Source organism: Macrotis lagotis, chromosome 2 (assembly GCF_037893015.1).
Source record: "Macrotis lagotis isolate mMagLag1 chromosome 2, bilby.v1.9.chrom.fasta, whole genome shotgun sequence".
Lineage (NCBI taxonomy): Eukaryota > Metazoa > Chordata > Mammalia > Peramelemorphia > Peramelidae > Macrotis > Macrotis lagotis.
The window spans coordinates 305,292,391-305,580,748 of record NC_133659.1 but is presented as its reverse complement, the minus strand read 5'-3'; the positions used below and the strand labels follow the sequence as shown (position 1 = coordinate 305,580,748).

Below are 288,358 nucleotides of genomic sequence, written 5' to 3'. Positions count from 1 at the left end.
ATTGGAGAAGGAAATAACAAAACACTCCAGTATCTTTGCCAAGAAAATTCCAAAGGGGATCACAGAATGTCATTCACCACTGAAAACAACTCAACCACAACAAGGTGCTAAGGAGGTGGAAAGCAAAGGGGAAATATGAATAATATAGCCAAAAATAAAAAGAGAAGGAAAAAAGAGAAAATCATTGAGGTATCTTTTAAAAATGCAAATAAAACAGAAGATGTGTCGTATAAGGAAAACATCTTTAAAAGCTATAGAGTAAATTTATAATATACTAAAACAGAAAAGTAAGTTGTATATAATTGAGTATACAATTCATTTTGGTAGCTTGTTTGACTATGGTTGTGATTCTTAGTTTTTAAGTTTATAATTTAAAAAATAGAAAACCAAACAAAAGTTTCCTACAAGAGGACTCAGTCTTTTCATGCCTTGCTTGCATTGAGTTATTTTTTCATTTGTTCAGTTATGTCTAAATTTTCGTGATGCCAGAGACCAAGGCTTGCCTTTCTATTCTCTACTTTCTCTCAAAAACTTTCCATGACACTATCTATTAATCTCTTTCCCAATATCAGGGCCTTGTCCAATGAATCCCATCTCCTCATTATGTAGCCAAAGTAGTTTAACTTCATCTTCAGTATTTGACCTTCCAATAAATAACTTGAATTAATTTAAGTATTGCTGATATGATCTTGCTATCCAAGGATCTCTCAAAAATCCCCTCCAGCACCACAATTTGAAAGCATTGAATTTCTTAATAAAATGTATTTCTAGTGGTCATACGTTGCTACTAGGAAAACCATAGTTTTGATCATATGGACCATTGTTGGTAAAAGTGATGTCTCTGTTTTTTTAATTTGCCTTCCAGCTTTGCCGTAGCTGTCCTTCCGAAGAGCAAGCTTCTTTCAATTTCATCAATGCATTTGCCATCAGCAGTGATCTTTCAGGCCAAGAATATAAAATCTGACACTGATTTGAGGTAACAATTGCACTTCCATGTGGGAAGAATGGAAGTGACCTACTCTTCTCAGCAAAATTGACCTAGTCAGTAATCCATAAACATTTATTAAGTAATGACTAGAGCACTGGCCCTGGAGTCAGGAGGATGGAGGTTCAAGTCCAGCCTCAGACACCTGCCAGTTATGTGTTGTGTGACCTTGGGCAAGTTACTTATCCCGGATTGCCTCACAAACAGGACCATCTCCTATCATCCTGATCTTTATCTGGACACTGGACCCAGCTCCAGAGGAGAAAGTAAGCCCCCCCCCCACTCAAATCCAATTCATTTACTTGTCATGGTACCACCTCCCTGATATCATGATCCTCTTTAAAGGAAGGACAAACAGCAACAACAGCAAGAACATTAAGCATCTACTAAGAATCAGCTACTATATTAAATTCTAAGATTCAAATAAGAAAAAGAAAGACAATCCCTGCTTCAAAGAATTTAACAGTATGATAGGAAAAAGCACACAAAGCTGGGAAGAAATGGGGACCACTAGAGGACACTCAATACAAAATCTGATCTCTAATGGAATATAATAAATCAAATAATCTAGAAATTATAGCCTGAAATAGAGTAAGAAGTTTAATGGATAAAGTAGGGAACTATACTTTTTATTAAAATAGATATAGATTATTCAAAAGCAGTAACAATAAGAAAGCTATAATATAATGAATATATAGTATAGAATAAGAGAAATTGATCAAAAACTTCAGAAAAAAAATCATTAATTAACTGACTAGGAAAATAAAACTGGAACTATCACAAAGCAATTTTTCTGATTATCTGATAATGATCTTTTATCATTCCATCTTTCTCTCCTTTTATGCCTTACAGTCTCTTATTCATTATTCTCCATTCTCAAGGCCTCTTAGTTTTTTTTCCCCCAGACTATTATTTCTGCATTGGAGACTCTTTCCTCCCTTTCTTATTTCAACTCTAATTAATCTTATGTTAACCCCTACTCTTGAATTCCTTGTTCTCTATTCTTATCTCCAGTTACACCTTGGAAAAACACAGCTGGGTTACTCCCACCATAGACCTCCTTCATTCCTATTTATATACTACTTAAAGGAGCTGGAGAAAATCAGAAAATCATATTGAATAGGTCTACTATGAATTCATGTTTAATCTCAACTTGTCTTCACTGTAGTGAAGGCAAATATTCTATTCCTCCTTAATATATCAGCCTTTCTCCTCCCCATAACAGCTGTTCCAAACATTTTCTTTTTCCTATAAGCCTCTCCTCAAGCTATCATCTCTTCCCCCAATCCTCTCAACCAAAGACCTTGTTTCATACTTCACAGAAAAAATCAAGGTCATCATTCTTTTCTCTTCATCTCATATCCGTCAGATAACCTTTAGAATACAAAGAAGCTTAAAATAAAGAACAATATATGGTATATCAATCTTATAAAAATGAATAACTTTAAAGACCTATAAATCTATGAAGAATGAAATGAGAACAAGGAGAATACAATAAAAACAAAAATGTTTTTGGAACCTGAAAATTATGACCAATAAAATGACCATGATTTCAGAGGACCAATGAAACATACTATTATCAGAGGTAATGGCTATAGGTTGTAGAATAAGACATAGATAGATAGATGAATAGATAAATAGAGAAGCAGATACATATCACATATCATATATAAAAAATTTCCCCAATAACTATATACATATAAAATGTATATATCTATGCATATATAAGATACATAATAACATTACATAATATATATACATTATCATCTTTGTATGCATAGATGTATACAATTAATGAGTGAATTTCTTTTGCTTAACTATGCATATTTGTTATAAACAAATTTAGTTTTCTTTTCTTTTTTCCAATGGGATGAGGATAAGGAGGAAGAAAAAGATTTCTGCTCACTTTTTTAAAAACAAAGAGGAAAGAGGGTGCTATAGTTGTGAAATATTTTATGCAATTTCAGATAAGATTATTAGTTTTACTTATATATTTTGCTTTTCATAAGAGACCTCACAGGAAATGAGTAATTAGTACATGCTGGTAATGTAAAAACAAAACCCATCGATAAAACTTTTAAAAAATGCAAAATAAAATAATCAGAAAGTCAGAAAACCTAAACATCTAAACATTACATAATATATTAGTATTATTAATCAACATGAAAAATCAAAAGATGTCCACCTAAATGGAGAATTAAAAAATGACTTCTAGAGTAATGTTTGGATTAAAGATAAAATTGTATAAGCAAAAAATCCATATCTGGAAGCAAGCTCTGTGCCCAATGATTGGGGAATACCAAATAAATTATGGAAATAACTATAATGGAATAATATTATACAGAATGATGAATACAGAGAGTATGAGGGAATATGATATGACTTGTGTAAATTAATGTAGCATAGCAAAGTAGGATTTCCCAAAATCCATTGACTATAAATATGCAAATGAAGACAAATTAAACATCCGCAGAGCTCCTATAAGAATAGATGACATTGCTATAATCTTTGAAAAATTAATGAACACAGCCTTCATTTTTTAAAACGATTAGTAAAAAGCCAGAAGTGAACAATTACATATCTAATCATTCACAACCTCTTGGTTGTTTTGCTTAATTATTTCCAGAGGAGGTAAGAGAGTTTATGTTGTTTGTTCTTGTTTCTGATTTTGCTGGTGTTGTCTTTCTTTTGTTCTTTTTCACATGTTTGAATACTTACTTGCACATATCAGTGGCAGATGCCCCATAATTTATGAAGAAAAATTAAATAAGATCATATTAAATATAATTACAATATAAAGATAACTTCCAACTCATGGGTATAGGTTAAGAAATTCTCAGAGGCAAATTTATATCCCTGAGCAAGAATCAAAAAAAAAAGAAAGAATATTAATAAATTATCTGCAGTTAAAATTTCAAAAACTGACCAAAAAAAATAAAGCCAGCACAGGGATAAAACCAGAAATCACTAGAATTGAATGAGAAATGAAGAAAACAGCCAACAAGAGGACAATTAAAGTAATAAATTAAATAAAAAATTGATTCTCTGCAAAGACTAGTAATTTTGATAAGCCATGGGCAAATTTAATTTAAAAAATGATGATGGGGACATGAGGGGCAATTAGATGGTTAAATGGATAGAGTACCAGCCCTGGAGTCTGGAGGACCTGAATTCAAATCCTGCCTCAGACATTTAATAATTACTTAGCCGTGTGACCTTGGGTAAATCACTTAATCCCATTGCTTTAAATAAATAAATTTTTTTTAAAAGGGGGAGATGAAAATCACATCACCAAAATTTTAAAAATGAGACCTGAAGGAACACGACGAATGGAGAAGTAAAGAAAACATCCAGAGGTGATCGAATGTAACCATGTCATAACAAAACTGAGAATACAAAGCAAATGGATAAATATGGAAAAATACGAAAGATCTAAATTGCCAAGACGAAGAAAAAATAATCTAAATAAATCAATATAAAAAATAGAAATTGAATAGGTCAGTAACAAGTGGACAAATAGGTAGACATGAGTGAGGACCAGATGGATTCACAAAACAATTCTATCAAATATTCAAAAGTAAATTAATTCCCATACTACATGAAATACTTTTAAAAAATCAGAACTCTGCCCTACTTAACTCTTCTATGAAGCAAGCATTTGCATATTCTCTAAACCAAAAATAAAGGAGAAAAAAAGAGAACTAAAGACTGATTTCTTTGCTGAATATGCCGATTCTAAACTTTCTATGACTTAATAGATAAGCTCTGCCACTTGTGATCGGTGTGACATTGGGCAAATGACTTAATTTCTCTTGTACTCAGTTTCCTTAAATGTAAAATGAATATCAGCTAGCTCTAAATTTGTGATATTTTGTGAGCTACCTGAGCCACATGGTGGCCCAGGATCACACAGTTGTTGTTTCTACTTGTCCTCTGTTCTTGAAGAAGACCAAGACTTCAGGAAGGTGATATCATGACTTACAAGTGAACTGGATTTAAGTGACAGTTCTGTATATACAGTTACGAGCTTCACTCTCTCCTTCACAGTCATCTGGGTCCAGTGACAAATTATGAATCAAGAGACCTTTTGCTTTAAAAGAGACCTTTTTAAGCCAATGTCTTTTCCAAGTCTCAGGTTGACTGAGATAACACCCATTCAGGGATTAAGAAATGAATAAGAAATGAGAAAAAGAATGATCTTTTTTATTTAGCTAAAAAAAGTCAGTCTGAGAGAGGAAGACCCTAGGATTTTCTGACCAAAACAGAAACAGTTGCTACTTACATTCACTTTGAGACACCCAGCTATTAATGATAATAATAATGATGATGATGATGGTGGAGATGGAGATGGAGGAGATGATAGCTAATAGTTATATTTGTGATGTGCCAGCATGATGTACTTACAAATGATATCTCACAGATGTGTGACCTTGGGCAAGTCACTTAATTTGCAAAGAAAATAACCCCAAAGTTGTCTCAGATGATCCTCACAACAACTGGAGGAGGTAGGTGCTCTTGTTTTCTGTTGTACAGATGAAGAAACTGAAGCAAACAGATTAAGTGATTTTCCTAGGAGGTTACAGAGGTCAGATTTGACCTGAAACCTTCCAGTCTCCAACTCAGCACTCTATCCACTGCACCACCTAGCTACTCCTTTCAAATCTGAGTTTTGCACTCAGAACTTCCTTGACTCTAATCTCAGTTCTCTACTATGCCATCTTGCCTCTCTATCATGAATGAATATTGATACACATAAGATGAATGATAAAATCTTCAAGGATTTATGCCAGTGTGAAAGGATATATTGGAAATAGTACAAAATCATGTCTTCATGTTAACATGTACAAAAAGCCTTTGATAAAATATAATAGAGAGAAGAGGTTATTTTCAAGATGAGTGAGCATTGGAATGAATTCTGCAACTTACCAATGGGTTTTATGTGAAAAGAGAAACCAAGCAAGTAGCAAATATGACTTACTTTCTTAGTCAATAACTCCTTCCATATTTGCTTTGGAATTGGAAATAATATATTTCTGATCCTCAACAGTGACATAAAATAACACCCCCAACATTGAACAGTTTTCTTCTCATCACTCAAGCACTACCTTAATCTTTTCTATTTTCTACTTAGAAATAAAAATCATAGCTGTCAAAATAGGTTTCTTGGGGATTTTAAATGGGAAAGGGTATCTAGTTTGACATCTGGAAATGAAAAAGGCAGCAATTCCAAAAGAGTTCCCAATATATTTTATTTTATTTTGTTTTATTTTTTTTATTTTGGACCTTCTATTTCATTTGACTCTTCTTTTAGGGAAGATGACTCACAAAAATCTACACTCATCCACACCCCCATGTACCCACACCATCACCATATGGTGAAATTTGAACATGTTCATGTTTTAGACAGAGTAATAATTGTTCAAGAATACGCTATATGAAGAGAAATGTGAGTTTAGAGCCATGGATAATGACACTTTAGATGGAACTTATAGGAAAACAGGGAGGCGGATCGTTGCTGCTACTGCTTTGAAAGGACTACTCTACCAACTCTGGTTGCCCACGGGACCTTTGATGAAACCTCTGAACTTTCTGAACTCACAAAGCACTGATTGGACATGTCTACTTCAGAGTACTCAATGAAGAATAAATGGGGGAAACTAGCTGGCACAGTGGATGAAGCACCAGCCCTGGAGTCAGGAGGACCTGAGTTCAAATCCAGACTCAGACACTTAATAATTACTTAGCTGGGTGACCTTGGGCAAGTCATTTAACCCCATTGCCTAGCAAAAACAAAAAAAAAATAAATGAATAAATGAAAAAAAGACTGAGGAAATTATGTGTTCACAACTACCATTGGCTAGATTTTGGAGGGGGACTAGGCAGCTACTCCTCTCTCTTTTTCTCATCCTTCATCCTCCTTGCCTCCACCTGGAGGTCAGAGCAGCCCAAAGCACTCTGGTCTCTTCTCAGCCATAAATAAAAAGGTAGAGATGGGCTTTTGTATGTGTATTCGGTTCAGGCTTAGCAGCAACTGGTCATCAGCTAATACAATTCTACAATCAATAATGAGATTTTGTATTACTATACCATATTAACTCCCTGGAGGACAAGAATTAACTCTCCAAAGGATTTGGTTATAGGGAGGCAGTCATTCCTAAACTTTTTTTGTGTTCTGAACATTTATGAGCAGTTTGGGGCAGTCAATGAACATCTTTTAAAATAACATTTTTAAATTCATAAAATAAAATCCATATGATTACAAAGGAAACAAATGATATTGAACTATAGTTGTCATAAAGTTTAAATAATGGATCCCAAGTTAAGAACTTCTGCCCCTTATACTAAGGATTTAAACCAACCGGGGAATATCTGCACATTTTTCAAGCATCCTTACCCTTCCTCTTCATTGGTTGGTTCAATCCATTATTCAGATACAAGATACATACAATGTAGATATAAGGGGCAACCATAGCAGAAGGCTTGGGTAGCTGGAAGGATCAAGAAAAGTATCTTGTAAAAGTTGGGTTTTGGGAAGCCAGGGGATACTAAAATTCGAAGGAGAGTCAGGAGAACATTTGGGGCATGGGAGACAACTACAAGAGCACCATGGTGTTATATTATATGAAGCATTATAAGTGGAGAACAAAAAGTGAATGGAAAAGACATTAGATGCCCAGAAAGATAGTAGAGGACCAGGTTATAAAGTTCTATGAATACCAAAAAGAGGAGGTTATATTTTGATCCTAGAGATATTAGGGAACCATAAAAGTTTGGGGATGATGACATGGTCAGTAGGCTTTAGGAAAATCATTTGGCAACTATGTGTGTTGGGTTAGCAAAGATAACTCATGCACATTTAAGTGTATGTAGGACCATTTTGGCACAAAAAGTAGAATGTATATTGTTCAAATGTTGAATTGTTCTGTGCTTTGTATAGGAAAGAAAAGATTGACACACTTAAGGGAGGTGTTAAGCAAGCATCCCAGGGAATTGGAAATGACTAGTTGGATATGAGAAGATTTTGATGAGTTTGTTTTCAACATGAAACAAAAGGATGAAGCCACTAGTTAGCAAAGGAAGACTGGGAGGCAGAGATTAGAGTTAAGAGTGTCCCAATCAATCATGGGATGAAAGCAAGAGCTCTAGCCAGTTTGATTGCTGTGTGATAGATACTCTTGAAGTGGTCATTAATATGCCTATACCTATCTATTTTCAGTCTTGAAACCTTTCCATCACTCTTGAGCCAACTCCAGGGGAAGTTGGATTCTTCTTAACTTTTCTCTGAAATCTTTATGATGACTGCACTGAAAAGAGTATTGGATATTAAGTCAGAAGACCAGGGTTCAAGTCTTGGTTCTTCCATTTAGTATCTTTATATGAACTTGGGTAAATTACTTCTCTGAGGTTCAGTTTGCTCACGTGTCAAATGATGGGATTACTAGATGACCTCTGAGGTCTCTTCTAGCTCTAAGTTCATGATCCTGTGACCTGATCCTCTGAAATACAGAATCCACTGCAGAAAGTACCTGGCTTCCCCGTCCCCTTCTCTGTCATGAATTCTACGATGCAGTTGTCCCTTAGCCCTAAGATTTCAGTCATTTCTAATAACACAAACTGGCTCCTCATGTTGATCAGCATCATGTCTAAAATAGCATTTCCCCTATTGCTTCCTCCATCCTTCTCGTACAAAATGATCATTTTAAAGAGGCATTGTGACATAGTAAAAAAAAAATGTGGACTAGAGTCAGGAAGACATGGATTTGAATTCTGCCATCAACATTCTTTAATTGTGTGCTCTTGAGAAAGACATACTCCGTGGGTCTCATTCTTCTCATTTGTAAAATGAGAGAATTATATTGGATGACTTATTAGGTTCTCTCCAATTTTAAATCCATGATTCTTTGATGGTTAAATGCACTATAGGATAGTAATATGATACTATAAAGACACAACGAGATGAAGGATGTCATGAGACAAGTGAAGGGGAAAAAAGATTCCAAAGGCTTAGGCTTTGTAGGAAACATTTCTCTTTCCCTCTGACCCACCATTACCAAGTAGAAAGTTATTCAGAAGGTCCAGAGGCATGTTTGGAGGCATGTGGTCTTAGTGTACAACTCTATATACTCCTATGAGTAGGAGCATTCATTACAGAAGTAGAATTTGGCATTGCAGGAAAAAAGAGAGGAGAGAGAAAGATTAGGTTAAAGAAGGGGGGCATGAATCAGGACCTTGAATCAGGACCTATTTATTATCCCTTCTGTTCTCAGCCCTTACCATCTTTCCTGAATTGTTGATGCTAAGCTTGGCTGGATATGGTGGGTAGGGTCATTGACATTGAGCAGGCTTGACTCAGGTTAAAAACTGAGTAATGGTTTGTTTAGACATTTGTTGGATATTCCAAGGCAACTCTATCCCTACAGAGAAACACAGAAGAAAGAATCTAGGGCTTGTCCTTCTCTTGATCCAAAGGGCAACGGGGGATAATGGAGAGAGTGCTGGGCTTGGGCTCAGAAGAACAGGATTTAGAAATTATCTTGAACAGAGTTTCTCCTTAAATGTTTTTTAAAAAAATTTTTAACACCTATTTCATTATAATTATCTTTTATAATCTTTTACATTTTTAATGCATGTTAAAATATGATTCTGACAAAGGGTCCATAGGCTTCACTGAGATTCCCAATTGGTCTAGGACTTAAAGAAAGGTGAAAACTCCTGCTGTAGAAAAAGGAAAAAAAAAACATTATTTTGCAGATAAAGACATTGAAGCCCAGAGAAATGAAGTGACTCATCAAATGTAACAGATGTAGGGGCAGTTAGTGGCTCAACGAATAGAGCACCAGCCCTGGAGTCAGGAGGACCTGAGTTCAAATTCAGACTCAGACACTTAATAATTACCTAGCTGTGACCTTGGGTCACTTAATAACCCTGTTGCCTTGCAAAAAAAAAGTAACAGATGTAGGACTGTAGAAGCATGGGTATTGAAAAGGAGGTCATTAGAGGTCATTTTACAGATGAGTAAACTGAGGCTAAAAGAGAATAAGTGACTTGCTTAAGGTACATTTGAAACCAATTCTGAATTCTTTGAATCCACATTCAGTGCTCTTTCCATTATTCAACAACCGCAAGTCAAGATTTGAACCTAGGTCTTCTGACTCCAAATTCAAGACCCATTACACTAGGTCATGTAAGTATATATCCTCACTTGACTATTTTATAATGTAGAGTATAAGAATTTGGAGTCAAAAACATCTGCATGTCAGTCAAATTTATAAGAAAACAAGTTATTTTAATTGATAAATGGTCAAAGATATGGAAAGGCTATTATCAGATACAGAAAATAAAGCTATTTATAGCCATATAAAATTTGTTCTAAATCATTATTGATTAGTGAAATGAAAATTTAAATAACTTTGAGGTATCATCTCACACCTATCAGATTGGCCAATATGAATGAAAAGGAAAATAATCAATGTTGGAGGGGATATGGAAAAAACTGAGACATTAATGTAATGGTGGAGTTGTAAACTGCTCCAACCTTTCTAGAGAACAATTTAGAAATTTAGTCAAAGGGCATTAAAACTGTGCGTGCCTTTGATCCAGCAATATTGCTACTAGGTCTATATTCCAAAGAGATAAAAAAAATCCCACATGTACAAAAATATTCATTGCAGCCCTTTTTTGTAGTGGCAAAGACTGAGGAGATGCCCATCAATTAGGAAAGGGCTGAATAAATTGTAGTATATGTATGTGATGGAGCACTATTGTTCTATAAGAAATCATGAAGCTTTATGAAAAAACCAATAAACAGATAAACTTTGGTTAATTTAATTGAAAAAAAGAAAGAAGAAAACCAAATTACTAGTATCAAAAAATGAAAAAAGGTAAACTCACCACCAATGAGGAGGAAATTAAAGTAATAATTAAGAACTATTTTGCCCAAATGTATACCAATAAATTTGATAATCTAAGTGAAATGAATGAATATTTACAAAAATATAAGTTACCCAGCTTAAATGAAGAGGAAATTAAGTATATAAATAACCCCATCTCAGAAAAAGAAATTCAACAAGCCATCAATCAACTCCCTAAGAAAAAACTCTCCAGGGCCAGATGGATTCACAAATGAATTCTATTAAACATTTAAGGAAAAATTGGTTCCATTTCTATATAAACTCTTTGGAAAAATAGGTGAGGATTGGATACCACCTAATTCCTTCTATGATACCAAAATGGTGCTGATACAAAGTCAAAACAGAGAAAGAAAATTATAGACCAATTTCCCTAATGAATATGGATGCAAAAATCTTAAAATCTTAGCAAAACAATTACAGCAAGTTATTAGGAAAATACACTATGACCAAGCAGGATTTATTCCAGGAATTCAGAGTTGGTTCAATTTTTTTAAATGTTATTTATTTAAGGCAATGGAGTTAAATGACTTGCCCAAGTTTACAGATAGGCAATTTTGATTACATTAAATTAAAAAGCTTTTGCACAAACAAGACCACTATAACCAAAATCAAAAGAAACATAGTAAATTGGGAAACAATTTTTACAACTAGTGTTTCTGACAAAGGACTCATTTCTAAAAAAGGACATACTCTAAAATATGTAGAAAACTGAGTCAAATTTTTATAAAAAAAAAAGCCATTCCCCATTTTGACAAATAGTCAAAGGATATGCAAAGGCAATCTGCAGATGAGGAAATCAAAGCTATCTATAGTCATATAAAAATTTGCTCTAAATCATTACTGATTAGAGAAATACAAATTAAAGCATCTTTGAGCACCCTCACACCTCTCAGATTGTTCAATATGACCTGAAAAGACAAGATAAATGTTGGAAAGGATGTGGGACACTAAGGCATTGTCGGTGAAGCTATGAACTGATAAAACCTTTCTGGAGAGCAATTTGGAATTATGCCCAAAGGGCAATGAAAATGTGATCCAGCAATACTACTACTGGGTCTATATCCTGAAGACTTCATGAAAAATGATGAAAATATCACTTGTACAAAAATATTCATAGCACTTCTAATTTAGCAAGGAATTGGAAATAGAGGGTATGTCCATCAATTGGGGAGTAGCTAAACAAATTGTGGTATATGTCCGTTATGGAACACTATTGTTCTATTAGAAATCAGGAGGGATGGGATTTCAGAGAAGCCTGGAAAGACTTGCATGAACTGATGCTGAGGGAGACGAGAAGAACCAGAAGAACATTGTACACCCTAAAAGCAACATGGGGGTGATGGTCAAACTTAATGGACTTGCTCATTTCATCAGTGCAATAAGCAGGAACAATTTTAGGGTATCTACAATGGAGAATACTGTCTGTATCCAGAGAAAAATACTGGAATTTGAACAAAGACCAGTCTATTACCTTCAAGTTTTTTTTAAATGTCTTCTGTACTACAAAATTTTGCTAATATTTTATTTCTTCCTCAAGGATATGATTTTCCTCTCAACACATTCAACTTTGATCAATGCATAGCATGGAAACAAGGTAAAGATTATCAGATTGCCTTCTGTGGGGTGGGGGAAGGGAGAGGGAAGAGAGGGTGGAGGAAAAGTTGTAAAATTGGAAACTTTTCAAAAATAGGTAGAAACTACTATTGTATATAACTGGAAAACAAATAAGATATTTGTATAATAAAAAATAATAAGGAAACTAAAATAAAAAAAAAGAAAAAGAAATATTGAGGGACCTCAGAAAAGCCTGGAAAGATTTGAACTGATGCTGAGTGAAATGACAGAACCAGAAGAACATTGCATACAATAACAGCACCATTGGGTGATGATCAAGTATGATGAACTTGTTCATTTCAATAGCACAGTAATCAAAGACAATTCTTTTTTTTTAGGTTTTTTTTCCAAGTCAATGGGGTTAAGTGACTTGCCCAAGACCACACAGCTAGGTAATTATTAAATGTCTGAGGCCAGATTTGAACTCAGGTACTCCTGACTCCAGGGCTGGTGCTCTATACACTGCACCACCTAGCTGCCCCAATCAAAGACAATTCTAAAAGACTTCTGAGAAAAATACCATCCATATCCAGAGAGGGAACTGGAAAACTTAAATGAAGACCAAAGCATACTATTTTCAATTTTAAAAATTTGTCTTAAGTATTATATCATTTTTTTCTCTTTAATGTTTTTCTTGTGCTTGGATTTGATTCTTCTTTTACAATATGAGTAATATGGATCTATGTTTAGCATAATTACACATGTAGATTGTTTTCTGTCTGGGGGAGGGAGGAGAAAAGGAAGGGAGGAAGAAAACTGTAAAACTCAAAACCTTACAAAAAAATGATTGTTGAAAACCTTGTTTCAAGTTGTTGGAAAAACCAATGAATAAGATGTTTTAAAAAAATGTTTAATTTAAGGCAATGGGGTTAAGTGATTTGTCCAAGGTCACACAACTAGGCAATTATTAAGTGTCTGAGTTCAAATTTGAACTCAGGTCCTCCTGACTCCAGGGCTGGTGCTCTATTCACTATACCACCTAGCTGCCCTAGATATTTTTTGAAAAATAATATCTGAGTTCAGATTCTGCTCCAGATATTTAAACTATCTCAGCCTCAGATTTCTCATCCATAAAATAACAATATGAGAACGCTTCTACCTGGGTAACTAGGCACAATGGATAGGGCACCAGACTTGGAGTCATAAAGACTCATCCTTGTGAGTTCAAATCCAACCTCATATATTTACTAGTTGTCTGACCTATGGCAAGTCACTTCACCTCCTTTGCCTTAGTTTCTTCATGTGTAAAATGAGGGGCAGCTAGGTGGCCCTGAAGTCAGGAGCACCTGAGTTCAAATCCGGCCTCAGACACTTAATAATTACCTAGCTGTGTGGCCTTGGGCAAGCCACTTAACCCCATTTGCCTTGCAAAAACCTAAAAAAAATGAAATATGTAAAACGAGCTGGAGAAGGAAATGACAAACCACTCCAATATCTTTGACAGATACGACTGAAAAATGACTGAACAGCAAGCATCTACTTCACAGGATTGTTATAAAGTTGAAATGAAATAGTATATATGTAATATAATATGTAAGGTAAGTGATAAAAAACATTTGTAAATCTTAAAATCCTATGAAAATATTTATGGTTGTGAAATGATGATGATGATGATGATGATGATGATGATGATGATGATAATGTCAGTGCTCAAAGATCTCATGTGTCTCTATTTCAAAGCTGGAAGCTAGAAGACCAAGATTTCTCTTCTCCCAAGCTCTCTCCATTTCCATTGCTCACAATGGTACAGAATATTGAGTAATCAAACTCTACCAATGAGAAGTTTTGTGCAAATGAACTTCAATTCCCTGGTTAAAGTTATTATTACTAGTTATATATATATATATATATATATATATATATATATATATATATAAAATCTATATTTATGTCTATAGTTATATCTATAGATATTTATATCTATCTATATATCTATATCTATATCTAGATATAGATATATATAGTTTCAGTTTCCTCTATAAAAATGGTGATAATGATACCAATAAATTTTCCTTCACAGAACTATTGGGAAGATGAAATGAGATCATTTATTTAAAGACTTTATAATCCTTTAAACACTATATTCAAGGGTTTTCATTAAACAAAGTTGCTATTATTAAAATAAGGAGAAAAAGACTGAGGTTCTTGTCAGCTCCCAATACTGTCATCTTAAGGAAGTGACAAATAGAAATAGAAAAAAAATCTCCTTTTCAAACCACTTGCAGTTGACATCTCTCTTACAAGCACACTAGTGTATTCACATGGTCACTTTAATTCATTTCATCACCATTTGAAATTCTCACTCACAAGATTTTTTTCCATTCTCCGCTGTGGATGGTACAGGTTTTGACTCAGAGTCTAGAATAATTTTTCTCCTACTAAAAAATAAAGCTTATGATTACTGAGGATGGGAGAAGGGAGGATCAAATTATGCAAACATATACAAAATTCTTTAGGCAAGCTTGTATAGAAGTGCTAATGTATTAACTGGGAGCTTCATGTAATTTCCAGGCAGCTTTCAACAATTAATTCATGATTCCTCTTGGCACCTTCAAGGAACATCTAGAGTCATTGCCTATTTCCTTTCTCTGGACAGAGATAAAATATCTTTTGGCTTCTTTTAAAATGGTGTAAAACATTTTTCTAATTATCATTATCTTTAGTGATGCATTTTTCCTTCTCTTCTGGGATTTAGTTTATTTATCTGTGAGAGACTGGGACAAATCACCTCTAATATCCCCCTTTCAGGGAAGAAAGGTGGGGGGGGGGAAGCAAAGAAAGGGAGATTTACTTAAGCAAGAATAGGTTTTTCAACAAAAACAGTTATTGAGGATACAAGAAAAGGCTATTCAACAAAGATAGACATTAAGTTCATTTGGAGTTGTTTCAGTAAAGAGAAGTTTCCCTTCTCTGAGTTGTTCAATATTTTCTACTAGCCAGGGCCAGAGAACAGTTTCCTGTAACTGCTTTTTTACTTAGGTGACTAGAAAGGAACTAGTCTCCTGAGTCAATTAAGTGTCAAGAATGGCCTCAATATCTTTTAAAGTAAAAGCCAACCTCGGATTACTCCTATCACACCTTGCCATGAGCTGAATTCAGATATCTAAACACATTTAATTACAGCATGGTTCCTCTCCTTTCCCAACATATGGTCAACCAATAAGATTGGCATCTAATGACCAACTATTTAGTGTGAGTTTAGGGAATGTAAATTAATTTTATTATTAATCAAGGAAGAAATGTAGACAAGTAATTCAAGGTGGGAAGAAACTCACCCTCTAGGATATATATACTAAACTCAAATAATAAAGATTTTGGGCTGCACTACTACTCCCCTTCCCTAAGGCATGTCCTAAAATTCCTTACTTTCAAGCATCTATGAGTCAATTATCTCACTGATAAGGACACTTTTTCCCACTGTTGAAGATCATTATCCATCTCCATAGGATTATCCTTTGTGGTTCTCTTCCCACAGATCTTTCTTTGGGGAACTCATCAAAGTGTTGGAGGCCTTGCTGTGGGTTGTTCACTATTGTAGAACTATTAGTACATAAGTTAAATAGGGATGTAAGCTATAACAGTAGAAATTCAAAGCAAAGCTCTGTCCAGCCCTTCTTTCAAAACTGCTAAAAGATTCCTCCAGGCTTACCAAAACTTCAAAGTCACTTATATGATCCCCAGAACCAGGAGCTGAAAGGAATTTGTTCATTTCGATTTGAGAATCTATGGATTTTAATCAAATTTTTGCTGGCATGGGCAGTTTATATAGGAAAAGCTTTTGATCGACATATAAGGGATCTTTTTGAATTGCTGTGAGTCTAACTTGAAATAAGATTGGCAAATGTTTTGATTGGTTTCAGGCTTGGTGGCCAGCCATCCAACACAAATTCTGAAACAGTCCTTCTGAGAAAGAAGTCTAGAATTTTATTTCCTCTAGCTGGCAATAGCAACTCAATTCAGAAGAAGCTCTAGGAGCAGATCAGAGTCCTAGGAAACGACAGATCAATAGAAAAACAAAAATGGCAGCCACACATAGTTGAAGAGCTGTCACTTGTTGAGAAACAGAGATGCATGAGGTATGGTGAAACCCTAGAAAATTTAAGTTGTCCAAGAAGTGATAGTATCAGCTCTTAGGGATTCATTTTTTTCTCTCTCTCGGCAGTTTATTTTCAGATCTATATATCCATCTCTAGTCCTTTTGCTGAACAATAGTTTCTCATCACCAACTGTCTTTTAGCCATCTTAAATGAGACATCCTGGGCAGCTAGGTGGCGTAGTGGATAAAGCACCAGCCCTGGAGTCAGGAGTACCTGGGTTCAAATCCAGTCTCAGACAATTAATAATTACCTAGCTGTGTGGCCTTGGGCAAGCCACTTAACCCCGTTTGCCTTGCAAAAACCTAAAAAAAAAAAAAAAAAGAAAGAAAGAAAACTAGACAACCTTCAGACATTTTAATCTGGGCTTCTCAAGCACTATATATCCCAGAAAGAACTCATTATCTTTCCTTCCAACTTCTTCCCTCTTCTGAAATCCTATTACTATTATGGCCACTGTAGTTGTGGCATCTCCTATCCCCATCACTCAATAAAACTTGAGTATTCCCCATACTTCCTAAAGTCCCCTGTTGGCATTCAAAGTTCTTCACAACCTCACCCCTTCCTATCTTTTCAGTCTTCTTATACTTTACACCACCCCATACCCAATGATGCAGCTGTTCATGCCTGTGCCTTCCCCCATCCCTCTCCTCACTGCAGATCTTGCACTTCTGTCATTGCCTTCCCTTCTCACATCACCTTCCATCACCTTCCATCTGCTTCTACAGAGTTGTTTGCAAGTTGTCTTCTCCATCAGTCTGTGAGCTTCTTGAGGACAAGAACTGTTTTGATCTTTCTTGGACAGCTATATGGCACAGTGGATGGAGAGCTGAAACTGAAGTCAAGAAGACTCATATTCCTGAGTTTCCATTCAGACACTTTCTGGTGTGTGATCCTTGGCAAGTCACTTTACCCTGTTTGCCTTATTTTCTTCATCAGCAACATGACCTGGGGAAGGCAATGGTATATCACTTCCATGTCTGTCCTTTTTAAATGTTATACAGAAGTAAATTTTGCTTTCAGCTGAAGGTAACAGGGAAGACTCCAAGAAGGATGCAACCTAAGTCTGACTTTGAAGAATGGGTAGAATTTTGATGAGTGAAGATAGAAACAGCCCCAGAGCATTGGATTATATGATAGCAGATCTAGAGCTAGAAGGAAACCTTTAGTTTACCCCTCTCTCTTTTTAGAGTTGAGGGAACTGGCCCAGAAAGGAAAAAAAGTACTTTTCCCAAGGCCACACAGGTAGTGTATGACAACAACATTCAGACCCAGGTTCCAGAATCAATGATTTTGTTCACCACTGCATCATGCCAGAGGACATTCCCAGTAGAGAGAATATTTTTTTTAAAGGCATAGAAACACAAGATGTGTTTAGTGAAGGCAGAATAGTTCAATTTGATTGAAATGAATGTTGTGGAATCTAAGGAATAGAAACTATAAGAATGAAAGATTGGTTAAAGCCAGATCATGAAGGACCTCGTTAAAGAGTTAAATTTTATTTTGTTAAAGAAAGAGTACTCTTGGGAAACTTTAGCTGTTTCCAAGGTCATTAATCATTTGAAAATTTGCAGATGGAAAGCATCAATCTCCATCATAGTCATATAATCAACAAATTAGTTCCCAGGAGAGGTGATCTTCACCATGAATATTTGGACAGCATGGTGTTTACTCAAACTTACTCCTCAAAACATCCTAGGACAGGAATTTCAAAATTCTGTCTTCATGGGACCCTTTTGATTTCAAGCTAGATTTCATCTTGTGTATACATTTTCTTTCATGTATTACATTTGGGGGCTCCATCTTTGGCAAAAATAAGATCCTTTTTTTTTTACATGAAAGTGATGTTCCTGCTTTATCATTAGAGATAAAACTTAAATTGCATTTTCAGTAGAAGTAATCATTGTAGAATGTCAAAAGAGAACTGATTGAAGTCCATATTCAGTCTCTGATGCTTGCTTATGACCTATGGAACTGTAAGTCACCTAACCACTGGGTGTTTTAATTTTCCCATTTACCAAATGAAAATTTGGGATAGAAGGTCTCTATAGCAGCTTCTGTTTCTAAATCCATGTTCCAATGATTCATAATTTACTTTCTCCTAATTAGATAAATAAGGGATAGTTAGGTGGCACAGTGGACAGAGTACCAGTCCTAGAGTCAAAAGGACTCATCTTCATGAATTCAAATCCAGATTCACACATTTACCAGCTGTATGACCCTGAGCAAGTCACTTAACCTTGTATTCCTCAGTTTCCTCATTTGTAAAATGAGCTGAAGAAGAGCTCATTCTAGTATTGATGATTGATGATTTGATGATTGATGATTGATTGATTATTGATTGGATGTATAAAAGCAAAATAGTAATCTTTCAAGTTTCTTCCTTTCAGGGTTATAAAATGAAAAGACTAAAACTTTCTCTTGAGAGAAGAATGAGGGAAAAGGCAATTGTCCTCTCCCACATGACCTCCTTGTGGACCTGAGTACATGATCACCCCTGACTCCTTAGGTTTATTCTTTTCTGGTTTGAAGCTAAAGACTCTCCTATGGCAAACATGGCCAGACTTGGGGAGACTTTATAAATTTGAAAAGCCCAAAGGATGAGTCAATGGGAACAATGGCATCATCCCTAATACCACCACCACCACCACCCCAGAATCTAAGAAAGGTAGAAAGAGCAATCAGAAAACCAGAAACTGTATCATGATCCTCCTTGATGTTGGAAAATTTATTAGCTGACCAATAAGTGAGCTATTACAAAAATTAGATGGTCCAAAACTGAATCTAGTCCATTAATTAATTATAGCAAAAACATAGATGAGGCAAATACTAGATAGGTGGACTGTGATCTGCACTGGGGATAGAGTTCTCATGCTGGGGCACTGACAAAATCCCAGACCCTTTATATCCAGAAATATAATGGAAGAAAAAACTAAAACAGGTGGAATTTAAATGATTTTTTAGGATTCAACTTTTTTTCTTTTGCTTAGTAGGTATTGAGAGCCAATAAATGAGTATAGATATTATAGGGTTACTTTTCAGAACTCACCTGAATTCAAATTTTACTAATGTACCAAGAAAAGTACTGAAATGGAAATCAGATTGACACAAACATTTGCCAAAAGGAAAACCTCCTTAAACTCAAAATGTTCAGTTTCTAACGACAGGAAAATAATGTTTCAGTTCTCCCTGAACTACTAGGTAGCTGTGAGACCTTGGGGAAATCACTTAACCTCTCCATTTCTCAGTTTCTTTATATATGAAATGAGGAATGTGGTCTTGATTAAGCAAGAATGAAGCAAGGAACAAGCATCAGTTAAGGGTTTTATATATATATATATATACATACATATATATATATACATCTTCTATGAGATAGGCATCTAGGAATTGGGGGCTTTAGAGGACATCCCCAGCCCCTAATCTAGGGCCTGTAGGGTCCTCTAAAGCACCCAATTCCTAGATGCCCATCTCATCAAAGACTTTTTTTTTTGGTGATCTGAATGGAAGTCTTCCATGATAAGAACCTTCTGAAATGCAAGACAGAATTTCTTTTCACAGTACAGATGTATAACCTTTTATCTTTCTGTTTCCTGAAGCATTTCTTGTAAAATGTCAATGATAATACAGATGAGCCATAAAATTAGCAGTTACTCCTTACAGGAGTCCAGACTTTACCACCATCAAGTTTCAAATGGTGTAACATTTTCATCAAGATTTCTTAAGCAGACACTGAATTAAACCACTCAATGGAACATGCAGGGAATAATGGCTTTCTAAGACTTTAATATCAGAAAGGAGGTAGGCAGGAATACTTAGTGTTTAGGTAAGGAAAACAGAGCATCATAATCTAATCTCCCTTAATTCAGCAAAGATGTTTGCATCTGGGGCATCTAGGTGGTGCAGTGAATAGAGCACCGGTCCTGGAATTCAAATGTGGTCTCAGACACTTACTAATCACCTAGCTGTGTGACCTTAGGCAAGTCACTTTAACCCCATTGCCTTGCAAAAACCTAAGAAAAAGATGTTTGCATCAAATCCCTCTGCTCTCACTTCCACCACCTAGGCAAACTTTCACTGACTTGGGTCAAATTTGCCTGAAGGTCTAACCTGTGTCTGCCTCAAACATTTCCTTCTTCCATTTTGCTCACCATCATAAAGTCAGCTCAATCCAATAAGGTATTCATTAATAATGTTAGGCACCCTTGAAAAGCATTTTCCACATCCAGTGACATCATATTCTCCTCCAAAATACTAATTTGAAGAGAAGGGATTGGTCAGGGGCAAGTTCAAATGTCCAGAGGAATATCATTTGGGAGACATAACTAAGGGACTAGATTAGACACCTTCCCTGACCCAGGACCCCCACTGGGGGACCAATAACCAATAGTTATTTTAAAAAAAGCCATCCTCCAATTTATTTTTCCAGATTGGACAGTACCTCTCATTCCAACCCTTGCAGGAAGGAACCTAGAACCCCCTAACCCACTTGGACCTTCCTTGATTCCCAGTAATGGTAGGTTGGGTGCCTCCAAACCCAGCCCAGAGCAACATGACTGCTCACACCATTTGGTTGAGCTGGGAGTCACCAGCTACAATTTTTGACTTGAATGGAGGACTACTAGGTCTTATCATCTGCCTTGTTGGTGTATCCTAAGACTCTCCAGGCTCCCCAGCTGCTCTACCCTACAAACCCCTGGGCTCTACCTTTAGACCCTAATGATCCCTGGTTGGGCATTACCATTGTTCCTGCCTTTAAATCCTTAGGATTTATAGACTTTATTTCTCCTTTATATGTACTATCTTCCTTATTTAAAGTATGAGCTCTCTGAAAGTAGAGACTATCTTGTTTTTCCTATTTGTGTCCTCAAGTGAAGAAGGGCTTTGTTACTCATATGTACTCATTCATTCATTCATTGACTTACCAACAAACAAGAAAGGCTAGGAGAGGAATATGGGCTGAATTATGAAAGAATATTGGGATTCTAAAGCATGTAGAAAAGAAAAATGCATGCAAAGCATACAGGATGATCTATAAAAATCCACAAAGGGGGTAAATGGGAGTTATTTATCTTTCTATTTATTTATCTATTTATTTATTTATTACCATTTTTTTGCAGCTCTTAAATTACATGCTTATCACCTATCCCCTAAAACACTTAAATTGGTCTCCCTCAACACCTTACTATACTAGGAAGACAAAGAAAATAATATCTGACAGAGGGGAAACCCCCCAGAGAAATTAATTGACTTGCCCAAAGTAACAGAGCTATGTATTGATTAGGCTAAAACTATAAACCAAGACTTCCTGACTCTCATTTTAAAGTCCTCTATGGAGTGAAAAGGAAAGGGAATTTCAAAGGCATCCCCCAAAATATGATGGTTTATTTTTGTATTATTTTCACAAATTACTAAGCAATATTAAATGTGCTCATTGCAAAATGAGCACATTTAATATTGCTTGCCCAGGCACTAAAAATGCTACTTGCATTGCTACCCCTCTGGAGATAGAATGTTATTGGGTCATAGACTAAAGTCTGTCAATTAGCCATTGTTAAATGAGAGTAGCTAATAGCTAACTAGCATTTGCAAAATATTTTACATTATCTCATTTGATCCTCACAACAACCCTGTGATGAAATACAGATATTAATCCCATTTGTAGATGAAGAAACTGAGGCAGAGAAAGCTCCAAAGTATCTGAGGAAAGACTGGAGCTCAGGTCTTGCTGATTCCAAGTCCCAAAATGCTATGTAACACCAACCAGTGGACACACCCTGGTAAGCCATCTCCCAGAGTGAGGATAACAAATAGGTGACAAATCCATCAGTCTACCCCAAGCATGTGAAGACTTTCCTTTGAAATGGACTGATGAGAACCAACTGTTCCAACAGCCATGAAAGTGGCTTATAGAGAGACACACAGACATTGAGGACATCCACTGTTTCCAAGCCTATCACCAATGTCTTGACTTTTTTGTTTTTCCATTGAATGTCAATAAATTGAAGAGAGAATATGACTGATGACTTTTTATAAGTCTGTCTCACTTCGGTCATCAGCAGTGATATGACTGGTTCTTTTCAAAAATGAAGTACAAAAGATGACCTAAGGAGATCAGCAGATGGGGACCCAAGAGAAAAAGTACTCAAAAAGAAAAATAGAAACCAAAGCAGAAACAGATGTGTCAAAAATACAAATTCAGTCTTTGAAAAAGATTACTTCATTTTTCTGTCACCTAATTTGTGGATAAAATGATGCAACTTAAATAAAGAGCCCTGTGAAATTCCCTAGGATTCTCCTTTAGTTGAGATAGGTTTGATATTAAACAGACTGGATGGTTCCAATTTTTCTTGTCTGAGTATTAAATAAACCAGAGTTACTTTTTGATTGTTTATAAAAGAATAAAAAGAGCTGCCAAGACCCAGTTAATAATATTTCGTATGTTTGAATTTAAGTCATGGAGAAACTCTTAGCATTCTCTTGCATGGCTTCTTGTTTTTGTCAGTCAAATAATTTGCTGAATTTCTTATTCTTAAAACTGTTCATGATATATTCAGGTGGCCAAAAACTGGACCATCCAAGGAGTGCTGCCTATTCATCCACCAGAACCAAGTTGGTTTTTTCTCCTCTAAGTGATAATTAACCATTGTCACATTACCCTTAAGCATAATAATCCAATCACTTGTTATATTGAAGTAGAAAAAGGTTAAAGATGACAAAATTTATCAAGCATAGTTTATATAGAACTCAACAATGAAGACAAACATAATATCAGGAGGTTATCCAAGAAGATGAAAAGACAGGAATCAAACTGGAACCCCCTAGAATCAAGAGATGGAGATCAAGGATTGAAAAGAAAACCTAAGATAAAGGCTCATGCATTCAAAATTAGAATATTGGAAACTAAAGAGGAAGTCATACTAAGGTTCCAGCTCTTATAGTCCTATTCTAGGGTTTGGCCAGAGATTACTTAGAGATTATTGTTGCCAGAATTGTGTTGGAACAAACTTGTGAGAGTCAATTATTAAATTCTCAGTGTGAGCATTTCATGGGAATTAGCAAGTGCTTGGAATTTGATTTATTGTTTTACAAATTTTCTCAACTTAAGAAATTGATGGGAAAAATGTTGATAATGCAGATTTAACCTCCCTCCCCTAATGCACAGAGTCAGTTGTTAAATAGTTACCATCACACTTCTGGTTATGTGACTCAAATGACAATGGAGAGATTCTTGGTATGTATCAGTACAGGGTTACATAATACTGATGATGAATTGACTACCAGGAATGGCAACAATTCTATTATCAAAGAGATGAAAGACCAAAAATAAAGTTGGATCCATCACAAAGAAAAAGCCAAGGAAAACTAACGAAGGTCCTTTGTGTTTCATGGGTACCCATGTAGTGAAAATCAATAAATATTCTAGGTACCTATATAAAATCAAGAATGTAGAGGAACGTCTCCATCACTTTGATTTATGGGAAAATATAGTCCCTAGTGATATGGGAGGAGGAGCCATGAATCATGGGAATTATATCAAAAAGACCTCAGATCTGAAATTCCTTGAATGATCCATTCTAGAGGAACCTGAGAGAGGAAATCAAGCTAGGACTTACCCAAATAGGACACAGATGTTTGTCCTTCATTCTTGAAGACCATGACATTGCAGAGGTGATACCATGACAAGTAAGTGAATTGGATCTGAGGTGGAGGGGGCAGGGGTGCTGTGCTTAGTCACCAGTCTCATTTTCTCCTCCAGAGTCACCTGCGTCCAGTGGTCAGATTATGAATCAGGACAGTTTAGGGAGCAAGAAGTCCCTGCCCACAAGGAGTTTACAATCTAATGAAACCATATGCAAAGAAATATATGTAAAGAAGCTAAACATAGGAAACAATTGACAAAAGGAAGGCAATGGAAGCAAGAGGGATTGAGGAAGACTTCCTTTAGAGTGAGCTTTTAGTTGATACTTAAAGAAAAAAAGGAACTTGGAAAAAAAAGAATATTCTAGGCATGGGGAGAGCCAGATCTTACATCACAATATTATTTTTCACATCTCCATCTCATTCTCTTCTTACTTAGATTTGGAACTCTTCTAACAATACCCACCTAAGCCAGAGCATTAGCAGAGATGCCTGAGCATACTCTGCAGTGCCTTCTTCATTTCTTCAACTGACTGGGTGCCTTAAAAAAAAACGGATAGGGGCGTCTAGGTGGCATACTGGATAAAGCACCGGCCAGTCAGGAGTACCTGGGTTCAAATCTGGTCTCAGACACTTAATAATTACCTAGCTGTGTGGCCTTGGGCAAGCCACTTAATCCTGTTTGCCTTGCAAAAACCTAAAAAAAAAAAAAAACGGATAGAAGAGAGATTAGAAAATGAAAAGAGACTAGAAGGATTTTGATTCCTATGCTCCTTGTCCCTCCTCCACATTTTTTCCCCTTTTACCCACACCCCCAGGACTATAAGTGGTAATTCTAACACCTGAAATAAATAAAATTGAATGGGTAGAGAAAAGAGTTAAGTTGTGATTCCAGAAAGCAATGGGCTCCCTCTGGGTTAGTGCTCATCCAGCTCATCTAGCTGCTTAGCCACTCTAAGGATTAATGTTAAAGCTAATTTCAAAGACTCTGAAGCAACATATACTGCTTATATAGAATCCCCAGAGTTTCTGATACATTTAGAGGTAGGTGATGGGAATTTTATTTCAAACTCTCTTTACAGGAAGTTTTAGGACAGAGTTAATATGGAATAATTGATTTGGTTTTGGTTTTTGCTGATGGTGGTGGTGATGTAATGATTATATTATAACTATTCAACATTGCAATTCCATATATTTTATTTTATGCATTTAAAACATAATTCTGAGGAAGGATTCATAGGTTTCTCTAGATGACCAAAGAATCACAAAAGTTTAGGAAACCCATGATCTAGGGGATGTTTTTAGTGGATTGTAAATTGCTAAGCATCAAGTCAGGGATGACCTTGAATCACGGAATTATGGAATAGTAGAGTCAGAGGGTCCCCTAAACATCTAGTCCGGTATTTAATAAATATAACAATATTAGGAATATAAGTATAATGTAATATTTTGGAAGTTCTCTGAAAGCAAAAATTTGACTTTCATAATTTACTTCCTTATTCCAAGTGACGTGTCAATTAAGTTTGTGTAATCTAAGTAAAGAATGTAGGTTTCCAAAATTTTTCACAAATTCCAGGGTTCAAGTTAATTTCTTATAGGTACTCTTCAGTGACTGAAGACTTGCGCATTCTTTTCCACTCATTTCATCTGAGATAGAGATCAGGTTTCTCCATTTTTTTCTGATGAGAAATGAATAGTCATGCTAAAATAGCATGGTCTGTTGCATTAAGATGTTAGATCTCACCACCTTCTATAGTTTATATACCTGGATACACAGAGTAAGATAAATAACATTATGAGATTTAGAGATTTAGAGCTGAAAGACATTTAAAGTTCATTTGGTCCAATCCTCTTATAGTGAGCAATCTGAAAAGCCTGTTGATCAGGTAACTTGCCCAAGATCCCAATGGAGTAAACAGCAAAGCCAGGGTTTGAACCCTAGTTTTCTAACTAGAAATTTGATATAAATTATCCACTGACTCCCATTATGCCAGGTGATAGACCTGGGTATAACCAGGACTGGAGGAAGGAACAGGAAAAAATTTCACAAAATTTCTACTGCTCATTCTCTCATCCAGGGAAATCCTGAAAAATTGGTATTTGGGCTTATTTTTCTCTCACAAAAGTTCTCACTTCCTGCTAAAAGTATTTAAGCTAACAAAATATGAAATATAGGGTAGATTTTAATTAAAGTAGACCAAGCTTATACTTAAACCCTTCCATCATAAGAATGTCATTCCAGACTTTCCTGGCAGCATCAGGTATCATTGCCTTTCTACAAGTCTCACCTTGCTTTAAACAAGACTATGGGATTCACAGTAGCAACAAAGAGAGGTCTAGATTTTTCCTTAGTATACATTTCCCTGGTTTACCAATATGACTAATATCCAGAGAATTTGTTCCTCCCTGTCATGATTCTTTCTTCCACATGATTCTGTCTACTACCAAATGCTCATCCTATGTGATTTCCCTATAGGGGGTATATAGATGTGTGTTTCACTTTCCAGATCTGTATGTATTGCGGCATTTCTGCTTCTTCCAACCTTATAGAGACAAGTTGCTAGACAGGTAAATATCATCCTATAAATATAGTCTATTTAATTTTCAATAAAGCACTTGACAAAGTTTTTCATGTTATTTTTGTGGATACCATGGAGAAAAATGGAGTATAAAAATTATAGTTTTGGATGGATTTCAAACTGATTTGACCACTAGAGGAGCAACTGGGATGAATAGTACCTCCACCTAGGTCTCAGACTGATTTCTCTCTCCTGGGTCCTTGGTTAATCAAGATGTTCCTTTTAGGAGGGAGATGGTAATATTGCACTCTGTTATGGTCAGTTTACCTCTGAGGTATTGTGTTTACTTTTGGGTTCCATATTTGAGGAAAGTCTTTGACAAATTAGAAAGCATACTGGGGAAGATGACTCGACAAGATAAATTATTTAAGGCAAAATACATCATTTGGTTCTCCCCCAATTATATAACTGAGAACAACTGGCTATCACCCCACCTAGATACCAATATTCCAAGAATGTATTTAAAGGCATTCAGAGAAGTTCCGCCAGTCAGTCCATCAACCAATCAGCAAGCATTTTTTTAAACTTGTTCTATGTGCCAAAAACTAAGAGTTGGAGATCCTAGTACAAAGAATTAAGCAATCCCTATTTGCAAGGATTGTTAAGGAGAATCCTGTCAAAAAGTAAATGAGATTAGTCCTATCCTTGATGAAACCATGCTGGTCCTTTGAAATAACTGTATCCCTATCTTGATGTTCAACAATCTTATCTTTAATCATTTGTTCTAGAATTTTTTTCAGTAACCTACATCATGTTCGCTGGCCTATAGTTTGCACATTGTATTCACTTCTCCTTTTCTAAAATTAAGAAAACATTTGCCCTCTTACAGTCTTGTAGAATCTCTCTCGTTTTCCATGATCTTTCTGATGTCACTCACAATCACAACTGCCAATTCTTTCAGGGACATGAGGAGGTAATTCATTTTTGTTAGGCAACTTAAATCCATCAAAATCACCTAAAAGCTCTCTTACTATATATTTTATTGGATCTCAGCTACATATTAATAATTCTGTTCTCTAATTTTCACTGGCAAGTTTGTTCTCTTTTTGCATAAAAGAACATAGATAAAACTTGAGAATCTTCACCTTCTTTCTGTTGTCAGTTATCAATGTCCCATCAACCCCCAAGTAAAAGCTCTATGCCTGCTTTCATTCACTTCTTTCTCTCAATTTAACTATTAACTATTTAACTATTGTTCATTGTCTTTAGTTATTCTTGCCAACCTCAACTCATTCTGAGATTTAGCATTCCTAAAGCTATTTTTACTAGCACCATGTCATACACATAATTATTCTGTTAGTTTTCCTTGTGTTGATCTTCAGATTTTTTTTTAATAAACTCTAAATTGATTTCTGAGTTCCCTATACATTCACATTGGTTTCTTCAGATAAATTACATTTTTCTTCTTCACTAAAATTGCTTTCGTTTGACAAGTCCTTTTCAGTGCCAAAGACAAAGCATTTGTTTAAATGACTCTCTTAAGAAGTGAAATAAGAGATTCATGTTTGGGATAGTGATATTACATATGTATTGAGAACTGATTGACCTGAATCGACTATTCTGGGGGATGTATTCTGTGAACTTTCCTGAAAACTTTCAGGGACACCCAGAATTCATCTTTTGGCTCTCTTGGGGATGATAAAATTCCTGCCTGCTTCCAGCCATGTGTTGACTCAGATTTGAAAGGATTTTATGTATTGATTTGAAAAGATTTTATGTATTGATTTGAAAGGATTTTATGTATCAGATTTGAAAGGATTTTATGTATTGAAATAATGTAACAAACTCAATCCTGTGAGAGGGGCAGAAAAAGCTAGGTACTACACTAATACAGAAGAAAGAAGAGCTAGATAGTTCTGTCTTAGTTTCTATTATCTGGGTTTTATCATGTCACTCCAATAATGGGTAGAAAAAAGATTGGTCCTTTTCTATCCTGACATCATGATGTCTCCCATGTGGCATCTAACAAAAGTTGGTCAGAACTAGGCAAGGTCCCCAGCTACCTTCATCTCTTTTGCATTTGTTTGGTTCTGATCTTTGGTCAAAGACTATCTCATGGCAGATAGGTTTGATTTGTGAGTTGGAGAGATCCAAAGATCCCTGGTCCATTTAAAGAAGAATAGCTTATTGAAACAGATGCAGGAGATAAGTTAACAACTAAAACTAAAATTCAGAGATGTTCAGGTTTGGAGTAGACCCACAACACAAAGCCAAGGTGCACTGATTGCTGTATGTTGTCTTGAAGCTAAAGGATCACCCGCCCAATAAGACTATCTTTATTTCAGGACTATCTTTGTTTCAGGATTCCACAAGGATGTGGAATACCATAAAATAGAGTCACTAGATATCTACTGAAGGGAACTAATCATGACGACATGTAGACATGGAAACAAGTCTACTAGCTAGAATTGGTGAGCACTTCAAACTAGTATTGCGGAAAGCAGGGTGAGTTTTAATAGGGTTTTTAGTGGGATCAAGTCATTGTTGGGAAGAAGTGGGTACCCTGCCATTGATGGAAAGAACTGTCCAAAACTGAAAGGGCTTCCTTGGGAAATAGTGCAGTCCTCCTCACTGATGGGGTCTTCAAGCACAAGCTGGATATCACTTGTTTGGGATGTTGTGAATGCATTCTTGCTCCAGTATGGGGTTTTACTTGATGGTCTCTGAGATGCCTGGTATACAGGAAAAATTCTGAGCTGGTGCTGATTAATGCTCGGAGCAATATCCGGAGAATTGTTGTTTTACTGATAGTCAGAGTCCCCTGATCAGGGAAAGGGGGGCTTTTGGCAGTTGCCAAAAAGCTTTTGACAGAGAGGATTTGGTGGCTTCTTTTTTGCTGATAGAGAAAGAGAGGGGAGGGAGTGATGTTTGCTATCGAAAACAAGATTCTATCAATAGTGATAAAATAAGTTCAAGGATCCTGTTTTATTAATGTGTGATTTTGAGGTTTTTACTCTTTTGTGAGCATTGGAATCAATTACCTGTTCCAGATTTAGATTCTTTTCTATTACCCCCTTTGCTGTAACTCCTAAACTTTAAGCAGTCTTTCTCTGGGTGGGGATTTAACAATAGATTTGTGAAAAGAGAGCCCCCTCCATTAACCAGAAACCAAATTCCCACAACAAAACAATGGGAACCTTCCCCCTGGAATCAGAACAAGGTGGTATCTCACTCCAACTCAAGTGGGTCAAGGCTAAAGAGACATAATATTCCCAGATTTTGTCAGAAAACTTGGAAAGTGCATAAAGTTCTAAAGGAACTGGTGATTTCCACATATTGCATTTTATGTAGCCTCTAAATCATTTCAGTTGCATCAGAGTTTAGATTTTATAGGTAGTATTAGACAATTGTTTTGGAGCAACAAAAAAGCCCCAATAAAAACCCATATGTATTGCTATTTCTGTAAGCAAGAAAAACCAACAATTGTTTGGAGGAAATTAACTCATTCAACACAGTGCAGAGACAGAAACACTCCATATAAACTGTCCAAAAATGAAAGGGTTTCTTCAGGAAATAGTGCATTCTTCCTCACTGATGGGAATCTTCAAGCAAAAGCTAGTGATCACTTGTTGGGTTTGTTGTGAGTACATGGTCAAGTATGGGTTTGACTTGATGGTCTCTGAGGTCTCTTCCATCTCTGGAATTTTGAGTCTCCTTGGTTGGTTTAAAGTTGCTTTTCAGTACTAAGATTTATGTAGCTTAGTTCACTCATAAGGGGAAAAACGTCCTCTTGTTGACTACATCAGACAAACAAGGAAAGAAACACATATCATTTATGATTTATTTCTTTTTCTTTTAATTTTAATTAACATTTATTTTTCTTTCTCCTTTTTTCCTAATAAAATAAAGGAAAGAAGGGAAGAAAAATGGGGAGAAAAAAGGAAGGGAAGAAGACAGAAAGAAAGAAGGAACGAAGGAAGGAAAGGAAAAAAAAGAAAATTAAAATACATATAGTCAAGTATATATCATCATTGGCCATGGCTGAAAATATGTCTTATGCATTTTTCATGCTTCATCTTACTATCAAGGGTTAGCTAGCATCTTTCATATTTAGCCTTCTGGAATCATGGTTTGCTATGGTATCATTCAGAATTCTAAAGTCTTTCCATGATTTTTTTTTATATTGTATTGTTACTGTATAAATTATTCTGATTCTGATGACTTCATTTTGCATCAGTTCAGGTCTTCTCAGTTTTCTCTGAAACTAAATAATTTATTTCTAAATGATTTGGGATTTTAAAAAAGCACTTATAAAATCTACTTAAAAGAAAACAAGAAAAGAAAAAGAAATTTCCAATAAGGTGACAGGATGAAAGGCAATAGTGGTGACAGTTTAATTCATCCCTTTCTCATATGAAGAGATTAAAAAAATCCACCCAGAGAAATGAGTAAATAAAGAGAAGATAAAACAAGAGCACTAACAAAAATCTTGAATTAGAATAGTCTCTCAGATAAGGAATATGAATATGAAGCGGGAAAAGAAAAACCAATTTCTTACAGGATGAACAAAGTTATGAATTAGAAGATCCTGAAGAAAAGTCATCAGAAACTAAAATATCTAATTAACTTCAGCAATAGCCCAAGAATTAAGGCTCTGCCTAACACAAGACGTACCAATTAGATAGCAAACACTTTACAGGAAATTAAAAGCAATCCAGTATTGATAGGGGAAAATGTGGCCTTTGTAATGAGAGACAATTTTTAAAATCAATTAAAAAGAAAACAAGGTTGTTTAAAAACCTTGAAGAACAGCGAAAAATTTGAAAAAAAGGGGATAGAATTAATGAGAAATAGAATTTTCAATCTGGACAATCAATTAGCTGAAGCAGCAGGAGAAAAGAATTCAATTTAAAAATGCTCAAACAATTTAAAAGCAAAGGTAAAAAAGCATAAGACAAAACTTAGATAATCTAAGAATCATAAATGTATAGAAAGGTTTTAATCTTCATTTTTTTAGGATATTGCTCAAGAAAATGTCAACTAACTTAGGAGGATTAAGACAGAATACAGATTATTTTACATTATAAAATTCACCTGACTTACTTGTAGTAGCTGGGTGGAGAGGTGGCTAAGGTGCTAGACCTCATGTCAAAAAGACCCCTCTTCCTGAGTTCCAATCCAACCTCAAATACTTACTTAGCTGGGTGACTCTGGAAAAGTCACTTGCCTCTATTTGCCTCAGTTCCTCATCCATAAAATGAGCTATAGAAAGAAATGAAAAATCACTTCAGTATCTTTGCCAAGAAAACTTTAAATGGGGTCATGAAAATTCAGAAATGACTAAACAGAAAAAAGAATAAGAAAGAAAAACATCATTTAGCAAGTTAGCCCAATTCTAATCATACAAGATTATTAGCCACCATGGAAAAACAGAGAAAATGCTGCTACATGAGCAAAAGTCAAAGGAAATTAGGTAATATCCTCAGAAACCTCTATCTAAGCCTAAATTAGGAAAAAATACAAATTTTAAAATTTTATTTTTGGTTGTACTACTCTATCTTAATGAAGTTATATTGGTTTCCTCGTTCCACTTATTTCATGTTGCACCAGTTCATATGTCTTCTCATTCCTCTACATAGTCCTTATATTCATGGTTTCTTATAGCACAGTAATTTTCCTTTAATTAATGTTCCTCACTTTGTTTACCCATTTTCTGACCAATGGACATCTACTCTGTTTCTAATTCTCTACTACTACTACTACTACTACTACTACTACTACTACTACAAAAAAAAAAAAAAAAAAGATTGCATATATGAGACCTTTCTGTCTTTTTTTTTTTATCTTTGGGGTATTGACCCAGCAATGGGATCTTTGAAACAATGGTACGGACATTTTAATCACTTTATTTGAATAATTCATTTTTTCATCATGAATCAAAATCCACTTTCTCTCCCTTCCATCTCTTGCTGAAAAGGAAAGAAAAACAAAACTTTGGCAATGACAATAAATGACAATGAAAATTCTGTTCTGCTGGGAGATGGCAGTAAAACTGAGGGATTTATGTGTCCACCAATATGTTGTCTCAGGATCAGAGAGAGTATGGGTGGACAGATGGGATTTTTTTCAGAAAAGAGGAAACCTGCAACAACCTCAAATGACATAAGAAGAAAAGAATTTATACATCCAGACCCTGTTCATTGTAAGAACTAAAAATGCAGCCACACTATATGAGCTGGGAGAGTGTAAGTGTGGACTGTTATCAGCATTCTTTTCTCTTGGTCCTAAGCAGTGGATAACTTCAGGAACGGAAGTCTTGAGATGTCTAAGATGACATCAATTAATTCCAAACTGTTGGTACAGGTGGGATAGTAGGTCCCTGAGCTTTTCAACCTAAGTTCTTCATTGTGAGTCGAACATTACCGTCTACCATCTGGCATGCCTCTCTCTAACCCTCATTTCTACTTCTGTCATATTTGAGTTGCCAGGAACTCTGGATAGATGAATATCTTTTGGTCTTAGGTCATTTTGATCCTACCTTAGGTGACTTTAACTGAATAATTGAATGATTTCTTGCCCCACTAATTTGGGGTGAATGCACACTGCAGCACAAATGAGCTGAATCTGTCTTTTTTTAAACCTCATTAACTTGAAAACTCTTATGTCCCTGGAAATTCCTTTGAGTAAACTCTGTAGGAATCTTGGGGGAAAAATAAGCAAAACAAATTCCCACATTGGTCATGTAAGAAATAAAAGTATTCTCTTTCAACAATTCCAAATTGCTCTTCAGAACAGTTGGGCTAATTGGCAGCTCCATCAACAGCCTATCGATACACTTGTCTTTCTATAACCATTCCAACACTGACTATTCCTCTCTTGTCATCTTTGGTGACTGGTTAAGCATGAAGTAAAATCTCAAGCGTGTTTTGATTTTATTTCTCTTATAATTAGTGATTTAGATCAATCTCATATATGATTGGTAAGTTTAGAGTTTTCTTTCAGGGAAGAAAATTTTATTTATCTTATTCATTGATTACTTTTCCATTAGGGAAAATAATTTGACTATAATTTATTTGTGTTAGGAGTTTATATTTGTCTGGGGAATGGAACCTATTGTATAAAATCACTCTGCAAATTATTACAAACTAATATTAATATTTTGATATGTTAATATTAATACAGTAATAATAATATTAATGATAAAATTCTGTAGTAAGTAGCAATTTGATCCAAGGTCTTCTGACCTCAAAATTAGGGCTTTGTGCACTATAGAATACAGAGTTGGTATTATGAGGACCAAGTCAAGGACTTTTGCAGCTTCTATTTTATTTATTTATTTTATTTTATTTATTTATTTATTTATTTTAAGCAATGGTTTATTTGTGCCAAATGTGGGCTGGATGTGATTCTGAGGGACAGCTCTGGTGTGAACAGTCCTTACTGTCGGCAAAAAGTCAGTGTGTTACTTGATTACCCAAAGAGAGAGTGCAATAATTTTGTTTTCCTATGAGCAGTTGGTGGCCCAGTGAAAATAACACTGATTCTGGAGTCAGGAAGACCTGAGTTCAAATCTAACTTCATACTAGATATAGACCAACTGTGGGACCCTGGGCACGTCACTTAACCCTGTTTCCCTCAATGTGCTCAGTTGTCAAATGAGCTGGAAAAGGAAATGGCAAACCATTCCAGTATCTTTGCCAAAGAAACCTCCAAACGTTTCATGAAGAGTTGGATGCCACTGAAAAATGAATGAACAACCACCACCAAGAGAATTGAACCACTGAACCTCAGTTTCATCACCTGTATGATATGGTCAACTCTTAGTCAATGATTCTATAATCCTGTCTGCACTTATTTGGCTGCTTTGAGAAATAACTATCTTAAATCCTACAGTATCTTAAAAGCTCACCAGAGGATCAGCAGCCTCATCACCACACAGTGTGGCTTCTCACAGTGGAGCTAGTGGCTTCTCAATTTAAGCAAAGTGAATGATATTAAATATGGCTTATAAGCTTAAATATGGAAATTGCTGTTCTACCACCCCCACCTCTCATTTCAATTGTCTACCCCTAATCAATGAATGATCCTTCCCTCCCATCCCTTTATAAGACACAGTTAATTTACCATAATTTAGTTTAAAAATAGTGAAAAAGAAAGAAAAATTGCCAAGCAAAGTTCTCTTCTCGATGGCCTCCTAAATGACAGATTTTATTTTTTGGGTTGCTAGAGGAAGGAAGGAAGGAAGGAAGGAAGGAAGGAAGGAAGGAAGGAAGGAAGGAAGGATTGATATAGCACCTACTATTTTTTTAATAATCCACAGAAACTTCTAAGTGCATATCTGTATACTGTTGTCTAGTCATTTTTTGGTCAAGTCCAATTCTTCATGAACCCATTTTGGACTTTTTTTGGCAAAGATTACTGGAGGGGGTGGTTTGCCATTTCCTTCTCTAGCTCATTTGACAGATGAGGAGACTGAGGCAAAGAGTGAAGTAACTTACCCAGGGTCACATAGCTGATAATTTCCTTGACCTATTTTGGACTCTTCCTGCCTCCAGTTCCAGTGTTTCATCCATTGTGCCGATTAAGTGTCCTACATACAAAGGCATATGCACATATGTGTTCACATGTATGTATATAGACATAAATGTATATGATAGGTGTGCAAATTCATATTCACTCAAAGGAATATATATATATAATTCATATACCTATATATACAAATTTAACACATGTATGTTTATACATATAATACCTCTTCAAATACACATTATATATAAATATATGTGTATATTATATATATGTATATATATATATATATGTGATATATATGCAGGTGCCTTTGAGAATCAATTTTGTTTCTTGGTTTCAGAGCAAGGCTCAGAGCCAGGAAGTCCTGGGTTTATGTGTCTCCTCTGATGTTCATAGACTTTGACAGAGTGCAGAGGAGTCTCCCACCTACATTGGGAAGCCAGGTTTCTCACTAGCAGCAACTTCCTATGGTTTAAGAATGTGTCAAAACACATAACCTCTGCCTCTAAACAAGGATGTTTTTAGTCACATAGTTACCCCAAGACTTAGAAAATATCATGATATAGTATGAAAATAATTGTTTTTTTGGGGGGGGTTCTGTTTTCTTGAGCTTTCACTGAATACTTTGCTGTGTTATCCAGTAATAAAAAAAGCACTTTAGTGATCTAGTTTTCATAAAACCCCAGGAGATGCCATAAAAGTATGAAGTCAGAGGACATGGATTCAAATCCTCCCTAAATATTTGCAACCTTAGATCCTTAGTTTCCTCATCTTTAAAATGAGGGGGAAGTAGGCTAGTTGGTATCAGAAAGTCCTTCCAGTTCCAAAATCCATGAACTCATGAGAGAAGGGAGCCCAGTGCATAGAACTGGGGAACACCAACAGTTAGGAGATGAAATGCAGATGAACCTCCCCCCAAAAAGAAAAACTTGTCCAACATGTTAAAAGAAGAAAGAAGGTTTCCAGGAGGTGGTTTTGGATGCAGAGAGATTAAGAAGGATGAGGTCTGACAAGGGGCCATTGGATGGCAGTTAGAAGATCATGAATAACCTTGCTTGGAGTCTTTTCAGTGGAATGATGAATTTAAAAGCCCCAGACTGCAAAGGGATTGAGGAGATAAGGGAGTAGAAACAGGGAATGTATTCAAGGAATGTTCTTGGCTTTTTCTAGTTTGTTTATGAAAGGGGAAAGGTTCCATGTGCTACAACAATCTGTTGCAGATCTAAGTGAAGTTGTTTGGAGGATAGGGGAGACTTGGATATGATTGTAGGTAGCAGTGAACAGAGATCACCCACATTCACATCTATTATTTTATTCTGAGAACAACAGTGTGCTATATTTGATATACTTTATAATCAATCAAAAATATTTATTTAGCATCTACTACATGTCAGCTAAAATGAAATAGCCCCTATCCTCAAGAAGAGGACATTGATGAGAGGAGAGAGCCTGCATATCAATCGATCAATTAGTCAATATTTATTAAGCTCTTTCTATGTTATAGGTGATATATTAAATTCTGGAAATACCCAAAGAGGCAAAAGTCAGGCCCTACCCTCAAGTAACTGTGACATCTAAAAAAGTTCAAGAGACACAGTTTCTGGATATTTAATCATTTTATTAATTATATTAGTAGATAATTAATAAAAGGGTCAATGGCATTCTGAATGCCAAAGAGCCCTCATGGAATATGTGTTCCTGAGGATGGCAATCTACTCTGATTGGTTAAAAGTAATAAAAGAAGAATGAATATGATAACGAGAAGCGAGCCTATTCTAATTAGGGACTGGGGGAATATGACTTTGTCTTACTACAACATAATGGACCAAACATCACCCAGATTAGGTTGAATTCTTTGTTCCTGTGTTAAATGGGCTCTCCCACCCAGAACTGAAAAGCATATACCCTGGGGATTGGGCTATTTCAATCATCAACAATGTCTTTTAGTTCTATGTAGTTCAATAATTTATATACAAGAAAAACAATTTTTCTCATTGCTCACAATCTCATGGGGGGGAGAAACTATGAAAACAATTACATATTAACAAACTCTATACAAGGAAAAACAGGGAATAATTGACAGAGGGAAGGTACTAAAATTAAGAGGGGTTGAGGAAGGTTTCCAGTCAAAGAAGGGATTTTTAAATTAGGATATGCAAAATAAGTAAAGGCAATTTAGTTGCTAAGGGGAAGGCACTAGCAGCTCCAGGAAATCAGAACAGGGTCTCAATGTGTAAAGTGATTCCTTGGACTGAACTTTAGAGGAAGTTGGCTATTTCTAGAGGCAAAGGTGAGGGGGAGTTGCATTCCACACATGGTGGGGCAGCCCCGGCAAAGGCATGAAGATGAGAACTTTCAAGCAATAACAACCTTACGAAGGAGTTAGGTTCAGAGGATTCCCCCACATTTTACAGATCTTGAAATGGAGACATAAACTCATGTCAGTGGCTCACCTAGAGTCACAGAATGACTGTTGGCCCAACCAGGACCAGATATCATCCTTAGTACTGAAGCAGTCTCTTAAGCCATCTCTCCAAGTTTTCTGAAAGCTCTTTATCTGGAAAGTTGTTCATTTTGAGAGTTCAGTGAACTGGGAAATTTATTACAGTATAGTGTTTAAAAACTGACAGACTGGGCCAGGGGTCCTCAGAGACCTAAAGTCTTGCTTTCTAAAAACTATCCCTTTCTTGGCTCACTTTATTCCCCATCATGGGCACCTACCCAGTCAATTCCTGGACCAACTGTTTCAATTCCTGGACCAACTGTTTCCCACCCTGTGTTTGCATCATTCATCTGATCCAGATGCAGATACTTTGGGTCCAACCCAAATGATTTTTGATGGGCTATCTGTTACATGTTTTATTCTCTGACTAGCATATGATGGGAGCATGTTTTCATCAATGGAGCATTTTGTCATGACCACCCATTATTTGAACTTGGCTAACATGTTTGCTTAGGATTATAATACTTTACCATGACAAAGGCTGATTCCTACAGAACTATACTTTTGCTAACTCACACTATAAGAAAATACATAAAAACCTACACATTTGGCCACCCTTTTTATCATCTTTCTTTGGACTGTGATGTGTTGAGGCCAGAAAGGAATCCTGATGATCAGGAATCAATCAGCAGGAGTTACTTTCTCCTTTAGAGCCATCTGTGTCCAGTGACCAGATATGGATCCGAATGATGGAGATAGCCCTGGATGAGAGAGACAGAGTTAAGTGACTTGAACAAGGTCATACAGCTAATAAGTGTCTGAAACCAGATTTGAACTCCCTCACTCTAGGGTCAGTGTTCTATCCATTGCATCATCTAGTTTCCCTTATGCCGGTCATTGCACTTGGGAGGAACCAGGAATATAAACTTAAAGTAAAACTAGTCCCTACTCTCAAAAAAACTTGTATTCTTACAAGATTCATTGATATATGAGAATATAGCAATCGAGTGTTTACTAATGTTTATCAAATCAATATCAATTTAAATAATTAATTATATAATAAATTAATTAATTAAATTAATTTAAGCATTTACTAATGTTATAGTGCCAGGCCTGGCGTCAGGAGGACTTGAAATGAAATCTGGTCTCAGACACTAGCTCTGTGACTTTAAAAAGTCAAGATCTCCCACTGCATCCAGTACCATCCCCAGTTGTCCTGATCCATATCTGGCCACTGGACCCATGTGACTTAGGAATTTCCCCAACCCCAACTTAAATCCAACTAACTTGCATGTTATGGCAGCACTTCCCTAATGCCATGGTCTTCTTCAAGAATGAAGGACAAATAACAACAATGACCTTGAGCAAGTCATTTAACCCTGTTTGCCTCAGTTTCCTCATCTGTAAACTAAGCTAAGGAAGGCAGTATCTCTGCCAAAAAACTCCAAATGGGGTCATGAAGTGTTGGATACAACTTTAAAAGACTGAGCAAGGTGTTATGCTAGTCTCTGGGGATATAAATACAAAGAATAAAACATTATTTAATCACAAGAAGTTTACTGTACTCTAATTGGTGGGGAGGAAGAAGGAAACCAATGTATGTATGTATATATATATATATATATATATATATATATATATAACAAAATTAAATATAAATATTCACAAAGTTGTTAAATATTAGATAACACTCATCTGTCACTTTAAGTAAATTGGGAAGAAGCGTACTAGAGATTGAGGTAATTCTGTGTTCTATATACAGAATAGATTCAAAATGAATTCAAGATAATTTGGGGATGGAAGTCCCTAGAATCTAGGGTCACCAGGGGAAGTTTCATGGAGAAGGTGATCCTTGACCTGAATCTTGAAGAAAACCAAAGATTATCCATTTAGTCACCATTACATGAAAGGCTTTTAACTCCCATCCAAAGCAAATGCCTTATTGTGATGCTGTTCAGTCATTTTCAGTCTTTTTTTTTTTTTTTTTTTAGTTTTTGCAAGGCAATGGGGTTAAGTGGCTTGCCCAAGGCCACACGGCTAGGTAATTATTAAGTGTCTGAGGCTGGATTTGAACTCAGGTACTCCTGACTCCAGGGCCAGTGCTCTACCCACTGCGCCACCTAGATGCCCCATTTTCAGTCTTCCTGACCCAATTTAAGGTTTTCTTGGCAAAGACAATGGAGTGGTTTGCCATTTCCTTCTCTAGCTCATTTTACAGATGAGGAAACTGAGGCAAACAAGGTCAAGTGACTTGCTATTTCTTTCTCAATTCACTTTACACATGAGGAAACTGAGGCAAACAGGGTTAAGCAACATGCTCAAGGTTCCACAGCTAGGAAATGTTTGAGGCCAGATTTGATCTTGGGAAGATGAGTCTTCCTGATTTTAGACCCTGGACTATCTAGCTGCCCCTACCGTGACATATCTCGATGTTCTGAGATTTCTGGGAGATAAGATGACTAAGTACTAGAGACATACTCCTATTTATCAAATAGATCAGCTATCCAAAACCTGAATGATTGACCAAATGAACTTCACAGGTCTATATGACTGGATTAGAAGCCATTGAACTTATGTTTTAGTCTCAGTTCTTACTGAGGCACATTCTTGAGGAAGTTACTGACTACTAGATTTCTCTCTTCGCTCAAGTCTTCATCAGTAAAATGGGATTCTAATGTGCCATTAGAGATTATTACTTCTTTCTCACCTTTCCAAGGAACAGAATTCCCTGAGAGACAATTCACCCATCCCTACTTCACTATTAGGTTGGGCTGGTAGCCTAATTTAAATAATTCCACCCAGTCATTTTATTTCACCATTTGGGAATATTAGGCATTATTTGAAATTTAAAAGGATATTTAGAGAGAAACTCAAATACTTTTGTCAACTTCTCAACAGGTGGAAGAATACTTCCTTGGGAGGGAAAATAGCCTGATTAAGGGAGAATGGGCATCAAGGTTGGTAGCCAAGAGACTGGAACTCTTCTGAAGACAGAAAGATGGTGGTGGTATCTTTGTTCCTTACTCAAGCTGCAGTGTGGTACTGACTCTGAAGTGAGAGGGTATGAATTCAAATATTGCCCACCAATGTGGACCAGTAATCCATCTTCCTTGAGCCTCAGTTTCTTCATCACATGTAAAATGAAGAGTTTGAACTCAGAAGGCTCTGGCATCCCTTCTATTCTAGAACTATGTTCCTAAGGTCAGTAGCATACCTACTCTGGGTTACACACCATGCTAAGTGCTGAGAGTACAAAGGTCATTATTTATTAAAAGTTATGAGGAACTAAAGGAAGACCCACAATAGAAGAAAATGTTCATGCTGCCTTCTCTAAGAACCTAATGGACTTACAGGAGGAGCTAGGGTTGGTTGTGATGTCCAACACAAGATGAAGGTGTTAAGAAAACATAGGAGAACATGCCTGTTGCTGGGCCTTTTCTTATTATGACTGTTAACTATAAATGTTAACTCTAAAATTCTGGGAAGGGGTTACTCAGCTAAAAGTGACTATTTGCAATAGTGCCATTTTTTCCATTTCCTTTTTAATATAATATTCCCTTCTGGTACTATGAATCATGTGTTTGTGAGCAGGGTGCCATGAATCTGTTATTCCACATTTTCTGGGTCAGACCTATGAGGCAGGAGGGTGAGAAAACCCACCAAAATATACAACTCTGTCTTTTGGTCAGGAGAGTATCCAACTCAACAGTAACATATCACTTCACTGACATGTTGGGAGAATAAGAGGAGATTATGTGTGTGAGCACAGTTTAAAAAAAAAACAGCTTCTATGAATGCAAAGGATTATTATTACATTTGAGTCCTTATAGAAAGAAACTAAGTCACAGTAATATGACAAAATGAAGTGTTGCCAGTTCCTGATACATAAATATTAAAGGTTTGTTGACTTCTTGATTTGATTTGAAAGCCCTAATAAGCACACATTCAAAGCTAGTCAGGATTCTGATGATGTCTTTGGATAACTTTTCACTCCTACATCTATGGAGAATCATGTTTCTTCCATTCAACCAACCAATGTATCAATCATTCCGTAATCATGGGAATAACACTGTGTTTATCGTAGGAACTATGACTATGTCATCTCACCCCCTTGGGTGCATGTCATGATCATGTCATGATATCACTTCCTTGATTCTAGGAGATCAAAGGACAATTTACTGACAATTTACTTCCACAATTATTTTCTTAAGTACTATTTTCTGGGCACCATACTGAGTACGGGAGATGCAAAGACAAAAGTGAAGCAGTACCCTCCCCTCAGAGAGCTTCCATTCTGTCTGGAGAAATGTATATCCTCATACATATCAATTGGGTAAATTTGTTTTTTTCAGTGGGATACTGTTCATTTCTAGGAGAATCAGAAAGGCTCTTTAATTGAGCTTTGAAGCTAATTACCAACTTTCAGAGGCAGCAGAGAAAAATGAGTGCTTTCTAAGGATGGAAGATTGCCTAGTCAAAGACAAAAAAAGAAATGTGAGGAGGAAAAGCAAGAAAGGCAATTTGATTTAGATGATAGAATTCTTGAAAGTGAGTAGTGTGTACCAAGACTGAAAAGGTAGGTTTGGAAAGTGGTTGTGAAGCTCTTTAAATGCCAACCAGAAGGGTTTATATTTGATCCTAGAGAAAAATAGGGAACCAGTGGAGTTGATTGAGGAAGGGAATGACCTAATCAAACTGGAACATTAGAAAAATCACTTTGGCAAATGTATGTGGATAGACTGGAGATGAGAGAGACTTGAGGCAAAGAAATCAATTAAGAGACTATTGGCAATAATCCAGGAAGGGAAATAAGGGCCTATTGATCATCTGAGATGTTGGAGGAATAAATTGGTTTAAAAAAAATTGGGATGACTAGCTATATGGTGCGAATGAGATAAAGACTGTTTCTGGGGTTCATTATCTGTTCTTCTCCACCACCCCCCTTTAACTTTCCCTATGTCTATAGCAGTCAGTATACCTATACTTTCGATTCAAGTGAACAACTACTTTTGTTCTAATATGAGGAAGTCTTGGAAAACAAATTATTTATAGACATGCTTTCATATTACTCAACTTGTTGGACACATTATAATATTAAATAACCTCATTTTTTTCCAATTTTGCTTCCTTCAAGTTGCTTCTTCTCAATTCTTCCTCCTGGGGGGGGGTCACTATCTTTTCTTAATAATTCACCTGACTTCCTCACATTCCCAATGCACATGAAAAATTATAGACTATCTATTAAGCTCTCTGGCCTCAGGGAAAAATTTCCCATTTGATACCATCTTAATTTCCAATCTAGTTGGTACAATCTTTGCCCCAAGCTCTCAGAAAGTCCATGATTATCTTTCCCTTGGTTGTAGGTACTGGGGAGATAGGTATACACACAGATGTGTCCAGTTGAACCTCTCATTTCCATTAGCCCATTTACACATTGACTTAAAACAAAAGAAGCCCCCTATGTCCACTGTTGTGACCAGCCCCAGAGCTCTTTCCCCATCCCAATGTAATTATCACAGATGTCTGTAGCCATGCCTATATCTTCTTTTGATAGCTATGTACTATATTGAAAATTGGTGAAATTATCTATTTCCCTTTGTAACCACAGTGTCTGAGTTTATATAAATTGGATTTAAATCTAGTCACTCAGTGACATATACCTATTTCCATTATTTTCTCCTGCAATCATCAAAATTCACATCTTTTTGCCTCTACCCTGAATCTCCTCTGGGGGAATTGCAGCATATACACTAAAGTTAGGTGTCTACAGACATATGCACCAGGGACTTCAACTTCTAAACAAGTGCTTAGGTTAATAATATAGATTGACCCATGAGAAGAACACAAAACACTACAGAGAATTCATAAAAATGGACAAAGAGAAAGGAATAATTCTCCATTTTCCAGAGTCCTGCAGTCCCCACGCCTTCTTCTAAGTCTGACCTAATGAATCCTATAAGCACAAAATGTTTGAGACTCTCTAGGAATGGAATCTAACTTATCCTTAGAAAAGGATGATTGACTAGGAAATCCCTCCTCTTGTGGATATAAGAACTCTTACCATGCTATTATGGCTTCTTATCATTGCTATCTCTCTGAAGCCAAAAAGTCCCTTTCTTTTTTATAGCCACATGTTTTTGTCCTCTAGGAATGCCTTCTCTGCTCTATTTTGCTGACTTTGCAAATTCCCATGTCTGCTTTGCAGACTTTCCATGTCTTCTCTATCTGGAACTGAGAAATGGAACAGATGGACAAGATTTATCCTCAAAGGACTTGACCCCACTGTGCCTGTATGTGCTTGCATATGTGTGTGGATATTCAGCTCAACTCAACTTTGCTTTGGTCCTCTCATCCAGTGGAGAACATTATACTCCTTTACCTGTGTCCAAGTCCGGTGGAGAAGTCCAGATCCTCAGTGACAAAAATTCAACCATTCATGGGTATTTTGGCATCTCCTGTAAGATAATGATTTCAAAGGCAGAATGAAGTTCTTATGCTTAAAACTTAATAAGTTTAACCAGGCTACTTACTGACACCCAATCCAAAGTATTAGCATTCATCTCAATGGGGATGTCTATATCTGGTACCTTGAACAAGGAGATAGTTGTCACGTGGCTACTCTAGTACTCAGCAAAGTTTACAGAGTGTATTAAAATGTAAGAATAAAGAGATAAAACCTAGCACAATTTCCTTGGAGTACCTTAGGGAGAAAGATGATCAGTAAATCTAAAAATAAATAATACTGGATTGCTTTAGACCATAGGGACCCTCCTCACCCAGCCACAACTCTCTTATCTCAAATTGAAATGTATGCATCTTTCAAAAGAAATACAAAAGGGAGAAATATTTAAGAATGTAGTACCTTTCCAGAATTCAATTAGAATACAGCTGGGGAGAGATTTTAAATATACTTTCTTGTGTTACAATTTGGTTCCAGCAATAGAAAAATTCAAAATGTGACCCAAACATCAAGTCTTTAGAATGTAATATGACCCATAAAATCATTTCTTTAGAATACTGTTGGTTGGGAGGCTAGGTGGCGCAGTGGATAGAACACCGGCCCTGGAGTCAGGAGTACCTGAGTTCAAATCTGGCCTCAGACACCTAATAATTACCTAGCTGTATGACTTTGGGCAAGCCACTTAACCCCATTGCCTTGCAAAAACTTAAAAAAAAGAGCAAAAAAAAAAAGAGGAATACTGTTGGTTGCCTCTTAGACAAAGAGAAAGTCGAGGTAAGGGATGGTGTCTATGGCAGAAAAAGACATTCTGGATTGCTGTTGTGAAGGTGGGCATGAGGATCTAGAGGTAGAGAAAATATGCCCAGCATGGGGAGTTGAAAGAGGGCGAAAGAGCAATAAAGTATGCACAAATGAAGGTATTTTGTTTTTTTAAATGTCTGAGCTACAGTGATCTGTGCTTGCTACTACTATCTTGATGAAGGGAACTGAGTCATGGGATGCCACAAGGGGCTAAGAGTCTGTTCTTCAAAGTCATGCTTGCCCTTTATGTTTTTAATTAGTACTTCAAAGATGGTTCACGTGGCATAAAAATGGGATTGATCTTAACTCTTCCTGGTTGAGTGATTATTGTAGGGATTCTTAATCTGTGGTCTCCAAACTCGTTTTTGTTGTTGTTGCTTTAATTTGATAATAGAAATTCAATCTATGTGATTTCCTTTGTAATGTATTTTATCTTATACATTATTCGGAGAAGAGCCCATAAATTTCACCAGCTAACCAAAGAGTTCAAAACCAAAAAAAAAAAAAGGTTAAAGAAGGCATCAATTTTTGGTAGAAGAGATACAAAAAGAATTATAGCATTGAATGGCCTGTACCATACACAGAAGGCAATTGTTTTAAAAATAAGGGGAAAGGGGGGCGGCTAGGTGGCGCAGTGAATAAAGCACCGGCCTTGGAGTCAGGAGTACCTGGGTTCAAATCTGATCTCAGACACTTAATAATGACCTAGCTGTGTGGCCTTGGGCAAGTCACTTAACCCCATTTGCCTTGCAAAAACCTAAAAACAAAAATAAGGGGAAAGGGCATGAAATTAGAGTCGTGAGTTCTAGACTTTATTTATCCTGGCTGGGGGTTTGCCTCAAATGAGAAAGAATCTCAGTATTCCTTCACTTATTAATATCTTATATTAATTAATTTCTGATATTAATTAATTTCTGATATTAATTAATATCAGATATTAATTAATTAATGTTCTGAAGCAAAGTAAAACTGCATCTAGGTTCCAGATCCCTGGGAGATCATTGGATCTTCTCAAGGAAGTAAATTTAAAAGGCAGGGGGGAAAAAGTTTCCCTCCAAGGCAGGTTTCTCAGGTAAATTGGCTCCTTTCCTGGTTCTCTCTGAAAGCTGGTCTCTGACAGGGGAAGGGGTATCTAGTAAATAGTTAATCAAATGAAATTTCAGAAAGAAAGGGAAGTTAAGAAATGAACTCGGGGTCTAGCTAAAGTAGGAATGACTGGCTTGCCTTTGATATCAGCTACCTCCAATCCCAACTGCTACAAGTTTCAGAGAGACTTGAGGGAGATTAATTTTGCTTTCCATATCACAATATTTGCCCAAATAAAGGTCAACTGATGTATAAGAAAGAATACATATTGTATTATATAAAAATGAAAGGCAGCAGCTGAGTAATGCAATGGATAGAACACTGGACCTGGAATCAGGAAGACTTGAGTATAAATCTGGCATCAGATAACACTTGAGTGACCCCTAGCACGTCACTTAACCTCTATCTGTCTTCATTTCTTCAAATGAAAAATGGAAATAATAATAGGACCTAACTCACTAATTTGGTGTGAGAATCAAATTAGATAAAGCATACAAAGCAATGACGAATCTTCCATCCATCCCACTGAGGACCCAAGAATCATTAGGATGCTCAGCTCTCCTCCCTATTAGATTGGGGCAGTTGCTTAAAGTCTCTTCCATCTCCAATTCACCCTCATGGCACTTTTTCATTCCAGAAGCTCTGGTGGTTTCCCAGTGTCTTCAGCTTGGCATGACAAGTTCTTCCTGATTTGGATCCTGCCTACCTCCCTAGGTTGAGTGAATCAGCTGTGGCTCCAAGAAACCGTGACATGCATAGTAGCCACCTCCCAGCAGACTGGCTAAATAAACTAGGTTGAGGGGTTGGTGAGTTAGGGATGTTGACAGCAAATATAGGAAAATTTCTGCTGTAAAATGAGAACAATTTGTTCTAATGACGGAAGGTGGCTAAAGTCAGAGAGCACTTAGAGCTTGGTCAGACTTTGAAGATGCCAAGGCCGTCACCAGTCATCTTGACATTTGTCCTGCCACTGGACTTGGATGACTCTGGAAGAAAGAACGAGGCTGAAAATATGACTACTAGGTCTATATCCCAAAGAGATCATAAAGAGGGGAAAAGATCCATATGAACAAAAATATTTAAAGCAGCTTTTTTTGTAATGGCAAAGATTGGAAACTGAAGGGATGCTTATCAATTGGAGAATGGCTAAACAAGCTATGGTATATGAATATTATGGAGAACTATTATTCTGTAAGATATCATGTTCGACTGGACTTGACTCGGCTTGGAAAGACTTTCATGAACCGATGCTGAGTGAAATGAGCAGAACCAGAACATTGTACATTAACATCAACATTGTGAGATTATCAACTATGATGGACGCTCCTCTCAGTAGATCATTGATCAAGGACAATTCTGAGAGATGTTATGGAAAATGTTATCTACATCCAGAAGAAAAGCTATGGAGTCTGAATGCAAAGCAAAATATACTATGTTCACTTTTTAAAACTTCTTTCATGTTTTTTCTTTCTTTTTCATGGTTCCCCCCCAATTCTAATTCTTTCACAGCATGACTAATGTGGAAATATGTTAATCATGACTGTCCATGTACAACCTATATCAGAATGATATCATGTGGAGGGGGAGGGAAGGGAGGTGGTAGAAAAATGTGGAACTCAAAAGCTTACAAAAGTGTAAATGTTGAAAACTGTCTTTGCATTTCATTGAGAAAAAATAATTTTTTAAAAAAGTGAAGCTGAAACCTTTGTTCAACTTTGCCTCACAAATTCCAACTCACATGCAATCAAGACATCACACTCTGCTTTCAATGGCCCTCTTCAAAAATGAAACACAAACAACACTAAAAACAACACCTTTCCAAGCTTGACTTTCATCTACTCTGCCTTCCAGCCAAACTACTACTTGCTATTCCCCATATAGAACATTCCATCTTTTCTTTGTCTGGAAATCCTCCCTCCCCAAGCAAGTGGAGGGTGCCTCCAGGTATTACATTACTGATTATTAATTGCTAATACTAATTATTATAAAAAGAAGAATTTTAAAATCTAAGAGGAATAATCAATTCTTTTTCTTTTTTCCCTAGATGCTCCAAAATAGTGAGATTTTGTAAAAATGATTTAAAGAAAGCTCTTAAGGGATGAAGTAGATAGAGCCTGTAAAAAAAAAAGCAAATAGCATTTTGCAGGTTATAATTGTATGCTTCAGTATTTCAATGGATATCACTGCTATTTTTACTCCTTCCAGACTGCAACCCATTCACACCTCACTCCTTGCAATGCTGGTCCAAATTTTTCCATAAAGCCTCCAGGAGGTTTTACTCAAGAAAAATCTAAAAATTTTGTAGATACAAATTCAACATGTGGGCAATCTATTACTCCTTAATCAAACTACATGGCTGACCCAGACCCCTTTTCCAGTGGACATATCTTTTTTTTTTTTTTAAGATTTTTGCAGGTTAAGTGACTTGCCCAAGGCCACACAGCTAGGTAATTATTAAGTGTCTGAGGCTGCATTTGAACTCAGGTACTCCTGACTCCAGGGCTGGTACTCTTATCTACTGCACCACCTAGCCCCGCCCCCCAGTAGACATATTCTTGTTTGGTTGGGGTTTTTTTAGGTTTTTGCAAGGCAGATGGGGTTAAGTGGTTTGCCCAAGGCCACACAGCTAGGTAATTATTAAGTGTCTGAGACTGGATTTGAACCCAGGTACTCCTGACTCCAGGGCCAGTGCTTTATCCACCGCGCCACCCAGCCACCCAGCCACCCCCAGAATAGACATATTCTTAACAAGGTTTATCCTACTTAAACCATCTTGCATCGTTCCATTGTTCTTTGGGTGGCTTCTTTTCCATGAAGTCATACAGCAATATAATGAGAATATTGAAGATAAAAAATGGACTTTTATGAAAATTGACCAACTTTTGAGCATTGAAAACACAATGATTTCTCAAATTCCTTTCGGTCCAATTACCTTTTCCTATTCAGGTGTTCATCCTTTGTTTACAGCACTGAGATAGAAGTAATGTAGATGGATCTACCCAATGAGCTATCCTTTCGACCATGAATCACCACCTGGACATTATGTTTTCTTGGTTCCCCTGGCTTTTCTACTTTGTGAGTAAACAGACCAATCTTATTACACTAATTATAGATGATAATACCTATGACTGAAAAAAACCTTTTTTCCCCAAAGTATTTAGATTGCACTGAGGAGTGTTTGTAATGTTTTAAGTGCCCCTGGTCTAGTGTGTTTGTGTGTGTGTGTGTGTGTGTGTGTGTGTGTGTAATTCCTGGGAATATCTTTGTTGGTTTTTTAATTAACAAATAATTATAAGGAAATGAGTATTAACAATAATATTTTTGAAAGAAGAAATGTTAGATAATATTAGATGTTATCTAATTATCTAATATTTAGATAATATTAGAAATTAAATAAAATTAGAATGGGAAGCAACAATGGCAAAAAATTTTATAGGAGCCCTTCTACCAAAGATGGAGTGAGGATCCGAGAAATTTCAGAATGTGTGCAACCAAGGAAGTGGAAAGGATAGTTATTCTGTATGATTTAAGAAAGAGTCTTTCAATTGATTTTCTTTTTTAAGAATAGAAATATACTAGGCATCTCTTTGTTCAATGGATAGGTTGAAAAATAAAGTAATATGGTTTAGAGAGTGGAAGCTGCTCAAAAGACCTATAGCTTTACATCAAATTTTTGAAAAATGAAGGATAAAGATGAAAATTGGAGAATCGGAGGACTTATAATAATGTTATATTTAAATCCTAATAACAATAACAACAATAATAGTAATATAATAATAATGATAATAATGATAATGATAATGATAATGATAATAATTTGGAGAATTTAGAGTGAGTCAGCCTCCTTTAGGACAAAACCCTAAAAATGGAAGGGACCAATAATGTTATAAAATAGAAGATGGATTAAGGAGAAATCTTTTCCTCTAGTAAATGAGGCCTTAGCTGATTTATTTTATTGGAGACACTGTCCTTTGTGGATCTGTTCTCTGTGGGATTGAGTTTAACTCAGGCTCTCCAAAGACCTGCTACTGTTCTCTGCTGCCACCTGCTGGCTCTCAGGTGCTATAAGGCTTTCCCTTCTATGCTTCATCACATGGTAGACCCTCCACCTGCCATCTTTTGCCATTCTGTGACCCCCAAGACTATTTCAATTTTTTTTGTGTGATGTCGATGCCGGCTTTTGGTATCCAATCTTTTTCCTAGGAAAGCTAAAGTTTGGGTTTTAAGTTCATCTTTTGAATCAACTTTTTCTTCTCTCACCCATCAGTCATTGATCAAAAGTCTAGGTTTTTTAAGTGTAGGTTGTTTGGTTAACTCCTGAATTACCCAGAAATATTTAATTTTGCTTCATTCCAATAACACACCAAAACTACTGGAATCCAGACTGAGACAAGCTCAATCCACTGCAACCTGCCCTAGAGAAATGTTTGAGGAGAAGAGATGTCAGCACATTCTCCAAATGTGCCATAGCAAGAGTTTTGCATTTTTTAAACAGTCAATTAGCCAAGATGGTGGTGGTGATAGAAGGGAGGAAATGGAGTAAAGAGTAACCAGTTAAGGAGGAATAAATTGTGTTTAAGCACTTACTAAGACTAGGTGCTGTGCTGAGGACTTAACAAAATTATCTCATTTCATCTTCAAAACCATCCTCAGGGGCAGCTAGGTGGCATAGTGGATAAAGCACCAGCCCTGGAGTCAGGAGTACCTGGGTTTAGATCCGGTCTCAGACACTTAATAATTACCTAGCTGTGTAGCCTTGGGCAAGCCACTTAACCCCATTTACCTTGCCAAAAAAAAACACACTAAAAAAACATCCTTGGAGGTAGGGACTGTTATTATTTCAATTTTACAGTAAAGGAAACTGAGGCAGACAGAAATTAAATAGCTTACCCAGGATTGCACAGCTGGGAAGTATCTGAGGTTAGATTTAAATTGTGTTTTATTCAATAAAAAAGGACAAGGAAGAATAATCTTAATCTTAAATGTCAGATTTGAGACCAAAAAGCTGAAAGCCATGAGTGTTTTAAAAAAAGAGAACTAACTGCAGTATTATGAATAGTATAGAAAAGAGGGTGAATCAGGCAAAGGGAGAATAGTTGAAAAGATGAATTCAATGACTTTTTTAATTTAAGTAATTAAAATTCAATCTTTGTGGATTTTTTTTCTTCCACTAAGAAAAGAGACTACATGGGGGTAAGTAACAGAATGGAATTGATATGTCCTCTGGATTCAGAGGGTTAGAGGCAAATCTCACTTTACACTCATTTCTTCAAGTATTAAATGAGGAGATAGGACTAGTTGGTCCCCAAATTCTTTGTCATTTCTCTAAGGCAGAATGTTTAGAGTTGGCTTCAGGAAGACACGGGTTCAACTCCTTTTTTTTCTGACATATACATCACATATGACTATACAGATCTCCATGCCCCAGAGTTAGACTATAAGTTACAGAACAATAGCAGATCTTCTTGGTAGGGAAAATCTGCACTGGAGGTTCCGATATCAACAATGTAAGATCATATTCTAAACTGAAATGAACCATCTCCCCCAACCTCCAATGAGATCCCAGATCAGGACAGAAAAAAAAAGAATTGTAAAATAGGTAAATTGCTATTCAATTGTGTCTAACTATGACCTCATTTGGGATTTTCTTGGCAAAGATACTAGGGAAGTTTGCCATTTCCTCCTCTGGTTCATTTTACAGATGAGGAAACTAAGGGTTAAGGTTACATAGAAAATAAGTGTCTGAGACCAGATTTGAACTCAGGGAGATATCTGACTCCAGAATTCTCTCCACTATGCCACCTAGATAGATGCCTCTAGTAGAGTTGTTTAGTTGATTCGTCTGGTACAACTCTTCATAATCCTATTCGGGATTTTCTTGACAAAGAGACAGGGGTGGATTGCCATTTTCTTCTCCCAACTCATTTTTCAGTAAACTGAGGCAAACTGTGCCTAGGGTCACACAACTAGTATCAGGACTAGATTTGAACTCAGGTCCTCCCGATTCCAAGGCTGGCACTCTATCTACTGTGCCACCTAGCTACCCCCTCCCAACAGATAAGTAGCTTTAGATAATAAAACCTTGCATGAGAATAAAATGAGAAAATAAAAGAAAAAGGTACTTTAAAGTGATACTAACTCTATATGAATGGCAAATGCACAAAGTTGTCACACGCCCTTAATAACTTCATCTGTTAAGACTCAAAAGATAAGATTTTATATTCCTTGGATCAAGTCTTATATAACAGCAGCAATCTGAATTATTTTCCTTTCCATTTGAAAGCACTTAGATCAGCAAAGAATAATGAGAGGAAAGTTTGTCATTTGGTTTACTTTGAAATGCAATGTCCTACGAGACTTTCACCCTTCTTGGCCACCCATTGCTTTCAGAGGAAAATGGCAGCTGGTTGGAAATAAAAATAGTGATAAATGGATCATACTTTGCTGCGATATATTCATGCCCAGATCATGCTGTCTCCTACCATATAAGGTGAATTTAAAACAATAATTTGCAATTTTCCAGTCTCCATGTGTACTCTAGCCATTCTCCTTAAAAGTAAGAAGGACATAGGTACTAGATTTTGAACTGGAATTCATTATTTACCAGCTGAGCAGACCATGGGATTTTGAACTAGAAGAGCTGTATATTAAATTTTGTTCCAAAGGTGAAGTGTAGTGAATGAAAGTTTAATGAGGTGGATTTGCCATTGAGGGTCCAGTGCTTAAAATAGGCTTAGATCTGCCCTTTCTGATGGGTTGCAGAGGGCAGACATTGATAATTTTTCCTACTTGAAAAGTTCCAGAACATGAGAATGGTTGGATGATCCTTTTTTCTAGTCATGTGTGATTCAGGACTTAGTATTGTGTAATGACAAGAAAACCAAAACAAAGCAAAACAAAAAGCATGCTTTTAATTAACTGATAAGCCAGAAAGACACCTATTGTCTCATGAGATGTCCAACTGGAACTGAGTTGATTATTAAAAGGGATGATGGTCCCAATTTCTCATATTTCGCTTTCTATAAGAGTGAAAGAATAGCTGTTCTATCGATTGCACTGCCATTATGTGTCCATGAAGTGTTAACAAGGAAGTCCATAGTATGTCTGTTTATTTTTGTGCTTATCCCAATTGAATGATTATTTTGAAAGGAGCCCCCAGATGGCTTAGTTGATTAGGTCTTACTGAGTTGGTAGCAGAGTCCCCTGGAATTGGTACTAGTGGTTGCTTGAACTATAGTGACCAGTGACAGAGGAAAGCCTTCAGACAGATTGTTGTTTGTTCTTCATTCTAGAAAAGGACCATGACATCAGGTGGATAATGCCATAACATGCAAGTGAATTGGATTTAAGTGGGGGGGGGGGTATGGACTATGAAAAGTCACCAGCTTCACTTTCTCCACCAAAGTCATCTAGCTCCATTGGCCAGATATGGATCAGAATGACCAGGGATGGTTCTGGCAATGGAAGATCTTGACCTTTTTTAAGTTACTTTACCAGGTCTCAGTTTGATGGAAGAAGACAGGCATGTTTGGGGACTATTCATGGCTTTAGAAATTTTGACCCCTCATCTACTCTAATGACTAGAAAAAAGTACCAATCCTTAGAGCCAGCAGAGGATTATAGCTAAGAAAAACCATAAAAATTCTTTAATGGAAGGAAAAAACTTTACTATGTCAAGGATGCATTGTTATACATATATGGATAAATATAAGATATGAGACTTTGAGAATCACCTGTTTAGAGATAACAGTTGCATTCTTCAGAACTGATGAGATCACCAAGAGTGTAGAGGAAAGGAGGAGAGAGCACTGAAGTATACCCATGGCATGGATAATTTACTGCACTGGTATAGTCAGTGCTGGAGTGATTTCTCTGGGTTCTAATCAATTTTTTTTTCTCAGAATTGGACTTTACCTGAGAACCAACTTCAGATATAGTAACTTTTATCTGTCACAACCTCTCAGGGACCTGCTTTCTACAAGGTCACCAATGATCTATTTTTGTTTGTTTTTTATTTTGCTATATCCCTTGACTTTTGCTTACCTCTTTGTACAATTTCTCACTTGACTTCTTTCCAGATATTCTCTACTCCCTGGGGTGTGTGTGTGTGTGTGTGTGTGTGTGTGTGTGTGTGTGTGTGGTTGGGGTGCTGCTCTCTTATGTGTCCCTTCCTACTTCTCAGACTTCCTTTGTGCCCAGCCTAAAGGTACAACTTTGCTTTTTTTTCTTCTCTTCTTTTCCCTTTATACCTCTTGGTGATCTCATTAGCTTTTAGAGTCAATGATCCTTTTCATGGTAATGATGCAGATGTCTCACAAATATGCATGGCAAGCCCTCATCCCTTTCCATAACTCTTGCTTTATATCTCCACCTGCCTCCTTGACATCTCCATTTGGATGTCTTGGACCCCACATTTAACAGAGCCCAAACAGAATTCATTCCCTTTCCACCTTAATCTGCATCTCTTATTTCTGTGGGAGATATTGTCATTCTGCTGTTCTTCACTATTCAAGTCTAATCAGTTGTTAAGTCTCAATGATTTCTTAATTTTTTTTTTTTAGGTTTTTGCAAGGCAAATGGGATTAAGTGGCTTGCCCAAGGCCACTCATCTAGGTAATTATTAAGTATCTGAGGTCAGATTTGAACTCAGGTACTCCTGACTCCAGGGCCGGTGCTCTAACCAATGTGCCACCTAGCCGCCCCAGATTTCTCAATTTCTTAACGCTATCTCTGGCATCTTTCCCCTTCTCTCTAGTTGCTCTACCACCATGCTTAGTTATCCCCTTCAGTTTGGATTATTGCCTTAAGCCTCTTAAGTTAATCTTCCTCAGATCTCTCCCCATTTGATGCATCCACTATACAGCTGTAATGTAATATTCCTAAAGCACAGGGCTGACCATGTCACTCCCCTCCAATAAACTCTCAACATCTCTAAGATTGAAGACAATCTCTCTTGACTTTAAAGCCTTTTATAACCTGGCTCTAACTGACCATTTCATCTAGATTGATCATACACATATATATGTATATATTTATATATAAATATATACATATATATATATATTACCCCCTTATAACAGTATAAGGTCTAGTCATATTCTGCCTTCCATCCCTTCTCCCACCTTTGTGTCTTTTCATAGACTGACACCTGTGCCTGAAATGCCCTCGCCCTTACTCCCTTTGAGACTTGGCATATTCAGGCAGCCAGGTCCCGATGGCTAATAGGCATAGCTATCCAGTGATTTTCTTAATGGTTACTGCCTCAGCCTTCCTAGACTATGTATTGTATACATGGCTTATGTATGCTTCTCCGTTGTCTATAAACTTGCAGATCTGTCACCGCCAGCTCTCATCCTTTTGTGGATAAACTCTGAGAGGACCACCTCATGCCTCTATTTCTTTTCCTCTCATTTTCTTCTTAACTTTCTACAGTTTGGCTCCCAAACTGTATCATTCCAGTGAAACTTCTTTCTCCAAAGATAGTAATGATGTCTTCATGTCCAAATCTAATAACTTCTCTGAAGCCTTTGATTGTCTCTCTTGCTATTCTCTCTTTAGCTAGGTTTTCATGGCATTCCCTTTCTCCTATTTCTCTTTCCTGCCATTTTCTTCTCCATTTCCTTTGTGGTTTCTCTTGCCAATCAATCAGGAGCTCTACCTGGGTCCTATTCTCTCTAGACTATTTCATTCAGTAATGTCATCTACACCTGTGGTTTCATTTATTTCTATGCAGAAGATTCTAAGATCTATAGACATCTTAAACCCAACATGTCCAAAACTGAACTAATTTCTGTAAGTCAAAGACACAACCATTAAACTAAACTCATTATCTCACCCCCAGCCCCTTTTCTAATTTCTCTATTTCTGTTAAGGACATGACCATTTTCTTAATCATCCATGATCTCAACCTATGTTGGTTCCTCCCTCTCATCCCCATTTTCAATCAATTGACAAGTCTTGGTAGTTACGCCTTGATCTCTCTCCTATTCTCTTCTCTGACCCTGTCACCATCCTAGTGAGGGACCTCTATGTAGCCTCTTACCTGGACTTTTGGTATTGCCTCTGTTTGTTTCTCTGCTTCAAGGCAAGTTTATCTATTATAGCTCATCCTTTATTTTGCTGTCATGCCATTCAGTAAATTCCAAAGGCTCCCTATTACATCTGGGGTCAATGGCAAAATCCTGTTTAGACTTTTTGAAGACTTCCATGACTTGGCTCCTTCCTACCTTTCCAGTCTTCTCTTATTCCCCTCATTGATCCCCACCACCTAGTGACACTGGCCTCACATAGGACACCCACCTTTTCACTCCCTGTCTTTTTATCAGCTGTCATCTTTGCCTACAATTCTTTCCGTCTTCATCTCCACCTCCCCACTTCCCTGATACTTCTCAGGTCTCAGGTCAAATCTAACTTTGGGCAAAAAAGCCTTTCCTGATCACTTTTAATGTTACTTTCTAAGATTCCCAGTCATTTATCATGTCTCTATTTTGCTTATACATAGATATTTGGATGTTATCTTCTAAAATGGACTGAGTGCAGGGACTTAATAAATGTTGACTTAACTACCTGCCAAAGACTAGGGAACATAAATATAAATATAGTTGAAATAACCGCTGTCCTCAAAAAGTTTACATTCTGGGGGATACAATGGAAATTATAAATTTGAAGCTAGTAGTCTCATTTCCTAGAGGTGGAAATTGAGTCCCAGGGAGGTTAAGTGATTGTCCAGGGTCATACGTCTAATAAAAGCCAAAAATAAAAGCTGATAAAAGACTAATAAAATTCAAACCCTGGCTTCCCTGACATTGAGTCCAGTTCAATAGCCACTACACCACTCTTCAACAATACTAACAGAGGTACATAATTGCAGGTGGTATAAATCATATAAGGTTGGTAGTTGAGGTTTAACCATTGAGTCAGGAAAGTCACTTGAACCTTGGAAGGGACTAGAGGTTCTAAGAGGGTGAGGTGAAAAGGGAGAGATTGGAAGGGATGGAATAAGCAGGGTGGCTAGAGTGTAGAGGCAGCAACGTGATGTAGAGAAGATGGAGCGCTATCGCTTCTGCATGTTACTGGATAAACTGTGCGGTTAGCTGAGATGAATGAAATATTTACGCATATGGACTTTAACCCTCCCAGAAGGCATGTGGAAATACGGGGGTCAGAAGGAATCATCCCTTAAATTGTGCCAAGTCCACTATGGGAAAGCTGGCATGTGTTTGGGTAGGGAAAGATGAACTTGGGATTCTCAGCCACATTACTTCTAAAAAAAGAGAAGCCCTAGGGATTGTCTCTCACTTCCATAATCCTTCTCCCAGGAACAAGAGACCCTGGGATCCTGGGATCCGGCATTTGACCTAGTTCTTAATTCAAGTTGAGCTGTCAGGCACAAAGCCCTTGCCCTTGTCCTGACTCACAGTTCTTGGGGATTGTGGTACTTATTAGCTATTGGAAGCTGGCCACCTGAACGTTGCCTAAATTTGCAATTTTACAGGTTTGCCTACATTTCAGGTGGAAGGTAGATTTGATAAATCACAATGTGAAACTACATCATTTGGCCTGGACGTGTTCTTGCTGTGTAACTCCAGGCAAGTCACTTATCCTATTTGTCGTGGTTACCCCTTCATAAAATGGGGACAATAGCAGTCACTTTCCAGGGTTGTTGTGATGATCAAATAAGATAATTGTATAGTGCTTGGTACAGCATTGCTTCCTTTTCTTCCTCTTCCTCTTGATTGGGTAGATGGGGAGATATTTGAGGGACTGAAAGGGAAGCAGCAGGGCACCAAAGATAACTCACCTCAAAATATGGTCCCATGTTGGCCATGCCCTGCTCAATGAAATATCAGACCAAAGGGATCTGGCCTTAATCTCCAGACAGGACCTGCTATGTAGAGCAGCTGTTGACTCCTTATAGAGCTTGGAATGTCATCAATAGGTAAGTCTCTTCCAGGTGTGGCAATGAGACATGGGGAGCAACTCAGCCACAAATTAATTCAATCAACATGTGAGAAACAAGAAGATGGAGTGGGCTAACAGTGCTAGCTTCAGGGCCAGGAAGCTCTGGGCTAAAGTCCAGTTTCTGACACATAGTGGCTGTAACCGTGAGCTTGTCTATTGGTGACCCAGGCAGGTAGCAAAGGTGCTGGATCTAAATTGGGAGAGGTTTTTCCTTGAGAGCTTCTTTACACCGGTGACAGGGACAGACATCTGTTGATGAGCAGAGAAGCTAGCACCAAATATGGGAAAGTCTTTAAGTGGTATGTGATCAGCTTAGTGAGAATCAGGGGTATCATGACGTTAAAATGATCACAGGTGAAAGTAGTATTAGAAAACAATATCCATAAAGAACAACCAATTGCAATGGGGCACATTAAAATAAATCTGCCCAGTTTGATTTTAATTGCTTTTAGGTCTTTAGACTTATATGTCTGGTTTAAACAAAGACTGAGGAATGAAAATTAATGTTAGATTCTTAATTGTATATTTGTCATTAAACCCATCATATTTAAAATCTAAGAACTTTGCAGGTTAAGATGACCTTAATGCAGCCTCCAGAACATTCTTACTTTCTGCAATACTTTTAAACAATTTTGACCTGAATTAGTCTTACTTTCTTAGTCTGGTTCTTAAACTGATCCTGGGATGATAGTTTCTGATAATTCCATGGAACACTTCTCACATGGTCACTGTAAACAAAATAACTGCTAAGATTTTTTTGGAAGGTGGGGGGATGTGGTGGGGCTAGAGATGAGAATTTTAAGATACTCTTCAAATACTACATCACTGTTTTTCCTTAAAAGCACAGAGACAAAGATTGTTAAACAATTAATTTAATAATAGAGAGAATATGTAAACACTCTGTAGTATTATATTTTAAAAAAGTATACAGTGTAAAAAAATGACTTCTTTTCTAGGGGATTCCAGGTATTGATGGCTAACAATTTCCACATCTAATTCAAATAAACATTGTTGGATTCAAATACCAGTGATGGTATATTTTATATAGAAGTTTGTTAGAAGTTAAAAAATATTAAAAAATAAATATGACAAATATACGAATTCTTTAAATGTTTAAAAATGAAGTTTAAATTTAGAAACAATCTGTTATCTAAACATAACCCTAAATAAGTCAATCTATTTTTTAGTGTTGCTTAACTGTATTAAATTATGTTTAACACTTTTAAACTTATTTTTCCAATTTTAAAAAGCTAGATACAAAAAAGAATGGAATTAAATATTTAGGAATTTATCCTCATCCACTAGCTTCCAAAAAGATTTAAGTGAAAGAATTATAGGACAAAGCTCCCAATTATGCAACCTATGAAGAAAAGCTATTTAAGAGCAATAACTTCAAATCTTCTTTTAAAAAGCAGAAAAAGAAGGTGACATCAAAGTCACATAGGGACTATCACTGCTGTCCCTGGATAATACCCAGGCAATGTACTTGGTCTTTTAAGTATTAGTTTACTACTTATGGGAATACTCAGACTCTTTTTACTTCTTGGGGTGAAAGGAAGGTGGTAATGAGAATAGTTTTATATCACTCTCACCTTTCCACAAACCTGTGAAAAACTTTCTCTTCTGGCTTTACACAAGCCCTCTTCTTTGAATTCTTGGAGAAATGGCTTTAAGATCACAAACAAACAAACAAACAAACAAAAAAAAACAACCAAAATTGCAACAACAAATCTTAAAATAATCTTTCATTTGAAAAACCTTAAAATTTACTATAATTTTCCAAACAAGGTGTAAAAAAGGAAATAATTTTATATTCACAGCTCCCAAATACTAATAACCATCAAATTTAAAAATTAAAAAAAAATGTGACATACCTCTTTTTTGTAATCAAAATTTTACTGAAATCTTTACTGAAGTGCAACACAATGAGTTATTGTGGAAACACTGCATTATATAGTCTGAGATTAACCAAAGTTTATTAAATGAATATCAAGGTTCTGATATTTTTAAAAATGTTGTGTTTTATAAACCTTTCATTTAGAGAGAGAGGATATAATTTACTAGACTGGATTAAATACCAGATATTTTAAAATAATTTAAATCAAGAATTATTATGTCTTAATTTTATTTTTTCTTTTCCATTAAAAATTCTTATTATTTGGTTGACTTTAATATATACTTTTCATAACTCAAAAATAGTCATAAATGCTCTTTGAAGGCATTTCCCACTTTATAAGCATTGTTTTTTTCTTTTAGCTTCACTTTTTCTCATGGGATTTCATTGGAATCTCCACTTAGAAATTTTTGTGAAGTCTTTTATGACTCATTTTCACCTATGATTACCAATAGACTTCAAATCTCCCTAGATATTAGCACAGAAGGTGAGCTTAGAGACTAAACATCGCTGTCTGAAAGGCTTTAAGTGGTGAGTAAAGGGGGTTTCCTTCAGTGTCTCTAAAATGATTTGCAGTAAATCCTCTATGTACCCAATAAAATTGGGTCACTAGTACAATCCATGCTATAAAACAGTTTATAAAACTGTCCTGAAAAGAACCATGAATTATTTTCTGAAACATTTGATTACAAATTATAAGCCCTATTCAATAACATATTGGAACTTTAGCCTATTCTAAATGAAAACTACCTTTACACAGATTTAAAAAAATTCTTTACAGAAACCTTAACAAAAAAATTAAATTTAAAAAGAAAAAATATTTATTTTTATTTATTCTGAAATACTCATTATTTTTTCCTGGATTTAAAATTCCAAAAAGTTAAAGTTAAAGTTAAAAATGATCACCACATTGATTTTTATGATACTCACAATACTTTTGAAAACAGATGATAACAGATGGATAAAGAAGCATTTTTAGTTAATCCAGCAAAATATATATGAAAAATTAACTCACTGAAGGAGTAGTTTGATTGTCTGAGAAAAGCTTCACATAGAAGGAATGAAACAGATGTATTTATAAACAATGGAAACATTTTAATGAATCAGTAGTCAAAATAAATATTTAATTAAAATGAACAAAAATGGTAAATAGAATTGTAGTGCTTCAAAAGAAACCAGAAGTCATTTTCTTTTCCTCACAAAGAACACTGGCTTTAGTGGCTTAATGTTGAACTGCTCACAAGTATTAACTTAATAAATATCTGTTCAATGAGCATATACTTTTAAAACCAAAAACCTCATTACTTCAAATAACAAGACCAATGACTAATAGGTTCAGTTTTTTTTTTTGTCCAGTTATTTTCAGTTGTGTCTGACTGTGAGCCCATTTGGGGTTTTCTTGGCAAAGATACTGGAGTGGTTTGCCTTTTCCTTCTCCAGCTCATTTTACAGATGAGGAAACTAAGGCACACAGGGTGAAATCACACAGCCAGTGAGATCAGATTTTTAACTCGGGAAGATGTGTCTTCCTTATTTAAGCACTGGGTCTCTATGACATCACCTAGCTGCCCACAGAACAGTTACAAGTTTTTAAATAAAACTAAAGCTATTATGGTCTAAAATGATGCGAGGGAGCTTGACCCAATGGAAGAAGCACCAGCTTTAGAGTACGAGGCCGAGGACCATGCCACCCACCTCTCTACCCCTCCAACATCCAGAACATCTACATCCTCAGACTCCCGGATGAAAAGGAAGTCCCTTCTAGCTCAGACTTAGGACCCTCGGGCCTTGTGAAATGACATGTATTAAAATTTAAGGATTTTTAGGGAGTGAAAGACAAAGGATATTGTAGAGTTAGAACAACTGTATGGGTTACCAGCTGTAGTATATGCTCTCTCAAAAGAAAATGCATCAAAATTCTAAGAATACTACTGGAAAGCTACATGTCAGTTACAGAGGGTTTAAAAACATTCGTTTTGTACAGCGCTAACGGATAATTGTACAATTGTGATAAGAGATACTGAAATAATGTATTTACATCCCACACATAAGTTGATTAAAAAAATTTTTTTGAAAACACACTCAAAAAAAAAAAAGCCAAAAAAAATCCAACCCACATACAAACTAAGCCAGTGTTTTTTCACTGAGGAAAGTTTTTGATTAAACACTAGTGAGGATTAAGTGGTACAAAGAAAAAGTAGTATTTTTAATCTATTGTCAGATTCCAGGGTGAAAACAGACCAAAATCCATAAAAAAAATAGGAAAATAAAAAAGGGTTGCATGGAATAAGGTGGCACATATTGGAATTGTTCTGTGGGATCCCCATCTAGTTCTTGAAATATTTTCCAATTGCCATCAGACTTTTCCTCTAGGCTTTAACAACAGTGACTTCGCCACTTTTGACTTAAATTTTTCTCATATTCAAAACACTCCTACTTTCAACCCAATACAAACAATTTAGTTGAAATATTATTCTCCATAGATCGAGAACAACTTATTATATAGGTTGTCATGTATTCTTTCCACTTTTTCAAAACATCCACTTTGAGCAAATTTTAACTTAAATGCCACAAATTCAAATATTTCCCCATGCCATTGTTATCATGATAAAGAATAAGGCTATTCACCATTTAAAATACGTTCAATCTCCTCTAGTCTTTTTAAAGCAGCAACTCTTTTCTTTTCAATGTCACTGATTTCTTTTGTCGTTTTTTTGTTTTCTTTGTCTATATTTTCTTCTAATTGTGGGTCTGATTTAGATTGACTTTCATTATCATTTTTCACTGTCTGGGTAGATGTTTGTTCACTTTTTGTTTCTTCCAAGTTTTCAAATGAAGGTTTTTTGCTCCCTTCACTACGTGTGGTCCCTGCTGGTGGAAGATATAAGCGTTCCCCGCCACCAGAAGAGGAGATTTTAACTCTCACTATGTTCAAATGACGATGGATGTATTCTTCATGTGGTGCAAGATCGAGGGTCTCAAGCAGGCATTTTTCTGCTTTGATTAAGTCCCCCTCCTCAAAATAAACCACACACAGATTGTGTTTTCCTTGGACATTGTTTGGATCCATTTCTACAATCCTCTCAAAACATTCCTTGGCTCCTGAAATGTCTCTTTTCTGATTCATCAGAATGTCTCCCTTGAGGATGAGCCCCTTGATGTGGTCAGGGTAGTAGCGAAGCAGCTCTTCCAGGACGGGCAGAGCCAGGAGCTCCTTTGAGGACTGGGAATATAGGAGAGCCAAGTTGAACAAGGCGCTTCGGAAGTCTGCCTGCAGCTTGATGGCCTTCTTCATCCACATCTCTGCTTCGCTGCCCTTCTTGTCGTCCATGGCCAGCATCCCCAAGTTGAAGTAGCCGTTTGCATCATGGGGTTCTTGGCTCACATAGTTAAGTAGCCGCTTCTTGGCTTCGGGTCTAACTTTGGCTTCACCTAAGGATTACAAGAGCAAAATCTTGAATCCATATTCACCAATGAGATAATTCATAAGCCTACTTTTTGTTTGGGACTCTTAGATTTTAAGAACCTAGGAAGGCAGTAATCTCCCCCCCGCCCCATGGGTGCTTGGGGCCCAAATGGGTCCACCAGCAGGGTCTGAGAGAGGGGCTGGGGTCCAGAGTGAATCCTTTAAATGTAAAGGAAAATATAAACTTCATTATAATTTTGCCTCAACAATGGCATGAAAAGGGCCACTGCACTGTTAAAAGAGTTATTTGCTCAGACACAACTTTTAGTGTTAGCAGCCAGGTAAGTGGACCCAACAAAAAGCTAAAACAAAACTTTGAGTAACTGCATCCTGAAGATCTCTAGTTGGGGAGATAGAGGGACATTTCACTTTTTCCATAAGAAAGTAAGGTAATGACACAAAATACTCTAATATATTTAAGAAAATCAATTGGGACTGTAGCTGTGTGGTGAAAGGATGGGGCAGGTGGTGAAGTGGAATGGGCTTAATCTGGAGTCAGAGGAGCTGAGTTCAAATCTTGCTTGTGGCACCAATTTCTGGTCCACTTGAGGGTTCCTCTGAGAAGGAGGAGGCTGACACCTGAGCTCCCTCTAACCGACTTTAGAAAGAAACCACACACAAATAGCCTAGAAATAGATTTTCTGGATAAAAGGATAAAATTTTTTAAATCTGCTGAAGTCATTGCTTTTTCTATGGAGGTAAATATTTCATCACATGCCTAATATGGTTTGAAAAGAATTACCCAAAGTAAAGAATATCCCACATGAGGGGGGCAATCCTAATCGGTTATTAAGTAGCATGCTATAATATGAAGAACATTTGGACTGTCTGTCAGCAAACTCTGGTTGTAAGTTTTTGACAAGTCATTAATCCTCTCTCAGCTGAAGTTTCCTCAGCTGAAAAATCAGTGGGCTGGGCTAGATGATATCTACGATTATTTTTTATCTCCAAGGGGCTAATAAAACTTAAAAAGCTATGAATAAAATTTTGAACAAAATTAAATATTTTGCTGTTATCAAAAAATATTGTTTACAATTTATAAATGAAAATATTTACATTCATGGAAAATGAAATCAAAATTAGGCACCACACTGAAATAACTTATACTCCCATAGAGGTTAACTATCTTTTTACCCAACGAGTATTTCAATAAATGTACAAAAGGAAAAATGACAAATTACTAAGTAATGTTCTAAACTAGCAAAATGGATGTTACCAGAAATGATCATTCCTTTTACAAAGTATTAATTAACCTGATAGCTCATCAATGATGTGGACTTCTTGCAGGTTATAACTGGAAAAGTTTTAATAATGGTGCTTAGTGAGATCTAGGTGTATGTGTGAATCAAAGAAGTACAAACTTTTCATCAAATTTGGAGATGCTCATCACAAGGAGGATAGGTGCTAAATGATGACATTTTTGATATCTTTATTTCCATTCTTTGTTATATTTATAAAGGGGGTGGTGATTGGGACAGGAACAGTAATAATTTTTTGAAAATCATCTACTAAGAGAGGGCTGAGGAATTAATCTTATTTATAAATCATAAAGACAATCCAAAGAATGCACCTGCTACTACAGCTTCTAATCCCATCTCTCTCTCTCTCTGGGTTTTGTAGATAGAATAGTTAGCTTTCAGGTAACTATTCAGAATGGGATTCAGGTTCATTATAGATTAGATAGGACATTTGGTGGGGGAGTGGAAAAGGGAATGGAGGAGGGAGGAATAGGATATCAAACCATAATACCTTATATTGGTGTATGAATTTTAAGTATCTTAAAGCTATATAAGTATCTTTCAAATTGTTGAAACATAATATATAGTGTTATTAAGCACTTCCTTTACTATATTAATTTCAATTATGGCTTCAAAAAGTCTAGGTACACATTCTCTTTTCATTAACATATAATTTTTAAAAATTAAAATAAATCTCTTCAAAATAACTGACCAAATCTACTTTAAGCTTCATAATGAGGGAGAAAATTAGCCATCCATCAGTTTAAAAGAATTTAGTAGATTTTGATGAAAAACAATAATTAAAAAAACCGAGGAAAATATTCTCTAACATAAGAATATATATAATTAAAATTAAATTAGAACTAACTATACCACAGAAACTAAAATGAACATTTAATGGTCTTATGAAGTTGAATTAAATAATCTCAAAAGTTTTTTTTCAATTCAGTCTAAGAGTCAGTGATATAGTAATAAAAAATACCCCCCAAAAACCCAAAACCAAAATCAAAAGCCTTATCTTGGATAAATAGTATGTTAGCTACAATGGAAAATTACTGTTCCCTTCCCAATCACCACCCCTTTAAAAATATAACAAAGAATGGAAATAAAGATATCAAGAATATGTGATTTTCCTGGACAAAACATTTAGTCAACAAAAGTCTATTATGCTTAGAGTTCTGTGTTATATGCTGAAGGAATTCAAGATACAATTACAAGATCTTTAAGGAACTTACAATTAAGATGGATAAATGTAATGGAAACACAAAATATGTAAAACTAAAACTAACACTGATCCTAGCATTAGAAATAGAAAGAATAAAAAAATGAAATGAAGCATTGTATAATTATGTTAAACAAGAAGTTTGACCTCAGGAAGAGCTGGAAAAAATGCAAATCTCTTTGAAAAGGTGGGGGTGTACAGATCTAAAATATGTAGCTCAGATTGCCAGATTTTTCTAATATATTGGTTGGTTGGCTCAATTTCCCTTTTCCTTTTTGTTTTACACTTTAAAGGACAGCTTACTGTCTAGGGTGGGAGGAGTATTTTTGGAAATGATGCCAGGTATATTGGCATGTGCCTGTAGTTCAGATCCTGGGGAGCGTGAGGCTGGCAGAACTGGGGAGTTCTGACCCATACTAGAGCACAAGGGGCCCCTGATTGGTCACTGCATTTCCAGATTGGAAGAGATAGGAAGATTTTTTTTTTAATTGGAAAGAAAAAATGTCCAAGAGAGTGCAAACCTCCTTTATTACATGGTAAAATTTGACTGTTGTTTAGTTTTTTCCTTCTCCAGACTTGCCTTGGGTCACACAGTCATAAGTATCTGAAGTAGAATTTGAACTTGGGTCTTCTTGACTCCAAGTCCAACATTTTATCCCAAGTCACTTATAGTTAGACTGTGCAGACTGCATTAAAAACATGTAAAATAAAAACTATCATTATATTTGGGAATAAAAAAGAGATTAACAGACTGTTCCTTGGTATTGATTCAACTTTTAAATTAAAATTCAATTTAAAAAAATTTTACATTGCTACCTTTATTTCCAAATATATCCCTCTCTCCTCCTCAAAGAGCTTTTAATAAAGAACAAAAAAGAAAAAAAAGGAAATCCAAACCAACAGAAAAAACAGCCTGACAGCACAGACAATACTCTTCAAAGCCCTCCCCACTTCCAAAGAAGGGAGGTGTACTTTCTCAGCTCTTTTCCAGGGTCAAACTTGGTCACATAATTCTACATGGGTGAGGGCCCCCCCGCCCCCCATGCTGGAGTACTTCTGTGCAGTCTTCTTGGCTCTGGTTATTTCAGAGTATATCAGTTCACACAAAACTTTTATGCTTCTTGGGAATTGTCTGGGTCAAAGGATATGGATGCTTTTTTTGTATTTTCTTAGCATAATTTCAAATTATTTTCCAAAATAAGTATATCAATTCAAGCTGCTCCAATAGCGTACTAATGTATGCATCTTAAGGAGGCCTCTTCAGCCTCCAGTAGTTCTATTTCTGTCAACTTTGTAATTGTTTGGGAAGGGGTGAAACTGCAGTTGTTTTCACTGCATTTCCCTTATTGGCATTTTGAAGCAATTGTTTATACGGTTGTTAATAGTTTGCCATTAAAATTTAGAAAACATAACCTCTGACCACTGGGTGTAATGTATCTGTTAGTTCCTGGTGTATTCCAGGAGCAGACTGATGCGCTGTCCCCCAGCACAGCAGGCAGGCTCTCCTATGCCCGGAGCCCTTCCCGCCCCACCAAGTGACGGGCACATTCTGTCCGTCCACGGTCCTGCTGCAGCCATCTTCCCTGTTGGTTTAGCCACCAGGCTTTGCCGTCTGACTGTTCACTGACTTCTTTATGTGGTGGCTTCCATAGTTAGGACAGGAGCTCTTTGAGAGATGGAATTCTTTGAGAGAGGGAATCTTGTTTTTCTATTGTTTCTGCTGCATTTAGCAGTGTTTGGCTCATAATAAATTATTTTCACAAATGATCTTATGTTCCACTTTGGATAGCAATTATCTAAGATACTTGAGAAGAAATTGTTTACAAACGGTAACTCTTCTTATTCTAGCTAACTGTTCAGCTCATATAAAAATTTTATAATTTCATGCAATCAAAAGTGTGTTTTTTTAAAAAAAAATCTTACAATTACTTCTATTCTTTGGTTTAGAACTGTCCTCCACAACATTATGTGTGAAAGGCTTTTATTTAATATTGCTCTCAATTTTTTTATGCCATGACTTTGAATCTTCAGGTCATTTTTTTTGAGTTTTTTATGTTACATGACAGAAGACCTAAAAAAAAAAATCATCTCATTTTTCAGACTGCTTTCTGATTTTCCTAGTAATTCTCTTCAAATAAGAAATTTAGAGTTCTCAACTTCATCAAGCACTGAAAAACTTAATACTTGATTCTTCCTAGACTCATCTAATTATCTACTTTTCTATTTTTAAACAATACCAATTAGTTTTGATAATTACAGTTTTATAATATAATTTAAAGTCTGGAGGTGCTACTCTCCTATATTCCTATTTTCCCCTCATTATTTCTCATGAGATTCTAGTCCCCGCCCCCCCAATTAAAAGTCTCTTAGTAGACTGATTCCTAATGAATTTTGCAGTTATTTTGAATGGAATTTCCCTTTCAAAATAATCATGGATTTAAACAATCCTGTAGTAGGCACCTACTGAGACAGGTCTTGAGGGTGGGTATTATTCCTAAGATAAAAGTAATTCTCTCTCATGTTTATAGGCAGGTGATGGAAGGGTGAGGCTGAGAACTGGGAAAGGACACAAGTAACTAGAATAAACATTAAATGAAAAAAATTATGAAGGACTAGAAAATCTAACCCTATTCTAACATACATAAATGATTTATATTTAATATAATACTGCATTTAAATTTTGATGATACTAGAAGTGTCAAGTTTTTAAAAAATTCATTCACTTTTTTTTTTAGATTTTGGCTAGGCAAATGGGGTTAAGTTATTCACTCTATTCTTATAATTCCATTTAAATCTCTGATTTGAAGTAGATGTGAAGTTAGTTAAAAGGGTAAATACTAGTCAGATTTTTGAATTATGACAAATTCCAAACATCATTATTAATAAGCCTTTGGTGGGAGGGAATGCCTGGTTTAACTAGAAATACCCTTTAGATAAGCCACCATACCTGACTCTTGCATAAGCAGGGCAGAGTTGAACAGCGCTAGTTTATGATTAGGATTCATCTTCAAAGCCCGCTCAAAGTTTCGAAGGGCTTCAGTTGATTCTTTAAGTTCAATATTAACAATTGCCAGGTTGTACCAAAGGTCTGCATTGCTTCTGTCAAGGTCCAAAGCCCTGAGATAGGATTCCTTTGCTTTCAGTGGTTTGTTCATTTTTAAAAGTAATTCTCCTCTGTGGAAGAAGCAAATCAAATCTTCAGTTTATAGTACCACATTTATCCTTGCAATTTAAAATAAAAAGGTTTAACAAGTTAATTTTTACTAGGCACTCTACCTCCTTTCAATTTTTTTTCTCAAAAATAACTTAAATCTCAGTTGGAGATTATGGCAGGGTCTGTATTTCTATATTTAACATGCATCTTACTTTGTTAGATAAGGCATAAAATAAAAACAGAAAAAATGCATCTTGGCTTCTTTAAGATGTTAGTTGAATAGAGAAAAAAAGAAAAGGAAGGAGGAAAGGAAGCTAGTAAGAGGGAGAAAGGATTTGCTCTGATATTTTAAGGGAGGGTTTAACCAATAAGTCAAAATAAATATAATTAAACATAGCAATGATTCTTGAACTATATATGCCAAGGTTTTATCATAAGGGGAAAAAAACCACATTGATGAAGATGCCATAAACAGACCCCCAAGAATACTATGGAGGTAGATTTATGAGTATGAAGTTTTTGAAGGCAAAGATTTGAATCCAAAATGGGTATGGCAGGACAGAAGACCATGATTCAGATTCAGTATTGAGATAGCGTGGGTTGAGAGTTTATAGGTTCAGATGGGAAGAAAGAATAGTAAAGGTAGAAGTACAAAGTGAAAGGGAAATTTCAACTTGGGATTGTCAGAAACACAATTCTTTCAAACTTTGGTGGTACAGGAATTCTTAACAGGATTTGATGAACATAAGGGTAGGCTCTAAAAGTTCTGACTAGTTATGTCTTAAAATTGCATGAAAAAATAAACTTCTATAAGTCAAATTATTTCCAAGAATTTTGAAAAACTGGGGGGAGGTGACAAACAGAGAATTAGGAGGCACACAGCTCGTTCATAATTAAGGACCTACCACCTATGAAATGAATCTTAACAGGTTTTTCTTTTTTTCCTGAACTTGTAGATTACTGAAAAAAAAACCCTTCTAATTCAATCAAAATTATATTCAAAAATACAATAGACAATCTTATATGAGAATAGTGTGAAATTAAAAGCAATACCTGCTAATATAGGCCTGTTTGAAATCTGGTCGCATGCTAATAGCTTGTCGATACAACTGATCTGCTTCTTCAAGTCGAGACTCATTTGCGCGAATTAAGTTAGCAAGATTGATATAAACATTTAGATGGTTGGGAGCAATTCGTGCAGCATATTTTTTACCTGGAATGATCTGGTTAAAAAAAGATGTTTTTAAAATTCATCCAAGTATGGCAAAAGAAACTAAGTCAGAAAAAAGGCATTCACATCAGGGAACTAAATTAAAGATAATTTTGATAAGAATGGCATTAATACAACATACAAAATCAATTTAAAAATCAATTTAAAAAAGAATAAAAACAATATTTAAATTTATCTATGATCTTGATATGGACTTGCCCTCCAACAAATGCTTATTTTGATACATCTATGCCTGGTGATCCCTTGGGACTCTAGTCCATGTCTTCATCAGAGAAATGATTTGTCTTCCTTACCTTGTCCTCCCTCCTCCTCCGCTCCTTTGAAGCTATCAACAGAGCATCTCTACTTCTCCTCACATGACCAGTCCATTAAAACTGTCTTATTTCTGGGCCCCAGAAGGTGAAGCAGAAGAGGGTCCAAGGAGCCTGTAACCTCCCTTCCTTCTCAGACAATGGCCCCACCACTTGGGGCTCTTTAGTCATGGATGTGGTCAGAGAAGCTGCTTCAATTATCAGGGAGTTACAAACAATAGCATTTTTCAAGGCTGTTCATTAGATCTTACCATTGTCCCTGCTGCTATGACCCCCAGATTCCTTAGATGGGTCATTTTCTCAGCCATAAATACTGTGGAACAATGTGCCTTTCTACTCATTCTAAGGTGGAAACTTTCCTATATGTGTGGCCTCTTAAATTCCTTGAAAGTAAGGTTTAGCTTTTCAATTTGGATCCTCAGGACTTGGTACAAAGTGAGTAGTCTCAATTAATTTCTTTTCCTTTTATTCATTAACATATTCATTCATTTTAATACCCTCTGAGGGACTGAAACCTATATAACAAAAATCGAAGAGATAGAAGGCTTGGTTCAATTTTAATCTATTAGAGACTACAGTATTCTATGGCTCAAAGCCATACAGAGGAATACTGAAATAAAAGATAGGAATTGTTTGAAGATGGTTGGGATTAGTAAAGATGTTCTGAAATGTTCCAAAGGCAATCCAACCCATTCTCCTGCTGAATCATGGGCTCAGACGTGTCCATTTGTAACTTATGGATCAATTCTACAGGTTCTCTAGCTAACTGTGGTCATCATCTGTATGTTCCCTGGGTGGATGGTTGGGGCAAATTCTTTCAGATGGTTATGGGTCACTGTTCTGTGAGTTTATGCAAGATGTAAAATATCAGGAATAAATATCTTAAGAGTCTCAACAATTATGAAGAATCCTTCACCACCTTGGGTTCTGCACAAAATCATCTTGATGTTGACAAATCCCTCTGGCTGGCATGTGTCTCTCTGCTTTAGCCTCACAATTGGAGGGTCACTGAGAGGGCTCTTTATCTACCTTTTATTTTAAATAAAATCTTGTTATCTTTTATCTTTAACGTTACTTCAGCTCCTCAAATATCCCTCTACCTACTTCCTCAGAGGGAGTCATTCTTTATAACAAAGAACAGCGATATCAGGTATGATGAAAAGAACACAAAGCAGTCTGGCTCTCTGACCGACAGAGGATGGGGATAAAACACAATCTATAATGAAGCTGGAAAGAGAGGCTTGTCAGGTTGTGATAGGCTTTAAAAGCAAGGGAGAGTTTTATGTGGTTGTCATTTGTTGCTCTAGAGACAACAGGGAGCCTGTGAAGTTTTTATGAATGAGTAGGACATGATCCAATTTGCATTTAAGTAAAATCTTTGGCAACAGTATTATAGATGAAGGGGAATAGAAACTTGAAGGGAAGAAATGGTGAGCAAGTCACGGTTCCCTCTGTCTCGTTCAAACAACCTGTGAATTGATTCCTCAAAGCCTTCATAATTTTGTTATTTTCAGCACACATCTATTCTATGTACACTCCAATCCTGCTGCTTTTCTCATCAGTTTTTATCATGATTTCAATGAGTACATCTAGGAGTCTGAGAGTTCTAGCACGGTGGTTCTTCTGTCTTTGATGATGCAATCTATTATCATAAAGCTCTTTGAAAAACATTTTTCAGTTTTTTCTTTGTTGTTTTTTACTTTCATTCTTACATGCCTTTAGCATGCTTTATATTCTCTGGTTTGCAGCATCAGGCTGTTTCCATGCCAATATACATTGTGTTTTTGTGTTTCTGTGTCTCTTCTCCTAGAACAGTCCCCTCCCCACTAACTTCATGTACAACAGTTTATGATGTGTCCACCCTAGCACAATGGGCCATTGTAAACTCTCTTCCACTATTCTCTTTCCTTTTGCTATAGGGGAAAGTGTGTAGGAGACTGGGCAGGAATGTTTTCTACAGATTAGATGAGAATAGTTTCAATGACTGGTAGTAGGAATAAGATGAAAAATGGTAAAGGAGTAACTAGGTGATTGAGGCAAGGGATGTAGACTGTTCTTTCATGAATAAGATCATATATACGTTGTCTCCCTCAATTTAGAATGTGCATTTTTATAAAAATTTTTTTAACATTTTTTAATTTTACTCATTGAGACAGCAATTTGATATATATGTGTAGTCATGCAAAATACATTTCTTTATTAGTAATGTAAAATAAAACACACTCACCCCCTACTACCACCCCCTCAAAAACAAGAAAAATTTAAAAAAGTAAAAAAGTATGTTTCAATCTGTATTCAGTTCTCTGGGGGGGGGTGGATAATATTTTTCATCTTTAAAAGATTTTATGAATTAACTTATTAACCTAAACTGGTGGCATCTTTGGCAGACATCTTTCTTTTCACCTGGCAAGCTGCTGTTTTCCTGATAAAGAACTTTTACAGTTCTTTTGTTCTTGTTATGGCAATTATTATAGTACTGTATAAGTATATCAGATAAATTGTTATCAATATACCAGATAACCTATACAAAATGTTTATAGCCTGTGTCCTTTGTTCCATCCATATCCCATTTTTAGTTATTAATAACTTGTTTGAATAGGTCAGGTCTGAGTTTTATTTTAATAGCTTACAATTTTCCATGGTTTTTTTTTCTAGTTTTCTGCAAATTCTGATCTTTTCTCTAATAAGCTGGTATTGATTTTGCCCTAACAAGTTGATGATGACCTAATAACTGGTTCAGGAACTATAGTCATTCATATCAGTAATGAGGAGCTTCTGGTCTTTGGAACAGTTCGAAGGATGGTCTTGGCAACAGAGTAAGTCGACTTTCTAAGGATTAGCCTAAGAAGAAGTCAGTTTCATCTTTTGGGTGAGGTTGCCACATTCATTCTTCTCTTGATCCATCACAATATATTGGCAGGAAATTTCTATGTAAGTATGATTTACATCATTCATTCATTCGTTCCTTATTCCTGTTCTAGTTTTGTACTTTACCCCTCTGTTGTCACTTTTTCTCACCTTCGCATTAAGAAAGCCATCAAGTATTATAAGATGTTCTGATTTAGTCCAAATTGTATGGTTTAGTTTCTTGTAGAATTTCTCTTTTTTTAGGGTTTTGCAAGGCAAATGGGGTTAAGTGGTTTGCTCAAGGCCACACAGCTAGGTAATGATTAAGTGTCTGAGGCCGGATTTGAACTCAGGTACTCCTGACTCTAGGGCTGGTGCTCTATCCACTGGGCCACCTAGCCACCCCAAATTTCTCTTTTTCAACCAATTCTTGTGACATAACTTTCTTGGAAGGATTCTCAAAAGCCAGAATAGTTCAAACTCTGGAAGGTTCATTCATTTGTTTCTTACTCTTGTTCTATTTTTGTACTTTTCCCCCTGTCTTGTTGTCACTTTTTCTCACCTTTGCATTAAGAAAAGTCAGCAAGTATTATAAGATGTTCTGATCTAGTCCGAATTGTACGTTTAGTTTCTTGTAGAATTTCTCTTTTTCAACCAATTCTAGTGATATAACTTTCTTGGAAGGATTCTCAAAACTCTGGAAGGTTCTACCATTCTACACAGTTCTAGCCAGAGAATGATATATACTTTCCAAAGTCCAGTCTAGCTATATACAGAGAAAATTAAGACTATCCTAATTTTCCAATCAACTTTGTGATAATCCTAGATAAGAAACTTACATTCTGCCAATGACTTTCTTTACACAAATGAATATCTTTTGAAATTCATACATAGCCCAATTCTCTTTTTTCTTCTTTTTATTTTTTTAGTGAACTTATTGCGGTACAAAAATTATTCATGGATGGAATAAGTTGAAATGACTTATTTCTGAAAAATTATAATTTGTCTAGAGTGGTCAAATAATAATTACTTAGTTGAATTATTCTGATAACCTGAGCAATCCCATATCCTAGACGCCTTCAAGTTAAACAAAATTGAACAAACTACATATGTCATGCTAAATTAATAGAATCATAGAAGTCATCTAGTCTATTATTTTACAGAAAAAGAAATGGAGGTTATTTGACTTGTACAAGGATCAAGCACAGTTAGCAAAAGTGCCAGAGCACAAATTGACTCTCAGGGTTTTTTCTTTGTAAGGGTGTTGCATCTAATCAAAAAGATGATTATTAATGAGCATTTTCTAGTAATGTAGGCAGAGAAGAACTATACTCGCCTGGTAGAAAGTTGTTTTTCTGAATAAATTCCTTGTATAAGATGGTTTATTATTTCTCTTACAATGGAATGAAGTATAGGGAAAAATTATGAATATCTGAGACCTCATTGTTTAACTTCTGAATAAATGGGAGTTTAAAAATTAGTGTTCATTAAAAAAATTTCATTTTTTAGAGAATTAAAAAGTTGGCCTACTTGTTAAAACATATATACAAAAATAATCACTTCAATAAAATTAGTTAGAAAATGTAAAATTTAATAGACTGTAGAAAATATGAAAATAAATTAATGACTTGAATCTCTTAATGAGTTAATTAAAACATATTAATACAGGCTGTCCCAAAAATCCCAATGCAGTTTTAAGTTATTAAAATATGAAACTAAACTAAGACAATGGGACACTATATATTTTTAAAGTCAAACCTGTTAGAAATAATAGCTTTCCTTAGACTATTTCTATTTTTATTAGACTGAAGCTACAAGAAAAGGACAGTTTAAAAATAGACAAATTTTTGTTCAATATTATCATTTAAAATAAGCTTAAAATGTAATATTACTTACCTGTGGCATCAATGATTTAGCAATCATGTAAGATTCCTCGGCTTCTTTGGTTCTATTTAAATTTTTATAAGTTCTTCCTACATTCATGTGGGCCCCAATATCATCTAAAATAAAACATTTGATACCCTACTTCATATACAAGCAATTCATAAACAGTACATATATATATATATTCATATACATATATATAATTGACTAATAAAACAATATTATATTGACATATATATATAAATAAGACAAGAACATGAATGGTCTTAAGGACTTTAACATGCTTTTTAGTTTCTCCTTTAGGGAGAAAGGGGGCAAGAGACAATGATATTTGCATCATTGCATACCATTTTAATCTAATTTGTATTATGGGTATTTAAACTCTCTTATTAAACTTAAGAGCAGAGATCACGAATCTTCTAGTTTCATGTTTTCTCCAGAACTGGTATTACTTTGGGGGGGGGGGGTAAGTCTGCCTGTACCACTGATTGAGGTGAAGAGCTGCAATATGGTGAAAGAGAGCATCAGCATTCAGTGAGTAAGAGACCTTGTCTCCTAAGGACCTAGTCCATAAAGCTAAGTCTTTCCCTGATTTCTTCCTATCTAAACTAATTTGGACTTTCTTCACTAGGAGGTGCTATACCACAGAAATCAAAGGTCCAGTCAAAAAGAAGTCACCCTTCCATTGATAAGATGAGAAAACAGAATCACAAAAGGCTTTAAGGGACCTGCCAAGATCTCACGGACAGTAAGTTTTTATGTCTCTGAAAAACTACTTCCACTCTGTAATACACTTCTATTCCTGGCTGATTCCAGCACTGGACATTCCAGGATTGCACTCAGACCACTTTCCACTGGATGGAAGAGAATCTTAAAGCTCAGATATGGCTTAAAACAAAACAATTCTTATTCTGCCTTCAACTATCATCAAATTAAAAACAATTAAAAATTATTTGTGACTTAATGTATACTACTTACCTGGCTGAACATGTGTTGCCTGCAGGAAGTATTTTAAAGCTCTCTCAAAATTCTTTTCATTTTCCAAAGCATGACCCACATTATTCCACAGTTTGGCATTATTTTTATTGACCTTTAATATAGAAAGCACATGAAAATATGAAATACATTTAAGATGTCCAGTTTAAATACCTATTTTTTAATTCTAACATACTCCTACTCAAACTACTAACTTGCATTTATATAGCATTTTAAAGTTTACCAAGTGCTTCTCTCAAAATAGGATGTTATTAGATAGTATAAATATTATTATTTCAATGATGAAATAGAGCCTGCCTATGATTACATAATTATTAAGTGATGGGAGCTGACATTCAAACATGGGTCTTCTAACACCAAATCCTTTGTTCTTTCAACTATCTAATGTGGTACAATAATCTTTACGTATCAAATATTCTCAGTAGAAAACGTAAGAATGTAAAAGTTGCATGATTTTTTTAAATATAGGAATGTTTAGAATGTATGAGATAACTTTTAAAAAAGTTTTTAAAAAATTTTAATATGCAGACTAAGAAACACTGCAATATCAACCCTGAAAATTGGGTTAGTGGAACTTTATGGCTGGGAATTAACTACAATCTTTCCTACCAAGGGATTCAGCTATATGAAAATAGTAATTATAGTTAATTCCCATTTTACCTTTGTGATGATGTCTCCCTAACAGGATTGCATTCTTTTTTAAAAAGATTTTATTTATTTTTGAGTTTTACAATTTTTCCCCTAATCTTGCTTCCTTCCCCCACAGAAGGCAATTTGCCAGGCTTTACATTGTTTCCATGGTATACATTGATCCAAATTGAATGTGATGAGAGAGAAATCATATCCTTAAGAAAGAAAAATAAAGTATAAGAGATAGCAAAATTACATAATAAGATAGCAGTTTTTTCCCCCTAAATTAAAGGTAATAGTCCTTGGTCTTTGTTCAAACTCCACAGTTCTTTCTCTACGTAGATAGTATTCTCCATTGCAGACAGCCCCAAATTGTCCCTGATTGTTGCACTGATGGAATGAACAAGTCCACCAAGGTTGATCATCACCCCCATGTTGCTGTTAGGGTGTACAATATTTTTTCTGGTTCTGCTCATCTCATTCAGCATCAGTTCATGCAAATCCCTCCTGGTTTTTAATAGAACAATAGTGTTCCAAGATATACATATACCACAGTTTGTTAAGCCATTCCCCAGTTGAAGGACATTTACTTGATTTCCAATTTTTTGCCACCACAAACAGGGCTGCTATGAAAATTTTTGTACAAGTGATGTTTTTACCCTTTTCCCTCATCTCTTCAGGGTATAGACCCAGTAGTGGTGTTGTTGGGTTAAAGGGTATGCACATTTTTGTTGCCCTTTGGGCGTAATTCCAAATTGCTCTCCAGAAAGGTTGAATAAGTTCACAGCTACAGCAACAATGTATTAATGTCCCAGATTTCCTACATCCCTTCTATCATCCATCATTGTCCTTTCTGGTCATACTGGCCAGTCTGAGAGGTGTGAAGTAGTACCTCAGAGATACTTTAATTTGCATTTCTCTAATAAGGAATGATTTAGAGCAATTTTTCACGTGACTATGGATTTGATTTCCTCATCTGTACATTGCTTTTGCATATTCTTTGACCATTTGTCAATTGGGGAATGGCTTGCTTTTTTAAAAATTTGATTCAGTTCTCTGTATATTTTAGAAATGAGTCCTTTGTTAGAAATGCTAGTTGTAAAAATTGTTTTTCAATTTACTACATTTCTTTTTATCTTGGTTATAGTGATTTTGTCTGTGCAAAAGCTTTTTAATTTAATGTAATCGAAATCATCTAGTTTATTTTTTATGTTCTCCATCTATTCCTTGGTCATAAACTGCTTCCCTTTCCATAGATCTGACAGGTAAACTATTCCTTGATCTTCTAGTTTGCTTATAATATTGTTTTTTATGTCTAAATCCTGTATCCATTTGGATCTTATCTTGGTATATGGTGTGAGGTGCTGGTCTAATCTAAATTTCTTCCATACTAACTTTCAATTTTCCCAGCAGTTTTTATCAAAGAGAGAGTTTTTATCCCAATAGTTGGACTCTTTGGGTTCATCCAACAGCAGATTACAATAATCATTTCCTGCTATTGCACCTAGTCTATTCCACTGGTCCACCACTCTATTTCTTAGCCAATACCAGATCTGGTAGGGCTGAGCCACCTTCTTTTGCCCCTTTTTTCATTGAATCCCTGAAAATTCTTGACCTTTTATTTCTCCATATGAATTTACTTACAACTTTTTCTAACTCATTAAATAACTTTTTGGAATTCTGATTGGTAGGGCACTGAAACAAGTAGTTTAGTTTTGGTAGAATTGTCTTTTTTATTATATTTTATTTTATTATATATTATATTATATTATTATATTATTTATTATATTATTTTATTATATTAGCTTGACCTATCCATTTGCCCAGTTATTTAAATCTGATTTTATTTGTGTGAGAAGTGTTTTGTAATTGTTTTCAAAACATTTCTGAGTCTGCCTTGGCAGATGGACTCCCAGGTATTTTATATTGTCTGAGGTTACTCTGAATGGCATTCAAGCTCTTCCTGCTGTATTTTGTTAGTCATATATTGAAAAGTTGAGGGTTTATTTTATATACAGGATTGTATTCTTAACATTAAAGGAAAATACACTTTTAGGAACTTTATGATCTAAAATAGAATCATGAATAACAAATGGAGTCCATTGGCATGCACAATCATCAAAGGAATCAGAAGACTGACTCTGCTTGGGTGTATTCTTCTACATAAAGACACAGCCAAGAATTGTAGAGGGTGATATGGTATAGATTTGTGACTTGTACTAATAATACTTACACCCTTCCTAGTACATGACACCTTTCTAATTTAAAAGAAGCTGAATTCAAGGGGGCAAGAAATATAAGGAAATAATGAGTATTAGTTAGGAAGAAAATTTTCCAAATTTTCTCTATCCTAAGTGTCCCAAATACTTTATAGATGAGTAGCCAATTCTTTAAATTGATCATCCTTATAGTATTACTGTTACTTACAATGTTCTCCTAGTTCTGCTCCCTTCACTTTGTATCAGTTCATATTAGTCTTCCTAGTTTTTTCTGACACCATGCCCCTTGCCATTTCTTGTAGCACAATATTATCCTATCAAAATCATATACTGTAACTTGTTCAGTCATTACCCAATTAATAAGCATTCCTTTAATTTCCAATACTTTGCCACCACTACCACCACAAATACACAAAAAGCGGCTATATTTTTGCACAAATAGGTCCTTCCTTTTATCTCTTTGGGATACAAGGGCATGTCCACACAGTATTATAGCAGGAAATTTAAATTGCTCTCCAGAATGGTTGGACTAATTTACAACTCCACCAACGGTGAATTAGTGTCCCTACTTTTCCACATCTCCCCCAGTTTGTCACTTTTCAGTCATATTAGCTAATCTAATAAGTATGAAGTAGTATTTCAAAGTCACTTTAATTGGTATTTCTCTGTAGTAATTTAGAACTTTTTTTTTTTTAATGTGACTATTATTAGCTTTGAGTTCTTCTGAAAACTACCTGTTCATATCCTTTGACCATTTTTCAACTAGGGAATTTTTTTTATAATTTTTTCTAAATGTTCTTGTTTTTTATAAATTTAGATCAATTCCTTTGACAGTTGAGAAAAGAGGCCTTTATGGTAGAAACTTGCTGTAAATTTTTTCTCTCATCTATCTTCCTGTCTTCCTTCTAATTTTGGCTACAACAGTTTTGCTTATGCAAAAGCTTTTAAATTCCAGGTACTCAAAAAAATGTCTATTTTACTTCCCATAATGCTATCTCTTCTTTGGTTATAAACTTTTTTTTTAAGGTTTTTATAAGGCAAACGGAGTTAAGTAGCTTGCCCAAGGCCACACAGCTGGGTAATTATTAAATGTCTGAGACCGGATTTGAACCCAGGTATTCCTGACTCCAGAGCTGGTGCTTTATCCACTATGCCACCTAGCCACCCTATAAACTCTTTCTTTATCCATAGATCTGATAAGAATTTACTTGTTAGCTTTATATCTAAATCACTTAACCATTCTGACCTCTTAGCAACTGAAGTGAGATATTAGTCTGTGTGCCAAAGGGCTTTCTATTTTTTTTTTTTTTTTAGGTTTTTGCAAGGCAATGGGGTGAAGTAGCTTGCCATACAGCTAGGTAATTATTAAGTGTCTGAGTTCAGATCTGAACTCAGGTACTCCTGACTCCAGGGCCATTGATCTATCCACTGCTCCATCTAGCCGCTCCACGGCTTTCTAGTTTTCCCAGCAATTTTGGGGTTTATCAAAAACTAGATAACTATATTCATTTACTATCATGTTGTAGTTACCAAAACTATTTCATTAATTCACCACACTGTTCTTTAGCCAGCACTATATTGCTTGATGATCACCACTTTGTAATATAGTTTGAAATCTAGAACTGCTAGGCCACCTTCCTTCACATTTTTTTAAATCAATTCCCTTGATATTCTTGACCTTTTGTTTTTCCAGATAAATTGCTATTTTTCTGCTTATAACTAGTATTTCTTGTACGATAGTGGCGATAATGGACATTTTTGCATCACCCTTGATCTTACTGGGTTTCAAGTTTATCCCCACTAAAGATGCTTGTTGTTGATTTCAGGTTAAAACTGTTAATCATTTGAGAAAGATTCCATTGATTCCTATACTTTTTAATGATTTTTTAAAAAAATAATGAATGGATGTTGTAATTTGTCAAAGGTGTTTTCTGTAGCTTTTCAGATATTATAATTTTTATTGTTTTTGTTACTGATGTGATCATTTATGTTGATATTTTCCCAATATTGAACTAGTCCGACATTGTTCTTCAGAGTCAGTTGGTCTCATCCTAATCTATTTTTAGGTTTTTAGACTTTTCCTTTCACTAGAGTATCTTTCTTCCCAGCCTCTTTATAAATCTTCTTAAATATAGGTCTGATCATGGCTCTCTTTTGTTCAATGATTTTTTTATGAGTTCTTATTGAATTTTAATAGTGGGCGGAAAGCAAGAGCAATAGATTTTGGATTGGGGAACTTGGAATTTTGAGTCTTGGCTCTGTCACTTATTAGCTGTGTAATACCAGACAAGTCACTCAATTTCTTCATATATAAAATGGGCATTTTTTTTGGTACTACTTAATGTCTCATGACTATTGTAAAGAAAACACTTTATAAAGAGCTATAAAAATGCATCACCACCATTAAACCCCAAATTTCTTATTTAGTTTTTCTTTTATCTTTTTTTTAACTGTTTGTTTTCAAGATCTTTCCCATCATCTGGACCTGACCTACCTTTCCAGCATAATTTCACATACCTCTCTTGACCTCTCAAGATCACAGCCATTCTCTGAATGCATCTTACAGTTTTCTGCCTCTTCAACTTTTGAACAAGCCATTCCTTTCCCCTGAAAAGTTCTACTCTCCTGACTATTCCCATTTCCACATGTTCAAATCCTACTGATCCTTCCAAGGACATTGAAAATATACTTGTCATTTCTTGATCCCTGTCCCTCTCCAAATCAAGGTTTACTCTTTCTCCTGTGAAAGTCTATAGTATTTTGAAGGGGTTGTCTCCAGTTATCCCAATGTTTATTGGGCACTAGACCCAGATGGCTGAGGAAGAGAGAGTGGGGGGGGGGGGTGACTTTGCCCAGCCCTGCCTCATTTAAATCCAATTCACCTAAACAACAACAGTACTTTATCCTTTTCTTTAGATGCTTAATCATATTGTCTCTTGTTTTATTCTTATTTGTATATACCTATTAGGTGAGTTCTGTTCTGTAAATGTAGAATGAATGAACAAGTGCCATTCCACACAGTATTACTCCGCCCCTCCCCACCCAATACATCATCAACAAATCATCCAGTTTATGTCTGCCATCCATCCAGTAAAATCACAGAATCTTAAAGTTGAAAGAGCTCTCATAGATCTAATCCCACTTACTTAAACAGGAAAAGGCCAAAGTTAATCTTGTATGGATTATTTCTGATGAAGTGATGTTAGCTTTATTTTGCCCCAGGCAATGGGGTTAAGTGACTTGCCCAAAGTCACACAGCTAAGGTAATTATTAAGTGTCTGAGGCTAGACTGCTCTATCCTCTGTGCCTGCCTGTCTATATGTTAGCTTTTAAAAATCATTGCATATCAAAGTATTTTTAAAATCACAAAAATCCCTCAATCCTCCTGCTGTCTTTTCCTTTTTAAAAGAGGAGATATAAGATGTATACAGGGGCAGCTTGCTGGCACAGTAAATAGTGCACCAGCCCTGGAGTCAGGAGAACCTGAGTTATAAATAAAAAATAATTTTAAAAGATGTATACAGTCAAGTATAAAAAAAGATGAATTAAGATTAAGCATGAACTATGAATTACAAAGTACTAGTAAAAGATGGGACTATTTAAACCCTCTTACTCTGGAAACTTTGGAATACTGAAAAAATTAATATGCATACTGAAAAAGCAATTTAGTATGAAAATTCAATGACAATACTTTGCTTGAATGTCTTATTAAACTGTAATATAAATGAAAAGCACAGCATTTGTATTTAAATGTTTATTTCTAACTGCTAAATGATTGTCTCTTGTGGAAAGGAATTCATATATCAATACTGACTTTGGGAGAATGAGGAGGGGGAAACACCCTGAAATCATTCTAGGCTTCCTTGAGGTAGTCCCAGTTCATGACCTCTTTCAGGCAGAAAATGCCCTGATTTCCTATTGCAGAGCCAGTCAGGTATAAGATACTGCAAGGACCTGCTAAGGGCCTGAGGACCTTTGTCAGTGGCTTACTCTTTCACAATGGAACACTAAAACAGTCTCAGAACCAACTCTTCTGAGCTTCTCCTTCTGATTCCAAGCTTCTAACCTATCTTCTTAGAATATAATATACTTTATACAAAAGTCCAATTTTGTCATGCTGAAAATCTGCAGAGCTCTCTACTGCTTAGCAAGTTTAGTTCCCTAATCTGGAGTAGACTACCTCCGCAATGTCTCTAACCTTCCTTCCCAAAAGTATTTCAAAGTGCCACCCTTCATGTCTCACTATTTTAGTCAATTTAGACTAAAAGTGATCTTCCAATTTTGTCCAATCTCCTATCTGAGTACTCTATAAAAATATTCTCTTCTTTCATCACGTCAAGGCTGAGCTGAAGAACCACCTCCACTATGAAGTCCTGCACAATTCTACCTCTGTCAGCTGAAAGTGAGCTTGCCCATATCCCTTTCTTTTTGTTGTTGATGGGTTTGCTTATGTCGACTCTTTGAGACTCCATATGAGGTCTTCTTGGCAAAGATACTAGAGCTGCTAGTCTCCAGGTCATTTTATAAATGAGGAACTGAGGCGAAGGGGGTTAAGTGACTTGTCCAGGGTCTCAGACTGTGGTTCAAATCCAGCCTCAGACGTTTACAAAGAAAAATCTTGACTCCAGCCCTGGCAGTCTGTCCACACTATGCCAGCTACCTAGTAGCAAAGTATTTATATTTCTCCATGAGACTGTAAGATTCTTGAGGCCAAGATAATATAACTTGATATTCTACACATTTCAGGTTTATCAACTGTTTCTTGAATTGAATTCTAGGTCACAGAGTTTGCCATGTCCTAACAAATGACTAATAATGATCCACTGGACCTTCATTCTCTTCCCAGAACTCCTCTTATTGTTGACATTGAGTTCTTTTCCTAATCATTCAACCTCTGCTTTTCATCTGTTTCCAAATTCTTAGATTTATATTTTATGATTTTGAAACTTAGTTTTAGTTAGTTAGCATTTTAGTTAGCATTTAACAACGTCTTGTGGACTAGAAAAAGACATTGAGTCTCTGGGTCCTCAGGTATGGTCAGTCACCTAATAATAGCAAAGACCTAGAGCTCATGATCAGAATAACATGTTAGCCTGAGAAAAACAAAAAGGGAGGTGGGATATGATGCTGGCCAGATTAAGAAAGGCTACTGTCCTTGAAATAAAGGTGGAACAGAGACTTGTTTACAATAATGATAGATGAACATTTATATATATTGCTTTAGGGTTTAGAAAATATTTTCCATATAGTTCCTAATTTGAATCTGGAAAGTCACAGAGAGGTAATTTTCTCAAAATCACACAACTGCTACTCTATTAAATGCTTAAATATTCACAAAATGTAACTTATAGAATTCATTTCAAAGAACTAACCAGACAAGGGATCTAAGTGGTAAAAAAATTTCTGGAGAGTTTATCTTCTCACTGAGTTCAAGCAACTCATCAGACTCTTAAGTTACATTTGAGTTGCTGATCTGTATTGGTGGAGGGAGGTTCCCCTGTGGGCGATTCCTATTATAAGATAATTAAAACTATCTGATACATACCTTACTGATGATGATGATGATATGATAGATATGAAATAACACAAAACAGTATAAAAATGTTATACAGATGTAATAGACTATTACTGTTGTTAAGTAACTTTATTGTTTATGTTACATTCATCTGAAAAGTCCCTAATTATTACTTATTGGGCCTAATTCCTCACTTTTTCCTTACCATTTTTAGCTTAGTCTTATCATCTCTTTAAGTGATAAAGTATGAAGCTTCATAATCTTTTTAGAAAAACATTTTTACCTTATTACCTTTTATGAGGCTCTATCCTATTCCATGCATTTGTGGCAGAGAAGCATAGTACTTTCCATCTATCAAGTATTTAACAAACTAATTGCATCAAAATGTCATTATGTGTTCAAAAAATTCTAATGATATTTTCAGTTTTTATTCCAATTTTTCATTATTCAAATTGATATTTCAGTTTTATATTCTAACATCCACTGGCATAGATTTTTTTATTTACCATGAGAAAGTAATACATTAAAGATATATTCTAAATGCACACACAAAGATCATAATAATTTGTTTTGATTTAGCACCAGTATAAACATTTTTAACTCGAAAAAGTGTAAAAGATGCCCTGGATAGGTAATTGTGGATTGATACCCACTTAGCTTAGAACAGGACCTGGCCCAGAGTAAGGTCTTAATAAATGCCAGGTGATTTGGTGACAAGTATCACAAATTCTCTATGGAATTCACAAGTCTCTTCTATTCTTAAGTCAAAAGTAAAACAAAACAAAATAACAGTTTGGGTGTGCTTCACAAAGGTGGATATGTTTTCCAGTCACATTGACCAATCCTTTACCTACCTTTAAGGCAGACATAAATAAGGTGTACTCAGATTCCCAATCCCAGTTTCTGTGAAGTGTTTTTAAGGCATGAGTGATTACCACTATGGACAGACAAACCCAGGACAGCTTTTTGAGCACACTGTTTAAAACAAAGACAAAATTACATAAAATCTCAGAAGTGATTCCAGAAGCAATCAAGTTCAACAACAGAATGACACAACTTTACAATGGCCAAAAATTGCTTCAAGTTAAATATCCTGAAATTAACTTTCAAATCTATCTTTTTAGTGTAAGTACATTTCAGATATTTTGAAAAATATCCCTAGCTGACAAAAATACAAGATGGCTAAAAAATAACTTTTAAAGTTAATTGCTCTTTTAATATATAAAATGAAGATAATAATTTCTACCTTCCTGATGGTGGGACTGGAATAACATTATTATGTGTATGTGTGTGTGTGCATGTGTATATACATATACATGTACATGTATATGTATATATACACACACATACACACATATGTATACATACACACATATACACACACATATATGTTCTTTGTAAACTAAGATGTACTATGTAAATATGTGCAATATTAAAACGATCACTTTACAAAGCACAATGTCAATTTAAAGGTGAATATAGTGATGTAAAATTTAAAAGTGGAGACCACTGGAAAAATACAATTTGAGGTTTACGATAAATTCTTGTAAGTATACAATTCCTAATAAAGTGTTCTGAAGTGAGTAGGTAGCTAATAAATGATTGTATTTTATCAAGAAATGAGAGGGCAAAAGCTTGTAGATTCCATAGATATCTCATGCTTCTATAAAATACGTATCAAATATATTCTTTAAAACACATCAGAAGACACTGGATGTGGTGAGCACAGAATGACATCAGAAACAAACTTATGCATTAGCAAAGTAAACAATTGCCTCAGACACTTATTAGCAGTGTGATCTGGGCAAGTCACTTCACCTTTTTTTGCCTAAAATGATTGAACAACAAACTACATGCACCAAATCCTCTGCCCAAGCCATGGAAGTGAAAAGGAGAGAAGGGAGCTCAATGAAAATATTGCAAAAGTAGAACTGACAAGAGGATGCTGAGGTTGAGAACCTAGGTGAAGAGTACCAAGGAAGACTGTTATATTGAACTCAAAATCAACTTAGAAAGATAGAAGCATAAGCAGCCCACCAGGATTTAGAAAGGGCTTAGATGGATAAGCGAGCATTATTTTCCTGGCCAGCAGAGCTGGAGTCTGTGTGACTGCTTGAGGCAGCTAGTAATGAAAACTAAGAATAAAGTTTTTTTTTTTTAAAGGTTGTTGTGGAAATAACGATCAAAAGTTTCAGGGTAGATATAACTAAAATCCATGAAGTCAGAATTGCTATATTTTTAATGTTTCTCTTTTCTCTTTCAAGGAGAATGCCATTTGGACTTTTAAGGACAGAATCAAAAAAGGACCTAGAATCAGAAGATCTGAATTCAAGTTCTGACTCTCCCCTTCATCTGTTAAGATGCCAAGCAAATCATCTCACCTAATCTGTAAAATGAGAAGTTTGCACTGGATTTCTAAACTCTGATATTCTATGATTCTGAGCAATCAGCACTGAAAACCAAGATAAATGAGAAGTAGAGCAGTATATGGAAGTCTCCTCCATAAGAACGATTCTTAAGGCCTGACAAACTACATCTAAGAATAATGAGATATGATTGCTGATCTAATACTATGACTGAAAAAAATTGTGATGACTATAAAGTTGCTATAAGATTACACATGAAAAAACATTGCTTCCATTTTCAAATAATAGACTTGGTAAATTTGTTTCATACACAAATTCTAGGATTTTGTGATTTGTGAACTATTGGAAATGTAGCAATCTTTATTTAAATTAAATTTTATTTTCATAGAGTCACCTCTTCCCCACCTCCTTCCCCTTTCCACTTCACTGAGAAAGGAAGAAAACAAAACTCCTATTACAAACAGGTATTGTAAAAGAAAATGAATTCCTGCACTTTCCATGTCCAAAAGACAAAAAAAGTCTTGATCTGTGCCGAGTCTATCACCTGTATCAGAAGAACATTTCATCAAAAGTCCTCTGCAATCACTGTATTAGTCACTGTATGGTCACTGTATTGACCCTAAGTCTTTCAAAGTCTTGTCTTTACAATATTATTTTTATTATAAAAATTGTTCTCAAGGTTGTTCACTTTGAGATGGAAGGATGATTTAAAAAAATCAGCAAAGATTGATCATACCAGCTTATTCTTACTTTCCATAAATATTTTGTATGTTTTTATAAACATGTGTGTCTATTCTCCCATTAAAACATCAGCTGTGTCAATAGAGATTGTTTAATCACTATGTAACTCCAGCATGTTGTTTGACTCAATAGCTGTGTGTTGATTGATAACAAGAGTAGTAATTGGGAAATACCTAAAGCATGATACATCTCCATTACAGAGTAAGGCAGATGAGAAAGTTTCTCAGGCCATCTCTACGGACAAGAAAAGATTCCGAGCTATTTAAAGGAAAAACCCAGAGATTAGTGATTAAAATCAATGTCAACCTAGAAGCAGATTCTAGAGTACCCTAGGAATTGGTCTTAAAACCAATGAATTGGATGAAGATAGAGGGCAAGCTCCTCAAGACTGAAGATGATACAAATTTGGCAGACTAGTTAGCATGGTGGATAAGCTCTTGTCATCAGTTTCTTCCACTGTAAAAATGAGAGAATTGGACTCTGACCTCTGGAACCATGATTCCTAACAAACACCTGCCAATGGTCAGTTCATATCACAGAATCTAATATAAACATTTAGTAGAGGGATTGGAAAATCTCCCAAATTGGCAGAGCAAGCAAGTGAGGCGAACTGAGAAATTTAAAGAAATAAACTAATCAATTAAAACTCAAAACAAGAACACTTCCAGAATACTCCCACACCCGCTTTAGGATACTTGGGCCTCTCTGATTTAGTTTTATAATTAGAAATCATCAATTTGAACTAAAATTACTTGAACTTACTTTCTTTTGGATAATTTTCGCCATCCATGAGCAACTAAAATACAGAATCCCATGCTAGGTACATACAATACTCGCTCTGCAACCACAAATCCAACTGGAAAAAAGAGGTTTGATGCAGGAATAAATGGCAGTGCCATTAAACATAGGGCCTATAAAGAAAACACCCAGAGATTTTGGTAAGTTTAATGAGAGCAATAAAACAAATAAAAAATAACAATAAGAGATCTCCTTTTGATCAGACAATGACATAATGACTATAAGAAAGAGATCCATTTGAAAGCTGTTTTCAAACTGAATGAGGCAAGTGTAAGGATCCTGCCACAAAGGCCTTTCTGTAGTAACAGAATGTGTTCAGCATATCCGAATGTCCTAGAATGTCTCTGCTCTTAAGACTCTCAAGGGGGATTTGTTTAGGAATAATTACTAAAAAGCAGAAATTACAACTTCTAATATATATATTCTACTTATTCATTGAGAGCTTAAATTTAGGGTAATAATATCAGATTCAAAATAAATTGTTGAAATATTCAATCAAATTTTACTTTCTTCTCTGCAAGTCATTCCTATGGGCTTTTATTAAAACAAAAATTGAGAAAAGTATATATGTTCATCTCTACAATAAGGCACACAAATAAAAGCTCCTTATTAAATCTCAGAAATTTGAAACATTTAACATTTCTTTCAATCAAGACAACAAATAGAATTACAAAAAAATTTGAAACAGAAAATTAGCACAGAAAATTAATAATAAAATATAAGTTTTCTTTTATATTTCTTAACTACTTTGAGTAACCATATTGTTATACTAAAACCTTGTACTCTGAAATAAATTTAATCTTTACTCTAAGGAATTTTGCATCCTCATCTCACCATTCTGTCATTATCTAGAGTAGCTAATTGAGTGAATCAAAGTAGGTCTGGCCACAGAAGATTTGAGATAAAGCTTATTTTTCTCCATGCTTTTATTCAGTCCTTTTACTTTTATAGAAGCAATAAAATACATAAATAAAACAAACACCTAAATGAATTTTTGCGAATGCATAATAATTAAAAAAACAAAGACAGGAGGAAATATGAAACACCTCATAAGGCTTTGTAGGTAAAACACCCCAAAAAGCTGAGTTATAAAGTTTAGAATAAGACAAAGTCCTTGCCTGCATGGGACTATAATTTTAAATAATAAAAGGCACAATTAAAAAAATATCCTTTTCAAGGATTTTCTGCTTTTTTTGTAGTTTAATAAAAAAAAGACTAATCATTAAGAATCACTAAAAATAAGTAGTATAAGACATTAAAAAAATGAAACTATTAAGTAAGAAAGACATTCTTACCATTAACACAGTCTTTGAAGAGTTACCAGGATATCGAACACTGAATACTAATAGTGATCCCAAAAAGCAAAAGAAAACAAATGTGGCAAGATTTCTGATGTCTAAAAAAGACTCTATAAGTGGTATTGTCCCCATTGTCCAATCACAGCACAGTTCTGAAGGATTAAAGAGAAGCCACGCATTTACAGGAAGGAGGTAGTTAAAAGTCAACTGCCTTGTAGGAGTTGGGCTTACTGCAGCTGGATTATCAAATCTGGAGGGATGAGGGAGAAAAAAATGGTTTTGAAATCATGTTTTCAAAGTCTTCAATGTATATAAATAAGAATTAAACACAATATTGTAATCCTAAGTAGCAATTTAAAAGTGTATTTTCTAAGTTAATGAAAAAAAAGAACTCTATAAGTTATATTCTTTCAAACTTTTTAGTTAAAACAAAAAACTTCTAAAATAAAAATTACAAAAAATTACCTTTAAAAACGTATTGCTATTAGTAAATATTCCTACCTAGAACCCAAGATAAATGCTACCTTTGATGGTGAAACGTGACCAACCAGGACACAACTCCTAGGATAATAACCCTGTGATATGTTATTATACCCATTTTACAAACATGAAAACTGAGGCTTGGAGATAAGTGTCTTATTCATGGTCACACAGTGAGATCAGAGGCAGTAAAAGCACCCAGGGTTTTCTGTCTTCAAGTTTAAAACATTTTCAACTAGACTGTATTGCCTCTCCTGTGGTTTATTTAGTCAGTTAACCAATTAAAACACAAAGGAGAAGGCTTTTTTTAACAATAGTACTCTAAAGTGTACATGTATCACACCCCTCTAGTCTAACCATAATGAGACACATTGACACCATTCCCATCCCTCTTTTTACTCTGAAACACTGTTTTGAGTAAATTGTTTAGAAACGATTTTCCCTTTACGAACAGCTATAAAGCTGAAGTTAACCAGTCTGAAGTAAATTAGCTATCTGAAAGAAAGGCTCTAAGTTCAATAATGCAAAGAGGAAATGATAGATTATATCTGGATTCTCTTTTTGTACATTAGTTTCTTTGGATTTATAATTGAAGATTTCAGGGTTTAGGAGGGTTTTTGAAGGGAGACAGGATCTCTGGAATGAAAGGGTACTGCTATTTGATGAGAAGATAGAGGTAAACAGTTCACCACTTCTCTAAAGATCTTGGTGTTAATTGGTGGAACACAGACACAAACCAAAAAAAGTCCTTATTCTATAAGTTGATTTATTGTCAAGAAATCAGAGCTCCAGACCTTTGATAGCATTAATCAATTAGACGGGAATTATTAAACAAAATTCTTTCCTATAATGCCAGTTTATTTTATTTATAGCAAGTCAATGAGCACAATAAGGCTATGCTATTAAAAAAGTGGTGTTTTTAAGAATAAAGTCACAAAAGTTTGTCTCAAATTGAGTATTCTAAATCTATCTTTCTGAAATATCTATAACCATTCATCAAAAAACTTAGAAAGCATCAACTTATTAGTATGGCTCTTACCTGGTAAATACTGGAAGCTGAGATTGAATAACCTGGACTCTGATCACAACAAGCAATAGTGTACTGAACATCAAGACAATAAGTTTTAGTAGTATCTGCAGCAGAGAAAAAGGAATACCGCCCTTTCCACGAAGAATCTGCATAGCAGTAGTATACAATAATGGCAATGTATACTGGCAAGGAGAAAAGTGTTAAATAGTTAGCTTAGTTCATTAACAAAATTAAAACATTAAACACTAGACTAAAGACAAGTTCAGATAGGTATAAAGTATAACATTCACAGAGGTGAAGAGAAATCAGCAGAAATTTTTAAACATGACATGGATTAAGTCTACAAATGTTATAAGATAAAATAATTAAGGCCCAAAATAAAAAAAAAAATTTAGAATTAGCCTTTGGTTTGAAATTGGATTTAACAATTATATCAATAAATTTTCAGAGTTAGTAAAGAAGGTAGTCATTTCTTTTTAAAAATATAAAACCAAGCTTATTTACTATTAAAAATTAATTTGCCTCTAAAGCAAAAAAAGTTGAATCCTATTTAAACAGAAACTGATCAAAAATTTAATTGAATTGTTAAAAAAAAGAAGCAATACGAAAGTTTAGACTTTACTTACTCCTTGTGCTATAAACACTTCATAGACACAGCATATCCCCACAACAGTGACTCCCTGTTCTTTACATAATGTGGCAACAGCTACTAGAACCACAGTCAATGCAATTGGAGTCCATACTAAAAAGAACAAAAGCATTATGAAATAATCTGATAACAGCATAAAAATAAATTGGATTTGACTGCTATTTTTGATTACTGAAAAAAAAGGCCCCAATATATACTTCAAAAAGCCCTATATGTAGCCTATTGCTCCCAAATCCTTCTTGTTTAAAATGTAATATCTATTTCAATTTTATGTGAATCCTTCACTTGAACTTGGAAAGGAATGTTAATTATGTTTCACTTTCAATCTCCATTGCAGAGTGAGCTTGGTGCAGTGGAGTGAAGGGGGCTCATTCAAATACTGTCACACAACCAAGCTGATCACTTCACCTCTCAGTGCCCCCATACAACTCTTTAAAATAAGAATCCCTCTTCCCCTCCAACAATGTGTCAGTGAAGAAAATTAGGCTGCAGTGATACTGGGCAGATTTATTAGTGGAAAGGACCTTATCCAGGCCTCAAGAAATGCATAAATATGGAAGAAAGAAGAAAAGATATTTTAGAAATCAAAAACATCTTTGCTTTTGGCCAACTTATTCCACTGTCTTGCACCCACTCTAGAGAGGTCAGCAAGAGAAATGCCCTATATTAGCTAAAATATTCGTAGTATTATTTTTTTTTTTGGTGGCAAAGTAGAACCAAAGTGAGTGTCCAATGATTGATACAACTTTACAAACCATAGTAAATCAACATATTAGAAAACTGTGAAATAAGAAATGATAGAGAGGAAATACTCAGAAAAATATGGGAATTCAGAAGGACAAATATATACAGTGAAATAAGCAGAAACAGAACAACAAACACATTTAAAAGAAGTGAACTAAATGCTATTAAAGGCGCTACAGAATATGGACTAGTAGGGCAGAAAGCTGCCTGATTATTGTATTAGCTTGGGGGTAACTTTTTTTGATACAAGGAGATATTCTGTCTGGAAGGAGGGGGCAGAGAGAGGTAGCAGATGCAAAACCAAAAAATAAAACATTATTAAAACGAAAACAAAATGTGTTTGCCAGAAGTCATCTTTGGTGAAGGAGGTAAAAGAGGAACAAGTGTCACCGAGGGAATGAGAACGGCAAGCTCAGCTTCTATGAGCCCTATGTGATGTGGCAGAAAGCTGAGTATCAATAAATGGCAGTGAATGTGGTAGAGTGGAAACAGATGACAAAGGGTTCCAAGAGTCAAGCAGAGGGATCCAAAATCTTGCCCTTCCTAGGAGGCAGGACCAGCCAAGGTGCATGGCTCTAAGGATACAGAAACAATGACTCTGACTGGTCAGTCCAGCTGAGCAACCAATGACTGCACAGCAGGATGGCCAACTATTGTTTACTATGAAATTACACATTCACTGTAATATGGGCAGGTCTATATGGCTAAAATTCTATGCGATTCTGCACTAATTGAGTTACTATTTTTCCCCAGTGCCTGTTACAGCTGGGTCATGGAGGCGTCTTCCCTAGGCATCTCTGGCCACAATTTCTACATCTATAAATGAAAACATTCTCTTAAAAAAGTACATTGCCACTGAAAAATTCCATAAACCACTACTTCTAGAAATACTATATTACTTCAAACATCTGCAATTTCAGTGACACGGGTGTATGAGTTAGATTTCGTAGAGGATATACAACAAAAAAAATTTAACAATCACTTTCCTTGCCTTAAAGTCTCTTCCAGCTCTAAAACTGTATGGATCCAAGCTGATTTGACACACAAGCCATTATCTGTCAAACTAAATGGGGGGATAGTGGTATGGCTAGTTCAAAAGTGCAAACATTGGAATCCTTCATATTTGCCTTTCAAATGCTTGACATCATTCTCCAGTATATATTCAACAGAGTAAGTTTGAATTCTACAAGCATATCATTTCTGAAAAGATTAGACTATCTTGAATATGTTGGAAACTAAAGAGTAGAATGTCACTTTGAAATAATATGTAAAGAAAAAATAACTTTCAGTTCACTTCAAATGCATATCCACAGTGGATTTCTAAAGAATGAAAAGAACTTGCATGAGAAATGTGCCACTATTACCTCAGTATTATGGTAAAAGGGAAAGCAGTAAAGATTAAATGAATCATCCCAAATAACAATATTTAAAAATAAAGTTGGGGATTAGACTAAAAAACATTTAAATCATAGGGTCTTTCTACACAGCTCAAATTTTATGAGGAAAAAATATATATGTTCAGATATGCTTTCAATATGGCATTCTTCTGTTATTTTAATGATAAATCCAAAAACAGAATGCATGTTAAAGCAATTTTTGTATCCTAAAATACTGTTCTTTATTATTAAAAGAAAGCTTAGACATTTACCTATGGTGTTATTTGGACCTTTAGATTTGGTGTATGACAAAAATGCAGTTAGAAAAAAGATAGATGATAAAAGTTCTGCTCTTCCTACCACACCTGTTACCTAGAACAGAAAGAAAGACAAAAACAGAAAAGTAGGTTAATAGCAATGCCTTGAAAACCAGCTTTTTCAAAAAATTTGAGCGCCATGAATGTTAACATTCTTTGAGTGCCCTCATGTGGTGAGGGCCTATAACTTCTACTTACTCAAGCTATTCTTATCTTAAATACATAGTTTAGGGTTAAACACATCTTTAAGATATTCCATGCTAGGCAGGGACCACACTCCTTCCTTTTTTTGAAACTAACAAATATAGACATCTTCCCCAGAAAGTGGAGCTGAGTAACAGGGCAACTAAGTCTAAAGCTAGCAAAAAAAAAAAAAATTTTTTATCATGATTCTAATCAGTTATTCTTTGCATTTAAAAACATCCAATATGAAAATATGAATAAAAAATGTTAGAAATTATCCAAACTGAAAAAGGATCCTTTCCTTTTTAAGAGAATTAAATTTGGGTTTTTTTGAAATAATGAATTGCTATACTCCATTCAAGTATGTTTTTTTTCCACAACTCTTTAGAAATGCATCCTCTTGGGGACAGCTAGGTGGTCCAGTGGATAGAGCACCGGCCCTGGAGTCAGGAGGACCTGAGTTCAAATCCAGTCTCAGACAATTAATAACTGCCAAGCCATGTGACCTTGGGTAAGTCACTCTTAACTCCACTGCCTTAAATAGATAAAATTAAAAAAAAAAAGAAATACATCCTCTTGACTAAAGTGAGATACAAGTGAGATAAATTAAGTCTCAGAAGTAGTGACATGAATGCCAACTGTTTCTTTGTTGCTCTAGCCATAAAGATACCAGTAAGGACTGCTGCCAGTCAGGGGGTTGTGCAGCAGACAGAAAGCAGTTTGAGTTAACTCTGCTCCCCAGAGAGATCGAGCTGAAGTCCAACCAGGGCTCTTGGGGGGCAAGGACTGCTCTATGGTTTGAACACATTTCAACTAAGACACTTGCAGAAACTTCTTATTGGCCGCTTTTGCTGGTGGCTATGAACACCCTTCCAGAGATAAATAATACCTGGTAAAGACTGGATGCTGACTACTGAATGCTGAATAGCAAGGAGCACTTTAACAAACTTTCTCTTTTCAAATCTAATGGTTTTTAAGTGAAATTGTTCTAATTGGAAGTTACTGTAGTATATTTGCTAATCATTTTTCTTTGGCACTGTCCAGATCTGGCAAAGGCATGGTGAATACACTGCTGGGCTGGGGGAAGAGGACTTAGATTCCATTTAGGCTTTATTATTATACTTATTAACATATATTATACTTATTAGCTATCTTAGCTCAAGGGAAAAAGTGAAAGGAATTGCCACCAAAATTGAGAACTGAGATCCACACTGATGGAGGGAATTCCTAATGCAGATTGTAAAGAAGTTTCTGGGTCGATGGTGAGATTTTAAAAGATAAACTGATTATTTTTTTTAAAAAATTAGAAAAAGTGAGACTTTCGTTAGTTGTAATTTAATGGTATTTTTAATTTTACTCCTGGTGTGACTATTTTATTTGTGACCCCAATAACTGGCACATACTGAGTGCTTAATCAATGCTTATTAAGCAACAAAATTTAGATTAATAACAAAAAGCCCACTAAACTTTTCAAATATATGAATCAAATTTTAGTCTATTTAAGCATACTCTACTTATTATCTGTAGAGAGGGAAATGATTGAATATGAGTAAGAACTATACATGGTCATTAGTATCTAGTATGCAGTCCCTTCAATAACCAGTTATATAGTCCAGAAAACATTAATCATGGCAGTTTTTGGAATGGTCATCCCATTTTCAGACTGTATTGCTGCTTTTCTGAAAAATGATTTTCATTTTTACTGTTAAAAATATTAGGCAAATGAAATTAGTGTGTAATTAGTGTGTATATAATTACCATGTAATATATATGTATATATATGTATATATGTATATATGTATATATGTGTATGTATATATATATGTATATATATATATATATATATGATATTAAGTATTTTGAAAAACATGCCTTTTGTTTTCAGGTTTGAATAAATTAAATGAATCATAGTGAATTATTTAAAGAATTTGAAACACATTGAAATGGAGCATATACAATTCATTACTTTATCCAATTACTTTATACTTTTTCTCTGATTATACCAACTTAGAGAATAACATAGTTTCATTAAGTAACATCTAAATATGTCAAGGTGAAAAAAATTTTTTTATTTCTTGTGGAAACAGTATTATAGGAAAGTAAAATGCTACTAAAATACATGTAGATTTCAAAGAAAAAAAATCACCAGCAAAAAATAAATTTTAAAAATCTGTATTTTTAGATTTACCTACCGCTTCCGTGTGTATAGGGTGCACAGCAAACATCAAGGAGGCGATTATACTACTTCTGGGGTCCAGAAATAATTTGCAGACTCTAAGGAAGACCACACTAACCACAGCATGAAAAATCAGATTTAGCAGGTGGTAAGATACTGGTTTTAATTCACTATATAAATAGTTTAAACGAAATGTCAAAACTGTTAAAGGTCGGTAAGATTTGTGACTTCTTTCCTAAAAGGGAAAAAAAATACATTTAATACTATATTTAATTTAATTAATACATTTTTATTTAGTCATAATTTCAAATTTATATATAGCATGACCACTATGTTCAAAGGTACTTTGTACTTTATTTCTTAGCTAAGTCTAACAAAGGCCAAGAATATAATGATTTAAAGCAATAGTAATCATTACTAAATAAAATTTTTCTTAAGGTAGTAAAATTCAAGTAGAAAGCTATATAGCTTTAGAAATTTTTTTTCTCTTTTCCAAATTAAGTTTTAGAAGCTAAAGTCCTTTTATTCAAAATACTTTTCAGAGTATTGTTGGGAATGAAGGCAGAGAATGGACAGTAAAGGAAGGAGAACAGAAATTCCTCCTTACCAGATCTGGAGAGAAGAAATGTGGGACTAAGATCAGATGAAAATTGGGCACTATATGTCTCTTGAGCAAAAACAGAGGTCAAAGGGGAGCACAAGGTTTTCTATGTATTATGGATGCATTATGTAGAAGCAAGAGAACCAGATAATTTCTGGTTCAATTTCTAAAGGGACACAGGATAAAGAAAAGAAAATATAAGGTATGGTGTAGGTGCCTTATGTAGGTAAGGAACAGTTGATGAAGAAATAAAGCAGGTGTAAAAAAAAAAGAGAGGTATACTGGACAAATAGAAATATATAAAAAGTATAATCCAAAGACAAAGGATATACTGCTTAACATAATCATCTCGATGGAATTTGAACACTTAAATAAATCCAAGTCATTGCATGATGTATGAACAAGGATTAGTTCACAGAGAACATGTGACTTGTTCTCTTATTGTGAGGCTTACTTAATGTCCATATATAGCAGCTACTTCTTGATTCTAACAAGATATCTGAGAAGTATTTATTCCAAAAAAAAATTATTAGAAGATAAAATATACTTATGACCCTTGCTTTTCAGGTAATTATATATATATATATATGTATATGTATATGTATATATGTATATATATATTTATATGTGTGTGTGTGTGTGTGTGTGTGTGTTACACTATAAGATCACTGAGAATAGTGATTACTTAATTCTTTGTATCTGTACCCAAATACCTGGTCCAGTGCTTAATAAATCTTTGCTCATTGCTAATGGCCACTATGAGAAAACAGAATACTTTAATTAACCAAATTTTCCTTTAAGCAAGACTAAAAATAAGACATTGATGTCCACAGCTGTTAAAAATGCAACAGGAGTAAGATGTTTGGTAAAAGCATCCTTCTGAAAGTCTAAGAGATAAGATACATTTCCACTTGAAATGGAAGCTTACTAGTGGTTTTTTTTAAGTGAAAAAAACTGGATTTGGTAAAAGAGATGGGTGGTTCAAATTCCAACTCTAATATTATTGCTCATGTGATATTGCATGAAAAAGTGATAACCCATCTGAGGTCTCAACTACATCATTAATAAAATCAAAGAGATGGATTAGATTATCTGTGAGTCTACTCATACTGTCACTATTGTAATTCAAGCAAATATCGTATTGGCAGTCTGATGACATCTAAGGACCCTTTCTCAGAATGCATAAAATGAAATAATGCATAAAATAAAATAGTTGAGCTAAAAAGAAAACAAACTAATATTGAGAAATTTATCAAAATGCTTAACCATGTTGATGGACCCCCTATTCTAGTGTGAGTATACATTCCTTTTGCCCATAAGATTTGGAATATAGCATATAAAGAAGCCCATAAAGGTTACTCTAATTTGATTACTGGGTGTGAGATGAAGTTGAGAGGGAAAATAAGATCATATTAGAGAAAAAAAAAAGAAAGAAATGTTTATGGCAGCTTAGAGGAGTCCAGCACACTGAAAAAAGTTTTGGTAAAGGTAAGATCCACTATCAGGATGATTCTGTGGCCTTGTGGCAAGTGAGATAAGGTCCATTTTTTAACTTCCTCTATTAACTCTTTTTTTTGGTATCATTCTTTCTTATATCATTTAGTATAGAACTCTCTTTTATACTTATTGTTTGCTGAAATGAAAGGGGTTTACAACAAAAGGTAGACTTTACTACATATACATAATCTATATCTGGAATATTCTGAAAAACAACAAAGGTGCAATTTAAAGCACAATTCCAACTTTTATATTCCTTAATGGTGATAATTATCATAAATGAAGTCTTTTAAAACTAATTTCTGAAGTAGTTAAGCATTTAATTTGATCACAGGGTCTTTAGAGATCATGTACACCAGGTATGGCCAACCTTTCACTTATTCTGAGCTACAATGCCCAACAAAATCCCCTCAAAGACCACATACAGAATCCAATACCCATTAATGAATGAACACAAAACCAAATGCAATAATGTGTGAGCTGGGCACAAATTATCTATTTAACAAGCAGCTTTTTAGGGTAGACATTAGACCTTCTGTATGAAGAGGCTGGGGCAGAATGGAGAAGTAAATCATTTAACAATTATATAGAAGAAGAAAGCACCTTAAAAGAAAAGGAGGTATATTTCTGATTTCTCTACTTCCCTCTCCTGCTTTCTCTATTTATTTCAAGCTATCAGGATGGAACCTGTGAACAGATATTTTATCATCAGATGCTAGTGATTCACTTTTTTGACAAACTGGTGTAATACATGTAACAGATTAGGTTAAAAACATAATAGATTAGATTAAAAACATAGTAAGAATCAACATTTGTTACTACATGGTAGAAGGGAAAACAAGAAAAGCATAAATTCATTAAAGGAAATCACTGACTTTTTTTCTCACACAAACACACTGATTTTACACATACAAAGCACAAGCTGAATTGGTCAAGAAAGGAACCATGCTGATTAAAATAAAAAGGCACCAAACATGGTTATATTAAAACACTGGCACCTTCTGTTTCCTGTCAGCAGAGTGCATTCACAATTCAGTGAACATTTATTTTTTCTTATCAGCAAATTCTGAAATGACTTTGAAAAAAACCCACAAGCACTCCCAAGACAAACTTTAGCTATCACCTACCTCAGACATAGGGGTTCCCCAGAAGTCATTGTGAAACAAGTTCTTTAAAGGTGTGGAAGGATGCAAATCTTTGTTGTCCAATATTGCTGACACATCATCAAAAACGAACCCACAGAAGAGGCTATTCCAATAGCAGGCTATAACCACACTGACTATTAAGGCTATCTCTTTGAGACTTACAGCCATTGTTTCCACCAGCACTCATGGACTAAAACTGCAAAAGAAGACTTCATTAAGAGATACAGTACTGTATAAACACAAACACACAAACATATATACTCATATGTATAGGCACACTATATATGCACATATAAATATGTGTAACGCATATGTGATAGAACTCCCTAAGTTCAACTAAAAAAGGTTAATTATACAGTTTTGAAGGAAAAATGTAACATGAAATCTAAGGTTCTCATTATTTATGAAACTATTTAATGCATTATTGTCATGATTAAGCTATAAATACAAAACTGAGTAAAGGGTTTTATTATTTTCACCATTATAATTACTATTGTCAGGAACATCCCTTTAATCCCCGTTATTGGTAGATTCCCCCAAATGTGGGAGAGTTCTGAACTGAAGTATTGCTGAACCTGATCATTTATCCACACCTGGTGCCCACATGGTTTAAGACCCTGTGAGTAGAGGGGCACCACACTGTCTAAGAAGCCCCGAACTGGACTAGGCTGGGAAAAGAGTAAGCCAAAATGTTCATGCCAATCAGTATTGGAATTGATCTTTGAGGTTATTGGATTTCTATCCCGGTTAAGAAAATTCAGTCTTTGGGTGGCTAGATGGTGCAGTGGACAGAGCACTGGCCTTGGAGTCAGGAGTACCTGAGTTCCAATGCAGCCTCAGACACTTAATAATTACCCAGCTGTGTGGCCTTGGGCAAGCCACTTAACCCCATTGCCTTGCAAAAAAAAAAATTCAGTCTTTAAAAAAAAATCACTTATTATCATCAATATTGTCAGGATGATAGTATAGGTGATAGTGTCAAACTCAAATAGACCTGCTGGCATATACTGATCTAAAAAATAGCAAATTAATGTTATCTATATTTTATTATATTTTCATTTCTTTTGTTAAACATTTCCCAATTGCATTTAAATATGATTTAGGTAGAACCTAAGGGTTTTGGACCTGTTAAAGAGTTTGACACCTCTGGTGTAAAGGAGAGAGAGAGCTGGCCTTGAAGTAAGTCAGCAAGGTCTGGGTTCAAGTACTGTGTGTGTATGCCTCAACTTCTTTGTGTAGTTACTTAGTACTCTGGGCAATTTCTCTAAGATTAGGGACTAGAAGCTACAAAGATGTTGACCTAGGTGATGCAGTGGCTAGGGCACCAGCCCTGGAGTCAGGAGGACCTGATTTCAAATCTGACCTCAGACACCACTTAATAATTACCTATCTGTGTGATCTTGGGCAAGTCACTTAATCTCATTGCTTTGCAAAAACAAAAACAAAAAGATGTTGACCTGCAATGGTAGAGGGAAGTTCTTAGCAGAGAGTATCCTATATATCAGTGAACACAGGTCCAGTCCCTGTCCTGATAATCTTGTCGGCTGAACTCTCTCCCCTCTTGTATATTGTCTCTTAAAAGTACTGGGCCTCTGCTCACAGTCATCTTCCTGTTTTGTTTCTACTATTCTCTGTGGTATTGACAGATGTCTGGCTATATCTACATTTGTGTATGAGAGAAATGTTACTTTTCTTAATAAACAATTATTGAATCAAGATTAATTATTTTTCTTGTCCTATTTCCTCATTCAGAAACCAAATCCTGGTTATTCAGCTAACCTTTGAAAGACATTGTTGATAGATGAGATTGTCTAAATCTTCAGAGTACATGCTTTCTGATCTTGGGTGGGACCTTACTTATCCAGAAGACTTTACAAACAGAATCCAGACTAGGTAAGATACTGTCCTTAGGAAATGAGCCTCTATCATTTGCACCTTCCATCAGAATTTAGGGTGATTCAGCTTAGGAAGGGGAAAATCAGCCAGAATAGTCTGCATAGAGAGCAAATCTTTTGTCCAGGAGGTGGCTGAGTATTATGGATCAGGTTAAGTTCTGAGCAGAAGGAAATGAAGACTTTTTGCCCACCTCCCCATTCATAATTTCACCCACCTCCCCATTCATAATTTCACCCTCTCATTGACTGTTAACCATTCAGAGTTGATTTTCGTCTTCAGATATAGTCCCTTTTCCAAAGCCTTTTAAAATATTCAGTGTTCTCTATGGGTGTCTGATTACTGAGATTGTCCCTGGCCTCATTTTATTAATTATTTGCCAGGCATAATTAATAAATTGAACATTAATTAAACAGAAATCCATTCTCTTGGACTCTTCATTCATCATATGTGCATGCCTGTATAAAACATACACACATGTATGTATGTATGCATGAGAAAGAATGCTTAGACCTTTCTTCCATTCCTTTTATTTTTAAAGGCTTTGATCAAAATCACAAGACTCCAGACATTTCGTCCTGTTTAGGTACATGCTAGTCTTGTTCAGGTTTACCATTTCCATTTGTGAAGTTCAAATCCTGTTCTCAGTTTTTAAACTCTGTTTTCAATTTTCAAACTTGCCTCTGTCTGAAATTTCTACTTTTAATGGTAGGGATGAAAACACCCTTTTTCAGTTTCTTGCAGAGGAGTTGATAATCCTTCTGGTAGATATCTAAAATCTTATAGACAGTGTCAGACCAGGAAAAATAGAAAACCCTCAACAATTTCACTTCAAGGATACAAAGATTAACAATTCAGATATGGCGGAAAAGGAGGAGTTATTTAAAGAATGAAGTGGGTACACAGACAAGTAGGTGTAGAATATTGTAGCAAAGGCAGGCAATGATGCCTGGTATTAACCTATCAAAATATCAGAATGCTAGAGCTTGGAATGAGTTTAAGCAGATGAGCAAAGTGAACAACAAAAAATTTTTAAACTGTAATAAGGAAAAATAGGCTCCAAGATGAGATAGTAGACCACTGATAGTTACAGGATGGTAACCAAAAAAGAGAAGGTGAAGGAAGTTACTGAACAAAGACACTGTTTGTGTTCCCTTGGCTAAGAGAATGATCTTTAGACTAGAAAGAATTGAACAAAAATGACTAATAGGCTGTCAAAATGAGTATGGAGAACATGAAACTACCTTTGTTGAATTCAAGTCATAAGCCTGAATGAAGTACATTCTTTTCAGGGACTAAAGAATCTGTCATAAAATGACCACTAAGCTACCATCAGTGACCTCTGGAAAACTGTGATGAACAAGAAGGTGCTAAACTCCCAATTTTCTGAGGCAAAGAGGGGAATAAAGGGAAAGGAAAGGAAATCAATAGTGAGTCTGACTTCAGTTCCTGGTAAATTTTAAGAATGTATTATTAAAGAGATGGACAGTGAATATCTAAGAAAATGAAGCCCAGAGTCAGAAAGTCTTCATTAAGAGAAGAACTTGACAGACTAACTCATTTTCCATTTTTGACAGTTACTGGTAATTTTGGAATCAGCAGGGCAATACCATAGATACTTGAACAGTATTTCACAAAAGCTTTTGATAAATCTCTCATGTTATTCCTACAGAAAAAAATATGAGTTGGTCGATAGCAAAGCTACTTGACTTCTCCAGTGGTTGAACAGTCAGATCCTAAGGGCAATAATTAATGGTTTAATGTCAACTTGTAAAGTCCCCAGTGAAGTGTGCCAACTTGCTCTTTTTAACCTTTTTCTCAAAGATTTAGATAAGTATACAGATGGCATTAATATATCAATTTTATAGATTACACAAGGCTGGAAAGAACAGCTAGCACATTGGATACTAACGATGAAGAAACCAAAATATCCATAAATGAGAATGTTTTGCCCATGAACTATAAAAATAGGAATAAATATATTTATATTTAAATATAAAAGTTCTAAAAATTTTAAATTAAATACAAGTTGGTAGAATTGTTGACTATACAAAAGTTTATCTGAAATAGACCTGGATTTTTTTAAAGAACTGAAGACTCAATATTACAAAAAAAATCCTCAATGAGTAAACAGTAGTGTAACCTACATTAAGGGAAACTTTGTGTCTAGGATAAGGGAGGTGATTCTTCAATTGCTCCTTCCTCCACCTTTTGGTATCATTACTACCCATTCCCCTCATCTCTTCCCATTTCATGCCAAATATAGGGAAAAAAAACAATTCTTACAAAATATAATCATAATGAAGAACAAATCCCTACAAAAGTCATATCCAAAAATATATGTATTTTTTTTTTCACTTTGGATACATCCCATGTTTGTTAGAAAGAGGGTAGCAAATTTCATCACAGGTCCTCTGGAGATGTGATTGATCAGTTCCTGAATCTTTCAAAATTATTTTTTTAACAGTGCTATCCTTGTATTTATTGGTTCTAATCATTTCATTCTGCAATAATTCACACTTCCTAGGATTTTCTGAAATAGCTCCCCCCCCTCCATAATTTCTTTTGGCACAATAGTATTCCAATATGCTCATAAAACGCTTGTTCAGCTATTCTCTAACTGATTAGTACTACTCAGTTTCCCCCCTTATTTTAATTTCACCTTCAAGGTCACATTTGTTTCTATGGTGTCTATTTTCTCTTTAGTATTTAATATCCTCCCTCTCAATCTACTGGCCACCGTTGCTCTGAGTCTGATGCATTCCTTCATCAAATCTGTGTGCTCTGTGTATGTTTGTAGTGATCATACTCCCTTTGAAACACTGAAAACTTTTCAGAACTAGTTGTGAAACAGTGGTGTGGGAAAAAACCAAACAATTCTGAACTTAAGAAGAAGCCATTGCCCCCCCTGACTCCAGGAAGAGAGTCCAACATTTACAAAAAATTCCAAATCAAGAAATAGGATGGAACAATGAACAAACAATAACAAAGAACATGGCTATACAAATCTACTATGGTAATAGGGAAGAACAAGCCACAAACTCAGAAGACAATGAAGTCAAAGTAGCTACAAGTAAAGCCTCTAAGAAAAAAACAAGTAAAGCCTCTAAAAACAATAAAACAAAACCAAGAGAATAAAAAAAAGGAAATATGAAATTGGAAAAGTTGACTAAAAAAAAAGATCCAGGAATAATAACTTAAGAAATTTTGTTCTATCTGAAAGTCATGATCAAGAAAAGGACCTAGATATTATATTTCAAGAAATTATCAAGGAAACTTGTCCTTACATTCTAAAACCAGATGGTAAAATAGATAGTGGGAAAAGTCTACCAATCACACTTGAAAAAAAGATTACAAAACGAAAACTCCCAGGAATGTTGCAGTCAAATTTCAGAGTTTCCAGGTCAAAGAGAAAATACTTCAAGCACATAATAAGAAACAATTCAAATGTTGTAATGTTACAACAGACTGGATCACACAAAACTTAGAAGCTGCTAAATTAAAGGAGTGGAGGGCTTGAAATGATATTACAGGAGGCAAAAGAGCTGAGATTAAAACCAAGTCTGACAAACCCTGAAAAACTGAGGATGCTCCCATCAAGGGGAAAATGTGGATATTTGATGAAAAAAGAGGACATTTAAGCATTCCATCATGAAAGAAATCATAAGAGACTCCAATAAGGTTAACTTGTGTACCTGTGTATATGGGAAGATGATACAAGTATTTTCTAAGAACTTTATCATTATTAGGCTAGTTAGAAAGATTCTACATAGAGAGTAAAATAGTGAGTTGATTTTGTTGGGATGATGTGAAGAAAAAAAACTGATAGGTGAGAGAGAGAGGGTTACTCTAGGAGAATGGGAAAAATTATCTCACATAAAAGGCACATGTAAGGAAGAGCCTCACTCACATTTAAAATGGTTCAAAAGGTATATGTATGTATGTATATACACACACATACACATGTGCACATGTGCGCTCTCTCTCTCTCAATAAGGAAGTAGGAGGGGAACTAGAAAAGAGAAAAAGGGTAGGGGCAATAAGGGAAGGAGATAAAAGAAGGCATTGGTCAAAAGCAAAAGAGATTTTAGAGGAGAGTCAGGATAAAAAGAGAAAGAGAGAATGAAGTATTTTGGCTTACCCAAACGAGGAGCCATGAATAAATCTCCAATTGTTCAGATCTGTCTTTCATTTGTGTGAAAATATTTTGTAATTGTTATATAACGACCTAATTCACTTTAAGTCCTATCAAATTACCAAACAATTACTTTTAGAGCTACTAAAAAAATAATAACTTCACCTGAAAGAGCAAAAAGTGAAGACTATCAATAGAATCAATGAAAAAATGTGAATGTAGAAAGATTAAATTGATTCTGTATTTTTTCAATTGATCTTATTTACAATTAATTGATTCTGTCTTGTATCTTAAATCCTGTCTCTCTGAAAAGCTGTCCCATAATAATTTAGTTTAGAAATCCAGTTCTTTTGGTAATTACTTTTCTAGTCTTGCCTCAAGGAATTCTGCTATTCCTGGGGGCACATAGGTGGATATTAGGGAGTCTGGTCCAGTCTTTGTATCGCTAAGTAATCTTTCAGGGATATCTGGTTTGCTAGTCCAAGGATATCTTTCATTATCTTCAACTTTGCTGATGGACTCAACTTCTTAGGAGGGAAGGAGGGCCTTGTTGCTAGTTGCTCCAATCAATCATCTTGTCCCTCCTCCTTCAGCTTTGTAACCAATCAAATTATCTGAAACCCCATGCTACAATTCTATAGTCAGTTGTATTATTTCATTACTTACTCTGTTCGTTCTTTGTTCTGTACTCCCCAAAACCTATAAAAGAAGTGCTGTTCTTTTGCTCAGTCTTTGGTTGAGGCAGAACCAATAACTTGCTTTATTAGTAAGCAGCAATCCTGCTAAATAGATTATCTTGCTCAGAGAAAATGTGCCTCAGTCTATCTTTGCTGAATTTCACTCATAACAATGGAAGACAAGCAGTTACAGATTTCAGACTACATGACAAAGTACTATCAAAATAATTGGAATTAGCTAAGAAATAGAGTGATGGATCAATGGAATAGATGAGGCACACAATACACAGCAGTAAATGACTATAGTAATATAGCGTTTAATAAACACAAAGATCCAAGCTTTTGAGGTAAGCCCTCTCTCTCTCTCTCTATTTGGCAAAATGTGCTGGGAAAACTAGAAAATAATTTAGCAGAAACTAGGTACAGATCAACATGTCACATAATATAACAAGATATATACCATCATATACCAAGATAAAGTCAAAAAGAAAAAATGACAGACAAAAAAGGGTTATATAATAAGTAAATGGAAAAATGTACCTGTAGGATCTATGAATAAGGGAACAGTCTATGTCCAAATAATAGGAGATAATGGTAAGTAAAATAGATAAAAACAAAACATAGAAGACACACACACAAAAACAAAAATAAAAAAAACATTTTACACAGGGAAAACTAATGCACTCAAAATAGGAAATTGGGCAAGATCACACAGCTAGGTGATTACTATTATCAGAAGCTGGATTTGAACTCAGGTATTCCTGACTCCAGGGCCAGTGCTCTATCCACTCTGCCATCTAGCTGCCCCTCCTGATGCTTTTCTTGTAGGTCTGTGGCACTCTTTTGTATTTATCTTCGGTTCACTAAGAATAAATTGTGCCAAACTAATCATTTCTTTTTTGGGGGGACGGTTGTTAGATTAGTAGATTTATAAAATTTTGTTGATGTAATAGATTTAGATTTCATTAAGAAGTCTTCCAAAGTCTCCTGTGGTCTTGCTATTCTTCCCCCAATGTTTGCCAGCTGCCTAGCTGATGCATTCCTAGCCTATGACTCCTTCCTGCTGGATTTTAAGTTAGGGGGACCTAGCTGAATCCTGACTCTTATTCTTACTATCTGTCTGACCCTGGGTTAGTCATTTATCTGCTCTTCAGAAAGTCACCTCCCCAGTAAAATGGACAGTTTGGACTAGATTCCCTCCAACTCAAATCTATTATCCTATGAAAGCAAATTACTGCATGATAAAATCAAGGTTAAAAAAAAAAAGAACTTACTGACTTACAAAATGAATTAATCTAACAAGAAAACTGAATAAGAATAAAATCATGCATTCAAGATAATAAAACAAAAGACGGCAATCACTCACCTTATTCACCAAACCTGACTCTGAAACACTTCTGATTGTTGTCATAAGGTTGAAGATCTGCCATCAATGATGTTATTAAAAATAAGGTATCCTAGGTTCTGAAGGGGTGTCTCTGTGGATTATGCTTCTCCACAAGATGAATCAGTGATGTAACATTGCAGGGCAACATGCCAGATCACTAGGAGAAAGCAAATTTACAATAAGCCTGGTGGTTCAGAGCAGAAATATGTTAAGTTCTATTCTATAGTAAAGTGATTTTCCTTCTACATAAAGGCATATAGAAAGAAAATAACTTGGGGAATATGACTTTCATAATATTACATTTTCATAAATTGTTATCCTGATGTCAATTCACCTGAAAACCAAGCTCAAAGACCATTGCTGAAGATAAAAATAGTAGAGAGAAAACAAAATTATAGTTTGATTAAGGTACCAGCTGCAAGGTATTTTAAAGTCATGGAAAGAAATTCTAGTTTTTTGGCTTTATTTTCTTAATGTGATGGGATTTGGAGGGAGTCAAAGGAAATGCTGGAAGGAGAATAAGAAAGACTGGGTTAAAAGGAAGAGAAGAGTTAAGCCAAGTAAAAATAATTACTTTTAAACACAAAATTTATTAAGATTTTTTTGAAAGGTCCAAACATACTTTAAAGCTATTGACCAAAAACTGTTTGCCTATAAAATTATGTTGTCTGGTATATCAAGTTTAAAAGTAAATTTCACTAAGAAATTTACACATATTTACAAAAATCTTCTATTTTTTTATTTTTATTTTTTATTTCTATTTATTTATTTATATTTCAGAAGCAGATAAGACATTCAGAAAAAAATTCCAAGCATTGAAGTAATTTCATTATAATTAACAAAGAAATTTATAGACTTAGTGATGTCAGTATTGTCAAGCACATACAGAAAACATCCATTTGGGAAAAAAAGGAAAACTGAGGAAAATAAATTACTAAAAGCTAGTAAAAAATCTAATTAAATATAACTTTAACCATATGAAACTTAAAAAAAAAATCACTCTTGATTTCTTAATTACTATTAGCAGTTTTTTTTACTGCTTCATTTTCTATCATCTTTACATACTTTCAAAAACTCAAGGTTTCTCTCCTTTGAGATAAGTTTCTTTACAATTTCAAGATTGTTTGGTTAAGTTGGTCTAAGCACTTCCAAACGTGAAACAATTTCTTTCTGTAGCAGATGGAACAAGCTAAAACAAGCAACAATTGAGAGGAAGCTGACACATCATGCAAAGTCACCATCATCATACTGTAGGATGAATATGCTTGGCAGAAACTTACACTGAATTCTTGCACCCTACATCTAAAAATTGTCTGTATTCTGCAACATCTGAAAGTCTTAAATACTTTTTCAAGAGAGATAATGCAATAGCCATATTCTCAATCAATTATACTTGTGTGTCTGAATACATATTCCCTAATGCTACTACTCTTTCAACTTCTCCTGTAAGGTCCAGTTGGGACTGAAATGCTATTTTTTAAACTCTAGAACAAAAACAAGCCTCCCCCATGAAAATGATTCAACTAATAAGGATGGTAATTTGTTCTTAGTCTTATTTATTAATTCACCCTTTTTACCCCTCCATTCTCTGCTTTTCCTCCTCCCTCAACCCTGAGCGAGATGCGTTTTATTTCTTTCCATTTGTTTTCTACAGAAAGGAATGGAAATGCCAGCTATCAGTTTCTCCCCTATCCTTCTGTCTTGAAACTAAGTCTTTTTTTTAAAACAGAAACTAAGCCTTTTTTATGATTTTTACTATTAATAACAGGAGAAAAAACACAAAGCATAAATTAAAACTGTTCTCAGGTACCTCACAATAAAAGGGTTTTAGGTTCTGCTAGAACAATTAAATGGAGCTAAATCCTGACCCCTTTACAGCTAAATCCTTGTTTTTGTTTTCCACCAACCTACTTAACCTCTCTCATGGGGAGTAGGGAGTCTCCATTGTTCTATGATGCCACCTACTTAAAACCTATGGGGAAGGAATTTTATATAAAGGAGAAAATGTCAAGTCTTTGAATATAAAATGAGATTCTTTCACACTTTGAAAGAAAACTAAATCAGCCTTTTTTGCTCAACTGTCTTTTCTGAAACATAAAGATATCCTGAACTCATAAACTGATTTTGTCTTATTCCCACATTGCACACTATTTACTTAACCTCAACAATACAATGGCAATGAACGCATAGCACTTAGTTTTATTTAAAATCTTTATATTACATAGTCTGCAGAAATCATTTGGTATAATAAAGAACCATGAGGGAAAAAATATGAGCATACTATCCTAGGCATCATACTAAAAAACATACAACCCACATTTAAAAAAATTTTTTTTCTTAGCTTCCTAGGATTGGAAAAAACCCCTGCTCTTCCAGCAAAATCATGAATAAATTGAATTCCTTTTTTTGGCAAAGCAATGGGGTTAAGTGACTTGCCCAAGGTCATATAGCTAGGTAATTAAGTGTCTGAGGCTGGACTTGAACTCAGGTCCTCCTGACTCCAGGGCCTGTGCTCTATACACTGCGTCATCTAGCTGCCCCCCTTTTAAATAATAAATTATTCATTTATTTTTCCAACTAAATACAAAGAGAGATTCAGAACAAAAAAGAAAAGAAAAAAAATTAAATTGAAAACATGCATTATATGCATTCAGACTTCATAGATCCTTTTCTGGATGTGGGTGATATTTTCCATCACAAGTTCTTTAGAATTGTCTTTGATTACCCTACTGCTGAAATGAGCAAGTCCATCTTAGTTGATCGTCACACAGTGCTGCTGTTAATGTGTACAAATGCTCTCCTGGTTCTTTTCACTTTAATAAGCCTCAATTCATGAAAGTCTTTCCAGACTATTCTGAAGTATGGCTGCTCATGATTTCTTATAGACTAATAGTACTACTCCATCACATTCATACACCAGTTTCTTCTGCCATTCCCCAACTGATAGGCATCCCCTCAATTACAGACTCTTTACCCTACAAAAAGAATTTCTGCAATGCTTTGTACCATCTTATGATCTCTTTGGGATAACTAGGTTAAAGAGTTTGCAGTTTTATTGTTTTTAGTTCCAATTGCTTTCCAACTCTACCAACAAGAAGTGTTATATTTTCTCACATCCTCTTCTACAGATTTTCCTTTTTCTGTCATATTGGCCAATCTCAGAGGAATGAGGTAGTACGTCAGTTATTTAATTTGCATTTCTCTACTCAATAATGATTTAGAGCACTTTTTCATTGGTTATAGATAGCCTTAATTTCTTCATCTGAGAACTACCTGTTCATATCCTTTGACTATGTATCAATTGGGTAATGACTTAGAAATTTGACTTAGTTTTTTATATAGTTTAGAAATCAGAAACAGTAGTTTTCAATTCTTAGAATGACTTATCCTAACTATTGAGCTAACAATTTGTTACTAATAATTTGAAAATTCCTTTTAAGGCTTCCTGATAATTCTATTGCAGATATATAAATTTTATTATGCAAATTCAACATATAACACATGGCATTTTTAATCCTATGGAATTTTTTATTTTAATTCTATAAAATTTTATTTTTTCCCCCCACTCCATACAATGGTATCATTTTTTTTGCAAGGTTTTGTGTTATACAATTTTTCTCCCTCCCTTCCTTCCTTCCTTTCTGATATAGGTTCTACATTTGTAATCATGCTAAACATAGATTGAAATTGAATGTGTTGTGAGAGAAGACTCTGGAATGTTTTAACTTTTTTTTTTTTTTTTAGGTTTTTGCAAGGCAAATGGGGTTAAGTGGCTTGCCCAAGGACACACAGCTAGGTAATTATTAAGTGTTTGTGACCAGATTTGAACCCAGGTACTCCTGACTCCAAGGCCAGTGCTTTTATCCACTAGGCCACCTAGCCACCCCTTTCTGGAATGTTTTAAACAAAACTTAAACCAGATTTTTGAATGTGGTCTTTAACTGATTTTAAAATAGCTTTATGGCATAAATAACCAAATGGCCACATTTGTATACTCATGTATCTTTTCAGGAGAATACAGTAGGATTAAATCAATCAACTACAAATCACAAATATTAAGTTGGATTTTCATTGTCTGTAGAATATAATTAGAGGATATAATGAAGAAGTCCCATAAGTTACTGGAGAGAGAATGACAAGTATGAGACTAAGAATAAGTAACTTAGATGACAGAGGCCAGGATCTTCCATAAGCTCTCCTGGTTTCCCTCAGAAATAGCACTAATCAAGCCTCTAAAGGAATTCTGGAGTGACAGGACCCACAAAAGAACAGAGTGGAGCATGTTCCAGCAAGGTCTGTCTTGTGTGGAGGGCGTTGTGACCTGAAGCAAGGAGCTAAAACCTGGTGTGGGCTGGGTGCAGAGGCCAGGCAGGGAATCTCAGCCACAGCACAGATCTGCGGAGGAGACCCCTAGGTCCCAGCTCAGCTGGCCAGTGGCACAGCAGGACCCCACCCCATCCCCTGGGCATGACTGGGTTGATGGCCCAGCCCAGTGTGCAAAACTCTAGATCTACAAGTGGGCACCTCCCCCAACACAAGTAGTAGAGCTCTCCAGAAAGGTTGGATGAGTTCACAGCTTCAACAACAATGTATTAATGTCCCAGATTTTCCACAACCCTTCCAACTTTGACCATTGTCCTTTCTGTTCATACTGGCCAGTCTGAGAGGTATGAGGTGGTACCTCAGAGATACTTTAATTTGCATTTCTCTAATAAGTAATGATTTAGAACAATTTTTCACAGACTATGGATTGCTTTGGTTTCCTCTTCCGTAAATTGCCTTTGCATATCCTTTGACCATTTATCAATTGGGGAATGGCTTGTTTTTTTTTTTTGAAAATTTGACTCAGTTCTCTGTATAATTTAGAAATGAGTCCTTTGTCAGAAATGCTAATTGCAAAAAATTGTTTCTCAATTTACTAATTTCTTTTGATCTTGGTTATAGTGATTTTGTCTGTGCAAAAGCTTTTTTAATTCAATGTAATCAAAATTATCTAGTTTGTTTTTAATGATGTTCTCTACCTCTTCTTTGGTCATAAACTGGTCATAAAGGTCATAAACCTTTCCATAGCTCTGACAGGTAAACTACTCCTTGATCATCTAGTTTACTTATAATATTGTTTTTTATATCTAAATCCTGTATCCATTTGGATCTTATCATGGTATAGGGTGTGAGGTGTTGGTCTAATCTAAGTTTCTTCCATACTAACTTCCAATTTTCCCAGCAGTTTTTATCGAAGAGAAAGTTTTTATCCCAATAGCTGAACTCTTTAGGTTTATCAAACAACAGATTACTATAATCATTTCCTGATATTTCACCTAGTCCATTCCACTGATCCACCATTCTATTTCTTAGTCAATATCAGACAATTTTGATGACTGAGGTTTTTATAATATAATTTTAGATCGTTTCACTGAATCCCTGGAAATTCTTGACTTTTTAATTTCTCTATATGAATTTACTTACAATTTTTTCTAACTCCTTAAAGTAATTTTGTGGAATTTTGATTGGTAGAACACTAAACAAATAGTTTAGTTTTGGTAGAACTGCCATTTTTATTGTATTATCTTGACCCAATCATAAGCAGTTAATATTTGCCCAGTTATTTAAATATTATTTTGCGTGAGAAATGTTTTGTAATTGTTTTCAAAAAGTTTTTGAGTCTGCCTTGGCAGGTAGACTCCCATGTATTTTATAGTGTCTGAGGTTATTTTGAATGGGATTTCTCTTTCTAGCTCTTTCTGCTGTATTTTGCTAGTCATATATAGAAATGTTGAGGATTTATGAGGGTTTATTTTATATCCTGTGACTTTGGTAAAGTTGCTAATTATCTTTTTTAGATGATTTTTTGGGATTCTGAGAGGCTTTTTTTTTTATCAGGGTTTAGACTAATTGTTAAATAGTCTTAATTTGCCCATTTCTTAAATTTGTAATTATTCTTTATCTTTTAAATATTGGGGGGTTTTTGAGTTTGAATAATAATAGCATTTATAATGTTTTAAGGTTGGCTAAACTCTCCAAATATTATCTTGTATGATCCTCACAATAACCCAAAGAGGTAATATCCCCATTTTACAGATGAGGTAATTGAAGTAAATATTAAATGATTTGCCCAATAAATGAGGGAGGCAGCATAAAAGCTCAGGTCTTCCAGACTGCAGACATCAGCACTCATTCTCTATGCCAATTAGCTACTTGATTCTAAGTTGTCTGTATTTTATTTGTGAAATATTTATGGCAAAGATTTAGATTTTATCTTTTCCCTCTCTATACTTCTTATCCACAGTCATTAGAGACAATTTCACTAAGGATGATGACCGTCTAGTAAAAATCATCCAAAACACTCAATTTTTGAGAAGTCAAATCAACTGCACACATTTGGATTTGAGGCATGGCAAAAATTCCTATACCTTATGCAAGAAGATTCTTGAATTTGGTCATCATAACTTCATAACCCTCAATATAAGTGGAAAATTTCATAAACTCAAAAACATCCACACTGATCACCTGAAGTGTAACTCTACGTCTCTCTCACGCTCTCCTTCCTCTGCAGCACTAACTCATCTAAGATCCCATCTTCTACAGGAAGTCTTCCCCCCAACTCTTAATCCCCAGTCCCTCCATCTATTACCTCCTTCTCAATCTGTATGTGTTGCACATTGGGCTCCCCCACTGGACTTTTGTTTCTTTGTGTTCCCAAGGTTCAGCACAGTGCTGGGCACATGGAAGGACTTAATAAATGTTTCAGACACTCAGTGTAACATTAGAAATTATTTGAAAATTGAATAGGTTTGCTGAAAGTCCAACTGGAAAAGTCCAGTGGTTGGACAGGGTTTGATGTCACCAAAATACAATTACATTCTCCATGTCATTTACTTACTTTCTCTCATAAGTGAAAAAAAAATTGAAAAAAATCATTTGCATCCACAACTTTTAAACATCATACAAGAACTGAAGTCTATTGCTAGTATTAAAGCACTCTGCAGAAGAATTAGACCAGTCCATTATTTGATGTTTTTAAGGAAAACTCTCCAGAGGGAGACCAGGTAGGCCACTGAAGCCCGGGATCCGAACAATAACAATCCCTTTGGAGTCTGAAGCTACCACTCCAAATCAGATCCCCTCCCCCCACACACAGACACAGACACACACAGACACACACAGACACACAGACACACAGACACACACAAACACACACCAAGGACCTCAAGGAAACAGAAAATTGCAGAGAAGGGACAGAAAGAACCTGGACTTTAACCCAGGTTCTCGTCAACCTGCAACAAGAAGGGCAGACCATACAGAAGGCAGACCAGGGCATCTTGGTCTGTACATTAGGACATCCTCAGGCCTGGGAAGCCTGGCAGTGAAGCTGGCTTCAGGTCAACATGGACTCAGATGGGGGTCTGATTAGTTTCCCACCCCTGAAACAGGGAACAGGAAACAACCAACCTGAGATAAAGTTCCAAGATTTTAGCTTGGAGCATGCCAGTTTAGATAGGAGTGGCAAGATTCTGGAAACCAGGAGGAAGGAATGTGCCTTAGGAGAAGACAATCTGTCAAAGAAATGAAGCAGAATAATGCAGTGAAAAGAATACTGATTTTGGAATCAAAACACTAGACTAGGAATCCTGGTTTTGCTACTTGACCAAGTCACCTCCCCTCTAATATTTCTGTCCCTCATTTTCCTCACCTGGAAAATAAATAGAAAGACTAAGATGATTTTTAAAGTCTGCCTCAGTTCTGAATCCTAGGGACTTTTCCGTGTTCTTTGTTAGCAAGAACATATAAACATTACGTATAGAAACAAGTTCAAGGTGCCACACTACATCTTTTTTTTATAAGCTCAGGACCCTTCTGAAGAAAAAGAGGGAAAAAAATCAGGGAAAAAGCATCAATAAAAATTTTTAAATCAAGTCTCTCGGGGCAGCTAGGTGGCGTAGTGGATAAAGCACCGGCCTTGGAGTCAGGAGTACCTGGGTTCAAATCCGGTCTCAGACACTTAATAATTACCTAGCTGTGTGGCCTTGGGCAAGCCACTTAACCCCATTTGCCTTGCAAAAAAAAAATCTAAAAAAAATCTAAATCAAGTCTCTCCTATGATTTGTTTGAATGTTTTAATAGCTTAAATTTTGAAATCCACAGTTTTACATCATTAACAGTTAACAGTCATTACAGGCAGGGTTTAATGAGGACTGCAAAATGTAGAGAATGATCTTCAAATTCAAACAATACACTGTAGTTGGTCTAACATAATAATAATATACTCCAGTTGATCTTTCAAAGTTTACACAAATTATCTACCCTGCAACAGTTTACAAGAGTCCTAGTTTTCTCTCTTCAATTCATCTTTATTTAAAAGGATCATTTCAAACAAGTACAGGCCTGTTTGTAATATACTCGTTCTATGAGAGGTACTAAAAAAGATAATAGTAATTTATATTATATTTATTTTAGGTGTGGTCATAATTTATTTTAGTCATGGGAATGTGTGCTAGTGCTAATTTTAATGACATGGAGACAGAAGAGGAACAACGGTTCTAAAAAAAATCTAGAGAATTAAATCTGGAGAATTAAAGATAGAGTTGAAAAGAAATATTTCAATAGAATAAATTACTTCTAAAATGTTAAGAATAAAATCAGGTCCTAAGGCAAGTGTTTCTTTAAATGGTCAAAGCAAAAGCTCTCACTTTAAATCAAAACATTAGCCAAGAAAGGCAAAGATAAAGATGATGGTTCGGGCTAGTTTTATTAAGCTTTCTCAAGACATGGAATTAGAACTTGTTCAGGTCTCATAATTCCAAATTAGGTCATGCCTAAAATACAAAATTTCTAAGAAAAGCTTGTATAAAATCAAACACTGACAATACAAATAATATCTAAAAACTTGACTAATAATTATGCTAATATATAATTTGATGCTACTCATTAAATAAAGCACTGCTGAATAATTTCTATTCCTTTTAAAATCAATTTAAAAAAAATCAGTACTAGTTTATGACAGCACCCTAGGTTGAAAAAAGTTCCAGACTTGCATTAAGAATGATCTAGATTGAAATTTAGCTTCTAATTCTTTTTTTTTTAAAGGTTTTTGCAAGGCAAATGGGGTTAAGTGGCTTGCCCAAGGCCACACAGTTAGATTAATTATTAAGTGTCTGAGATGGAATTTGAACCCAGGTACTCCTGACTCCAGGGCTGGTGCTTTATCCACTGCACCACCTAGCCGCCCTGCTTCTAATTCTTAAGGATACAATTAAGACAAAATCAATTAACCTTTCTCTGAGCCTGTTTCCTCATCTGTAAAATAAGGATAAAACTGTAGTATCCACTTTACAGGATTAAGCTCAAGTGGGATAAGCTATATTAAAAAGTGTCTTGTGTACTTTAAAACACTATATACAGTAATGACATTAATTATTTAATTTTTTTAGTCTTGGATCCTTTAGATAAATTAAAAACAAATAAAAACCCATTAGTTTGGAAAGACTATAGCATTCTTTTCTTTTAGGTTTTTTTGCAAGGCAAATGAAGTTAAGTGGCTTGCCTAAGGCCACACAGCTAGGTAATTATAAAGTATCTGAGTCTGGATTTGAACTCAGGTACTCCTGACTCCAGGGCCAGTGCTCTATCTACTGCGCCACCTAGCCACCTCTAAAAGTTCCTTATTTCTTATGCTGGATAATCTGCTCACACTGACAATGCCTTCTTTCTGTGTGGAACTCAACTGTGGTTCTTTGAAAACTGCTATGTTCCCTATCTGATACTATACTTATGCATGTGCTGGTTTGACAGGAGTTCAATTCTTTCCTCATTTCTTTCTCCCTAATTCATTACTCCTTATTTGCTGGTTGGTTCCTTTCCTGCTTCTTATGAACAGGCCCACATCTCCCTCATCCTTAATTGATTACATCCTTGCTAGGTGTCTTACTTTTCTCCCCCTTTCATTTTCTTACTTCACAGCCACAGTAATGGTCAAATCTTATAGCCGTTCCTTAGACCTCATTCTCTATGACCTATGCCTGGACACTCCAGGCTCATCTTCTTCCTCCTTTGGTTTTTAGGTTCCTGCTCCTTTCTATTTCTGGATTTTCCTTCTCAGTCTTTTATTGGGTCATTTTTCTGCACACCCTATGCCTGCAGATACCTCAGGGTCCTTTGCTCTCCTTTCTCTGCACTCTCTTGATGATCTCACTGTCTTCCAGGAATTTAATTATCCCCTCTATGCAGATGACTTACAGATTTCTTTCATACACAAAAACATATAGTCCTACTATTTCCCCTTATTATCAAAGGGTGTTCGACAGGCACCTTCAACTCATCATGTCCAAACAACCTTGGTTATCTTATCCTATCAGTCTTCTTTTCCTGACTTAACTATTTCTGTTTCGGGGGTTCTAGTTATCCTCAAGTCTTTCTTCTCTATCACATAGGATCAGCTGTCAATTCTTGTCACTACTAGAGCCACAATATATCTTCTGTCTATCTCCTTTGCATTCACAGGCCTGCCAGCCTAATTGAGGCTCCCGTAATAAACTTCTTCAGTCTTCCCTTCTCCACAGCTGTTAAAGCTCTGTTACTCTGTAGATCAAGAGGCTCTCATTTGCCTGAATTAACAAAATAAAAAACTAACAACCGAATGAAACCTCCATCTCATTGTTAAAACCCTTCACAACATAGCTCCAACATACTTTTCAAAACTGCACATTATTCTCTCTCTGTATGCTCTGCATTCCAGTTAAACTGACTCGCTTTCTCTTGCAGGAGAAAATCCATTTCCCGTCTCCAAGCCTTTGCAAAGGCATGTAGGACCTCACCTTGACAGAATCCCTGGCTTCCTCCAAAGCTTAGCTCAGGGGACTCAGGTTTGGATGAGGATCCAAACCAACTGGCTAAAGTCTTTTCCCTATGGTGACTTCCCCAAATGAACTTATTTTGCCTCGCTGCCTAAAGTCTAACAGAGTTTAACCATCGCCCTGGGACTCTATGTTCAAACAGGGGAGCTTTCCAGGTGCCTCATCCAGGCCAGCTCCCAAACATCCAGCAAGGTACATCCCTCTTCATTTCCTTTGCTTTTTATTCTTCCTTCTGAAGGTAAATCCTTGACAGTAACTTATTTTGCCTCGCTGCCTGCCTTCCTACCAGAGTTTAACCTGGGACTCTGCTCAAGTAGGGGAGCTTTCCAGGTGCCTCATCCAGGCCAGCTCCCAATCATCCAGCAAGGTACATCCCTCTTCATTTCCTTTGCTTTTTATTCTTCCTTCGGAAGGCAAGGCCCTTGACAGCTGCAAGCACATCGTTAGCTCTTGTCCGCCTGGCTAGCGAGCACCGCGGCCCGGCAGGGCCCCCACCTTCCCCTAGTCAGGTGGGCCTGAATTCCGATGCAGTCTCTAACATACTGGAGGCTGTACGAGCCCGCACAAGTCCCTTAAAACTCTGACTCACTTTTCTCACCTGCAAAATGGGGATAATAATGATGATAATAATAACAATAACAATCATAACGATGGTGATGATAGAGGCAGAATAGAAAGGCGAGTCAGTGCAACAGGAACAGCAGCCCCTGGCCCGGGGCCAGCCCTCCCCGGGGCCGGCGGCCAGGGGTGCGGGGTGCGGGAGGGAGGGCCTGGGGTGCGCTCCGCCTCCCCCCGGTGGCCCCGTTCCCGCGCCCGGGGAGCCGAGGCAGGACAAACTTTCCCGGCCCGGCCAGGCCAGTTAGGACGGGCGCGCTGCCCCCCACGCCCGCGGAGGAGGCCGCGGCTGGGCGGGGAGAAGGGCCGCGCCGCTCGCCCCTTACCTGTGCCCCCGCGGACGGCCCGAGGAGCCGCGAAGAGCCCTCTCCGGAGGCCGGTGCGGCCGGAGCCTGGTCCGCTCCTCCGAGTCCTGGCACCCCGGGGACCCGGCGCGCTGCACGCCGGGAACTGCCCAGCTCCGTCCTCTCCCCCTCGGGACTACATCTCCCAGCATTCGCGGCGCGCTCTGGGAGTCCGAGTCCTCCTCCGTCTCCGGTCCCCGTCCCGTCATTGGGTCGTCGCTGCGGACGCGGGTCGTAAAGCATCGCCCTAGCGTCGTGAAATGTAGGCTCCTTGAGCGGCTCCGCATCCGGGACTCCGAGCCGAGCTGCGACTGGAGGGAGGGGACGCTGCGCGGGACCACGGGGCGGGGTGGGGACCGGCGCGTCGCCTAGCAGCCGCCGCCGCGCCCGAGGGCGGCTCTAGTCCGGAGAGGCCGGGCTGCAGGAGCACCCCGCGGGGCCCGCCGGCCTCCGCCCAGCGGTCAGTGCAGGGCCCCCGGCCTGGGGTCGGAGCCACGAGGGACGGGGGATGCGCAGCCACCTCCGGGACCTCAGTTTCCCCCTCTGTAAACCTCCGGGGCCATCTCGCTCCAAATCCGGGATCTCTTTTCCACCTGCCAGGTGGAACCTGGGCTGTGCAGCCCGGACGGGGAGCCGGCAGCCCCCACCCCCACCCCCCAGTCCCCCATTCCCCTCCCCGCCCATTGCAGCTGGCTGTACGGGACCCGGTGGGTCTCCACTACCGCCCCCCAGGACCAGAGAGCGCCCCCCTGCCGCCCCTCTGCCCCGGCTCAGGTCAGGTCTGCCAACCATTCCCAAGGCTCCCCGAGGGGTGCGGAGCGCTGCCCTCCCCCCGGGATTAGATACAAAGTATCCGGTCTATAGCCGATGTGCAACATAGTTGCGTTCTGCTGTTCTCCCCCGCCGAACTTTGAGCTCCTGGATGGTTTGGGCTATTTTTTGCCTTTCTTTGACCCAAACTTCCAGGCACTTTGATTGGATACTGAATCTAACTAAGTTCTTTTCCTTACAGAGGGGGTCATCTGACCTCTGATGAAACATCTCTGGGGAAGGGAAATACAGCCTTTTGGGGAGAGGCAACCTGGGGGTGTGCAGGGAGTGATGAAGTTAGGAAGACTCGGTTCAAACCTGCCCGTTATTGCTCCGACTCTGTTTTCTTCATCTATAAAATGGGTTTCATAATAGCTCCTACCTGACAAAGTCGTTTTGAGGGACAAATGAGATCATATGTAAAAACACTTAGGAGTTGATCTTATTGTGACTAATTTCCAGTTTTCATGGTTGTTACTTGCCCTAGCGACCCTTTTGGGATTTTCTTGGCAGGAGAGTGATTCGTCATTTTCTTCTCTAATTCATTTTACAAGTGGGGAAACTGAGGCGGCCTCGAGTGACTTGCCCAGACTCACATAGCTAGAAATATCTAAGACCAGGTTTGAACACAAGTCTTCTGGATTCCAGGCTTGGTGCTGAAACTATCTAGCTGCCTGGTGTTTTGTAGGCTTCCTAAACTCCTCATTTGGACAAATGCAATAGGGGACAAGACAACAGGAATAGCATGTACCTAGTGTGATTAAACCAGGTCTCTATATTTTAAAAGTTTTTTTTTCATGTAGTTTAGAGATTATGAGTATTTATGATGGTAGTATCTATTAAAAACATTTTAGTGAATATTACTTGGATATTAGAATATGTATCGTATTTATAAATATTATGTTATATTTGGGATATTATAGATAGCACATCAGTCTATGATGATGATTCCTATTCCATTATGTATATTGGTCGAGTTCTCTAGACTTGTGTGGAGGTCTCTATAATGTGGAAATTTGCTTTCTGTTAATCCATGAAAGATAGTGAGTTTCAGATGCATGATTCTACCTAGCTGGTTATGTGTTGCTAGGTACACATTGGGTGCTAAATTTTTTACAGCTTATGGTGTATTTCATTGCCTGCACCCTGTTCTTGCATTGTCTACATTTCACTAAATCTGCTATCGTCGTCACTGTTATACTTCTCATTGTTAGGATATTTTTTTTTTATCATCAAATTCTCCTCTCTGTCAATTGTCTTCACTGCTTATATGGTTTTTTTTTCCCTTTTGGAGCTTAGGAAAATAATTGGCCTCTTTCTTTAAATCACTGTGATGTTAAGAATAGATCCATAATAGAAGTAGAGATAGACAAGATCTCATCAGTCACTTAGTCCACCTTCCTCATTTTACAGATGAGAAATTGGGGCTCAAATTGGTGAATTGACTTACCTAAGATGACACAGGTTATAAATGGCAACGCAGGTTTTGAACCCAGGTCTTTTGACTTGAAATTCATCACTCTCTTTCCACTACGCCTGATTGCTTTAACACTTTTTCTTAATTTTATTTTAGGGGAATTTTAACTCAGTTTCTTGTTTTCTTTTTTTATTTGTGTGTAACGTTTTGGACATACCATGGAACTTCACCTCTTCAGGAGTTATTCTTAAAGAATGATGTTTTATATCAGTGTTCAGTTTACTATAGACATGTTGTTGAATATATGTTGTTATAGGTCAGAAGATACAGTAAAAGAAGTCAAGATGCCTTTGGATTGGAAAGCAATACGGAGAGTTAACCCAGATGACTTGCCTCGCCAAGAATCATTGGCAGATGATTTGTTGATTTCTCTCTCTAAGGTATTTTTTTTAATGTTAGAATATTCAAAAACATTTAAAAAGTCACAGACTTCTGAATTGTTAGAACTGGAAGGACGCTTTTCCTAATATTTGATTAACAAGTTTTATGCCAAAAATAATTCCAATTCATTGATACTAAAATATATATTCTTCCTCAGGGAAGAGGTGAGGAACTGCTGGGACAGAATATTATGTATTCATTCAAATACCCTCATTCATTTTATATATTTTTGCTTGTGTTTTATATGTCTTTGTCTCAAGAAAGAGTTCAGTGGGGAGGAATGAAATATAAAGAATAAAATATCAATGAAATTTTTAAAAAAAGGAATAATGAGCAATGTTTGTTGCTTTATTTACATAGGTTGAAGTAAAAGACCTAAAAGATGAAAATCAAGAAAATGTGGTACATCTTTTCCAAATTGCTCAGGCTTTAATGCAGGTTTGTATCAAGCAGAATAATCCTGACTGACTTTATGGGAATTGTTAAACTTCTACCTCCTATAATCTTCCTTTCCAAACACTGTTAAAATTCAACTCTACTATAATTAGTTAAATGCTTAATTTTGCAAGTCATTTGGAAGTAAAAGAGAAAACAAAAGACAGACTCTGTCACACATGTACATATTGCTGAAATAATAGAATATGGAAGGTATTAAATTGAAAGATTTGAGGTGGAAGAGATCCCCTTATGGCTGAAAGGCTCCAAAAAGCTTTGTGTAGGGATAACATTTGAATTAGCTTTTGCAAAAGAGAAGGGAAGGAGTTTAACCAGCAGAAATAAATTTGGGGAGAATCCATTCTTGCACTGGAAACAATATCAATATAGGCCAAGAGATAGGAACTGTCAAGAGAGATAATTTTTATGTTGATTAATATGATATATGTAATGAATTTAATAACATATTTAGGTTCTAGAGATCCTTTTCACAGGCAGAGACTCTGGCTCTGGGAACCAAAGAAGCTAGAGTAATTGGTTTAAATTCTGCCAAGTTTTGCATTCTTTTACCTATGTTAAGGGAAGGGAATCAGTATAATAACTTGTACTGGGCCCAATCTGAACCCCAAAGACTAGATAATATCCTTCATGGTGAGGTTGTCCTTGGAAGATCACTCAAGCCCCCAGACTGATTGTTTTATGGTCCTCCTTTCTCCTCCCTTCCTACTTATGACTGTGTTTCCGTGCGTGCGTGCGTGCGTGTGTGTGTGTATGCATGTGTATGCATGCTCTGTTTAAACTACAGGAAGGCAGACCTCCTAGCAGGAGAAATCCCATAATTTGCAAATTGGTTCCTTACAAAGAAAGGAATTAATAAACCCTTACTACCCTCTGATTACTGACATTCTGTCTCTGGCCTATTCTGTCACGCCTAGGTTAGAGCCTGGCTTGGTCAACATGCAATGAAGGGCACCCAGGCATGCAATGTAGTCTAACTGGAACATGGAGGATATTAGGGGAACCCACATAAATAGGTTGGAACTGGGTTATGGTAGGTCTTGAATAACTAAGTTCAAGAATACTTTATATGGGAGACAAGAAGGAGCCATTGAAAGTTTTTTTAAGCAGGAAACAACAAAGAAATATATTAGGAAGCTTACTTGAGGGGTATGAACCTAAGAGGGAAGATAGTAGAGACAGGAAGACTCCCACAAGGCTGTTACTGTGGTCCAAGAGAGTTTATGAGCAGTTGAGCTAGGACCTTTCAATAACAGGAACAATGAAAAAGGGAATGGTTACACAAAACCTAGTAGAGGTAGAATCAGTGGTTTTTGGCAATTGACTGAGAAATGGGGTGAAGGACCAAGGGAAATGAAAGATAACTGATGTTGAGCCTTGGCCTAGGATACTGCCAGTACTCTCTATGGAAATAAAAAGGGTGAAGGGGCAGCTAGGTGGTGCAGTGGATAAAGCACCGGCCCTGGAGTCAGGACGAATTGAGTTCAAATGCGGCTTCTGACACTTAATAATTGCCTAGCTGTGTGACCTTGGGCAAGTCACTTAACCCTATTACCTTAAATAAATAAAATTTTTAAAAGAGGGTGGGTCACAGGGTTTTTTTTTTTGGAGAGGAAGGTGGGAAGTTAATGGACTTTTGGGTAGAGCATTCAGGAATGGTGTTAATAGATAATCAAATATGGAACAGGAACTGTAAGGAGAAGTTGGTACTAGAGATGAAAATTTGTTTTTAACTTACAATAGAGGTAAAAGGATTAATAATATAAGGGAGTCCCTACTACCTAGGGATTTTTTTTTCTTTTCATTCTTTTCATACCTCTCATTGATTGGCCAAAAAAAGTTCTGACTCAAGCCTCACTTGGCCATTGTCTGGATACTATTGGCTCTGATTGAATGTAAATAGCAATTGTTTCTGATTTGACCAGAAACCCTGAAAGTCTTCTCCTTCCAGTTTTATTTTATTTTATTTCATTGACTAGATTAAAAAGGGGTATTATTTGCCTCACTTTTACCTGATCTTAATGACTTAATGGATGTTGCCTCAGATAGATAGACCTGGAAAAGATTTTAGCTCAAAAAGGTTAAAGTCTTCTGCTGCATGCAGGGCCATCTTGTCATTCTAATCCACGTCTGCCCCCTGAAATTCTGATGGTTCTGGAGGAGAAAGTGTGACTGGTGACTTGGTGACAACATCCCCTTCCTGAAATTCAATTATTTGTTAGTCACAGCATCATCTCCCTAATATCAGGGTCCTTTTTCTTTTTTTTTTTAGTTTTTTTTTTTTTTGCAAGGCAAATGGGGTTAAGTTGCTTGCCCAAGGCCACACAGCTAGGTAATTATTAAATGTCGGAGACCGGATTTGAATCCTGGTACTCCTGACTCCAGGGCCCGTGCCTTATCCACTATGCCACCTAGCTGCTCCTAGGGTCAAGAGTGAAGGACAAACAACAGCAGAGAGTTTGTACAGACAAGAAGGAGAGAGAGAAGGGAAGGGAATCAACCTTTCTAGAGTCCATACTCTGTGCCAGTCACTGTGAAGTGCTTTTTTACAATCTGATTGGACAGGAGCCTCCCAAGTGTTTAGAAGTGGGAGATATTACTAGGGTCTGGAGCCTTTGGGTACCATTTCCTTGTAGAACAGCCCTCGGTTTTGCAAACAAAGATAAACTTCCCTGAGTAGGACTGAAGGAAGTGGGGAGAAACAAAAGGGATTCAGATATTTAGCTTAGTAGCAGCCTACAGGGTGGGTTTGGGATTAGCTGAGCTGCTGAACAGTATGAGAATGGATGGCAGGGGACTTTGAACCTCTAACTAGATCTTATTCTGCCTTAAGGACAGAATTTTGTAGAGATTTCTGAACAGAAGAATGAATTAATGATGTCATTATTAGATTGAGAGTTAACAGGGGACTTGTGAAATTATTTAGCTCAGTCTCTTTATTCTTATAGTTGAAGAAATAAATTCTCAGTGACCTGTCCTAAGATCCTACAGAGCTAAGATTCAGATCGGTCTTCTGACTGGTAATTTTTATACCATCCCTCATTGACTCTCCCAGATGGTATGAGTAGAAAATTTCCACCTAGAAGTTTATATTTTGGATCTATCCCACAGGGTTATTGAGAGGATCAAATGAAATCATTGTTGTAAAGCATGTTGTAAGATTTCAAATACTATATAAATGTTGGTTATTACTGTGGCATAATTACCTTAATTTACAAGATAGCTTTAATTAGGAAGTCATTACTATGTGGGCTTAATGTTCTTTTCAGAGCTCTGCTTTAGGAGGATTAAACTGACTGTTGTAGGCTGTCTGAGATATAGAACAAGAGACTGGCATAATGAACCCTTCTGGGGAAGAGGTTTTAGTTTATTTTGAATCCTCTCTCTAAATACTACATTTGGATTTTTTGTATTTGGTTTATAAAAACTGGTTGATTGGATCTCCATCTCTTTCTCTTGATGTCTCACATAAACATATCTATCTGTATATCTGTCTATATTTCTGTCTATCTATGTATACACACACGCACACAGAAGTCACAGGCATTTAATGAGGGTTGCTTCTAGGATAATTTTCTTTGTAATTCGTTTGCTTACATAAACTAACAACTTCAATGAATGGGTATACAAATCCTAAAATAGTGATAAACATTTCTACAAAGGACAGTAAATCCTTTAATTCCCAAGAGCCAAGTTTATAGAGGGAATCATGATTTAACAACTCTGAATTCCTAACAGGATGAAAAGAAAGAAGAAAGATTAAAATTTGACTTTAAAATGCTTCCTAACCTGGCCCTTCTCTACCTTGGCAATTTTTATGTTCTACTTCCATCTAACCTAAACCTGTAATATTGGCATTGTTGTTATTCCTCCTATCTTTTTACTGAGTGTTTTCCAAATCTGGAATACTTATCCACCCCCCCCCCCCCCCCACTTCTAGATTCCATGACTTTTTAAAAAAGTTTTATTTATTTAAGGCAATGGGGTTAAATGACTTGCCTAAGATCACACAGCTAGGCAGTTATCAAGTGTCTGAGGTCGTTTTTGAACTCAGGTCCTCCTGACTCCAGGGCTGGTTCTTTATCCACTGTGCCACCTAGCTGCCCCCCATGACTTCTTTTGAGGCTCATCTCAAATCCTACCTTCTTCAAGAAGCTTTTCCTGAACCCCCTTACTGCTGGTGCCTTTGTTCTCTTTAGATCTTGATTCAAATTTACACATTCATATGTTTCTTATATCAAAATGTCGGCTTCCTCAAGGCGGGTACTATTTTTGCTATCTTTATATCCTTAGCACTTAACATAGTACATTGCAAATAATAAGTGATAAATAGATGTTTGTTGATTGATTAAGAGTGAGGTATGTGAAAGCGATAGAGTTGCACTTCACTATATAGGAGACTTAGGTATGGCCTTCTGGCAAAGAGAAAACTGAAGAAGCCTACCTTGGCCTTGACCCTAGGCTGGGCTAAAAGAAAATTATTTTTAAGTATGGCCTGTTATGACCCGTGTAAGGATTCTCTATTTTCTCATCACTTTCCTTGCAATAAGGTTTTAGGTAGGAGTCACTGCTGTTGTGAGAGTGCCTGTAAACTGTTCCTCAGCTTTCTCTTATATTTGGAGGCAAATTCATACATGATTTCAAGGGAAATTTGCTTGCTAGATACCATGAGTTCCATTTACTCTGGTACAGGAAGCTTAGGAAAAGCCTACGTGGTCCTTGAACCCAGTGCAGTTACTCTACCTGGAAAATTTCCTTTTTGCTCAGGTCCATTTTTGTTGATGAAGCCTCTCTCTCATGTCTGAAAGTTAGAAAATAGCTGTGAGATGTTAATATATCCTGCTATATTAACCTGGATCTGAGGCGATTGAGAGGATCCCAATAGGAGGCAGATAGACCAGTTTGGAGACTCTTGCAAGTGATCTGACCAGAAGATTTGAGGCTTGTAGGAGATAAAGGAGATTAAATAGAAAAGGTAGCCTGGTTGACCGAACAATAATATAAGGGCGTTATCTCTGCAGCTTGATGGTTACATAGTATTTATGAGAGTTAGAGAAAATTGTCAAAGGGGATTCCTCTAAAGTTAATAACAACCTGGATTACCTCCCTTTTATCATGTTTAGATGAAAGCCCAAGAAGTGGAATTAGCTTTAGAAGAAGTAGAAAAAGCTGGAGAGGAACAGGCCAAATCTGGTAAGTACCTGTCAAAAAACTTTAAGTTGAATAATGAGGCTTTGAATAATGAGGAAGGAATTGATTTCCCAGACTTGAGAAAGAACTAATTTTATACATGTTAGAAAATGTAAGTATGTGATTTGTCAGAGCTCTGTGGTTGAGTACCTACTATGTTGCACACTCAGATTATCAGCATTTTTATATTATATGATCAATTTCATCTGATTGTAAAAATATCATTTTTTGGTGACAGGGAAATATATTTTAAAATGTATTTCTTAATAAATTCAATGAAATGTTTGTTCTGGTTTCTTTCCACAGAAAATCAGCTAAAAACTAAATTAATGAAACTGGAAAATGAACTTGAGGTATGTCTACCATGCATTATATGATGGTCACATCTTAATCATTAATATGAAACCTGTATTCTCGATTGACTGGAAAAATCTCATGAATCTCATTGTGTTCATATTTAGCAAAGTCAGTTTCTTTTGAGTCAGAAACATTCATTGTAAACAGAATTAACACCTACATAATTTGATGAGCCAGATTTAGTGTAAATATGATTGATTCTAGAACACTGAGAATCACTCTTTGGGTCCTGTAATTGCATTTGCCCAATCTAGTAATTACTCAGAGATGCAGATTGTAAAGCATATAGATTTGCAGTGTGTGACTTCTTTTCTTTGTAGAAATAATTTGGATTGTTTTATAGAGCAGTTTGAAAAAAAAATGGCAATCTTTAAAGAAAGTCTTTATTTAGTTCCATTAAAACCGTCTGTTAAATTTATAGTCACTGAAATAGGTTAAAATTTTAAATCAATCTTTGTTATTCTCTCTCATTACAGATTTTGAAATTCTTTTGCTGAACTATTCATTCTTAGAAGTTGTATTCAGACGCATATTTTTATTTTCTTTTAAGATGTCACAGCAGTCCACAGGAGGTCGGGATACACGGTTTTTGCGAGATGAAATTCGCCAGCTAGAAAAACAACTGGAACAGAAGGACAGAGAAATAGAAGATTTGGAAAAAGAGATGGAAAAAGAGAAAAAAGTCAATGAACAAGTAAGGAGGCTTCCATTCATGTTCTCTAAATTTCTCTGAAGTTTGGCTTTGCTTGCTATTTAAGGAGAGTATTTTGATGGTGTTTCCTCTTAAGAGAAAGGAAGTTATGCAAGTAAGCCTGATCTTTAGTCAGAAGATCAGAATTTGAATCCTACCTCTGGTAGTAGTTCTGGGCTAGTCACTTAATATTTCTGAAGCTTGGTTTCCTTATTTATTAAAATGGGTTAATAAAAGTATATATTATTATATTATAGTAAGGATTATCAAAATTATTTTAAAATTTAAATATATTGGGAATTATATATATATACATATATATATATATATATATATATATATATATATATATATATATATATATATATATGTAGTAACTGGATTTTGAGACCCGAGTTCAAATTCTTCCTCAAACTGACTCTACGCAAGACTCTTCAGCTTTTTGTCTTGGTTTCCTCCTTGATAAGATAGGGAACATAATATCTTCCAAGGATTTTATGAGGATAAAATGAGAAAACATCTGTAAAATACTTTTAAACTCAAAAAAAGTGCTTAAGGGAATAAAGGGTATAGTCTTATTGATGATCATTAGTTATCCAGTTTGATATTTATATTAAGAAGACTTTTAGTATTATATTTGCTTTCATATAAAATATGTATATAATATATACTTTTAGTATGTATTCATATATGTGTGTATTAATTTCAGAATTATATTTGCTTAAGGAGTCTAACAACAAGAGACATATAGTCTCTATGTTTCTTTCCTAAACTATGATTGATCTAGCTACTGGATCAGTCTGTATTTTAACCATTCATTTGGACAGTTGAAATCACATGCCCAATAACAAAAAAAAATTCCCTCCCTCCACCCCATGCCCATATATTCTTCATTTCATATTGTCTGACTGTTTCTGGTAGGCACACGTATTTAAGTATAAATCCCAGCCTCTCAGTTATTGTAAACCCTGGTATATTGCCCAAAGAGAGAGACAGGATTAGGGGAGCATTCTTGATTATATACCATCACTCATATTGATTAATGAATTTTGCCTTTTCTAGAGGTTTCCACTCTTAGGGACTAGATCATAGATTCTGCTTTGACTAACTGCACATTGGTTTGAGCACCCAGGATCTTGTCTTTGTTCAGAGAAAAGGGGGGGAAAGAAAAGAAGTGCTGAGTATCTTTAGGTTTTTTAATAACTAATTATCTAGAGTAGCACATTTTGAGACACTAGAGAATGAGAAAATAAAGCTCATTGCTACTATAATCACAGCATTTTGCTCATTTTGTGGGTACTGCAAGTGAAATCAGGTCACTGAAAAAAATAACCTTTTAGATGATACTCTTTTTCTAGTTAATGTTTATTGAGAGTAAAAAGTGAAGTTTAACATATAGCAGTAGTTCTTAAACCAAAAATTGATCATCATGTCAGTTGTTAATTTTAATTTCCTTAGCACAAATATTCATCTCTCCCCTCCCCATATTTGTAGTTCTTATTTAACTTTATCTAATTCCTAAGTGATTTCCAAAAGGTTCAGCTTAATATTCCTATTTCAGATAGAAGTTATGAGATAAGAATTGACTGTTTTTGAAAGGATTTTATTTCAGTTTCATAAAGTTGACTACTACAATTTTCTTAATGAAATTGCTTTTAGCTTTTTAATTTGTTTAATAAATAACTTTTTTTATGTCATTTCAGTTGGCTCTTCGTAATGAAGAGGCAGAAAATGAAAACAGCAAATTAAGGAGAGAGGTTGGTAAAAAATGAATAAATATATAGGACATCATTATATGCATTATTGGTAATTACATAAAATTAAAAGTAGTACCTCAGTGAACTCAGATTGTTTTCAAACCATGTATTCTAAATACCTGTTCTTTTCAAACTTAATAGTTTTTATTTGAACTTTCTCAAAGATTTAGACATAAGTTGAGAAGTGGGGTTATTAAGTAATGCTGTCGACTCTCAATGAGAAATGTACTAGTTTTACTTATAGATTGATTACTGCATGGTAATTTCTATGATGACTGACTAAACATATGACCAATCTGATGTTGTCATTTTATTCATTTCATTCAATCAGTTAAAAAAGTTGCAGTCACTTAAAATCTCCCAAATTTTGAAAATATTTTAATTATTATTTTATTTGTTCAATCTATCTTTAAGTTTTTAAATAACTACTTATCTAGAGTAGCACATTTAATGTTTTATTTATCTTTTTTTCTTATTTCACTTTAAATATTGATCTCTTTATTTCTATTAATTTTTTACTATCCTTTTTTGGAGAACAAACATCACAAAATAAAGGTGAGGATTAAAAGATTTAGGGAATATGGGCATTTAAAGACATAAGTAATGGGACTTTAAAATAAAATTTTCATTGTATTTCATTTTAATTGTGTTGGGGGGGTTTAATATGCAGAATGAACAGCTTCGTCAAGACATAATTGACTACCAGAAACAAATCGATTCACAAAAGGAAACACTGCTCTCTAGAAGAGGAGAAGACAGTGATTATCGATTGCAGTTATCTAAAAAAAATTTCGAGCTTGTGCAGTATCTGGATGAAATTCAGGTAAAAAAATGTTATTTTAAAGAGTTAATTTCAAAGCACATTCCTTTTGAAGTGATATTTTTTCAATGAATTTGATCTGGACTTTATATTCCTGAGCTTTCAGTGATTTGGACTTTCAAGTAAGAATATTTTATAATTTGTTTTTTCTTCCACACAATGGTATGGAGGAGATTTGCCAGAGTTAACATTTCTTAAATGTTCACTTTAAAAACATGAAATAAGGGGCGGCTAGGTGGTGCAGTGGATAGAGCACTGGCCCTGGAGTCAGGAGTACCTGAGTTGAAATCTGGCCTCAGACACTTAATAATTACCTAGTCGTGTGGCCTTGGGCAAGCCACTTAACCCCATTGTCTTGCAAAAAAAAAAACAAACTAAAAAAAAATGAAATAAGTCTGTCCATAAATGTTGTAGTTCCTTTACTCCCATTGCCTAGATTGTATAGGTTTACCTTAGGACTAGTACTGGAAAGCAGGTAGATAGACCTCCCTACTCAATTTTTAAATTTTTCTTTCATTTAATTGGCAAGTGTCCCTCTACATTCAAGCTAATGAACCAAATAGAAAAGTTTTCTTTTTCTAGTCTTTATCCAGAAGGTCTCCCTTTCTTATTAATAAATTTCAACTGTAAGATTTAAAATACTTAATTGTATACACATTACAAAATGGTATTAGTTACTCTTTCCTGTGATTCTTATCTTCAAAAGAATTTAACAGAAGCAAATGAGAAAATTGAAATTCAGAATCAAGAAATGAGGAAGAACTTGGAAGAATCAGTGCAGGAAATGGAGAAAATGACTGATGAATATAATAGGATGAAAATTATTGTTCAGCAAACTGATACTCTCATGGACCAATTAAAAAAAGAAAGGGACCACTACAGGCTTCAGGTAAGAATTATTTTTATCTTACTTTGTCTTTATACATAATGATGTGGAGGAAGCTTTGTCATTTCACCTTGAGAACAAAGATAATTTTTGAAAATTTCTGCATGAAATCAGAAATTTTAGAGCACTACCAGAAAACAGTTATTCATCGAACTATTTAGAGGAAATTGAATAATTTTAAAAATAAATATATTAGATATTCTTATAATCAAGGATAAATAGATATATAGTTTTTTCAAAGATATTACAATAAGGGATAGGGACCCTGTTTGAGGGTTTTTGGGTATAGGAAAGTCCCAGGTGCAGAATCTCCTTCATAAATGCAGATTGGCAACTTCTTCTGCACCTTAGACTCTTAAAAGAATTACCAAATGCACTGAGAAGCTATATGACTCACTGAAGCAACATAAAGAATAGTAGCACTTCTAAATCTACTGTGTCTATTTATTTTTACATTTTGAAAAAACATAAGATTTTTCCAAAAAATTTGTCAAATTGGTAATTTTCAGGTTCAAGAACTTACAGAAGTTTTGAAAGCAAAAAATGAAGAAGATGATCCCGTTATGGCTGCTGTTAATGCAAAGGTTGAAGAATGGAAGGTAGTTTTTCAAAATAGTTATACAGTTTTGTTATTTCTAATTTTTGACAATAGTTTTCAGATTTTCCAGTTTTTATAAAAATGCTTAGGTCACCTATTGTATAAAAATGTGTTTGTGTGTGTGTGTGTATACAGGAGTTTGGGGGTTTGTATGTCTTTGTGTGTATGATTAAGTCTTTGTATTTAATAGATGATCTTTTGTTGGAAGTCATAGAATCATAGAATGTAGCATCTTCCATTGAATTTTGGAACAGACCTCCAAACACTCCTTTTACAAATAGATACTTAGCAAGGTGAATTACTCAGGGCCATGTAGGTAAGTGACAGAATTGGGATTGGAACCCAGGACTTGTGGCTCAAAGCTAAGGTTCTTTTTTCTCTACTTAGTTTACTAAGAAGTCATCAGGAATTTATTTGGGATGAGTGAAGATGATAAGCTCTGAACATCACCAAGAAATGAAACTGTCTTAACAGCCAGTAAACAGCTGAACACAAAGATCTGCCATTTCACAATCAACTGTGCTATTTATCATTGAATGGCTAAACCAGAAGTTAAAATCAACATTAAATTTTAAGAAAGGATAAATGGGAAGGGTTATTGTGTGTAATTATGATTGGTTTGATTGGCAGCCAAGTGGTACAGTGGATAGAGTGCTGGATCCTGAGTAACCAAGACTCCCCTTCCTGAATTCCAGTCTGGAATCAGACGTTCAGTAGCTGTATGACCTTGGGCAAATCACTTCATCCTGTTTGTCTCAGTTTTTTCATCTGCCAAATGAGAAGGAAATGGCAAACCGTTCCAATGTCTTTGCCAAGAATATCCAAATTGGGTCATGAAGAGGTTGACACACTAAAAACAACTGAACAATAATCATGGAAATATGATGAAGGGCATCTGGATGGCCCAGTGGCTGGAGTACTCATTGTCCTGAGTTCAGATCTCAGACACTGTGGCCTTGGGAAAATCACTTAACCCTGTTTGTCTCAGTTCCTCATCTTTGAAATGATCTAGAGAAGGAATGGCAAGTCACTGTAGTATCTTTACCCAGAGAACTCTAGTTTTGGTTATAAAGATTTAGATACAACAGAAATGACTGGACAACAATAACAAATTAACTGAAGTAAAAACCAGTGGGAATTAGATAAAAAGAAGAGAAATCGACTAGTACTGTTTCTTAGAGGTGTAAAGTTGATGCATAATAGAGTAAAATAAGCAAAGATTTGTTTTTCTACACATAAATTCTACGTTCCTTTTGCAGAGAATTTTGACTTCTAAAGATGATGAAATAATTGAATATCAACAAATATTGCAGAATTTGAAAGAGAGACTTAGAAATGCCCAACTTGATGCTGACAAAAATAATGTTATTGCCCTACAACAGGTAAAAAATTTCCACAGATCCATTTTCCCTCAATATCTTCAGAAATTTGATGGTGAATTTTCTTAAAGTCAAGTTTTGATTTATTTTACTGGATGATCTGGTGTAATGGCCAGCTTTCAAATTCGTAAAAACCTTTTATGTCTTTTAAGATGTTTTACTACCATGTTGCCATGGGATTATGTTGTTAGCATTTCAACTGTGTCTGATCATGCCTTTTCATAAAAGACTCAGTTTATATCTGGGCTAATTATGGTAAATAGAATACATTTCCAAATAGAATTTAATTGTGTAGAAGTTAGTAGAATTTTAATCACTTGCATCACCTAAACATTGCTTAAGTGAAAACAAAAGATTGTTAGTGTTTAAAATTATAATGAAGTATTACTACTAGAAAGAAATACCCCCTTTTTTTTACAAGGCATTTAAAATGTGGAAAAGGAATTCCTCAGGAAAGCATAACGGAATCCTAGGAAGGTAAAGAAGTAGCTTATGATCAATATTAGATCTCGTGGGGAGAAAAGTTCACTTTATTTTTTATAGAAAAAAATAAATGAGATTCATAGAGAAAGATAATTTTAATCATGTTTTTGAGTTGATGAAAAAAAGAGTCAAGGAATTTAAAGGAAGGCAGCAAAGAATGAGATACCAAAATCAAGGAATTTTCAAAACTTTAATTGATGAGTTAGCTCAATGAATCCTTATTGTTGTTTCTTACATTGTTCCAGGCAATGCTGGGTACACAAAGAACACGAGACTTCATTCCTGACCCCTAAGGAACTTATAGTCTATACGAGGAGCTGATTTATTCATATTCAACAATGAGAGAACAAAGCCATATCCAGAGAGTACAAGAATTACTGATTTGAAAATATTTCTTTCAGGGCATACAAGAAAGAGATGGTCAAATTAAGATGCTTACTGAACAAGTAGAACAGTACACCAAAGAAATGGAAACAAATACGCTGATTATTGAGGACCTGAGGAATGAACTCAAGCAAAACAGAGGTAGTGGAACAGCTATTGATGGGCGAGTACTTAGAAAATATCCACAGACTCAAGATTTGGTCCTTTTTGGTTTGAAAAGCCCTTGACTTCTCTCTTCCTTTCATGAATTGTTCATTGCATAAATGTCATTAGGTAAATGTATATGTAGTTAACACATTAAGGTGCTGTTTTGTTCATCTGTCCCTCCTCTTTTGGATGGTGTCTCTCCTCCTTTGGACCAGATCAACCACAATAGACAACACTGTTGACATAGCCTGTTATTTGAATTGAGATTTTTTTGCAGTGTAAGAGAAAAAAAAAACCCTTAATTTTGAAAAGTATCTTTGCAACTAGTTTTCAATTTGTTTTGTCATTCTTTTTTTTTTTTAGTTTTTTTGCAAGACAAATGGGGTTAAGTGGCTTGCCCAAGGCCATACAGCTAGATAATTGTTAAGTATCTGAGACTGGATTTGAACTCAGGTATTCCAGACTCCAGGGCCCATGCTCTATCTATTGCACCACCTAGCTGCCTTACTGTTTGTCATTTTGAATAAGCCTTAAATGTACTAAGTACATATGGATCTTCATACCTTCTCATTTAGTTAATAAACATCATTAAATGTTTACCATTGAGGGACAGTGAGGTGGGAGATCAGGAAGACTCATCTTCCTGACTTCAAATCTGACTTCAAACACTTATTAGCAGTATGACCCTGGGAAACTAAATCACTTGACCTTTGTCTCAGTTTCCTCATCTAGAATCAGCTTGAGAAAGAAATGGCAAATCACCCTAGTAGCTTTACCAAGAAAATCTCAAAATGGGGTCATAAAGAGTTGGATAGAAACAGCTCCATAACAGATATGCTAGTGGTTGTGTTAAGGATACAAGGAAAGACAAAACCATTCCTTGGCCTCAAGGAGTTTTTATTCTAACAGGAGATAAATTCACAGAAGGGAAAAGAAGTATAACTAACACAAAGAATATAACATGTCAGTCAATGACATACTTCCAATTAAGACTAAATTCTTTGATGACAAGGACTGTATTTCATGCATTTCTTTGTATCACTAGTCCCTTGTACATAGTAACCAGTTAAACATTTATTTTGATATTGTAAAACTTGGGAGGAGAAAAATTCTATTTAAATTGGCTTTAGGAAGTATAAGGTAAGGAGTGGTGATGTAGTTAAGTTAGTGTCTTCAGCACTTAACAGCAGCTTGATTAATACATTATTAAAGTGAATAGTGATGATCTGGATTTTTCTCCACTAGGTTCTTCAAGCAAATCTCAGATGAACCATTATGCAGAAATACAAGCAAAGCTTCAAAACTTAGAACAGAAAAATAAAGATGCTGAGAGGGCAGCAGAACTGGCAGAATCTGATGCTAGAGAGAAGGACAAAGAGCTTGTTGAAGCTCTGAAGCGACTAAAAGATTATGAAGCGGTATGGATTTTATTTTAGAGAAGAAAGGGTTTAGACATAGTCTTTTTAGTTGAATTTTTAATATTATCTTTTATTCACATGATTTTTATTGGAAGGAGCTTAATAATTTAAGGATAGTTTACACACTACTTTTTTCCTTGATAGTTTTTTATATTATGATTACAGTCTTCTTAAAAAAACTTCCTAAGGCATCACCTTTTCTGACCCAATGAATATACCTACACTTTGGAAAAATAACTGCTTCTAGCTGAAGTTTTAATTTCCAGACTTCAACCATATTTAATCTGAAATCAGCATATGTCAATCAGTTTATGTTTAGTTTACTGCTGTGTAGCTTGACCTAAGTGACATATTATGCCTAAAGTTATGGTAAGGATTATTTTGGAAATAATTTGTTATTTAGTGTATAAGTAAATACAGCCTTCACTTTTTTTTTTTTGGAGTATATCCTTGGCATTTTAACAATGTCTTTGTGCCAGTGAATTCTCCTAAAATGCCTCCTAATCCATCTTTTTTTTTTATAAGTGTTTCATCAGTATTACTTCTGCAGTATTTTGTTACTAGCATTCTCTTGTTATAAAAGCTAAGACAATTAAACCTCTTTCTTCATTACCATCATTAGGAAATGCATAAAAGCACATTACAAAATTAGAGAATAAATGCTGCAATCCACTCTTGTGTTTTTGCAGACATTTTAATTAAAAATAATCAAGCATGCCATTTTAAATTCGATCAGAAATTCCCATTTCAAAACTCACTTTTTCTTCTTTATATTCTAAAGGGACTGTATGGTTTAGAAGATGCTGTCGCTGAAATAAAAACTTACAAGTCTCAAGTTAAAATAAGGGACCGAGAAATTGAAACATTAACTGCTGAAATTAACAAGCTTGAATTAAAGATGAACGATTTCCTGGATGAAAATGAAGACCTTCGGGAACGTTTGGGTAAGAAAAATTTCTAAAACTTTCTGTGGAGTCTTACTTTTTACTAAACATTTTGTAAATTAAAATATTTTAATTCTAAAGCACATAGCACAGTGTATATCAGTGTAAGCACCGCATAAATGTTAGCTATTATTATTTTTTAGTAGTAGTAGTAGTAGTAGTAGTAGTAGTAGTAGTAGTAGTAGTAACAGTGTACTTCCACAGGAGTAATTATAAGTTTGAAGGAAATTCATATATTCGCTAACTTACTATTGGACACCTTGGCAGTATTTCCAGCTCTCCCTGATTAAATTAATTAACAACGTGCTCTTGACTCACATAAATTTGTGACAACCTTAACAAATTTTCTTTAAAGCTTTTTCCAAGATCTAATCTTTTTTATGTGTTTGATGCATTACAAGCAAAATACATCTTTTTTTGTTTATGTAATCAAATAAATGGTACAGTTTTATTGTATTTTTCTGGCATCAATGAGGAATTAGATATTATATACTAAGGTACTTTTCTACAGACTTGGGAGGGAAAATACTGCATCATAAAAGTTCCTTACATGCTGTTGTAATCTCATAACTTTCTACAACTCCTATCTGAATTGGAGTTTCCTAGTGTGTATGTCAACTAGGTGGCTCAGTATAAAGTATATTGGACCTGGTGTGAGGAAGAATTGAGTTCAGACCTTGCCTTAGATGCTGTAGACTCTGGGCAACTCAGATGACTGGTCTAAACCCCAGTTTTTTCATCTCTAAAATGGGGATGATAATAGTTCCTTTCTTAACAAGTTGTTGTGAACATAAAATGTGAAAAAAGTAAGCAAAATGCTTTGTAAATCTTAGAGCTCTTTGGTATATGCTAATTTTAGTCCTCTTTCCTGGACAAATAACCATCCAGCTTCTGTAGCCCAGTTCACTTTTGTTGACCACTCCAATTGCTAAGATGGTTGATTTCTAAAATTGCCTTTTCTGCTCCTTCTGTCCCTAGTATTTAGTTCTATCCTTTAGGACAAGTCAAAGCAATTTGAATCCTATAGTCTTTCTAAACCTTAAAGTTAGGTACTTGGAAATGGCTATCATGTACTAAACTCCCTGTACTATTTTCTTTTACCATTTTTGATTCCTTTAATAGATACTCAGAAGATAACTAATAAATGTTTATTGAATTGATTGATGTTGATTCTCCTGGATATTCTAGTGACCTTCCCATGGCTGCAGTGCAGCTTTGTCAGCATCCTTCCTAAATGTGACTGAACCTGAGCAAAGTAGTCAAGAAATGGGCCAGCCTGGCTAGAACATATTAGAATTACTGCCACTACCCTTCAGCTGGATATTTTGCTCCTGTTAACACATCCTAAGTTTACATTATTTTTAATTTGTTCAACTTTTAATCTATGAAAACTCATTTTAAAAATATTAAACATCTAACCATGTTCCCTCCCCATCCTATATTTATGTGGTTCATTTTCTGGAAACAGGTATGGGACTTTATATTTAGTCCTATTGAATATAATATTTTAAGAGTTGCCTAACATCTTTTAAATATCTTTTGGTATTTTATTAGAACTCTTTACCAGCTTTCTGTCATCTGCAGATTTTATAACTATATCATTTTAGTCTTTATCCAAGTCATTGATAAGGTTATTTGAAAGACCTAGCCTAAGAACAAAATTCATGCAAAATTCCACTATATACCTTATTAGACTAAACAATTGTAATAAAGGAAGAATGTGAAGAAAAAAGTAAGAAGAGAGATATAAAATGCAAAAGATAGAGATTCTTTCTAGTTATGAGACTCAGGAAAAGAGCGTATGAACCAAACCAAAATGTTTACAGCATAGACCCTTGAAGGAGGTAATTTTAGTATAGGGTAGATTCAGAGATATTAGAATAAACTGACTCAATAATACAGACTGGGATCAACTTCAAATAAGATACATCGTGGAATTTTGCATGGATTTTATTCTTAGCCTTGGTTGATTCACTTGAGTGCAGTTTACTTGGAAGATAATTGTAACTTATTTGCCTATATCTCTTGTAAAATAGAATAAAACAAAACATAGAAATTCCAGATTGTTCCATTAGTTCAGTGCTCCAACCTTGACTCTAATTAGTGGCATATACCAATGAAGGGAAGCTCTAGATTTTCAGAGATGCTATGTTGCATGGATGTCCTTGTACTTGAATGTCATAGGTGACCATCATTCCTTTGATGGTATATGATGGGCTGTCTACATTGATATTGATATTTCCTGGACATCCATGCCTGCAGATCTCATTGTTACTTGTCTCTGGCTGGTGACACCCCTGGAGCACTTGCTCAGAATTAAACTCCATATTAATTGTTTAAATCTTATCAGTGACAACCATCATCTCCTTATCATAATCCCATCACCTCTGGGTTGACATCAGTGGATCCAAAGGATCTGATGTTTGGAGATGAAGCAACCTATACCAATACTTCTTGGCCAAACCCTTAAGGGGCTGCTCATATTCCTTATACCTCAAATATTTAAACAGAGTAGAAGCAAAACCCATTTAAAGAGTGTACTTGGATTGAATTTCTTCAAGATATCTTAGAGTGGTAAAGAAACCAAGCAAATGGAACATGACACTTTTTAATTAAAAAAAGGGAGTGAGGACCACTTAATGGTCTCATATACCTACTTTAAGTTATAAAAAAATTTATGAGAATGATTTCTACCTCTATCCAGGGTATCCTTATTAAAAACATCAAAAGAAAAAAACGCTTCTCATTTTGTAAACTAGAATGTCTTAAGTCAATATATACTTTTTTGACTTAGTTAATTTAAAAGACCATTCACCTTAATAAAACTCAGGGAGTCCTTAAAGATACCTCAAACAAACTGCCTCTTATATTAAATATATGACATTTTATGACAGATTCAACTAGAGGCATGTAAAGCTTCAGAATGTACAAGTTTTACTCTTTTCAGTGTATCACATTGCCTTCTCATTCCAGAGATAATGTCCTTATCAGTGGCATGATTCTCCAAATTTTGTCTTTCAGAGAAGACATTACATTAATTGTATAATGTCCCCAAGAACTGCAAAGCATCTCTGGTGAAATCCATAGTCATTTGAAAATGATTGATTTCACAATAAGTCCATGTTGCTCAGATTGGGGCAAAAAGGTGCATTCTTGGTTAGTTTATTTATATGTATTTTGTTCAAGCAGTATAGTTAGATGTGAAATTGTATGTAGAATTGAAGAGGGAATTGGGATGGATCTCATTTGGGAAGCTGAGTAATGTTTTCCATTATCCCTAGTTGCTTGTTGCTATCGATAGACACCAAAGTTCTCTAATAATCTAGTCCTGTGAATACTACTTTGGAAGGGAAAAAAAAATCAAAATGACCCAACAGGTAGCAAAAAGATGTTCAGTGGACATAGTTAGGCTTAACTCTTGAAAACTATACTTAAATTGATCTCTCTAATTTGGACCCTTTCTCCAAGGATGTATAGCGTAATATATCTAAGCCGTTAAATTTCATTGTTACCTTATAGTCTGTCCCCTACCACCATATACCTCTGTATTGCCTTCTGTGTGACATTCATTTTTAATTTCTTGGAGATTATTTTATTTCATGTCTTATAACCACATAATAACAGTAGTAGAGTATTATATTTTTAAAATGGTAGTTTGTTTCTGAAAATAGTTTTGGGTCTTTAATAAAGATTTTCAACTTCCTGAAGGCAATCTGGCCTACTTGTCTCTTATTTAATTCTGGACTCAGTTTATACCTCCTTACCCAGATATATGCTGATGATGCCAATAGCCACACTGGTAAATAAGATGGGATTCTTTTCTCATGAGAAACTAAGAATGTTGATATGCAGTAATGCTGTCATTAGAATGAGTAGACATACAAGAATGTTAATGCCTATTCAGAGCAAGTGATTGCAGAAGTTTAGGGTACTTTACATGATAAAATTGATTTATTTAAGTGTAAATATTTTTAGTGCAAATTTGGCTAAATTTATTTATGATCACTTTTAAAAATAAGAAGCTATGTTGAGTTCAATTATGCACAGTTGAAGAAGGTAGAGACATGCATTATGTACTTTAGGAGAATTTCCATTAAATGTCAATATAGGGGCAGCTAGGTGGTACAATGGATAGAGTACTGGCCCTGGAGTCAGGAGGATCTGAGTTCAAATCCCACCTCAGACACTTAATAATTACTTAGCTAGGTGACCTTGGGCAAGTCACTTAATCCCATTGCCTTAAATAAATCAACAAAAAAAATTTAAATGTCAATACAACTTTTAAAAAATTGAGCACTTAAATAATTCTTTAAAATATTGCTAAATTTCATTTCTTTGTAATTCTAGACATTAGACAAGGTAACATTTAATTTTCTCGTTTATTTCTATATCAATTCCTAATTTTTAATTCTTTATTTTAGGTCTTGATCCAAAGATAATGATTGATTTGACTGAATTTAGGAAGAGCAAAAATATAAAACAGCATCAGTATAAAGCTGAAAACCAGGTTCTCTTAAAAGAGGCAAGTGTTATGTTCAGAAATTTCCTTTCTTGGTTGATATAAAATACAATATTAATAGTTCATATTTTACAGATTGAAAGTCTGGAAGAAGAAAGACTTGAACTGAAACAGAAGATTCGAAAAATGGCTCAAGAAGAGGCAAAGAAATTTGGAACTCGAGGTATAGTCATTCCACTTTTTAAAATATTTTTTTGCCAAGGCAATGGGATTAAGTGACTTGCCCAAGGTCACCTAGCTAAGTAATTATTAAGTGTCTGAGGTGGGATTTGAACTCAGATCCTCCTGACTCCAGGGCCGGTGCTCTATCCACTGTACCACCCAGCTGCCCCTCATTCCACATTTTTCAAAGCAGGACAGTGCATTGCTATGGGGCTGCAAATTTATTCATGTGAGAAATGTCTTTTTTTCTCTTACTTAACAATATGTAGCACAATTCAGAAACAGAATCTGATCACGATAGTTTTCTCAGTTTCTTCATCTGTAAAACAGGAAGATTGAATTCATTGTCCTTAAGGCAATGGGGACCTATCTAAAAACTCTTTGGAAATAACTCTGGTGATTTTTCATTAAGTCATTTTCCCCCAAGTGTTAGGGGTGGGTGGTCTCCTGCACCCCAGTACCTCATAAGCATTAACAGATTAACTTTCACATAGAAATCATTACTTTAAAAGTTATAGTCACAAATATTGACTTACTGTACTAGCCCATGGAAGACATAATCCTACTACTCTTCCCCAAACCACCTTATTCTCTTGGGAGATTCAAGGCTTACCTCAGTTTTTGTAGAAATTAAGGTGCTAAAACAGAGTCTGATACGCATCAGCTGAAGTTAAAGTCAGAAGTAGTAATCATCTCAGGCAAGTAAAAATTGGCCTTGTTAAAAGAGATAAACAGAAAAACTACCAGAGACAATTAATATCAAAAAATCCTATAGTTTCTCTTGTAAAGACCTCATTTCTCAAATATATAGAAAATAAAGTTAAATTTATAAAAATAAGAACCATTCCCCAATTGATAAATGGACAAGGATATGAACAGGCAGTTTTCAGAAGAAGGAATCAAAGCTATTAAAAGTCATGAAAAAACCACTCTAAATCACTGTTGATTAGAGAAATACCAATTAAAACAATTCTGAACTAACATCTCATATCATCCAAAATGTCAAATGTTAGAAGGGATGAGGGAAAATAGTTCATTAATGAACTGTTGCTAGAGTTTTGAACTGATCCAGTCATTCTATAAAACTATTTAGAATTATGTCCAAAGGGCTATAAAATTGTGCATGAGCAAGAGCCTGAATCCCAAAGAAATCAAAGCAAAAGGGAAAGGACCTTCATATGCAGAAAAGAATAGCTTTTTTTTGGTGTGCCAAAGAATTAGAAATGGAGCAGATGCTTATTAATTAGGAAATGACTGAACCACTTGTGGCATATGATTGTGATGAAGTACTGTTTTGTTATAAGAAATGACTAAGGGAGATGGTTTCAGAAAAACTTGGCAAGACTTACATGAACTGATCCAAAGAAGAACCAGTAAACACAGTGTTGTAATGATGATTAACCGAAAGACTTGGCAATGCTGAACCACACTGAACCAAGACAATTCCAAAAGACTCATGATGAAAACAATACTATTTACCCCCAGAGAGAGATCTGATGACCTCTGAGTGCAAATTGAAGTAAAATTTTATCACTTTACTTTTATTTTTTACTTCTTTGTTTTTGTTTATGGCTAATATGGAAATATATTTTGTATGATTTCACATGTGTCATTAATATCATACTCCTTGCCTTCTCAGTGAGTGGAAGAGGAAGGATAAAATTTAGAACTCAATTTAAAAAAGAAAAGAATGTCACAATAAATATATAGTGAATTTTTAAGAACCCAGCTATCCTAACACGTAGATACAAAGTCATGGATCACTTGGGATTTGCATAGTAATAGGAAAATACCTATTATACCATTGAACTCATGTATACATAAAACTATATCTAGTATGAGGAATGTTATAATTAAGATTTCTATTTTCTCTTTGCTTTGGATTTTTTTTTTTATGCATTTGATATGAGCAGCTGATGACCTCCATCTGACCAACACCTTTAATCAGGAACTGAGAAGGGAAGAAAGAAAATCTCAGCCTGTGAGCTCTGAAAATGTTGATGAATTTAAATTAAAGGTAACCTCTTGCAAATGATAAGTAGAATTTATATTAGACTTTACTGAAGAGGAAAAGGAAAAATAATGGCAGGAAAGAAAGGAAAAATAATTCCCCTTTCTTTGGTTTTGCATTTTGAAGATATAAATGTATTTTTTGTAATTGTTCATTTTTATTGAAAAACTATAACCTTAATCATTGAGACATTAATGAATCATTGTTTACTCTAAATACAGATTAGAGGTCCAGATAAAATAGAGCCAGCATATCAGAAAGCATCAGGCAGTGACCTACAGCCAGATCAGAATATTCCCAAAAGAAGCATGGTTTTAGGAAAATTATCAAGAAAAATTTCTCAAATGCTTCAGAATGAAGATCAGCCTGCAGTCAGGCCTCCTTTTGCCTCTTTATCCAGAGATCCTTCACCTATACAGACCAGGCATCGCAGTTCAAGTCCTAAAGGCTTTACAATTAGACAGATTTTTAAAGCACCATGTCTGCAGTCTACAAGAAATTTAGAATCCCTCATCTCTAGGCAGAGCCAAGAAGACTCAATTGACTACTTGTATTCCCTTTCTGATGACTTTTTAAAGCAAACTTCTAACAGTCATCAGACCCTGGGGAAGAATTGTCAAATTGCAGTGTCAAGAAGTTCCTTAAATTTAATGAAGCAAGATTCTCCTACTGGACAGAGACTAACACTTAGCCAGAAATCCTCAATTTTTTGTCAGCTTATTCATGATAAAACAGCTATCCTGGAAAAGTCACAAATAGTGAAACCAGAGGTTGAGCAACTTCCTACTTCAAAAATGTTTTCTGATGATAAAAAAGATTTGAAAGAGGATGTATCAAAAGAACCCAGCCCACTCCAAACAAAGATTTTGAAAAGTAAACTTGAAAGTAGTCTTCATACCACAGAACCCTGGCAGAGTATGACCCCAGGAAAATTATCCCACATAGATCCTGTTGAAAACCTTATAGAGCAGCTGCGGAAGGAACTCGTATTTCTTAGGTCTCAGGTGAGTTTCCTTCTACCAAATATTCTAGTGTGTGGATTATATAAGTTTTTCTTTCACTTTCAGATTTATTTAAACAAATTCCATCTGAATGCACTTTTAGAGCACTAAGTATATGAAATTTAAAAATAAAAACAAAACTGCAAATTCCTCCTAGTCATGTTACTTCTAAAAAGTGTTAACAATGAACTGTATATTACAAAAAGCAACATAAAGCCAGTATAAATCAATGACTTGACTATTCATTAAATGTTCCCTTAGAATGAGCTGATATTCCAGGATTTATTGATTAAGGAAGCCCAAAACAGAGATGCAGAATTAGAACTTCAGAGACACAGAAGCCAGACAGAGCAGGTAGTGCCCAAATCTGACAATTAAAAAGAAATTGATTGGACTAGTATGTTTCTTGGAGTATGTGTTTATATGGGGGAGGATGGGCAGGGACAGGGGAATGAGTATTTTTACATTATTTTCTTTCTACAATAACTATTGTTTATGGACTTCAATTAGTGGTAAGTACTGCTTAAATTGGTGTATTTTCTGAGATTATGTCTTAATTATTTTCTATCTTAAAAAATACAAATCACATTTTTGTTCATTTATTTTTCCCCATTAATAGAATGAATATCTTTCAAAGGAACTAAATGAAAAGAAAAAAGATTTGGAAAGGAATAAAATAGTAATAACCAAGTTTCAAAAGAAAGGTGAGTTATATTTGGATAATTTCTGGGGGGGGGGGGCAATGGGGTTAAGTGACTTGACCAGGGTCACCAGCTAGGTAATTATTAAGTGTCTGAGGTCATATTTGAACTCAGGTCCTCCTGACTCCAGGGCTGGTGCTCCATTCAGTTGCCACCTACCTGCCCTAAATAACATATTACATTTATGGTTACTCAAGTTTTGTCTTAGAGCAGTTTTCCCACATTTAGAGTAAGAGAATGAATGGATAAGTAAAAAATAATTATCTAAGACTCTTCCTCTCCACTGAGCACTATGAGTGAGTTCCTGCCTCATGTTGCTTCTGGTTTAAGATGGGGAGAGGGTAGGGAGTGGTGGTTGGGGTGAGATGATTGGTCTAAAACGTCATGGAACTAGTGATGGGACAGTGAGACTGTCTGTCAGCCCTTCCTTCCCAGAAACTGTTAATAGGAATGATTTGCTTGCTGATCTCTATGTAAGAAGTGGGAAGGGGAAGGTGGAGAACATTCTGGGTGAAGAGGAGGAAGGAGGACTCAGCAGCTCGACCCTGCCAGGTGTGCCGTCTGTCGACTCCACCTGGAGGGTGCGTCAGCCTCAGGTGACTCGCAGGCTGTCTCAGGATCCATTAGAATGGGCCTTGCCTCAGCAGTTGGGGCTGGCCTCTGCAGCTGCAGGCTGTGCCAGCCTGGCTGCCTTCTGGGCTCTGAGGGCTCTGGGCTCCCCAGCCTCCACACCCTTCCTTGCTCGGATTTGCCATTTTTTCCAACTGACGGAGAAGCGCACTTTGAGCCTTTTTTCTTTAGGGTTTTTCCTCCCTTAATTGTTTTCTGTTTATCCTGTCTGATGCCTGTTTGTTTCAGAGTTGGTAAGGACCTTGAAGGAAATCTAATCTGACAAGCCAGTGCTTGAAGGAGGAATATCATTCATAGTGTTCAGTCTCTGTTATCTATTAAAATCTGTTGAAGTTACGATAAATCATTCTTTATCAAAACAGAAAAATGTATTTTTAATTTCAGTAAAAGAACTTTTGGAAGAAAAAGCACAACTTGAAGAAGGCTTGAAAGAAATATTGCAGACCATCAAGGAAATGCAGGTGGAGCCTGGAATGCAAGGAGAAGCACCCCTGGTCATCCCTAGTCTTGAAAAATTAGTTCATGTAAGTTTTCTTCATAGGAATGCATTCATTTTAGTTCTTTTGGAAGGGAAAATAGACCCCCAAACATGAAGGTTATCATGAACATGTGACCATTAATATCTAACATTATAAATTGTGGCTGCAGCCACAAGTCAGAGGAATGTGTAGGCTCCAGATTTGTGGGGGGGGGGGTTTGGTCTCCCTCCCACTATCCCTTGTCCCCTCCTCAGAGACTTCCAGATTCCCGTGAAAGGAGTCTCTGTCCTCAGGCTGCACAGTACCCTTCTCCACTTCCCTGCCCCCACGAGCTGGCAATGGGGTGGCCCCAGTATGGAGACCAGGCCTGTCCTCGTGGGGCCCTTCTCCCCTCCGCCTTCACCTCAGCTTTTGCCCTTGGCATCACTCAGGGACCTTTGACTCCTCCCTGGCTGACTTCACTGGGCACCCAGCCTCTGACCTGACGGGTCACCTCAACTACTGGGGACACGCTTGGGCACCAAAGCCCTGGCCTTGTTGTTCACTGCTCATCTTCTCTGCTGGATTCTTTAAGGGCAATTATTACTAACATGCTGGAAATAATTTTGAAGACAAGATGATTTTTCTTGCTGCAGATTCGCCTAGGCAGCCTTGTTTGGACCTGGTTGCTTCTTCCCAATCCGCTAGTCCTTCTCTTGTCCTTTTCAGGCCCAATCTGGTCCCTGGAGCCACTGCTCCATAGCTTCTCTCCTTCCCAAGTCCAACTACTCTTATTCCATGGGAGAGGATGAAGTCTGTCTGCCCCATCCTTATCCTCTTAGCACTGGCTTCATCTTTGTCTTCCTCTGCCAGGATGATGAGGGCAGGCAAGCAATCATTTGAGAATGGTTGGAGAAGCAGTGGGGGATAGATGGTTCCTACCCTGGTGGGGGGGCTGGGTTCTAATAGGAGATGGGGAGAGAAGAAGGCAGGGGCTCAGGTCCAGGCTTGATGGGGCAGGCCTGCAGGGAGCCTGCTCCAGGGGGAGTCATTCTCCAGCTTGTAGATGGGTGACTTCTGCCTCTTCATTGTTGACTTGTTGAGCATTGTTGGATTATTGAACAGTATGTCTCCCCTCATAGCATCTGGCTTAATTTTTAACATTGTTTTGTGTGTGTGTGTGTGTGTGTGTGTGTGTGTGTGTGTGTGTGTGTGTGTTAAATCTTTTTTAACAACTTTTGGGGGGGCTAGGTGGTGCAGTGGATAGAGCACCAGCCCTGGAGTCAGGAGTACCTGAGTTCAAATCGGGTCTCAGATACTTAATAATTACCTAGCTGTATGGCCTTGGGCAAGCCACTTAACCCCACTGCCTTGCAAAAAAAACCAACCAAACAAAAAAACTAAAGAAAAAATAAAAACAACTTTTAAGGTTGTATTTTGTTGTATTATTGTTTTTAAATAAATAAAAGATAGATTTTATGTGTTCTGCAGCTCAGTTTACTTTGTATATGAAGATATCAGTTGAAAAACATTTTTTTTTTGTTTTCTTATTAAGATGAGGTAACCTGTAGATCATCATAAAGATTTTATACCAGTGGGAAAGTAGGCATGTGCTTTAGTGGCTAATGCATTTTGGGTTAGCTTTTGATGGATAAAAGCATAATTCTGATCTTTTCCAATTTTTTTTGGAATCTTTACCTCTGAGATATCTTGAAAACTGATCTCTGAGTGCTTTTGAAATTTTGACACCAGCATCAGTGACTTTATAGAACCCTTATGTGTTACTTTGATGATGTCTGACTGAAGGAAGCTCATAGTCTAATGGGATATAAGACACATAGAAAATGTTTTGTATGGTTTTAAGAAAAAGATGATTATAGCAGCATCCTATCAATATTTAAATATTTATCTTCTCATTTAAAATATATTCTTAACATATTAGGCTATAGATTCAAGGAATGCTGAGGGAGTCTTTGATGCCAATCTACATCTGAAAACCCAAGTTGACCAGCTTATAGGACGGAATGATGAGTTAAGAGATGAGCTTAGAGAAAGTCGCAAAGAGGCTACAGATTACTCTCAACATTTGGCAAAAGCAAATTTAAAGGTACGTGATTTGGTAAATAAAAAATTACTAGGAAGCTGTGGAAAGATTGAGTTAATGCAGCCGAATTCGTCGGAAAAATATATCCTTTTAATTTTTTATAAAACAGCCACAGATAGGTACCTAAGGGGTAATTTGTGAAAATATTATGCTTCTTGTTATTCCTACTAAGAAGTCAGAAAATACTGTGAAGGTGAAAAGAAAACTGTAGCTACAAGCTACATGTCTTCACCTAAGTAGAAACTAAAGTATCTTTGTTCAACTTCTTTCTTTCTAGGAGAATACAAAGTAAAGTGTAGCATTAGAGATATAAAGCCTGTTTTTTTTCTGAACAAAAAAAATACTTATTTTTGTTCATTGAATTTTAAGGTTTTTTTCTGGTTTGTTTTTAGGTGGAAAATCTTGAAAAAGAAATTTGTCTCTTACGTAAAGCAAAAGGATCAAATGTTGTATTCAGAGGACTTGACCTACCGGATGGGATGACACCATCTAGTGCAAATATAATCAATTCTCAAAACGAATACTTAATATATATTTTACAGGTAAAGTTTTTAAAGTTATATCACAGATAGCTGTTGTTTCTCCTTCTAATCTTAGTACATCATTTTGGGATTCTTTAACTTTATATAGGGATACATTAGTAACTTTTAATATACTTAACTCACAAGAACCCATTCTTCTACCTCAGACATGTTCAAATTATCATGACTTTTGAGTTGGCCAGAGGAGAGCAATGATAGGTCTCAGGATCACAAATAACTTTTGCAAAGGGCACAGCAGGAAGCAGAACAGAGTTTGCCTGGCATCCCTCCTTAGGTCAGTGATGACGACTGGGTCTTGCCATTTTTACCTGGATCAGCCACTAGGAACAGCCTTTTAAATAAAAATACTTGTTCCTTCCTGCCTCTTTCCATTAAAAAAAAGTGAGACAAAGCATAAATAAACCTCCGTTTGTCTGCAGCTTGTTGTGGATCATTCTTTTGATGATTCCATTCTTCCTCAAAATGGAATAAAAGAAGTTGAGCAGCATAGAAGAAGAAAGAAACTTTTCAATATTTTATTTAAGGAGTCTATTTGAAAACTAAAGAAAATTATTTTCCCCACTCTCTATGCTACTGTTCCCTTTCACCAGTTTGTATCATAAAGAATTGGATTTTCTTCATGTATAATAACTTAATAATAACTTACATTAAGTATAATAACTGTAACATCTTTCTTCTTGTCAATTAGTAAAAAGGAATTATTTTTTTTTATTTTAGTGAGTCGTCCAAAAGAGTGAAATGTGACTCTGTGTACGTTTTTATTTTCTTTTGACAGCAGTTTTGCAAGACTGTACCTTCTTAGATGATATCAGGAGAGAAAAATAGACATTTCTTGGTCAATTGGGTTGATGATTGATTATGGTTCTGATTTTGCCATTCTTATTTCTGACACAAACTTTAGGAACTAGAAAATAAAGAACAAATGCTAAAAAACCTAGAAGATTCTCTTGAAGAATATAATAGGAAATTTGCAGTCATCCGGCATCAGCAAGGCTTATTATATAAAGAATACTTAAGGTACAATTGGGGAGCTTCAAGGGGGACTCTGACATAAATTTTTAAGTAAGAATTAATAGAATATATTAGTATTTTACATTTTTAGAATTTAAAATATTAGCTTGCTATTCATCTGTGTTAATGGATTTGTTTTTTGTATATTGAATATTTTACACTTTTACTTCTGGAATACACTAGATTTTAGTTGTTCTGCTTTTTTTTAGTGAAAAGAAAATCTGGCAAACAGAATCTGAAAAACTAAGAGAGGAAAAAAAAAAGCTTGAGGATCAAGTTGAACATGGTGCTATAAAAGTAAAAGAATATAATGTAAGTGTCACCCCATTTAGAATAACTAGACATGATAACTGAGGGGCCTTTATGGAGTCAATGAATAAAGTCAAATATTGTTACTTACTTTTGTTATACAGAACTTACTTAATGCTCTTCAGATGGATGCTGATGAGACCAAAAAATTTCTTTCTGAAAATAGTAGGAAGATCAGTGTTTTGCAAGTTAATGAAAAGTCCCTGATAAGGCAGTATACAACTTTAGTAGAAATGGAGCGACATTTAAGAAAAGAAAACAGTAAACAGAAGGATGAGCTGATTGCTGTGGAAGCTGCAGTTGGGGACAGAATTGGCCATTTGCAAAGGTTTAAGGTATGCTTGAGATTTGGGAATTTCTTAAATTTATATTAGACATAAGTAAACAAAAAAGATAGAAATCAAGGGAAAATTTTTAATTTTTCTTTTAGCATTACCATTTAAAGAGTGATGTGTAAAATTGTCAACCTTAAACCAAGAGTTTATTGTGGTACTAATACAGAGTAAATAATTAATAGCTGAAAAAGAAAACACTTTTATCAAATCTCATTTTCTGTATCAAGGGGATATTGAGACTCAAGAAAGGCAATCGTTTTTCTTTTTTTTTTGCACTAGACTGTTCAGTGTCTCATAGATCTAGTTCTCTTAGAAATCTATAATTTGCAAATATAACATTGGGTTTTGGCAAGGAGCAGAATGATAATAAAATGTTTCATGTAGAAGCAAAAACAAATTGAAATTATGCCTTCACTCTCCAACCCTGATTAATCCAGCGGTACAATTTGGGGGTAGGTGATTATAGGGAAAAATGGAAGATAAACAAAAAAGAGAGTATATTTTTAAAAAGAAAACAATAGAGGGAGAAGTGTTCTTCAGAGATTTGTACCAGTCTAGAAATAGGAATTTAAAAATACAAAAAGAAAAACTGAAGTATTATCCTGTACTTCTATATTCCCCTTTTCCTAACCTCTCAGACCTCTTGGACTAGCTATTGCCACAAGTTGTTATTCTCCCATAATTTATCCCTTTTAAGAGATGTCCTAATTTTTCTCTGATTTCTTTCCCTTACCTTTCTTTTAAAGATGTAATACTTGGTTTTGTTTAGAAATAGTTTTGCCATATTCTCCTGATCATTAAGGAAATAACGTACAAATATATGTAGTATCTTACTGTTATTTTGGGTAGCCAATGAACTGAATCATTTTTGGATTCCCCAATATCATCTTTAGAACTTGGTTTCTGTATTGAACAAGATGTATTGCAGAACTAAAAAAATAATAATTTCGGGTTAATAAAATCCTTTGCCTATGGTTTTAAACCTGGCCTTTAAACAATTCTTAGCCAGGAGGAGCGAAGACGGCAACTGTGGATTACCAGTATTGTACAGAGCTTTGTGTGTAGCTTCACCTGTGTGGTTCAGCTGTTCCAAAATATCTGTTTTGTTGCTTTATAGCAACAAAGTAATCCCTTTGTAGACTTACACTATGCCCCGAAAAAAGGCATTTATTGATTCAAATTGATACACTTTTCCTCAAAATAATTTGATCTTGCAGATTATTGTAATAAGAAACATTTTTGAAACTACTAAAATGTGCTTCTTTTTTTAAACATAAAATCAGACATGCCAAAAGAATTTTTTAGATAAAAGTTCAATTAAAAAAGATTTTCTTATATTTTTTTGAAAATGATTCCAATCAACTTTTATATGTCTCTGTATATTAAGTTTTTTTAAATGAACATCGAGTCTTTAAAAGGAATAGTGCTAAAATATAATATTGTTACTCTTATTTGCATAGGAAATAGCTGTTTTCAGGATTGCAGCTCTCCAGAAACTTATAGACAATTGTGTCCCCCTCTCGGAACTTGAATTGGCCAATAAGCAATACAACGAATTGACTGCTAAGTACAGGGACATGCTGCAAAAAGATAATATGCTTGTCCAGAGAATGAGTAGTTTGCAGTTGATTGAGGTAAGATTATATGATTCTTGATTCTTGAAAAATTGGAATGACCTTTTTAAAAACTATTTTCTGTTCTTGGAAATCTTCGAGAATTTAGTAGGTGAATTTAGCAAGTCCAAGTTCATCAGGTTCAGCAGGTAGGAGAGAAAGACACATTTGCAAAGAACCACAAGATGAAACATTATGTGATGAAGGCCATAAGAGGGGCCATAAGAGGGTAAGTAGGGATAAGGATTTAAAGGGAGTGAGCAAGGCCAGTGGAGGAGGCAGGAGGAGAGGACACTTGAAGTAATGTTAGTAATAAATGATGGGTATATTGTAATAATTATATTGTTAATCTGAGTTGTTCTTTAATTACTTAATGATATTTCTCTATTATTTAGTGTGAAAATACATCCCTGAAAGAACAGATAGATGTTCTAAGTAAGGAATTGGAGATCACCAAGGAAAAACTTCATACTGTAGAACAAGCATGGGAACAAGCCACTAAATTAGGTAAGTCTTTGCTCATGGAATGAATATGATCCAATGTTTGCTATGTTGTTTAACCATCTTTTGAAAAGGAATGGGATTTTAAAATAGTCTTCTTACTATGTGAAAATAATGATTATCTAAAATTATACACCATAGGATGTTATCTTCTTCTTCAACAATGTACCAAATCAATCCTTAAGCTAAGGAGGTCTTCTAGTGGATGACTTTCTTATTTTTTAATTAATTTATTTTGAATTTTATAATTTTTCCCCTAATCTTGCTTCCCTGCCCCCCACCATCACCACCACCACCACCACACACACCCAGAAGGCAGTTTGTTAGTCTTAACATTGTTGATGAATTTCTTTTTTTAAAAACTACTAGTTGGGAAATTTATGAGTTAAGCCATTTTTTAGTTTTTGCCATTTGACTAATACAAGTTGTTTGCCAGTTTGTGAAACATATCACAAATATTAGGTGTCTGCATTTGTCATGGACTTGCTTCAGGGTTTCTTTTTCAGACATTTAGCTGCCTTTCTGCCACTCACAGTATTTTTTTTAAAATCACTGACAATCCCAGTCTTTTGGTTAGCAGCTAAGACTGCCATCTTGGTGTCTCTGGCAAGAGGGTGGATCTAAGACTCCCCTTTCCTGACTTTCTGAATCAGTGGGGCCCTCACCTTCTACAAATTACCTTGTTTAAATAGTGGTTGTGGTGTCTGTGTGTGTGTGTGTGTGTGTGTGTGTGTGTGTGTGTGTGTGTGTGCTGTGTATGTATATGTAGATAGATATAGATAGATAAATACACATACATATACAACATAATTTAAAGTATAACTGTATCTTTCATATTCCTGTCCACAACTTTGTATGACTTGAAATGGATGGTAACTGGGCCTATATATTTTGGCTTCTTTGAATTTTCATTCAGCCCTACCAGTGATGTGACTTGTGCATAGTGGTATGCTGGTAAATGTTTAACAACAGGCTCTCTGGGGGAAAAAAATATGTAAAATAGACTTTTCAGTTCAATCTGCATTATTTACATTTTCCTTATCACTTAAAGTCTATACAATCAACAAAATAATAAATCAAACACTGATTTGTGATATTTGTCTCATTTTGAGCTATATGTCCTGAACTTCCACAAAATGATATGAAAAAAAATCAAAATTTAAAAAACAATAAAAAAACCAATTTAAGTCTGTTTGTAAAATGACAGTTATGCAGATGTCTCCTTACCTTGCTTCTTTCTCTCACAGTGCAATTTTTGCAAAGCTACTCAAAAATCCCATTATTTCATTATATTGATCACTGCTCTTTCTGTCCTATACCTGCTCTCCAGTCCCTATACCTACTCTTCAGTTGTATGTACATATATGAGATTAAAATGATAGTCAATATTCAGATTTACTATTTCTACATATACAGCCATAGGGTAAAAATCAATCTCGTATATTAAAATAAGCATGGTATACTAAACTTTATTTAAGGGTATTGAGGTTAGTTCTTTCATAAAGTAGATAATATTTTTAATGGTATTCTTATTCTTTAGTTTACCTGCCTTGCAAATTTGATTTTTTTTAGATAGTTTTTAATGGGAAAAACCTAGTTAGTTTGACTACCTGATAATTACTTGTCTATGAGCAGTGTAAAAGCATTTGAGAACATGGACTGAGAAAAGAGGTGACTTGTCATTTAACAAGAATTAGAAATAAAGTGCCAACCTAAGTGCCATACTGGGTCCCCTTGGTTACAAGGCTCTAGTGTAATATGGGACAGGAATCACCTTATGTAGGATTTATAATAAGACTTAGACAAGATTCATGAACATAGTGGAACTACAAGCTACATTTAACATTTAACAATCAGATCTTGAGAACCTGTTCAAGTTAGCTCCAGTACACTCCAGACTATGTCACCTCATCGGTAAAACTGGTCTTATAACTGAGGGATAGAGCTTATGACTAAATATTACTTATAGCTTTGAAATATAAAATACAGACTTGGATTTGCTATATGTCATTGGCAAAATATTTCACAAATTAGAACTTTAGTCAGTGAGATCTTCAAATCAAAAAAATTGCCTGAAGTCCAACATGGACTTCATCATGAAGTGTCCTACTTCATTCATAGTTCAAGGTTTTTGCATTTTGACTTACTTTTAAAGCACCCTTATTGAATTTGGCTGAATTGTTTTTGACCACAGGAAGCGATTCAACCATGGACAAGGCTCAAAAAGCTATAACAAACAGTGAGATTGTTTCCATTTCTAAAAAGATCACAATGCTGGAAATGAAGGAACTGAATGAAAGGCAACGTGCTGAACATGCTCAAAAAATGTATGAGCACTTGCGGGTTTCATTAAAGCAAGTAGAAGAACGTAACATTGAACTGGAAACCAAATTTTCCGAGGTTAGAGATTTTGATTTTTATCGTTTAAGTTAGAGTTGGAAAAATAAGCCGAACTTGAAGGTCCCTGGCATTATTTGCCTCATCTAGTCTTTAGAATGTCTCAGAAACCTCGGTTTAAGATAATACCTGTATTGTGAGCTCCTGAAGATGTTTGACATCTGAAATTAATACACAAGCTTCAAATAGCATTTATTTTAGCTGTATGAGGTGATTAAATTAGATACACAGAAAACATTAAATACTAACATTATTTTTAATCATGATGCTATATGTATTTAGAATTAGATTGGTCTTTAAAATCTATGTCAACAAATGTTCTGTTGTTGTCTATTGCTGAAATGTTTTAAATTTTAAAACAATAATTTTACCACAAATCCATCTCACCTATCTATGTGAAGCAAGTGGTTAAAATGCTATCCATGAAGGGGGGCTGTTGCCCCTTTAGTTATGTCTTGTGATTTGTCCAGGTGTACATGGGCAGTTACAGTACCCAATTAGATTTCACTGGATCCCTTTTAGGGCAAACAATAGTTGTTCAGTGTTTTACAAACAATTACAAACAAACAACAGTTATCCAAGTGAGGATCTAAGGAAGCTTGTTTGGATCTAGAATCAGAAAGTGTGAGGTTGAAAGACCTAGGCACTAAACACAGAAAAATGTAGTTTATAAGTACGTGCACCACTTCATCATCCTTATACCCTTAGGATTGAGTGAAAAATCAATGTCCCTCAAAAACAACCAGCCATAATAAAATTTTTTTATATTGGAACTTGAGTTTTTTCCTTAAGTTTTGTTCCAAATTATATGTATTAATGTTTACCTTCTGAATTTGAATGGCATTTAAATTAGTATTGGGAATTTCTCAATTTTAAAATATTTTAATATAAACAGTACACAATTTAAATGCATTTAAATCATTTTTAAGCTATCCTACTGGCACATTATTGAATGCAGTCAAGCACCAAATTTCTTCAACGAAGGGAGAGAAAATTTTTTCCTTATTTCTCTTCTTTTGGAACCAACCTAGGTCATTGTAATTTTTGCAGTTGGTTTTCTTTCCATTTCATCGTTTTTCACCATTGGATATGTTATTTTTTTCTGGTTCTTCATTTTTGTCAATTCACATAAGTTCAGTTCTTTCTATGCTTCTTGATTCCTCATGTTCATCATTACTTACAGTGTTGTTGTATTATTCCATTGTCATCTTGTTCTAATTCTCCTTCTATTGGCACCTTCCTTTATTTCCATTGTAAAAAAAAAAAATGCTGTTATAATACTTGGGGAAGAAGCCTGGCACTTTGGGTAAAAAGACTGGCTTTGGAAATAGAATTGGAATTCATATTCCATCTCAAGTGTTTACTACCTTTGTGACTGAGGTCCATCATTCACCTTTCTTATCTGCAGTCTCAGGATTCAGATGGCAATTCTAGCCCCAGGATCCTGTGGGGTATGGGCTGGGGGACAGGCGGAGGCTTGGTTTTGTCAATGTCTTCTTTTAGGGTATTTATGAGAAAGAACTAATACCTGAGTCAATGCCCATAGGTAGCTTGGGTTTCTTGGAGTGAGTGTGTCTGTATATGTGTGAGTGAGTGTGTGTGTGTGTGTATGTGTGTGTGTGTGTGTGTGTGTGTGTTTAATTGTGAACAACTATTGTATTCCCTAAAAGGGATCCAGTAAAATCTAATTAGATATGAACTATAGCTGTGTATGTACACCTGGACAAATCACAAGACATAATTAAAGGAGCGGCAGCTCCCTTCATGTTGACTGTTTCACAAAGTGGAATTAAAATGTATGCTCTATAAATGCAGTGATATTTTTCAAAAAATTTCGGTATTGGAAATTGAATATTAGAAAGTGGTTAAATTTTATAAGGAGGAAAAAGGGAAAAGATGCATAAATCTGCCAAGAGCCACCTTTTAGTTGTCCTTTCCCCCCTTTTTTAGCTTACTAAAATCAACTTGGCTGCACAACAGTTGGAACAAACATTAAGAGATGAACTAGCCGAGAGTGTGAGTAAAGAAGTGAGTGATGCTGATAGGCAGAGGATTCTAGAGTTAGAAAAGAATGAAATGGAACTGAAGGTTGAAGTATCCAAGTAAGTATTTTAAATCTTTATCATCATCTAAATGACTGGGTTTTAATTTGTGAAAATGACGGTCTTCTAATCAAATCATTCCTTTTAATGAGAAAGACATTAAGTGATTTTACATAAGAATCTACTATTTCTTAAGAATCATTTTTTAAGTTTATACTATTCTACATTTTTGTATTTGCTTATCTTCTTTGGTTTTTACATTTAAATATAAGAAGATAATGAAAAACCTTAAATCTTTGGAAAATAGAGTTTTAGAAACATTAATTTATCAGAAACGGTTTTCCCATAGGGTACAAAAGTTTCCTTAAACATAATTTCTTCCTGGTATTATAAGTATAAAAATAATAAGTTCAATACTTTAAGTTATATAGGAATTATGGGTAAGGAACAGGGAAGATTCAGTCTTTCAATCACTACTGCAGTTAATTCCCCACTGGGGATAATTTTTAAAACTTTGAACATAAGCACTGAGGCTTCTAAAAAGCTGTGGAATAAATGTAGCTCTCCTACTTACTTCTCAACCCTGAAAACACATACAAATACATTTTTAATAGTCTTCTTGCATCTTACTCATCAAATCAAGTCCTATTTATTAATAGTTGTTAAAAACATACTTCAAAGTATTTTAAAATACTCTAAAGAATTTAAAAGGAAAAGAGGCCTAATACTGAGTCCTGTATCTATTTTGTGAGATTACTGAAAAAAATGAAGTATAGCAGGCACTGTCTTCTTTTTAAAAAATATTAGAAAATGTATAACTATTAGGAACTACCTTTGCCAAATATTATACCCAATAATCACAAATCATCTAGAGACTGGCTTTTTTTTTTTTAGGTTTTTGCAAGGCAGTGGGGTTAAGTGGCTTGCCCAGTGCCACACAGCTAGGTTGTTATTAAGTGTCTGAGGCCGGATTTGAACTCAGGTATTCCTGACTCCAGGGCCGGTGCTCTATCCACTGCACCACCTAGCTGCCCCTAGAGACTGGCTTCTTAATGAAAATAAAGCCTCTTTAGAGTCTTAACATTTTGTATAGTAATTCTGGAAAACAATTTGAAATTATGCAAATAATTACTTTGCTTTTAATTATGTGCTATACCTTGAGTGGGTCAAAAATAGAAGAGCTTTTCATGTATCAAAAATACTCAAGAGCAGCCCTTATACAGTAATAATTTAATAAAGAAACAAAGAAACAGAGAAGCTTATCAATTAGGTTATGCTCAACAAATATTGTAGTAAGAGAAGGGATAAATGTAAGCAATTCAGAGTAAATTGAGAAGAATTAAATGAAATGATACAAAGAGAATAAAGAAGGATAAGGAGAAAAATATTTTCAATGCCTACAACATAAATGAAAACCTGATTAAAAGGCTTTTGAAAGTTGATTAACTATAAAAAAAAATCAAAAAAAGAACCCCAACCATCTTAGTTTCAGAATAAAATATATATAGTCCCTCTTCTTAGAGAATGGTGACTTTGTCATTTGGACTGGTTTAACTATTGTTTTGCTTTTTAATTCTCAAGGGAAGATTGAATAAGAGAAAATTTGAGAGATGATCGTTTTGTTTAAAAAACAAAAGCTAACGGGGCAGCTAGGTTGCGCATTGGATAGAGCACCGGCCTTGGAGTCAGGAGTACCTGAATTCAAATCCGGTCTCAGACACTTAATAATTACCTAGCTGTGTGGCCTTGGGCAAGCCACTTAACCCCATTTGCCTTGAACCACCCCCCCCAAAAAAAGGTAACATGAAAAAAAATGTAGAATCACCTGGTACAATGCCAGTTTAAAACACTACACTGTTACTTTTCCCATAGCATTGGCTTTGTTCATCATTTCCCATAACAAAACCGCATTTCATCTCAATCCCCTACCACAATTTGTTCAGCCATTCCCCAACTACTGGGCATCCCCTCAATCTTCAGCTTTCTGTCACCAGAAGAGAGCTGCTATAAGTATCCCTATACATATAGATTCTTTTCTTATATAGACTTAGCAGTTGCACTGCTAAGCCAAGAAGAGGCAGATCGCATCAATTATTTAAATTATCCTCATTTCCTTAGTCTGCAGTATATAATAGGACTTTGAGATATTTTAAGCATTTTGCGATTATTTTGAATGAGACTCAACTTTCTTTAATTGCCTCTTGGATTTTACTTTTAATGAGTAATTATTTCTACTATGCATCTTTGCATCCTTAATATAAATTCAACTTATCATAATAAGTGATTTTTTTAAATTGCTGTAATTTTTGCTAAGATTTTTCTTCAATATTTTCTATTTTCAGTAATTGATATTGGGGGTTCACTTTTTCTTTATCCCCTCTTGCTTTAGGCATTAGGATTTAATTGCTTCATTGAAGTATAATGTATTATCTTCCAGTTTTTGAGAATAATTTATGTAGAGTAACAATTGTATTTTAAAAATTTGATCGAGAGCCCCTGTATCTTCATCTGGACCAGTGCTTTTGGCCATAATTCCTTAATGTTCTGTATTCTTTTCAAAGACAGAATTATTTAAGATCTCTCTGTAGTAGTTGTCTGTTATTTGTGTATTTTTTATATATAATTCTCTATCTATTGAAGTAACAATTTTGTTGGTATATAATTACTTATAATGTCAGTTTTGATCATTTATCCTGGAATTATTAATTTTGTCCATTTGCTCAAGTAACCAACTATTTGTGCTTGGTTTTTGTTTTATAATGAAGTCTATAATCGTTAATTTATCTACTCTGTTTTTTAAAGATTTCTTTCATGGTTATTTTGTGTTTATTTCTTTTCCTTTTAATGTTTTTAGAATTATTAGTTTGCTTTATTAATCTGTGTTCTATTTCATTTATGTTTCTAGAAGAAATAACTTATTTTGAGAACATTTTAGCTAGATATCAAAAATATTTGATTTGTTTTCTTTTGATCACAATAGTAATTGTTTCTATGATTTCTCCATTAACTTATTATTTAGGTCTTCTTTAGTTAATATTTGTGTCTTTTGCTTATGTTCCTGTATTATTACTATATAAGATGTATTTTGGCTTTTAAAAACATTTATTTGAAGTTTTTTTGTACCCTAATAACAAATATAATTTTACAAAGGTACCATGTTATGTTGATAATTTTGCATATTATCAGTGATTAAGGACAAAGAGCAATTTTTACCCTAGGTCACAGCCTCTTATGCACATTATTTGCCCCATGAACTGAAACTTCTAAGAGTGAGGCACAACAGAAAAAATTAAAAAAGGATATTGGGGCAAGATTTAATGCTGTAATAAAATAGAAAACTGTCCAAGAGAAAACAAAAATCTCTTGGCTCAAAATTCCCCCATTTTTTACTGTTTTAATTTTTTTTTTTACCTTTACTAGATTTGTCCAATTCTGAGAAAGGAATATTAAAGTCCCCTGTTACTAAGTAATTATCTATATCTTTTAAAAATTCAGTTATTTTTTCCTTTGTGAATTTAAATACTGTGGCAAATAGTACTAATAGCTTTAACATTAATATTATTTTGGGGGTCAACTAGGTGACGCAATTGATAGAGCATCGACCCTAGAGTCAGGAGGACCTGAGTTCAAATGTGGCCTCAGACACTTAAAAGTACCTAGCTGTGTGACCTTGGACAAGTCATTAAACGCCATTGCCTTGCAAAAACAAAACACCAGTATTTTTCGATGTCTATGACTCCCTTCTTTAAGCATTATTTATTTTTCTCATTTGTCTCATATTGTTATTTTTGTTTTTTGCTTTGTTTGTTAGCATGATCACAATTCCACTTTTTATGGATTTACTTGATGCAAAGTAACTTTTGTTCCAACCTTTTATTTTGATTTTAAATATGTTTTTATTTTTTGATGTGTTTATTTTAAAGAATAAATTGTGGCATTTTGGGGCAGCTAGGTGGCGTGGTGGATAGAGCACTGGCCCTGGAGTCAGGAGTACCTGAGTTCAAATCCGGCCTCAGACACATAATAATTACCTAGCTGTGTGGCCTTGGGAAAGTCACAAGCCACTTAACTCCATTGCCTTGCAAAAACTAAAAAAAAACAAATGTGGGATTTTGTTGTATTATCTATTTTCCTACTTTGTTTTGTTTTATTCAATTAGTTGCCTCATATTTCAAATTATGAGTTAGTTATATTAGAGTTTTCTTCTACTTGTATCCTTAGTTTTTTTAAATATAGAAATTTTCTTCCTTTCTGATATCAATACTTCATTTTTACAATTAGTTTTGTGTAAGCACCTTTATATAGTCTTATTCTCATAGACTTCTTTCTTCTCCTTTCCCTACTCTAATTTGTCAATCCTTTTCCCTGTTTTGGGAGTTTTACTTAAATATTGTTGTATTTATTTATTTTCTTTTTTTTAACCTATTTCCTCTCTAATTTCCTTTCATCCCCTAGTTTTCTTATCTTAGTTAATTCAAAGTTAATTTAAAATGTTTTCTCTTCTTACTCACTTCTTTAGTTTTTGTTTTTTTAATCCTTTTTCTTAAAAAAGATTGTCTTTACTTTGTTCTCTTCATTAATTTTTTTCCTTTTTGCACAGTTTTTATGCTGTTTTTTGGATATTTATATTTATTTGTCTTTAATCCCTTTTTTGTTCCTCATGGAGTTAAATTTTCTAAAGTCCTAGACTTGAGCTTCTTCTAAGTAGTTTTCTATTTTATTACAATAAATTTTGCCCCAATATCCTTTTAAAACTTTTTTTATGTTTTGCCTCACCCTTAAAAGTTTCATTCATAGGGGGAATTAATGTGCATAATAGACAATAAGATGGTAAAAATTACTTTTTGTCCCTAATCATGCTGTCCAGGTCTTCGGACTTCCTTCCCCCTGGATCATTGTCTGTCCCGTCAATTTTGCCTTCAGATTTATGCATGGATCCTTGCCTCCTCACCTGTAGTCCCCAGCCTCCAACTCTCTTTAGAAGCAGGGAGTCACACCATATTCAGAGAAATTGATTTCCCTTTAAATTGCTTTTTTCTCATATTCCATTGTGAGGTTCTCATCTCCTGTTGAACCTTTTCCCTTATAGTAAAGTCCTACTCCCACCTCTGTCTGACTGACTTCTTTGATTTTTTTCAGGTCTGATTTCTCGTATTTGCCTTTCCTAGTTTTCCTCTAGCCTTTCTTTTTGAGATACCATAAGATCATTATCCCTTTGCTGTTTATTCATGGATTAAATTAAGGGTACATCTCTCATTACTTTCTGTCTTTACAGCAATCTCTGTACTGTTTTTACATGTTCCCACACATGTATCCCCCCCCCCCACAGTTTTGTCTCATAAAAATCCATAGATTCACTTCTATGGGGGTTGTTTGATTGGGTTTTTCACTTTCCCCTCTTTTATCATTTCCCCCCCCCCCCCTTTTCATTCTATTTATATTTTTATTCCCATGTTCACTTTTAAATCTTTTGACACTGGCTTTTCTTTTTCTTCCCTAGAACCATTTTTTCTTTCTTACATTTTAAAAATGATCTCTGAGTATATGATAATGTATTTCTTTCCTTGGTAATTGTATTAATCTAACCTTTTTTTGTGTATCTGTTGGTTGGAGTGTATTCTGCTTGTGTTTTTTTCCTGTTATGAAAATTTCTCATATTCCTCTCTTTTGTTGAATATCCTTTTTTCATTTATGATTAGGCTCATATTTGTAGGATATATCATTTCAGGTTATAGCTTGAGTACTTTCACTTTTCAAAATATACTATTCCCCTCCCTTTTACTCTTTCTAATTGATGAGGCACTATCTTTTATTATTCAAATTTAATTTCCTTTATATAGGGAGGTCTTTATCCAAGTTGCTTACAGAATTTGCAGCAGTTAAATTTAACCTCTCTTTGTCTCTTGGTTAGAAGTGTGCAGATTTCTTTACTGGAGAGGATCCATGGATTCCTATGGTCCTTTGTTTTCTATTTTCTGGGTAGTTTTCTTTTATTATTTCCATATCATTCAAAATTTTTGAATTGTCATTTTTTTGTTTAAATTTGTACTTCTCTTGCAGCCACTATCAACTTAGATGTCATTGACTTTGGCTGTGATAGATATTATATTAAACATTATTGGTTTCACCCCCCCCTTTTTCCACATTTTCATCTATTTTAGTATTTTTGGATTCTAAATATGTTTATCTCTCTCTCTTTGATGTCTTTGAAGAAACTCAAAAACCATGATTTCATTTTCCCCCAATCTGCTAAAAGATTTAAAATATTTTTATTGAGAAACATAAATTCTGATATATACATATATTTCTTATGGATTTCATTTCCTGAACAATTTTTTGAACATTTCTGAAATTTCTTGTTCTCTATTCTTAGAGCATTCCAAAGTATTCTATTTTATCAGTAATCAGTTCATTTCTCTTTTGTCCTATAATATTTGTTAAGAGAGTTTTAATTTCTTGAGGGAGAATTTATCTTTCCTTAGCTCTTTCCAGCCTGTGCTCTTTTTTTTTTGTTTTTTTCTTGGATATGTCAGCCTATTTTCCTTCTATTCTCCTATCCCTCATTTGAGGCTCCTGCCTTTCCTTAAGGATCTTAGCCCCTGGGGCTCTCCTGTCATACTTCCTCAGTTTTCTCTCCTGGTCTTGGTCCTTGGTCCACTCCAGCTGGGTGGCCTCCTGGCTCAGTTCTTCCCTCAGCGAGGCTCACCTTTTCCGTTTCAGGTTTAGGGTGTGCCACTTTCTATTGGGTTTGGGGCAGTGGGAGAAATCTTCTGGGGTCCTTCAGTTGTAGCAGCCCATTGCCCCTTTTTAAAAATGCTGTGGGGCACAAGCCAAGGATGACTTATGCTGACCAAGACTTTGCAACAGAAGGAAATTCTACCATGGACCTGGGCAAAAGCCCCGCAAGGCCTGGGTTTGACTCTGGCCTCTGATGTGGCTGTGGCTGTGGCCCTGGACAAATCACAGCCTCAGGCAGTGTTCTGGAATATTCTTCTAAGAGACTCCACATTGTAGAGAAGGGGCAGACTTGTACTAAAGGAGGGAATTTCTCATCCCAGACTTAGCTAAACACATGAAATCCCAAGTCTGGTCCTTGGGAAAGAGTCTGCTGTGTCCTCTTGATCTCTTAGCCTAAATATCACAGGGCACACTTGCTCTCAATGTGCTGCCTGTAGGAACAATCTGCTCAGGTTAAGCCACAAGCTGAAAATCAGGGGACCCTCTGAAGAAGAGAGACTTAGCATTGATTTTATTTTATTCTTTAGGGGTTTTTTGGTTTTGTTTTTTGCTAAATGGGGTTAAGTGGCTTGCCCAAAGCCACACAGCTAGGTAATTATTAAGTGTCTGAGCTCGGAGTTGAACTCAGGGCCTCCTGACTCCAGGGCCGGTGCTTTATCCACTGTGCCACCTAGCTTCCCCTTCAACATTGATTTTAAAAAGAAATTCCTAACTGCACTTAGAAAATGATGAATTGCTTCCTAGTTTCAGTGCCTCACTGTGTGACTTCTAGGCTGAAGCAGATTGCTGATATAGCGGCCAGTCAAGTGGAAGCTCTGCGCTCCCATCAGCAGTCCAGAGAAAAAGAAGTGGACTCTCTGAGGATGCAGGTCCTGGACTACCAGGTGAGGGGAGGGGCTGTGGGTGCAGGAGGCTGGGTTGGCTGAGTTTTGACCTGAGTTACAACCCCCCAACCTGGCATCCTCTGTGGACAGACCCCCTCTCCAGAGTAGAAGAGTGAGGGAGCCAAAAAAGGATCCGGGAAGAAGGGGTGTGTGAATGAAGGGATCCAGGGGAGAACCCTTTGCATTGAGGGGAGAGAGGATGCCGAGCAAGCTCCGCAGGAAGCCTCGGGGCTGTGTTCGTTTATTTGTTTTTAATATATGGCCTTTCCTTAAATAACAATATATTCTAATGACTTTATATAGCCTGCCCTATATTTTTTCAATAGAACCATATCATTCCAGTAAAATAGAAGCCAGTATTTTTAAGTGTGTTTTACAGTTATTGAAAATAATTACTTTGATATCCCCAAATTACATGACTGGTTAAAGGAGCCAGGACTAGAATTAAGGTCTCCTGGTTGAGAATTCTTTCAGTGGATGATTCAAACTCAGATTTGGAAGTTATTATGTATCATATTATATGTTTAATACGTATAGTATAATAGGATATAAAATGTAGGTTATTGTAATAAGTAATAACTGTGGACTTTGAATGACAGACATACCCATAAATAGCACTTGGACATAAAATCTAAACCATAGTTTCAGTGAAAATATATTAACTGACAGATGGAAGGCATGTCACCAAACAGTGAGTTTAGGGAGGATAAGCAAGACCCAACCCTTGAGCATTTTACTGTTTATTAAGGAAGTTGAAACATGTGCAGTCCTCCCAGTAAAATGCTTTTTCAGTATGGAGGGGGTCCCAGGTGTTCCAGGAGTTGAGGAAGAAGAGCCCGCTTCTAGCCAGGGGCCCCCAAGATGTCTTCCTGAAGTGGGTCAATGTGGTTGGCAGTGGGGTGAGGGCATGGTTCTGCCTCCTTCCTCACCCCCTTCCTTTTCTTTGGCACTGACTAGGCGCAGTCGGATGAGAAGGCTCTCATCGCCAGACTGCATCAGCAGATCGTGGCGCTTCAGGTCAGCGAAGCCACCTGCATTAGCAAGTTGGAGGCAATGACGTCCCGGCTGCAAAAGATGGAGACGCACAAGTTGCGCCTTGAGCAGAAGCTGGATGAGAAGGAGCAGAGCCTGTATTTTGCCCGTCTGGAAGGGAGGAACCGAGCACGGCACCTGCGCAGCACCATCCAGGCCCTGCGCCGGCAGTTCAGTGGCGCCTTGCCCTTGGCTCAGCAGGAGAAGTTCTCCAAAACGATGATCCAGCTCCAGAATGACAAGCTGCAGGTTATGCAGGAAGTCCAGGCCTGTGGAGAGGCACGGAGGGCGGCGGAGAGCAAGGCGCTGGAGCTGGAGCAGAAACTAAGTGGCCTGGAAGAGCTGATAGGCACCCTGAAGGATGCTCGGGGTGCCCAGAAGGTGTGCAGCTTGGAGCTTAGAGACTAGAGTTAACATTCAGGGGGGATTGCCACATGGTGGAGTGGGGCTGAAACCCAGAGAACACCAAATGGGGCAGCCCCCTTGCTTGTGTTGTGCCTCACCCCAAGGCCTGAGGGGCTGAAAGACCCGGGTTCAGATCCTGTCCCCCACCCTCTGAAGCTCAGCATCCTCATCTTTAACATGGTGTAGATGTGGGCCGCTGGTGACCCTGCTCTTGAGCCGTGAGTGCCGGTCTGAAGTGGACAGGGGCCTGGTTCTTTTCTATTTCATTTTGCTTTTTTTCTGGAGAGACACGTGGGGTTAAGTGATTTGTCCAGGGTCACACAGCTAGGGTCTGAGGCTGGATTTGAACTCAGGTCTTCCTCCCTCCTGGGCTGGTGGTTTATCACTACACCACCTAGCAGGCCTAGAGATTTTCCTTCTTGTGGTTTTTGGCATTAGCCCTCTCGTGGGTTTGCCAGGAAGGAATCTTCCCTAACCCTTGGACTTAGGCCAGTGGGTGTTTTTGACTGGACCATAGGACCAGCAGGGGAGGGGCTCTGCTGCAGCCCGAGTAGCCGCGTTTGTTGGGAGCTGGTCCGTACAAATGAATTGTAGAAGCAGCAACGAAGGGGCACAGCAAATCAAGAGTGTGGTCATCTGCTAACATGGTAGAAGCATTCCTTGGCAAATAATTTCAATCCGTATTTTAAAAATGCCTTTTCATTCCTTATACTGAGTTTCAAATGAATTCTCTCCATCTATTGAAATGACTAGTTTATTTAGTGTATATTTAAATTAGTGGATTCATATTTATCTAGAAAGATCTTATAAATCAGTTTTTATCATTTGTACCAGTCTTTTTCCTAATCAAGAGTAATTACAAAACTTTTATTTTTGCTACCTTGGACCCAAGTTTTATTGAGAACTGCATTTTTCCAATAGAGAAACACAAAATTTATATAAATGAGCATCAGCTGGATAGATAACTGTATTCTGGAAAGTAAATGGGTGTTTTTTATAATGGTCACAGATATTTTATAAACTCTTAACTGAAAGATGACTAGATGAGGGAGTTGCAGTATATAACTTTATTATAGAAAGCTCATACAATTAAAATAATTAAAATAAATAGTATTTATGTTTATAATACTCATGTGTGCCTACATATAATCACACATATACATGTGTTGTATAAACGCGTACATACATATATGTATTTTTGTCTTTTTTTTAGGTAATTGATTGGCACATGAAAATGGAAGAACTTCGTCTTCAAGAGCTCAAACTAAATAGAGAAATTGTCAAAGATAAAGAAGAAATGAAATATTTGAAAAATGTAATTTCTGAATATGAACACACAATTAACAATCTAGAGGAAGAGATCGTACAGCAAAACAAGGTGCACATATCTGAATCTAAATACATGGGACATAAATATGTTTTTCTAGTACAGTTTTTTTATTTTTTATTTTGTTTTGCAAGGCAATGGGGTTAAGTGGCTTGCCCAAGGCCATACAGCTAGGTAATTATTAAGTGTCTGAGGCCGGATTTGAACTTAGGTACTCCTGACTCCAGGGCCGGTGCTCTATCCTCTGTGCCACCTAGCTGCCCCTTCTAGTACAAGTTTCTAAAAAATTTGAGCCACTGCCTGATGGGTTCCTAAAGTCAGCCTCCTACTGTATAGTGCTTCCATTGTTGTGGCATAGTAACAGCCTAAATTCATTCCTTATTTTTCAAATGATTTTTTTAATAATGAAAATAGAAACCTGCTACAAATAGTAATAATTAATATTAAGTTGAATACCTTTGCTAATCATGTTTCATTAAGTATTTCCATTTACATATTTGCAAGTTTCCTTCAATTTATGCTCAGTTATTGAAGTAAACTGTTTTTCTTCAGTTTCATGAAGAACAACAAATGGCCTGGGACCAAAGAGAAGTTGAATTAGAACGCCAGCTAGACATATTTGATAGTCAACAAAATGAAATATTGAGTGCTGCTCGAAAGGTATGTAGCGATGAACAGGAAATTGTGAATAGCACACCAATCTTTAATTATATAGAATGACTAGAATGTATATTGCTGAAAAGTTTTAATACCCAATCAGGAAAGACTGTTTTTTGATGTCTCATTTGTTGTTTAAAAGGTAGGTAGCATTTAATCTATGCTTGAAAAGCACCTGTGGAAAAATAATGAACATTTTTCTCCATGTTAAAACTAGTTTGTTTTTTTTAAAACAAATTTCTGTTTTACAACAGTTTGAAGAAGTTACAGGATCAATACCAGATCCCAGTTTGCCTCTTCCAAATCAACTTGAGATAGCTTTGAGAAAAATTAAGGAGAATGTTCGAATAATCATGGAAACCCGAGCAACTTGTAAATCACTGGAGGAGGTAATTAATTTGCCTTTTGATTATTAAGCATAAATGTGTAATTCCTATATTGTTGTCTATTTTATGAAGGTGAAGCTTGGAATTAATCACTAAAGGTGTAGGTAATTTGAAAATCTATTTCTGTCATTTGTTTAAAATCTTTCCCTAACATAACTCATATGATCCACTAAGGAAAAAAGAAATTTTTGATTAATTTGGGTTTTTCTTCCTTATCCTTTTGATTTTGTTTTTTGGGCACATAGATGAGCATAATACTGCGGCTGAAAGGCATGTTGAAGTTGTCTACAAATACCTGACCTTTCCCTATTTAATTGACTATTAATCCTAAATTTTTATTCTATGTTATTTTCTTGTGTGAATCTTATAAATCAGTCTGCCTAGGGTATTCTATATTGTGTATCCTTTAAAAAGTTCATTGTTAATAAGATGTTATAAATGGATTTAATTCTTACTCTTAGCAAACAGATCCAAAAGAACTTCTTTATGAGATTACATACAAAAACGAATGAGTGCTTCATGTGAGTTTAATTGACTTTTGTTTATTGGAACACATAAGATATGAATACATTTTTAAAAGAAATTTTCAGTTTAAATGTTTTTTTTTTTAACAAAACACTATGCCAAGGAATTGCTAAGACACTCTGCTTCACACTCTCTCAAGAACAACATTTTCCTCTCCTTACAAATTTCCTGGTATGCCTCCCCTCATGGTTTCTAATCCTAACCATCATAGGTTCTCTCCTTCCTCTTGTCCCAGGAGCTATAAGCAAATCAGCACTACCCTTGCTTCTGGGAAAAGAGCATGTTCATTGAACCATCTTATTGATCGATTTACCATATCAGTGACATCTTCCAAGACCAGATCATTTATTATTATTATTAACATCTTTAAGGCTTTACCAAAAGGGATATTGGTGTTAGGAATGGTCCTTTCCAGTGCTAAGCAATTTAGGATTTTTGAAGGCACTATTTTTTCAAACTCATTTCAATTAGACCTCTTCAGTTCCTGAACTAGCTTATTCTCTGTCTGTAAAATTTACCCAAGATATATTCATTAATGAGCTAATTTAGTGGACCACCTCTCCGCCTGGATGTCATGATCTGGGTAGTACTAAGCTTTAAAATTTAGTTTTGTTTTTTCTTTTCCCTATTATATTTAAATTTTTTTTCTAACATCCCTTTTTCAAATTTTGTGTTCTTAATTCTCTTCCTATCTGCTTCCCTTCCCCCATCCACTGAAAAGGCAAGCAATATGAGGTCACATAAAGCTATTTCCTATTAACCCTATAATTTGTCCAGCCATTCATATACTTCCTCTTGATTTCCAACTCTTTGCCAACACAAAAAAAAAACTGATGTAAATAGCTTTGTACAAATAAGTCCCTCTCCTGTTTCCTTGCTGAGATGCAGACTTGTAGTGGTATTGTTGGATCAAAGGGCATGCACAGTTTGGATATAGTTAAAAATTGTTCTACAGGGTGGTTGGACCAATTCACACTTCAATCAACAGTGCATTGGTATACCTCTTTCTCTACATCCTCTCCAGCTTTTTTTTATTTAACTTTTCTGTCATGTTAGCCAAACTGATAAGTGTGAGGTGGTATCTCAGAATTGTTTTAATTTACATTTCTCTAATAAGTAATAGAGGATTTTTCATGTGACTAGTGAAAATTTTGATTTATTTCTTCTTCTGAAAACAGCCTGTTCATATCCTTTACCCATTTTTCAATTGGAGAAGTTTTTACTTTTATAAATTTGACCCACTTTCCTACATAGTTGTGAAATCTGATGAACAGAAATTGGGTGTAATTGTTTTCCAAGTTTTCCTGCTTTCCTTTTAATTTTGACTTTATTGCTTTTGTATGTGTAAGTCTTTTAGTTTTATGTAATAAAAGTAATCTATTTTGCTTCCATGAACCTCTTTGTCTCGTTTGGTCATAAATTCTTCCCCTATTCAGAGATCTGACAGGTTCATTTTTCCATGCTCCTCTAATTTTCTTATATTACCCTTTATGATGAAATCATTTACCCATTTTGATATTATTTTATTGTACAGAGTTAATGCTGGTCTGTCCCTAGTTTTTGCCCAATTGCTTTCCAGGTTTCCCAGAAATTTTTGTCAAATGGAGATCTTTGGGTTTATCAAACACAAGTTTACTGTGCCTATTTACTACTGTGTATGGTGTGCCTTATCTATCCACCGATCCATCACTGTCATTACCACTTTGTAGTATAGTTTGAAATCCAGTCATGCTAGGTCATCTTCATGTTTTTTTTTCTATTAATTCCCTTCATATTCTTGATCTTTTATTCTTCCAGATGAGCTTTGTTTTTTTTTCTAACTCTATAAAATATTTATTTGCTAGTTTGATTAGCAGGCACTGAATAAGCAAATTAATTTTTGTAGAATTGAAATTTTTATTTATTGGCTTGACCTAACTATGAGCAGTGAATATTTCTCGGATTGTTCAAGTATGTCTTTGTGTGAAAAACATTTTGCAGTTGTGTTCATATCATTCCCATTGGGTTTCTCTTGGCAGGTAGACTCCCAAGTATTTTATTTCGCCTGTAGTTATTTTAAATGTGATTTCTCTTTATATCTCTTCCTGCTGAGTTTTGTATCATAGAAATGGAAATTGTTTATGTAGTTTATTTTAGATCCTATAACTTTGGTAAAATTGTTCTTTGTTTCATCAGGTTTTTAGTGGATTCTCTAGGGTTTTCCGAGTTTACCATCAAATTATTAGCAGAGAGAGTGATAGTTTTTTTTCATTGTCTTTTTTCATTCCTTCAATTTCTTTTTCTTGTCTCATTGTGCTAACATTTTTGGTAAAATATTGAACAATAGTGGTGGTAATGGACATCTTTTCTTCACCTCTGATCTTAGTAGGAGAACTTCCATTTATTTTCAGTATGATAATGCTTGTTCTTGTTTTTAGATTTATACTAATTTTAAGAAAACTTTCATTTATTCCTAAGCTCTTGTGGTCTTAAATTTTTTATTTTGTCAAATACTTTTCCTGTATCTGGTAATCATATGATTTTTGTTGTTTTGTTATTTATAAATATGTTTAACGATACTAACAGTTTTCCTGTTACTGAACCAGAACTGTATTACCTGATATAAATCTCATTTACTCATAGTTTATGATATTTGTGATATATTTATGTAATATACTTGCTAATATTTTATTTAAATTTTTTTGCATAGGTATTATTAAGGAAATTGGTCTGTAGTTTTCTCAGTTTGTGCTCTCCCTGTTTTAGGCATCAAGAGTCATATTTGTGTCATAAAAAACTTTTGTAAAACTCCTTTTTATGTATTTTTAAAAATAGTTTTACCTAGTTTTGGGATTTATCATTCCTTAAATGTTTGCTGGAATTCATTTGTAAATTCACCTGACCTGTAGATTTTTTTTTACATAGCTCACTTATGACTTGCGCAATTTTAAGTATTCTTTTTCCTCTTCTATTAATTTAGACAATATTTTGGTAAGTATTCATCCATTTCATTTAGACTGTTAGTTTTGCTGGTTAAATTGGGCAGAATAACTCCTAATAATAACTTGTATTTCATTCTCATTTCTGTGCATTTACCCATTTCAATTTTGATCCTGGTATTTTGGTTTTCTTCTTTTTAAATCAAATTAATCAGTAGTTCATTTAGTTTGTTGTTGCTGTTTTAATAAAGCCAACTCCTACTTTTATTTAGTAGTAGTTCAATTTTATTTTTCAATTTTTTAAAAATCTTTCCTTTGATTTTTCAGGATTTCTATTTAGGTTTTTAATTGAGGATTTTTAATTTTTAATTGTTTTGCAATTTTTTAAATTGGATTTCTTTCTTATTTTATGATTAGATTTTTCTGAGAGTAGAAAGTCAAGGTCCCCCACTAGTATAGTTGTGTTACTCTATTTCCTCCTATAACTCATTTAACTTTTCCTTGAAGAATTGAATTCCAGGGCGCAGCTAGATGGCATGGTGGATAGAGCACTGGTCCTGGAGTCAGGTGATCTCAGATACATAATAATTACCTAGCAGTGTGACCTTGGACAAGTCACTTAATCCCACTGCCTTGCAAAAAAAACTTTAAAAAAACCTTTAAAAAAAAGAATTGAATGCTATGTCATTTGATGCATGTGTTTGGTATTAATATTACTTCATTGTCTGTGGTACCTTTTAGCAAGGTGTAGTTTCCCAGATTATCTCTTTTAATTAGGAATAATTTTGCTTTGTATTCATAATTACTACTCCTGCCTTTACTTCAACTGAATTATATTAGATTCTTCTCCAACCTTGTGCTTTAACTCTGTCTCTCTCACTGTTCTAAGCAAGAAACACTCTTGCAAACATCATATTGTCAGATTCTGGTTTCTAATCCCCTATAGTTTGCTTCTGTTTTATGGATGGATTTATCCCATCCACTGTTATGACTACTAATTGTGCATTTCTCCCTAACCTATTTTCTCTTTCTCTTTCATCTTTTATTCCTTCTCTAAAGTCTGTCTTGCTCCTTACCAATGCCTTCTTTTATGATTTCCCTCCCTTCTTTCTCTTATCTCTTTCTTTTCCTACTTCTCTGATAGGCAAGATAGATGACTTTACCCACTTGAGTATTTCTTTATCCTGCCCTTTTTTAATCATTTTAGATGAGAGTTAGACTCAATTCTTGCCCACCCCACCCCACCCCACCCCATTTTCCTTTCTAATTTAAAAAAATCTTTCTTGCATGCCTCTTTTATGGGTGACAATTTCCCCATTCCTCTCCCTAACCCCTTTTTGCAGGGCATCCCTTTTCCTTTTTTGTGATCATCACAATCTAATCACTCATTCCCATGCCCCCCTGCCTATGTAGAGTCTTTTTTCATTTCCCTAATATTCATAAATTTCTTAGAGATTACTTGTATCATCTTTGCATAGGAATGTAACAGTTTAACCTTATTGAATCCCTTAGGATTTCTCTTTCATGTTTACCTTTTTATATTTTTATGAGACTTGTATTTAAAAGTAAAATTTTCCTATTATGTTCTCATCTTTTAGACAGGATATCTTAAAAGTTTTCTGTTTTATTAAATATGCATTTTTTCTCTCAAAGGATTGTACCCTGTTTTTCTGGGAAAGTTATTCTTGGTTGTAATCTTGTCTTATTTGCCTTCCAGAATATCATCTTCTGAGCATCCCCCCCTCCTATAACATGGTAGCTGGCAAATCTTATGTGATTCTGATTGTGGTTCTATAGTCCTGGAATGCTTTCTTTCTGGCTGCTTGAAGTATTTCCTCTTTTACTCAGGAGATCTGGAATTTAGCTAATTTTGAAATCTCAGGAGGTGATTGGTAGATTCTTTCCATTACTATTTGACATTTTGCTTTTAGGATATGGGTGAAATTTTTCTTTATAATTTCTGGAAATGTAATATCTAGGCTCTCTTTTTCATCATAGTTTTCAGGCAGTCCAGTAATTTTTAAATTATCTCTCCTCAGTCTATTTTCCAGGTCAGTTGCTTTTCCATTACAGTATTTCATATTTTTAAATGTTTTCATTCTTTTGACTTCATTTTATTATTTATTATCTTTCCCTTACCCAATTTCAATCTTTAAGGAATTATTTTATTTAATGAACTTTTGTAATTTTATCACTTGACCAGTTCTGTTTTTCAAGGTGTTATTTTCTTAAGTATTTTTTGTGCTTCCCTTTTGTTAATTGCCTTTTCTTATTTTCCTTCCCTTGCTCTCATTTCTCTTCTCAGTTTTTTCTCTACCACTCTTATTTGATGTTGAATAGCATTTTTAAGCTCTTCTATGAATTCTTGTTAGATTTTTATCTAATTCACTTTTTTTTCTTGGAGATTTTGCTTGTAGCTATTTTTACAACTGAGTTTGTGTCTTGATCTTCCTGATTACTATAGTAGCTTTTTGTGGTGAGGTTTTTGTTGTTGTTTTTATAGTTTCCTTATTTTTTCCAGCCTATTACTTAACTTTGAACTTTAGGTTAAAGTTTACTACGTTCCTGAGATTGGGGGAATTAAAAATATAAGTCACTATCCCAAGCCTTGGCTTTTTTTTGCATTGCTGTTTTCAAAGTTGGTTCTGTGGATTGAAAGATCAGAGAACTTTTGAGATGGTAGCATCCTGGGAGAGATGTGATCATTGGGTCCTGATGTCTTTCTAGCACATACAGTGTTGTTTTTCAGGACCTTTGCTCCCTTGGGACCAGGAGTGACACTGCTCCTCAGGGCACCTTTCTCCTTTGTAAACAGAAGCTCTCCTCTTCACCTTTGAACATGACCCAAAAGTGGGCATCAGCAAGGAAGTGGTCGGTTCTGTGTCCGGTACTGGCGGCAGGGTCCTCTCTGGTCTGTTTTTGACCCATTGCAAGGTTCTCTCATACTCTCTGCCATGAGAGCTCCCAGAGCTTCTGTTGCTACCACCTGGTCCCACCACTGATGCTTGCCACACGGTTCTGGCCAACTTTGTTCTTGGGTCACAGATGTCACTTTGTGACCTCCTAAGTTGTCTTGGTCTGACCTTGTTGACTGCTACTCCAGACTCAATTTGAGGAGCTTTGGAGTGGAATGTTGGGAGAGCCCAGCCAAGTGCCGTCTTAGCCAATGTAGCTCTGCCCCTGCTTTGTTTCTCTAGTGCCAATGATGAGATGAACTTCCCTTCAGTGGTGTTCCTGAGTCGTCATCATTGGGAAAGAGGGACGTTTGCAGAAGCTCCCATTTGTAGGAAATTGTACTCTTGCTTGATCCTCACACAAAGTTTTCTTCACAGTGGTAAACACCATGGTGGATTTATGACTAGCTTAATTTCATTGGTTTATCGAGCAAAATTATCCCTTTTATGACATCTTAAGTGGTTTTGTACATGCACAGACAGTGTAATTTTAATTATGTTCATGCAGGTGAAGTTTTAAGGAGAATCTTGGATATGTAGTTCTTGGAAATCAGATTCTTCAATTTAATAAGCAGTAAACCCCATAGGAGCTTGTGTCCCTGATGTTATTTCTGTTGTGGGACCGTGAAGATCAGATGATCCTTGACAGGACATTGTTTTCAAGAGACTGCCTTTTACTTTCTCTTGTTTTTGTGTTTTTTTTTTTAATTGAAGACACTATTTTTGTACACCTAGATCATTCTCCTGAAGACTATACTGTTGTGGCTTGCTTCACCTTGGGGCCCACAGTGGTGACCTCCCTACAGGAGGGGAGCTGAGAATAAGGAGTCAAGCCACTACTGCCTTATGCCTCCAGCTCAATTTTATTACTGCTTAGTTATTACATATATACTGTTAGGTCTTCCGGGGTAGAACAAAGGATAATGAGGGAATGGGGGTGCAAGCCGGGTATGTTCAGCATCTTGTATTACAGGATAAGGGGGTATGTTAGGGAGGAGGTGATAAAACTCAGCTATGTCTAGTGCCCTTGGTCTGTGGGGCAGAATGTCCAGTTCCCAAGGACTCCGGTGTACCTTATCTCTAAGGGTAGCAAGCCAGCTCTTGAGATTGTCCAGGTGGTGGTTTACTTGGAAATGATTTATGTCATGGCTGTTAGAATAGCCTGTATACCCACACTATGGAAGTGGGAAAACTGGCATGGATATTAGTGCTATTTGTTTTCTTTGGGAAAAATGCCATCTGTGTTCTTTGTCATTGTTTTTGGAATTTCTTTTAGGAAAATGTTCTTTAAAATGATTTCAGCTCCAATTTAGATTCTTGTATTTACTTCATCTCGAGGTCTTCCCAGCCTCATTGTTCATGTTGACATGAATAGATCTTCTTTAGTAAGCTTCTCCAGTTCAATAGGCGTGTTGCTAAGCCATGGGGCTCCAAGGACAGCAAAGCTCTGACCCCACTCTCATGGAACTCGCTGTCTACTAGGGGACACCATACACACCACCATTCACAGACAGAAGGACTTAGGGTCATCTCAGAGGAAGTACTCGGACTGAAACTTGAACGTGGTGATGCAGCGAAGCTCTCCTCTTTGGGAGCTTAAATACCATCTCAGACAGTTCTAAGCTGCTGGACCCTGGTCAAGTCCTTTAACTTCTGCTTGTCTCAGTTTCCTCTTCTGTAAACTGATGCAAAGAAAGAAAGTCCAAGAACCAGTCTAGTATCTCTGCCGAGAAAACCTCTAACAGGATCACAGAGAGTCTGAAAAACAATTGAACAGGAGCAGCTAGGTGGTGCAGTGGATAGAACACTGGCTCTGGAGTCAGGAGTACCTGAGTTCAAATCTGGACTCAGACACTTAATAATTACCTGACTGTGTGGCCTTGGGCAAGCCACTTAACCCCATTGCCTTGCAAAACCTAAAGTATACAGAATTTTCCTCCTTCCTTTCCTCACTTGAAAGAAACCAGGAGGGCTTAGAAGTGGTAGTATTGAAGAGAGGGAGAGCATGGCAGGCCTGGAAGAGAACTCTAGTGATGTTGGAGTTGGGCGCAGGGAACCTCCCCAGTCTCGTGTCCCTGCATCTAAGTAACAAGATGACCTCCATTCAGTGGACTGAACTTGGGAAACTAATTAGGTCATTATCCTGCATTGCTACTGCCCAACCCATTTCTAGAACCGTTTGCCTCCATAAGTATGTGCCACATAACAATTAAGCTCATTTCTTTGTAGTCATATCTCATTTTTGATCAAATGTGGCATTGTTTCCATTTGATCTATTATTCATCTTGCTCCTCAGGAGCTTTAGAGTGTATTCAAAAACCAAATCTACTTTCCAAGAATCAAGATTTATTGTTACTGAAGACATTCAAAAGAATATGCAGATTTTAAAGGTAATACCAAAGAAAGGAGCACCAAACATATTTCAGCTCTTCCTAAGGTGATGACTTGGTAGGAAACCATTTAATTAGAGGTGTATTTTGCAGTTTATCAAATTAATTATGAATGATAATATTACTTTGAAAATGCTGGACCTTTCACTTTTATTTCTTAGCCTTTGGCTTTCAGCACTTAAAACACAGTTTCTGGGACATAGTAAGTGCTTAATATTCATTCATTCATTCATTCATCTGTACATGCTGTCAGGCATTGTGATTGGATTAGCTTGATAGCATGCCAAGCTCTTTGGAGGCCCCTTTTCTCCTTGGTATTTTTTGCTGTTTTGTGGAAGAGTATAACTCATAATCTTCCATCATCTGTGTTGCCTTAACTGCCATGGCAAGGATATATAAATATTTGATGCTAATACAGTGTTTGGCTTTCTCACTTTGATCACTTATGCACCCAATAAGCTTTCTAGGGAAAAAGATAAATGAGTCCATGTCTTCACTTCTATCCATTTCCAATTTTCTGAGTCTACAGATATTAGGTTGAATTGGAGCACAGTGTTGTCTTACATCTTTGTCTTCTTTTCTAATCTGTTGCTTGTTTTTACTTTTGCTTAACTAGTTTATGATTTAACAGCACATCTACCTGATCTACTCATTATGTTTATAATATTTTTCCTTTTAAAAGTTTTCATTTTTTATATAATCAGTACTTTTTATATCTAGTACTAAAATTCTGTTTAGAATCAATAAAAAATTGTGATACATCTTTTTAAAGGGAAAATCATGATTTTTAAAATGATATAGAATTAATTGAGCAATAATTTTCTATATTGCAGAAAGTGAAGGAGAAAGAGTCTGCCTTATGGGAAGCAGAACAAAATGTTCTGTCAAGAGACAGAGTAATCAATGAACTCAGACTCCGACTGCCTGCGACAGCAGAACGAGAGCGACTCTTGGCTGAGCTGAGTAAAAATGAGGAAGATCCAGAGAGCCAGCGGGCTTTGAAGGTTGCTCACCAGACCATCGCCAACATGCAAGCAAGATTAGATCAAAAGGAGGAGGTCTTAAAGAAGTACCAACATCTTCTAGAAAATGCCAGAGAGGTAGTGCCTGGCATTTTTGTGATAGGCTTTTTGATCATCTTCTTTATGTTCAATATTCAATACCATTCTTCTGGTGAATAAGAATTTTCTTTATAATTTCAAAAAGTCCATTTTAGGAATAATGGCTTCTCTGTGTCTGCTCAGCAAAACTGACCAGTTTGTGTTTATGAAAATTGCTTTTATATCAACATACCCAGAGATAAGATGATAGAATAAGCCCATTTGTGCTTATGAGAAAATGAGTGAGTAGGTGAACAAAGAAGGAAAAAAATAAGAATAAATTTAGGTAGACGAGTACTCATAGTTTCCTGACAATCTTGTGAGGGAAAATGTTGAATGTTTAAAAATTTCCTAGAAAATATGAAAGACTTTAGAAGTCTTTAAAAGTATATATATATATATTTTTAATACTAGGGAGAAGGCCCATGTACCACATAGGGACACACTGACCCCTGAGGCCTGGCACGCCACCTTTCCCTTCTCAAAAGAACTCAATTATGTACAAATACACATTCCTCCTCCTAGAGATTTAGAACCTGTTATTTTCCTTTGAACTTTGTTGAGTTTAGTAGGTGCTTCTCATCCTACAGACATCCATGCTAGGAATATGTCCTCAGTCCTGGAGAGTGTGGCTAGTGGGTTCTATCTACTCTTGTATTTCTTGTGTCTTACATGGTGTCTGCTACAGAGATGGTGCTCAATCCATCACCTGCTGTTTAGTAGTTTTAGTTTATCTCTAAAATCTTGGGCCTGGGTCCAACTCTTTTTTTTTTTCCTCTCAAGGCAATGGGGTTAAGTGACTTGCCCAAGGCCACACGGCTAGGTAATTATTAAATGTCTGAGGCTGAGTTTGAACTCAGATACTCCTAACTCCAAGGCCAGTGCTCTATCTACTGTACCATTAACCACCCCCTCTGGGTCCAACTCTTAAGGGGGTGACCATCACAGTCCACCCCATCTCTTAAACAGCAAAGCTGAGGAGTGGGGTGCTAGTAAAAGAATAAAATTTTAATGATTGCAAAATATTTATTTTCCCCTATATTTGAGTTATGTGATATATAAAACAGTCTTCAGAGGTAAAGGAACTCTGATTTGATGTTTAAACAGGAACAGAGAGAAATTATCAAGAAGCACGAAGAAGATGTTTTCATTCTTCATCAAAAATTAGATCTACAGGCTGACAATTCACTTAGTGAATTCAAAAAAACAGCCATGGTAAGAGCCTTATCAATTTTTTTCTGCATTTATTCAGCAATTTTATTTTTAAGTGCTTGTATAAATTTAAAAATTGCTTTCCTTCCTATTTGTTTTTTTTTTTTTACAAGACAGTGGGATTAAGTGACTTGCCCAGGGTCATACAACTAAGCAATTAAGTGCCTGAGACTGAATTTGAACTCAGGTCCTCCTGACTTCAGGGCCAGTGCTCCATTCACTGCACCACCTAGCTGCCCCCCATCTATTTGTTTTAATAGGGACAGTATCATAAGTAAATTACACACAATAAATAAGCTTACTCTTTCAGATTCTGATATTCAGAACATTGCTAGGTATAGAAAAGACATGGCTACTGATTAGTAGTCTTTTCCCCAAAAATCAATTTTTAAAAAAGTGGTTCCATTTCAACCACTAGTTGAAATTTTTGGTCTGGACCTAAGTTTTCCCAGGCAGAAGCTTCTGTCTACCAAATAGAGAGGTCAGTGCCTGCTCTGCAGCTTTGTCTCTTTGGAGAATTGAAGTGTTGAGACATTAGGAAGAGAATCAGGGTTCAAATCCAGACTCTCCTGAGGCCCAGAGTTTCTCTGGCCCCTCTGTCAACAACATGGGAAAACAGAGAAGAGGGGAAATCTGATCTGTGGAAGGGTCTCTGAGCAATCTTTGTTTACTCAGAAATGTATAAAATCATGACAGTTCGTCCAGAATCATAAAAGAACTGACTTTTGAACAGTGCTTTGACATGAAACAACAAAATTAAAGTCTCTCCTTCCCCACCCATGATAACTGTAAGAACTGTAAGAGGTAAACCTACCCTACTTCCCACCTTCCTTTGGTGTGGGCAATTGTGACCCAAAGGTGGGGAGTCACTCGCTTGGGCAGCCAGTGAGAAGGTGATGGAGCAGGACCCAGAGCTCCTGCCAGGAGATGAAAAAGTGTGTGAGTTGCCTGTTTCTTAGGGGTGACAGTGACTTTTTGGTTATGGTCAGTCATTATAAGTTTCTTGACTTTGATGTTCCCTTTGATGTTCATTAGAAGTATTTTAGAATATAGTGAACTTTTAGTTTTCAATCACTTTTAAATAAAGGTTTTTTGGTTTTTTACTATTTCAAATGAAAACATTAGTTTTGTCACTCTTATTTTTCTAAGTTTAAAAAAGACCTTGAAATGTAAAATATAAACAAAGGATTTCCTTAAATGAAAATTTAAAAATATTGCTATTTGCAAAATAAAGCATAAATAACTTCCTTAAACTAAAATGTAAAACAATTTGCTATCTGAAATGTAAAGTATAAATAGATAGCATCCTTAAACTGAAAATCTATAGGCAAGGTTGTCCAGATCTTCCCCTCTCCCATAACTGTTTTCTGCCTAGGGAAAAGGCAATGCACGTGGGAAGAAATTACATCTCTTATGGTCCAAATCTTTCCTTTTTTCTCTTAAAAACTTTTTCTACTTAGACATCATCACATTTAAAATGTAAAAACAAACATTTTTTGTTCACACATTTCATATATATATGTGTATATATATGAAATGTGGTTATGCATATACATATTTGCTTTGATCTGTGATAAGTTCATCATGTCTCTCTTGACGTAGATAGCATGTTTCATCCCGAATCATGAGAATGCAAATTGTAGTTGGTCATTGTGCTGATCATTTCATATTTACAACATTGTTATTATATAAGTTATTCTCATTTGACTCACTTTACCTTGTGTAAGTTCTCTTAAGTGTTCCTGGGTTTCTCTGAAATCATCCCTTTACACCATTTCTTACAGTACAGCGCTATTCCATCACACTCAAAGACCATATGTTCAGGTGTTTCCTAATGGATGTCCACTTCCTCAGTTTACAATACTTTGCCACCATGAAAAGAGTTGCTACAATGTTTTTGTGCATAGGATACCTTTTTTTTAAATCTCTTTGGGTTCTTTTTAGACCCTGATAGTGTTATTACTGAATCAGAGAATATGACCAGTTTTGGGAGCCATAGTTCAAAATTTTCTTTGTAGAATGGCCAGGCCAGTTTACATCTCCACCAGTAGCCCACTCCAGCTTTGTTGGTTTCCTTTTTTGACAACTTGACCAATTGAATGTGTTAAGATGATACTTCAGAGTTATTTTAATTTGCATGTCTCTTATTAATGATTTAGAACATTTTTATGGTCATTGATAGCTTATATTTCTTCCTCTGACATCTGTTTATTTACATCTTTGACCACTTATCAATAGAAAGTGACTCTTATAAATTTGACTCAATTTCCCATATATTTTTTCCTTAATTTCTAATCCTATCCAGTTTACTGAGTTTAACTGCAAATTTCTTGGCATGTACAGTGAAAAAGAAATTACACAGGTCTCTGTGGTTCTGATTGATACAAAAAAACCCCAAAACTAGACAGCTATCATGAGAAACTAGGTTTTTTTTGAACCTGAAATCAGAAAAGACTGTATTTACTAGGTCTTTGTATAAGAGTCAAGTAACTTGAACACTGTCTTCTAGCTGTGGTTTTATAAAGGACACAGAACTGTTGTTGACATGGATGTTTCTCATATTGCCTTTCTTTTAAAATTAAAGACATAATTTTAAGTTTTATCTTTTAATTCAGTTGTTTTCATACCACCACTTGCCCATCCTTTTGACTCCTACTGACTCCAGGTGATGGCTTTAAATGCTCTTTTCTTTACTCTCACCCACCCACACTAACCACCCACATGAGGCAGAGAAGTGCCACCTACCAAGAGATAAATAAACGCATTGTCTGTGTCTCAAGTACAAGCGTTCCCTTTTGCATCTATCATCTAAACTCCCTCAGCTTCACTGCACCTTCAGAATGTAGAACAGGTGGCAGAACAGGATAATTCTCTTTCTTCACTTTTGACCAAAATGAAGTCTGAAGTTCAGATTCAGAAGGAAGCCAATACAAGAGCTCCAACGGCTACCATGAAAAATTTAGTAGAATGGCTCAGGAGCCAGGTAGCCTTGAAAGAGAAACAGCAGAAGGTAAGTATCCAGTATTGCAGTAGAAATGCAAGAGACCCTGCCATGCACTGTTGCTGTGAGTATTTACATAGTTTAGCATTTTATTTCAGTTAAAAAGAGATTCTTGATTACGTGTGTAACTAACTCTGGAAAATATGGCTTTTTCCAAGAATGCCCTTCAATTTACCTTATGAAAATCTGTTATGCCTTGTGTGAGAACATTGCATGTACTTAGTAAACTGTGAAGGGAGAAGAGGTATACCAGAATGGCTGTGCAGTTTTTTCTTGATGAGTTCAGGACCCTAGATTGTCTCCCTTTTCTTGATATCATCTTCTCCCTAGGTTTTCCTCATGGGGTTGCTGTATTCACCAGAGAGTGGTGTAACCGGCATTCACCAGGTTCTTCTTATCTTGACCTTTATCAGTTTATTTAGGTCTTCACAATTTTCTTTAAATCTTTAATATTCAGCACTAAAAATAAAAACAAAACTTTTATGCATTTTTGAATATTGAAGACAAATTAGATATATGTCTCTGCTCCTGGAAATTGAGGAAAAGAGCTTAGGGTGTAGTTTGAGTGCCCACAAAGTATACCTAAAGAGGGGAAAAAAAATGTCTATGACCATTTTGATGTTTTGGCAACTGTTTTTAAATGTGATCAATCACATTCTAAACATTATATATAAAATTCATCTCAAAACTAAAATGTAGCATATTCTGCTCTGTGTAATAGTATTTGCTATTGAGTCACCCTACGGATAATAATGCACAGCAAATCTACAATTCTTTGATAAAAATGAATGATGAAAATTCAGGTGATTGTGTTTGAATAATTTGTAAAATAAAATTAAAGCATGTGTTATTGTGGTTTTGCATCATACCTGAAAATGACTATAATTTTCCATATTTCATAGGAGTTAATGAAGCAGCCTTCTGTACCAGTTGCCACCAGCAAACATTTCCTGCGTCTGGCAGAGATGGAGCAGACGGTGGCAGAACAGGATAATTCTCTTTGCTCACTTTTGACCAAAATGAAGAAAATGTCACATGAAATTGACATCCAAAAACAAATCACTTCAACAAAAGTCAAAGAATTTGAAAGCATCCGAAGCCAGTAAGTATGATAAAACAGTTGGGATTACCATTGAAATGGACACTGGGACAGATGTTAGATGGTCTAATGTCCTGGCTTTAGCCAGTTACTGACCAACTGATTTCCTGAAAAACAAATTTTTATTGATTTTCTTCTTTTTTCCATCACCTATATTTATCCTCTTTCCTTCTCACAGAGAATCATCCATTAGAACAAAGAATTGTTTTTTTAAAATAAGGAAAAGAGTAAAGAAGTCAGTAAAGCCAGTATAAAGAAAAAATCTCTAGTATATGCAAATCACCCCACCTATACTTGGGCTGAATCTCCTCTCTCTTTCTTGTTAGCCATCTGACCTTGGACAGCTCACAAAACCAGAAGGAGAGATGAATAATTCCTGGGCCTTCTTCTGAGGCTTATTGTGAGATGGTATATGTGATGACCCTTTGAAAATTAAAATATATCTAAGTGTTAAATGCTATCATTGCTATTACTACAATATTGTTAGGAGTAGACAGATGTTTTCAGAGCAGTGTAATAGAAATTTTGAGGGAATACTTTCTGAATCTAGATTAAAAAAAAAATCTACTCCCAAAGAAATTTAACTGTTCTTTAAATCATAATGATATTAAGCTAATCCAGGCCCCAGGATGATTATTAAGGTCATGTATTCTGCTTTGATTAACAAATTGTGATTTTTTTTTTAAGGAACTTTTTCTCCCTAACAAAAATAGACTTTAATGTAATTAATGGTGTGATCTTCCAGCATAAAGGCTTTATTTTTAAGAGCTATAGAATATTTTTAACTATGTAAAGTGATTCTGAATAAGGTCACTTTGTGGGTATTTTAATTGTTATTTTTAAAAATAATGCATGACTATTTAAATAGTAATCATCTATTTGGATTTAGTCTTGTGCATTATTTATGCCTGCTAGGTAAAATAAATGTTTTGTACTTTAAGATTCTTCTCATTTCCATTTAAAATACTTCATTCAAATTCTACTAAATCTTCATATTTATATTAGCAGTAAAAAGAGTTCAATATGATGTATATTAGCACATTCATCGGACTTTTGACATTTATTCTTTGAATTTGTTGTATAGATAATCAGAATGTATCAAATGAAAGTTAGTTCTGTTCCCCTTCTCCCCACCTCACACGAATCAGGTTTTAGTGTTCTGAATAATTGTCTAAATAATTGCCTTTGTATTCCCTTTATATATTTTGTATACTTTTAGCTAGGCCTGTTTGTGCATATGAAAATTAAATACAATCAAAATGATTTATTTCCTTTTCATTTACATAGTGAGGAACCAAAATACATTAATTCTACTGATTCCCAACTGCCTAACAAGCTTGTTAGATATATTGCTTCTATTGCCAGATATATTACTTCTGTTCGATTGCAGTAACCACTTGTTTAATTTGGTAATATAGTCTTTGGAAATTAAAACTTTAACAGTTTATTACTTGACAATATCATCCTATTTTCTCCATTGTTAATAAATCTCATCATAATTTAATAAAGATTTTAGTATTTTGTCATTGGAGCAATGTCATCATTCAAACTGAATTTAATTGTTGATGCTTATGAGAATGTTGGTATGGTCTTCATTTCTCATGGACTATATCTGTGATTATCAATGAGTCCAAAAGTGCTTGGTGTTAGACTTTTCCAGAGTGAGCCCGTGAGTTTGGAGGCACAGATCTCCCTCACTTAGCCAGGTTGCTGAAGAAGGATTTCCTGGGGCAGGGCAGAATTCTTGTATTTATTGTTCCATTCTCAGTTTGGAAACTTGTGCTACCAGGCCTTTCCCTTCTCCATCTGTGACATATTCAAAGAGGCTTTCTGTCTGATTAAACAGCATATATCTAGAAAATGTTCATTCTAGCAAAATCAAGATAATTTGAGCATTCCATTAAATACATTCTTGTTTTTTTGTCCTAGTCTTGAAGAAAATCATGCAGAGGTTGTAAAAAAACTGCAAGCAGAGATAGAAGACTTAAAATATTCTCTGTCCCAGGCCGAGAAGGAGCTGCAGTACTACAAGTCTGAAGTGCAGATTCAGAAGGAAGCCAATACAAGAGCTCCAACGGCTACCATGAAAAATTTAGTAGAACGGCTCAAGAACCAGGTAGCCTTGAAAGAGAAACAGCAGAAGGTAAGTATCCAGTATTGCAGTAGAAATGCAAGAGACCCTGCCATGCGCTGTTGCTGTGAGTATTTACATAGTTTAGCATTTTATTTCAGTTAAAAAGAGATTCTTGATTACGTGTGTAACTAACTCTGGAAAATATGGCTTTTTCCAAGAATGCCCTTCAATTTACCTTATGAAAATCTGTTATGCCTTGTGTGAGAACATTGCATGTACTTAGTAAACTGTGAAGGGAGAAGAGGTATACCAGAATGGCTGTGCAGTTTTTTCTTGATGAGTTCAGGACCCTAGATTGTCCCCCTCTTCTTGATACCATCTTCTCCCCAAGTTTTCTCAGCATTTCTCTCTTGATCCATCTCCTACTTGTTGCCTGACCATTCCTTCTAAATCTCTCTTGCTGGATCTTCATCCAAGTCATGCTTATTCAATGATTGGGCGTGCCCCAAGACCCCTTTCCCTTCCCCTTCCTCCTCCCCCTCCTCTTCCCCTCCCCTTCCCCTCCTTTCCTCTTTCTTCTCCTCCTCTCCCCTTCCCCTTCCCTTTCCCCTTTCTTTATATACATAGAGCTGGTCCTATAGAAACAAGCACATGTTGAAAGTCTCATTGAGTTGGCTTCAAGGACATCCTGAAGGAAGCCTTGAAGGTGGCAGGATCCCAGAGAGAGAACCAGACCATGGAGTCTAACCACCTTTTTCTACATGAGACAACAGGGTGTTCTAAGTGTGTTCCAAGCCAGGACTAGAATCCAGGTCCTTGACCCCAAGTGCAGAGAGGTCACCCCGCTCCATCTTCTCCAGCATGAGGGGTCCACTTCTGTTGAGTGCTCCAGTGCTCAGCTCTTTGTCCCTACCTCAAATAAGAGAACAGTCTCATGAACATCTTCTTAATCTTTCGGTTTCTCCATAGCTTCTGTAGCATTATTTTTGTAAACTCCTTTTCCAAAGATTTCCTCATAAAAAAAAAAGACAAAAAGCTTAAGACCATCCCATAAGAAAGAAGACCACTGCCCACATTCTGTCTTCCATGTTGTCATCTTCTGGACTCCTGGGTCGGGGTAGCTCCTGTGGCACAAGGACATTGCAGGGACGGCTCAGGGAGAGGCGCTTCTCCCTCCAGGATCAGAGCTGTCAAAATGCTGAAATAGATACCGATGTGCATCTGGATGGACATCTGCTTGACTAAAAGCTTGAGTCCTCATAGATCAGATTAGAATTCATTTCTTCTGTGGGTGCATGCTTTTATTTGGCAACTTTTCTTCTCCTTTTTTCTGAAATGCCTTTTTTCTGGCCTCAACTTTCCCTAGGCCCTCAGTCGAGCCCTTTTGGAGCTCCGGGCGGAGATGACGGCTGCTGCCGAAGAGCGCATCATTCTTTCCACCTCCCAGAAAGAGGCAAATCTCAATGTTCAACAGGTAGTGGATCGCCACACCAGAGACCTCCAGGTGAGCCCCCATGACTTACTTTTTTATTTTTGAACTAAGAATTGAGTTTATTTCAGCATGTAGACAAGTTAAGCCCACGAATGTGGTGGAATGCATACATTTGATTGCACATTTTTAATGGTAGAAAATTTCATTCTCTGTGGCAAAAGAGAAAGATGGGGGTGGGGTCTAGGGCTTATAGGATGCTCACACGATTGGTAAATGGAAAGAGACCATTTTCCATAGGCATAGTTCTGTATGGACATACCTTGACCAAAAAAAAAAATATCTGTGCAGAGGGCAATGTCTCTCGTGAGCCAGCTGCCTCAGCTGCCTCACAGGTGAGAGTAGGGGGCAGCCCCTGGCACTGACCCTGGCGGGGCCGTCGGATTCTGGTCTTACTTCCCCCAAGACAAGGAGGGGATTCCTTTTACCTCTGACCAGAATCCTCCCAGGAAAGGATTTGCTTCCTGACAGCCTATTAAACCTTCATTAATACTCACATGTTAGAAATGCAGTTTTGATCTGTTGATAATTTAGCAAATCATTCTTTTTTTTTTTTTGATGATTGTTTTTCCCCAGGAGGTCTGGCCACTAAAGAGTTTCCAGATCTTTCTCTGCAGAGGTTGGGGAGGCATGGGCATGAGACATAAGATCAAACTGGTTCAATACATTGATTCATTTTGCTGAGTATTTTTCTTTATGAGATTGCTTTCTGGGAAAGGGTGTAGACAAGAGCTAGATATGATGGCAAATGTAGATGATGTAAAAACAAAAGCTCAATAAAAAGTCATTGAAACAGTAGCCCAGTAGTTGATAAATTCAGGACCATAATTAGCTATAGATGATCTCCCTTTTTGACAAGGAATGCTAGGAAAACTGGAAAACAGTTTGACAAATTATTTTAGACTGACAGCAAGTATAAGTCATGGGAAGTACAAGAAGTGGAGGTACTACCTGAAAATAAAAGGTGACTTCATTTAAAAAAATTTTGCTTAACTGAAATTGAGAAAAAGAATAAAAAGAAACTGTTGAATGGGGAAAATATTTGCATTAGGTATCCCTGATTTAAGTTCAGTATATAAGCTTTATAGGACACTGACACAAATACAAAAGAGATTTACCCCACTGCTGGAAGAAATCATCTCACTATTCTATATTGGCTTAACATGATGGAAGCAAAAGTGAGGAAGCAGTTTGTACCTTCGACCCAGCAGTGTCCCTAATGCACAGATGATCCATGGTAGTTCAAGAGAGAAACCTAATTCAGTGTAACAGAATATTCATTACGGCTCTCTATATGTTAGCAAAGAGCTTGAAAGAAAGTAGACCTAGCTCCAAAATTGGGGGGAGGGGTGACTGAAAAAAAGTGCAGGATGTAAAACCAATTGTTTATTATCATGTGAAAAGCCATGATGAGTATCAGGAATTTAGGAATATGGAACATTTTTATAAATTAATCCAGTGAAATAAGAAAAATTCAAAGGACACACATACATATGTGAAATATAATGTAATACAATAGCTACAATAGTGTGAAATAAGACTATCACAATGAAACCAAAGCCTTATGATACAAAAATTAGTGATAGTCCTGGGAAATAGATGGTGACATTTATTTCCTAAAAGGCAAGAGACTGAAGGGCAGGATGTTGTATATATTGTCAGAGATGGTTGTTATCTCAAGTACCTTTGTTCAGTTTTCCATTGTTACTAGAAAAGGTTCAGTTTGGGATGAAAATGAAGGCTTGTTATAAAAAATAGAATTTATCAACAACTTATTTTGTAAAGAAAAAAGCTGTATGTGTATATTATATTCTAAAATATATATTATATATTATAAAATATACATTATAAAACATAATACATATTATATAATATTTTACATAATATATAACATATTTTATTAAAAATATATTTTATATATGTTATTTATGTGTATAACTTTTAAACAGAATGTTTCCTTTTCCCTTCCTTGTAAGGTTCAAATTGAAGATTTAAGTGAAAATCTTCTAAAATGTAAAGAAGCGCTTAAAATAAGTAAAAGCAGAGAGGATGTTCTGAATAGCCAGCTGGATGAGTTAAAAAATGAAATGCAGAAAAAACAGAAAGCTTATAATAAAATTCTTAGAGAGAAAGAAGAATTAGAAAAAGAAAATGAAGAACTGAAAAAGCGAATTAAAAGGTTAACCTGTGGATTACAGGTATCGTATTTTAGCCCTTGATTTGCCATTTGTTTGGGAGTAGAACAATGTATATGTGGATACATTTTACTTCATTCTGCCTTATTGAATCTTTATCTATTTAATAAAACTGATTATCAGATCAGTTTGGTTAAAATAGCTATCCATTAAGTGACTTTTGGAATCAATAAGAGCATACTCTACCTTTTTCTTACTGAAGTCCAGAAAATTGTACTTGGTTGTACACATACATTGTATAATACTATTTGAAAAGTATTTTTATTAGATGTAAAAACCCTTCAAAACAGTTCTCACAATAAGAAAAGTTCCTTGTACATTTTGTTTCAGTTGGTTAAAATGCAAAGATATACTTTAACTTTTCAGAGCAAGCCTCCTGCAGATAACAAACAGAGTGTGATAGATGAACTCCAGAAGAAAATTAAAAATTTAGAAAGTCAACTGGAAAAATTTAATGAAGAAAAAGAAGCAAAAGAAAAGGTATGTAAAATAATAGTTCACCATCATTGTTCCAGTGTTCCTAGATGTTTCTTGATTAACCAAATTGCTCTATCAGCTACATTTTCAAACCTGTCCTAGGCTCTTTGTGGAATATAAAAATGTGCAAGACTTGTCCCTTACTCAGGGTAGCTTAGGACTAGTTGGGGAGACTCCATCATCAGATAAGAGACAGAAAACTCAGCCTTGTTATGTGACTTATGGTCTGGAACACTCAAACCAGTGGCATGCTGGGCTTTTAAGGATCGGAGATTTCCCAGTGGTCAGTCGATAAATCTTTATTAAATGCCTCCCAGGTGCAGGCACTGCTCTTCGTCCTGGAGATGCAAAAGGAGGCCATGGAAAGTGTCTCGCTTCAAGACTATGTGACAGCATGCAAACAGAGAGGTTCATCGCCTCTGTATGGATAAATGTTGCTATTTCATTGCTTCCGACTGTTCATGATCTTATTGAAGGCGGTTTTGGCAGGGATAGTGGAGGGTTTGTCACTGCCTTCTCCAGCTCATTTTACAGATGAGGAAACTGAGGCAGACAGGGCTAGGAGACTGGTCCAGGGTCACAGAGCCTGGTATGTGTCTTCCTGACTTCAGGAACCAGCTCTCTCTAGAAAAGACTAATTCTGGAAGGTTCTAAAATTAAAAGGGATTAGGAAAGAAGAAAGGATTTTATTTGAGATTTAAAGGAAGCCAGTGGATGGAAATGAGGAGGGACAGAATTTCAGACATGGAGGACCATCAGAGAAAGTGCCCACAGCTGAGAGGTCAGAAACAGACAAGTGTCACTGGATCAAAGACTATGTATTGGGGAAGAAACTGAAAGAAGACTGGGAAAGGTAGGGGGAGTGGGGCGAGGGAGGGTTGGGAGGGCTGTGAAGGACAAATTGAGCATTTCGTCTTTGCGCCTCAGGGGCCATGGGCAGATCCTGGGGCCTGCTGGGTGTCAGAGTGGCATGGGCCAGCCTGCCTGATATAATGGAGCATAGGCAGGAGAGGGGACACAGATTCCAGCTTTGCCTCTCGCTCACTGTTAACCTTCTGCACCTCCCTTGACCCATTTGGTTCTCAGGTTCCTCATCTCTAAAATGAGGGGTTTAGACTAGTTCATCTTGGAGGTTCCTTCAGCCCTAATGGTCTGCCAGCAACATAATACTCATAAGGTAGTGAACAGTAACATTATGAGCTCACATTCCTTGTCACCAAGTCATATGGCTATCTCTGTTTTACAGATGGGGAAACAGAGACTCGTGATGTGAATTATCTCATGGTCTTGTTATCTCATGAATCAAAAATGAGATCAGATCTGACTCTTGAGTCCCAAACTTTTCCCACTATTTTAATTTTTCTTACAGACCTTCCACTGGAGAAATAGAGATTGTGTTGGAATCAGGAGAATAGTTTATGAAAGGTCTTAACAGTCAGGCCGAGAAGATTAATCAGACGAGGCATGCTCTAAGTATGGTTGTTAGGTTGGAAATGCCTATGGGATAAGAGAGGAAGGGGGAATCACAATAATCCCAGTTTATCTGTATGAGGCTCTGGTTTGGGGCGGCAGCAATGTGAATGGAAAGGATGAGCAGATCTTAGAGATGTGTAAAAGGAAGAAATGGCAGACCTTGATTATTCGAGGGGGATTGCAAAGGGGGGAAAAGAGGTGTAGCATTGTATATTAAGATATTCTTAGTTGAGAACTTTAGGAGCTAGAAGGAGGAAGCTTGGTGGAGTGAGTGTGTTTAGGTAAAGACAAACAGGTAGAAATCGAAATGCTACCAGCTTTGCGGTACACTGCATTGGAGAAGAGAGGAATAGGTGAGTTTGGGAAACAGATCCTAAGCCTGGCGAATTTGCTGTATAGCAGCGATAAGGGACTTGCTGACAGAGTTCATTTTCTGTCAAAAACAAAACAACTGACAATTTTCTGACATGCCTTAATGATAACATCTTTCTTTCTTCTGGATCTGCTTCTTATCAATGGGGAAGAACTGGTTGATGGGTTGGGAATGAAGGGAACTTTGGGAGAAGCATCTGATTCATCTCAGTGGAAAAGAAGAGGAAGCAGACTCGTTTAATATGCATCATGGATTTGGAGGGGAGGATGGGGAGGATTTTAAGGACTAAAATTCTATAGGGGATGTCATGTAGGAATAGGATATCTTCAAGAATGAAATTCTGAAGTTGCTAAGAGAAATAATTCCAGTGAGGAAGATAAAGCTGATTTGCTTGAACAGATAAGTGGCGACGCACTAACCAACCAGGAGTTTAAAAGTAGTTGTTTGCAAGGTGGAAGAAGAAAGGAGAGGAAATAGGATGGATTCAAAATTATGGTGTGATTTTACTCTGCAGCTCTGAATGGGGGAAAGGGAAGGAAAATAAGAAAAACAAAAAGGCACTGTGCATTTCCTGCTGTCATGGGGGAAGGCACAAGATCTTGGGCAGGGATGGAGCCGATCAGAACAGCTGCTTTTTACTTTGCCCAATGAAATATTTTTGTGTAAGAAAGTATAGATCCAAAAAAAAAAGAAAAAAAAAGTATAGATCCAGAAGGGTTCCTAGAGATGATGACCCAGGGTGGGGGGGGGTCGGGAGCATTTCCATCACCTGAACCAGGCAGGTTCCATACTTGGATTCTGAAAGAGCAGCCCAAGAGATAGAGGTGCACGCTCAATCGTGGTCAGCCACCTTCAGAAGGTCATGAGGTCTGCTGCAGCACTGAAAGACCAATGTTGTCTTAGATGTTATAAACACACACACACACACACACACACACACACACACACACACACACACACACACACATTGATTAACCAAGATTTTCTAGCTATCAGCACATTTGTTGTCTGCTAAGTACTCACATCTGTGCTAGCTATGGAGTAGATTAAAGTGGTACCTTCGTGTCGTAGTTTTTTGTCAGCCTTGTAACATGTAAATAAGAGCCATTACTATTCTTTTTGTGCCTTTACAGAACTGTCAAGAAGAATTAATTCGGTGGGAAGAAGGTAAAAAATGGCAAACTAAAACTCAAGGGATGCGAAACAAATTGAAAGAAAAAGAAAAAGAAGTGGATACTCTCACCAAGCAGGTGAATACTTTGAAAGAGCTTTTGGCAAAGTAAGTTTAAATTGATTTCTGTGTACCTTGTTACATAAAAAAAGAAAATATCTAATGAATTTAAAGCAGGATAGCCTTATTATATCTAAAAGTAGACATAATCTGTATCATTGGTTCCAAATGTAATCTATAGCTTGGTTCATCTTTTTTTTTTTTTAAGAATTACATGAGTAGGGGCAGCTAGGTGACGTGGTAGATAGAACACCAGCCCTGGAGTCAGGAGGACCTGAGTTTAAATGTGACCTCAGACACTTAATAATTACCTAGCTGCATGACCTTGGGCAAGTTACTTAACCTCATATTGCTTTAAATAAATAAAAATTTTTAAATAAGAATTACATGAATAGTGTTCCTGGTGTTTATTAAATTCATTCAAATCAAATATGACCTTTGATATATTCCAAGTATGTGTATTAAATATGTTGATAAATATGTATATAGATGAGGAAATCTAATAAGAGTAATAAATTACATGTTAAATTCCACAGATCGGATAAAGACAAAATCGCATTACAAAAGAAACTAAAATCAAGTGGTGTGACTGCCGATCGTGTTATGGGAATTCATACTTCAGATTTAGAAAAAGAATTAGAAGAACTTAAAAAAGCCAACATTGAACTAGAAAATGAAATAGGTTATATGAGGTAAACTGTTTTTTTAAATTATTTTTTTAATCTTCCAATTACATGCAAGGGTAGTTTACAACAATCATTCATCTGCAAGTTTACTTCTAGAATTTTTCTGCCATCCTCCCCGAGGTGAGTCATTTTAAAGAAGTCTGGTATTAGGGCGGCTAGGTGGCGCAGTGGATAAAGCACTGGCCCTGGAGTCAGGAGTACCTGAGTTCAAATCTGGTCTCAGACACTTAATAATTACCTAGCTGTGTGGCCTTGGGCAAGCCACTTAACGCCATTTCCCTTGCAAAAACCAGAAGGAAAAAAAGTCTGGTATTTAAATTAAATGCAAAGATTTGAATATAATAGCCTCATAACTGAATCTTCAAAATACATTCATTTTTTTTCTTGTTAAAAATGACAGATTTGGGGGCAACTAGGTGGCACAGTACATAGAGCACTAGCCCTGGAGTCAGGAGTACCTGAGTTCAAAATCCAGCCTCAGACATTAAATAATTGCCTAGCTGTGTGACCTTGGGCAAGCCACCTAACCCCATTGCCTGAAATGAATAAAAAAAAAAATGACAGATTTCAAAAGTCATTAAGAATACTAGAATTGCAGAATTAGAAGGGACCTCAGAGGTCTCTTTAATAAAGTACTAAAATCATTAACTGATATTTCTTTTTAATTTTGTAATTGAGACATCTTTCCCTCATCACATTTATTACATTATAGTCCATGAATTAATTCCATAAAGGAGCTCATTTGCCCCCCATTTCTCATGGTACAGTAGCTTTCTCTTGCATTTTAGTAGTGCTGCCCAGTTACTGACCCAGCTGCTTTGATTTTAGTTCTTTAAAACTACAAAAAATGGGGGTGGCTAGGTGGCGCAGTGGATAAAGCACCGGCCCTGAAGTCAGGAGTACCTGGGTTCAAATCCGGTCTCAGACACTTAATAATTACCGAGCTATGTGGCCTTGGGCAAGCCACTTAACCCCAATTTGCCTTGCAAAAACCAAAAAAAAAAAACCAAAAAACTACAAAAAATGATGCCAGGAATATTTTGGTTTATGTGGGGCCCATCTGTCTTTGAGCTTCTCCTGACTTCTTAATGAAGCTATGCTAAGAAACAATTAAAAAAAAAAAACTTTGGCATATATAAAGTGTGAACTTCTTTTTCCCTTTTTGACTCCTTACAGGACCCAGCAAGCTCTTCCCCGAGATTCTGTCATAGAAGACTTACATTTACAAAATAGATACCTCCAGGATAAACTGCGTACTTTAGAAGAAGGGATTTCTGTAAAAGATGCATTTTCTAGGCCTTTAGTAAGTCTGTGATTTCATTTTATTAAATTTCATTTCATAAAATAGAAATCATTTGCTTAAGAATCTTGTTAGCTATCTTTCATCGTTTCTTTTCTTTCATGTCAGTGAGCTAGTGTGCAAGTGAACATTGTAGCATCTGATGTTAACTTCTGTTATTGTTTCTTGGACAGTCCTGACAAAAGGATCCACTGTGCATTCCCATTCTAATGGGGATCTTATAGGCAGTTACCCTAAAAGGGTTTTTTGTATCAGGGGACAGTATGCTAAAGAAGAAAAAAAATAGGCTTCTTTGATTCCAGCAAAGGCACATGGAAGGTGCCAGTTTTTTCTTTAAGAATGAATCTTGGTGTGGAATTGTTTACAAAGGTCTTCATGTAAGACCCTCAGCCCAGGTCTTGTTTTCTTCTCTTCGTGCTCTGTCTCATCTTTTGCTACAAAGCAGAGTTCAACATGTGACATAACCACTCTTTCCTCTCTCGCTCCCTACCAAAAAGAACAATTTATGTGGGAGCACACACAACCCCATAACAGTCTTCTCATTTGAACAAGGAGGACCAGAATTGGCAGTGAGCGCTTTGATGTACCCCCCCCCCTTCCGCCCCAGACAACCAGCCAGGGAGTGGCTGCCGCCCTGCTCTGGCCGCAGCTCTGGGTCTCACCAGCTCAGACCCTCAGAGCCCTGGGGACAAACCATTGAATCCGTCCAGGCGACTGATGCTGACCTGGAAGAGTGAACTCAATGGAAAGAAGCAGGGACTGAATCGGGGCTGTTCGGGAAGGGAGGGGGGTGGTCCTTGGAAAGCGAGAAGGGAAGAAAGAAACAGCTGCACCTGCACAGGGACATCTAGAAAAGAGGAGGGGCAGGCTTATGTTGGATCCAGAAGAAGCTGCCAAAGGAGAGGTCGAAAATGTGGCAGCGAATGATAGAGAGTGCCGAGGCAGAAGATGGTAGTGAGGGGATGAGATCAAGCCAGACATCATCCGGCAAGTCACTCAGCTTTGGTGACAGACATGAGTGGTATAATAAAGACTGAAATGGAGCTAGACTTGTTTCCCAGCTTGTATTTTTAGCTAGTTTCCACAAAATGCTTCTTTTTTCCATATGAGAGAAACTGATATATATTTTTAGTTGAAATTTCTAATATACTTAACATTTAAATTTTCTTGTGTTGGTATCCTATTCAGAAAGCAGTGTGATGTCTAGAGCAGCTTTCTTCTCCAAAGAAATTAGACTGAGCAATATTAACAATAATATCATTACCATGAACATGGCTGAGAATTCTTTGTAACAGTGTTTTGTAGGTCTGATTACCACATGATTATCACATGTATCTTCTCTGTGCTTTGTGTGAGGACAGTGACCCCTTAGGAGGAAAGAACTGAAGGTGCCTAGTTTGCATTACAGTGTAGAAGAAGGAAGGTTCAGCTGCGATGGCCTTGAGCTCTTTGCAATTTTTTTATGTTAAATGACCATTTGGTAGCATTGACCTTTCTACTTTACCTAACCCAAACATCCCAACCACTTCCTACAGAAAAATTCACCTACCTCCCAGTTTCTCACCATAGCAGTAAGATAAAGGACAGGCAAAGTGTGGAGGAGGTTGGTGTCTGGCATCAGCTTCTCCCCCTCGGGTGCAAAACACATCTGCCAACTTTCCTTCTGCCAGGGCTGTAATATTTCCTGCTCTCTTTTCCCCTCAATCATCTTGGGATCTTGTCCTCCCCCCTCACACCCCCTCCCAGGACAGAGTAAACTTGAGCACAGGAACTGTTGGGGTTTTTTGGTTTTTGAATCCCTAGGGCCACATAAGAGCCCAGCACCTTGGCACTGTTTATTGGAGGCTGGTTGAACTGCATTTTTTTTTTATCTTGTAGAGTTGTGTTTCATCCTTGATTGTTACAGGATAAAAACCTGACTTAGTGACTCTTTCCCTAATTTAAGAGCATTCTTACTTTAAAGGAACTAATTATTTTACCTTTTTCATATAGAAATCCTGTTTTCCATTTCCTTACCTTGATTTTCTTTTGATTTTCTAGAATAGGCATTTCATCCTGCTAGATGAGTTTATGAATTATTTCTTCCTATTTTATTTTCCTGAAGTCAAAAGAATTGGGATTAGATGGTCAGTCTGACAGAGAACAGTTGCTTCAGAAGGAAAATCTGAAAGTTTCATCTGAAAACATTGAACTAAGATTTCAACTTGAACAAGCAAATAAAGATTTACCAAGATTAAAGGTAATTTTTTATATTTTAGAAATATGCTATTGTCATAAAATCTGGTTTTTATTATATGTGTTTATCATCTTAGCTGGTGAGAAATAAAAGTAGAAAATATATAATATATATATATAAATAATAAATCCATTTCATTTTTCTTAATGATGTGAGTGTGTGTGTGTATGCACACCTCTTAATTACTGCTTTTGACTCTTAAACTTCAAGCACATAACATGTTTATGAAGAGTTGGCATATAGGGGTATACAAACTATACTCACTTGTAAGCAATTACATTTTGAAGACATCAGCAGATGAATGCTAATCTCTATTTAATTCTTTGGTTTTTCAAACCTAAATCTGGTTACTAAAATGTATAGTTTTCTTTTTTTCTCTGCTACCTAATGATTTTTTTAAACTAATTTCTCTTTTCCTATAAAAATGAGTTATTAGATTAACCATCATCTAAATGCTACAAGTGGGTGTAAAAATATTCCAAGTCGGTAAATGAGAAAACAAGAGTAAACAAAAATGTTTATTGATTAAACTTAAGTAATCTCTTGGGTCAATATGTGAAATAATGATTTATAAGAAACTCAAGATTATCGATATAGTATACTGAAATAATAATTCAGGATTCATTATTTCTCTCAATTCCTAGAAATCCTGTATAAATATGGAAATCAACCTTTTGGATCTTCTGAATTTTCCAGAAAAAATGGTTTTATTAGGTTCATCTTTCACATTCCATTGAGTCTTAGAGTGAGAAACCCTGTGACTAGTCCTATTAAATGGATTAACGGAGGCTCCCATGCCTTCGTTGGCATCTGTAACTAGTTCAGTATCTGCATCTCCCATCCTGGAAATTTACTATTTCATGAGATGGTCTCTTTGATCTGCTTTAATTATTCAGAAGTTATTTTGTTCTAAAATATATCCTCCTTCCTTTAACTTTACCCTCTGAGTCCAAGTGGAATGGTCTCCTCCATCTTACATGTTAGTCTGGAAAAGAATTGGAAACAGTCATGTCTGCTATAAGAAAATTTGTATTGAAGAAAAAGACAGGTCATTCTGATGGCAACTAAGGAGTCGTTACTCCCTCTCCAGGGAAAATTCCCTCTAAATTCTATGATGTTGTTTTGGGTTTTTTGTTCTGTTTTAGAGTCAGGTGAGCGATTTGAAAGAAATGTGTGAACTTCTGAAAAAAGAGAAAGCGGAAACTGAAAGAAAACTTGGCCTAGTTCGAGGGGTAAGTGGATAAGTCTATGTAGGGACCTTGGGCCTTCGGAATTCCTGGGATGAAAAGGAGAAAAATATTTCTATGTGTTAATTACAAAAAGAAAAGATGTTTTGGTTAATGCTTCTGTTCTCAGCCAAATGATCTGTTCCATAATATAAACCATGATGTCTTGACACAGCCTCTTTGAAGGAGTAGGAGGTCAGAAGGGTGGAGCCCTTTTATTTCCCTCCGGACCTGGCCCCTGTCTGCCTTGAGCCTCTCCTCTCGCCCTGCCCTGAGCTCATCATCTCAGGATGGAAGGGAACTCACAGTCATCCAATCTGCCCACAGCTGGAGAGGAAGCCCTCTAGTACTAGCTTGTCCTTGCAGTCCTTCACCATTGCTTTCATACCTCTGTGCTGCTCCACCACCATTGCCTCTTCACAGCTCTGGACACCTTCTTGTCCCTTTCATATGTTTTTCTCCCAGCTTCCCGCCAGCTCAGGGTCTCTTCCAATTCATCTTTTCATTGGCTGAGTCTCCCACACATGTACTTATTTTACACATGGTTGACTTTTATCTGTTGCTATATCGCAATGACAAGGTGCTCCTCCCCATTGATGCAGGAGTCAGAAGAGAGACAGAATCAGGCTCTTTATGCTTTTGGTGAATCAGAATCTCACTGAGCCTCAGTTTCTTCATCTGCACATGGGTCTGACAATGCAGATTTTTGAATCTAGGCCTAATGATGTGCTCTATGTTTTTACCTGGGGACGGGCCTCACTACATTAAGAGACCTATCTCCGGGTCCCCTCTGGATGCTGTCAAGTTAGAGGGGGGCTCAGGGTTCTCCTGTAAGTTGAGGAGGGAGCACCCCAGGTGGCAGAACCTCAGCACCTTGAAATGGTGAAGACATGCATTCAGCACCTGGGGTTAAGGGCCCTCGCATCCTGGGTGATCATGCGTTGAATTGTGGGAATAGTGATTAGCATTCTCTCTATATATAAATATATATTCCCTTGCTGGGCTGTCAAGCCACCCTATGAAGCAGGTGCTCCATGCATTATATTCCCCACTTAGAGATGAGAAAACTGGCAGCCAGGCTGCCCAGTGAGCACAACCTGGACACAGGAAGCCTGGCTTTGATGCAGCCTTGGCTGCTTGCTGACAGGGTAACTGGGCAGGTCAGACATCTCTCTTCTGAGGTCTCAAGTCTGACTTCTGTAAAAACGGGAGTGATGACAATACCTTGCCTCTCTGGAAGGTTGTTGTTAGGGGGATGGCGACTTTCTCCGTAGTCACAGAACCAATAACTGCAGAGGCCGCTTCCCAGCCAGCCTTGGTGACCCGCCAGTTCAACCCTCTTGCCAAGGTGCCACCCATGCCTTGTCGGGCCAGTTTACAATGCATAGGCTAAAATCCAATTGTTATGTAAAGAATAATTTAGAATTCAATTCCTAGTCTTCCATAATTGATCTTTTCCCTAGGACTTAGAGATCATATAGAGACTATTCTCCTTGATTAGATGGGAAACTCCTCTAGCTTTGAGCTTGCATATTGAACACTCTCCAGCACTATCTTTAAATAAGATAACATGTGCTTGCTTTAAGGTCAGAAATTTTCCCTGTTATGTGTTTTTGTAATGCTGGATCTTTTATTTAATGTGCAGAAGTACTATTTCTAGGCATGGTCTAATATATTTTTCCATGTTCTTTATTTTGGGGGTGGGGTGGGGGGGTGATATAGTCTGGAAGAAGTGGCAAGACAGTTCCTGAACTGGAAAAAACTATTGGCTTAATGAAAAAAGTTGTGGAAAAAGTCCAGAAAGAAAATGAATCTTTGAAGCGAGCATCAGGAATAATGACAAGTGAGAAAATGTCTTCTCTTGAGCTTGAAAATAAAAATTTGAAGGTAATGGATATATTCTTTTTTAATTTATATTTTATTTTACTTTTTCAATTACATATTATGAAAGTTTTTCCAACATTCATCTACATGGATATGCATATTTTTAAGTTACATAATTCCCCCACACACAATGAACATTCAGGTGAATATTGTGCATTTGTGTTTTAACATGTATATTGTGCATTTGTGTTTAACATGTTTATGGATTAGTCATCAAAATTTATGGATTAGTTATTTTCTATATGAAGAATTAGGATTAAGGGGAAAGAAAGAAAATCATGATATAGAAAAGTAGAACATAAGAGAAATTTTTAGAACATGAATGTAGTGTTCATTCAGAATCAATAGGTTTTTTGTTTTGTTTTGTTTTGTTTTTCTTCCCCTGGATGGGGATGACATTGTCCATAGCTGGTCTCCCAGGGTTGTCCTACCTCTTTGAGCTGCTGAGAGGAGCTGCTTCCCTCAAGGCTGATCATCTCACAATATTGTTGTTAATGTGTAATGTACTCGTGGTTCTACTCCCTTCTCTCAGCATCAGATCCTGTAACTCATTCCATGCTTCTCTAGGGTCTGACCATTCATGGTTTCTTATAGAACAATTAATATTCCATAGCATTCATATACCACAACTTGTTTAGCCATTCCCCAGTTGATGGGCATCCCTTCAAATTCTAATTCTTTGCTACTACAAAAAGAGCTGCTATGAATATTCTTAAACATGTGGGACTTTTCCCATTTTTTATAATTTCTTCTGGATATAGATCTAGAATTGGAATTACTGCATCAAAGGGTATGAACAGTTTTATAGCTGTTAAGCCTAGTTCCATAGATGCTCTCTAGAATGGTTGGATGAGTTTTACCAAACTCCACAAAAATGCATTAATGCTCCAATCCTCCCACAACCTCTCCAACACTGATTGTTTTTTCCTTTTTGTCATCTTAGTTAATCTGATAGGTGTGAGGTAATGTCTCATAATTGTTTTAATTTGCATTTCTCTGATCAGTAATGATTTGTAGCATTTTTTCATATGATTATATATAGCTTTAATTCTTTTGAAAACTGTTTACATGTAGTGGACATATTCTTAATAGTAATTTGTTTTGCTATGGGAAACTTTAAAAATTATTATTATATTAGAAAAGTTGTAATTGTAGTACATTATTTCATCTTGCATAAAATATTTTTAAAATTCATCAGTCATTTCTATGAATTCCATGAGACTCTTTTGTATAAAATCCTAGTTAAGAGTGAGATTGAAGTAAGACTGTATAACAGGGATGAGTATAAAATAGGGTGGGCAGGAGCAGGAACATGGGCCTGGGTGGGTAGAGCCATATAGTTTTCATACTTTTTATAACCAGATAGAGCAAGGCACCAAGAGAAGATTGTATTCTGTATCCCTATAAATGTGGTCTCCAAAAGCACAAGAGCTTTATTTGTGATCATTTCTTTCTTTTTTTTTTAACGTGCACTTTTAAAATATTTAGACTGAATTAGAAAAACTGAAGCTTCATCTTGGACGTCAACTGAGCATGCAGTACGAGCTTAATTCTAAAGGCCCAGACGGTATCATGGCTGAGAACGCCAGGCTTCACAAAGAACTTAAAAAAGTATGCAAGCTTTTATGAATTAGAACTACTTCATAGGCTTCTTATATCAATCAGAGATCTTTTCATTCTTAAACAAAGACAACTATATCTGCAATGAGCTACCCCATTAAAAAAGGGAAGGACAGTTTTCAGCATTCGTGTCCAAAGGGACACAATTTTCCGTTCCTCTTAATTCAAGAGTTCTTAGCCCATTTGGCCAACTGGTGAAGCCTATGGACATCTCAGAATGCATAAAATACATATGGTCTCAAAGGAAACTTTTTACATTGTAAGACAGTTATCAGTTGTTCCTTTTTAAATGGCTCAGCCCCAGGTCAAGAATCTTTTTTTTTTTTAATTTTTGCAAGACAATGAGGTTAAGTGGCTCGCTCAAGGCCACACAGCTAGGTAATTGTTAAGTGTCTGAGGTCAGATTTGAATTCAGGTACTCCTGATTGCAGGGCCAGTGCTCTATCCACTTAGCCACCACCCCTCAGGCCAAGAATCTTAAGCTATGCCCAGAGACAGTGGCAATGTAGCCACTGCTTCTTCTCTTCTGATATCTTTGTATCACCTTCATTCCTTCTTCCTGATCCTGTTCTTCATAAATTTGAGTTAACTGTGCTTCAAAAATAAGGTGTCTTCATTGAAGTAGGCCCTGCCCTGCCCCTTCAGTCAGAGGCCAGGGAGCAGTGAGGGAATGGAGGTATCCCCACTGACAGGGACTCCAACTGGACTCTGGGGCCCTTTGATTTTGTAATGGGAATACAGGGCTTCAAGCCCCCCAGGCTTCTCCAGAAAGAGTCACTCAAAGAAATGTTGATGGAATAGAACAGTAGGATGCTGGCCGTCATGAGAGGCCTTTGAACTGTCTCCTATGCAGTAGGATATGATGGAACAGCTGTTTGTTAGTTGCCTGGCGTGGTTGGAGTCCTTCCTTGAGTGCAGGAGACATCCAAGGTTGAAATAAACCATTTCCTGGGCCTCACGAAGCTTAAGGTCCAGAGTGGGGGGGGACAGAGGAATAGCCAGGTAATGATACTACCACATGATAAATTCCATAGGGAATTACTTTTTGTAAATGAGCCTTAAGACCCCCAAAGGACTGAAGAGTGGCATTCAGATTGGAGTTTGTAGGGCAAATGTATTCAACGTTTTACAAGACATGGGGAACAGCTGGGGAAGGGCAGAGCATCCCAGGGAGGAGGAAACCAGTGTCCTCCCTCTTCTGCCTTGGAGAATTCCCAGTTTCCTCCAGAGTTCACCCAAATACTCTCTTAATCTAACTCCTCAGTGCCTCTCCCCCCAGATCCTGCAACTCATTCTAGGGCCTATATTTTGGGCACACTTCTTTTGGCATGCACATAGGTATTTGTGATGTCTTCTCCTGTAGAAGGTGAGTTCCTTAGAGTCATTTTCTTCTCTGCACTTAGCCAGGGACTTGTACATAATAAGCTCATTTTTTTTAGGTTTTTGCAAGGCAAATGGGGTTAAGTGGCTTGCCCAAGGCCACACAGCTAGGTAATTATTAAGTGTCTGAGATCGGATTTGAACCCAGGCACTCCTGACTCCAGGGCTGGTGCTTTATCCACTACATCACCTAGCCGCCCCAATAATAAGCTTTTAATAAATTATTGTTCTTGGTTAGGATTCTGGGGATCCCAGTTTCAGACTCAAGATCATATAAAACTCTTATTTCATAATTGAGGAAATCGAGTTTCAGAAAGCTGGCATGATTTACCCAGGGTCCAACAGCTGTTCACCAAATCGGGGTTGGCACCCAACCCCAGCGCATTTTGACTCCCCCAGAGTAGCCCCTGGAGTGGGGAGAGCTGACCTGAGCTGTGAAGGATCAAAGTGACCTTGAAAAGATTCCTCTGCTAGAGGTCACAGGCTCTACTCTCTGAGACCCTAGTGATACAATCAATGAAGTCAGTCATTTTTTATTCACTTTCCACAAAATGTTCTCTGGAACAGACAAATCTCTAAGAATGACCCAAAGCACATGAGAATAGATGAATAGCTGTTGTAAGAGAAAATCTCAAACCTAGTGATATTTTTTCTGCCAAAGCATTAAATACAAAATTAGGAAGGCATCCAAACCACTTCAAACTGATCACAATTTCTTGTTAGGAGAATGGTTTACTCTCCTTTATTTTGCACCTGAGTGTCCCCCCAGGCTGTTTCTTTTATTTCTAGTCTTTCAAATGCCTTAAAACCCTGCACTAACATTTATGGGAATTCTCAGCATATTTTTAAGCCCCTAAGTCTTCATGTGAAATAGCATTGTATGCCATTTTGCCCTAGAAAACAGGTTTAATTTATTTTTTAATACAAGGAAAACAATATAAAGTACTAGGAATCACATACTAAAGAAGCAGTTCTGTGCATATAATGTATTTTGAATGTTTAGTAGCTGAAACATACTCTGTTAAATGTTCAGTGAGCATGGTAAATATGGCTTATGGTCATGGCCATGTGTCACAAGGGTTGGAGTATAGGAGCTCGGCTCCTTCTTTAAAGGTGTAGTCAATTATAATTGTATGTGTGTACACAAAAACTCTCTCTCTCTCTCTCTCTCTCTCTCTCTCTCTCTCTCTTGCCAAATCATAGGTATATGAGAGCCAAGTTTTTATCTGGATCAAAACCAAATTCATTTCATTTGAAAAAGACAACTTTTATCTTTCCAAGTTTCAATGTTGTTGTCCCTCTTATAAAATTTGTCACTTCTAGTATTCTAATTATTCTCCAATAGAAAGTAGAATTTGCTGAGACACTTCGAATGGAAAAAAGTGATTTGGAGTCATCTGTTGAGAAGCTGACGACTCAGCTAAAGGAGATGAGTGTGAGGCTGCATCTGATGGAAAGTGGAGCACCACAAGTGGAAGGGGCCAAAGGCAGGAGTTTGAAATCAGATATGAGGTAAGAGAAGGTTTTAAAGAGACAAAAGTCAGGCTCTGTCCTGCTTCCAACATTATTTTGAGAGAATCTGAGTCTGCTCCATCAGGTAACGACATTTAATGGCACAATTTTGATCCTCTGAGCAGCAGGTACTTGATGTCACTGCTAGTGCCTATCATTTCTGTCTGTGTTGCCAATATGGGGCTAGTTGGATTTCTTCGAAAAAAATTTAACCACAGATTTACTTAAAATATAAAATGGAAACTGGAGGCCCTTTATCAGTTATCATCATTTAAGGTTTAAAAATGTCTTTCTTGTTTTGCTTTGTTTTGTTTTTACAGGGCAATAGGATTAAGTGACTTGCCCAAGGTCACCCAGCAAGTGTGTGACACTATCCATCTAGTGACTGAGGCCAGATTTGGATCAGGTCCTCCTGACTCTGGGGCAAGCCCTCTATCCACCTAGCTGCCCCTATAATTTTAATTGCCTCATCCTTCCATGGTTTCTGTCATGAAATTCAAATTTTCCAAGAACTAGCACATGATCCTCACTGCTACTTATACTTTTTTCCCTCTGCTGTTTCTTCATTCAACAAACATTTAGCAGCTTCTATGTCTGGGATATTTTACTAGGCCCTATGGGAGATAGAACCTTTCTGTCAGTAGTCTGAGGGTTTTTGGTATAGTAAGGTAAGATGTGATAAAGTCAAAAGAGGCCCAACTCCAGGTTTAAGCCCCTCAGTGGAGGAAGGGGTCCTTTGTTGAAAATGGAGCCATGGAGAAGGTATAGTGAACCTGGAGAGATGGATGGATGGATTGCAGTAGGCTGATTTGATGAGAAAAGGACTCTAAGTAGAGGGAGCAGCAAGAGGAAAACTGTTGAGATGGGGAAGTGTTCATGTTTGAGGAACAGTTAGTAATCCATGACTGGACATTCTCTCACACTCCTAGAATTCATTCATCTCCATTCAAGCCCTTCTCTCCTTTGCTTCGTTGGGCCCCATCCTCTCTGCCTCCCTGTGGCATCCTTCTTTGCCTGCTTTGCTGCTGATTCCTTCATGTGCACTCTGTTCCAGACCACCTGGCCTACATTCCCTGGCTCTGGGCCATTCTGGCACATCCTGTGTTGTGGAGGTCAAGATCTCACTGGGTTGACACCGTTCTTGAAATATCTCCTTTAGACCAGAGAAGGAAGCTTTCAAAACAAATGAAGTCAAAATGAGCAAAGGACAGAATGAGGGGTCACTGATCAGGAGCAGCTCCTAAGGGAAGCAGCAATTAGAATAGAATGAGCACCTAGAAGAGCAGGGGAAGGACGTTCTCCCTCTCAGAAAAGGAGGCTTTGGAGTACTCTTACCATCTTAGCATCCACTCTTCTCATTGAACAGTTCACTCACATAGCCCCAGCAGCCTAGAAATCCTATAATACTTTGAGAAATCTAGGCTTTCTGGCTCAGTCTCCTTATAACAAATATTTTTAACAGTATAAAGGCTATTGTAGAGTAGACCTCCTAACTTTTGTTTTCTTAATTATACCCCAAGATTGAGTTTCTTTAAAACTTTCCTGAAGGTATTGACTAAAAGCAGAGCTTTTTTTTGTTTGTTTGTTTTGGCAAGGCAGTGAAGTTAAGTGACATGCCCAAGGTTACACAGGTAATTATTAAGTGTCTGAGGCTGGATTTGAACTCGGGTCCTTCTGACTCCAGGACTGGTGCTCTATCCCCTATGCCACCTAGCTGCCCACTGGAAGCAGAGTCTTAAGGGAGCTATTAGGTAAAACTCTGTGCTCATATCTACAACAATTTTTTTTTAAAAAGAGGAAGAAAGAAAAAACACTCAACTTTGTGGCTTAAGTGTAATGCCCTAGCTTTGAGTCCTGCCATGGGAGAGCAGAGACAGTGAGTTGGAGTGGAGGGTCAGTCTCTGTCATAGGGTGCTTGACCACTCAGGTGTTTGGACTTGTCACCTGCATTCACCCACCACTCAAGACTTCCTCCACCAAAGGCTGCCCATCTGGTGTGTCATTCTCTTTAAATGGCCATTTCCTTCTCCACTCATACTCTGGATTTCACTTTTCATGCATAAATTGTCACCAGCCACTGTACATTTCTATACTTTGGGGTCACTTGCAAATGTAATTCTTTTCAAGTAAGAAAAATGCTTCCATGGTCAGAAGTGGAAGACCTTCCTGATATCTGGTGGGTCTCCGCACTGAGCCCTCCACATGTCAGGCCAAGGTCAAAGGAATCTGAAGAAGTTGCATCGGGTGTCAGTATATATAAATTGTCTGATGAAGGTTGTGGAGTTAAAATGCCTGTGGCCAGCTGTTTAGAACTGATGTCAGAGACCCGTACTCCTTCTGACAGAGCCACTGGCCTCTGTCCCTAGTCCTGCATTTTAAACCTTGTGCACTCTTCCTACACATTTGATTTAGTTGCCAGAAATCATCCTTTGCTCCCTCTTTGCAACCCAATCTGACTTCCACCAGTTTGGACCCCCTCCACAGGCAATAGACTCCAAGTCTTTTTGCTCTATGGTGGTGTAGATGTGTGGTGCAGTGGATTAAGTGCAGGGCCTGGAGTCAGAAGAATCCTCTTCCTGAGTTCAAATCTGGCCTCAGACACTCACTAGTTGCATGACCCTGGACAAGTCACTTCATGCTGTGTGCCTCAGTTTTCTCATCTGTAAGATGAGCTGGAGAAGGAAAAGACAAACCTCTCTGGCTTCTCTGCCACGAAAACTCCAAATGGGGTCAGAGTCAGACATGACTGAGAACGACTGAGCCACAATAACCTTTTGTTTTTGTTCCCTATGAGAGTCCTGCCTACTCTGGTGCCCTTAGTTACTCTAAGAATTCAGGGCCCTCAGAATTGCTGCTCTCATTGATAGCTGTGTGTGTGTTTTTTCTATGAAAGCTTTTGCCACATTTTCACTCTTACGTTGTTCCAGATTAACCACTGATCACCTGGCGAAGACAAAGGCCGAATTAGCTCATCAAGCAGGAATTAGTGGAGAGCAACTGGGAGGTGAGAACATCGTTTCTTGCTCTTCAGGGGGGACTGAATGCATCATTGCTTGGTATTGCATGGCTCCCGAGTCATGGGCCAGGTGTGGGCTTTCTCCCCCAAGTCTCTTTGTTAACTGAGACCAAGTTAATCACTTGGGTGGCATCTGCTGTGTGGACATTAACTGGGGCACTGACTCCTTCCTTATGAGGCCCTATGAACATCTGTTCTTTTTCCATAGCTACAAAGTTTAAGACCCCTGTCGGTTCATTTTACATGATGGAGAGATGGTTGTCAGCCTTTGTTTGGGCCATTCTGTCCCTGCCTGGAACCTCTCACTCCTCCATTTTAGACATCCTTCAGGGATTTTGCACTATAGCACAGTCACGTTTCACCTCACTAAGTGTTTGGTAGTTCTGATAGATATTAAATTTGCCTCCTGATGTCAGGTCCTTTACTCCATTCTATGTGCTACCCTGTTCTTGTGGTGTTTAGAAAAAGACATGAGTTGGGAAGCTACTTGACACAGTGGATAGAGCACCAGTCCTGGAGTTAGGGGGACCTAAGTTCAAATCTGGCTTCAGACACTTAATTGCCTGTGTGACCTTGGACAAGTCACTTAACCCCATTGCCTTGCAAGTCAAAAAAGAAAAAAGACATGAGTTGGGATTCCTATGGTCTCAGATACCAGTACTAAAATGTCATATTTCATTAGAAATTCAGGTCAAGGACCCTTTGACATGGCCAGCTAGCCATATGCTGAGGACGGCCTGTGGAAGTTGCTTTTGTCTACATCTCACTAGTTTTGTTTTTTTCCCCAATCCCACAAAGGATAAAATAAATTTTCTCTTCCATTTTCTGATATTGACAGAATTTCTATCCTGCATTTTATGGTTTTTGCAAAGCATTGGAGTTAAGTGATTTGCTCAAGGTCATATAACTAGTTAAATATCTGAGGCCAAATTTTAACGTCTTCCTGACTCCAAGGCCAGTGCTCTATCCATTATGCCAGCTAGCTGCCTCTATCGTACATTGTCAATAAAAAAAACAAAACCTATTTATAGTTAAGAGGCTAATTTATAAATACCATGAAAAATTAATTTATTTACTACCTAATTGCCCCTGGTTTTCTCTTATCATTTTTTCCCTTTTATTCTTAAATTTTTTTTCTTACATTAATCCTTTCCCTCTCCTGTGCCCAGAAAACTATCCCTTCTGACAGATAATTTGAACGACAAATACTTCAGTAAACCCTATATATGACCCTGTATGGGAAAAAAGATGCAGTATTACCCAAATCCTTCACCTTTCTTAGCTCTTTTCCTGAGCCAGTTTGAGCCTTCATAAGCTGTCATAGCTGTCCCAATTCTTCAACCTTCCATTGGTTGTATCCTGTTCTCCCACAGTCCACACACCTCTTTATATATAGACTGAATGCGTCTGTCTCTAGTTTCTATCTTGCAATTTGCCTCTGACATAATTTTTATAAGGAATCCTGGGAGTTCATGGATTATTGATTCAGTTCTTCCTTTTCCTTTATTGTTCAAATTGCCCTAAAATCTTTTCCCCAAGTCTTTATTTTCATTTCTTTGATCTTTTAACCCCCAAAATTCATTTATAACAGGGGCGGCTGGGCAGCTAGGTGGGGCAGTGGATAAAGCACTAGCCCTGGAGTCAGGAATACCTGGCTTCAAATCTGGTCTCAGACACTTAATGACCTAGCCGTGTGGCCTTTGGCAAGCCACTTAACCCTATTGCCTTGCAAAAAAAAAAATTCATTTATAACACCCTCTAAATATGAAAAAAATCTTTCTTGACAATTGTCTTTCATGTGATTGTTAGAGTATCAGATATTTTGCTCACTTCTCATTTCTTCTTCTATAGCAATATTTCATAGTTCACCCTGTTGACAGACCACCTTTTTTCATTGCCAATTAGGCGCAGTCTTGCAAGATTATTTTGGGACATGTGAACTTCCTAGACAATACATTCTTTTATTATAATAGATGAATAATCCTTGTGTTTAAGACTGTAATTTAAACTTCTTCATGGTTTGAAATTTTAAGTATGGAATTTTTCTAGAGAGGTAATCAATGCAATATGATATTCAGGGTTTTTTTTAATATTTGGGGAAATCTATAATTCTTGCTGATTCTAAATTTTTTTATTTTAGCTTCTATAGATGTTCTTCTAAAACTGTTGCCTTTATTTTCTGCTAAATTCTGTTTTCTCTTTGTGGTTGAAATCAATTTTTTTTTCAGATCCTCCTTTGCAGAAATGAACCAACACACCTTCTGCTATTTGGGTTTTTTTTTAATTCATCTTCAAAAGCATTCTGTGTGACTTATTCCTACTGTATTTTGAAAGTTTTATTTCACTTATAAATAATTCCAGAATATTTTGTTCCTATTTCTTAATTTTCTGGGGAGTCTGCATGATTTTTTTCAATTTAACACATACTTTTGGTATTTTGGCTTCTGAGTTTTTTTCACATTCTTCCTTATGTTTTCATGAGTCAGTTTAACTACTAGTAAGCTAGCTTTTTAAATAAGGCTCTATTTCCCTAGGCCTTTTGATCTTAGTCCCCTTATCTCTGTTATCCCTTCTCACTCTCTTTAAGGTGTTAGAAATGGGGTGGGAGGGAGGATTACTTCTCAGACCTGGATGGGATTTCTACCTAGTCACCACAGTGAATTCCTTCACTAGAAGTTCCCTAAAACCATGAAATCACAAGATACCCCAAATTCAAAATTGTTCTTCATTTTTTAAGAATTTCTTTTTTTAATTTTTTTAATTTATTTTTTTTTTGCAAGGCAAACAGGGTTAAGTGGCTTGCCCAAGGCCACATGGCTAGGTAATTATTAAGTGTCTGAGATCGGATTTGAACCCAGGTACTCCTGACTCCAGGGCTGGTGCTTTATCCACTGTGCCACCTAGCCACCCCTATTTTTTTAAGAATTTCTCCTCTGAGTCCAGGACTACTAACTCCATAAACATAATTCTCATAATTTGGCTTCATGAGCTAACATGCAATAGGCACACTTTTAATATCTGTAGAGAATTAAATGTGATCAGAAAGTTTAAGGCTTCAGATGTTGTTGAAAACATTAATTTCCCATTGTATTACTTTTAAAAATTTTCTTTGTTGAGTTTAAGTAAAGTGAACAATAATTAAATGTTTAAATTCCAGTATTATATTTACATCTAACATTATTACTTCTTTAAACAGATTTTGAAAAAATAAAGCCTTCTCATTCATCACTAACTTCAGATTTAGAAAAGGAGCAATTGAAGGTAATTGTTTAGTCAAGAATTTAGTCTTGGAAATCTAGTTCTTATGGCCTTGTAAATGCTTATCATGTAAAAAGTCTTTGAATTACATTTGATGCTCTTATCATTCATATTAGGAAGCTAGGCATATTCTTTCATAAAGCAAAAGATTTGAGGAAAACTGGAAAACTAGAGAAATAATTTTATGCAATCATAACAAGTTTAATACTCCCTTATATTATTCTTCTGCAAATGACTCAAAACTAAATTCCTCATAGGTTTCTACAGTTGTTGAGATGAAGTTGACATTTTAACATTCCTTTGTTCTACACAAGTATAAGTTTTGCATGTATGAGGTGTTTGTCCTAAACTAGATGAAAAGAGCATACAAAGAGTGACTAAAAATATGGATAAGCTAATGGCCAAATTATAAGACAATTTAAAATGAAAAAATGTGGGGATACCCATTATTGCATTCAAGTGATTTAAATCTGCAATTATTCTTTTAGCTTAAATCATTTGAATGCAGTAATGGGCATCCCCACATTTTTTCATTTTAAATTGTTTTATAACATGTGAAATTATATATATAAATATATTATATATGTGTGTGTGTGTATATTTGAAACATTTATCCAATAGAGACTTACAGGTAATATTCATCTTTATCCATGAAATCTATTAGAATCTTGCTTCTGAGTAAAGTTTATGGGAAAAACATATACCTTCACAACTGTCTACTTTTGTGTTCAGTTAGAAAATTATAATCATGCTACTTTGTTCTATTTTTCATATATTTTATTCCACCACATTTTAATGGAATGTGTTCTATCAGGCAGAAAACAAAAAGCTTAAAAAAGAACTAGAGAACTTGGATCCCTCATTTTTTGAAGAAATTGAAGATCTGAAGTACAATTACAAGGAAGAAGTTAAAAAAAATATCATTTTAGAAGAGAAGTTGAAACAACTTCGTGAACAGTTCCATCTTGAACCAGAGAGTTCTGGACAGTTGGAAGCTGAAATGGATAGCACTGATAACGTACCAATCTGCTAAGGGTTTATTTCCAACTCCAACTTTAGGCAACTATTTTCTGTTTCATAGAAATTGTAAATAGTAATCAAATGACACCTTTTGAACTAAAGAGTTTACTTATTTTCTTAAATAATTCCAAGCAGTGGATTAAATAGTGTATTTATGTCAAGTAATATTTAACTTCTTAGGTAGAAGTTGTCAGTTCCTTTTTTTATGAGTTTCCAAAGCCATCATAATGTTCTTAATTAAAATGATTATGCATTAAATGTTGAACTGAGCCCTATTAAGGAAGTTCAACAAACAATTGTAGTGCTGCTTACATAAGTTAACTTTTCTACTTGATTTCCCAAAAAGATATCCAACAATATTTATGGCCTAACTATGCAAATAAATGATATAAAATTGTTGGTCTAATGTAGTCTTTTTTTTAAAAAAAAAGGAAAAATATAAACTGTTGTCCTTATAATCCCTTAATATACATTTGTACCAGTTAGTTTTTTTAATAGATAATTTCTTCTGTGTCAAAAGCCTTAGGATTTATACTTCAAGTCTAGAAGTTAAGAACTGGTCATATTTCACTTGAACACTAGGGCAAATAATTCCGTTGTGTCAAACATTTTCTTGAGATATTTCACTTTTCAGACAGGAGAAAGACCCAATTATCAAAAGTAATAAAAATAATATATCTGATTTTCAATTGCATTTTCACTTCAAAGTCATACATCCAGTTTTATATCTTTGAGTTTGCCAAATTTTTGATTATCTAGCTTTGAAAAATGACTAAACAAACATTGGGAGTCAAAAGCACAGTCAAATTTGGTCCGGTTCATATTGATAACAACTGGTCGGCAATTCATGTAAGTATCTGAAATGGGCCACCGTAAACCAAGATGATGACGATGAACCTATTAAAAAAAAAAGAATTTTTATGAATTTAGTATTTATGGGAAAATGCTAAGAGTAAAGTAATTCAGATTGATTCTACAGGAGAAATAAATTTCATCAGAGACAAAAGATTTGTCATGGCCTTCCACGCCATATGTTGATTAGAAAATATCTCTGAACATAAAATACAAGTTCAGGAGTCAGGCAGAAGATCTTATTCATTCCCACTATTAAAGAAGTAAATATAATTTAAAATTTGGACCTGGTTCAAGATCAGACTTTCTTCAATTATCATTGCTGAATAATTACTGAATTAACCACTTTGGTAAAGTTCATAATATAGTAGTGGGGTAAATTCATTTCTTTTCAAGCTGGAAGTAGTATGCTTTTTCATTCTTTAAGTAAAAAGCAAAAACAGTTTGGGTTACTTCCATTTCCTACTGGGAAGAAGTCTGTACATCAAGTTATTTTTTTCCAAAATTACCTTTATCAAACAGCCATCATTGCAGTGCCAAACTATTCCTTCAATTTTTCCTTCTCTGCAACCCTCAAACCAAGACAAAAGGTCATTATGCTTCACTGTGGGTTGGTTTTTTATTTGAAATGCTCCATGTGGTACAAGAAGATGTATTGGATGCTTTTTGCTTCCTAATCCTGAAAGACAAAAATCCAACCAAGCTATTAGTTATCTGCATTTATTTATAGACAAGACCAGCCATTCCCTATACCCACAACAAACTATTTTTAAGACATTTAGGAAGGAAGGAGTTAACTTATGTTAGAAGTGAGTTCTCAAAGAGCTCAGATAGAAATTAATATCTCTCCAGTTCTGTCTTTAAATATATGAAAGGTTATTAGGTGGAAAGGTTTGTATCTGGCTTGTCCCAAAGGGCAAAATAAAGACTAATGAGAAGTGGCGGGGGGGGGGGGTACATTATAGATCAACTACAATCATAACTCCAAAAAATTGAGTGCGTTACACATCCTGAAATAATGAATTCTCCCATTAGTCGAAGCTCAAGCAGCTATACAATGTCCAAGAGGGCTTTCATGTTTAGACTTCAAATCTCTTCCAGTTTAAAGATTCTATTGATTCTCACCATCTTCAAATTCATCCTGTACTACATTATAAATTTAAGAGTAGGAACCCATTCTTAATTAACTATGACCCTTTAGTCAGCTAAAAAAGCTGTTAAAATCTCAAATCCAGAATATATGAAAGTCATTATTCCCCAACAGCCCCATCTACAGCAATCAATTTGCTTCTCACTTCCCTCTTCCCTCTCCTTTCCCTCTTTTCTCCTCTACCCCAACTGTCTCTTAGATCATTGTAAATTACGTCAAAGATCCCCCCTCCACCTTACCTTTGATGAACATGTTCCAAGTTCTACCAAAAAGAGTAGTGGGATCTATTCAGATTTCAGTTTTAGTTATTTAACCTGTGGGATTTTTTCCTCCACAACTAGACTGAAAAATCTTTCTAGGATGAGGGATTTTTCCTATTTCTTTCCCAATAATCTTCACTGGGCAGCTGGGTAGAGGTGTGGATAGAGGTCCATGCCTGAAGTCAGGAAAACTCAACTTCCTGAGTTGAATTCTAGCCTTAGACATTTAACTAGCTATATGATCTTGGCCAAGTCACTTAACCCTGTTTGCATCAGGCTCCTCCTGAGAAGGAAATGGCAAAAGACTCCAGAATCTCTGCCAAGAAAACCCCAAATGGGGTCATGATGAGGCAGACTACAAACAACAAAAAATTAGGTTTAGTAGTCTGCAATACAATAGTTAATTAACAAGTATTTGTCTTGTTCACTTTTTGTACCTAGAGATAGGAAATAAGCTCAGATGGAAAGAAATGTTAATGGAAATTGCCACTGGAAAAAGCACGAGTACATTGTTGTATGAATTAACTCCAGGAATATATCTGTACATCAACAAACAGACATTTCACCAAGTACCTGCAAGGTGACAGCTACTGTGTTAGGTGTTTATATTCTGTATGAAGAGATTTAGACAAAAAATGTAAAAATAAAATAGAAAAATACACTTTTAGTGGGAAGGCTCTGGATGGTGATGGTGTTTGTCCATCATTCTTTAAGAAGACTGACATTAGGGAGGTGATGCCATGACAAGTAAAAGGGGTGGCTGTGCTAAGTCCCCACCCTCACCTTCTCCTCCAGTGATTAGATAGGAATCAGAACAACTGGAGATGGCCCTGGATGGGGGCAATCAAGGTGAAGTGACTTGTCCAAGATCACACAGCTAGTCTGAAGCTGGATTTGAACTCCTACCCTTCTGGCTCCAAAGTCAGTGTTTTATCCCCTGTACCACCTTACTGCCAATATATTTAATAACTGTCAGCTGAGGAAGGAACAAAGCTCTTAAGGAAAGTCAAAGCTTCAGGCACCAAAGACATAGCTAAGCAAAAGAATAACACCATTTTCTCAATAACTGTGATACCCTGGTTGTCTGCCACTCAGGAAACTTCTGAGGTCACTACGGCTGAGAAAGCCCTTTGGATCAGGCCATCCTCCTCCTCAAGTTGTTTGGTTCCTACTCTGCTAAAGCATAATAGTGATGAACAGTGTGGTTTATAACTTCTCTGTGCACTCTGGAACGTGGTCAATATTTGTACATTCTTAATGTTCCTACTCAGAAGCTGCCATAAACCTTTCAACACAAATGTCTGTCTCCAAAAGATTGTTCAATTCCATATTCCCTTTACTTCGTTATAATTATCCATTTCTGAAAGAGGAATATAAATCTTCTATAACATTTAACTTTTCCTTTATGAATTTGTCATGCCATGTGGCATACATCTTTATTAAATAGCATATGTATGTATATACAGATATTTTTGTGGGTATACATACATGTATATGTGTGCAGGTTCGTGTGTTTCACACACCCTATGGCTCCTTAAAACATAAAGCTGCTTTCCTAGTTCTCTGGCTCCTTGCCTTTCCACTCTTCTCGCACTTTCTTTCCCTCCATGTGTTGTGTTCGACTTTTCTTCTTCTTCCTCCAGCCCCCTCCTCAACTCTGCTTCAAGACTCCGCTCAACTCTGACCCTCTGCCTTCCCCAGCCCCTCTCATTGTCAGGGACTCACCACTGAGACGACCAATCTGGGAGGCAGATCTCTTCTAGAGATCTCCCCTACAAGGTTGGGGTGTTTTAGCTTCTCTGTATGCTGTCCTTGCTGCATTGTGCATAATGAATGCTGATTGAGTATGACTTCCCAAACTTGATAAAGGTGCTGCCATCTTTTATATGCAGAGGGAGGGGACTGTGAGGGTGGAATCCTACACAGACTGACTCGGTGGAGGTTTTGGTCATTTTTGATGAATTTATGCTCATTTCTCTGTGATAATTCTGCTAAACAGGTTATTTCTAAGAGGTGGTGGGGGCAAGGGATAAGAAGGAATATGTGTGGAAATTAAGGTAATATAAAACTAAAAGATGTCAGTTAAACATAAAATTCAGGAGGCACTGTGGTGTATCAGGATGGACTCTGCACCTCAAGGAGTGGTCAGTTTTAGTCCCAGTTTTAGTCCTAGGCACCCATGCCCAATAGGGTGTCAGCATCCACCACCCCACCCTGTACAGGACAAGCATCTCCACATGCCCACAAGTTGCTGACATGACAAAGTGAGTTGTTTCACAAGTATTTACGAACCGTAAGGATTTCCATTAATGTTTGTTCCTATAAGCTCCAGTGTTTGTTCCATGAGATCAGACAACGGCACTGCACTGATTTCCAGAAGTCCAGGGTCCTCAGGGTGGTGCTTCAACACTAAAGCAAGGGCAAACTCATAACTGACCACTGAGGAATGCCAACAATATTGTTTGTTATTTTTTTCCACCGGCACCCAACCTATAAGCAATGTGAGAGAAAAACGTTTCAATAATGTCATCAATTCATCAAGTTCATTGTGTCTGGTTTAGGAATTCCTGCAGCTCAAACCTCAACCTGATTCACAAAAGAGAAAGGGAAATGGGAGCTTCTCTGGTCCGGTGCACTTGAGCCAGAGAGGACAGGACACTTAGGATTTAGACAATCAGGGAAGTTTAGCTCTGGGGACGACATGAAGAAATCGTCTGAGTACTAGTGTTTCTCTCCATCCATGATCTTTGCTTAACAACCATTACTGGAGGAAGTGAACCACGTAAGGCTTCCACAAAGTGTCAACATGAATAAGAACAATGCAGAGGTTGTAATTTCTATTCAGTTTAAGAGGTATCTTCACCCAAGAAATCATGGACCCACCAAAATACCAAAACAATCCTAACGGGCCCCTCTTGATTTCATCTCCTTCTGGAAATGGGCTTTTTTATAAAAATCCTGAATTCCTACTCTATTTCAACTCAAATATAGATCTACACAGAGGCTGCCCACTGTGCTGGGGTCAGGGGTTCTTTTAGGTCTTTTAACATTTTTGTGGGGGTATCAGTGCAAAATGGGGGCTGATCCCTCCAAAACCGGCCTCATGTATCTTCTTGAAGACATCTTTGAGACAACTTCTTGCATTCAAATCACTGTGATATACTGAAGTTTATTAATACCCAAGCCTTTCCCTCCCCATTGGATCTCACGATTTGAACCCTGAGGGTTAGTGGCATTCCCTGATCCACAGCACATGTAGTATCATCATCAGTCCTAACAAGGGGGTTTTGTTTCAGTGAGAAGGCTGGGCTTATAGGAAACACTGCAGGTTCCCACTCATAATCCAATCCACTCTTTCCAGCCATGGTTGCTCTACCAGAGACATGGACTGACAGCCCAACTCGATGAGTTGGCCACAGAACTGCATGCCATAGTCTGAATCATTTGTTTTACCTGAACAAATTGTTGTCTGAGTTTTGAGCACTTAGAGCTCTTTTAAGGTTTTGAGGATAAATTCAATTAGCTCATTATCATACCCCCAAAATGAAGGGACAATCCACTTGGATAGTGTAAACATCTTAGGGGAGCATATATCATGTTTTATAGATCACATAATTAAAAGACAATCAAATGTATCATGGTTGATTATGAGTCAGGCTACATTTTTGTTCTAATAAACCAAATCCTTTTTAAATTTAATAAAACAAATCAAGAACTACTTAAAAGTCATTTTTGACATATTTGGCATAAGGAATCTTTTGCTATTATTTCTTATTGAAATTAAAAAAAAATCTTTTCAATAGCAAACAGAGAAGATATTAGAAAAGAGTCATCATATTATACCTGGGATATGTCCATTCTCATCAGGCACTGGATTTCCATTTAACTGTTCTATATCCTTTGCTGGAATCCAAAACTCTGGAACAGATTTGAAATCTTCTTCAACATTCCAAATAAACTCTTTAAGGAAAGAAATGAAATATAAAGCACTATTGCAAATACAAATTATAATTAACACTAATATTAATAACAATGATCTGGTATCAACCCAATGCTTATGCTTTTTTAGCTTTCCAGTACCAACTTAGGAGCTGATAAACGAGACTATACCATAGTTCAGGAGCAGTAATTGACAGTTCTAAATTGAGTCCTCAGTCATACTGAGTATAGACTGGGTATATAGACAGTAAAATGATCTTCTCTGAATCCTTTACCAAAAAACAACACAAAATACAAGTACTGGGATGAATATCTGTATTTTCAATCTTTTCTTGTGTGAAAATTCTGGATTTATATAAAACAGCAAAATTCAATACTTTTGTATAACTTAACTATATCTTCTATTACAAAATACGCTATCTAATCATAGAAATATATAAACAGGAATTAAAACATTCACTTTTTAAGTGTAAAAAAAATTTTTTTTCATGCATAAAACATCACACAGGCAAGGGACAGGACTTCTGAATTCACTAGGTTATGGCATAGATATGGCATTGTTTACAGTGTAGACATTTATTCTACCAATGCAGATCTTTTAATTTTCTGAAACTAAAAAAGACTTAGAGAGCTGCCTAGGGGAATAAGAAACTAAACAACTTCTCCACCGTATTACAGGTAGGATCAAATGGCTTAAAAAAAAGAAATATTTAAAAATTCTACTTCTTCCAAATTTCTTATTTAACATACATTAAGAAGCATTTTTTTCCCAAAATGACACAACAAAAGAGAATCATTTGCAGATGTAAACTGTTTTAAATCATCAAAAACCAACAAACACTAACCTTTTGAGTCTTCCTTTGAATACAGGAATCTTTTAAACCTCTTCTCTGCTTGCTTGTTTGGTTTTCTATCTAATCGAGCCCAAAGGTATGGCTGACCTAAACGTTTCAGAGTCATTCAGAAAAAATTTATATTAGGGAAAAAAATTACAGAAAATTTCTTAACAATGGGGTCATTTGGAAGAGATAATTTAAGTGCAGCTGAAATCTTTCACTTAAATGTTGAAAACAATTTAAGGAAATGCAGTCTGACAGACCCACAAACCCCTGTAGGATCAAATATTTATATACAGAAATGGATATCTTTGATTGAGAAGGAATATGAATGAAGTCAAGATCATGGGATCATAGACTTAGAACTAATAGGTCTTCAGAGATCTCATTTTAAGGATGAGAAAATTAAACTAAAATGATGATGATGATGATGATGAAGGTGATATTAATCAATAATAAGTAAAGGTAAATGAGTTATGGTTTAAAGTCAAGTCCTCTCATTCTAACTCCAGTGCTCCGAAGGACAGGACAGGAAAAATCTTGTGACATTATTTAAGGTCACAAGGGTGGGTGAATAGTAGAGGCAGGTTCTAAATCCAAATCTTTCTTCTGACTCCCAAACTATTCCTCCTCTTTTTTAATGTATCATGCAGTTTCACATATATTCTACCTTTAAGTATGGGAAGATCAGACAATGGATGGAAAAAAGTATCAAGAATTCAGTCCCCAAAAAGCTGTGTTCTGTTGCACTATGCCACAAATGGAAATATGATAGAAAGCAAAGAGCCTGATTGGATTAGTAAAGTTAATTATTATATTTTAAAAAAGGAAGCCTTTCTTATTTTTTTCAGAAATAGAGAAACAAAATAAATATGAACTTCCAACAGATTTGCTACAATTCCCTTTTAAAAGTATGTGCCGGAGCTCTTTTCCAATCATATACTCTCTGATATTTTTATACTCCTCCCTTACATTCAAACTTACATATTTAAATCAATGTCAATATGAATATAACCATAAAGACAATCTCAGTAGTCCAAGAAAAAGACTTCATGATCAAATGAGAAAAATAAAACAACAATCATTTTTATCATTTTGCATTAAATTATGTGTGGTGAGGGGCAATAGCACATTGCCAACAAAGGATACACATACCATAAGTGGAATACAAATGCCCATTGTACAAAGGGAAAGGCATTAGGAGGAGCATGAGTAGAGAGAGAAGAAAAAGAGCTGGATAGTCTGAGGTTAAAAGCTGTAGAGAAAAGTCTCCAGAGTGTTTGGTAAACACTTTACAGAATGATTTATGGGAGAGATGAGAAGGCTTCAAGAAAGAGGGGGCATTGGGGAAAAAAAAATGTCCCAAGGCAGTGACTAGCAATCAGGACTGTACAAGAGAGCAAAGAGAACAGCATGGACAAAGGACCAGACGGAGGAAAGGACAGAATAGAGGACAAGAAGGAGACCACTTTGGCTACAACATATATAGTACACAGGATAGAGTGTGCAATAAGGTTGGAAAATTGGTTGGAGTCAGACTCAGAAAAGTCTTGAATGCTGGGATAAGGAGTTAATGGTTTGTTCAGGAAGATCATCTAATTATAACGCTCACCCAGTCCAAGCCCCTCATTTTGAGAAATGATAAGACTGAGGCTCAGAGATAGGAAGAAATTTGCCCCAGGAACATAAATTTACTAAGTTTAATAGAACTGGAGTTTGAGCCAAATCCTTTCCCTCTAGTCCAGAGTTCTAAGGGCTCAGATTTAGAGGTCAGGAGAGGCCTCAGAACCTCATTTTATAAGCCCAGGGGCACCAGACTCTCTGGGTCTCAATTTCCTCATCAATAAAATGGGCGTAATAAAGCCTTAGTTTTGCCTCATAGATTGTAGTAGGCATCAAATAAGATAATTATGCAAAGTCACTTTGCAAAGTTTAAAGCCCTGTATAAATGCCAGACATTATCATTGTGATTACTTTTCATTACACCACAAAGAGGAGATGTCCAAGGTTTCTGAGTCGAGGGTTTAATCTCAGAAGCAAGATAAAGGATACACTGGGAAGGGAAAAGGCTAAGAGTGGGAAGAACAAGTAGAAAAGTGGAGCAGCAGTAAAAAGGCAGCAGATGAGAAGGAGAACCTAATGATGATGAAGCGAGAGCCAGAAGGGCCTAAAAGGAAGCTTAGTCCAAACCCCTTATTTTATATTTGAGGAAACTGAGGCGCAGGGATGTTGGGTGGCCTGTTCCAAGTTATCCTGGCATGTCAGAGGTGGGACTGGAACCAAGTCCTCTGACTTCAGAGCTGCTATTCTCTCCACTGGATTACCCTGAGATAAAGTGAGGAAGATGAATCAAACTTGGCATGATGGACATTTGAGGGAAAGGGGAGGAAATACTCAAAGGAGACTCCAAAGAAATTCGGAGGGGGGAAAATAGGAGAGGGGAAGTAATGATGTATTAGGATAGATCCTTAAGTAATAAATTGATAACTGGCAAACCTGTTCACATTTCAGTTTAATGTTATAATCTCTACAATATTAGGAACAAATAGGACTCAACACTGATGCTGAGAAAGAAAATAAATTCTAATACCTTACCTTTGTAGGTAGTGACATAACAACATGTTCCATCTACTTTTTCGGTGGGAATTGCATTGTATATATCTGCATCTAATGCTCTGTAATTTATAGTTTCTGTAGCCAAAACTTTAAATGGCTTTAAGAAGAAAAAGAAGAAAAACATAATTTTAGATATACAGGTATAAATAAAAGATATTCCTATGTAATCATATGTTTCTGTTCTGTCCTGTTTTATTTTCTTTTTTCCAGGGACTTCTTCCAAATCCAAAAGGCACAGGAAAAGATATACTCTTCTTTTTTCTACTCCTCTTGGTTTTTTAAGTGAGAGAAATCACCAGAACATGTGAAAGCTAATTTGGGTCAAGTCTCAGTATATTCCATAGTACTTTATCTATATTAATAATTATGTAATTATCATATCATTTTCACACAGGAATTTCAATATGGATAAATGTTAGAATGTCTTTGGGAACTATACTTCTATTCAGATGCAACTTTCATTTTTACTGTTGGTGAGTTATTTTCCAGTAATGTCTTATGCTTCATGATCCAATTTGAGATTTTCTTGGCAAAGATAGTGGAGTAGTTTGCCATTTCCTTCTCCAGCTTACTTTACAGATGAGGATACTGAGGCAAAAAAGGTTTAAGTGACTTATCCAGCTTCACACAGCTCTTAAGTGCCCTAGATTTGAATTCAGGAACCTTTATTTCACTATAAACACATTTCTTAAAAGTAATAGGCTTTTGTCCTCAGCATCTTTATCTTTGAAGTATGTTATAACATGCTTCATATATTGTTAATTACTGCTTGAAAAGTGTCTTAGTCAAAAAATTACTCCCCTTCATCTTTCCTAACATGATCATTAGTCTTCCAGAGAGTCCTTCTAACACTCTTCATTTAAAAGCTATTCTGATAGTTTTCACATCTATTTGTGAACATTTTAGCATAATCATGAGCTCACAGAGCTACAAGTGACCTCAGAGATCATCATGCCTAACTCCTTCCTTTTGCAGATAAAGGAGGATGCTGAGGTCCAGCACAGTCGTTTATGTGAAGTGGGAGAGCCAAGGTTTGAAGCTAGGCCCTCAAATTACAAAGTATTGATTGGGCACCTACAATAGATGAGGCACCATAGTAGGTGCTGGAGAACACGTTATTAGTTTCTACCCTCAAACATACATTCTTGGGTTGGGGGAAACACAACACGTACATGTTATATTACATGCTGATGAGGACAATGATGATGATGATGATGATGTTTGACCTTCATTTTCTAAGAAGATCATGACATCAGAGAGGTAACGACATGACAAGGACAAGAACTGGATTTGAGTGGGGGGGTGCTGTGCTAAGTCACCAGCCTCACTTTCTCCTCCAGAGTCATCTGGATCCAGTGGCCAGATATGGATCGGGATACAAAGCAATCAGGGTAAAGTGATTTGCCCAAGGTCACATAACCAGTAAGAATCAAGTGTCTCAAGTTGGATTCCAACTCCCATCCTCCTGACTCCAAGGCCAGTGCTCCATCCACTGCACCATCCCGCTACCTGACGACATCATCATCAACATACTCTATAAATATATATAAACTATATAACAAATCAACGTGAGGTCATTTTTTTTTTGATTGGGGAGGAATGCACTAGGATCTGGGGAGGTAGCATTGGAGCTGAACTCTGAAAGAAAAGAGAGCTTCTAAAAGCTAGATATAAAAGCATACTTCAGAGCTGTTCCCAGTAATTATTTTCTTCTCCAGGCTCATTGTTCCCACTTCCTTCCACTGACACGGTTTTGAGTCCCCTTCTCCCTAAGCCTCCCTGCACTCTGAATGTTTCCAGCTCCTCACCAGTGTTCCTAAAGTCTGTGCTCAGAACTCTCTACTCAAGATGTAGTCTTACCACAGGAACCCCCTCCCCCCACTGCCATCACCTCAGCACCTGGCTCAGCCTCCTTCAACACACACAATGAGAACTATTCTGACATGTGAGCCTCGAGCACCAACCTTACCCAGGCCAGTAGCTTCAATCCAGAGTCCACTTCATCTATACTTTACTTTGCCCATGTCTCAAACTTACAAAGACTTGGACTGATCTCCATCTATGGAACTAGGCAGCAGGAAAATATGACTTCAAATTCCTCTTCAGACACTTAACAAATTATTTGAACTTAGGAAAAAATCACTTAAATTTTCTAAATTTCTTAATCAAATGGAAATAAAAATAACAGCTTCCTTAACAGATAGTGTTTGTGAGGATCAAATGATAATTATATAAAAGACTTTGCAAACTATTTATGTTTATCTGGCGCTTCAAACTATAAACTACATTATTATTCTGACTATTCTCACCACCACTGTCAGCATCATGAATGTGTGCTAGGCACTATGATAACTGCTGGGGTAAAAGTATAAATAAAGTAGAGAGCTTGAATTCTCCTGGGAAAGACAGGTACGTAGTCAGGTACACACACAGAATAACTATAAATCAACACATTCATAAAATGAACAACACAGTTCTAGACAAAGTAGCTAAATCCAAGGTAATCTGTAAGAAGAACACCAGCAGCTGGAGGCATCAAGGCAGCTTCATGCAAAAGGTGTGAGCATCATCATAAAGAAAGAGGGCCTTGATGAGGAGGAATGCCAGAGCCAGGGGCATGGCTAACACAAAGGTGAGGAGATGAGGGTGGAGAGGTGCTTCTCCGGAGCTATGACAAAACCAGGCTAGCTTCAAGGAGAGCACAAGTGAGCCAGTAATGTTCAAAGGGGTTGGAAAGACAGGTCAGAGCCAGGGGATTTACAAACTGAACCAAGAGGTCTACCTTTGATCCCAGAGGCAAGGGGGAGGCACATAGTCAGATCTACACTGAAGAAAGGTAACTGATGGCAGTGTGGAGGTTGGACTGGAAGGATATGAGACTTACTTAAGAGACAATTAGAAAGCTGTTGTAATCTAGTAAGAGGAAAAGGAGATTTGAATTAAGGCTGCGATAATGATGTTTGTCTTTTATTCCTGAAGAAGACCATGATCTAAAGGAGGGGATGCCCTGACAAGCACTGAGCTAAGTCACCAGTCTCACTTTTTCCTCCAGAGCCATCCAGGTCCAGTGAGCACAGATGGATTAGGATGACTGGAGATGGCCCTGGATGCAAAGTATCCCAGCATTGCCCAAGGTCACACAGCTGCTAAGTCTCAATTATCTGAGGCTAAATTCAAACTCCTGTCCCCCTGACTATAAGGCCAGTGCTCTATCCACTGCACCACCATTAAAGTGGTAGTGGAGTAATGAAGTAGGAAATGGCAAGATCTGGAAATTAAGTGCATATGGAGAGTGAGAAAGAATGAGAATTCATGGAAAATTTCAAGACTATGAACCTGAGTAACTAGGAAAATGGTGGTAGTTTCAACAAAAATAGGGTAGGGAGGAGCAATAAAGAGTTCAATTCTGGACATAGTGAATTTAAGTCTGAAATGTTCAACAGGCAGGTGATGATGCAAAAAAGGAGGCACAGGGAAGAGCCCAGGTCTGGATTTAGAGATGTGAACCCTCTGCAGAGAGATGAGAGTTAAACAAGGTCACACCAAGACAAGGTAAGAGAAAGCTTAGGACAGAACCCCCACAGGTAGAGAATGTGATCTGAGTAAGAAAATACAACAAGAAGGAGCCGAAGCATTGTCAGAGAGAGAAGCATCAGGAGAGAGGGGTAGTGATGAAAGTCCAGACAGATGAGGGAGTTCAGGTGTCAAATGAATCAGGCAGGTAAAGAAGGATGATGAGGGAAAATGTAACATCAGATTTGGCAATTATAAGATTACTGGTAACTGTTTCATTTGAGTGACGTGGTCCAAAGCCAAACTGCAAAGGACTGAGGAATAAGAGGAGAGAAAACAGAGACTGCAAGAGTAGATGGCTTTACAAAGAGTTTGGCTGAAAGCCAGAGACAGGATGAGGGCTTTCAGGGCATGGTAGGGTCTAGTGAAGGATTTTTATTTTGTTTTGTTTGTTGCTTTTAGGATAAAAGAGTTGAGTATAGTTTTAGGTAGTAGCTGAAAAGGACCAGTAGCAAGGAAGGGGTTAAAGATTGAAGAGAGGAGGGATGACTAAAGATGCAATCTGCAGAACAGGATAGGAGGGGATATGTTGACAAGAAGGGTCACCTGTTTGTCAGACTGTGGGAAGGAAGAAAAAAGTAAGAGATGATGTCAGGGAAGACAACAAGTAGAAATGCATAACATATAATATATACTATAAACTATAAGGTCATTTCTGGGGGAGGCACTAGCAGGGAGACATCAGGAAAAGAGACTCTCAGGTAGCAGGAGAACTAAGCTAGAGATCCCAAGAGGCAGAGGAGGGCATGCACTCTAGCCACGGACAGCCTGTGTAGGGTTCACTAGCGTAGATGTACCATGTGAGATGAACAGTAGGAAGAAGGGCAGCAGAATGTGTTTGAGAGTAAAATGTAGAGTAACCCTGGAAAGGTAAGCTAGTCTCACTGCAATGACTAGTCTATTTGTGGATTGAATTTTACATAAAGAAATGTTTAAGTTCAGAAATTCACAAGATTTTCCCTATCAATATGCATTATCACCTATCAATCACTGATAGAACTTCTAGAAATAAAAGACTTTTTTCAAAATTAAAGACTTCTGATATTAGAGCACAAAGTCAACACAAAAATAACTATGATGTGATTTTCAGGGATTTGGGGGATGGTCAGTTCTTTTTATTTTCAGCCAAGAAAACTGTCTCCATCCAATAAGTGTTTCTCCAGTCCTAGGCTACCCTTTATTTTAATCACTCTTTTGTTCCTTGGTATTTCAGTTTTCACTGTAACCTCCCCAAATTCAATCATTTAGTCAAACAGCATACCATGGACAGGTACTGTGCCAAGTGCTAGGGTACAAAGAAAGGCAAAATGTCCCTGCTTTGGAGGATTTCATCTTCTAATGAGAAAGCTCTCCTCTAAATAAGTAGGGACACAGAGGGGATGAGGCCTGAAGAAGATCTTTATGTGGGATGTGAGCTGAGTCTTGAGGGCTTTGAGGGGAAGTCAGCCAAAAGACAGAGGCACCCAAACCCAAGTAATGTATTAGTGGAACAGTCAGGAGCCAGTGAATCAGCACTGCTGAGCAGGCCCCAGGAAGTCAAGAGGAACAAGGCTACAGAGGACAGGAGGACCCCAGGGATCAAAGGCTTTAAATGCTGAATAGAGAAGAGAATCAGCATCTACTGCAGTTGAGAAGGGGATTCACAGTCTGACTTATGCTTCAGGAAAATCATTTTATCATGCAGTGAGGGGAAGGCTACAATGCTAAACTGAACAAAAAACTTACCACATGATGAGGTAGAGATCAAAAATTGCCTGCAACATTTCATTTTGATGCTAATTGGGCACAGTGATAGTCTATTCCTCCTTTTCCCCGACATGAAGACTCCCCAGGAATGTTTACCTTTCATTTTTCCAGATGTTTTTGTTTCCTAAGGTTTTGCTCTTAGTCCTCATTTCAACTAGGGGACATCTCTTAAAATTCATTAGTAAATATTTTTACCTATTGGTTTACTTTTTTAATCTTCATGAGAAACAGAAAATAAAGTTATATAGATGCTTTAGTTTCTACTAGTTTATCTACAACATTAACAGTTATTGAGTGCTTTACAGTTTGTAAAGCAGTTTATTAGGTCAGTTGAGTGGCAAAAGAATCCGTTTAGATTAATATTATCTCCAGTTTTCAGATGAGGGAATGAAATAAAGTTTTTCTTTAAAAACTATCCTAAAAAATCTTCAGATCAAGATTGTATCTTACCTTACTCAGTGAAAAGCATTCAGTATACTATTAACAAAACATTATAATTATTATGAAGTATCTAGACTTAATAAAATGAAATCCTACTTCATGAAGAATCAAATGTATGAATCTCCTTAGCAGGAGAGATAGTACTGACTGAAATAGCTTCAAAAAGGTCTTGATGCCTATGTTGAACAGAATTTCCATAATGGGTTTTCATGGGAAATGAGGATATCTGAATGTTGCACACTTTTCTAAATGAAACTGACATCAAGGAAAAATTCTGACAGCGTGCTCCAACTCATTGTTAGAGATATGTGAGCATATGGAAAATTTCAATATAATCACAAAGAGCCAGGCTCCATGGCTTTCTCAACAAATTCATCAAAAACAAACTCATTTCTCTTTTTGACAGGGTTGCCAACAATAGAATACACCTGAATTTCAGAAAGGCATTTAACAAAGTCTCCCATGAAGCTCTTGGGAACAAGATGAAAAACTTGAGGTAGCAAAATTACTAACCAGAGATGCATAACAAAGCCCCCAAAGTAATAATTAAACTGATGAAAGTCTTTAGTATAGCAGCCTGATCTGTTCAAAGTTTTTATGAAGGAATTACTCAGCTGTCAGTTCAAGTAGAAAGCCTGACAGATGTCTGAATAGCATACAGCTAGAAATGATAACTAATACGGATGAAAGAATCATATCCAGAAGGATCTTAACAGGCTGGATCTCATAAAATGAAATTTAATAGAAATAAATTACATTCTTAGATTCAAAAAGTTAAAGTACAGGAAAGATAATGTGGTCAAACATTTTTAATTACTTGTGGCTATAAATGAATAGAAAAATATGATAGTCAAAAGAGTTAATGCAATCTTAAATCATATTAACACACTATTCAGAATCTGAGAGGTGAAAATTCCTTAAATTGTGTCCCAGGCTGTATTAACAGACTATTCAGAATTTGAGAGGTGAAAATTCCTTAAATTTTGTCCCAGTCATACCACTTCTGTGTGTTGTAGTTGCTGGACTATCATCCATTCCCTTCTCATCATGTAATCAGGGTGAAGTGGTCTGGCCATTCTGATAAGCAATACAGAACTATGTCCCCAAAGTTATTAAAATGTGCATTCTCTAGGACCCAGCTATACCCCATTAGGAAGGGCGAAGAAAGAGAAAAAAGTCCCATATACACAAATCTTTTTATAGTAGTTCTTTTTTGTAATAACAAAGAAATGGGAAAATAAAGATGTTCTCATTAAGGAATGGCTAATCAAATTACAGTCTATTAATGTAATGACATATTGTGCCATAAAAATGACAGGGACAGGCTTCAGAGAAACTTGAGAAGACTTGTATTAATTGAGGAAAAGTGAGACAGGAGAACCATTTATACAATAACTTTGTTTTTAAAATTGAATAAGGGAAATGGAAAAATACAAAAAAAAATTCTTGAACTTTTGAAAAAAAATTAAAAATATAAGTTTCCTGAGATCAGAAACTTTGTCCTCTGCATTTGTTTCCTCAGCAGGGGCTGGCACATGACCTATAAAAGGTCATTAATAAAAGCTTATTGGTTGATTGGAAGACATTCCAAAACTGAGATACAGGGCTATTGAGCTAATGAGGACACTTGAAACCATGCCACATATAAAGATCAGATGAATAAATGGAGGAAGTTTGGTCTAGAGAAAAAGATTTTGTTAAGACAGCAGAACTGTCTTCAATTATTTGTAGAATTATCACGTACAAGATGAATTAAAAGTATTTTGCTCCAAAGAATAGGTTAAGAAACTAGAATAGGTAGAAAAGAATCTTCCCAACAAATACAAGTCTCCAAAAGTAGAATAGTCTGCCTGCCTTTGAAGGCAGTGAGAAAATTAAATGGATTTGTCAATGGGGTTGTGAGCCTAGAGTCAGGGAAAGGAAGTTAGGGATGGTGATAGGGACTTGAAAATTCAATAGATTTCAACTCAATGGTTATTAAATACTTGACATATGCAGGGCAATGTGCTAAGTGATACCATTTATATTTTAAGTGATATTAAGTTATCACTTACACCTGATATGCAGGACAGGTAGAAGTAACTTTTGAGATGATTAAAATCAAAGACATCTTTTTCAAAATACACTTTTAACTGGTAGGTCCAGAGAGAACAGAACTAGGAATAGAATAATTTCTGGAAACTATTTAAAGTTCTTATCTTTCATGGAAAACTAACAAGCCAACCGCCACCACACAGACACCCACAGACTAAACATTCCCTGGCAAGAAGCATGCTATTGTGGATTTTCTCCAAAAGAGATGCTAAAGAGAGTGAATATCTGAAGCAAGGAAAATACCATAGCCCACTCTGGGCCTCCGTGGCAGTGCAAAGAACTGATTCTCAGAACCCGGATCTCCAGGTTCAAGCCCCGCTTCTAGGTGACTCTGGCTAAGTGTCCTCAGCAATTCTATCAGACCTCAGTTTCAAAGAAAGATAGCTTGAGCTTCCACATCTAGGAGTCAGCTGTTCCAATGAAATCACAGGCCCGACTCCAGTGTTTTGGATCTGACTGCTTTCTCCTTCCCTGTGAACTGTCATCATTTTCTGTGTTTGGGCAATTTTATAATTGTCTGTGTATAGGTGTGTGTGTCTGAGTTCACACACAGGGTGTCCCTGAAGTTTAGTGAAGTTGTAAGCTGGTTTAAACAACTGTAATAGGAAGTCTACAACTTCCCTGAGACTTTGGGGATACCACCTGTGTGCGTGTGAAGGCATGTGTGCATGTTTGGGGACACCGCCTGTGCGCGTGTGAAGGCATGCATGCTTAGGGTCAGCTCTTATGTGTGTGTGAAGGCAGGCCTGCATGTTTGGGGACATCACCCGTGTGTGTGAAGGCAGGCATGCTTGGGGGTCATCTTTTATGGGTGTGTGAGGGCAGGCATGCATGTTTGGGGACATCACCCGTGTGTGTGAAGGCAGGCATGCTTGGGGGTCATCTCTTATGTGTGTGTGTGTGAAGGCATGCATGTTTGGGGACACCTCCCATGTGTGTGTGAAAGCAGGCATGTTTGGGGTCACTGCCTGTGTGTGTGTGAAGGCATGCATGCTTGGGGTCACCTCTTATGTATGTGTGAAGACATGCATGCTGGGGGTCACCTCTTATGTATATGTGAAGACATGCATGCTGGGGGTCACCTCTTATGTATGTGTGAAGACATGCATGCTGGGGGTCACCTCTTATGTATGTGTGAAGGCATGCATGCTGGGGGTCACCTCTTAGGTATGTGTGAAGGCATGCATGCTGGGGGTCACCTCTTATGTATGTGTGAAGGCATGCATGCTGGGGGTCACCTCTTAGGTATGTGTGAAGGCATGCATGCTGGGGGTCACCTCTTAGGTATGTGTGAAGGCATGCATGCTGGGGGTCACCTCTTAGGTATGTGTGAAGACATACATGCTGGGGGTCACCTCTTATGTGTGTGCGTGTGAAGGCATGCACGCATGTGGCGTGTGCCTGGATGCTGCAGGGCACGTGACTGTAAGGTGGGCGTTACCCGGAGCTGCGCCCCCAGCCGGCCGCCCCGCCCCCTCCCGCCGGCCGCCCCGCCCCCTCCCGCGGGCCGCCACTACCTGGTGCTCCCTCTTGCCCGACGGCTCGTCCTTCACCTCCGTCACAAACACGCAGGGCACCTTCCTCTGCACCGAGCCCAGGCGCCGCATCGCGGGCCGCAGCCCCGCCGCCGCCGCCCCGCGAGCCCCCTGTGGACACGGCGGCGGGTGCCGGCCCGCGCGGAGGCGCCCCGAGCCCCACACCACCAGCCGCGGCTCCAGGAAGCGGGCGGGAGGGGCGGGCTCTCCGACGACGCCCAATCACAAGTCGCGCTGCCGGGGAAGGCGGGGCGAGCCGTCCGGAAGGGGCGGTCCTTCCGCTTCGGCCCTTGGGAGTTGTAGTCAAGCGGAGGGCTGAGGTGAACTTCCGCGTCCGCCCCGTGCTCTGACCCTGAAGCCCCGGGGCGATCCCTCTGGGGATGCAGGAGGCCCGACCCGGAAGCTCCTCCGAATCATGACCTCTGACCTCCTCAAATGGGTGCTGCCAATAACTTCACATGCAACACGCCTTCTAGAACCTTCTGGTGAACTCTCTAGCTCCCTCCCACTTTTTAGTGAGTAAAATGAGGGAATGAATAGAATAACAACTCACATTTATTTAGAGCTTCCCTTGTACTCAGGTACAGGGCTGACTTAATGCTTTTACAGCAGAATGAATGAACATCATCATCATCATCATCCTAATTTCTAGAACACTTCCCTTGACTCCAGGTACAATACTAATTTAATTGTTACACCTGAATGAATGAATATAATAATAACTAACATTTATTTAGAGCTTCTCTTGTACACGGGTATAGTGCTGACTTAATACTTTTACAACTGAATGAATGACTATAATGATAGCTAGCATAAAGCACTTCCCTTGTACTCAGGTACAGTTCTAACTTAATAGTTTTACAACAGAATGAATATCTTAATAATAGCTAACATTTATGTAGCACTTCCCTTGAATCCAGGTACAATGCTAACTTAATGCTTTTACAATTGCATGAATGAATATAATAATACCTAATATTTATATAACACTTCCCTTGTACCTAGGTACAATGCTATCTTAGTTATTATCGCAACAATAATAATAGTAATAATAATGACTAACATTTATAAAACACTTCCCTTGACTCCAAGTACAGTGCTAATTTAATTGTTACGACTGAATGAATATAATAATAACCAACATTTATTTAGAGCTCTTGTACACAGGTACAATGCTAATTTAACACTTTTACAATGAAAAGATTGAGTATAATATTAATAGCTAACATTTACATAGTGCTTCCTTTGTATCCAGGTTCAGTGCTAATTTAATACTTTTACATTGCCAGAATTGGTTGCATGCTTGTGATCCTCACAAGGTTGCAAAGTAAATGCTGTTATGATCCCATTTTACAGATGAGGAGACTGAAGTCAGGCAAAGGTGAAGTGACTTATCTAGGTTCACCCAGTGTTATCTAGGGTCATGGTTGAATTCAGGTCTAATAGAATCCAGTCTGGAGCCTCCTAGATGAGTGAATGGATACATTGAGGGCTTTATCATGCTAAGTAAAAAACCACATCAACAAAAAAGCAAGATTAGCCCAGCTCTTAATAGAATTGACCAGAAAATTAACTTTAGAGAGAAGACATCCATTCCACCAAATTAGTATCCTTCATCTAAATCTGTAAAAAGATTGCTTTGGTTATCTCATAGTCCCCCTGTTTGAGAGATGTAGATCCATTGTTGTTTTTGTTTGTTTTCGCCAGGAAAGAGAAAATTTACTAGTAAAATCAGAAATTTTTCTGATTATCTACCTGATTTCATTGAGTGGTTTATACAGGGAATGTCAAATAGTAAGTGTCCTAAACTATTAAGTTTAAGAAAATTGAAAGATATAAGAATATTCTCAAAAAGTATCTTATGATATGTATAATTAATACTGATACATATAACTCTTAATATTCATTTCTTTCTTAAGCTATGACTAATTTTGTAAAACAAGCCCACTTAATTTTAAAATTCTCAACATAAAAATTTGGCTAGGTGGTACAGTGGATAGAGCATTGACCCTGGAGTCAGGAGTACCCGAGTTCAAATCTGGCCTCAGACAGTTAATAATGACCTGTGTGACCTTGGACAAGCTACTTAACCCCATTTGCCTTGCAAAAAAAATTTTTTTAAAAATAAATAAAAATTTGCTTTTTTTGAAAAATAAGAATCTTTTTTAAAAGATAGTACTTTTTGTTTAAATGATATACCTTCAGGTTTCATGAGGTTTTCACAACTTTAATTTTTACAATTTCACACATTTTTACTGGGGAAAAAAATTTAAATTGCTGGTGCTTCCTAGATATTTTTATTAAGCTGGATGTTACAATTATTAATTTAAGACTTTAAGTGGACAATGACGTGTGTGTACGTGATTTTGTGTGTGTGTATGTGTGTGTGTGTATTGGGTTCTTCAAATGGATCTTTTAATATTTTGTCTTGGCCAAAGTCAAATCCTCCAAAGAACTGATTTTAATGCAATAAACTAAATGACCACTAGGTGGGGCTGTGAATAGAGCAGAGTCTGAAGACAGAGCTCTGAATTCAAATATGAGCTCAGACACTTTAGCTATAAGACTACCCTGCTGGCCCAGGTTTCTTCATCTGTAAAATGAACTGGAGCAGGAAATGGCAAATCACTCAGTATCTCTACCAAGAAAACCCCAAATGGGGTCACAGAAAGCTGAATATAACTGAATATAACAAAATAACACAATAAACTAACAACTCGTAGGTGAAGACAGGAGACCAAATTGTCATCTTAAGTCAAAATCAGACTTTGTAGCTTTTGACTTAAATAAAATTCATGTGAAGACAGAGCCTGTATCTGTCATTTCCTCAGTATGGGGAAATCCTTGGACTACCAAGGTTGGTCAACGCCTCATCCACTTAGAATCTTAACTAGTTGAGGCAATCACAGATTTGTTCAGGGGTCCCCACAGTCAGTACCATATCCAGCAGTGGGACTGGAAAGTAGTTCTTCCTAGTTTTAAGACCCATTTTCTACTATCCCACACTGTTGCTCAGCAGTATTCAGCTAAAATTATGGAAACTTAACAAGGATAATGTAGTTTTTCTGAAACATGAGCATTACAATGAAACTCTTCTTAAATGTCTAATTAAATGAAAATTTTCAATTTCAAGAATTGAATATAAGTTGATAATTATATCTAGTCCCACTGTTTAATGCATTCTTCAGTCTAATTGAAGCTAAAAGGGAGTTTTGACTTTCTGCCATTTTTTTATATGTTTAGGCAAGGTGATTTCATTATGATTCAGAGGTACAAGTTTTCACTTGTTTGGTGCTTTGCTAAGTTAAGAAAACAAAAATCCAAAGAGTGCCACCTTTGTAAGAATCTTTGATCAGTAGAATATAGCTCTTCTCCAGGACAAGAAATGTAGTAGGTACTTCTACAATGTATTGCACTAGAATGGGCTAAAAATGAAAATTTATTGAATATAACAATCTGTGCAGAGTGGTTTGCCAAAGGGCAAAAGATGCTATGCCAGGGATTACTGTTTTCATAAATAACAGATTGGAGAGGATGGAGAAAGACAAATTTGCTAATTTGAATTATTTTATTTTTTCATTTAGCTTTCATTTTCTTATGCGACAGTCAAGAAGCAAAGGTCATCCAGCAGTGGAATGAGTTATTTCAAAATCTCTAATAGCAAACATCAATGTCTTCTTTGTTCCTGCAAAGGGATGATCCAAAGCAGCCTTGGCCTTCTTTCTGTCTGAAAGGACAGATATTTAAATAAATAGCCACCTACAACTGCCATTTCCCAAACTGCCACAGAACCTTTCAAGTTCAACATTCTCTCACTCCTGGGGAAGGAGCATCACCTAAAACATTCCGCCTGCTGTTTGAATAGTAGCAGAGAGGTCACCAATCTCTCTGTCCACATGTACTCTCCATCACACATGCTGCAATTTCTTCAATGTCTGCAACACAGCCGTGGGAATAAGTCCCTGGCAGCAGAGGCAGCAGTCCATGTCCACTGTCAGCCCCAGGACCATCAACTCACAGTCACAAACTGGACTCCTATCCTGAAGGGGGGCACCCACCAGTACTGCCTGGATCTCTTGGGCTTCAAGAAGCAGCACAAAGTAGCTGCCAGCCCCAGGTAAGTAATACAGCATTGCAGACTATGGGTTGGGAAAACCTCCTTTGGTTTGAATCAATTGCCAATATTCTAGCATGCAACCAAGTCTGGCATCAGTGAGGTGACATATTTAGAGAGTCTGAACACAAATCCCCAGTGGGGGAGCTTAGTGTCAATCCTTTCCCAACCATCCTTCGCCAGTCTTCTTTGCAAGGAATAAAGTTCCATTAATACAGGATGTCTCTTCCTTTGAAAGGCTGAATTTCCTGAATCGAACGTTTGTGTATTTTCTCTTCCCTAGAGTGATTGGATCACTAGCAGCAGACAATTTACTCTTCTTCCCCATGATAAGACGACTCCCAAACATAGCCTTGGTTCTCTTTGTGCTGTACTGAAGTGGTTAATGACTATTGATCCCTAATCATAATATGGCTCTGTGACATAAAAACATCTCTTTGAAACAACTTGTTCCCTTATATATACAGATCAGATTCTCACAATAGCTGTAAGCATGTTGCCACATGTAAACATGCAATAATGGTCCTTGGTAACAGTATTTGAAAACTCTTTCAAAAACAGCTACAAGTACATAGGTAAACAGGTCACTTATTTGGAGTCAATGATCATTTAAAAATGTTCATTGGGGATGATTATCCCAGTAGCCTATGTGCTTAGGATGGGTACTTCGTTGTTCTAGACTTAGAAGGTAGGGTGAAATGAGCGTCAAAACATTTTTTTCTATATTTTAATTATATTTTCAAGATGTTATTCAAATCTTTTATTTTCTGTTTCAACTAAGTTTCTAAAGCAATTGCCATTTAAGAAAAAGTTCTGTTCAAAGTATTTCTTAAATGTTAAGTTCATTTTTGTTATCTTTTTAATAAGGTTACATATAGAATATATATATATGTATATTTCATTGGTCTATGTACATTTTTTCTATATTATGAAAAAAATTTAAAGCATTGAATATAGAAAGGCTACTTCATTACTTATTTTAACCAACTAATGCAGAAACTTTATACTATTTCTTCATGTAAATCTATATTTAAAAACTTCAACAAAATAGGAGGGTGTTTTTATTTTTAAAATAATCCCTTCCTTGGAAAGGGCTCTTCCCTTATTTTTATCTGACTTATTTTTAGATCATTCATTTCTGATAGCTTCTTATAGCTCTAGAACATAGGTTGGGAAACTTTTTCTGCCAAGGGCCATTCCTGGACCAAACAAAATTTTACCTTAAAATTTTGCCTGCTACATTTATTGAATTTTGAATCCTAGACCAAATGATTTTGTGGACTTTATATAGTCTACAGGTTAGACATTTCCCACCCCTGCTCTAAAAGAACAATAATGAGAAGACTTCCAAATTTTAATGTCTCATATTGGACATGAGACAGTGTCTTACTATAAGAATTCCATTTCTCTTATCATTCAATTTTTGAAAACATAAAACTTAGGAAATGTTCTACTTGTGTAACCTTTTTACCTTAAAAGATTTAAAAAAGGGATTAAAATATAGACAAATGATTAAGAATTTCAATTTGTTTTGGGGTGGCTATTGATATATTTTAATCTGACCTTCATTTCCAATTGACATGGCAAACAAATACATAATTTAGCAAATAAGAATATTCCATCTTAGAACTTAATTTTTTAGGCATACCCAACTCATCTATAAAAATGGTACCAAATACCTAACTCATTGTTATAAACTATTCATTCTTTTCTACCAAATATGAAATTATGTTCTATCCTTTTAGTCTTTTTTTAAACAAAAGATTGGAAGAAAAAGGCTATTGTATTTTTAATAGTCACCCTACTTAATATCACCCTGGAATTAGTAGTAAAGGAAATACTGTGGCATTATTCCTTAATGTGAAACTGGCCAACAAGTGCTTATGAGGTCATTTATGATGAGCACATAATGACCCAAGTAACAATGAGAAAAATTCTGGAAGTTTGAATTTGTGTACTGGCTAGCAACCACTTTCAACATTTCTGCAAAGCGAGAGAAGGTATCTTCTGATTTAAAATTTTGTTAAGGATTACATATCACGTAATACACTGTCAACAGGAGGTCAGTTTTAAAAGGAGATTACTACTGATAACCTGGACAACTCTGGAAAAAAGAGTTTTTTATTTTTTTTTCCTTATACATTGAGACTTCTTAAAATTACATTCCTGCAATTCTCATATAAGGACAGTGGAGTAGCAGCAAGAGAGGTGAAAATGACAGAAGTTGGGAATGACTGCTATTTTTTTTTTTATTCCACATGCATAAAGGTAAATATTGTTCAGATTTACAGACATTCACATCTCTTAGCTTTCTGATAGTGAGGGGAAGATAGAACATAAATTTGCATTGACCAAATCAACATTAACCAGTTTTTGTTTTCATTTTTTACTTACATCTATTGTGATAAAAAGTTGAATTTCTATAAGGAAGTATAGGAGGATTTGATGTCTTTAATTATTTGCTTGAAACCACTATTGCCTACAACAGTCAAACACCGAATGTGATTCTTAAGCCACATCTATACCTTTAGTTCTTCCAGACTCCAAACTTTGACTTGCTTCTATTAGAATGCTATTTCATAGAAAACTCTTCAAAGTATGTGACTCTTGGGTTTAATGGAGGGTCTTAGTACCAGGGTTCCATGAATTCTACACTGAATTCAGATCACCTTCAGGCTCAATTTAATGGATCCTTCATTTTCCATTTAATAATGAATTAAAATACTGTGCTTTGCTATGTAATTTTAAAATAATTCATTATTTTTTAGTTTTCAAAGTACCCAGCACAGTACTGTCATCACAGATGGCACTCAATAAATGTTTGTTGAATGAATTAATTTAGTGACTTACTGAGGGTAACTTTTTTTTTGCAAGGCAAACAGGGTTAGGTGGCTTGCCCAAGGCCACACATGAGGGTAACTTTTAAAGGAAAAAAATAAAAGTAAATATGTTCAGGTTGGCAAAGTTATCGTTCTTTCTAACTTGGATTAAGTCAATTAAGAATAATCTTTTAATATTAATTCACAGATAATAGATTTAAAACTGGAGGGGGGACCTTGAGATAATTTAGACTAATCCTATCCCCTGCCCCATATTTTTATAGATGAGGAACTAGAATTCTATATAAATTTAAGTGACTTTCCCAAGATCACATTTAAGTAGAAATGGCAGATGAGATTTAAATCTAGATTATCTGATTTCATATCCAGTGCTCCCTTTACAATGCCAGTTCATTCATGACCCAAGAGATTCTAATTAATGGCCTCAAATTATTTAGAAAAAAGTCTTAATTCTGTGACTGAACTACGTAACATATGTAAAATCAGTGCAGAGGAAATAACTTGCTTGGGTTTAATTCAACCATAATGGAACTAGGAATACAATATTGTATAAATGGGATACCCAGAACTATTAAGCCAGTTCTGCTTTGAGCATATTTACATAATATACCTATAGGAAAACCAAAAAGGAAAGATTTCTTCATGTTGCATAGTAGAAATGTCACTGTTAGAGACATTTAAAAATGAACAGAAAGAAGACACCAAATATGAAGAATATAGTGAGGAATATACTAGGTCATTTGTCTATCTGTCTTGACAGTAGAAAACTGACTCCAAAATTAATTACCACCCTTGCCCATATAATCAAGAGGAAAAAGATTTTAAAAAAAAAGCAAGGGGGTTTCTATATTATGAAAAGAATGATCTAATGATGTTTATGATATATTAATACATTCTTTATGTATACCTAGTTTTTAAAATATGAAATGCTTTGAGAGCAAAATAATAACAGTTTTTTTATAAATGTAATGTAGTATAGCCCAATTTTTAATGGGGAAAATGGAAAATATATAAATAGAAAAATAGCAGTAGAAAAATGAAAATCGATAGAAACTTTAAGATTCATTCACAATTTTCTTAGACACATACCAATAGTAAAAAAAAAAAAACAAACAAACCCCGCAAAATGAGTCCATAGGCACTGGTTTGAGAACAGAGATCTCAATTCCTAAATTAAAATCTTCTCTGTAAGCAGCATCAGTCTGTTGGGTTTTAACCCTTGGAAATTTGGTTTTCAGAATGCTATTGCATTCATGTATATCCTGTCCCTGGGCTATGTGCTTGTTGAGTTACACATAGCTGGAGGCTATGTGCCTGATGAGCTGCAGAAAAAAATATATATGTATAAATGCTTACATATGTATTATGCATATATAACATATATTATGTTTATATATTTATATATACATTGTCTTAGATTTTGCCAATAAATTTTGGCATGCAGTATTAAATACCACTATACATTATTTTGTAGCATTCTTTAATTTCCTTATATGACAGCCTCACGTAATGATAAATTGAAATAGGCTGCCAAAGTTTTTTGGCAAGTGTTACATTTCTGGTATTTATTTCACTAACGACTTTCTAAATTAGCTATAAGCATATTCATTTTAAAAATCATGAGAATGATAGGTACAAGTAAGTGACCTACAATTATTGTTGACCTCTAGCATCAATATATTGTGAGTTTTCTGCACTGTTTACTTTTTCTCTTAGGGTTCCCAGTGCCGATTCCGACACTGTGAAGAAGCCCTTGGCAGTGACACTGTGTGCTCATTATGGAGAGAGGGAAAATGTTTAGATCCACTTTGCAGATTTAGACACATGGAAATGCAGGTAGAATTGATCCTCCTCATCGTCATTCTTTGTCAATAATATAGCACGTTAGTAATCTTCTTGACCTACATCACAACATGACAGAGAGATATTACTCCTGCTGGTGGCAAATAATGGAATTGATGATGGTAGCTTGCTACTGAACTTAAAAACCTTAGGCTAGTACATAGGAATATGTTATAAGAGCCTCTGCGACCTCAATTCAAATTTAGGGCTACGACATTGGCAGCAGGACAAATCCCCATTGAATAAAAAGCAAATCGCTTTCATTTGGCTTTTTTTGGTTGTTGCTTTTTTTTCACTTACGAAATAATTGAATTTGTTATGAATACGGCCTCTGAAAACTCCATTTCTTCCCCTTTTTCTCTAGCAAAACTGCAGCATTTCATGCTTCTGGGAAACACAGCCTCTTGGTTGTGTGAAGATCAGTTGTGTGTTTTATCATAGCAAACCCCGTAATATCAATGGACTTTTTTTGCCACCAAGTAGCAGTGAGTATATTTTCTTAATAATATTCGCATGGCATCAGATTGAAATCTGAACATAAATTTCTTCTATAGCTGGAAACCATATATATATAGGAATAATGGTGTGTGAGGACAGACCCATGACTATGTGATGAGAAAGAGTGATATGACTCTGACAGTGTTAAATAGAAGATTCTGTAAAGAATCATGAAATGAGCCTTGGCACAGACAACTTTGTCCTGTGTCTGGTAGTATGATCAAAGGGGAGATGATATGCCTTGGGTCTAATATTGTGCATCCAAAGTGACGTTTAAAAAAAATTAGTGCAAATTGTCCCTACTGAATCTGTCCTAACAGATGATAAAATGAGGAATAGCATTTCCTGTGTGGGTCATGATCATTTTTTGAATTGCTTGTGACTTCTCTTAGGAGAAAAATGTCCATCCCACTGAGCAGCCCATATGGACACTAAACTCCTCAGCACTTTTGTCTTCCTGTTATATGTGTAGAGGCATCCTACTGGCAGTACAATGAATAGGATACTATATGTGGGACCAGGATGACCTGAATTCAAATTCAGCCTCAGACAATTGCTTGCTATGTAATCTTGAGCAAGTTACTTAACCTTGAGTCTGCCTCACTTTCCTCCTCTATAAATGGTGGTAATAATAACACCTACCTCCCTGGGTGAAAATAAGTGAAAGAATTTCTAAAACCTTTAAAGTGCTATTTAGATGCTGATTATTATTGTTGCTATTATTATCATTATCATCATCATCATCATCATCATCATCATCATCATCATCATTATATCATTTTTATGGCATCTAGAGGTAGTACAGTGGATAGAGCCCTGGACCTGGAGTCAGGAAAACTTAAGTTCAAATCTAGCCTCAGATACTTGTTAACTGTGTGATCCTGAGAAAGACACTTAACCTTGCTTGCCTTGCTTTCCTCATCTGTAAAATGAGCTGGAGAAGAAAATGGCAAACTAATCTAGTGTCTTTGCCAAGAAAACCCCAAAGAGGGTCACAAAAGACTGACATTATTGAAATGACTGAACATTTATTATTATTATTATTATTATTATTATTATTATTATTATACTTTAAATAAGTGGCCAAGACAGTTGGGTCCAAAGTCCTATTCATTGTGTTATGAAATCTGTAGCCTACAAATGGCAACAATAGAGTAAGGCAACAAAGACCTTTTTCTTTAGACTGTTCAGCCATCTATGATGCTTCTCCTACTATGTTGCCCATGAATGGTTCCTTTTAATAAGTTTCCTTTTCTAAAGAGTAGACCCACAGTATCAAAAATTGTAAGATAATTTAATAACTTACACTTATAACATAGATGAAAAGGCAGCTTGGTGCCATGTTATCCTGTATCTTGTTTGCTTGCTGTCTCCCTGTTAACCTGTGAGTCCTTGAGGGGTCACGATAATCATCTTTGCCTTTCTTTGTATCCTCAGAACTTAGCATAGTCATTGACACTAAGTTGGTACTTAAAATAGTGTTGACTAAATGAGAGGCTGTGTTGTGTAGCTGAAGAGATGCTGTTTGCAATGGAAATTTGGGAATTTCAGAGAACCTAGTTTAAAAGTCCAGCCAGATCTTTGTGTTCTTCATACTCTCTGTACCTGGGGGCAAGTCATTTCCTTTCTCTGGAGCCAATTTCTTTATCTGTAAAAATGAGGGATTAGAACAGGGTCTAGGATTGTTGGTGATGCTGTGAACTCATCCAATCTTTCTGGAGAGCAGTCTGGAACTATGCCCAGAGGGCAACAAAAATGTGCAGACCCTTTGATCCAGCAATACCACTACTGGGTCTATACCCTGAAAAGATTATGAAAACAGGTAAAAACATCACTTGCACAAAAATATTCCTAGCAGCCCTGTTTGGGGTGGCTAAGAATTTGAAATTAAGTGAATGTCCTTCAATTGGGGAATGGCTTAACAAACTGCGGTATATGTATGTGATGGAACACTATTGTTTTATTAGAAACCAGTAGGGATGGGAATTCAGAGAAGTGAGATGGGAATTCAGAGAAGCCTGGAAGATATGCATACACTGATGCTGAGTGAGATGAGCAGAAAAAGGAGAACATTGTACACCCTAACAGCAACATGGGGGTGATGGATCAACCTTAATGGAATTGCTCATTCCATTAGTGCAATAATCAGGCACAATTTTGGGGTATCTGCAATAGAGAATACCATCTGTATCTAGAGAAAGAATTATGGAGTTTGAACAAAGACTATTACCTTTAATTTAAAAAAAATATATTATCTTATTATGTAATTTTTCTATCTCTTATACTTTATTTTTCTTCCTTAAAGATATGATTTCTCTCTCATCACATTCAACTTAGAACAATGTATACCATGGAAGCAATGTAAAGACTAACAGACTGCCTTCTGGGGGGCAGAGGGAAGCAAGATTAGGGGGGAAAATTGTAAAACTCAAAATAAAGAACAGGGTCTAGGGATGTACTAATCAAATATTCATCAGCTCCTCTAAAACTCTGGCATTTAGGCTAATTCAGGAATATCATGAAATAATGTACTTAAAGCATTTTGAAACTTTAAATGCTACAAAAGCTATTATTATTATTATTATAATCATAAACAAATTATCTCTATTAATGATTATTTACAAATCACAAAGTATAAACAGTAAATAATCCTTTATAATCAACTGAAATACTACATTTGCCCTCATTTTAATTCAACAAATACTTATCAAATATCAGAAGAACTGTGCTAAACTTTATGGAAATATCAAGATAAGAGAAAGCTATTTCTCAGTCAGTGATGGTGTTGAACTAAAATGTGCAACTAATACAATTAGAAGGTTACAAGTGCCATTAAAGAGATTCTATAAAGGTGTGCTAAGACTCAGAGAAAGGAGAAATCGCATCTTCAGTTTCAGAGGGAAGACTCTGAATTAGGAGAGGTAGCATTTGGGCTATATTGTGAAGAATGAATCAGAATTTTGAAGGTGAGAAGGATATAATGAGAAAAAGAGTTAAAGGAAAAAAGTAATCTGTTTAAGTATAGTGATTCGTACATAGAACATGTGGGGAACTAGAAAGGACTGCTAGGTGATGCAGGTGATAAGAGTACTAACCCTGAAGGGTTAGTACTTGAGTTCAAAAGGAGGACTTAAGTTCAAAAATGGCTTCAGTCACTTATTAACTGAATGATTCCGTTTAAGTCACCCCTAATTGCCTCCAAAATAGCAAGAGCAACAACAAAATGAATAAGGGGGAAATAGGAGAAAGGATGAAGTCAGAGTCCAAGGACCACTAAAGCACCCAAAAGGGAAGAGTATCTTTTAAAGAAGCAGAAGAGTTAGAGAAAAGGAGAGACCCAGAAAAAATCAGTAATATGAAAGCCATGGGAACAAAGCATGTTGTCAACAGGATCATATGCCACAGAGGAAGTCCTAGAGGGTGGAGAAGAACTCTGGATTTGGTGATTAGTAGAGCATTGATACTTTGAAAAGAGAAATTTAGTCAAGGAGAGGCAGTTCTATAGAGGTTTTCAGAATTTCTCTAGTTTCTTTTCATAGGCACAAGATTACTATACTTTAAGTTGAGAGTAAGAATCACATCCTAATATGATGTAGATGTTTTTATTAAGTGTGAAATATGAAGTATAGTCTGAATCATTGATGGGACTAGCAATGAGGTAGTATTAAAAATGAGAACAACTTAATATTGAAGCCATGGAAGTTGGGTTTGAGACATGCAAAACACATCTAACTATTCATCTTATTACCCACCCTCTTCAATCAATAATTCCATTTTTAATTGTAATTGGGAGGTGCAGATGGAAAGAAAACTCATTAAAGCTAGATACTTGGGCTGAATCATTCCACTTCCACTTCACCAGTATGAGGTTGACCAAGTTTACTTTGACTCTCTGGGCCTCAGTTTCCTCATCTGTAAAATGAGGTGTGTGTGTGTGTGTGTGTGTGTGTGTGTGTGTGTGTGTGTGTGTGTGTGTGTGTGTGTGTGTGTGTGTTTTGGCAAGATGAGACCTTGAACATCTTTTTCAGCTGCAAATTAAAAATCTTATGATCCTAAATCTTTTCTGTTGTCTGCCTGGGGTATCATTTCAGAAGATGTTATCATCATGAATTTGAGTGCTTTAAAAGACCCATTCAGCATTTCCTAAAAAAAATCCATTACTCCATTAGTGAAAAATCCACTTATTTGTCCAAAGTGGGGAGAATTTGCTCATTTTATAGATTTCATAATTTCATAGAGTTCTAGAATTCTGTGGAAGTAAATAGGGCTTTGGGACACTACTCCCTCTGACATATGCTCAACTGACCTGATTATGATGAGTAGATAAGCCATTCCATGGGGATGTCTTTGGATAGAGAGGAAGGTTTTCTTAGATAGTATTTAAGTTAGTGACTTGCTATGCTCATCTGAAAGGAAGAACTAGATTCTACTTCTAGTCCTGTGATTAATCATAATACTTTTCAGGTTATAATTACTGGAAAAATACAAACAAAATGTATTCCTTAAAAAAAATAAGTTTTGAATTTAAACCCCAACCAATTTTATAGCTTGGATATCCTTGGAAACAAGGAACTCACAGCTCTAAACATTTCTTTTAGGGGGACCATGGGCACAAAATATATGTAGTAGAAAGAGAATTTGTTTTCAAAATTGACAAGGCAGAGAAAGCAGTACTTCCCATTGCAGTCATCTGTGGCTGATGTGACAATCCAGTCATATAAGAAGGATGAAACTTCTAACACTGAGAGCTCTATAAAGCATAACTGACAAATCTAAACTACACAGAGAGGTGTGAAGCTATGCCAGTGATGGAGAAATAAAGGTTTCAGAAACAATCGCCCACTTGTTGAAATTCACCAGGGACAAGTATGTTCACAACCAGTGCCTTAAAACACAAAGATAGTTGATATTTGGGGACTGTCAGGGGCAATATAACTAGAAATCTTCATAGGTAACTCAGTATATGTCAGGTTCTTGATGTACATCAATTCAGCAACCCAATAAAGCTGCTGCCCCAGGTTGACTGCCTGGCTTCATATACCCCCCCAAGTCCTATTAAAAACCCAATAGAATGATAGAGATAAACAAAATGTTGAATTTCATGCTTGGGTGCAACCCAAATGTACTTCATTACTGGAGGTAATTGGAAGCAAATCACAGACCTTCTCAGAAAAATGTGACATCAGTATGTATTGTGAGCTCCCAGGGAGATAACGTCTGCCAACTTGTTTGGTATTGCATTTACCACAGGGCCCCATGCAAATAATAAGCCACAATGCATTTATTCTCTTGATGGTTATAATGACATTGACTTTGCAAAACAAGTTGTGTTGCTTGTTTTAGAAATGTCCAAATAGTTCAATGTAGAGTGTGGAATGGTGCCATTCAGAAACCAGTACTTCAAATTGATATTCATTATTTGAATTTTATTTTGTTCCCCTTTCACTAAGAAGGCAAAGTAAGAAATATTCCTTGTTATTTGGGAGGAGAGAGGGAAATTCAAGAGGAAATGACAAAAGCAATAAAATTTATTTTTAAAACAAAGGCAAAAAAGGAGTTTAATTGATGGATTGACTGGAATAATTCATTCTGTATAAGAATATGTGAATGAGTCCCTAGAAGGGGTTTGTATTATTTGAATTCACATTGCATATTTCCATTGGGTGGAGTCCATTACCATATTTTACATAATAACTTAAAATAGCACACATTTAAATACATATGACTACTATAGGGAATTTATTATTCATATTAATCTAGATCTAGATGTAAGATAAAGGATATGAAACCATGACCAAATGAAGGAGAGAGTTAAGTTGTTTGGAGGAACAAATTGTGCTATTTTAATATAATTTCATATTTGGTATAATATGTATATTTTTACAATGTATAATAGAAAGTATGGGACTGGAAGTCGGTGGACTACATTTGAATCCTGTCTCTGTTAAGTATATCTGTGCAAGTCATAATCTCACAACCTCTCTGGGGCCTCAGATTCTCTTCTAAACATTGAGGGGGGTGAAGTAGATGGAAATCCCATTAAATACATTGGTTGGATTTTGGTCTTTCCTTATGAGAGTGTTTTGCTAATGATGTCTAATACATATTTTATAAATAGATATATAATAATGTGAATCTATACTTTTAAAAAGGAGTCATTAGCCTTGGCAATACATCATGTATTGCTCAACAGGTTTTTGTTGGGAAAGGCAGATTCTTTTGATCTACTTGTGTTATCAGTGTCTTTTTGGACAAAAAATCCACGCAAGAAAAACCAAAATTATGTTTTTTACCTACAATAATAGAGCTAGACATGAGCTGATAGGAAATAATGAAAAAAGTTATCTCTTTCTCTCTCTTGCAGACATATATAGAACACAGTAAATTAGGCCCAAAATTGAATAGTAGGACATGAATATGTTAGATTCCATTTGAAGTAAATACTTTGCATTGGGTTTAGTGGTCTCAGGTTGCTACTGGACATACAAATCCATATTTTTAACTCTCAATATTCTGGTGATGCGATATGACAGTGAGTTATAGAATACCCTAATATCTGAAGAATGAAAGTTTCAGGTGTTTGGGTGTAGGTAAAAAAAGGCTGTATATAGTATAGTGCCAATAGTGACCTGTACCCAAGAAATAAGCTAAAATACAAAATTAACATTAGAAGGCTTGACAAGGAGAGGAACCTGTTACTTAGACAAGAAGTCATTAAGACCAAGCAGTGCACTGGAACCTAAGAAATACTAAAAGATCCAGAGAAAAATAGCATATATAAGCTTGGTAGATCCTCTTTGGAGAATTTACCATATAGCATAGCTATGTCATTCATGGACGGGTTGATGATGATGTTTGTCCTTGGCTCTCAAAAGACCATGACATCAGGGAGGTGATGCCATAACAAGCACATTGGATTTGAGTGAGGGGGGTGTTGTGCTTAGTTACCAATCTCTCTCTCCTCGGATGCTATCTGAGTCCAGTGACCAGATATGAATCAGGATGACTGGAGACAGCCGTGGATGTGAGGCAGTTAGGATTCAGGGACTTGTCCAAAGGCCACACAGCTTACAAGAGTCATGTGTCTGAGGTCAGATTTGAACTTTTGTCCTCCTTACTCCAAGTGCTCCATCCACTATACCATACTTTTTTATGAGTAAATGACATAACCCATTGATGAAATCACAGTTCTCTCAGCTGAATAGGTATAAATATACAGCAAAAAGTTTATTACTTCACAGTTATTAGGGTAGGATGTCAGGATGAATTAGTATAAGTCATGGAATATTTTTAAAGAATGCTATTATAATTTTACAGGAATATTTTTACTTAGTTGGCAAATGGAAATTCTGCCTGACTTGCCTTAAAGAATGGTTAAATGTACTTTGTAACTGGCACATTAGTAACTTTTGAATGCAAATGAATGTAACAAGCATTGTATAGTTTAGCTTAGCTAAGTGTCCTTGCAATCATCTTTATAACAGCGATTTAAAGTAGTTAGTAGCAAGGTAAACTCCCGACTACTGTATATTTAACTCAGAAGAGTTTCATTTAATCAGATTTTATTGAATAACTTGACTACAAAATGCTCATGAAATTTAATTGAACTTCAAGTGTCTACTTGATTTGTTCCTGTATTATTTTGCTAGCTAAATCTATTCATGATAGCACTTTTTTCCTATTATATTCTTTATTATTTAGATAGGTTTAATTATGAAAATACTAGCCAGTTGATTAGAGAAGAGACTATTGGAGCAGTTTTCTGTGCCATGGTCCTTTTTAGTTTTTTGATGAAGTCTATAGCCTTTTCTCAACATATGTAATAATGTTTTTATTCAAATGAGTTAATATTTACAAAGTTAATATTTACAAAGCACTTAGCACTTATTCCTTTCCTTTTCCCATTTTGAAGAAATTAAAAATTGAATGAAACGATAAATTTCAGTTAGAGGTTTGTGAAAAACAAAGATGCAAAAACCACCCAATATCTCTACATGGGCCCCTTGGGGTCTATGAATCTTCAGGTTAACTCCTACATAAGAATTAGGACTGGAATTGGTGGGTATTATGGTTTTTTTTATTTTTATTTTCATTTGGCTGGGCTATATAGCTGAGAAATTGCTGAGATGGAAAGATTTCCCCATGTAGGATTTGCTAGGATTTTTTTTATGGTTCACCATGTGCTCATTTTATAGATCAAACTCTGCAGAGACATCAAACTTGAATCCTAACAAGCTGCCAGAACTCCCCAGTATGGCCTGATCTAGATTAAAATGTAAAATTTGGAAATGTTTAACAAAATAAACAAAAATACAATTGACAGTATTACTATTTGACAAGCAGGGATCCATTTCTATTTGAGTTTGACACCACTGACTTAGACTTTATCCTAGTATCTCATTGTCATAATGAGAATAGTAATGTCATCTCTACTTAGCTGTCTTAAAGGGATATTATAAGACTAAAATAATATTACTTGGAATGCCTCAAATGAAAAGGGCTATAAAAATTCAAGGCAATAATAAGTGCTTTATAGGAAAAGTAGGAATGTTAATATTTGCTACTCCTCAAAAAGATAATTTTTTTGACCCTTGATTTGTATTCTCCCTATAAAAGGAAGAAATGAGACAATTTTAACAAAGCATGCAATTCAGAGCAAAAGGTTTGAAACTGGACTTTCAAACTACACTTTTATATAATAACAGTAAAAAAAAAAAAGACTAGGCTTTTGCATATTACTTTCTTTAGATGTCACAGTACAAAAAGAAACCCAGGAAGGAATTCTGCCTCCTACCCAGAGTCAAGAACCTCTGAAACCTCAGGAGAATATTTCAAGACCTATTCATCCTCCATTGGTCATAACTATTAACTTTGAAGAAGAGGAGGAGGAAGAAGAGGAAGATGAAGACAACAAGGAGAACAGTTAGTATGAACTTCCTTAAATCTGTAATATCCGTAAAGACCCTTACACTGTCCTCTATTTACTTAATGTTTTGTGGGTTTTGTCAGAATCACTTTTCTTATGGAAGGTAGATGATAAGAAAATTACTTTAGTTTTCATAAGCCTCTTAATTCATTGTTCTAATTTAATAGTCTAAGGATGTGATCCTACTTGTGAGTAAGAAGCAAATTCCTTAACTGTGGGAGATATATTAATTCTCAAGATCATTTATGTTGTTTTTTTTCCTGATGTACCCCAAAGACACTGGTAGTTAAAGTTAATATGATATAAAGTTAATACGTGCTATCATGGGAATTTGGGGATGAAATTTTCTGAGGCAGACTATGCAAATGTACCGAAACACCATTATGAAGTATCTTGCTATTCCATGAACTCAGTTACACTGTAGATAAAATGAAATCAACAAATTGAATCAATATGTCTATTAAATACCTATTGTATGCAAGACCGTGCTGTGTGGTTATGGTCCCTTTATAATGGAAAGTTGTAAAGCATATCGTTTTCTCCTTCAAGCAGGGGAAATGGGAAATTAAAATGCTCTCTTCATTCCTTAAAAGTCATTTTTATGAGGTTTTAGTGTATTTTCTTTGCTTTGGACATTTAAAAAAAAGTTAATATCAACTTCAAAAATTTCATTTTTCCCAAGTGCCTTTCAAATCTTTCTCATTGGAGTATAGTAATTTAAATTTTGATTTAAACCAGTAGGAACAATTCTGCTCTTCACTTGTGGGAAGAATTACAACAACTCAGAAAGTTTTTGTGTACTAGAATCTGTCTTCTCTTATCTCTTGTGATCATTGCATTATCTACTGAAAAAGTTGTGTCTCCCTCCAGTATTTTTACCCTTTCAATCTATCCACTGGTCATGTCCTTTCCGTGATCAAAAGCTTTCAACAGTTTATAGGATCATAGATTTAAAACTAGAAAGGGACCTTTAAGATCAACTAATTCTCTTCATTATGTAGATGAGGAAAGTGAAGGCCAGAGAGACAGTGATTTGCCTAAGGTTACAGAAGTAATAAATGACAGAACTCCATTGCTTTTTTGTTCAGTTATGTCTACTCTTCATTACCCTATTTGGGGGTTTCTGGACCAAGATACTGGAAGTGGTTTTTCCATTTCCCTCTTAAGCTCACTTTCCAGATAAGAAAATTGAGTCAAACAGGGTTAAGTGCCCAGGGTCACACAGCTAGTATGTGTCTGGAGGCTGGATTTAAACTCTGATCTTTCTGACTCCAGGACAGCATTCTTATCATTCTTATCCACTGTGCCACCTAGCTGTTATAGGTCCATTGTTTATAGAATTAATTCAAAAATATTTACAAGTATTTATAAGCACTTATGAGAACATACTCTATATTAGTCACTATGTTAGGGACTGAAGGATACAAAGAAAAAGAGAAAACAGTTCCTATCCTGAAGTAGCTTACATTTTCAAATTCTTAAGTCTGAAATTCTAATTTCCCTTAACTTTTCCAAAGTTAACCTCTATTGCTTTTTCAGATAAACCCTCCATTCCAGCCAGGCTGAAATATCCTCACTATCCCATTAATTAATATGGGAATCTTCTCAATCAATGTTCTATCTCCACTGTGAAGTCTTCCATGACAATGACAGTCCACAGTGGTCAACCACCGCATCAGTGTTGTTCATTTAATACTTATGTGTGTAAGACTTGACTATATACAATGTTAATGATACATATAGCATCTCAGCTTTATGAAAGTACATTCAATAGATGAAGAGGCAGGATGTTATAGTGAATAGAAATCCATCTGGGGCACCAAAATAACTCACTTTCAAGACCTGTGTATCTGATATATCCTGGTTCTGTGACTGAGAAAGTCATTTAAATTCAAATATCTAGACAACTCTCTAAGACTATAATAACATTAAATGTGGGAAACTGCTCAAGAAGAAGGAATTCCCTATTCAGAGATTTCCTTATACCAATATATATTTATATATCATGACCAACAAACCTAGCTTATATTGTCATCAAGAATACCCTCAATAAATGTGTAGATCACTCTTACAAAGTTTAATGATAGTGACATAAGATATAAATTGTTAGTTACTGATAAACTTTTGATCACTTTTGTATGTGTGAAAGAATCCTGTTTATAATTTTTTCTTGGCCATTTGATATTTTTCTCTCTTCCAGTTACCTTAAAATCCAGTTTTTAATGCTCTAAAATTGTGCGGTTTCAAGGTTTTTTTTTTAATTTTGGCTTAACTGTTTCCTTTCCTCTTTTGTCCTCTTTTTCCCCTTCTATGCATCCTTTTACTTTCCCATATAAGACCCAGGGAATTTAAGCCTTACAGTCCATATATGTATATATATATATATATATATATATATATATATATATATATATATATATATATTCCATTGTCATTGGTAATGAGAATAGTTTTGTATAGAAATGATGGCAAATCTATTTCATGCTTCATCCATCTCTCTTCCTTTCTGTTTCAAATGCTCTGGTCATAATCTGACCTAGGTGGAGGTCATATAAAACTTCCTGCAAGCTCATTTTTTTCATTGCTCTTTCATGTTTTGGGAGGTGTTACTTCTTAAAGTATTCAACTAAGTTTTTGAAAATGAATTCATATCCTAAATCATTGTTACCCTTTGCTGTCAAGTATGACTGTTTAGAAAGATCAAAGTGTCCTAACTGATGTGATTTCTGGACTCTTTGGTTTCCCTATGATGGAAGACTGCTTTACATGAATTAAATCTCTCTAGAAAAATGTTAACTATACATAAAATTCATTATATTTGGGCATATGAATTATATATACATACATACATATATTTCATTTAAAAACAAAATATTATGTAATTTTATGTATGTTATAAAATATATATGAACACATGTGAATATGCATACTTAAGGGGCACAATATGTAGTTATACCATATACATTCTATATATAATATGTATTATATACACACATAATGCGTCTTAAATAACATTTTAGTAAAGGCTGTCTTTGCATTTATGCATAGAGACAATTCTGACCCTTGCCTAAGCCTTTCAAATATTTAGAGGAAAAAATATTCAAAATCTCTCTTCAAACTCTTCCTACTCACTGCTTTATCTACCATTCTTCCATTTATTAAATAACAGTAAACGAGAATTGGAAATTACATTATATTTGGGGGGGATGGTATTTCATGTTAGGGTCACACTAGGATGTACAAACTAGGTGATCACTATGGTAGGGAATTCTAGGCTTCTCAACTACTTTTGCTGGCTAGAAGCTTAACACAAACCCACAGTGTTTGTGTTAGGGCTATATAGGATCATTCTGTACTTTTTTCATCCAATGCTTTAAAAGAAAAACTGTGACAGATTCTTATAAAGTGCTAAGTAGGAACAGACATGTGAACTTGGTCAAAAACCCCACACTTGATGCATATAATTGGTGATTTCTTTCTTCTGGATCCTAAATTATTCTTCATTCATTCAGCACAGCAAATAGGAACATTTCTCTGGATGCAGATTTCATGGATTTTTTTTTACTTTGAAATTATTTCTTTTAATTTTAAATTAGTTTAAAAATTAAAAGCAATCCTATCTTAGTGAAAGTAACAATCTTGATTTTTTCTTTCTAATTTGTAATAGAATTTCTCATAGACTTTGTATATGGGAGACAATTTATTTTGAAAAATATATCCTGCAGATGCTTCTAGTTTGTGGACAAAGACTCCAGAGGAAATCGAGGAAGAAAGGGCGATAAAGGAAATGTGCTATAAGTCTGGTAAGCATTTCAGTGATGGTGTGGGGGTTTTCTAGTTCTCTATATAAACACTTTACTAACCATTATTTTTCTTATGGGGAGATTAGGTGAATACTACAGATTTCACACTCCTCCAGACATTTCAGCAAAAAGCATAACTTCAACAGTGGAAAAAGAATTAGTAAAACCCTTGGAAAATGGCAATGAATTGCAAGAAGGTAAGCCATTCAATGACAGAACACCAAAGTGATGCTTAGGAGACACCTAGTGATATGGCATGAATGACTTATAAAGTAAGCCACACACAAGGACAGAAGCCTTTTTTGTTTGGTTGTTTGATTTTAAGTTAGCTCTGATTTCATTTTGTAGGTGAGGTCCAAAGCAGAAATTCCCTCCACTGATACTGATAATTAGATTCTTAAAAAGTTGTTTGGGATGCTGAAAGGGAGGTCTCACAGACAACAATGTTGTCAGAGGCCGGAATTGAACCTGCATTTTCCTTACTGCAAGGCCAACTCTCTTTCCACTAGATACCTCTGCATTTCAAGACATAGTTTAAGTGGGAAATAAATCCATTCAAAGTGGACAATGCTTTTATCATGTGTCGGAAATTTAATATGCAAAGGTATCATGAAATCTAATTATGTCTTTTCAGGCATGTAGAATGAATAAATGATTTTGCAATGATTTTACAGTTGCAAACATTGTTTTGCTGTTAACATTTTGTGTTATAAGAGTAGGACTGAAAATAGTTGAAGATATTTCATATTGATTTGATTTGCTAAAATTATGTCTTTTCAGGTATGTAGAATGAATAAATGATTTTGCAATGATTTTACAGTTGCAAACATTGTTTTGCTGTTAACATTTTGTATTATAAGAGTAGGACTGAAAATAGTTGAAGATTTTTCATATTGATTTGATTTACTAATTGAAACCTAGCAAGGTTAAATGACATGCATACAATTATAGAAATAAGTCAGGGGTTAGAATCAGGATTGGACTTTTGACTCCTGGGACTTACACCCCTCCAACTCTTCTGGAATGAGTGAACAGATCTATTGTCTGCACTTGAGAGACAAGATGGGAATGTTCTCTTTTTTTTTTTTTAAAGATGAAGTGTATGTTTAACTTCAATGTCTATAGAACTGATTATGTTAGTTGTCTGATATATCAACTAGAAACAGGAAAACACAGTGGAAGTCTATGGACTCAATGAAACTTCACATTCTCGCCCCTAGGATGAGCTTTAAAACCAGTTTTGCAGCAGTAGCAGGGATTTGTGTCAAACAGACCCAGCAGGGAAAGCCACCAGGGCCAAGGTGGGTAGGGGTAGGGAAACAGCCCCCAAACTTGTGGTTAATCCACAGAGCAGATGATCTGCCTGTCCTTTATTGAGCACAAACTCAAACATTTGGTATACTTTATAAAGCATCTGGCCACCAATCTTAACATCTCATGGCAGGTGCTGTCCAAGTGAAAGGTCCTTTTGGCATTATCCTCCTCCAACACAGTGATCCTCATTGATATGGCCCCATGAAATATCTTTATGATATCCTCAGTTTAGAGGAACTTTTTATGTAGGAACTCAGTCTACCAACAGAGATGACACCCTGGTCTTTGACTTAAGAGTTAGGTCCTAAGGAGTTGACTGAGGTACAAAATGGTTGGGTGACTTATACCCAGTGTCACACAGAATAAAAAGATGGAAAGTGACTAGACTTTGGAGCCAGTGAGACCTGAGTTTGAATCTCGCCTCTGACACAACCTGTGTGACCTTGGGCAAGTTACTTGACTTTCTTCAATTTTTATCTTCCTCTTCCTCATAAGGAGCTCCTCTCTTCCAGCTCTGGATCTATAATCTTAAGTTTTCCATTTAGGGGATAAAGTGTCAGAGGTGGGATTTGAACCCAGGTCATAAAAAATAATAAAATGGTGGGATAGGAGGGGAAGGTAATTATGAAAGCCTTTTTGGTTAATTTTATACTATGATTTTTTGACATGAATTTACTAAAGAATGAAGTAATATTAAGATAAATGAGAAAGTGAGTTACTTCATTTTCACAAGAGCAGTCAATAACATGTAACGACTTTTGCTTAAATATGATGCTTCTGAATATTTGTAAATGCCTTTAAAGTCATGATATTTAAAATAAACCCTCAAGCACAATCAAAAGTAGTTTCTATTTCAAATCCAATGGTGAAGAAAAAAAACTTTTCATTTTTAAATTGAACCAATATGAAAATAGTCTCATTTTCCTCTTTGCAGATTTAATTGTGAAATTGCTTTAAAACTCAGGTACTTTATTATTCATGAAATCACTGTACAAACAATACTTTTCTTAGATCATATCCCAGAGTCTTGTTCTCTTCTTATAAGCATACTACTTTTAGAACAGTTCCTGTGGTGATCTGTACTTTAGAAAGGTAGTTATTGACATGTCAACCCCCCCCTTTTTTGTGCCATTTTAGGAGATGGTCTTACAGTTCCAACAAAGCTCAATATGCTTGAAAGACAAGGTGAGATAAAAGCATCATTGGATGGAAAACCTAGAACTGACCTTGCTGCTTTTGAAAATGGAGGTAACTTCATACAATTTTTTTGTATTTATTGCTAGTTATGTTTGTTATTCCATAGACCACCAGACTTATTGCTCTGAATGGATATGTTAAGTAGGCCTTGTAATTATAAAATTATATTCTTTGATCAATCCTATATTTTTCATATCACTGTTTTCTTTAAAGAGACTGCTTTCTACAACAATAGAGTATTGTGAAAAAGTATATATATAATGTATGTATATATATATAAAATTGGGGTCTATGGTATTATTCATGTATATCATTTCATTTGTCTCGAACTATTTCTTAATCCTCCATATTTATCTTCAGTGATTGAATTTTTCATATTTAATTCAAAAATAAATATTTTAAACTGCTATCTAATGTGCTAGATTTTGAAATAGTCTCTGACTTTAAGTAGCCCTACCTTCTAATGGGGAGATAAAGTATGTACAAATGTAAGTATGAGAGAAGGTCAGATGTGTTGAGAGTTTCAAATACACTGCAAAATGCAGGTATTTTGAATTAGGTTCTTCAGAAATGCAGCTAAAAGTAGCACACCTTAGGTTACTTTTTTAAAACTTTTGTTTGATCCAAAAGAACAAGGAAAAAAGAGATTATGGGTTAGAGGAAGAAGGAGGAGAAAGTAGTAAAGAGAGTTAAAACTGGTTTCAAACCAAAAATTAAAAATAAAAACTTGAGTATTTAGATATTTGTGTCAATGATGCTTTTCATAGTGCTACTCCTTTAATCTCTCTTGGCCACTCTGTTTGGGTACCTACAAGTTTCAAGCAATTTATTTGCTCCTTTCCTTAATATTTCCCCCTGTCTTTGACAGAAAATTGCAATTAGCAATCAGTGATTGATTATATACAGGAAGATGATACTGTGCTATCTCAGTTGTGTATGGAACTCTTTGAAAATTTCTTTCTCTCAGAATTAATGAAGGAACTAAATTTATTGTTTGTAGCCTAAAGAATTACAAGACTTGAGGAAGAACAAGATATGTGCCTTCATCCCTACAGCACTTCCATGTGGAAGAGACATTGGCTTTATTGTAATTCCAGATATCAAATCTAGGATCACGAGGTGGACATTGGTGGGGAGAGTGAAGGGCAGGGAATGTGCGAGATTTCAATTCAATATAAGGAAAAGCTTCCTAGCAATTCATGAAAATGGAATAAGTTGACTTGTGAAGCCATCCTTATCCCTGCAAATTTTTAAATGAAGTCGAGAAACATTTTGTTGCGGTTATCAGAGCTTTTGAATTATATTTAGAGAATGGAATCAACTCTGTGATTCTTAAAGTGGCCTTTGTGTCTATATGAGATCGGAAAACTATAGTGAATTGATTTGGAGAATATGGATTCTAATTTCAGCTCAACCATTTTGCTTCCTTTATATATAAAAGAGCAACTTATTTTCTGTACTGGGACCTCAATCTATAGATTGAAGAAGTTGAACTATAGGACCTTTCATGAAGTCCTAAATCTAAAATACTAAGATCTGGCATTGAGTAGAACTGGGAAATGCCCTTGCTACAGTAACTTATTTTTATCCTATTGAGAAACCAGATGGTTACAAAGACTAGACTAGTTGTAATTCTGCCTTGCTGAGGCCCTCCAGTTTCTTAGTTGTCAAGAATCAACAAGAATTTATTAAGTACTTACAACATATTAAACTGTAGAGTAACAAAGCAAAGTGAAATGGTCCCTATCCTCAAGAAGCTTACATTCCTTGTACTCCTAAATTCCACATGCTTTATTGTCTCAGTTTACAGGGGAAGACATCACAACCTACATCATAGGTACATAGGTTAAAAAAATTTCAAAATCAACATATGCTTGCTTGGAGACAGGAGGGAACACATCAGGAGCTGCTAGGGACCCAGAAAGGCCTCATGCAGAAGGTGATGATATTGCTTGAACTTAATCACAAAGGAAACCTCAGACATGGACAGCTAGTGTAAAGACAAGGACTCTAGTAGAAAGTCCTATTTGGTTAAAGCATAATAGAGTGTGTGTTTGGAAGGGGGGATGATATTCAAAAAGTCTGGGGAAGCAAGATGGGATCATGTTGGGAAGAAGCTGAGATATCATCAAATAGAAGAGTTTGTATTTTTTTTCCTAGAACAACATATGAAGTCAGTTTCTTGAACAGTAATGGTGACAGGGTCAGATTTGTGATTGGGTGGCTTTGTTGAAGGGTGAATTGTAGAAGGGGAAAGAAGAACCAGAGACCCCAATGTAAAACAAAAAAAGTACATTTCCATAGTCCAGATGAGACGTGACCGAGGACTTAAAATAGAATGATGGATAAACAGAAGGAACATATACAAAAAATATTATGAAGAAACAGGATTTGGAATGACTAGAAGGATGGCAGCACCTTTGGACAGGATCAGGAAAATTCAGGAGGGTGGTGGGTTTGGAGAGATTGATGAACTATGGGCTTCAGGTGGTTGAGAGAACAACCGAAAGGGTTCAGAACTTTAAAAAAGTCTGTATACTCTAAATGAACAGGTACTTTCCTCTAAGAAATGTTGGAGTATTGTTCTGGGGGTCACTTTTTTGAAAAGGCATTCAGAACATGGTACAAAGTGAAGACATAATATTTTCATATATTTAAAGGGCTGTCATATGACAGTGATGGCTGAGAATTAGTCGACATAGCCCCAGAAGGCAGAATTAGAAGTTGTTATAGTTGAGTAATTGTGTCTGATGCTTCATGACTCTATTGTGAATTTTCTTGGCAAAGCTATTGGAGTGGTCTGCCATTTTTTTTCTCCAGCTCATTTTACAGGTGAGAAAACTAAGGTAAACAGGGTCTTAAATGATTTTCCCAGGGTCACACAGCTAGTGTCTGAAGCCAGATTTGAACTGCAGAAGTTGTGTCTTTCTGATTCCATGCCCAGTACTATCCACTGTGCCACCTAGTTGTCCACCTAGAATTGATAATAATGAGAAGTTAGAAGCATGCATATTTCACTTCAGTTTATAAGCAAGACTATGATAACAATTAGAGCTTTAAAAAAAAATTGGGCTGCCTTAAGAATTTAGAAGTGAATTTCCCAATCGCTAGAAATATCTATCAAGTAAAAGACTAGAACACCCTCGACTTAATTGATGTTGAGAGAATTTCTGAATTAGGTGTAAAGTTAGGAAAGATTATTTTTAAGGATCATTGCCAAGATTTTGTGTTCCTTTATTGCAGGGGGCGACTGTTATGTACCACAAAGGATCATATTTCTTGGAGTGGATGAAAGTGAAGCTTTAACTGAAGAGAACAAATTCATCATGTCAAAAGGTTCAAACAGTAATAAAGGTAATAAGAAATCTTTGTGATTTTTAATCACTCATTTTACTATTTGTAATTTGTTTAGACACATGTAATAAGACTTTAGTTAAATAACGCTACACAAATCCAAAGTCCAATTCCTTTTTTTTATTCACTGCAAGAAAAATCTAGTTGTATTTACATAGAAAGTTCAGGTTGCTAACTAGAAAGATAGGATTGGCATCTTGTCCCTTTTTTATCCCTTTAAGTAGAAGAATGTGGTGTGGAAATCACCAAATCTCAAAATGTCTCTTTTGAGCAGTTCTGGTTTTGATATTCATACTTTACTAAAAACTCTCAGGAGAAGGGTCCCAATGTCTTTCCAACCCAAGTTGCAAACTTAAGTCATTAGAAGTGTTTTTTCCCCCTCTTATCTTCCTGAATATTGCTCATTGATATTTACTTCTTTGTAAGTGTTCTCAATTAGCTAAAGTATAATTAAAGAAACATTTTCTATTTGGAATTAGAAAAAAAGGAAAAGGGCTTATTGAAAAATCTGTTTCATTCATATGAAAAGTAAAATTTCAAAAACTATAAGGAAATTGTGAGAAATGATGTGGTCTGTCAAGGGAAGTATTGTAATATAGATGGAGAGAGGTAGATTTGCTAAGTAAATATGCATTCAAGTAGAGTAAAAAGTGATCCCTATGCCCCAAGAAACTTGTATTCCAATAAGAGAAGACAACATATTAAGATGGAGCTGATGGAAGGAAGGTGCGGGGGGGAATGAAAAGGGGAGAAGGTAATGAAGGTACCAGAGTTAGAGGCATGGTAAACAAAATTTTGGAGAGATTAAGTCAGTAATGCAGCCTGGAGAGAAATGGTGACATGGTTGATCTGGATTTCCTCTTCAAAATTGAGGATCTGGGAAGAATTAGCCAATCAAATTGAGGGAGAGACTTCAGGGGCTAAGGGGATTTCATTGGGAGAAGTAATACTGAATTATGCTAAGACCTTGACCTTCTAGTTTTCTAATCAATAAAATGAGTTTAAATGATTTCTAAGGTACTTTAAATTTTATGTTTGTATGAACCTGTAATGAGTGTTATATTTAAAATTTATTTGGACATCATCTAGATCTTAGAAGGACCATTAGAGGTTGATTAGTCCAACTCCCTCATTTTACAGATGAGGAAACTGAGACCCAGAGAATTTATGAATTGGTCAGGTCACACAAATACTTAATAGAGCAAGATTAAAAAGCTTGGTTCTTTAATTCTCTTTCCATGTCACCATGGGGACTCCATTTTAAAGTGAACTACTATTTATGGGACTGATGAGCATCTTTTTCTGTACCTGATAATTTTTTTAAATAGTATATCATTGCTATGGTATTTAAATTTTGAAACACTTCCATGACTCCAGATTGGGGAGCAATAGTGAGAAACAGGGTCTCTAATATTTAATACATCAAAAAATTTACAAGTATTTATTTTTTTCTCTTCTGCTTCTCCCCAATCAAACAATTAAAAAAGATCCTCCCAATAAACAAATAATCCAGCAATGCACATTCAAACATTAAAATAAAAATCATGTCTTATTCTGTATTTTAAGTCTGTCTCCTTTTTGGCAGGAGATAGGTGGAAGCTTCACCTTTTGTCCTTTGGACTCAGGTTTTGTCATTGTATTAATAAGAATCTAAAATCTTTTCAAGTTATTTTTCCTCTATGATATTATTGTCATGTGTAGGTTATTTGGTTTCTGCTGTCTTCACTCTGAATTAGTTCATAAAAGGGCTTCCCAGTTTAATGGCCCATCTTGTCATTCCCGATGGTACAGTAATACTGAATTACATTCATATGTCACAATTTGTTTAGTCATTCTTCAAATACTTATTATATTTAAAAATAATATATCAAAAGATTGGGACTTTTTTCATTAGTGGTTTGATATCACAAGAGGAATTTTGAAATGTTAATCTCAAAAGGTACTTTTAATAATACTGACATTTTCTCTTTACTCTTCTCCTTCCAAAGACATCAAGGACAGCCCCCATCCAAAGCGTCCTGTACCTACAAGATCAGTACCTACAACACATGTACTAAATGCTACTGAGAATATCACCACAAAATGCAAAGAGGATCCCTCTTCAAGTGAGATGTCCTTGGGTAGATCTGAACTCCATCCAATAAGTTCATGAACTAGAACATAGCTCAGAAATAGGAGGCAGGCCTGAGAAGGAAGGAAGCAAGATTCTCTTGGTATCTCTGTGAAATATAATATGGTTTGTTGACTTCATGTCTGGAAAATTGAGATATCATCAAATTAGTTATAACACAGGGTTGCTTTTATGATTAATGAACAAATATATAAAGAATTCATTTACAAATAAATACCATATAAATGCTTTTAATTACCCACATATTGTACATTTTGGAAATTATTCATCACGAATTTCCCCTCTTCAAAGGTAGCTTCTTTTACAGTCTAATGTACTTGACCCATCTCTTCTGATATAATTAGGGAGGCAAAACAATTGGAAAGATAAAATGCATATGATCATCCATTGCTACACTTTAATCATTTCATACCATACAGTCCTCAGTCATATGGCCATTCTAAACCTTCTCTTTCATTTTCAAGACACACTAAAATATTTAAAGCACTTCTTTAATCACTTGATGAATTTGCCTATTGAGAAAACTGAGACCATTCCTGATAAGAGCCCTAATCTCTACTCTTCCATGACTCAAAACCTTTTCTCCAGGGGTAGTATAACCCTCTATACTTGTGTGCTCTTCATCCTCTCCAATACTTTCCATGACCTTGTTCTTTTGATCATTTTTTTTTCTAGCTCATCTTAAGCCATTCCTTTTTTTAGGCTCCTTTCTCTTTACCCACAAACATAGATGGTTACACAGGCATGAGCATACTTCCCTTGACAATTCACTATTTAAACTATCTACCTATATATTATTCCCAAGCTTGCCCTTCTTCCAATTATTATTATTTTAAAATTTCTATTAGTTATGCTTCCATCCTTCTCATTTACACTGTCGAAAAGCATCTTTGGTTCTTTCCTTTTCCACAATACTTAATCATTTGCTAGTTCTGTAAGTTCTACTTCCCCAATATTTCTCAAATTATCTCTGTTCCACCCCCTACTTAACATTCACATTTCTATCTCTCTAGTTAAAGTCCTCATCATCTCTTACCTGGGCAATTGCAGTAAAATCCCTTACGTTTTCTATTTCTAATCTTTCTTTAATCTAACCTATTCATTCTAAATTAGTTTTTGCTATGGATGGTATCAATCATCATCAAAACAAAGATTAAAAAGATTATATGTGAAATTGAACTTTTGTTATAATTGTGTATGTAAATATGCATATATCTACATCTATATATATTTATGCACATACTCAATTTAACAAAATGGTGACAAAATCTCCCTATTTGCCCTTTTGAACTTATTATTTTTCTATCGCATTTTCCAATAAGCCATGGCACTCCTTTCCTTCCCTTCACCTCCTCCCCAAGAAATGCCATTCTTTGGAACAAACTAGTTAAGCAAAACAAGACAGTAGGAGAATAGAACCCTGAGGAATGATTGCTGTCAAGGGTATGAAGAGGAAGACAGAGGAAAGCCTCAGAGATGCTTTCAGGAAAAGTAAGATAGGATGATATTATAGAATTTACATCTCAATGTTTAGTGCATTATGGTCTATGAAGAGCCAAACCCTCTGATAGAGTTTTTAAAAAATAAAGTAAGAATAATTATAAGTATATTATATGATGGAACTTTTTGAAGTATATGTTTGACCAAAATAAAATATTTAAATGTTCAAAATACCAAGCCCATTTCTACTTAATGATACATTACCTAGGCAGTGATGGAGAATTATATTTGAAATATACTTTGTTTTATTTTACTATAATTTACACATTGCTTTTGTGAAAGGGTTTTTTCCTCAAGAATGTCATTTACTGAAAATTGTTTTACTATTCACTGCTTCCAAAATAGATTTCTGAGTACTTCAAAGAGTTCCTTTTGTTCTAGAAAACATCAGAATAGAAATAGTATAGTTATTTCTTTTTTGTCAAATCACTGAAGTGCAGATATATAATTATCACCTATAGTAATATTTGAATGAAAGCATCTCCTTTTTAAAAAAAATCAACTTTAAATTCTTCTCTTCTTCAAGTGAATGATGCTCAGTCAGCGAGGAAACCTAACTTTAAAGGGGTGAAAAAAAAGAAATGGATTTATGAGGAGCCAAAGAACCCCCCAGGCACAGGCACAAGGAAAGGTAAAGTATTAAAACTAGTTTACTACTACTGAGAAAATAGATGTTTTAAAAAAAGACATAAAACTAGTCAAGTAGGATATCCTACCAGAAAAACAACAACACAAAGGGACTAGGTTTTTCTTGAGACCCAGATACTTAATCAGACTTTGGTTTTATGACTTACTCTTCTGATGGTCATGTTTTATATCCGTATGATCTCTGTTGTCCCTCAACAGCAGCACAGGCTCCAAACCCCAAAAATAAAGTGAGCTACCAACGAAATGATAAAAACAGGAATGTGGAGAACGCATCCTATGTTCACATTCAGAGAGAAACTGTAAGGAGTGTTTCATTGAACTCACCAGCACGTGGCAGGCCAACAAATGGGACTTATAACAAAGTCAATGTTAACAAAGAACCCAAACTCAACCTCTGTCCAGGTGAGTCTCTTTAATTGACCTAATCAGCTGTGAAAACTATCTAAAATTCCTTAAGTTTGATTGGGATTGTCACTATCATTCAGGCCCTCTCTTTTTGCAAGCTTATCACCAGTCTCATTTCTGTAAGTGAGAAAAAGTCTCATTTCTATTCAAGGACTTGAAATTTTAAAAGTAATCTTAGGAGTTGTTTGTCCACCTGGATGAATGTCAGAAGAATGCAGCCAACACTTGAGATATGGTCAAGCAAACCTGTTACACTTTCTTGGCTTTGACTGGTTGACAGAAACCCAAGTTCTTAAAATTAATTGAGAATAAACCCACCTCATATGCATAGGTCCCAGTTTTTAATAGTTATACTCTTTCTTGTATAGTTATGCTCTTTTCTCTCTCTTCTCATGCCCAAATACTACTTTGAGAAAACCCAGCCCTGAATTGTTATCAATCTCTTTTTGACTCTTTGGTCATTAAGTTCTAGAGTTCCACTATTTTCCTTTCATGGCAACAAGAGTTGCAGAAGGGACTTTAAAGCAAGTTGAGAATAGTCCAGTCAATTTTCCTTGTGAAATGGGCCTCGTGGCCAGACTGGTTCAGATTCTGTTTCCATTTCAGACAGGAAAATTAACAAAGCGACAGACTATAAGGGCATCTCCATATGTCTCATGTCACATAGAGAAGTTTTGACATTGCATACCCTGGAGTTCTACTTCAAAGAATATTTCCCCCCTGCTTTATTTCACCCTTGTGGATTGTTTGTAAGTAGCTGACATTTTCTTGCTCTAGTAACTTGCCATGCAATTATCACTCTCGGTCTAGTGGCTTGGCTTTTCTGCAGGCCTTTGTGATTACTTTCTGAAAGGGTTAGTTTGAGGGTTAACTGCAATCTTTTTGACAATGTCTCATCTCTTGTACCATGCACAGATGGCTAGCTATCTCACGTGTCATGTAAATCATTTGATCATGTAATAAAACCAAATAATTGTACTGTGTCGGCAAGGCAAAACCTTGGTGAGGGAAAAGTCAATCTTTTCCTTCTTTTTCTTTATGAATTTTGCCCTTTTGAAGACTGGGTTACAATTCTCCGAACTTAACAAAATGTCACTCATGTCTATTAAATTGCATATTAGGTTTACTTCTTCTGTGAGACTGGTTGTTGGAATTCTGAGTATTGGATACTCTTGAAATTGTTAAGACATAATGATGTCATTTTTTCACTGAATATTCTTTCCTCATATTCTTTTAAGTATATATATATAGAGAGAGAGAGAGAAGGGGGGGGATGTTACAATATACCACTTAGGCTACTTCCCATTCTTGATATGCAACAGGCTCACTTCATTTTCTGGTAAATAAATATTTTCAGTAATATCTCATACACATTCTTGGTAGTAATGTTATTTTCATTTCTCATTGAGTTACTTGTAGTTTTAATTCTTCTAAGATGCGTGCTCTTAGAATTCTGTTCTACCAATAACTGATGAATGACAACAAAAATCACACAATTATGAAATTCTTGTTCTTTCCCAGGCAGAGTACTAAGTATTGAGAATACAAATACAAGCAAATTGGACCATCTGCCTTCAAGGAGTTTACATTCTAATGGGTCAGATATAGCTAGGGGAGGGCATTTTAGATAGGGAATAATTAACATAAGGAAGAGATTGTAGATTACCTTTTCTGTCCATTTGCATTTATAAATGGTCATACTTAACTTTCTCCCCCCATTTCTTAGAAGACAAATGACACATCTTATCATCACAGGTTGACTTTGGCTTTCTTTTTATTTTTATGCTCAGTTAACCTTACATATATCTTGAACGTAGTGCCAATGAGTGCCAATTTCTTTGCTTCCATTGCTAAAATGTTCCTTCTATTGTCTACCTCCATTCCTATAGCTCTCAGGTATCTTTTTGTCCAGGTATGTAAGCTGGAGAGAAATGGAGACATGGTTCATCTGGGTTTCCTCTTCAAAATGGAGGATCTAGGAAGAATTAGCCAATCTAAGGGAGAGACTTTGGGGCTAAGGGTATTTCATTGGGAGAAGTAATACTGAACTATGCTTTAAAACCTTGACCTTCTGGTCAGCAGAGAGTTCTGTGACTCAGTCCTAGCTTACTCACCATTCCTTCTTTTTTAACACCCCACTACCCTCCAACTCCCATCTCATGTAAATGTCTCCATTCCTTATTCAAATACTGTGGCAGACAAAAGAAAAATGTATACAGATGACAGATGAGTTACCAATTTTTTTTCTACAAAGCTGTTTCATTCATTTTTCATTTCTGGACATTTTTCTTTTTGACCTCCTTACTTCTCTAGCATTATATTTTCAAGTTCTATTTTCTGTTATTTAAATAATCAAAACATCAGCAGATATAAAAGCAGGGTTTCCAAGATGGGGTAAGTAAAGAGGCAGCAAAGTGAGATTTGATTAGGGGAAAGAGTAGCCCATTGATTGGAGCTGGGGGTCAGTATTTCTAGGTTTCCTTCCCCTTCCAGTGTAGGGCAGTTGTCATAGATACAAAGAAAGGAGGTATGGTAACTCAGTCCTGGAGATTGCACAGGGAAAAGGAAAGTGGAGCCATTGTCAGCCAGAGTTGGATGTGAGGCTGAGTTATATAGCTTGCAGTTGTTAACTGTTTAATATGAGCATTTACATTTCAGAATAGGCAAATGATACAAATCAGGGTTGGTTTATTGTTTTGTTGTTTGTGCTAAAGAAAGTGATAAATAAAATGTTTATAATACAGATTAATCTCAAAAGTGTGTCATGCAAACATTTTTTTTGGAGAGGAAAGCTAATTGGTCAAATTTACTATAGTGTGGGGAGTGATATCCAACTGTTAATAAAAAGGGGAAGAAGAGTGTTTCCCCAAAGGTAACAAAACTGTAATAATGAAGACTGAGGACTGTTCAGAATTTTATTCAGAAATGGACAATTTCTGTTATCTTTCCTATTTTTCTACATAGTCTGCTTTACTTTAATACTTTTTCCCAACTATTATTCTATCTCTCTCTTCTTTGGGTATTCATAACTTGTTCCATATTTGTCACTATTATTTGTCTAGCCCATCCTTGCTCAGTAGATTGATAATGATTGCTACCACACCTGGCATGTTTCCATCTTCCAGTACATTGCTAATATAACCATTTATACTCAGAATATGATTTCAGCCAACTATTAATTTCTTGTATTCCATTTTCTTATTATGGTTTTTCTGTTGCACCATATTTAACTTTATGTGCACATGAAATCCCAGCAGCATCTTTCTTTTGTCATCAGCATGCTTTCCTATACTTCTCTTGAGACACTGGAATACGGCAAAAAGCTTTTATGCATTAAGCATAGTTTGTATTTAAAAAACCCGCATTTAAAAGCCCTGTCACAAAGCTGTGGGCTCACACAACTAATTTTCTAGCTTTATTTCACATTACTGCCTCTCACATCCTTTGTGTTCCTGCCGAAGTGGAGTAAGAGGTGCTACCTGAGTTGTAACTTCCATCTCTTACTTTATGATTTTGAAATTAAGAGAGATTACCCATATGTTTAGAAGTTACATCTTCCCCATAAATAACTTTCTTTTCTGCGAGGCTCAGTTTAGGTGCCTCTTCCCCCCAAAAGCCTTTTTCTAATCCTCTCATCTGAAAGTTTTTCTTTGCTTCCTCAGTTTTCCTTGAACACTTTTAACTGAATCTGTTCTTCACTCCTCCTACCCTCTCATGACTCTGTATATAATATTTCCCAGAAGACTTGTCAGTTCTTTGAAATCAGAATCTGTGTAGTATATATTATTTTATCCACAGCATCTACCATAATGCCTCAAAAACAATGCTTTGAATTCAGTATTAAAATTTTGATTATAAGAGATATGTTCATTGGCAGGAGAAATTTTTGTTGAAATAGCTGCTAATAGAATATTAAAACAAGTTTCTTGTATATGAATATGGTAATACTGTTGGTTGGTCTAATATGTTCCCATATTTGAAACTGGAAGGACTGGTGCTTTGTTAAATTCGAATTTAGTGAATGTCTGCTATGTGAGAAGCAATATGGTGTAGGGGTGTTAGGGAGTTGGCTTTGGAATTAGGAAGACTGGGATTCAAGTCTCCTGCTGTCATATACTAACTTTGGGATGCTAGCCTAGACAAATCATTGAACTTCTCAGTGACCCAGGCAACTCTTAAAAACAAATTTTGTATGACAGCTGATGATTGATTGGTCCTGATCTTAACTATGTCAGGGTGCTAGGCTCACATGGGAATGGCATCCTTTGCACAATGCCCCCTCACTTAATCAGTCATATCACTTTAATAACATGGTGGTCTTCAAGATAGAAAGACAACAATAGCTCAGATCAGTAGAGGGAGTTCTCTGATCAGGAGTTATTTAGACCAGTGAAACCATAGATCTAATCCAAAACACTTACAACCTTGATCAACAACCCAAACTATACAGATTTACAAACCATAATGCAAAATATATTTAATTTAAAAAAGATTATTGCAATTTTGTTGGAGAGATAAGAGGATATATAATGTAATTATCAGTAAATGAAACTATGTCCATTAGTTACCAACTCTTTCCAACAGGCACTTAATAAGTATCATCTATGCAGGAGGAGTACTGAGGCTGTGAGGAAACAAAACCAAAAAATCTAGATGTTCTATCCATATGAAGCTGATGTTATTACTTCACAGGAAGAATGTGTTAACAGTAAAAACTTATAGTTCTATAAATGTTTGATTATAAGATACATGAATAGTAGAAGCAATAAGCATTGTAATTCTTAAAGAACGATGGAACGGATAAGAAAGACCTTGTGAAAGAAGTCAATATTGACCTGGACCTTGTAGGTATTTGCAAAAATGGATAGAACAAGACCCATAGAAGCTTAACCAATCAAATTATTTATTGACTCTTGAAGTACTTATTCCCATTAAAATTATATTATTATCACAGTCTTATCACACACTAGATTAGACTTATTCTGGGGGCTGGGCAACTGGTAAAGACATTGTTCCCAGGTCCCAGGTCCACTGATCTGAATGACCAGCTTTATTAGCTGTCAAATAAGCATTAGAGTGAATCTCTCTCTACAGGGATGTGCTCAATACTTTGCAATTCTTTGGGATATCTGTGGGAAATGGTTCTTTGTACAAAATATGTGATTGATTGCCTCATTGTTTTTCTTTAGACAAATATAGCTCAACATCCTATAATGCTTCAACATGGAGAAAAAGAATTCCTTTTTCAAAAACATACTCAAAAACTGAAAAGATATATTCAGGTAATTCTATTGATTCCAAAATTTTAAGGTGAACAAAAGGATTGAATTTAAGCATCTAAAATAGTTCAGGACACTGGGGGTGGGGGGAATGAAGCATGAATTTTGTAATTGCTCTTCATTCACTCACTTCAGAGAGACTAAGGGGCTTTGTCTACTGTCAGTGGTTCTCAGGTGTAGGGGTCCATGAAGTACTAACTATTTTTGTAAAGAATGCTAAGATGTTTTAATTTCTAATGCAGTTAAATGTCAAAAGACCACATAAACAAAAGTTCTTTGAGAGTCTTCGATAATTTTAAGAGTGTAAAGGCATCAAGACCAAAAAGTTTGATAACTGTTAGTCTACTATAGGATTTTTCTTTTAAGATCACTTCTTAATTATCTAATTATTCTTAAGCAATATTGAAAAGTATTTTGATATTTTCTTCTAAGATGGATAATCATTATGATGACACACAATTTATTAAGATTGGCATTTTGCAACTATATACACAAAATCATACACAAAGTTCCAATGATCCAAAATACAAGTATGCACAGATTGGCTGTGGAGTTCTCAATTCACACACCCTGTGACTCTGTGGAGTATCTTGATATTCATTGGAACCATTCCTGGATTGGATTTTCCATGGGATATATTCAAGAAATTTCATTTCATTTCCCTCTTAGAGTGTAAGCTTGTTCTTTTGGATAATTGTTTTGACTCCATCTCAGTGATTTTGAACCTTTCCAAGCAAGCTCCACTTGGATGAGAGTCCAACTGAATTAAGAGCCTAGAAACCCCACATTATAGCTTATCATTCCTGTTAACCTGAGTTTTCAAAACATTCCCTGAAAATCCCTAGGCTAAGTTTAGGCTGAAGAACTTCCCCTTGATCCATACCATTGCTGCTTCCTTGAGGTCAACTGATCTGGAATACCCTCCTAAGACCCTAGACATGATTAACACCACTAAGATCCTAGGTTTCAGGCAGAGGAGCTCTCATAAGGTAAAAACTTCTGAGGCCATTTAGCTTAACCTACTTTCTGAACAAGATGCTCTTCTATAACTTACCTAACAAGGGATCAGTAAATTTCTGCCTGAAGACTTCCAATGGCAGAAAACTCAATATTTCTCAAGATGATTCATTCCAATTTTAAATAGCTTTGATTGTTGAGACTTTTTTCCTGATAATTGTGAAGCTTAAGTTTTCACTCTGGGGCTTCATGCTGCTTTGAACTGAATCAGCCACACCCAGGAGCTGACCTTTGTCAAGTTTCAGGAAAGTAGTAGTTGGTAGTATTTCTTTTCATTCTTTCTCTTTCTTTTCTTTCCCCTTTCTTTATTCAGACACAACTCACACATGTACACAGACCTCAGAGTATTCATAAAGCCATTGCATCTTAGAGATAATAGTGATTGTAAAGGTTGATGGCCCCATCCAATCCCTTCCCCTCTTTAATAACATTCCCCCAACTCCAGTTTTTCAGACTAAAGTAACTTGATTTAATAGGATAAAAACCCAGTGGGGTTTTTCATGGAAGCTGAGTGATCAGCTACTGAGGATGAGAGAGAAGAAATCCTCAGACCTTGTTTGAATTAGATGACCTCTGAGGTGCTTTCTGAATCTGAGATTTGGTAATATTCAGTTTGGAACCCCTAAGAATATTAAAATACTTAAGAAAATTTATTAGAAGAAATAATTTTTTTGTGTGTGTACTTTCATTATTAGAGCCAAGAAGAAATGGAAGCAAGTAAAACAGGAGGTTGAGAGAAGAAAAGGAGAAAAGAGAAAAGTGCTGGACAACCTATGATTTACAATCAAAAATGATAAAAATGCAAATTCAAAGAATGAGATATTCAAGTACTTCATATACTATATACTGGATAGCCAAAGATGATAAAATGCAAATTCTGAAAATAAGATGCAGGAAGTACATTGTACTGTTTCAAAAATGATAAAAATGCAAATTACAAACAGATAAGCTGCATGTGTATTTATACAGGTCTGGAATTCATTCAATGCATTTGTCATGAAAGTTTAATAAAATTCTGAAGTATGACAATTAAAGTCATTCTTTAATTGTAAACCAAGTTATACTGACCACAGATTGAAGGGTAAAAATTGTGTCTTTGATCTGTGCTACCAAAATAATTCCTTATGAAAAACCCTCTCCTTTTCTTTATCTAGATATCAAAATTGGGCCCTCAGAGTTGACATCTAATGAAGTGAAAAACTAATTGAATGAAGGTCTCAGGGCTACAGTTTGACTGTGATGGGTTATTTCAGAGGAATTCCAATGTAAACACCAAACTTTGATGTGTTCTAGACAGAGACAAAGGTTTGTTAAATATACAGGGCAGTTGTACAATGTATTGTAATGGTCGCCCCCCCTCCTCCAGTGCAGAGCTAATGAAAAGTTGTCACCTTCACAACTGGATAGAATTAATTGAGGTGGAAAATATTCCATATAATGGAAATGAAAATAGAATCTATTCAGAATGGGGTATAGGATGAGCCTGAGAAGAAAATTGGAGTCTAGGGGAATTAATATTTCTATTTGCATGCATCTCTGGTTACCAGTAGGATATTGTTCAATTTTTATTGGGGGAAATCAGGGTTTTTTAGGTTTTTGTTTTTTTTTTACTCTTTTGTAAAGATGTGATTCCAGTTTTGTAGAGGAGACAGTGCCCACCGTCTGTGGATTTTAGTGGCAAACTGTCTCAAAGCACTTGCCAAAATCTTGAGAGAGAGAGTCACTTGTCTGAGAATGGGATTAGAAATTGTGTCAGTGAGACCTGCATGTGATGATTTAAACCTGTAAAGGGGAATTGGGTGACAAGCTGTTAACTGGGCAGTTGATAAGATGACAGATATTCCCACTTAATAATCGGCTCTGTGCTTCTGTAACTTCAACTAGTGATGAAGTATGAAGTATTCTGAGACAAGAAGTCATCCTTTAAATATGGGGCAGCTCTCCAACACGTATATTTGGTTTGGGAATGAAAATATACTCTTTAGCCCAATTCTGAAGAGTAGATGAGGTATAAGAGAGAGAATCTCTCAGAAAGGCTTGGCCATAATCATTCTGAGTATTTACCTGTATTGTTCCTGAATACAAGGAAATTGTGATGGTACTAAGTTCTGTTTCTGAGAACCAAGTAAACAATGACTCTGAAAACCAATTCTGTCTTTGTGTGTCATTCAGGGATGAAAATGATGGGATAAATTTGAACCAAGAAGGAAGAACCTGAAACCAAGGCCTAAAGAAGATGAGGAGGGGGAAGCCAAATAATGAGAGGAAAATAACACAATATGGGGCAAATGAAAGAAAATAGAAATAAAGGGCAAAGTGGGATTTATTAGAACAAGAGTAGACCAATGAGGACTACCACTTTTAACTAAAGAAGGAATTTCTTGGAAATAAACTGGGTTTAAATCTAAAAGCCATGGGATAGATTAAGAAAAAAAAATTCACCTTACTGCAGAGTCTAGCTCTTTGAAAATAACATTGGGCTCAGTTGGCATAAACCTGATTATCATTCTTTAAGGGATCTTAATAGTAATTTGCATGTGTCAGATTTTCTGAGAATGCCTTATCAAATGTTTTGTGGTTTTTCAAAATACTTGCCCAATTTTTAAGCCCAATTTTTAAGTCACTTGAATCTTCATTTCATGATTACCCTATTAAGATCCCAGTCTCTGCAAGGGACCAGGCTCTCCAAGGGACTGACCGGACAACAGGAATTGAGACAGTGACAGCAAGTGAAGAGAGGTTCACTCTACTGTCATTCTACTTTGAAGTTATCTGAGATGAGTTTCTGAATGGGACTTTGGGGTAATTGTGTGTGTGTGTGTGTGTGTGTGTGTGTTTTAGTGGTTAAGTATAAGTATTAAATACCTACCACCTATGGGTTGGGGAATACAGATATAAAGAAACATCTATTCACAATGAAGCCTACATTATAATGTAGGTGACAACTACATAACAAGAAGTTAATAAATATAGCTGTGGACTTAAAATGCAGTTTTTCCCCAAATTCTCAGTTTAGTTTTTAAACTCACACTGTGATAAGATGTTTTTAACATCTTGTATATAAGAGATAGTACACACATGGATTTATATATATCAATCATCCATCCATCCATCTGTCTGTCTCTGTATATCATCTATCATCCATCCATCTATCTCTCTCTCTCTCTCTCTCTCTCTCTCTCTCTCTCTCTCTATATATATATATATATATATATATATATATATATATATATATATATATCTGTATACCTACATATATATATATGTATATATATATATATATGTATATATATATATATCATAGTTGGGAAAGGCTTCAATCAGAAGACAGAATTTGAAATGAGCCTTAAAGGAAGAAGTATTTTATGAGGGTGGGAGGTGCCACCTCTATATTCTTCAATGAATATGTTCCATGAATAAGGTCCTCTAAGTTTTCAGTGACCACCTATCTCTACTGTTTTTTGTATATTCTTAATCACTTTTCTCTCATGTGGTCATATTTTTGCATTCAGGTTTCTTGCTCTTTTCAATTCTTTATAATCCTATTTGATGAAAAGTCTAAAATTCACATTCTTATTGTGTTAAATAAGGTATATTCCATCTCCAAATGGCCACAATTTAACAGCTGATAAAAGTGATGAACCTGGAGTCTCAGCCCTGAATTCAAATTCTTTCTCACCTGCTGTACAAGCCTGGTCCAGTCACTTAAACTGTCAATTTCCTCATCTCTAAAATGGGGATAGATAAAAGCATAAAAAGTCATAGGGTCGCTAAGATCAAATGAGTAAACAATATCAAATGAGTTAACATGAAGCATTTCACAAATTTTAAAGCATTTTAAAATATGCAATTAAGTTTAATAAATACCAACTTAAATTTGCTTTGTGACTTTATCTTTAGTTTTTTGTGTGTTTCTATATGTATATAAATATACATATATGTATGTACAAATACATATAGCCACTCCTTTGAAACTTGACATAAGGATTACATATTTCTTTATTCATTCTCATTGACTTTTCCACTGGTCTTTGTTAGTTTGAAATCCTTTTTGACTGTTTTTCTTTAATTTTACATTATTTAGGTCTTTCTAGATTTATTTCTATTCCACATAATTGTCTGTCTTGATTGTATTAAGTATATCATTCTAACAATGTGCCTTCATTTAACTGTTAGTCATTTAGGTTTCTCCAAGTTTTTCATCATTATACCTAATGCTACCATGAAAATCTTTTGACTAGATGACTTTAGGGATTTTTATTACTGATAGCACACTGAGGACATATTCTCAATGATGGAGTCCTAGGTAAAAAGGTAAATAAATGCTCAAGGCAAAAGATAAAAATGAAGTATTTCTACAACATAAGTCAATAGTTTGAATTGAATAGTAACATGAGCAGGCAGCTTATTAAAAAAATACAAATGGAAAAACAATGTACTAAAGAAATCAGAAGAAAAATAATAGTTCATTGAAAAGACAATAATCCCACTTATCAAAATCTATGGGATTCTGTCTTAAGTTGTTCTTGGAGATATTTTTTTTTCCACTGTCTAAATTCTGGAGAGAGTCTTGATATGTGATTTCACTGGTACTTAGAAATTCTAAGTGAGGAAGCTCTAACAATTCAGGTCAGCACCTTTTCTGCAATTTATGGTGAGATACTTAGAGCACTAGGAGGTTTAGTGACTTGAGACTGGATTTACATCCAGGTCTTCTTGACTTTGGAGGCCAGATCTTTAGAAAATATAACCCAGGTGTATCTCATTAAGTATTCATATTGAGGGGGAAAAAATAGAAAATGAATAAAACCCTAAAATACTCTAGAAAAAGAACATACTATACTAGTCCAAAGGGACTATCAAAAGAGAACAAAGTTAAAAGAAATAAATGGAATATGCTTTTGGACATGTCCCAAGAGAGTGATTCAAGAGCCTTGTTGGGGATACCACAGTACCTTGGAGCATTGGTGACTTCACTCTCAAAATGACTCCATCTAACTTTTAGACTTAGAAGAGGGAGGAATTGGGGAGTACTAGCAGAGCAAATGGAAGGTTAGTAGCAGCTGAATGGTTTGGATGAAGCATGTTCAACCATGGCCGGGATGTGATCTGTAAGCTTTTAGAATCTGCTTGTAGATAATTTCTTTCTCTGGAAGGCACTTATTCTTGTATGTTTGAAAATTTGCTTTTTTTAAAGAAGTTGGCAAATGTGATAAAATTATAACTTACCTGTGGTGTTGGCTTGAGTGTAACTTTAAGGGGAATTACTAGAAATATCCTTAGGGGATAAGAGGGGAGGAAGGAGAAGGGAGAGCAAAGGTTCTCTGTCTGAAGGCTCAATGTCAAAGGGACAGAGTTAATAGATTTATTACTATTACTTCACAGGGGAGAGAATGTATACACTACAATTTCTCAGAACATCAAATCAAGTCAGGAACATGGGAAGCTGACAAACTTGAGTGCATCAGGCATCCATCATTACCTGAAACTAGGCTTGAAAGGTAAACCACTCCTCCTTGTTGTTTGGTGAAAGAAGGCCAAGCAAGGGAGTGGTTTAGAGAGAAAGCCACTTCCCAGAGGAGGAGTAACTTTGACCATAAAAAGGTGGGTGGAATAAAATAACTATTTGCAAAAACACAATAACAAAAGTAAGATATAATTCATAAAAAAACAGGAATAGCTCTGGATCTTTATTTTTGTCTAATCTATCCCTCAAAACTTGTGCTTTTATTTTGTCTTGCCACAGGTATAAAACCTTAAGAATACTCATACCCCATCAATCCGAGATAAGCCTTTCTTTTTGATAGAGAACAAGGCAATGAAGTCAAGAGGGAAAGTGAATGAGGTAAGGAATTTCTGAGGTAAATGGATGAGATGGAAGATATGAGAACATTAAAGAAAATGTATGTGTAAACTTGAGAAAAATATTTCTCTTATAGAATTAGTTTGTGGAATAATAATAAAAGGGAAGAAGGATTCTTTCGATAATCCTCCAGAGGGGAATGGACAGCACCTTAGGTGGGTGGCTTCACAGAGTGACCTCCAGTTTTGCTTAAAGAGAGGTAAGGAGCAGGGACCTTCAGGTTCTTACCTCTGAAATCTAAGGAGCTTAGGTGAGTGGGGAAATGTCATGGACTGAGATTCAGGCCAGAACGCAGTGAGCTAGTTAACCATTGACTTCACCTGATCTCTGGAAGCTTCAATATTTTTTGTAACTTTTATTTTTTTTATCTCCACTGATCACTGATAACTTGGACCAGGAGTACATTAAGTAAATCTACTCCTCACTCAGTTACAGTTCTCAAACTGAATTCTAGTAGAGATACAACCCAAGTTGAGAAAGTTGACACATTCCAATAATAGCTACTAATGAATAGCTTATATGTAGTACTTTTAAGTTGAAAAAGTGATTTACCCAGTTCTCTCAAATGATTCTCACAGTGACCCTGTTGAGGTAAGTGCTATTTATTATTCTGATATTTATAGATGGGAAAACTGAGACTGAGAAGTTAAGTGACTTGTCCAAGGTTTTGTAGCTAATTAGTACAGAAAACAATGGCCAGTATCTGTGTGATCCTGGGCAAGCCACTTGATTTTGCTTCAGTTCCCTCATCAGTAAAATGAGCTAGCTAGAGAAGAAAATATCAAACCATCCTAGTATATCTGCCAAGAAAATCTAAAATGGGGTCATGAAGAGTTAGACATGACTGAAAAGATGTAACAACACCAAAAAGTATTTGAAACTGGGCTTTCCCGATGCCACATCCAGGTATTCTTATTGGACCACAAATGAAAAGTGATGGCAGTATATATTAAAGAACAAATTATGCATCTGAGCCAGAATTTCAAATTATGTTTTATTCTCTACTTTTAAAATTGAGATTTAATTCTTTATATTTTCCTATACATGTTGATTTGACAGGCTTACTTTGATCAACTCATGATGACATTCTATTAAGGTATGTAGAAATTTTGAAGTTTGGTGAATGAGAAAGCACCAACATAAAACTACAGGTTATTGCATACATTGAAGCCAGTCACCATGGGCATGTTCCACCTTGAGGCAGTGTAATTCTCCATTTGGTTAACTTAATGTGCTACATGTAGACATTAGGAGTAATACCAAATTCATTTCCTCCCCAGTGCTCAACATGTATGTCTCTAGTTTTTTGACTATATATATTTAACAAAAATATTTTCCAGGAATGTTTCATGTCTAGAACTCTTGGAAAATCTCAATCTCCAAAAGATTCACTCCAAAGAATTGAAGTGAAGAATGTGAAGAAAACCAAATTTACTACAAGAGAAATGAATATGCTTGAGGAACCCAAAGAGTTCACAGTTCTTATTTTTTTTTTTTTTTACTTTGTTTCCATGTTGTACCTTGATTCAAATTGGGTGTGATGAGAGAGAAATCATATCTTTAAAGAGAAGAGAAGTCTAAGAGGTAACAAGATCAGACAATTAAGATATCTATTTTTTTCTAAATTAAAGGGAATAGTCCTTGAACTTTGTTCAAACTTCACAGCTCCTTATCTGGATACGGCTGGCACTCTCCTTTGCAGACAGCCCAAAATTGTTCCTAATTGTTGCACTGATGGAACGAGCAAGTCCTTCAAGGTTGAACATCACCCCCATGTTGCTGTTAGGGTGGACAGTGTTTTTCTGGTTCTGCTCATCTCACTCAACATCAGTTCATGCAAATCCCTCCAGGCTTCCCTGAAATCCCGTCCCTCCTGGTTTCTAATAGAACAATAGTGTTCCATGACATACATACACCACAGTTTGCTAAGCCATTCCCCAATTGAAGGACATTTACTTGATTTCCAATTCTTTGCCACCACAAACAGGGCTGCTATAAATATTTTTGTACAAGTAATGTTTTTACCCTTTTTCATCATCTCTTCAGGGTATAGAGCCAGTAGTGGTATTGCTAGGTCAAACGGTATGCACATTTTTGTTGCCCTTTGTGAATAGTTCCAGATAGCTCTCCAGAAGGGTTGGATGAGTTCACAGCTCCACCAACAGTGTAATAGTGTCCCAGATTTCCCAAAACCCTTCCAACAATGATCGTTATCCTTCCTGGTCATATTGGCCAATCTGAGTGGTGTGAGGTGGTACCTCAGAGAAGCTTTAATTTGCATTTCTCCAATAATTAATGATTTAGAGCATTTTGAGTTCACAGTTCTTAAAGAAGTTTAAATTTTTATGACACTACAACAAAAGAGGAGGAGAAAACAGGAAGGGCATGACATGGGTAGGGAAAGGTATAGAAACAAGATGATAGAAAAATCACATTCTTTTTACATAGAATTGCGAGACTGTCACATCCATCTCCTTATCTATTTCCTTTTCCATTCATCTCCTTATGCATTCATCCATCATATCTATTATCTATCAGATAATATCTATCATCTTTCCTATATGTCTGTCTATCTATCTATCTATCTATCTATCTATCATTATTCTTCTATCTCTTGTCTATTTGTCTATCTATCTATCTATCATTATTCTTCTATCTCTTGTCTATTTGTCTATCTCCTTGTCTATCTCCTTGTCTATCTATCTATCCATCTTAACTCCTTAACTAACTCCTTATCATCTATCTGTCTATTCTATCTTTATCTATCTACTATCCATATATCTATTCATTCTTTATCTGTTTACCTTTGTAGTTATCTATATCTATCCAGTTATATAATTTCTTATCTAATTCCCTAACATACATCCATCCATTCAGCTAGCCACCTATCTATCTATATCTTTTGTATCTATCTACCTAGCTAGCCATGCATTCATTCTATATCTCTTTCTATATGCTTATCTATATCTATCCCTTTAACTATTTATCCATTCATTCATTACATCTCTCTATTTTATATTTATCCATCCATTGTATCTTTTTGACTGTTTGTCTATTTGTATCTATCTACATATTGTCCACCTTACTAAAGGGCAGAGGCTGTTTCATTTTTGCCTTTATTTTCTTAGTGCAGTGTCTTGCCCATAGCAGAAATTAATAAATGTCGATTTAAAAGCTTCAGTATAGGGGTGGCTAGGTGGCGTAGTGGATAAAGCACCGGCCATGGAGTCAGGAGTACCTGGGTTCAAATCCGGTCTCAGACACTTAATAATTACCTAGGTGTGTGGCCATGGGCAAGCCACTTAACCCAGTTTGCCTTGCAAAAAAAAAAAAAAGATTCAGTATAATTCTCCCTGGAATCAAGTCATAGAATCTTAGAATGGAAAGGACTTTAGTTTTTTGAGGGCAGACTTGTTAGACAAAAATCACTGAGGTTTAATAGGTGGAGTAAACAAAGAAATAGTATATATTGATTTAGCAAGGCTGAAATTTTAACAGTCTTGCATGACATTTTTGTGAACCATGGGGGAAAAAGTAATTGACATTCCTAACTGGTTGACAGATAATACCCAAGAATTTTGTGTTTTTAACCAATTGTTTAGGTAAAAGTTTTCAGTTCTGCAATTATTGGACTTGAAGATTCTGCTAGATAGAATGTAGCTAGATAGAATGATAGAATCAATGTCCAGAAGTTAATAGGCTTGGAATGATGGATCAGATCTAATGCAATTAAGATGAAAATAATTCATAGAGGAAAATATTTCATTAGGGTTTTTGTGTACTTGTGTCCACCTTTTTGTGATCTCATTTGGGATTTTCTTGGCAAAGTTTTTGGAGTGGTTTGCCATTTCCTTCTCCAGTTCATTTTACAGATAAGAAAACTGAGGCAAATAGAATTAAGTGCTTTGGCAAGCTTCACTGAACTGGTAAGGGTCTGAGTTCAGATTTGAACTCAGGTCTTCTAATTCCTCACCTGGCACTCTATCAAACTAGTCCCAAATTGGAAGTTACAGTGTGGCTAGAAAGCATTTCATTTGAAAAAAAAAAACATTTTGAAATTTGAGTTGCTTACAAATTTAGTGCTGAGTCAGAAGTTTCTTCTTACAAAGAAATGAATGAAATATTAACTTAAATGAATATAAGTTGATTGTCAAGAAAAAGGGAAATGATATTCCGAGTATACTCGTTATCTTTGATGTGTTATGTTCAGTTCAGGGTATCACTGTCAAAAACTATTCTAGAAAGGATTGAATAAAATTTGAGTCTTAGAAAATCTTGAGCCATATAGATACATAGAAACCTGAAGAAAGAGGAGAGAAAAGAGATACAGGAGAGGAAAAAAGAAAGTAGAGGAGAAAGAAGGGGAAAGGGAAGGAAAGGAAGAAAAATCAGGGGGAAAGGGAAGGAGGGGGGAGAAAGGGAAGGAGGAGAGAGGAAGGGAAGAGACGGGAGGGGGAATAAGGAGAGAGAAGGGGAAAGTATGTGATTTTAGAAGCAAGTCTTTGATTTTGGGCCTCACTTTTGTTTTTTATTTGTAAAAATGAAGTGATTGAAAGACATCATCCCTAAGGTTCCTTCCAGCTTCAAATCTATGATCCTATAACCAGCACAGTGAAGAAATCCATACCAACAGTAGTACAATTTAAAGGTACTTTAAAATCTCTTATTTTAAGAGATTTCAAGGAAGAGAAGAATTTTTTGAGTATGTTTTTCAGTCATGCCCAACTCTTCATGATGCAACTTGGAATTTTCTTGGCAAAGATAATAGAGTAGTTTACTATTATTTCCTTCTCCAGCTCATTGGACAGATGAGGCTAAGTCACTTATTCAGAATCAACACAGTATCTCAGGCTGAATTTGTACTCAGAAAAACAAGTCTTTCTGACTCCAGGTCTGCCACTCTATCTACTGTACCACTTAACTACCTGTCCACAATGATCAGATCATAGATTTAGAGAGCTGTCCAGGGACCAAAGAATATTGAGTCTACAATCTTATGTTACATATAGGGAAACTGAGATTCAAAAAGAGGAAATGCCGTGGTCTAAAGAGTCACACATTTGAACTTGTCTTCCTGATTCCAAGTCCAGTAGACTAAAGCTATTTAAAAAAGGAAAAAAAGAATTGTGACTGAAAAAACAAAGACTTGATAACATATCTACTTCTTTGTATCTATTAAATATCCATATTGGAGTAAATATCTAGCCCTTTAAAAAATTTTTTTTGCAGGGTAATGGGGTTAAGTGACTTGCCCAAGGACACACAGCTAGGTAATTATTAAGTGTCTGAGGTCAGATTTGGACTCGGGTCCTCCCAACTCCAGGATTGGTGCTCTATTCACCGCACCACCTAGATGTCCCCTTTCAAGACACTTAGTTACATGTCTAAACTTCAGTCACTTAATGTAAAAAATCCACTCTGCTTATTTGATAGTCTTGACTTGCAGAGCTGACATTCCAGTAATGCAAGTTTTGTTTCATTGCGTCATTTTTCTGGTACTTTCCTAACTCAAATTAATTCACTTCTTCAGGCATCCCAGATTTAGAACTGAAGGGGACTTCAGAAGCTGTCTAGTTCAGCTCCCTTATTTTACAGATGAGGAAAATGAGGTTCAGAAAGGCTTCATGACTCAAAAGTCACTGACCTCCCCTAGCAAATCAGAACACTGACTGTGGTTGCTCTTTTGTATAAAAACATATCAAGTCCAAAAGCTCATTTAGGAACAGCCTGGCACCTCGCAGATCTCCCAAATCTTCTCTACACCCCAGTCCATGACCTCTGGATGTGTTCCAGTTAGAAATATCACAGCCAAAGTCAGCTTTATTTTCTAGTTACCTGACAGGTTTTCACTTGTGCAATGCTGACTTCAAGTCAGACTCATGATTTTTGCTTCAAGATGATTACATCATAATTCATGGCTCTGCTCAGATACATTTTACATTTCTCCTAAGAACTCTCATTTGTATAGTGCAGAAATATGTAACCTGGAGTTCTGAATTAAAAGAAAATTGATAATTGTATTTCAATAGAATTTATTTACTGTATACCAAACACTGGACTAAGGGAGAAGTAAAAAGATAGCCCCTACCCTCAAGGATCTTACATTCTAAAGGGGGGGGGGTAAGAAAATTGATAATTGTATTTCAATAGAATTTATTTACTGTATACCAAACACGACTAAGGGAGAAGTAAAAAGATAGCCCCTACCCTCAAGGATCTTACATTCTAAAGGGGGGGGGTTGGAGATGAAGACAACCCATAGAATAGAGGGAAGGGAAAACAGAGGAAAGGTAACCATGGGTGGGGGCTGTTGGAGCATTTTGGATTGTAGTATGGTGAGAAATATATTTATATTTTATACATAAAAAATTGTTAAAAATGATTCTGAAAAGAGATTCATAGGCTTTACTAGATAGCCAAAGGGATTTGTGACACAAAGATATCTCATTTGGCACTTTGAAGGTCTGCAAAGCATTGTGTTTTTGATACATTATCTCAGTGTATCTTAATTAAATTTATGAGATAGGTGCTGTTATTATCCTCATTTTACTGATGAGTGTATAGGACAAGCAGGGAGCATCTGGTCAGTGACTGTATAAGGCCAGAGAAATCATTTGGTCTGGTGTTGCCACAACAACTGCAGGCAGGCCTTGAAATTCAGTAACTCTAGAAGTGTTTTAGGGGTGAATTAGTGAAATGTTTGACCAAATAGAACAAGCTAATTATTCATTACAGTTTTGTATGGCTATGAATTATGTTATAAATATCCAAAAGTCCTTGGCAGAAAAGTTCCTTTTTTGATTATAGGAGGTTGTAAAAATCAGAATGCATGATGGTTAAATCATAATCCCTGGTGTCAGGAAGAACTGAATTCAAATTCAACCTCAGGCATTTATGAGACGTGTGACCCTCAGCAAGGCATTTAACTTCTGACTACCTCAGCTTCTTCAATTGTAAATTGAGTATAAAACTTAGATTTCGGGGACATTTTGAATAGCATATAGAGATGAGTTGAGCTCAGTGCTGGGTGAACCATAACTTGGTTCTTGGGCCTTTGATACTTTTTCTGCTTGTATATTTTTGTCCTAATTATAAATTACCAAAGATTGATCTTGAGTTGGATTTTTCCAGCCTTGGAATTCAAGAGGTTGAGAACTCTGGATCTTCACCTTAGAACTATCTGGAATGGCAGACCCAAACCATGCTCTGGATGACCAGCAGCATTGATTAGGGTGTTCAGACAAGGTGTCCTCAAGGAGTTTACAATCTAATGGGAAGGCAACATGCAAACAAATTTATTTATTATTTATTCATTATTCATTTATTCATTCATTCATTTGTTCATTTATTTATTCATTCCAGGTTAGGGACATGATGTTTCCAATCTGGAAAATATGTGCAAAATATTTTGACACTCCTGTAATACCAGAACAGTCTGAATTGTTTTCTTTTTTTGGGGGGTAGGCTATTTACAGTACCTTATTGTAAAATTTAAGTATTTGGTCGTAGATTTTATGTAGATCAATGTATTTTTTATTGGCCTTCACATTCTTTTCACAAATTTTAATTATTCATTTATTTTATTAAAAAAGAAATTGTATAAGTTTCTGGTATTAAAAAGATAAAACATGTTGATACTGTACTATACATATATTTTTATGCATTTCTGCTTTTCAAAGCTTTTTCTGTCTTCTGCAAAACTCTCAAAATTCTCATTTAATTTCTTATGATGACCAGTGAGTGATATATCAGATCTGCAGGGGGGGAAAGTTGAGATGTGGAAGAGATTGTATTTGCAGAGCAAGCTAAATAGAGGATAAATAAGAAATAATTGAGGCAAAGCACTGGAATTAAGAGGGTCTAGGGAAGACTTCCTTGAACATTGGATTTTAGTTGTGAATAAAAGAGGGTCAGTAGGCAGAATGGGAAAGAGAGTCCTTCCAGGCACTGGGTATAAATCAGAGAAGATGCAGGAGCTGAGTGATGGAGGGTTTTGTTCATGGAAGTACCAAGAGGCCAATGTTACTGAAGAGGATGTGTTGGAAATGGGGTGTAAGAAGATTGGAGAGGGAAAAGGGGGGTGTCCAAGTTCAAACAAGGTCTGAGGGTGGGATTCACATTAAGTCTAGCTCTCTACTTTTACTCTACTTTGCTGAAAATTTTCAGATGTTTAAATCTACAAATAATAAAGTCTGCCATGTGTAGGGCTCTGTGTTAGATGCTATATGTCAGAACCCTCAAGGAGCTTATCATCTAGTTAGATTTAGAATATCCATCACAGGTAAGCATTCTATAAATTAGACTAAGATTATTATAAGCTTTACAAAAATCTCATTGGATCCTGACAACCCTGGGTTGTCGGTGCTGCTATTAACCTCATTTTACAATTGAGGAAACAGGAAACCAGAGGTTAAATGACTTGCCTTAGGTCACACAGCTAGTGTCAAGTGTCTGAAGGTTGAATTTAAATCCAGGCCCCAATGCCTCTAGGTCTAATACTCTGTACACTAGGGTACCACCTAACCTCCACTTAGGTGGCACAGTGGATAAAGAGCACTGGTCCTGCAGTCAGGAGGACCTGAGTTCGAATGTAGTCTCAGGCACTTGACACTCAACTAGCTGTGTGAACTTGGATATGTCACTTAACCCTCTCTGGCCACTGGAACCAGACGGCTCTGGAGGAGAAAGTGAGGCTGGGGACTTAACACAGCCCCCCCCCCTCAGTCCAATTCACCTGCATGTCATGGAATCGCCTCCATAGTTGAGAATGAAAGATAAATATAAATATCATCTGATGTGAGAGAAACAAGATAACACATGGGAGGAAGAGACAATTTGTTTAAGGGAGAGAGAGAATCAATCACCTGGGGTGTGTGTGTATGTGTGTCTCATGGGGTGGTGTCTAAAGTGCTCCAGATCCTGGATCACATATCCTGAATTTGAATCCCATTTTAACTAACCATTTATTACCCATATGACCTGAAGCCACTAACTCTACTCCTTTGAGTCAGTGTCTTCATCTATAAAACAAAGCACTAGGAGCAGTGAGGCAGAATGAGCCAAAAGTCCTGCATATGAATCTTGGCTCTATTGGTTATTATCTGTATAGCCTTGGATGAATCATTTAAAAACTCGATTTCTTCCAATGACAAATGAGGAGCTTGGATGATCTTTAGGGTTCCTGTCAGTTTTAAATCTCTTCCCATGACTAGAAGTCAAGAATTCATCTTAACTCTAAATTCTTTGATAATTACTATAAAGTGAATAATTTAGGTGACATAGTTTTTCCTCGATGATTTTTTTTGTCACTAAGAAATATAATTTCCAAAAGAGACATAAATTTACTGAAATCTCATTCTCAGTTCCAATTTAACCCAAACTAAACAAATATATATGTGTGAAGCAGGATGCTAGAGTGCTAGGCATAAAGACAAATAACAGTCCCTGCTCTTGGGTAGGCTGAAGATGGAGGATCCAACAGTTATGCAGATAAATAACTTAGAAAGTAATGCTAAATCATTTCAAGAGGTATGACTATCTGTGTGAACTAGGGTAGTAAGATCATGGGTGGATCTCAGGAGATAGCACCCAGATCCTTCCAGATTTTTTTAAAATTAATTTTTTCTTAATTTAAGGCAATAGGATTAAGTAACTTGCCCAAGGTCACACAGACAAGTGTCTGAGGTAAAATTTGAACTTGGGTCCTCCTGATTCCAGGGTCAGTACCACCTAGCTGCCCGGCCTTCCAGAGTCTTATCAAACTCCATACAAAAATGTCCCACCAAAAGTTATTCCTCCATGTTGAACTGCCAATAAACAGAAACAAATGCATATATAAAAAAAAATGTTTTTTAATTAGCCCTAATGTCTCAAGTTCCACATGCTAAGCTTAGCTGGAAAGTTCATCAGAACTCTGAACACTAGAGGTCACTATCACCATAGAAATGGAAAATGAATTTCCAACACATCCCAACTGGAAGACTTCTTGGTCTGGGGTCTGTTTATTTCTAACACACTGATGCTAGCAGTAGGATTTCTCAGAGATTAAATTAAAACATAACTTTTTCACCGAAGACACTTTATAAACCAGGTCAGATAATTCATTTGCAATCATAAGGAAAGGAAGTTATATTGGGAGCTGGGGGTTTCTTTGCCATTTGAAAATTAAAAACAAAAAACATTAGGCAGATGGGTAGTTAGAGTCACTCTGGGGGGTATATATTCTCTTGATGCCCCTGTGTGACCCACATTAGTCATAATGGATTGCATGTGTGCACTGAAAGGGGAAAAACCTCAAGCTTGGGAATTGGTCTACAGTCTTCCAAGGAACAATTGTTAACTTTGTTTTGGTTTCTTCTCAGAAAGGTGACTTTTGAAGTCCAAGGACCTACTTAAATTAAATCTAGATGGAGGGGGTTAAGGTCTAGTTGGGAGTGTTGGAATCTGGGGATTAAAAAGCTATCCAAGGGAGGAAGTCAGAAGAAATAAACAAAAGTGAGAGATGAGTGGAAAAATAGGGCAGGAAGAAAGCCAACATGAAGACGAGAGAGAAAACTAATAAGAAACCTTCAGAGACTTAAAAAAGTAAAAAGGCAAAAAAAAAGACTGAAAATGGAGCACTTGTATCTGAATAACGAGGAAACAGACAGTCATGGGGTATGGGGAGCAGTAAGTCAGACAGTGGGAGATGGCATGACACAGATAAATTAGCTGTCAAAAATATCAGGATAAGATGTAAAAACACATTTAAAAAAACACACAAATAGACGCAGGATGGCTACCTTTGTTGAATATTTTATTACTTGACGTAGGAACTTCTGCCATTTTGATAAACAAATTGTGAAAAGTTTCTGGGTTTTATTGCAATTTCTCCAGGCACTGTTTTACCCTCTGCCAGAGTACTATGTGTGTATGGGCATAAATTTAAGCTTAGATGATTTATTTCTTGACCATGGAGCTTTTTCTTTTTCCTTTTCTTTTTTATGTGGTACTTGTAGAATGGCATTATAAAGTGAATAGTCTATATATTTTGTCCCTTGTGTA

General features: G+C 36.1%; 5 protein-coding genes across 20 annotated transcripts; 3 read left to right on the top strand and 2 right to left on the bottom strand.

Moving 5' to 3' along the window:
• Window positions 1–59,242: 59,242 nt before the first annotated feature.
• TMTC3 (transmembrane O-mannosyltransferase targeting cadherins 3) lies at window positions 59,243–120,044 on the bottom strand. Of its 2 annotated transcripts, XM_074226554.1 has the most exons (16): window positions 119,936–120,032; window positions 115,594–115,697; window positions 108,124–108,301; window positions 100,035–100,248; window positions 96,826–97,044; window positions 94,406–94,505; window positions 91,991–92,106; window positions 91,374–91,546; window positions 89,852–90,104; window positions 88,521–88,669; window positions 85,506–85,626; window positions 76,270–76,381; window positions 75,304–75,407; window positions 70,072–70,241; window positions 68,812–69,038; window positions 59,243–63,370 (listed from the first exon to the last, which is right to left on the bottom strand). In XM_074226554.1, exons 4-16 carry the CDS (start codon window positions 100,218–100,220, stop codon window positions 62,559–62,561), a joined length of 2,742 nt encoding a protein of 913 aa, XP_074082655.1. In that variant the 5' UTR covers window positions 100,221–100,248; window positions 108,124–108,301; window positions 115,594–115,697; window positions 119,936–120,032; the 3' UTR covers window positions 59,243–62,558. The 2 variants fall into 2 exon arrangements, with proteins under 2 accessions (XP_074082655.1, XP_074082654.1); XM_074226553.1 differs by lacking the exon at window positions 115,594–115,697 and having other exon boundaries at window positions 119,936–120,044.
• A 292-nt stretch (window positions 120,045–120,336) lies between these two features.
• On the top strand, window positions 120,337–213,938 carry CEP290 (centrosomal protein 290). Of its 3 annotated transcripts, XM_074226537.1 has the most exons (51): window positions 120,337–120,413; window positions 122,497–122,620; window positions 122,982–123,059; window positions 128,198–128,267; window positions 128,571–128,617; window positions 129,172–129,315; window positions 131,016–131,069; window positions 131,740–131,892; window positions 132,596–132,778; window positions 133,285–133,374; window positions 134,633–134,755; window positions 135,637–135,760; window positions 137,012–137,184; window positions 137,966–138,128; window positions 142,550–142,650; window positions 142,723–142,810; window positions 144,723–144,826; window positions 146,441–146,525; window positions 147,537–147,676; window positions 149,553–149,717; window positions 150,107–150,256; window positions 151,158–151,273; window positions 151,477–151,579; window positions 151,681–151,911; window positions 153,372–153,545; window positions 153,920–154,031; window positions 156,220–156,425; window positions 158,373–158,524; window positions 165,975–166,086; window positions 167,044–167,499; window positions 168,737–168,901; window positions 169,403–169,510; window positions 169,762–169,896; window positions 179,514–179,780; window positions 180,888–180,995; window positions 184,896–185,095; window positions 187,022–187,235; window positions 188,533–188,670; window positions 190,632–190,853; window positions 191,217–191,330; window positions 194,307–194,452; window positions 194,941–195,096; window positions 196,267–196,393; window positions 198,495–198,629; window positions 199,772–199,858; window positions 201,575–201,739; window positions 203,225–203,347; window positions 206,082–206,248; window positions 209,176–209,252; window positions 212,461–212,525; window positions 213,337–213,938. In XM_074226537.1, the coding sequence occupies exons 2-51, from the start codon at window positions 122,525–122,527 to the stop codon at window positions 213,553–213,555; spliced, it is 7,131 nt and encodes a 2,376-aa protein (XP_074082638.1). In that variant the 5' UTR covers window positions 120,337–120,413; window positions 122,497–122,524; the 3' UTR covers window positions 213,556–213,938. The 3 variants fall into 3 exon arrangements, with proteins under 3 accessions (XP_074082638.1, XP_074082639.1, XP_074082637.1); XM_074226536.1 differs by lacking the exon at window positions 120,337–120,413 and having other exon boundaries at window positions 120,739–122,620; XM_074226538.1 differs by lacking the exons at window positions 120,337–120,413; window positions 199,772–199,858; window positions 201,575–201,739; ... (3 more) ...; window positions 212,461–212,525; window positions 213,337–213,938 and having other exon boundaries at window positions 120,737–122,620; window positions 198,431–198,621.
• LOC141515178 (uncharacterized) lies at window positions 145,036–146,162 on the top strand (the record flags this gene model as incomplete). The annotated part of the gene is made up of 1 exon (XM_074226552.1): window positions 145,036–146,162. A coding segment is annotated over one exon (897 nt), but the record flags the coding sequence as incomplete, so codon positions are not given.
• On the bottom strand, window positions 213,050–232,740 carry RLIG1 (RNA 5'-phosphate and 3'-OH ligase 1). Its single transcript, XM_074226551.1, has 7 exons — window positions 232,567–232,740; window positions 223,175–223,292; window positions 220,589–220,684; window positions 219,648–219,764; window positions 218,097–218,294; window positions 214,904–215,073; window positions 213,050–214,439 (listed from the first exon to the last, which is right to left on the bottom strand). Exons 1-7 carry the CDS (start codon window positions 232,654–232,656, stop codon window positions 214,251–214,253), a joined length of 978 nt encoding a protein of 325 aa, XP_074082652.1. The 5' UTR covers window positions 232,657–232,740; the 3' UTR covers window positions 213,050–214,250.
• Window positions 232,642–273,768, top strand: C2H12orf50 (chromosome 2 C12orf50 homolog). Of its 13 annotated transcripts, XR_012476235.1 has the most exons (14): window positions 238,883–238,966; window positions 241,255–241,374; window positions 241,745–241,865; window positions 250,627–250,800; window positions 254,530–254,607; window positions 254,694–254,804; window positions 257,059–257,169; window positions 260,362–260,472; window positions 262,461–262,592; window positions 264,630–264,734; window positions 264,950–265,153; window positions 270,346–270,438; window positions 272,148–272,757; window positions 273,625–273,768. XR_012476235.1 is itself a non-coding variant. In XM_074226547.1 (13 exons), the coding sequence occupies exons 3-13, from the start codon at window positions 241,363–241,365 to the stop codon at window positions 265,915–265,917; spliced, it is 1,314 nt and encodes a 437-aa protein (XP_074082648.1). In that variant the 5' UTR covers window positions 232,642–232,904; window positions 236,169–236,701; window positions 241,255–241,362; the 3' UTR covers window positions 265,918–265,932. The 13 variants fall into 13 exon arrangements, 12 of the variants coding, with proteins under 12 accessions (XP_074082648.1, XP_074082647.1, XP_074082646.1 ...); XM_074226547.1 differs by lacking the exons at window positions 238,883–238,966; window positions 270,346–270,438; window positions 272,148–272,757; window positions 273,625–273,768 and adding exons at window positions 232,642–232,904; window positions 236,169–236,701; window positions 265,763–265,932; XM_074226546.1 differs by lacking the exons at window positions 238,883–238,966; window positions 270,346–270,438; window positions 272,148–272,757; window positions 273,625–273,768 and adding exons at window positions 232,642–233,099; window positions 236,169–236,701; window positions 265,763–265,932.
• Window positions 273,769–288,358: the final 14,590 nt, after the last annotated feature.

Coding starts and splice junctions, on each gene's coding strand:
- TMTC3 (XM_074226553.1), bottom strand. CDS start 100,220: ATGGCTGTAAGTCTCAAAGAGATAGCCTTAATAGTCAGTGTGGTTATA. Junction 91,547..91,990: donor AAGTGTTTATAGCACAAGGA/GTAAGTAAAGTC, acceptor TCTCCTTGCCAG/TATACATTGCCATTATTGTA. Junction 70,242..75,303: donor CTAAATCATTGATGCCACAG/GTAAGTAATATT, acceptor TTTTTTAACCAG/ATCATTCCAGGTAAAAAATA.
- C2H12orf50 (XM_074226539.1), top strand. CDS start 238,913: ATGACAGAAGTTGGGAATGACTGCTATTTTTTTTTTTATTCCACATGC. Junction 241,866..250,626: donor TTTTTTGCCACCAAGTAGCA/GTGAGTATATTT, acceptor TACTTTCTTTAG/ATGTCACAGTACAAAAAGAA. Junction 257,170..260,361: donor TGCTGCTTTTGAAAATGGAG/GTAACTTCATAC, acceptor CCTTTATTGCAG/GGGGCGACTGTTATGTACCA.
- RLIG1 (XM_074226551.1), bottom strand. CDS start 232,656: ATGCGGCGCCTGGGCTCGGTGCAGAGGAAGGTGCCCTGCGTGTTTGTG. Junction 219,765..220,588: donor TTCAAAGGAAGACTCAAAAG/GTTAGTGTTTGT, acceptor CTTTCCTTAAAG/AGTTTATTTGGAATGTTGAA. Junction 215,074..218,096: donor CATTAATGGAAATCCTTACG/GTTCGTAAATAC, acceptor TTTGTCTTTCAG/GATTAGGAAGCAAAAAGCAT.
- CEP290 (XM_074226536.1), top strand. CDS start 122,435: ATGATGTTTTATATCAGTGTTCAGTTTACTATAGACATGTTGTTGAAT. Junction 147,677..149,552: donor GTCTTGAAAAATTAGTTCAT/GTAAGTTTTCTT, acceptor TTAACATATTAG/GCTATAGATTCAAGGAATGC. Junction 187,236..188,532: donor TGAAAGAGAAACAGCAGAAG/GTAAGTATCCAG, acceptor AACTTTCCCTAG/GCCCTCAGTCGAGCCCTTTT.